This window comes from Salvelinus fontinalis, chromosome 15 (genome assembly GCF_029448725.1).
Source record: "Salvelinus fontinalis isolate EN_2023a chromosome 15, ASM2944872v1, whole genome shotgun sequence".
Classification (NCBI taxonomy): domain Eukaryota; kingdom Metazoa; phylum Chordata; class Actinopteri; order Salmoniformes; family Salmonidae; genus Salvelinus; species Salvelinus fontinalis.
In genome coordinates this window covers 36,715,740-37,004,097 of record NC_074679.1, presented here as the reverse complement: position 1 = coordinate 37,004,097, position 288,358 = coordinate 36,715,740, and the positions used below count along the sequence as shown (strand labels likewise).

General features: G+C 42.4%; 8 protein-coding genes and 1 pseudogene across 11 annotated transcripts; 2 read left to right on the top strand and 7 right to left on the bottom strand.

The window, feature by feature from the left end:
- Window positions 1-73,402: 73,402 nt before the first annotated feature.
- Window positions 73,403-75,773, bottom strand: foxg1a (forkhead box G1a). Its single transcript, XM_055863619.1, has one exon. It carries the CDS (start codon window positions 75,602-75,604, stop codon window positions 74,366-74,368), a length of 1,239 nt encoding a protein of 412 aa, XP_055719594.1. The 5' UTR covers window positions 75,605-75,773; the 3' UTR covers window positions 73,403-74,365.
- Window positions 75,774-83,010: 7,237 nt separating this feature from the next.
- On the bottom strand, window positions 83,011-144,794 carry sptbn5 (spectrin, beta, non-erythrocytic 5). 2 transcript variants are annotated; one of them, XM_055863618.1, is made up of 71 exons: window positions 144,717-144,794; window positions 141,916-142,057; window positions 136,896-137,063; window positions 136,375-136,491; window positions 133,950-134,107; window positions 133,489-133,717; window positions 130,220-130,633; window positions 129,761-129,981; window positions 128,971-129,109; window positions 128,656-128,879; window positions 126,182-126,335; window positions 125,652-125,852; window positions 125,013-125,219; window positions 124,215-124,386; window positions 123,938-124,074; window positions 123,364-123,576; window positions 122,935-123,087; window positions 122,609-122,739; window positions 122,105-122,359; window positions 121,669-121,956; window positions 115,356-115,602; window positions 115,051-115,190; window positions 114,814-114,913; window positions 114,557-114,727; window positions 113,984-114,148; window positions 113,377-113,603; window positions 112,954-113,140; window positions 112,539-112,739; window positions 112,077-112,193; window positions 110,676-110,833; window positions 110,399-110,531; window positions 110,085-110,230; window positions 109,714-109,828; window positions 107,105-107,215; window positions 106,484-106,663; window positions 106,025-106,228; window positions 105,637-105,786; window positions 105,357-105,461; window positions 103,655-103,846; window positions 102,705-102,860; window positions 102,305-102,496; window positions 101,852-101,947; window positions 101,592-101,710; window positions 101,271-101,385; window positions 99,494-99,607; window positions 99,152-99,273; window positions 97,927-98,089; window positions 97,517-97,705; window positions 97,273-97,350; window positions 96,977-97,149; window positions 96,744-96,834; window positions 95,075-95,221; window positions 94,706-94,843; window positions 92,946-93,202; window positions 92,477-92,663; window positions 91,076-91,288; window positions 90,690-90,886; window positions 90,239-90,443; window positions 89,747-89,923; window positions 89,349-89,504; window positions 88,925-89,142; window positions 88,022-88,211; window positions 87,630-87,806; window positions 87,250-87,357; window positions 86,207-87,064; window positions 86,005-86,073; window positions 85,756-85,839; window positions 85,553-85,644; window positions 85,246-85,365; window positions 84,795-85,036; window positions 83,011-84,542 (listed from the first exon to the last, which is right to left on the bottom strand). In XM_055863618.1, the coding sequence occupies exons 2-71, from the start codon at window positions 142,027-142,029 to the stop codon at window positions 84,394-84,396; spliced, it is 12,336 nt and encodes a 4,111-aa protein (XP_055719593.1). In that variant the 5' UTR covers window positions 142,030-142,057; window positions 144,717-144,794; the 3' UTR covers window positions 83,011-84,393. The 2 variants fall into 2 exon arrangements, with proteins under 2 accessions (XP_055719593.1, XP_055719592.1); XM_055863617.1 differs by lacking the exon at window positions 144,717-144,794 and having other exon boundaries at window positions 141,916-142,341.
- A 4,660-nt stretch (window positions 144,795-149,454) lies between these two features.
- ehd4 (EH-domain containing 4) lies at window positions 149,455-179,077 on the bottom strand. Its single transcript, XM_055863616.1, has 6 exons — window positions 178,413-179,077; window positions 174,821-174,997; window positions 162,738-162,835; window positions 153,106-153,518; window positions 151,988-152,152; window positions 149,455-150,918 (listed from the first exon to the last, which is right to left on the bottom strand). The coding sequence occupies exons 1-6, from the start codon at window positions 178,640-178,642 to the stop codon at window positions 150,361-150,363; spliced, it is 1,641 nt and encodes a 546-aa protein (XP_055719591.1). The 5' UTR covers window positions 178,643-179,077; the 3' UTR covers window positions 149,455-150,360.
- A 2,998-nt stretch (window positions 179,078-182,075) lies between these two features.
- Window positions 182,076-199,941, bottom strand: traf3 (TNF receptor-associated factor 3). Its single transcript, XM_055863615.1, has 11 exons — window positions 199,601-199,941; window positions 196,612-196,886; window positions 196,304-196,355; window positions 195,662-195,766; window positions 195,236-195,400; window positions 194,190-194,270; window positions 193,911-193,985; window positions 193,571-193,663; window positions 193,131-193,271; window positions 187,093-187,267; window positions 182,076-186,801 (listed from the first exon to the last, which is right to left on the bottom strand). The coding sequence occupies exons 2-11, from the start codon at window positions 196,881-196,883 to the stop codon at window positions 186,239-186,241; spliced, it is 1,722 nt and encodes a 573-aa protein (XP_055719590.1). The 5' UTR covers window positions 196,884-196,886; window positions 199,601-199,941; the 3' UTR covers window positions 182,076-186,238.
- Window positions 199,942-200,690: 749 nt separating this feature from the next.
- rcor1 (REST corepressor 1) lies at window positions 200,691-211,642 on the bottom strand. The gene is made up of 12 exons (XM_055863613.1): window positions 210,767-211,642; window positions 210,608-210,667; window positions 209,801-209,881; window positions 206,453-206,667; window positions 206,136-206,254; window positions 205,874-205,952; window positions 205,739-205,792; window positions 205,410-205,616; window positions 205,135-205,212; window positions 204,091-204,148; window positions 203,647-203,894; window positions 200,691-202,815 (listed from the first exon to the last, which is right to left on the bottom strand). The coding sequence occupies exons 1-12, from the start codon at window positions 210,912-210,914 to the stop codon at window positions 202,774-202,776; spliced, it is 1,389 nt and encodes a 462-aa protein (XP_055719588.1). The 5' UTR covers window positions 210,915-211,642; the 3' UTR covers window positions 200,691-202,773.
- A 3,545-nt stretch (window positions 211,643-215,187) lies between these two features.
- On the top strand, window positions 215,188-216,966 carry ankrd9 (ankyrin repeat domain 9). The gene has a single exon (XM_055863614.1). It carries the CDS (start codon window positions 215,809-215,811, stop codon window positions 216,679-216,681), a length of 873 nt encoding a protein of 290 aa, XP_055719589.1. The 5' UTR covers window positions 215,188-215,808; the 3' UTR covers window positions 216,682-216,966.
- Window positions 216,967-217,445: 479 nt separating this feature from the next.
- tecpr2 (tectonin beta-propeller repeat containing 2) lies at window positions 217,446-255,751 on the bottom strand. 2 transcript variants are annotated; one of them, XM_055863609.1, is made up of 20 exons: window positions 255,526-255,751; window positions 252,499-252,744; window positions 252,190-252,318; window positions 251,752-251,883; window positions 251,445-251,602; window positions 250,896-251,202; window positions 250,254-250,386; window positions 249,590-250,066; window positions 248,601-249,337; window positions 248,170-248,353; window positions 247,748-247,921; window positions 245,406-245,586; window positions 244,904-245,045; window positions 239,645-239,885; window positions 238,437-238,526; window positions 238,000-238,233; window positions 221,639-221,787; window positions 220,392-220,533; window positions 220,011-220,160; window positions 217,446-219,490 (listed from the first exon to the last, which is right to left on the bottom strand). In XM_055863609.1, exons 2-20 carry the CDS (start codon window positions 252,718-252,720, stop codon window positions 219,339-219,341), a joined length of 4,134 nt encoding a protein of 1,377 aa, XP_055719584.1. In that variant the 5' UTR covers window positions 252,721-252,744; window positions 255,526-255,751; the 3' UTR covers window positions 217,446-219,338. The 2 variants fall into 2 exon arrangements, with proteins under 2 accessions (XP_055719584.1, XP_055719583.1); XM_055863608.1 differs by lacking the exon at window positions 255,526-255,751 and adding an exon at window positions 253,622-253,818.
- A 6,582-nt stretch (window positions 255,752-262,333) lies between these two features.
- LOC129811888 (uncharacterized) lies at window positions 262,334-267,750 on the top strand. 2 transcript variants are annotated; one of them, XM_055863611.1, is made up of 8 exons: window positions 262,334-263,429; window positions 263,611-264,528; window positions 264,808-265,050; window positions 265,252-265,344; window positions 265,533-265,682; window positions 265,923-266,033; window positions 266,194-266,287; window positions 266,415-267,750. In XM_055863611.1, the coding sequence occupies exons 1-8, from the start codon at window positions 262,590-262,592 to the stop codon at window positions 267,296-267,298; spliced, it is 3,333 nt and encodes a 1,110-aa protein (XP_055719586.1). In that variant the 5' UTR covers window positions 262,334-262,589; the 3' UTR covers window positions 267,299-267,750. The 2 variants fall into 2 exon arrangements, with proteins under 2 accessions (XP_055719586.1, XP_055719585.1); XM_055863610.1 differs by having other exon boundaries at window positions 263,608-264,528.
- Window positions 267,751-274,968: 7,218 nt separating this feature from the next.
- On the bottom strand, window positions 274,969-283,809 carry LOC129812117 (ADP-ribosylhydrolase ARH3-like; annotated as a pseudogene).
- Window positions 283,810-288,358: the final 4,549 nt, after the last annotated feature.

Genomic DNA, 288,358 nt, shown 5'->3' with positions numbered 1-288,358 from the left:
TTCATCAGATGACAGTCTTATAACATATCATACAATAAATCTATGTTTTGTTTGAAAAATGTGCATATTTGAGGTATAAATCAGTTTTACATTGCAGCTACCATCACAGCTACCGTCACAAATAGCACCGAAGCAGCCAGAGTAATTACAGACACCAACGTGAAATACCTAAATACTCATCATAAAACATTTCTGAAAAATACATGGTGTACAGCAAATGAAAGAAAAACATCTTGTGAATCCAGCCAATATTTCCGATTTCTTAAGTGTTTTACAGCGAAAACACAATATAGCATTATATTAGCTTACCACAATAGCCAGAAACACAAGCCATTTACCAGCAGCAAAAGTTAGCGATCGTAACAAACCAGCAAAAGATATATAATTTTTGACTAACCTTGATAAGCTTCATCAGATGACAGTCCTATAACATCAGGTTATACATACACTTATGTTTTGTTCGAAAATGTGCATATTTAGAGCTGAAATCAGTGGTTATACATTGTGCTAACGTAGCATCTTTTTCCCAGAATGTCCGGATATTTTTATGACACTCACCTATTCTGACCAAATAACTATTCATAAACGTTACTAAAAAATACATGTTGTATAGGAAATGATAGATACACTAGTTCTTAATGCAATCGCCGTGTTAGAATTCTAAAAATAACTTCATTACGACATCCAGCTTACGTTATAGCGAGAGAGTGCCCAAAATCTGGGCGCAAACTATTACTAAACTTGTTCCGACAGATGTATGAAATAGCATCATAAATGGGTCCTACTTTTGATGATCTTCCATCAGAATGTTGTACAAGGGGTCCTTTGTCGGGAACAATCGTTGTTTGGTTTTAGAATGTCCTCTTCTCCAGTCAATTAGCACGGAAAGCTAGCAAAGTGGCGCGAAGCTCTCCTTCGTGAACAAACGCAGACAACGCAACACGCCTAACGTCCCGAAAAAAATTTCAATTATCTAATAAAACTATATTGAAAAAACATACTTTACGATGATATTGTCACATTTATCAAATAAAATCAAAGCCGGAGATAGTACCCGTCTATAACGACAGCTTTTCAGAAGGCAATCCCCGGGTACTTCTCGCGCCTTCCTGAAAACAAGAAATTGGTGACACGTCATGCCAAGAGCTCTTCTTCGACCTCAGATCAAGTTATAGACTCCATTTCTTCTCTCACTCCCTATTGACATCTAGTGGAAGGCGTATGCAGTGGATGTAGACTAATACATATCGAGCAAATTAATAGGGATGCCCTAGAACAGAGCATCGATTTCAGATTTTCCACTTCCTGTCAGGAAGTTTGCTGCAAAATGAGTTCTGTTTTACTCACAGATATAATTCAAACGGTTTTAGAAACTAGAGAGTGTTTTCTATTCAATAGTAATAATAATATGCATATTGTACGAGCAAGAATTGAGTACGAGGCCGTTTGAAATGGGCACCTTTTATCCAGGCCACTCAATACAATTTACAATTGGCTCATTCATCCCCCTCCTCTCCCCTGTAACTCTTCCCCAGGTCGTTGCTGCAAATGAGAACGTGTTCTCAGTCAACTTACCTGGTAAAATAACGGTAAAATAAAAAATAAACAAATAAAAAATACTGCCCCTGCAGCCCAAAGAAGATGGCCAGGGCGTGACAACGGGTCTGTAGTCATTTAGGCAGGTTGCCTTTCTGTTCTTGGGCACAGGGACTATGGTGGTCTGCTTGAAACATGTTGGTATTACAGACTCAATCAGGGACATGTTGAAAATGTCAGTGAAGACACCTGCCAGTTGGTCAGCACATGCCGGGAGCACACGTCCTGGTAATCCGTCTGGCCCCGCAGCCTTGTGAATGTTGACCTGTTTAAAGGTCTTACTCACGTCGGCTACGGAGAGCGTGATCACACAGTCGTCCAGAACAGCTGATGCTCTTATGCATGCCTCAGTGTTGCTTGCCTCGAAGCGAGCATAGAAGTGATTTAGCTCGTCTGGTAAGCTTGTGTCACTGTGCAGCTTGCGTCTGTGCTTCCCTTTCTAGTCTGTAATGGTTTGCAAGCCCTGCCACATAAGACGAGCGTCGGAGCCGGTGTAGTATGATTCAATCTTAGCCCTGTATTGACGCTTTGCCTGTTTGATGGTTCGTCACAGGGCATAGCAGGATTTCTTATAAGCTTCCGGTTTAGAGTCCCGCACCTTGAAAGTGGCAGCTCTACCCTTTAGCTCAGTGTGAATGGTGCCTGTAATCTATGGCTTCTGGTTGGGGTATGTACGTACAGTCACTGTGGGAACGACGTCCTCGATGCACTTATTGATAAAGCCAGTGACTGATGTGGTGTATTCCTCAATGCCATCGGAAGAACGTTCCAATCTGTGATAGCAAAACAGTCATGTAGTTTAGCATCTGCTTCGTCTGACCACTTTTTTATAGACCAAGTCACTGGTGCTTTCTGCTTAAATCTTTGCTTGTAAGCAGGAATCAGGAGGATAGAGTTGTGGTTGGATTTACCAAGTGGAGGGTGAGGGAGAGCTTTGTACGCGTCTCTGTGTGTGGAGTACAGGTGATCTAGAATTGTTTTCCCTATGGTTGCACATTTGACATGTTGATATAAATGAGGTAGAACTGATTTAAGTTTCCCTGCATTAAAGTCTCCGGCCACTAGGAGCGCCGCCTCTGGGTGAGGGGTTTTCTGTTTGCTTATTTCCTTATACAGCTGACTGAGGGCGGTCTTAGTGCCAGCATCTGTCTGTGGTGGTAAAAACTCTCTAGGCAAGTAGTGTGGCCTGCAATTTATCACATTATACTCTACTTCAGGCGAGCAAAATCTAGAGACTTCCTTAGATTTTGTGCACCAGCTGTTGTTTACAAATATGCACAGACCTCCCCCCCCCGTCTTACCGGAGTGTGCTGTTCTATCTTGCCGGTGCAGCGTATATCCCGCTAGCTGAATATCCATGTCGTCATTCAGCCACGATTCCGTGAAAGATAGGATATTACAGTTTTTGATGTCCCGTTGGTATGATATTCGCGATCGTACCTCATCAAATTTATTGTCCAATTATTGCACTTGGGGAGTAATATTGACGGTATCGGCAGCTTTCCCACTCGCCTTCTGCGGGTCCTCATGAGGGACCCCGCTCTGTGTCCTCTTTACCTGCGTCTCTTCCTCTTGCCAGTAACTGGGATGTTGGCCTTGTCGGGTGTTCAGAGAATGTCCCGTGCGTCCTGCTCGTTGAAGAAAACATCTTTGTCTAATCCGAGGTGAGTGATCGCTGTCCTGATATCCAGAAGCTCTTTTTTTGCCGTAAGATATGGTTTCAGAAACATTATGTACAAAACAAGTTACAAATAACACAAAAAACCCCACATAGTAGCACAATTGGTTGGGCGCCCGTAAAACTGCTGCCATTTCTTCTGGCGCCATTTTCAACCTGAGACATAGTGGACATGGTCTTTAGGGAGGTTTCCTTGCTTCTCTAAGAGGCTTTTATTTACTGTGTGGCCAGTTGCCCTTATACTGCCTGATCTGCTCAATTGTATATGTAAAAATATATTTGGTAATGCTCACCTGGCTTTGTATGGCCACAAATATACTATTATGTCAAATGTCCAGCTTTGTATTTGATAAATGAATATAGTATTTGAATGTGTTATATTTTGTTGTTTTTGTTGTTGTTGTTGTTGCTGTTTAGTAGCAGACGGGTTATTTAGGGATGGAAACAATGGGTGTAATTAGTAGTGCACAGGGCAGGGGAGAGGACCAGGCGGTAAGGTAAAGTGGTCCAGGTAGTGGCGTGTATTCAGGGATGCCAAGGAAAGCAATGCAATTTATCTTTCGTTTCTCTGTGTTTCGTAATTCACCTTCAATTCGCAAGAGGCTGAATGTATCTCGCAGGAGAAAGTATCAGAGCGAGCGAAACAGCGCCCTATCTCTCTATGTGTAGGCCATCTATCTGATGCTGTCTGGTACTATCTCTCTACGTGTAGGCCATCTATCTGATGCTGTCTGGTACTATCTCTCTACGTGTAGGCCATCTATCTGATGCTGTCTGGTACTATCTCTCTACGTGTAGGCCATCTATCTGATGCTGTCTGGTACTATCTCTCTACGTGTAGGCCATCTATCTGATGCTGTCTGGTACTATCTCTCTATGTGTAGGCCATCTATCTGATGCTGTCTGGTACTATCTCTCTATGTGTAGGCCATCTATCTGATGCTGTCTGGTACTATCTCTCTACGTGTAGGCCATCTATCTGATGCTGTCTGGTACTATCTCTCTATGTGTAGGCCATCTATCTGATGCTGTCTGGTACTATCTCTCTATGTGTAGGCCATCTATCTGATGCTGTCTGGTACTATCTCTCTATGTGTAGGCCATCTATCTGATGCTGTCTGGTCCAAACTACTATGACATTGTTGCTGCCCCTAGCATTGAAAGCAAGGCAACCCAGCGAGCATCTGGCCTCCCTTGATAAAAAAGTATAAAAAATGTGCCAATCAGCTTTGAGCTAAACTGAGCGAGCTCAACTGTGAATGGTCCTGGCGCACCAAAAAAAAGTGTCAAGGGAAGCCAGGTGTGGCGTCACTCCTATCAAATCCCAATGAGAGCATACATCATTGACAGAAAAACATGAATTGTTGCTTCTCGTTGTGTTATTGTCTTCCGCTGGCTAGCAACTCAGCTAGCAAAAAATGTCCCTTTCATAAATTAGCCATGGATGGAGAAATGGATTTGGACTTGTGATTTTACTTAATTCTCCATACTGGCCAATGATTATAATGGCGATTCTGATCCAACCAGTAATTCATACATTGTTGTGCCCCTGGCTTAAAAGGATGGAAGTTCAATATGTAGCTAGATGTAGGCCTAGAAGGCTAATGTTAATTAAGTAACTCATCTCTTCATTCAAACTCTCAATCATGGACACTCTTGCTGACAGTTGTGGCTGCTTCGCGTGATGTATTGTTGTCTCTACCTTCTTGCCCTTTGTGCTGTTGTCTGTGCCCAATAATGTTTGTACCATGTTTTGTGCTGCTACCATGTTGTGCTGCTGCCATGTTGTTGTCATGTTGTGTTGCTGCCATGCTGTGTTTTCATGTGTTTCTGCCATGCTATGTTGTCATCTTAGGTCTCTCTGTATGTAGTGTTGTGTTGTATCTCTTGTCATGATGTGTGTTTTGTCTTATATTTTTATTTTATTTTAAATTTTAAATTCCAGACCCCATCCCCACAGGAGAGGCCTTTTGTCTTCTGGTAGGCAGTCATTGTAAATAAGAATTTGTTCTTAACTGAATTGCCTAGTTAAATAAAATAAATAAAAACACTTTGGAATGTAAGCTAGCGAGCAAACATCTTAGCCAGGCGGTACTGTACTGTATGACAGAGCAATAGACCGTTTCGTCAACATGAAAGAGAGGAGGAGGGCAATTGCTGTAGGCTCAACATGTTTTTCTGATTTGCACGAACAGGTACGCACACACACACACACACACACACACACACACACACACACACACACACACACACACACACACACACACACACACACACACACACACACACACACACACACACACACACACACACACACATACACACACATGCACACAGAAATCAGAACCATGGACAGCCACATCATATTTAGCTTACATTGATTGGACCAAATCGTTTTTGGTATCTTTTAGTTGTCACTGCATTAGATGAAGCAGAGGTGATTTGATGATGTTGAAATGTTGAAGTTGAAATGGTGCTGGAATAGTGGAGACAGCTCCTGTTTTCTTTTGAGACTTGCAGTAACTCTCTGTGTTTCTAAATCAATAGTTGTTTAGTGGTCCGAAAATGTCGGAAACATTAACTTGCTTGACCATGCTGTAGGTCATGTAACTGTCTGTTACTGTACATGCAATATGCTTTGTGGACTTCACTGGACAGAGGTTGCTATCCGGTTTGTGATAAAACAAAGGTGTGGTTGAATTTATTCTGTGTCTTCTTATTGGCTCGGCCTTTTGGTCAATATATCACCGTCGCAAGGCATATGAATTAACAAAAAAATGCAATTATCACAACACAAAGGTTGTCATATGGGGGGGGGGGGCTTGGCTTCCCCAGTGATTTACCCACGCACGGCTACTGCGCACAGGGGCAAGGGGGCAGGGGACAGGGCAGGGTCTGGGACACCACAGGACACGCCAGACCTCAACAATAGGTTGACTCTCCAGATAGAAAGCTACTTTAAAGGGTTGATCCCATGAGGTCAGTGGCAGAGGTGAAGAAAGCAGAGGAATCTCCTTTAATGTTGTTAATCAGTCTGGTGTCAGAGAGAGAGAGAGAGGGAGGGTGGGTAGGTAGAGACAGTCCTTTTTGGGCCAATACCATGACAAATATTATATGAAATCATTTTAAACAGGACATGAAAATAACATCAAACCCTATCAAGAATGCTCAAACAAGGAGACTTAAAACCCCTCATTTCAAGACTTTGATGATGAATGTAATTTACCATAGAAATCATGTGTACTGCCAAACTTTGATGAGAGTGCTGGTTTAAGTCAAGTGGTTTTCATCTTTTTTTATGTACAGCATTTGAATGAATGAATTCCCCATTCTGGGATTAAAGTGAGAGATTGCAGCAATCTGACTTCTTTGGCAAGGTCTTTACATTGAGTTGGAAGAAACAGCTCGACTAGAGAGCGAAACAGTGTAGCACTTTTCACCGCAGGTAGCAATGTAATGCAGCTGATGATTAATTTTAATTAAACACATTTTGGAAAATGATATTGAATATTTGAACCCCTGGTGTTTTAATTACTTCATTGCCTCTCAGCTTTAACAGTAAAAAGCTTTGGCTGGGTTCATGTATTGGTATATATCCTAAAAAACACAGCTGGAGAACCGAGGGGCTTCTTCGTTCATTTCTATCATTCATTTACTATTAGAATCACACACACCAAGACAAGAAGAAATATGTCAATTGAAACCACTGTGAATACTAATTTGCCACCAGACAAAAAAGTGTTAAACTCTCAGTTAATTGCCGACAGCCAACAGTGTACTGTGCAACGCAGCTAGTGCCATGACTGAGGAGGAGGAGGATTCACCATTATTGTTGCGTGTTGAAAACAAAACCCTTTGTCTCTGACGGAGCTCCTGCAGAAAATGGGATCATTTCTGTTTGTGATCATGATGAGAGGTTAAGATGGGGTTACCTTGCTTGTTGTAGCTAGCTGGGTTGTACTTAACTATACTGCAGCTCAGGTTACACCTTGATGACAGGAGGCAGGGCCTACTTAGAGAGAACCCCTCCACAACTTAATCATCAGACACTTACTGAAAGTCACATCTCAAGGGCAGGTGACGGGAGGGAAAGAGGCCGGCACTTGAAGCATCTGAATATGGTCATCAAGCACTAATGGCCTGACAAATGGCAGGATTATTGGCTATGTGGAGAGACAAATAGCAGCTACAAGGAGTTTGGGCCTAAACCTCTTGAAGATCTTCCATAAAAACAAGATAATTCCTAACAAGCCATTATCCCGGGCCTTTGTTTAACAGCTGGAAAGTTCAAACAGTCCAATGGGAGGATTACCCCTACTTGAGCTGGGCTGAGAGAGATGAATTGATATGATCCTGTTTGGGTTATAGCAGGTGAGGTCAGCTATGCAGCAGGAGTTTTGGGAAGACCACTGTGACAAGAATCTGAGTGAGTTTGAGTGTTTGGCCTAAAGCTATGGACAAGCAGAGTCACTCAACCATAGAAATGTCTACAGAAGCAATATTAGAATGTCTAATTAATTTATAATTAATAATAAGATAATTTATCGATTTCTGGCATTGAAGTAGTTAGCTTTTCTGCAGTATATTTATGGTTAGTCTTCAAATATATCTATGATATATATTATTGTTTAATGAATCAACAATAGAGCATTGTCAATCTCGTAATAAAATAACTGTCTCTTTCAGAACTGATAGCATGATAAAAATATATTTGAAAAAATATATTTGAACACTAGGCCTTGAGAACAGTCTCTTTCCCTCCCTGCTGCACACTTATACACTGACACATATCAGTAGATATTTCCGGAGAGAGAGCAGGTCTCACTCCTCTTAGGGGGCCCTGGGGCGATGGGACTGAGGCCTGATAAGATCTTCATACCTGGCTGGAGCTGGAGTAGCAGTCAAGAGTCGACAGGTAGAGAGAGCGATCTATCAGCTCCACTCCGAAGGGAGAGAGGGGGAGAGTCAAAATAAAGGCGAAATATTAGGACCAATTAGACCTATTTGTACTTCAATTTGAGCTTCCATTGAGGGTTGCACTGAGGGGAATTCTGGGCTGTATGGGAAACGTTATACTCTCAACCAAACTTAGCAGATAATGGCTAGATACAGAGCGATAACCTCATAAAGGACCATGAGGGCCATAAGGTAGATATAGAAACAGGAATAGGGAAAAACATCCTTATTAAAGACAGCTGTCAGGTACAAACAAAGACGATGGTAATCAAGAAATATGGTTACCTGGATGGCCCACTAAAGAGCATGGATAGCTTCGCCCACTAAGGGGAAATCACAGTACAGATGTAGGATCTTAATTTGACCAGTATTGTCACAGCAAAATAATACTGCAGAAACAGGATATGACGTTTAATCCATAATGTTGCTTGATCGGTGGTTATACTATTAGCTGGCCGAAAGTAGGCTCCCTGAAAAGTGCAATACTGTTAATATAACCGTGTGTTAATGTGGGTTTTCAGTGACTTCATCTCCATTTCCTGGGGTGCAGGAAAATTCTCATTGACAAAATAGTGATCAAATTATTGACATATTTTTTTAATTTGGCCCTTCTTCTAGATTCATATTGAGCCATGTATTAATAATAACATATCAACCGGGAGGCTATTAGTTATTGCTAAAGTATCGAGCTCAAATTACAGTGGATCACTGTGTTAGGCCATAAACACTGATCAAATAGCATGTTAAATAATTCATATTGTGAACATTCTGATAGACTCAACTCCACTGGGCAAAAGACATTTTTGACAGGCTTTTCTTGCAGATGGAGCAATCCGTATTGGCTCAGATACAAACATTAAAACGCCTAGCAAAGGATATTAACCACAAGCCACTATATTATATCTACTGTGTCAGCTATTCTTACCTTCAAAGATCCAGAGACACTGGCAGGCAGTGCAAGCAGAGATTGAACATATTTATCTGTCTGAACAGCCTGTCTTTAATAAATACTACATTATGAATGCAGGGCTCTGTTCTGACTACAGACATGTTACTGTAGCTAGCTGATGAGGGCATGCTACACGCCTATCCTGTATTCCTCTCCAAGTCAGTAATCAGAGCAAGTTCACAGTGAAAGATAATCTTTGGCTCTTTGCATCCTCGCTCTGAGATGGAGATGCAGGCAGCTAGGCCAGGCAATCAGGATCAGGAGAACTACAGTGATTGCTCGGGTTGCACTTGTGAAATCAGGGGCTTGCATGGCCTCATTGGCCTGAGCCTGAAGGAGATGGCAAAGCCAGCTCTCTTTGAGATTTGCTTTTCAAGCAAATACAGTTGGTGATTGGGTTGCCTGTGTGAGCTAGTGGATGTATGGTGTTTTCCATCCAGAGCTGGTCCTCTGGCGCTGACAGACTCTCATTGTATTTCATGAAAACAGTGATTGGAAGGACTGCCGTCTATGTTTTCTCCAGTTGTAAAAAACAAAACAATAAATACAATACATGTATTTATTTATTTCAGAATGTATTTCCCCTGTTGTTCGACTGCTGTATACATTCATTGTGTTGATCTATTTGCTACCGTACATTTGCAAAATAGATGAATATCAAATGATTTAGTGCCCCCTATTATGATGAATTAAAAAGAAAACCTGCAGAAATGTTCTCAAGTGATCAAGAGAAAGAAGCCACTAAGTATATGAAGAAGAAAAGCCATGTAGTGCAACCATGCACTCAGAATGGAGTTATACTTGCTAATTTAGCCCACCAACGACCAAGCAGCCCTTGATGGGCTGAAATCAGATGCTTAACCAAGCCACTTGGGGATGGCACAGACAAATGTAGAGAGACAGAAGAAAGTGCTTTAGAACTGACGTCTTGTTTTCTTCTGACCTCCAGAAAGCCTTTTCCTGTTTTATACTCCTATGATTCAATTCAATAGGATCATGTGTCCTAAAGAAGGGGCAATTAGTGGATGACACTGAAACGGCCAAGAAAACAAGTTTCAAACACGCCAGAGGACAGCTGTCCAGATATTACACATCTCGGCAAGCAAACTACTCGCTATTAAATTTTAATGTAAGGCTTTTAAGGGGACGGATTTTGCTTATCAGTGAGATAGGGTCCAAGGGAAAATATTGATATTGATTCAATCATTTTAGTTGTAACCGATCCGTTAAGTAATTTCTCCAAGTTCCTGTGTGTCAGTTTAAGTGTCTTGCTGTGGCTGCTGTAGGGCCCCGTGTTCATTTAGAATTCTGCATGGGGAATTTGTGCTTAATGCACAAAGTGTTCCCAATATGATACACTCCCCATCTGTCAGAGAGAAAACACACTTATATTGCCATCCAAGCCCCGAGACCAAAACATTGACTTCAGAGCAAGACAAGGGCGGTCAAATTCTGAAAATGAAGTGCTGTTGGGACGCGTCATGATTGATTGTTTGGGGAAAGTTTATTTCTAAATATTGATTGTTAACCAGCCTGCACGACGGTATTGGTGTTCAGTAGTGTGTCACAGATGAAGGATTATTTCACAAGGCAAAGTGTACTGAATCGCAATACAATCTTAATATTATCTAGGCTCAAGTTATTTTATTATAAAAAAGTAATGATAGAAATAAGCACTGCTACTTTATCTGGCATCTTATTTGTTTGTCTTTTGTCAGTGGTATTTTTCTCAGTATTCTGTCAGGGGAAATGATAACCTGTGTTCACTGATGTTGATGTTTCTACTACTTAACAGATCCTTTGTATTTCTGATGACAAAAAATAATAACATTAGCTCTGATTAACACAATAATGAATAATCTGTCATGAATGGTATACAGTACTCCGTGTTCACGTGTTAGTGGTACATGCCTTCACTGTAGATATACAGTCCTATGATTACAGGTTATTCAATACATTTATTCTAATATTTTGTACTAAGAATACTGAGACCCCTCTGCTCACATTTATCGATACTTACCTTACTTAGCTTAGGATACTTCAAATGAACATTTACATGACCTTATATGTTGTCAAAATAAAAATCCTTCTGTGTCATTGTATCCACGTTACCGTCAACTGTTCAGTATCGTAGATGAAACAGGGAAATTGAGTGTGTTAAACTTTGAAGTTTTTGTACAAGTCCATCTAATAGGCCACTGTCTGTGCAGCAATGTTCAGAAACACATCGACGAGAGAGGTGTGCAAGCTAATGTGTCCATCTTGCAAAGTACTGCAACTGTCTACTGCTGTAATAGAAGACAGTATGCCTTCAGTCCACAACTGAATTAGACTGGCCAAAATGAGCAGGATGTTGAAAGAATGGGAAGGTTTTGTTACATTCACTTTTAGATCATACGATTTTGATTTAAAGAACGGTGGTTTTAATGCACATTGGTCGATTCAAATCCAATCAGAACTTTTTAGACATTAACTTACAAACCAACAACAGTAACCCGAGCTTAAGTATTACATCTTTGGCACATTAAGGGTACTTCAAGAAAGGAAACCAAAGACAGAAAATATAGGTTCATGTTTCAGGCATCAGTGAGTGTGAAAATATCCTCAATTTGATAAAAACACATTATAATGCAACTTTCCTGGTCTTAAATTTCGTCCAACTGCACTTGAAATGGGCACTTGTTTTCCCGTTATGGTTTCTTTAATCCATTTATGTCTGAGTTGTCTTGCTTAAAGATCTCTCCTCCATATTGGATCTTCCCCATCTGAGGTATGTGTTCCACTACTGGGCCCGGGCCTGATAAAATAACACAACAGTTTACATATTTCTAAAACCTGATCTGAAAACTGATTTAAAAATCCATATCGACAATCAAATTTCCTCTGAAAATATATACACACAAGTCTGCTTTGAGGTGACTAAAACGAAGCAAATTTGGTTTCAAGGAGACAGGAAGGGAGTGGGGAAATAAGGAGCAGAGATCAGACAGCAAATGGGTACTCATGGTGACCAGCAAGGAAACCCATCCATCCCTGGAGACACTTAGAGGAGGGCAAGAGAGCCAAGCGATGGGGAAGGAAGAGTATGTGTGCCTTTCTCCCCTTCAGCCTGACATTAAATATTCAACAAAGGGGAGGGATCCCATTACATTAGCCCCTCTTGTTTCTTGTGCCTTTAATGACAGTTGTTGTAAACATACATAGACAACACCAGCCTCAAGCCTGCTCCAGCCACAGTCTGTGACAGAAATTTTTCAATTCCTTCAACTGAAAGATTTCTCCTGGCCTCTCAAGGGATGGATGAAGGCCTCTTAGTAAGTGACATCGGTCTCTTGAACCTGTCTTTGCAGGCTTCTCTTTCTCTCTTTCGTTCTCTCTCTCTCTCTCTCTCTCTCTCTCTCTCTCTCTCTCTCTCTCTCTCTCTCTCTCTCTCTCTCTCTCTCTCTCTCTCTCTCTCTCGCTCTCTCTCTTTCTCTCTCTCTTACAGTCTCTCTCTCTCACTCTCTCTCTTTCTCTCTCTCTCTCACCCTCTCTCTTTCTTTCTCTCTTTCGTTCTCTCTCTCACCCTCTCTCTTTCTTTCTCTCTCTCTCTCTCTCTCTCTCTCTCTCTCTCTCTCTCTCTCTCTCTCTCTCTCTCTCTCTCTCTCTCTCTCTCTCTCTCTCTCTCTCTCTCTCTCTCTCTCTCTCTCTCTCTCTCTCTCTCTCCTTTTGTTCTACTAGCCAATGTTTCTTTGGCAGTCTTCGGTAGCTTGAGTTTCTCCAAATTCCTCTGACATTTTTATGTGTTTAAGAAAATACTCGAGAGTGATTCGTCCTTACAGGCGACCGTGTCATCGCTACCATTTCTCACCCTACATTAAATTGTGATGAGCGACACCTCTGTGTTTGTGTGCGGCTGCCTGACTCTCAAGGAGAAACATTTATCCTAGGCCCGAGCAGCACTGAGTACTGTTATTCAAAACACTTGCTTGTTTAAGAGATGTCTTTGTAAATAAATGATGACTGTTTACAATAAGGCCTGAGTGTCTACCTTCACACACCATGGCAGACATTCGGTCTTGGATGAGTTCCTGTTGCCATAGGTGTACTAATCTTGCTTAACCCAGAACTCAAGTCTCGCTAGCTACAGATTGTACACCAGATATGTGATAACTGTGTTTCCATTAGTGGGCATAACAGGTGAACTTATGTAAAACGCCACCGTAGATGTTTCAAATAACCAGCACTTTGCAACACTTTCTCTGATCTCAATTTGGGGGAAAATATTATTTTATAAATGTCTGTGTCCAGTTGCATGTGATTCTACGAAAAACTGAGAAAACTCAAAGATATTAAATCCATGTTTTGTGTTGAGTGAGAAATGCCTCTTGCATGTGTGTAGATCTTTGTTTTGGTTGAACTATGTGACACTCTGTCATCGACTTCTAAATGTGGCCGTGGCCACGTCGTATAGAAAGGACTAGTTCCTGCAAAGATGCTGGGAAATGCTAGATGTGCGGCAGCTAAGATGGCGAGGAACCTTCTCACGCAGTGCAAAACATGGATTTAATATCTCTCTGAGTTTTCTCAGGTTTTCGTAGAGCCACCTATGGCGCCATTATGAATGAGCTAACCTGTAACGCCCACTAATAGAAACATAGTTATCACATATCTGGCGTACACTCTGTAGTTAAAGTCTTGAGTAATTGGTCAGATGCTCGCTTAAGTTCTGGGTCCAAACGTGTTAAGAGAAGAGATAAAACGAGGATCGGAAAACAGAAACGAAGAGCTCCACTCTCTCTCTTTGCATGTTACGGCAAGTCTATGGGCCAGTATGTACCCTTCGCTTACGAAATTCGAAAGATGCTAACACCTGCGAAAACGGGATTTGTCCAAAGCACCGGAAACTAACGCTGCTCTTTGTCTGTCCACAAGAGATTATAGGGGTACACTTGTCTGCTTGCAACTTGGAAACTAAATGAAAAAGTCCTGTGCTAGACTAGCTTCTATTTGCAGCCATTGGAAGTTGCAGTTTAATAATATTTGCGTTCAGCTTAGTCTCATTAGTATTTTTGTTGTTGTTGAGAAAGCTAGAGCCCAACTGTCAATATCCTCTAGTCTAGTATGAAAATTCCCACGTGGTTGACCTAATTCTATTATTGTAGCTACTGTTCTTCTTTATATTGATTTTTCTTCACTATCTTAATAAATGTCATCATGAGTGATGCACATAGTGGAAGTGAATAGATTATTGATTTGCAGTTTATTGTATACTCTACTGACACTATTTAGCCTGAGAGTCCTTTTCCATGATATGACGGTGGAATATGTCTGAAGGTCTTATCATGTAACTAAGGATTAAGTACAACATTAAGTACAGAATGAACAATGTTGTCATTTCTGTCTTACTACACAGGTATACCAGCAACTTGATGTAAAAAACTAACAAGACGTTTTAGCACGCAGCAAACAGAATTCAGTTTTCCCTCTGTAGAAATATAGTACTACAGTGGGTTCAATGTCAAAATATCCACTGTTTTCACACACATAGTGGTTCCCTGTCACTTGAGTTTCTGGGTTCTGACATAGAGGAATGAAGAAAGCCATGCTTGCTTTTAGTCCCTTTGGCACTTGGAGCGGCCTGTCAATCAACAGCTGGGCTTGGTCCGGGCTCCCTGAGACAAGTAGCACTGAACAGGCTTTGTATCAGTCTGCCAGTCCTGGTAAGTGGACTGGTGGAATTTCAGGTCTCCAAGGTGAGATTGTGTGGATAGCTCCAGTCGATTGGTTGGGTGAGGAAGTTGCATGTGTAAAATGTAGTAGAATATAGAGGGTCTTTAGGTCAATAGGCGGCTTTTGTAAACAGGATATTGGTTCAATATACAGTATATTGGAATACTAGTGTAATTACGGAAATAGAATAAAGATATGTATTTACCTTTTAATTATGTGCAGTATATAAACCATGGGTTTGTGTATCTTTCAACTCAGTATCATTTGAATATATATATATATATATATATATATATATATATATATATATATATATATATATATATATATATATATATATACATACTGTGCATGCATGGGCAGTCATGCTAACCCCTGACTTCCATTATGTTTAGTGCAAGAAGGTTTTCTAGCCATTTGCTCATAATAAAAGCATATATGAGACACTATACAATTGTCTCTTATTTTGTTTGTTGTTGTTGAATCGTGTTTAGGTGCTTGATAGCATACCTATCAGGTTTAGAGGAGAGAAATGACATGGTATTATTCAAGTCTACACCAAAGCAGCCCATGCAGCCAGCCACACATTTCCTCTCCCATCATTTCCTTCCTGACCTCAAACAAGAAGCTAAGTGGCGTCCCTCATCTCCATTACCAGCAAGAGGTCCACTTCTCTTACACCCAGAGAGAAGTGAACCGTTGTTTTTATAATTAGACCTCGCTTTTAAATGCCAGATCTTCACACTACTTCAGCTCCCATCCATCCTAGGGCACCCAACAGCATATGCTGCTAACTTCCTCAACACCAGTGATATGGCTAAGTGGCGTCGGGGACGTACGTATTAAGGGCAACAGTTCCACAGGGTTACAGTACGTAATGGAGACATCGCTTCTTCTTCATTAGAGTGAGGCCTCAGCACTGAGCTGAGGATGCACTCTCTCTGGTCCCATGGCTCCTGGAGTTGTACTGCCATTCACACACTGCCCACATAAACACACACGTATATATTTTTGAGCAGCACCAACAACAACATAAGCAGATGTCAGTCAAAGACTCCAGTGTGTGTTGTTGAGGCAGAGGGAAGCAGGGAAGGCGAGGGGAGGCAGGGGAGGCTGAGGAGGTAAGGGGAGGCTGGGGAGGCTGGGGAGGCTGGGGAGTCAGGAGAGGCTGAGGAGGTAGGGAGAGGCTGGGGAGGCAGGAGAGGCTGGGGAGGTAGGGGGAGGCTGGGGAGTCAGGAGAGGCTGAGGAGGCAGAGGAAGTCTGGGGGAGGCAGGCCCAAAGGGCAGTTTCTTTACCAGACATTTATTAGGGGAGGAAGCTTGGAGGGTGTCTTGGGGGAGGTCCCAACATTGTGTTTTGCTGTGCATTATTTTCACCTTGCGTTCACTGATGTGGCTGCTATGATCAAAATGAAGTCTTTCCCAACACATAAGTAGCCTATCGTTATGCACTTCCATTGTCAATATGATGCTTCTTCTTTTTTTATACTTGAACAAATACATTTGTCCACAGTAGATATTCATGTTTGTCAAACATTGTGTTGGACGATTCGGTAGACCGCCTGAGAAAATATACATATTTTTAAAGAAACATAAAATAACATCGCTCTCGCTTCTGTCTCGCTGGCGTATCAGGCAGCTGACGTTTGTTGTGCCGCATTCTCACATTATATTTCCTTTTCATACCTCTGCTTGTAACTGGGAACCGTAGACTCATTGGCAGTGTGCTCCCTTCTGCCGAGCCGAGCATCTTGGTCACACTCTGTGACTGGGTTTGAGTATGGGGTGCTGGGTGAGAAGGGATTGGGGGAAGTGTTAGCTACTTCGCCACCAGGAGAAAGCCTGGAAGATTCTTGGCTGTTGATAGATTTCAGAGGTGTTGATTCAAAGGCTTGAACTCCCCGTACACAAGCTTGACAAAATATTTTGGTGGGAAGAAGTCATTATTAAAGGAAAAGCGATCACTGAACAGTGTTTTTCCTCAGAGCAGCAGGGGAGACACGATCTGCCTGCACTTGCAAGAGAGAGGGACCCGACGTTGCCCATCAGGCCGTGTGGGTAGAAGGGTACCGGTACTAGCCCTGCTCCCTGCCTCCTCTCCTCTCAGCTCCGTCCATCGCTGTGCCAGGATAAGGTCACCTAAAAAGCGAATTTAGAAAAAGCAATACTTCAACCAAACCTCCAACTGGTGGTGGCAACCGCCCCCTACCCCTCATCACCACTCTCCATCACCAGTCCAGAAGAGACGAGCTTCTCAAGCTTTGTGCAATTAGACACTCCATCTGTCTGAGATGAGAGCCCCATCATAGCTACTCCTTTATGCATTCACTCTCAGACTTTTTCTAATTGCAATCTTTCTCATGGAAAAATTAAGCAATGCACCGAGGGCTCAATGCATGGCAATTGCTACACAAGGAAAAAAAGAAATCATCATTTCTCAAGCATGCTAATTTGATGATTACCCCCCAAGTCTCTAATCTGTGTCTGTGTTCCGTCCATCCCTTTGAAAGAGAGAGACAGATCACGCTGTAAAGCAGGCTGCCGTGGTGATCCATCTGTGCGTGTGTGTGTGTGTGTGTGTGTGTGTGTGTGTGTGTGTGTGTGTGTGTGTGTGTGTGTGTGCGCGCGTGCCTGCGTGTGCCCGCCACGTCTATGCAAATTCAGCCCTCCATCAACGTGTTCTCCCTCACATTTGCACGCAGTCACACACACCTACACGTAGGCTATATACATATATCGCATATATGACAAATGTTTCCTTCGTGCACAAAGAAGACTTTGCTCCTGGTGATGTCTATTCTTCAGCTGGGTGTGAATTGAGAAAGGCTGGGCGCCAGATGGGACCGGTGGATCAGGTTACCTGTTATAGCAGCGCATCTGCCAAGCCAGTCAATCACTGTGATGTCTGTGACAGGTCGATGGAGCCTGAGCAGGAAAGGCTAATGCAAAGGGAAGCGCAATTGGGTTGCTGGATCTACCCCTCACCCTCCTTAGCTCGCTCCCCACCTCCTCCTTCTCCCTCCCCTAGCCCCAACACTATCTCTGTTGCCTCCGCCTTACCCACCCAGGACTTGAATCTGCTGCTCAGGCTGGCTACTGAGGGTTCTGTCTGTGGGACACAGGGACAAGGGTGGGGCTCAGTTACAGTCAGACCACTACTGAGGGACCAAGTCAATACAAAATACATTCCAGAAAGTCTCAGAAGTTTTTTGACACCTCAGGTCTCTGTATACACTCCTTTGTCTATGGCCTTATAACCACTTGGCTCAACCACTTGGAGAGTGTATTGTTAATCCATTGTCTTTGCGCATGTATTGAAACAGCCACTTCTTTCACCAGATTCTAAACAATGTGAACCCTACAAGCTACAGTACTGTCCTAAAAAGCATTGTATAATAGACAATAGTCTAACTCTGATCCTCTACTAGATGTGTCTATGAAAAGACCTAACCTGATACCACTAGGCGTCGTACATCGCTTGGCTTCTTTAAATATTCTCTCACTTGTAGGCTAAGTGATTTGAGAGCAGATTGTGCCCAGACAGTCGGAACTTTCCTGTCAGCTACTTCAACAGCAAATAGATAGCTGCTGGATGAATAATTTATAAGAGGCAATTTTCCTCCAGTCACCGAGTCATCAATCACATCACAGAAAGACTATGTCCCAAATGGCACTCCAGTCCCTATATAGTGCACTACTTTTGACCAGAGCCCTGTGTGCACTATATAGGGAATAAGGTGCCATTTGGGATGCAGCCCAGGAGGCTGAAGACCCCTGAATCGGTCAGTGGAGCTGCTCTCCTCTCAAAGCCAGCCAGGTACTATTATTGGGCAAAATGGTTGCCATTTATTGAACCTTTAGTTCAGGTTGCACTGCAGCACTGTGAAACTTCAGCACAGACAGGCTAGAGGGTATCTAGCTCCCTTCTGCTTATTGTCTTACTGGCCAGTGTGTGCTCTTGTTATTTATTTTGTTATTGTTAACACACTACAACTGCAGGTGCGAGTAGATTATTTTTTATCTAACAAAGGTGTATTTTCATAAAGAAATCAATGCAAATATTTTCACTTTTTGTCTTTTTTTTACTGACAGAAATGCTTTGCTTGAAAATACCCTCTTCAGAGGAGCAATTTGATCCATGATTGCATGCATTTACCCATGTAATTGAAATAATGAGAGATGATTGCTTTGAGCTATTAGTCATAAGTTCCTGATCTTTTTGTTTAATCCTGGCATCAGCTGTCACCGTGCTTGTTGGAGTTTAGGGAAGATACACTGAAGATATAATTTGCATCACCTCAGACTGTAATTTTTTTCTCCCTTTCTCCCTGAGCTGATGCACGCTCCTGATTCTATACAAGTCTCCTAGGAACACAGGAGTTGTCGTGTTGTTTTGATAGGAACAAAGAAAGCCGGAGCACAAATATGCAAGCGGCTTGTAGCAAAATTGCTGTCAGCCACAAGCAAAATGAAAAGCCCTCCTCCTCTCTGACAGGTTCCGTGGCATTTGTTAAAGCTGTAATTCTTAATTTTTCAACAGAGATATCATGTCCTGGTGTGGGTGAGGATAGGACGCACCATGCTACGGCTCTTAGCACAAGGCGTTACAACTCACCTCCCGCCCTCCGTCCTCCACCAGACATATACACCTCTGGGTGAAGCCTTTTACAAATGAACTATAAATTCCCCTGATGTCTCCAGGCCAGCTGTCTACGACTATCACAATAACAAGAGAAAACAAAGCAAACACCAAGCACATGAAAGTGTGCCAATTAATTCTGATCCTGATTGTCTGCAGCAAATCAAAAGGTGTCAAAGGGTTTTCTAAATATTTCTGTACTCACTTTATTTTATTGTGATTTGTTTTCTTAGGACAAATCATGATAGTATAGTAAGCGTCGTCTAATTACACAGAGAGAGAAAAATTACAAGTATTTGCATACAGTTTTGTGTAATATAAAAAATAATTAAACAATTATATTTGTTCTCTCGTTCAGTGTAATTAGAAGATTAGAGTACTTTAAAACCTTTTGATTTATATATTAGCTGCTGTTATGCCACTTCTGCCTATAGACCTGAAATGGTCAACAGTAAGATAACTGTCGTTTTGAAGTAGGTGGCGGGTGCTGGAGGTGTCTATGCACAGTATATTAAGCTAATAAAGAATCATCTGTAACAACTGTAATAACCGTTGACAAATCAGGCTGAATCCATTTGTAGTATTTAAATGTAAAGTCATCAAAATGGAGGTTTACATCTCCAGCAGATGATCCGTTAGATGTAAAAATGTAGTGCTCATGTTTCCTTCTCTACTTTTCCTCCAGCCATTCAGGATGACAGACACCAAGCATTCCCCCAGAGCAACACTAACCTATTAGAGAAGCAGACGGACAACTCTGCATTTACCCCCACAGGCTCTCCTTGTAGAATATCTTGTTCAAATATCTTTCACACTAAAGTCTTGTTTCTTTCATCTAATGCAACTACAGTACTGCAGGCTATTGGAGACTGACCAGAACAATGGCCCTTTAGATATACACCATTCAGGAAGTTATATAGAAACGATTTGAAACACATATTAGGCATTGTAGAGGTTGCTGAATCATAGTTGTCATGTCTGAGCTGAAATCAACTCAGGTGGACATTTTCCTAAACCATTTTATCTGAGATTCTTCTCTATTTTGAAACGTGACATTACGGTAGAAGGTTCGAAGAATGGAGTAGTCTGTTTACTGTTGTCTCAATACAATAGCTGACATGCCTTCTCTCTGACAATAGCTAGGTCATTGCAAAACTTGTTTTTTTGGGGGGCTTTATTCTAGTAAATGTGTATTAGTTCGGTTTGGAATGAATACCACTATGTGGAATAAGAACAAGGGTCACCACGCTGAACTTAACTTGTGCATCCAATAGGGAGCTCTGTGGGTGTTTCGATCAGCAATACCAAGGCTTTCTTCCGACATCTACAGTTCTCAGGCACAATTTCACATAATTTCCCTGTTTCTTAGCCATATATAGAGAGAAGCCTGCTGTTATCACAGAACACTCTTCGCTTCCTGATGTAATTAAATACAGAATGCAAGGCACAAAGCAATTTGGGATAGACTGAGCGCTGTGGATTTCTCAAGCAACAGTTACAATTTAATTGGACCATATGAATTTATTTCACATTTTTGAAATGTCATGCCTTTATAAGAACTCACCAAATTTGCATCTACCGCAGAATGTTTTTGCACATTGGGAAAATAAATAAATAAGTCTAAATGCCAGTGTAAATGCCAAGCCTTTTCTAAAGCAGCGAAAGTTGACTTGTAAATGCATGGCGTGGCGCAGACGCCTTCACTATGTCTGCTCTGCATAATGCTTCCAAATGCTTTGAGTTCAGGTTGTCTACTTGGCTTAAAAGGGTAGCAAACTGTGTCATGCCTTTGTTTTCTGTTTCCTCATCTGTTTTCCACTGTAGTGAGATATTCAGCCATCCAGACTCATATTGTATCAACTCCAATATTGACACATACCAGAGGACATTGGTGCCATTCATTTGAGTTTTATAAAACAACAAATGATTAAACTAAAATGAGAGGAATCTTAAGTCAACACCCCATTGTACTGTATGTTACATTTAATTCACAGCTAAATTGAAATACTGTATTGTTACACTATAAGATATCTATTAGAGACAGGATAAAAGTTCTCAATGCTAATGGGGAACTATGGTGGCAGTAAGGGGCAAAGTAGGAAACCCATCCACAGCAGGTGTTCCAGCTCTCCCTTGGGTTGTATTCATTAGGGCACACCGTAGAAAAATGAAACAAGCTGTTCTTATTGAACAAATCCAGGTAGTCCCTCCCTGTTTTAGTCCGCTGTCTTTCATTTGGTGCCTATTGAATAGGATCCTGGTTTCCTGGTTGTTCTCATCTTCTCTCTTGTTGGAGGCTGCCATAGTTCCCCTCTTCCTGAACCTCATGTTGTTTCTACTCTGGGACGCTCTTTAGCCTCTTTGTTATAGTATGATTCATAAAGATAGCATTAGCAGTCTATTGCACATTTTCTACTCTGCTATATCATCCTGGCTCTTGCCGGTGACCACTGAACCTTCCAAATCCATGACCCTGACTTCCCCAAGCCCATTATCGTACGCCAATCTCTGATAATACAGGATGATCCTGTATTATCGCTTACAGTTACCGGGAGGGGGGGGGGGGGGGGGGGGGGTCTTTCTGCGTGTTCTGTAACAAAGTACTGTAATAAAACATTTTTTAAAAGCTTTACAAATGTTATTTGACTTAGTTGGATTTATACTGTCTTTCCTGAGAAAGGTCAAGAGAGAGATGAAATGTATTATTAGTTTGACATAAAATCTACATATTCTGTCAAAGGAATGATATAGTCCCGTTGACGCGTCACGGCAGGTTATGAATACCTACTGTGCAGTCTTTATGAATTATAAAGCTGTAGACTTTGGAATCTTCATTTCATACATCATAACACGGAAATGTCAGTCACGACAGAGGATTTGAAGAAAAAGTGAAAAAGGATAATGGTGCTTGAGTTCACACATACTCACACACGCACCCTGTGGCCCCACTCGTCTGGCTGAAGTCCAACCAGAAACAATATTTTCATGTTTACTCTCCTGTGGTAGTTTGTAGTGGTCTTGACACAGCATTAGTGTGTTATTCATTACACCTTAGCCTCTGGTGCTAGCGGCTCGAGCACTGTTTGTTTTTCATACATGTCATATTTGTTAGGAGTGAGCTTGGATTAAGTCAACTTTAGTCCCTGTTGCTCAACCCAGTCTGTTAAATGGGGCTTAACTTGAGTCCTGCTCGGCTGTCAGACTCCTGAACCTCATATGCCGGCGGCTCCACTCCACCAAAGCAACAGAAACCTGCTTCAAAACACGTCCTGTTCACTGAGGCCTCAAATTCCAAAACAATTTATCAGAAGATTGAATATCCAACAGAAAGAGAGGGACTTGTCCATGGGCTGTAATTCAATGCAGCAGCAACAAAGTCAAGTGGCGAAGTCAGAACTGAGAGAACCATTACTCCTATGTGACAAGCGGAGCCCTCGGGCGACTTCAGACAGCCTCTTGTGTCCTGGAAAAAGTACCCTTGTAGTAAAACTGTTGTCTGCAAGTATTTAAAGTCATTATCACACATTATTTACAAAACATCCCATAAGAAGAGCTTGACATTTGACCAGGTATTTTGCTGATTGTGTACAATGGCGATGTCATGGTTTTTAAAAGCTTCTCTGGAATGTGGCCTCCTTATGAATGGCAAGTTTGGGTTCTCATGTAGCACTCAACAGAACTGAAGAGGAGCTTTACTTACAGGGAAAGGGCAAGAGAGTATTCACTTCCAAATTCCTCACTGACACCTTGGGTAGAAGTACCGCGTTTATTGACAAGATAAATTAGGTACCTCATTAGGAAAAACATGGACTCCTCTCTTGAAAAGAGGAAAGTGGTAGCTAGGCCTATTGAATAATCACCATTGCCATTTGGGGTAGAATAATCATGGTAGGATTGTTTAAGTCAGTAAATATGCAAAACAATGTACAAAGTTACATTCAGTCCTTTTCAGTAGTAAAATAGGAGACAAAAGTCAAGGAAAATATAATTTGACAATGTATTTAATTCATTCACAGAGAATTGTGTTTTGATTTGAAAGGAATCAAAAGTCATGGAAACAGACATTGCAAGAAACAGTTCATGATACATGACCTCTAGTTGTGTGTTATTATTCAGAATGTGTTGTGAATGACAACATCGATTTGGCTCCTTTACCGACAGTGCAACGCGTAAAACCCAAGTTCAACAGCACCGACTTTGAATTGACACTTAGAATACCAGATTCTATTCAATAAACACAAACAAAGTCTTTGTTCGTATCAAAAGAATTGTCTTACAACAGGGATGGGCAACCTTTTCTAGGTCCGTGGATCAATTTCCAAAACATTAAGAACACCTGCTCTTTCCATGACATAGACTGACCAGGTGAATCCAGGTGAAAGCTATGATCCCTTATTGATGTCACTTAAATCCACTTCAATCATTGTAGATGAAGGGGAGGAGACAGGTTAAATAATGATTTTTAAGGCTTGAGACAATTGAGACATGGATTGTGTGTGTGCCATTCAGAGGGTGAATGGGCAAGACAAAAGCTTTAAATGCCTTTGAACGGGGTAAGATAGTAGGTTCCAGGCGCGCCGGTTTGTCAAAAACTGCAACGCTACTGGATTTTTCACGTATACACATATATACACTGGGTGTACAAAACATTAAGAACACCTTCCTCATATTAAGTTGCACCCCCTACTTTTGCCCTCAGAACATCTTAAATTTGTTAGGGCATGGACTCTACAAGGTGTCGAAAGCGTTCTACAGGGATGCTGACCCATGTTGACTTCAATACTTCCCACAGTTGTGTCAAGTTGGCTGGATGTCCTTTGGGTAGTGGACCATTCTTGATACACACGGGATATATTTTTGGGGGAGGGGGGACTCAGTCAGGGTGTCAATTTACTGTTGAGAGTTAGAATAGGTGCAATTTTGGTTGTGCATCAGCATGTGTTCTCTTGTTATGTCACTCACTGACAGTCACTCAATTAAACCAGCAAAATGTTTTAGATTGGTAAGTTAGCATAGCGGCCAGCTGTTAAAACTTGTAGTATTCATGGTCAAATTATTGACTAGGGGACTTTCACTGATTTTGTTAGTCATTCTCACTCAAATATCATATTAAAAAATGCAAACATTTATCTTCACCCTATGGCAAAATGTATAGAATTGCAGGAAGTTAGCTGTAAAACTGCACATTTTTCTCTACGTCCCATGGCAAAATGTGAAGAACTGCAAAAAAATGTAACGCTACATGTTTTGCTCGCAAGGTGGGGGAAACAAAATGTTGCTTAGGGCCCCCAAAAGGCTAAGGCCAGCCCTGACTGCATGTGTGGGTATGGATGTGCGTATGCAGACCCGCGAGCCACTGCTACTCCCCATGACGAGTTCCGATTTTTTGTGGCCCCCACCCCCATCAAAGTTGCCCATCCCTGGTCTACAACGGGAAACTCGAGAAGGTTCCGCAGGTCCAACAACATATTCCCTGTTCTTCTCTCTCTCAGATCTGAACAGCAAATCTCTGCACTGCCGACACATGGACAGTTTTCTTTAGCAAAAGAAAGAGGAAATCATGTCAGTAACATGATGTTTCATTCAGGTCTAGATGTAATCGTCTGCCCAAAAATGTACAGAGTAACACTGCCAGAAAATACCTGTCTACAGATGATGGGACTGCTTCTTCTGCAGGTGAGTGCTGTGGTGTTACTTTAAGGAGGAAGGCCTCCTTATGAATGGAATGCTTTGTTTAGGTCAAAGTTGAATATCTGAATGACCAGGGGAAATGAATGCGGCTCAGAAAGTCCCAAATGTTTAATTCAATTTTTTTAAATACACACATTTTTACATTTGTCACTAATGCATGGTTGACTGTTCTTTGGAGATAAAGATTGATGCATCTATGATTTTTATACCTATTTATTACTATGTATCTATCGCTATATTCTTAATATCGTTAGCTGTAAAACAAGGCTTGTAAAACTTTTAGAAGAAGAATACAGTATGTCTCACAAATCTGTCTTCTGCTTTGATCCTAACCTCTAAGAAAGACACACAAACACAAACTGTTTATGTGATGCCTCTCTCAGTGTACCCTGGGAAAAGCTGTGGTTGTGGCACAACAAACAAACATCTGATCCCCTCACCATGCCCAGGGCCCAGGGACGACAAGGACGGCGGGGCGTGCTCTGTTTTCATCACACTAAAAGGAAGATATGCCTCCTCGCTCTCTAATGAAAACACTTTCTGACTTGGGCCCAACAGTGCAAATTACAGAGGAAAAGCAAATAAATTAAAAAAGAGAGAGCAGCCTTTGTCCTTTTTGGGGGAAAATCCTTGTTTAGGTTTATCCGGGGATGTGGTCACATGCACAGTAAAGCACAGTCGACGCACCTGTTATTCACCAGAATCTTTTGTCAAGTTCAACTGCAGCAACCTGCAGCAACAAAGCTTGCTCAAAGGAAGACAACACCCATTATTTTGTCCCACAATGGTGTTCTTTCTCTAAGACTAGAAAAATGCTATTAGCACCTTGGGTGTAATTATATCCTTTCAGCTGACATATAATACCACAAGTCGACGTGTTTTCAAGTCATGTTTGTATGGACTGAACCTACATCTGAAAAAAAGTTAGACAACAAAGGGGTGAGTCAGTAAACTTGGAGGGAAAAAAGTTGACATGTTTTCTAATGGAGTTGCATTTTGATCTGTCTCTCTGGCTGGCGTGGAGAGCGCACACGGAGGGAGCGAGAAGAGAAACTGATCCCAAATCCTGGTTGTAGTCTTTGTTTCTCCCGCTATGACAAAGAGCTATGTTTCACCTGCATGGAGACAATGTAAACAAGTGACTGATGGCTTCTAATAATAAATGTAAAGAGCCATTGTTCTGCGTGGAGTCATTGCCTCATGTAAAGAGTTAGTGTCAGGCCCCAGGGTAACTACCTAATGCTAGTCTCACCTTTCTTCATAAACATCAAAGAAAACCTGTCCTCAAAAGTCACAATAAAGCACATAGGTAGCCTCAGAGTTTGCACAGTGCTCATTCACCAGACACCCACGCATGAAATATTGCTGGTGGGCAGACATTTCAGACTGCTTGATATAGCCCTGTGAACATGACTTAAGACACCCAGATCCTTAGCTTGTCATGACACCTGAAGCCAATTACATGAGAGGAATGCTAAAGAAGAGAGATTGTTGATTCGTTTGCCTCTACTTTCTTTTTTTCATCAATGGTGAATCATCATTTGGATTGTAATCGAAGCTGCAAGACCTGTGTTATCTCTTGTAAGTCTAATTTGAACACAAAGAACAGAATTCTTAGAATCCTCCTCATTTCTGGGAAGGAGCCAGAGTTGTCAAAAAGGGTCGACAGAGTTCACCTCACACCTGTAGCACAGAGACCGTTGGCAGCATAGGTCCACAAGTAACCTTGGTAACCAATGATAAGGATCATTAGTGGAGGTCACTGCTTATCATGGAGACCTGTGTGCGGTTGTCTGCAAATCAAGGAACGATTGATCAGTCCATACAGTTAGGTAGAGAATATTATTCTGTGAACTAACGGTGCAAAACGTCATATACATAAGCGGGATGTATCTCGTGATTGAGAGGTCAGGAAAAGTGTATCAGGATAGATGTTGCGCCTTAGTCGGCGAGAGAGCAGAAAATTGGAGACTGAGATAGGAAGGCCTCAACAGGAAGAAACACACATAATACAGGCATTTGACGGGTTGGACTAGTCCAGGCATGAAAATGTGTTTCCCAGACTCAGACTGGAGGAAAGGTGGAGGGAAGCTAACTAGAGCACCTCTCGTGGACCAGACACCTCTGACATAGTCTTCTTCCACAGACAGGTTGGGAAAAAATGTCTTATAACCCTTTGAGAACCTCACCACACATTCATTTTTCTGACTGAAGATGTACTATTGGTGCAATTGCTCTTTGAGAGGGTTTTCAAAATACAGCAGCAAACAGGTACTGCACTGTATAAAGCTTGTGATCACAAAAGAACACAGATTCCAATGGAGGTGCTGCTGAGATGATATACTGTACAGTGCCTTCAGAAAGTATTCATACCCCTTTGACTTATTCCACATTTTGTTATGTTACAGACATAATTTAAAATTGATTAAATCATATTTTTCTCTCTCACCCATCTATACACAATACCCCATAATGACAAGGTGAAAACATGTTTTTAGAAATTGTTGCAAATTTTTAATTCAATACAGAAATATCTCATTCACAAGTATTTACACCCCTAAGTGAAAACGTTGTAGAGGCACCTTCGGCAGTGATTATAGCTGTGAGTCTTTCTGTGTAAGTCTCTTTGAGCTTTCCATATCTGAATTTTGCAATATTTGTCAAATTTTATTTGCAAAATTCTTCAAGCTCTGTCAGAGTGGTTGTTGATCAGTGCTAGACAACCATGTTCAGGTCTTGCCATAGATCTTGAAGTATCTTAGGGATAGAGGGGCCGTCAACGGGACAGTTGTAAATCATGCAGCTCCATGTGTCACGATCGCAGATTTTAGACAAACAACAAATGTCGGTACATATAAGTGTCTTATATCGTCTGAAAGATTCAATTCTTGTTAATATGACTGCACTGTCCAATTTACAGTAGCTATTACTGCGGAAACTAGATAGCCAATGAGCTGGGCTTTATGGGAACCCCGTATGTGTTGCAAAATGTTGCTGCTAACCTTGTGCAACAGCTAGCCTTTTCCTTTTGGAAAAAATTACAAGAATATGGAGAGTTATGAAGTTATGAAAACTGGTTGTTTTGCAAATGTTGAACTTATAATATGGCTACTAATACTGGAAAAGATAAATCAAAGTCCAAGTATACAGATTGACGATATTCTTGCGGAAAAATGTAATGTAAATGTAAATGTCTCCTTCACGATTTGCCCAAATGTACCTGGGTGACTTCACACTAAATGCCATGTAGTTCGCTCATACTTCAAGTTATCCGTCTGAAACTTTGCACATACACTGCTGCCATCTTGTGGACACCATCGGAATTACAACAGAGTGATGGCTAGATTTGGGACCTTTCTGTTGCATTTCAAAGACGGTGGTTGGAAATAAAATTGTTGTTTTTTTCTTTGTATTTTCTTCTACCAGAGCTATTGTGTTATATTCTCCTACATTAAATTCACATTTCCACAAACTTCAAAGTGTTTCCTTTCAAACAGTACCAAGAATATGCATATCCTTGCTTCAGTGCCTAAGCTACAGGCAGTTAGATTTGGGTATGTCATTTTAGGCGAAAATTGAAAAAAATGGGGCTATTCCTAATTAAATCAAAACTGTAACTCGGCCACTCATGAACATTAACTGTCTTCTTGGTAAGCAACTCCAGTGTAGATTTGGCCTTGTGTTTTAGGTTATTGTCTTGCTGAAAGGTGAATTAATCTCCCAGTGTCTGGTGGAAAGCAGACTGAACCAGGTTTTCCTCTAGGATTTTGCATGTGCTTAGCTCCATTCCGTAAATGTTTTATCCTGAAAACCCCCATTAGTCCTTAATGATTACAAGCATACCCATAACATGATGCAGCCACCACTACGCTTGAAAATATGGAGAGTGATACTCAGTGGTGTGTTGTATTGGATTTGCCCCAAACATGACACTTTGTATTCAGGAATTAAAGTTAAATGCTTTGCCACATTTTTTGCAGTATTCATTTAGTGCCTTGTTGCAAACAGGATGCCTGTTTTGGAATATTTTTTATTCTGTACAGGCTTCCTTCTTTTCACTCTGTCAATTAGTTTAGTATTGTGTAGTAACTAAAATGTTGTTGATTCATCCTCAGTTTACTCTTATCACAGCCATTAAACTCTGTAACTGTTTTAAAGTTACCATTGGCCTCATGAATAAATCCCTGAGCGGTTTCCTTCTTCTCCGGCTACTGAGTTAGGAAGGACACCTCTATCTTTGTAGTGACTGGGTGTATTAATACACCATAATCTGTGTTTCAAATTCACTGCTCGACTGAAGGACTTTACAGACTATTTGATGAAGTAGTCATTTAACAATCATGTTAAACACTATTATTGCACACAGAGTGAGTCCATGCAACTTATATGTGACTTGTTAAACACATTTTTACTCCTGAACTTATTTAGGCTTGCCATAACAAAGGGGTTGAATAATTATTAACTCAAGACATTTCAGATTTAAATGCTTTATTCATTTGTAAAAATTTCAAAAAACATATTTCCACTTTTACATATTGGGGTACTGTGTGTAAGTTACAAAAACTCTCAATTTATCAATTTTAAATTCAGGCTGTAACACAACAAAATGTGGAAAATGTCAAGGGGTGTGAATACTTTCTGAAGGCGCTGTATGATTTCTAAATCCCTAACAAAAGGATGCAACACAATCCTGATAGTTTTTTAGGCTACATAGCAGACTCTATTTGTCCCTCAAACTCAACTCTGGACCTTGAAGCCAGTTCCACTTCATTTTGTAATTGTTCCCCTCTAATCAGGGATTGATTTAGACCTGGGACACCAGGTGTGTGCTATTAATGATCAGGTAGAACACAAAACTGTGTGCTATTAATGATCAGGTAGAACACAAAACTACAAGGTTCTGGACCTTGTAGGGTACGAGTTGAATACCCCTGCTGTATGTTATAGTCCTAACGACATGCAGTAGACTTCTTTATTCACACTGTACCTTCACCACTGACCTTAGTCACGATTCATATTAATAGTAAGGAAGGAAGAGGGAAAATGGAAATTGAAGAGGACGGCACACAGACAAAAGTTGTATTTGTTTCATTTTATATAAGATGGTAATTGCTCTGTCGTTAATACTTGGATACAATGCACTGCTGGCATGAGATGTGACTTGTTCCATTGTTACCAAGATGGAAAACCTGAACATGCATTAGCTAACTGTACAGACTTTGAGGATTTGCAAAATGTGTGTGTGTACCCATTTTGTGCTGCAGAATCTGTTCAATTGTTGTTGATGACGATCTGTCGCCTATGAACTTGTCGTTGTAAAAAGGGTCACTGTCTAGTTGTGTCCTTTCTCTTGTCTTGTTTTTCATTTATTTTAATGCACTCACTGTCGCATATTGAGATTAAATGTGTCAATGAAAAGCACCTTACAAATTAAATGTATTATTATTCATAAGTATTATTATCTCTTTTACTGGGACCTAGTTAACTTATTTCCTGAAGGACTGACTTTCTGAGTGTAGAAAACCTTGGAGAGGTACCATGATGGAATCTAATATTTAATTAGACTTTACAGTTCTCATACTCATACTCAATATATATGTATATGTTTTGTCTTTCAGTACAACAAAACAAGCTAAATTCCTACAAAGCATGACAATCTGTCTACAGCTACAATGCCTTTGGGGGCAAGGGGAAGAAATGATTCATAAGGACTGCCATCTTGTCTTCTTTATCCCCTTGGACAATGGCTGTTGCACCTTTCTGGGGTGATTCTGGACAGATCTTGTTACACCCAGATCTCTCTCTCTCTCTCCCACCCAGCCATTTGTAATGGCGAAGATCATTAGCTCCTTGGGTTACTTTCCCCTCCGCTACTTTTCCAAGATATCATACTCACTTACTGACTGGCCACTTTGCAGTCTCTAAACAAATTAATAAATGTCCTCAATGTGATGACATTCCACACCATCTGCAGTGTTTATTTTCCTTAAATAGTGGGGTTAGTCAGAGGCCTGGGCCAGACTGGGGCTCAAACACTCACGGGGGGTATTGGATTATCTTAATCGTCTAGCTAGCCTAAGTAATGACCTCTCAAAGTTTCACCTCAATAGGAGAATGAATCATTGAAAGGGTTTTGCAGGAAACTGTTGTTTATATAAAAAGGGTAACGCTTCTCGCGAGAGTGACTGAGTTGAAGATCAATTTATAACTCCCAAAGCGCGTTGCTTCTCTGTAAAACCATTAGGCAACAGCTAACTGGGAACTGATGGCTATTTTAATGTTTCTGATAAATCATATAAACGGGCATACAAATCTCCAAGTAAAATATCTGTTACTTTCCCTCACTGTAGAGCATAAATGAATGCTCTATCTCTATCTGTGCAGACATACTGTCTTCGCTTTAGCTTCTACAAAATAAATATAAACTGTGGATTAACTGTCTCACAACATGTGTCAATAGAAAATAACCATATGCAGGTATTGAAGACCTCCTTTAATAAATCCCTGTATGGTCTGAGGTCAAACGGGTGTTACGGAGACTGCTGCCAACACAGGTGCTGAAGATTAGTGTCGCCAATGTCTCTGTACCTTGAAGAGCACATACTTTAATGGCAAACAGAACAGAATTAAGACTCAGAAAGCACAAACACCTGAAAACAGTCAAATAATCTGATGGCACAAATGCTAAATTTTCTGATACCACTAGTCCGTCACCCACACAGATGGTGATAGGGAGATTTTATGGCCGTAGGAAAACAGTGCTCAATTTGACCTAGAGTCAAGGTGCAGCCGAGATATGTTGTATGGCTTAGGATACGAGATACTGATGTCCTTTAGAGGATAGGAGTCTACTATAGAGTCTATAACTAACAGCCATTGACAGGTATCCTAATTAAGGTTGCAAAGGGAGGGTATATTACTAGAAACGTTCTAAGTTTACCAGTAAACTACCAGAATTCTGGTAACTTTTAAGGAATATATGGAATTTTATCAGATGACATCTAGTGGCCTTTTTGGGTACTTCAGGAAAACCCCAGGTGTCTGTAATTATCTCTGGCCCTCTGTGTGGCCTTATCACATGTAAAATATATATTTTTTAAATCAAATAAGATTATAAAAAATATATATTAGAGTGACAAAGCTGTAAAACATTATCCTAATTATTAACCATCAATTTAGTGAATATCATTGGTGTTTAATATGAGGGTTTCAGCATTAAATATCCTTTATATTTTTTTTTACACACTTTTATTTATTTTACTATGTCAATATGTCTTTGTTGTAAATGTTTTGTGCCCAAACTGGTGGCAGTTGTGAACAAAAGAATGGTTGGAAGAGCTCTCTTGGGGTTCCCGAGTGGCGTAGCGGTCTAAGGCTGTATCACAACCGGCCGTGATTGGGAGTCCCATTTGGCCCAGGTTTGGCCGGTGTAGGCCATCATGTAAGAGAATTTGTTCTTAACTGACTTGCCTAGTTAAATGAATTGTTTTCTTTTATTAAATTATCTTGAACCATATGGTCTATCCACTAGAAACTCATGGACAATATGGACACATATAATATAATATAGATATTTTTTTATTTTTCAATTATAAATTACCTGTAGCTTTGAAACCCCAATCCTAATAGACACCTCTTCAAGCACAGTGATGGGTAATTAATGGCAGTTAGTGGTTGTCAGGAATATGTAGCTAGCTGCCTCCCAGCCACCTCTGTCAAAGATAAAACATGCAACACCCCCACCCACCTAACCCACTACCTGTACCACCTATAGCTCACAACCCCATCTCTATCTCAGTATCTCTTACACCCGCCAGTGTACACAGACGGACAGACAGGCTAGCCATCCCTCTCCATGGCAAAAACCATCAGAAAGCAGCAGGCTACATATCAGTTGACACCCGAGGCTGCATGGTGTGTCCTTGTAGAACCTAAAGGCTGTGATTAGCTGTGATTTAGCCTGATGGAAACCATTTTGTTCCACAGATTGTGATATAGGCTCAGCGTTGTGTTTGATCAAAGTCATGGCTACTAAACCCTCCCATTGGCTAATAAAAGTGTCTTCTAAAACTCTACACTGTACCTGAGGGAGACAGTCTGCTTGACATGAGAAATGTAGTGTCAACTTACAATAAATCCTATGACCGATTCTAGGAAACTGAACTCAATATTTAGACAATACAGGTGGGATGCATAGTAATGTAAATTCTGGTAATGGAATGCTTTAGAGAACAGACTGTTAAGGATTATTTTCTAAGCTAATACACATCCAACAAGAGAATATTGGATTTACTCTAGGCAGTAGGCATTTATCCAAAACCACCAATATAGAACATATAACATGGAAAAGTGTAGGTGTGTTGTGAATAGTAAGTAACACGTTGAGATGTCAAATAAAATTCATTCAATTAGAGAAGATCTAACTGTGCACTACCTACACATGAATGTATTTAACATCACTTTACATGACACATATTATACACACTTTTCAAAGTTGGAAAGACAGACATGTTTTTATGTGAATTGTGGGTTTGGGTTCAGTTAGGGATGGATCGAAATGTACAGAACGGGTACCTGGAGGAAAATGAGGGAGGGTCATGCTGTCACGTTCCTGACCTGTTTTCTGTTATTTTTGTATGTGTTTAGTTGGTCAGGGCGTGAGTTGGGGTGGGCATTCTATGTTTTGTGTTTCTATGCTTAGGTCATTTGTAATTAGCCTTATATGGTTCTCAATCAGAGACAGGTGTTTGACTTTTCCTCTGATTGAGAACCATATAAAGGTAGGCTGTTCACACTGTTTGTTTGTGGGTGGTTGTCTCCTGTGTCCGTATATGTTACCACACGGGACTGTATCGTTTATTTGTAGTCTATACCTGTTTGTGCGTTCTTCGTGTTATATGTAAGTTCTCATTGTTCAGGTCTGTCTACGTTCCTTTGTTATTTTGTAGTTTGTTGAAGTGTTTTCGGTTTTCGTTTTGACTTTAATAAACTTCGTTATGTCAAATCATCACGCTGCGTTTTGGTCCAATCCCCACTCCTCCTCTTCATCCGAAAAGGAGGAGGAGGACCGTTACACATGCTTTTTCAATTTCAGTCAAGGGGAGGGTTTAGTATTTTTGAATTTCGTCTTGGGGATGGTCATGTAATTTCTAGTTGATGAAATGTCAACATTTCTCAATGTTTTATAATTAGTTCCTTATTAGGGTATATATCGATGTGTGCCCAATGCCACCCCTCTGATTCTCTGCTGGGCGAGCAATATCAAGTGCACCTACGGTATAGGCTACTTCGTGTGGTCTCAATCAAATGATCTACGAAGTGCATGCTCAGAGAAGTGCAGAACAGTGCTTTATTTCTAAGATAGCTGCTGGGATGGTGTAAATAAATCTAGGCTGCATTACACACTGCAATGGATATTCCAAACCTGAGCCCTGGCCTGTTCTGATCATGCTGATCAATAACTTTGTCCTGCTTAACCAATGGCTGTGCTGTGGAGACCTACAGTGGCAGTTCAGGAGGAGAGTCAAAGGCTTCTTTCTAAAATTATTTTTGATTAGGGCCTAGTTAAAATATATCCCTATCTTTAAAATAAATCCCTACCTATTAGCCTATAGCCTGTGTTCGGATCAGTTTCAGGAGAGCGTGGAGATGAGTAGGACAGTTCATGGTGCTAAAAGCAGGCAAATTCGAGTAGGCATAATTTATTTTAATTAGACTTTACTAACAACAAGAGGGCTTTGTGTTGCGTCCTAATTCTTCCTATTTAAGAAATAAGAGGTTGGCCTACCTGTTTTATCCATAGAGTTTGTCAGTCAATTCCTCCACCCACCATGCACTATTTAAATAGCCTACCTCCATGTCAGTGAAGGGCTGTTAAGTTAAAACCAAAATTTGAATTGAGGGGAGTATGAGAGGGTATGCAAAAGGCCTAGCTTTTATTAAAGAAAATGGCAAAAAGCACAGGCCTACCCATTGTTAATTTAAGATTTTGGTCCACGATGCTTTACGCTAGAAACAAGCGTTAAAATAGTGACTCCGATGCAAATGGGGATATCATTGTTTTGTTTCTTTGATATTCAGAGGCTGAGCTACAACCTTCTATAGCCGAGGAGACTTTGCTTGGGAAGTAATCTAATTCTGTCACTATCAATTGATTAAGCTATTCACTTTCTGTACAATAGAAGATGTTTAAACCCAGATAGCATTTAAGGAAACACTAGTGAGCCACGGAAGAAGAGTAGCCAGAAGTTAAAGCATACATTTTTCTGCCTCGGTAGTCCTACTCTGTCTGGGGTGGAAAGGTAAGGCCTATGTTTTGAAAGTACCATGTTCAGATTCTTAATGATGTCTCAGATTTAATTATTTGCAAACAGGGAAAGTTTTGTTGCAAACAAGACACACTGATTCGGCATTGGATAAATATGATAAGATGTACACATAGGCCTATCTCTCTGTCCATTCTTAGCCTGTTTTTTTGGTAATTTGTGTGTATTGTCACGTGTGCTCCCTCTCCGGCCTCTAGGTCACCAGGCTGCTCGTTATGGCGCACACCTGTCACCATCGTTACGCGCACCTGCGTGTCATCAGACTCACCTGGACTCCATCACCTCACTGATTACCTTCCCTATATATGTCACTCCCTTTGGTTCCTTCACCAGGCGTTATTGTTTCTGTTCCTTTGTCATATCTGTGCGTTTGTGGGTTCTTGTTTTGTATTATGTTGTGTTTGTTTATTTAAACACTCACTCCCTGAACTTGCTTCCCGACTCTCAGCGCACATCGTTACAGGTATTAAAAAATATTCTGCTAATTTGTAAAATGATGTAGAATTTCATTAAATGTTTATGAAAGGCCTTTTTTTTCTGCTTTTCTGCAAATATGATGATAGATTCATGCAATTATTTAAGTGTAAAGGAGATCTTTCCACCCCTACTCTTGTCCACGGTGGTCTGCGAACCCACAACCTTCTGGCCCGCAGCCCTGTGCGCTATCAAAATCCCTGCATTGCTATGTAATGCTTACAGGACGAAGAACAGTTACAAAAACTGCTTATTTAAGACATGTTCTCTTCTATCCAATTTTTAAAAAATATTATTATTATGGGTATAGGGGAGGGTCATTTGTTTTTTTCAAGCGTTCAGTGAGGATTTAGGTCAAATATATTTTGCTGAAGGGAGGGCCATTCATTTTCATTTCAGAGGTTCCATTTTCTCCATGTAATCCTTATTATAAATAACGTTCGCTCCCTTATGGATATAATTAGCCTTGATAAAAATGTAATTTCACCGGTCCCCCACAACAGTTCTCCATATCAAAACAGCTCCGCATCTACTGACCAACAGATTTAAACATTTCTCGTAAATTGTAAAACAAGGTCTATACCTCTCCCTCTCTGTCTATTTCTCTCTTCTTTCTCACTCACATTTTCCCCCCTCTTTTTAATCCCCTGCTCTTTCTCTCTTTTCCATTGAGACCAGCTCCCTCTCTCTATGTAGGAAGAAAGAGGGAGAAGTGAGTGGGGACTTACATGTTTCTGCTAATGAGCGAGAGCAGGGAGAAATAAAAGAAAGACATCTCAGATAGGGCTATTGCCCTCAGGCCGTTTCACTCAGACCCTGGAGGAAGTGTGCTTTCATTTGAATGCATCCATCCTCAGATCACACTATCCTTTCACCTTCCCGGGTTGAGGAGGGTGGAAAGGCTGAGGCTATGGATGCTCTGTGCCCCAAACGGCTAGAGTCCCCTCTCTCCTCTCCTTCCCCCCCAAACAAAGCAGACAAAGCTCCGGGCTGCACTTCCCACCCCTCTCTGACCCAGACAATGCAGGTAGATGAAACGTCACACATTCACAGTCCCAACCTTTACCACTTGAAGGTCAAGCCCTCCTAAGCCATTCATTCCCTGAAGTTAACAGCAATTACCTAGTAATGAACAGATTTACCAACAAAACCAATTAATCGCATAGGAAATGCCCTAACAGAGCATGAAAGGCCAGCAGTTAGGCTCACACAATCAACAGCCAGTGCTGGCTTTGCACTCCGACAGAGAAAGGAATACTGGAGTCGTGGAAGAGTGTAAATTAGCTCTCTTCTTCTTTCCCCTGCTTTTCTCAAAAAGCCGATGGAACACCTTTCTAGTTTACACTACAGATAATGAGCCAGTCTATACAAGGCTCTCAAACGTAGAATAAATAGGTTTGTTTTTTAATGCCGTATGACTCGTAAAAACAACATAGAACCTTCAAGTGTCAAATATATGGGTGAGTTCCCTCAAACAATAGAAAATATGGAATGCATAAACAATTCCCTTTTACACTGAACAAAAATTTATACGCAACATGTAACGTGTTGGTCCCATGTTTCAAGAGCTGACATAAAAGATCCAAGAAATGTTCCATTCGCACAAAAAGCGTATTATCTCAAATTTTGTGCACAAATTTGTTTACATCCCTGTTAGAGACCATTTCTTCTTTGCCAAGATAATCCACCCACCTGGCAGGTGTAGGCCACTCTAAAATGTGCAGTTTTGTCACATAACACAATGCCACAGATGTCTCATGTTTAGAGTGAGCGTTAAATTGAAATGCTGAATGCAGGAATGTCCACCAGAACTGTTGCCAGAGAATCTAATGTTAATTTCTCTACCATAAGCCGCCTCCAATGTTGTTTTAGAGAATTTGGCAACACGTCCAACCGGCCTCACAACCGCATACCATATATATGGCGTTGTGTGGGTGAGCGGTTTGCTAATGTCAACATTGTGAACAGAGTGCCCTACAGTATGGTGGCGGTGGGGTTATGGTATAGGCAGGCATAAGCTACGGACAACGAGCACAATTCCATTTTATCCATGGCATTTTCAATGCACAGAGGTTCCGTGACGAGATTCTGAGGTCCATTGTCGTGCTATTCATCTGCCGCCATCAACTCATGTTTCAGCATAATAATGCACGGCCCCATGTTGCAAGGATCTGTACACAATTCCTGGAAGCTAAAAATGTCCCAGTTCTTCCATGGCCTTTATACTCACCAGAGATGCCACCACCCATTGAGCATGTTTGGGATGCTCTGGATTGACGTGTACGACGGCGTGTTCCAGTTCCTGCCAATATCCAGCAACTTTGCACTGCCATTGAAGAGTAGTGGGACAACATTCTACAGGCCAAAAGCCTGATGCAAAGGAGATGTGTCGCACTGCGTGAGACAAATGGTGGTCACACTAGATACTGACTGGATTTCTGATCCACGCCCCTACCTATTTTTTAAGCTATCTGTGAATAACAGATGCATATCTGTATTCCCAGCCATGTGAAATCCATAGATTAGGGCCTAATAAATGTATTTAAATTGACTTATTTCCTTATATAAACTGTAACTCAGTAAAAATCGTTGAAATTGTTCAGCGTATGTTTCCGAGACTTAAAAAAGTGAATCATTTCTGGAGAAAAAAAAGTTTACAATGTCTGATCAACAGTTTGATTTGTGTTTTATATTTTTATGATTCACCTTTATTTAGTCAGGGGAGTCCCATTGAGACCAAGGTTTTTTTTTTGAGGGAGTCCTGTATTACAAGACCAAACAATTACACAATCAAGGCAGGAGCCTAGGAAATACACAAAGAAAGATGTGCAAATATATGTATATATATATTCCTCAGTGAAGATGTATCAACATTCTGAATTACCCAAAAGCACCAATGCCTCCAACTGTAGACCATTTTAAAGATTGTTCCACAGGTGAGGGGCAAAGAAAGTAAAAGCTGTTTTACCTTCAACTTTAGTGAATAGAGAAGAAATTAGGACAAGAAGGAAATAGACATAACATATAATCAAAATTATTATAAATATTTTACACAAACCATGCTTTTGAACATCAGCGTAGAAGTGTAGCCTTTCACCTTACAGATATTGATTTTGACGATACTTCTACTAACTGCACTTGTTCTGCTAACATGTTCCTTGTTAACTGATAGGGACAATATGATAACCCGAGACATACTGATAGGTCAAACAAAGGCATATACAGTGGCAAGAAAAAGTATGTGAACCCTTTGGAAATACCTGGATTTCTGCATAAATTGGTCATAAAATTTGATCTGATCTTCACCTAGGTCACAACAGTAGACAAACACAGTCTGCTTAAACTAATAACACACAAACAATTATACGCTTTCATGTCTTTATTGAACACACCGTGGAAACATTCACAGTGCAGGGTGGAAAAAGTATGTGAACCCTTGGATTTAGTAACTGTTTTACCCTCCTTTGGCAGCAATAACCTCAAACAAACGTTTTCTGTAGTTGCGGATCAGACCTGCATAATGGTCAGGAGGAATTTTGTACCATTCCTCTTTACAAAACTGTTTCAGTTCAGCAATATTCTTTGGATGTCTGGTGTGAACTGCTCTCTTGAGGTCCTGCCACAGAATCTCAATCGGGTTGATGTCAGGACTCTAACTGGGCCACTCCAGAAGGTGTATTTTCTTCTGTTGAAGACATTCTGTTGTTGATTTACTTCTGTGTTTTAGGTCATTGTCCTGTTGCATCACCCAACATCTGTTGAGCTTCAATTGGCGGACAGATAGCCTAACATTCTCCTGCAAAATGTCTTGATAAACTTGGGAATTCATTTTTCCGTCGATGATAGCAGGCTGTCCAGGCCCTGAGGCAGCAAAGCAGCCCCAAACCATGATGCTCCCTCCACCATACTTTACAGTAGGGATGAGGTTTTGATGTTGGTGTGCTGTGCATAGTGTTGTGTGTTCCTTCCAAACAACTCGACTGTAGGTTCATCTGTCCACAGAATATTTTGCCAGTAGCGCTGTGGAACATCCAGGTGCACTTTTGCAAACTTCAGACGTGCAGTAATGGTTTTTTTGGGCAGCAGTGGCTTCTTCTGTGGTGTCCTCCCATGAACACCATTCTTGTTTAGCGTTTAACGTATCGTAGACTCGTCAACAGAGATGTTAGCATGTTCCAGAGATTTCTGTAAGTCTTTACCTGACACTTTAAGTTTCTTCTTAACCTCATTGAGCATTCTGCGCTGTGCTCTTGTAGTTATCTTTGCAGAACGGCCACTCCTAGGGAGAGTAGCAACAGTGCTGAACTCTCTGTTTATAGACAATTTCTCTTACCGTGGACTGATGAACATCAAGGCTTTTAGAGATACTTATGTATCCCTTTCGAGCATTAAGCAAGTCAACAATTCTTAATTTTAGGTCTTCTGAGATCTGTTTTGTTCGAGACATGGTTCTTGTGGATAGCAAACACAAATTTTGTGAGTGTTTTTTATAGGGCAAGGCAGCTCTAACCAACATCTCCAATATCGTCTCATTGATTGGACTCTAGGTTAGCTGACTCCTATTAGCTTTTGGAGAAGTCATTAGCCTAGGGGTTCACATACTTTTTCCAACCTACACTGTGAATGTTTAAATTATGTATTCAATATAGACAAGAAAAATACAATAATTTGTGTGTTATTAGTTTAAGCACACTATGTTTGTCTATTTTTGTGACTTAGATGAAGATCAGATCAAATTTGATGCCCAATTTATGCAGAAATCCAGGTAATTCCAAAGGGTTCACATACTTTTTCTTGACACTGTATCTATGGCAGATCTAAGGCAGAATACTATGGTTATCTTCCACCATATGCCCGGTACCTAAAAATATGAACCCCACATTAAAAGGCTGATTCTTCCCCAGCTAAAAAAGGAGGTATGCTCTTACACAGACCCACTCCAGTTTCTGTACAAGTAGCACAGGGGTGTTAATCACTACTGCACTGTGCCTACACCCACATGAAGAAGCCCAGGACATACGTCAAGATGGTATTTGTGGATTTCTCTAGTGCCTTCAATACAGTCCAGCCTCACTTAATGGGTCAAAAGCTCCAGAACATGAATATCAATCGACATCTGATTCTCTGGGTCCTCTCCTTCCTGACAAATAGACACCAGCTGGTCAGATTCAATGGTCACTACAGCTCGTCCAGAACCATCTCAACAGGATCACCACAAGGCTCTATCATCTGGCCTGTGTTATTCACCCTGTACACCAACGACTGTAGGAGCTCAGACCCAGAGCTCGGGCATTTCTAGTATTTAAAAAAAAAAATGGGGTGGCCAAGTGGGGCCAAGAACCAGTCAACAAATTTGATCACAAATTGAAAATTTGCTTAAACTATGACACATTGTATTGAATAACTGTTTCAACTATTAATTTGTATCTGCCTTAATTTATTCAAATAAATCCATTTGAAGTGGTCCATATTGATCCATATTCAAGTTAGATGTTCTGTGGTAACTCCCACTCCAATGTTATTTGCCCCTTCCAAGGATTTAAAACAAAATGTATGCTGATTTACTGCTTTTCTGCACAATTTCTACACAATCTACTAAAATGCTATTAGGAGAACAGCAAAAACAAGCAAAAATAAGGGTGGCCATTGCCACCCCTGCCACCCCTCTGATTACGCCCTTGACTCAGAGATGATGTTCAGAGTAATTATGAACACAGCAGGTAACTGAGAGAGGCGACCGGTTTTCACTCTAGTGTAGCCAGAACTACCTGGACCTCAATGCAACCAAAACCTAAGGTTTTGACTTCAGAAGAAGCCAACCTACCATCCCAGCGCTGCAGATGAAAAGACATCATTGAGCTAGTGGAGGACAACAAATATCTAGGAACCATCATCGACAACAAGCTCTCCTTCAAAAGAAACACTGAACACATTCACTCAAATGTCAACAACGCCTGTTCCTTCCACGGAAATTTCTACGGAAGTTTAATGTACACTAATCAATCCTCTAAGTATTTTATAAATACTTAATAGAATCTATTGTAGCCTTTAATATTGTGGGGTGGTTTGCAGTGGCGTGTCCAGGGGTTGGCCCAGGGTGGCCTCCCTAAAATCTGGCCACCACAGTGGTCCCCCCAAAAATTCAGAGATCTGATAGGTCGTCTCTGAATATCTTGATGATTTTGACCAAGACACGCACTGACAGCAAGACTCATCAATCTCACCGGAGAAAGTATCCAAGCGAGCTAAACGGCACCCTCTGTCTTACCTTGGCATCCATGAATACACGTCACTTCGTAGGCTGAATGTCATTACACGTATGGTGTTTGTAATAGATGTCCCTTTCCATTCAAATGGCAGGTGAACAGTGCACTGTTCGGATGCTGGACTTATGTTGAAGTTGACGAACATGCACAGGTAACCTAACTTTTGATTTGTTTGACAATCAGATGAAAACATTGTGACTGGTTGTGTTAAAGACACATTAATAGCTAAAACATTTTTACAGTTAAATTACATGTATTTACTATAAAGCCCTTAAAAAATAGAGACCCCCGAATGTCAGGGTATAACTCACAATCTGGATGGCACTTTCAAATTAATTTACTGCTGTATGCTAATACCCTTATATAAAATCATGACCTTGAAAGCAAACACTGTAACAAGACTTTTGAAATTGACTCATGATTTATTTGAACATGGAAATGTACCAAACCTAAGCTGAAGCGTTTTAATGCGTTGAACCATCATAATTATATTGAAACAATCCTTGCATCGATTAAGGTTCAAAATGTTATGGAACCCCTAAACTGGGTCTGTGCCCCACCTTGGCCACCCCATTCAAAATGTTCTGGACACACCACTGCTGGTTTGGTGCTCTAGGGAACACAAGTCAGAATCCATTCAACAGGGTAATAAGAACCAGTGAGAACGTTCTCAAAGTAAACCAAGAACCCGTCAGTGACAGGCCTTACACACCTCTCTCATCCAAGATACTACGAGCCCTGCTCCAGGCTTCCTCAGTGGAGTGACCACACCCTCTCTAGTTGGGAGCTGCAGAGGGACTAGGAGGAGCTGCTCTATGAGAGGGAAGAGTTCAGTACGGCGTACTCTAGGCCCTCCCTGCCTAAGTCCCCACCACTGGAGCACCGATACCGACGCTACACTCCTGATCTCCACCACTCTAGCCCCTCCCGGCCAGATTCACTGCCGTGGGAGTACCGATACCTCCACTACTCTCCTTACCATCACAGCTCAAGCCCCCCCCCCCCCCCCCCCCCCCCTGACTAAAGACATCGTCAACGGCACAGGAACGCCACCACAGCCACCACCTCCTGAGTCAGCCCAGCTACTCCACGGGACCGTTGGGACTTCCAGTACATCCCAAGGTGGCCCAGCTACTCAACAGATTGATGTCACTCCAGGCCCTCCCGGCTGGAGCGTGTGTCTTATCTACAAGAGCATTGGGAGCTCCACTTCCCCCTGAGGTGGCCCTGCTGCTCTCCTGACCAACATCCATCTAGGGCCCGTCGGCCTGAGCCACGGGAGCTCCTGGTCTGCTTCTGCTCTCCAGAGCAGCCTAGCTCCCCAGCAGATCGACACAACTCCAGAGTGCATAGTCCAGCATACCAAGGTCTGGACCCCCCTCAGCTCGACTAGGCAGAGTTAACAAGACTCCCACGCCAGTCACGAAGTCAGAGCCAGCTGCTGCCAGGCCCCCTGTTCTGGTTGCCGTTCCGGAGTCATCCTCTCCTCTCTCCTCCCAGAAGAGTTCCCTTCCTTCCCAGTAGGATCAGAGTTCCCTTCCTTCCCGGTAGGGTCAGAGTTCCCTTCCTTCCCGGTAGGGTCAGAGTTCCCTTCCTTCCCGGTAGGATCAGAGTTCCCTTCCTTCCCGATAGGGTCAGAGTTTTCTTCCTTCTTGGAAGGGTCAGAATTCTCTTCCTCCATGGTAGGGTCAGAGTTCCCCACCTCCACAGTAGGGTTAGAGTTAACAGCCTCCACACTAGGGTCAGAGTTCCCTTCCTTCCTGGTAGGGTCAGAGTTCCCTTTCTTCCCAGTAGGGTCAGAGTTCCCTTCCTTCCCAGTAGGGTCAGACTTCCTTCTCTTCCCAGAATGTTCAGAATTCCCTCCTTTCCCAGAAGGGTCAGAGTTCCCTTCCTTCCCAGCTGGGTCAGAGTTCCCTTCCTTCCCAGCTGGGTCAGTTCCCTTCCTTCCCAGCCGGGTCAGAGTTCCCTTACTTCCCGGCAGGGTCAGCATTCCCTTCCTTCCCAGCCGGGTCAGAGTTCCCTCCCTTCTCAGCAGGGTCAGAGTTCCCTTACTTCCCGGCAGGGTCAGCATTCCCTTCCTTCCCAGCAGGGACAGAGCTCCCTTCCTTCCCGGCAGGGTCATAGTACCTATTCTTCCTGGCATAGTCAGGTTTAGAGTTCCCCGCCTACCCCGTAAGGTTTACATTTCCTGCATCTCAAGTAAGTGTAAAGGTCCCTGCCTTCCCTGTAGGTCCAGTCTAGCCTGGCCCCTTGGTGGGCTCTGAGTTTCCTTCCATACCTGACCTTCAGTCTCTGGCCCTAGTTGCAGGTTCACACTGTTCTGACTTAGGTTCATGGACTCCTGCCTTAGTGCTAGGCCCCCAGTCCTCTGCTGTTCTAAGTCCACATCCCCATGCAGTAGTAGTAGCCCCTAAGTTTACTGCCCTAGGTCTAAGCCCATGGTCTCCTGTTCAGCTAGGCTCTGAGGTAGCTGCTCCTCTAGTTCTGCTGTCCCTGCCGCTAGCCAGTTTGCAGCCCCAAGCCGGCGCCCAGTCGCCCCTCCTAGTGCCAGACTCAAAGTCCCCTGCTCAGCCTGGTTATCAGTCTCCTGCCATACTTAGTTCTAAGTCTCCAGCCGTAGTAGTAAATCCCCTGCCCTGTTAGGTCCTGAGTTTCCTCCCCTCTGACCTGGGGGATCCATCATTCCCTGACGAGAATGGCTTGTTGTCTCCAGTTCTGGGGAGCGCCCGCGCCCGCCTCCAGTTCTGAGCAGGGCACTGTAAGACCCTCAGACTCTCACACCTGGAAAACCATCTGACCTCATCTCTGGGTCCCAGCCGGGAACCTGCCTTCAGATCCCTGATGAGCCTCGTCCAGGGGTCCCCACCTGTTCCACCATGGGAGCCATCACCTTCAGCAGTGGTGAGAGAGTCACAAACTTCAGACGCAACCAGTGAGCTGCCAATGACAGTTGTGGCTGGCGTGCCGCATTCCTCTGCCAATAATCGGCAAGCCATCTCCTTCAGCTGTGTCCAGCCTCCGGCATAGTAACTCAGTGCCCACGGATGGGCCCCAGCAGCCCTGCACCAGTTGAGTTAGAGGACCCTCCTCCACCCATGTGGCCCCTCTGCCCTGCCGGATAGGACTAGGCCCTTTCAGGATTAAATCCCCCATTGAGGCATTTCATAAGATATGTGGATTTCCACAAGAAATCCAGAGGCTGTAAAAAAGCCCCTTCCTTTCAGCCAATCAGTGGGCTTGAACGGACTCTGGCTCCACCCACTCTAATGCAGAGTGTTTATTGTCTTCAGTCGATGAGGACGCAAACATTGGCTGGCAACTAAGTTTATCCAGCACCATACCACCCTGCATCCCACTGCTGGCTTGCCTCTGAAGCTAAGAAGGGTTGGTCCCTGGATGGAAGACCATATGCTGCTGGAAGTGGTGTTGGAGGCACTCTTTCCTCTGGTAAAAAAAATCCTAATATCCCACTGCCCCAGGGCAGTGATTGGAGACATTGCCCTGTGTAGGGTGCTGTCTTTCGGATGGGACATTAAACAAGTGTCCTGACTCTCTGGTCAGTGAAGATCCCATGGCACGTATTGTAAGAGTACGTGTGTTAACCCTGGTGTCCTGGCTAAATTCACAATCTGTCCCTCATACCTTCATACCTAGTCATCCCCAGCTTCCAGTTGGCTCATTTATCTCCCCTGTAACTATTCCCCAGGTTGTTGCTGTAAATGAGAATGTGTTCTCAGTCAACTTACCTGGTGAAATAAAACAAATCTGTGTTTTTCTGGAAGTGTTGTGTGTGCATCGGTAATAACCACAAAGATCACCTTTATGATGTGTGTGTGTTCTAATGTGTGGTGGTGACCAAGAGCTAATAAAACTCTGGACATGGACACATCTGCCTGATTCTTGCCGGACCACCAGTAGTGGATCAGACCCAAGTAAAGTCAGCTTAAGTTAGTGGTGGGTTAGGGTATCAACAGCCAACTGCTCAGATGGCTCCAGCTAGCTGTTTTTACAATGAAGGGAGGAACAAATAGCCTTTGACGTAACACACAAACTAAATGACCAGTAGTATAGCTCCCTACCATGCAGGTGCAGATATAGAGCTCTCCCATTCAAATCTACAAGAGCAGCTTCTAGTTTTGTATGGAACACCGTTTGAATCTTTGCTTGTCAAAAAAGATACACGTCAAATAACACTATTTGACGCTATTTGACTCGTCAAATAAGCTTTTTGACCAATCAGGACCTGAATATAACTACACATCACATAATCATTTTACACGTTCAGAACCATTTTAATCAGTAATTACACATTGATTTGTCAAGATCACGATACCAACTTTATAAATAGGAGTGGACGTATTGATGATAGATTGACAGTATGGCTGATGCCCAGTACACATTGTGACGTATTTCATTACAGCGTACGTCATCTTCACGGAGCCTTTCCCGACTACTGAACGAACAAGTGTAGTGGTTGCAAAATTGCAAAACAGGACCTTTTCATTCAAGATATTAAATATATTGTTTCAGGTGATAATAAAACATGTTTTGTTAGGCCTCCCGAGTAGAGCAGTGGTCTAAGGCACTGCATCGCAGTATTGCGGTGTCACTACAGCCTGGGGTTTGATCCCAGGCTGTGTCATTACCGGCCGTGACCGGGAGTCCCATAAGGCGGCGCACAATTGGCCCAGCATCGTCTGGGTTAGGGGAAGGTTTGGCAGGGGGGGCTTTACTTGGCTCATTGCGCTCTAGCGACTCCTTGCGGTGGGCTGGGCACCTGCAGGCTGACTCCAGTCGTCAGTTGAATGGTGTTTCCTCCGACACTTTGGTGCAGCCGGCTTCCGGGTTAAAAGAGTGGGTGTTAAGAAGTATGGTTTGGCGGGTCATGTTTCGGAGGACGCATGACTCGACATTCGCCTCTCCCGAGCTTGTTTGGGAGTTGCAGCGAAGCAACGTTTTGGGCGATCCAACCAATTTCACATAGAAATGTGAGTTATAGAACTGTCATTCTCATTGAACACAAGTCTAAAAAGCGGCAGATCTGTTCTATGTGGGTACATTTTTTAAATTTATTTTTGGATAACCAGAGGCAACAGTCATATAATACAATTTGCTTAAAGGGATACTTCGTGATTTTGGCAATGAGGCCCTTTATTTACTTTCCCAGAATCAGATGAACTCATTGAAATGCCATTTTTATGTCTCTGTGTCCAGTATGAAGGAAGTTAGAGGTGGTTTCATGAGCCAATACTAACTAGCTAACATGCTAGCAGATGCCAATAGACTTCCAGTCAGGAAACCCATAGACTTCCAGTCATTGTGCTAACGTTAGTTAGCAATTGCGCTAGCCCTAGTTAGCAAATTCCTTCAAACTGCATGCAGAGACATGAAAATGGTGTCCACGAGTTCATCTGACCTGAAGTATTCCTTTAACAGCCAATGTGTATTATTTGACAATACTATTAAAATAGTACTCACTTAGAAGATTGGTCATTGTTTTCAAGTTGCAAGCTCTATCCCATAAAACCATCACTGAAAACCAAATATTTTCATCATCTTCTGTGTTTTGGTAACTTTCTTCGACAGAGTCTGGCTGAATGGAAGACGATGCAAAGTTTGGACAATGTCTAAGTATACGGGGGCCATCTCGCGACTCCGCCTTTAACTGCAAGGGGGTATTGCTATTCCACTCCGTTGTGGACGTCCCCATTGAAATGCATGAAATCCGGCGCACCGTAATGGAGTGATTATGGGTAATGTGAACGAGGCTTGAGGCGGCAGAGCCCACAGTGGATCAGCACATACGTTTTTATTGATTGCTACACAAGGGATGGTACATTTCATGCTAACATCATGCTTTCATTTGTATTTGGAGCTCATTCTTCGTTTTTAAGTTAGAATGTTAGCAAGCTAAATGTCCCTTACCTTTTATTTGTACAGTGCATTCGGAAAGTATTCAGACACCTTCGCTTTTTCCAAATCTTGTTATATTACAGCTTTATTCTAAAATGGATTACATTTTTTCCTCTCATCAATCTACACACAAAACCCCATAATGACAAAGCGAGAACAGGTGTTTAGAAATTGTTGCAAAAAATGCTATATATACCTTTTTACATAAGTATTCAGACCCTTTGCTATGATATTCGAAATTGAGCTCAAGTGTATCCTGTTTCCATTGATCATCCTTGAGATGTTTCTACAACTTCGTCCACATGTGCTAAATTCAATTGATTGGATATGATTCGGAAAGGCACACACCTGTCTATATAAGGTCCCACAGTTGGCAGGGCATGTCAGAGCAAAAACCAAGCCATGAGGTTGAAGGAATTGTCGGCAGAGCTCCGAGACAGGATTGTGTCGAGGCACAGATCTGGGGAAAAGAATGACAACCATCTCTGCAGCACTCCACCAATAAGGCCTTTAAGGTAGAGTGGCCAGACAGAAGCCACTCCTCAGGAAAAGGCACATGACAGCCCACTTGGAGTTTGCCAGAAGCACCTAAAGGACTCTCAGAGCATGAGAAACAAGATTCTCTAGTCTGATGAAACTAAGATTGAACTCTTTGGCCTGAATGCCAGCGTCACGTCTGGAGGAACCTGGCACCATCCGTACGGTGAAGCATGGTGGTGGCAGCATCATGCTGTGGGATATTTTTCAGCGGCAGGGACGGGAGACTAGTTAGGATGAATGAAAGATGAACGGAGCAAAGTACAGAGAGATCCTTGATGTAAACCTGCTCCAGAATGCCCAGGACCTCAGACTGAGGTGAAGATTCTCCTTCCATTAGGACAACACCCCTTAGCACACAGCCAAGACAATGCAGGAGTGGCTTTGGGACAAGTCTCTGAATGAGTGGCCCGGACTTGAACCCAATCTAACATTTCTGGAGAGACCTGAAAATAGCTGTGCAGCAACGATCCCCTTCCAACCTGACAGAGCTTGAGGTGTGCCAAGCTTGTAGCGTCATACCTAAGAAGACTTGAGACGTTAATTGCTGCCAAAGGTGCTTAAACAAAGTGCTGAGTAAAGGGTCTGAATACTTATGTGATATTTCAGTTTGACATTTTTTTATAACTTTGCAAGCATTTCTAAAAAACAGTTTTTGCTTTGTCATTATGGGCTATTGTGTGTAGATTGATGAGAAGGAAAAAACAATTTAAGCAATTTTAGAATAAGGCTGCAACATCACAAAATGTGAAAAAAGTTAAGGGGTCTGAATACTTTCCGAATGCACTGTATACCAGAAGATGCTGGTGGTAGGAACTATAGGAGGACAGGCTCATTGTAATAGCTGGAATGGAATAAATGGAACGGTAACAAACACATCAAACATATGGAAACCACATGTTTACTACTTTCCATTTATTCCATTCCAGTCATTGCAATGAGCCCATACTCCTATAGTTCCTCCCACCAGCCTCCTCTGTTGTGTACATATGTGTGTATATTCCCTGTGATTGCATAGAATGCTTCTTTAATCCTTTGTACTGTAACCTACAAGTTTGACAACATGCACCACTGTGTAAAACAAACTGCTAATTTTTCAACTTTCACACACAAGTCAAATTGAGTTTCAAACAGTAGTGTAAAGTACTTAAGTAAAAATACTTTAAAGTACTACTTAAGTAGTTTTTTGGGGTATCTGTACTTTATTATTTATATTTTTGACTACTTTTACTTTACTACATTCTTATTTATTTATTTATTTAATTAATTTTTTATTATCCCATTTTCTCCCCAATTTTCGTGGTATCCAATCGCTAGTAATTACTATCTTGTCTAATTGCTACAACCCCCGTACGGGCTCGGGAGAGAATGAAGGTCGAAGACCATGCGTCCTCCGAAGCACAACCCAACCAAGCCGCACTGCTTATTTAACACAGCGCCTCCAACCCGGAAGCCAGCCGCACCAATGTGTAGGAGGAAACACCGTGTTCCTGGCCCCCTTGGTTAGCGCGCACTGCGCCCGGCCCGCCACAGGAGTCTCTGGAGCGCGATGAGACAAGGATATCCCTACCGGCCAAACCCTCCCTAACCCGGACGACGCTATGCCAATTGTGCGTCGCCCCACGGACCTCCCGGTCGCGGCCGGCTGCGACAGAGCCTGGGCGCGAACCCAGAGACTCTGGTGGCGCAGCTAGCACTGCGATGCAGTGCCCTAGACCACTGCGCCACCCGGGAGGCCCCCTACTTTACTACATTCTAAAGAAAATATTGTACATTTTCCTCCCTACATTTTCCCTGACAACCAAAGTACTCGTTACATTTTGAATGCTTAGCAGGACAGGAAAATGGTAAAATTGACAAAGTTATCAGAGAACACAGGTCATCCCTACTGCCGCTGGCCTGGCGGACTCACTAAACACAAATGCTTTTGTTAATAATGTCGGAGTGTGCCCTGGCTATCCATAAAAAATGTTTTTAAGAAAATGGTCCCGTCTGCTTTACGGAATTTTACGGAATAAGGAATTTTTTATTATTTATATTTTTACTTTTGATATTTAAGTATATTTTAGCAATTCCATTTACTTTTGATACTTAAGTATATTTAAAACTAAATACTTTTAGACTTTTACTCAAGTAGTATTTTTCTAGCTGACTTTCACTTTTACTTGAGTAAGTTTCTATAAGGGTATATATACTTTTACTCAAGTATGACAATTGAGGACTTTTTCCACCACTGGTTTCAAAGCTCCTGCTTGCAATATCTACTAGAGTGGGAGGTTCTTCAGTGATTCATTGTGGTCATATATTTCCCAGGAGGCAGTCTCCACAATACTTTGCTAGCATCACCGATGTTGCCAAAACACCTGTCTACAGTGCAGGTCGAACAAGTGAGACAAGTGACTAATTGATGTTGTGTGGTTAAGTGACCTGAAAGACAACATGTGTTTGAGTCACTGAGAGGTAAGCTCTGTCTGTGGTCTTCAAGGAAATTGAGAATGTGTTGTTACGGTTCAACTCAGTCTCAATAAGCACTCCAGTATGTTTAGTCAGAGCACATACAGTACAGTTTGTCTGCCTATATAGTGTGGCTAATGATAGTATCAACAAAACATCTCCAACAAGAATATTATATACCTTGTTGGTTCCCAGTCATTTTGTAGGAGGATGAGGGGCACAGTGAGGGCATGACATACTGTTAATATGCAACGTGGCTGATCCTCAGTCGTCACACAACAGAGAGAGACTGAAATCAAGTGTGCAACATCACAGCAGCAGATTATTGTTTTACTAGAGAGAGAGAGACAGAGACAGAGACAGAGAGAGAGAGAGAGAGAGAGAGAGAGAGAGAGAGAGAGAGAGAGAGAGAGAGAGAGAGAGAGAGAGAGAGAGAGAGAGAGAGAGAGAGAGAGAGAGAGAGAGAGAGAGAGAGAGAGAGACAGAGAGACAGAGAGACAGAGAGACAGAGAGACAGAGAGAGAGAGAGACAGAGAGAGAGAGAGAAAGTGATTGAGGAAATTAGAGTGAGAGAGGGATAGCGAGAAGAGGGTAAAGCACAGGGGATTGTGTGCAAAGGGAAAAATGTGTGCAAATATCAAAAATGGAAAGTAGCACACACTCATATCCTCAGCTCCCACGGGAGGCTCTGTTCACCAGAGTGTCAATTTATTCAGACGTTGCTTCTGTTGCCTCAATTCATAAAGGAGATTGGTGCTGCGGGAAATATAGTGAGAAAAGAAGAGGAACGCATTGAGAAGACGTATCATCCACTTTAACCCAAACACACAACCAGAAACCAGACAGGCGACAGGAAAGAATCCTTGAATGTCATGAACGCTCCTTTGTTGTAGCTACAATGAAATACCATAGGCATTATCAGATTGTGTTCAAACAGCAAACAGTTGTCCAGTCGAGGGAACTATTTATACGTTTTTATATGTATAATCATGATTTAATCATGATTTGAAGTTCAGTTTACTGGTTGGGGTTCAAATGTGAACTAGCTGTGAAGAGAACAACGAATGGTGATATTGCCAACCACAGAAAGTTCGTGTGGATCACGGCCAAGAGGTAATGATCACACGGTAAGTACATAGGCCACACATTTAAAACTCTCCCACTGACGTTAACCAACCATCTGTTGTGAAATTGGTGTCAGTATGTGGTGCGGTTTGGTTAAATAAAGAGTTTAACCATAGCTCTAATTTCAGCTTGGTTAATGAGATGGATTGAAAACACTCTGATTATGTAGATGGATTCTGGGTTAAATTTGAGGAGAAATATGAAGTGAAATGTGATATGAAATGTGTATAAATGTAAATCGTTCACTGGGGACAGAAAGAAGCCTACGGGAAGATAACACAAAGGTTGATGAGAACAGGTGCTAAATATATACAGTATATTTTATATTGTCATGCGCCAGTCTTATCCTAACTTTTAATGGCAGTGTTACTGTTTAAGCAGGAACGTCATGTCCTGATGAAATCTATTTGATGATCCCAATTTCGCACATTCCAATTAGATGGAATGTTTGGAATCACTTACGTTGTGTTTAGGGAAGATACGTTATGTTCAGCTGCTAATAGTATTTTCATATCAAGTTGATGGCTGGCTGCATACGAATTGTGTTACGAATGACGATATAAAAAGCTGATATAACAACATCAACATTTGTCTCTTCCTGGAGAACAGATCATGAAATTGACTCCTCTCCTGGTACAGTGAACTTTCCTCCTATCATTACCTAATCTCTAACATACAAATGTTTTGTATCACACTTCACCCAGTGCAAGATTCCCTCACCATGTCCCTTACGTATCCTCCTCCTGGGGATCTCTCCCATTCATCTCTTTCTTAACACACATCTCTTACCAACATTCTGTTCCCTTCTATCAACAGCCACTTGTTCAACCAATTAGAAAGCAATATGTCACTGATTGCTCAGTGCACCCTAGCCTCCCACATCTCTTTCAACCACTGCACTGACACACACACACACACACACACACACACACACACACACACACACACACACACACACACACACACACACACACACACACACACACACACACACACACACACACACACACACACACACACACACACACACACACACACACACACACACACACACACACACACACACACACACACACACACACACACACACACACACAAACCATGGCTTGACCCGAGGTGTGCCCTGTTGGCAATATCCAACTGTGTTTACATGGAAAGTTCAAGTTGAGGAGTCTAAATCTGTTGGAGCTGGGGGTTCGGTTGGCGTTTGTTCGCTGGTTTAAACTCTAATGCCCAGCAGTTGTCCTCATTGAAAAGCAATTGGAATTTCAGTTTACTTCCTAAATTGACTGAAATTAAATGGAATTGACGCCAAACCCTGATGCTCACCAGTGTTTGAAGTCAGGAAGACACCATTTTAAGCCCCCTTGAAAGAGATCCTGGCGAGGCGTGTGACTTCTGATCTCTTAGTCAAGACATTAGGCTGACCTCTTCACCTCGACTAAGCTTCAGGATGCACCCTGAGCCAATCCTCTTCAGTGGACCACGGTAGCTCACACAAAGGCCTTTAAATCTACAAGGGAGGGACACCCCTGTGTTATGGTATAGCAGTATTTTTTAGGTGACTTTATCAGAGTCACTCTCTAAGCAAACACTTACAGTATACTTGAGATAAAGTAGAGAGAAATGAATGAGACATGCAGTCTGTAGTGTAGCTAGCTTACGTCAGTCTGAAAGGGGATATGTCTGGCTAATGAAAAGCTATGTAAAGGTGCTGTCTTTATCCACAGCCCAGCTGGGTTTTGTCTCTCCCTCTATTAGCTCCCTTGACTTCCTCCACTCTCTGCACTTCACAATAAAATAATTCCCTAGCTGCGTAATTCTTCGTCGTCTTCCATTCATCATTTAGGTTGCTAACCCTTGAAAATGCTAAAATAGTTGTCCAGTCAACACATGATCAGTTCTGCAGCTAGATAACGTCCAGGAACCTGGTTGTGATCTGAACATGTTTAAATAAGGGAGGGATAGGCCCTATAGCCTTGAAGTCAGAATGAACACCAGCTGCTTAACTGAAATTTCAACACTTCACAGGGAGGTCTACAAGGGGCTTATCATATATTTACAGACTGAAAATCCCCAGTTATCAACCCTAAACTACATATTTACAACAATTAAACCAATTTGATGTCTTTCAGGAAAGACGGTTGATAAAATATTTTGAGATGTTTTGTAATCAGGTTCAAAGCTTCATCATACACTTTCACTGACAGGTACACTATATAAACATAATTATGTGGACACCCCTTTAAATTAGTGGATTCGGCTATTTCAGCCATACCTGTTGCTGACAGGTGTATAAAATCATGAACACAGCCATGCAATCTCCATAGACACACATTAGCAGTAGAGTGGCCTTACTGAGGAGCTCAGTGACTTTCAACGTGGCACTGTCATAGGATGCCACCTTTCCAACAAGAAAGTTCGTCAAATTTCTTCCTGCTGGAGCTGCCCCGCTCAACTGTAAGTGCTGTGATTGTGAAGTGGAAACGTCGAGGAGCAACAACGACTCAGCCGAGAAGTGGTAGGCCACACAAGCTCACAGAACGGGACCACCGAGTTCTGAAGCGTGTAGCGCATAAAAATCATCTGTCCTCAGTTGCAACACTCCCTACCGAGTTCCAAATGGCATCTGGAAGCAATGTCAGCACAAGAACTGCTCATGGGGAGCTTCATGAAATGGGTTTCCATGGCCGAGCAGCCGCACACAAGCCTAAGATCACCATGCGCAATGCCAAGCGTTAGCTGGAGTGGTGTAGAGCTCGCAGCCATTGGACACTGGAGCAGCGTAAATGTGTTCTCTGGAGTGATGAATCACGCTTCACCATCTGGCAGTCCGACGGACAAGTATGGGTTGTTGGGATGCCAGGAGAACGCTACCTGCCCGAATGCATAGTCTCGTTTTTCATGGTTCGGGCTATGCCCCTTAGTTCCAGTGAAGGGAAATCTTAACGTACAATGACATTCTAGATGATTCTGTACTTCCAACTTGGTGGCAACAGCTTGGGGAAGGCCCTTTCCTGTTTCTGCATGACAATGCCCCTGTGCACAAAGTGAGGTCCATACAGTTTGTTGAGATCAGTGTGGAAGAACTGGCCTGCACAGAGCCTGACCTCAACCCCATTGAACACCTATGGGATGAATTGGAATGCTGACTGCAAACCAAACTTTATCGCCCAACATCAGTTCCCAACCTCACTAATGCTCTTCTGGCTGAATGGAAGCAAATCCCCAAAGTAATGTTCCAACATCTAGTGGAAAGCCTTCACAGAGGAAGGCTATTACAGAAGCAAAGGGGAGACCAACTCCATATTAATGCACATGATTTTGGAATGACATCTTCGACAAGCAGGTGTCCACATACTTTTGGTCATGTAGTGTATTTCCATTGTGGTGAGGGCCCTCGTGATTGGTGCCTACTCTGGATGAGAGAGGGATTTGTGAGAGGAGGAGGAGGAGGAGGAGGAGGAGGAGGAGGAGGAGGAGGAGGAGGAGGAGGAGGAGGAGGAGGAGGAGGAGCAGAGTCATAGGTCAATCTCCCAGCCACCAAAGCCTCTTAGTTAAGTAAAGGCTGAGCCGCTGTAGCCGGTACAGTAACCGGATCACTGGGAATGTGGGCAAACGTGTGAATGCAGCACAAAGAAATGAACACACTACAAGATTGAAATTAAGTTCCACTTACAACTAGAATATTGTCTAGTTGCATAAATGAAATTCCACTACCAACCTGCATATTTTCTAGTTCCATAGTTCCTCTATGGGACTATATTTGTATTTTAAACATGTCGACTCCAAAGCATTTCCATGTGCTAAAATACCCTTCAACCGGTTATAAACAATCCTAAAGTACTTCAAAGAATTAGAGGGGGAAAATCTACTCAACATCCCTTGACAAAGTCCCCAGTTGTTCCGGAATTGCTATTGTCCTAATACTTACAAGCCAATTGTAGCACCCAGTTAACAATTTCACAGGATAGATAACTCCTGAAACATGATAAAATTACAGATTCTCAACAATGGCATGTAAGACATTTCTCTGCAGCAATTTCACGACAGCTGAAAGCCTAAAACGATGTTAATGTGTGCTCTACTCTGCCCTCTTCACTCACACAGAGATGTATAAAATGGAGCGTAACAATACAAAATGTCTCTAATGGCGTTCTGAAATAGCACAACATATTTATCTTTAAAAAGATATTTCATGTCAGATATACTGCTCTGTTCAATCTCCATAGATGTCAAAGCCTTCAGAACGACATCAGCATTCTCCATATGGGTTATCTACTACCAGAGTCAAGTGAATTTTCAAGAAATACCTAATACCCCCCAAGTAGATGGAATGTATTATTGTCATAAAATTACATTCTGCACCTGATCAATCATGTAGTTTGTGTAGAAGTATTGCTGTTTGTTACTCTACTAAAGAATAAACCATGAAGACAAGGTTATTTGGCATATTCTTTATTCCTCATCTGTCAAGAACACTACCTGTACAAACGACCTTTTGATAGGGGTCATACAAAGTCTACAATGCACATCATATAATCATGAGGAAGGATAATGAGACTGTGCATGTCCCAGACTGGTACATTGGCTCCTCACTCACTTCTCAACAATAAAACAAAGTCAAACATTGTATTGAAGAAAGGAATTTTACATAAGGTCAAACGAAAGTGAGTATCATTCCTAATCTTGGTTGCTTCAAAAATAGCACCCTATTCCCTATATGGAGCACTATTTCTGACCAGGGCCTTTGGGGAAAAAGGTGCCATTTGGGACACGTCTATCTGTTGAGAACGTGTGTGGTGGTCTTCTCTACACAATGACTTTTCCATGACCTCAAAGGTGGACCCTGTTGAGTTTCCCTTTAAACACAGATTAGTCTGAAAACATACACACGTGGCTGAAGCTGTATATCTAATCACATCTGGTTCAGATAAAGATCCTTCCTGTTCTGTTCCCCGCTCCTCTCCTTTCCTCCTTCTAGCTGTGTGAACCACTGGGAAGCTTTACCCCCAGTCAGAAGTGATAGCTCAATGCAGCCAGGAGGTTGACATATGAGAACATTCCAGGTTGCGCTGCACTGCAAGTGAAAGGAACAGATTAAGATGGTGAGATGACTATGGTGTGACTTGCTGTGCCGCAAGAGCCTCTTGTTTTGAGGGGGGAAATAATTGTACCACGGAGGGGGGGGAAATTATGTATTATAGTAGTACAATACGAAACCTTTTGAGTTTTTATCTTAGATCGTGACAGATAGGGAAAGGATGCATGGTTGTCAAATGAAATCAAGGCCTTGGTGTTGATACAGGAATTAAGTTTTGACAGAGTTGGCCTGTAGCGTAGCTGAAGAGAGACATACTTTTATCACAGTATTGTGTTACTGCACAGCATGAACACACACACACACACACACACACACACACACACACACACACACACACACACACACACACACACACACACACACACACACACACACACACACACACACACACACACACACACACACACACACACACAGGCCTACTGATAGACCAAGGAAATTCATGCTCTCCCTCTCCTCGCTGTATTGGATCTGAAATCAAATCACTATGGTGTTTGTCAGGGCTATTTGTACTCCAGCCAGACCAAGACAAATCATTGGGGTACTGAGTAGCCATGCGTATTGTAGAGACCTGTTTTCCCCTCTCTTTTCCCTCTTTTTTTTACGAGTCGTCAATCACGGAAGCAGCACAACTCTGTAAGTGTGGGGCTGCCAGCTACCACAACGGGCAAGAGCAGGTTGCCATGGCAGCCACAGTTGGAGGAAGGCTGTAGATTGGCAGGAAAAGCGTGTCAACAATTGCCCTGTTGCAGCGCGAGAGAGTGAGAGAGCGAGAGAGAGCGAGAGAGAGAGAGAGAGAGAGAGAGAGAGAGAGAGAGAGAGAGAGAGAGAGAGAGAGAGAGAGAGAGAGAGAGAGAGAGAGAGAGAGAGAGAGAGAGAGAGAGAGAGAGAGAGAGATGAGCCTCTTTCTAACCTAGCGCTCCATGCAGCCCCATGCTGTTTAATAATATCCATTTACTGCTCACAGATTGATCTGGAGATGTGGAGTAGAAGAAAAAAAACATTCTCCTTTCTCTTTCTCCAAGCTTCTCACAACAAACGTAACTGCTGCAATTTATGCACAAAGGCAGTCTCGTCTCAGATATAAAGAAGACTGCGGGCACCGGCATCGACGGCACTCAAAGGGTTGGTGGGAGGCTGGAGAAATGTTGCAGTGTTGAGTTTGAAAACAAATGGAGCAGCATCAAAGTAAACATCTCAACATTATGTTGGAGGCAAGGTAGTGAGAATAAATTAGAAGTATATGAGTACTATACAGTAATACATTGGCTTCCTATTATGGGCACGGTAGAAAATGGGCCTATATCTAAGTCTGACGCTAATAGGCCTTTATTGTCAGCAATAAAACACTAAAACTCATGACCAGAGAGAGTATATTAAATGGAGATTGGTATGCAAGTTTAATGAATGATTGAAAAGGAATTAACATGAATAGTCTAACAACAATACACACTTGGTCACGGCAGATTCAATATCACCGTAATCAATATATAATCAACCCATTGTCTATCCATCACATTATCCCAGCCTTTTACTAAGACAGATGGGAGATCTATAACCATTTGCACTTTCTTTTTTGATGGAAATTTGTTTGTCAGAATATTCAGGTGATAATAATAACAGCGGCATTGTGTGACTCTAGTCCATGGTGTGACTCTAGTCCATGGTGTGACTCTAGTCCATGGTGTGACTCTAGTCCATGGTGTGACTCTAGTCCATGGTGTGACTCTAGTCCATGGTGTGACTCTAGTCCATGGTGTGACTCTAGTCCATGGTGTGACTCTAGTCCATGGTGTGACTCTAGTCCATGGTGTGACTCTAGTCCATGGTGTGACTCTAGTCCATGGTGTGACTCTAGTCCATGGTGCACAATTAAATTCAAATTCCTGTCAAGAAAAGAAAAACAGATCAGTGCTGAAATGTTGGAGCTAAAAAAAACGGAAATGTCCCTATTGGAAAATAACAACTGAAATGTCCCTATTGGAGAATAACAACTGAAATGTCCCTATTCGCAGCAATCATTCCAAATCTTTACACCTGATAAACAAAGTGGGTGGATTTTCTTTGTATGCAGACAAGTAGAGCTTATTTTCTGTACAACTCACCTCTGTCTGGACACTCCCGCCTGAAACTGTGAATTTGCTGTCATCAGTCTAATCAGGATGCCATTGATTTTACTCTGCAGTAGTACTGCTGTGGCTGACTAATAGCTAGCTGTCTGTGCTGCTGCCTGCTGCAATTGACCATTGTCACTGTCACGGTCAGCCTACAACCATGCTTTGCTGACGCACTCAGAGTCTCTATCTATCCAAAACAAACAAAAAAGAAAAGAAAAAATGTTTACTCACAGACTAAACAAAACATGACTTTATTTGAGCATCATTACAAACCCCAGTTTGTGGTAAGTATATAATTAAAAACTGTGATACTGTGAATAAATACATGCATAGATTTCCCAGGTCTTCCTTCCTTCACGATGATGACACAGAGGTGATCAATGAATGAAAAGTGGTTGGTGGTTGGTGTGGAGCCCATGCGACCGGGTGGGTGGATGAGCAGGGAGAATCATGGCTGGCGCTGGCTCTGCTTTGTGATGAGGAATTGATCTGGTGTAAAAGCCCCGTGAGAGGCTCAGAGGTCTCCCACCAGCCAGAGACCTGCCAGCGCTCAGCAGGGCTGCTGTTTGTTTGTTCAACTCCCACCATTCCAAGTAGATAATTGGTCTGTAAAATTGGTGGCAGGGGCATCCTAGGTTCCATGTTCAGCTCAGCTGGTGGGATCTACATCCCTTTTGATTTTCACAAATTTCAGAAACCTTCACAGCGAGACCACCAACCCTAAAAAAAATGTTTCTGTTGTTGCGTTTTCAGGTGGCAGTACCTGGCAGTACCTGGGGAGCGAGGGAGATGGGGGAGATGGAGGGGACTCCAGAAAAGCTCATTATTGACAAGAAAGTTACATTGGGAGCTGTACTGGAGGACTGGCAGACATGACAACAGTGACAAGGTTTAATGTGTTGCACTGGGTATTGGGGAAAACAGCAAATGTCATCCCATGTGAATTTGATCATCCTCTACACAACATGTTCACCAATTTCACAATCAGCTATTAGTTGTTGTGAGCTAGCAGCTGGGGGTCTCACCCTTAGACTATACCACCTGGCCTCATTGTATTCTGCCTGATCTGATGTCGTAGCAATGCACAATTTGCAATACAGTTGAAATAATCCAGAATGGGATAAATACTGAAACAAACATTACAACATAAAAGAAACATAGCACATGTATTTAGGTCAAACACGTTTGGGAATACAAACACATAATTAAATTACCACAAAATTGTGTTGTGATTCACCCACTGTAAAAAAAAAAAAAAAAAAGAGAAGAAGGTGTATTAAATGTTTATTGAATCTGTTATCAACATTCAAAATGAGACAGTCCTGTCAACGTGTCAAAAAGCACAGAACAAGACAGATGCACCAAACAATTTTTTACTTTTAAAATACCAAAAAGTCGAGGGGATTTTTTACCCTAAAAAACACAGAGAGATCCTTCTGGAACAAAGGGCTTGAACCTGAATCCGCACAAACTTCAACTCCACAGACCCACCTTGACCTTAGGAAAAGATTGTATGCAAAATGTTAACTACAATACCAGCAACACCGTGCATAATCAAGTGTTTGTCAATGTTTATTCCCCTTAGTCCTCTGAACATGTTTGGAAAGGTCTCAGACAGTTCAAACCACTGTTTGGGGATCCCAGGGGCTGAGAGCTTTTAAGCACACAGAGGAGTCTGTTTGTAGCCACGGTCTCTTTTCTGTCAGCAAACTTGAGGAAAAGTTGGGGAAACACAGATAGTAACCCGGGAGCTCTATGCAACGTCTCCGAGGGGTTACATCATCATCTAAAAACAATATAGTGACATCACATATGTTTGAAGCTCTGTATGCAACATGGTATCATCAGAAAACGTACACATTCTGATAGCTACTCATTTTATTATTGTCACAAGCTGGCATATTGTTATTGATGTGCAATTATTTATAGAAGCTGACGTATAATGTTAATGAATGTAAAGAATAGATAGCTTCTTGAATCAAAAATGAAACAGAATAGAGAAATTCTCTGTAAGGTTAAAACTATGTCACATTAAACAATCACGCTTTTCATTATGTATCCATAATGTTCCTTTAAATATTAATATAAATGGCACCTATGAAAATACACGCTCACACTCTCACATTTGCTGAATATTAGATCAGCTTGTCTTCGGAAGCAGGAAATTCCTTTATTCTCAAACACGTCTCCACTTTGTAGAACGCTTCTTTTGTTTTCGTTTTTGCAGACAGCAATTTAATCAAACTGTGACTTCATGCCCCACTATTTGCAAATTATATAGCACCTCTAAAACATAAAGGCAAAACATTTCACAAACAAGTTACATGGACCTTGATTACAACAGTAAACATTCTCAGCATGGGTGAGCAACACATCATGGAGCGGATGCAGTCTACTGCTGCTCCCACTGCTAGAGAGGCTGGGAGGAAGACAATAACAAACCTAAGGAGTTGTATTGGCTCTGCACTAGACTACTGTCAAAACCATAAAACACCATTGGATTGTTTTGGAAGGGGAGAGGTAAATAGAATCACAGGATGATGATGTTGAAGTGACTTTGAATTGCAGTGTTTTGTAAAGGGCAGCACAGTAGCATATCCAGCAGCACAATGTTGGTGGACGAATGGTAATTCAAATTGGCAAGACATTATTTGATGAATTAGGTGAACGTTTTTGAAATGTTTCAACAACAAAAAGAGATTGTCATCTTTAGAGATGGATATCTTTATTTTGTGGGAATCATGGCTGGAAGGACCCAGCTGATAACCTAGCTCTGTTGTTATTGTTGTCAAGGTAACATTAGTGTATGTTTTGGATACCCTCAGGAGCCTCATGTGTGTAAAGTTACCAAAACTTACAGACCTGCACATCTGTGGATTTTTTGTCGTTTTCCCAACAGTGCAGATCTAGTTAGCGACGAGCCTGACTGACAGGGGAGAAGGTAACATTAAAACAAAGCTCAGGGGGATGCCATTGTTAGAGCACAGGGCCACTATTCTGTTGAAATAGAAGAAGAAAATACCACCCATATAAGGCATTCTAACAGTATACTGATGGCATACAAACCTACTTGTCATTTGCAGAGAATGTATTAATGTTGTTAACGGACATGCATTATGGCTAGCAGCAGGAAACATTTTTACCACTAATATTGGCAAAACATGTCTCACCAGATTGGACTGTCAGAGAGATGCAGTGGATGCCAAAATATTCTTATGCCCAAGACAACATATAAGGCAGACTACAAACCGGGCATACATACTCTCAATAGGACAGAAGCTGTACATTTGGGGATTCAGTGTGCAGTCACCTTCAAAAATATTGGAACCTTTGATAAAGATGAGCAAAAAAGACTGTATAAAATAAATAATACAAATACCAAGCTATATCTTATGCAACAACAGAACATAACAATTATATCCTTTTACACGAATACAATAGCTCAGAGAAATATATTTTATTTAACAAGTACAACAACAACAAAAAATCGGAATTATTAGGAACTCCAAAGACTAAATAAAATCAAACAAAATTATATTAGCGTTAACATTCTACTTTGTAAAATGAATCTCATCTTAGGGAACTGTCTTGTGGACTTCCATGGCTTCCTGTTTCACTGGGGTATAAAAATGAGGTAACACTCGTGTAAAATCCCTTTGTCATCCATCACCATGGGGAAAGGCAAAGAAGTCACAAATAAAAAAAGAAAAATGGTTGTTGACGTTCATAAATCAGACAATGGGTACAAAAAACCCACTGAAAAAACAAATATACACTTACCACTATTCAGGCAACAATTAAGACGTTTAAAACCACTGGAACAGTGGTATTGGACGCAAGTGTATCTAGTCCCCACGCATAGTGAGGATGGTTGTTTCAGGAGGCAAAGAAAAGTCCAAGGGCCACAGTGGGAGAATTACAGAGCTTGGTCATATCTTGGGGTCATCTTGGTTGCCATAAAAAAGCCTTTATTGAGAGCAACAAACAAATGTAAAAGACAGGAGTTTGCTAAACGGCATTGGCAGGTTGTATTGGAACTGGGTGCTATGGTCAGATGAGACAAAAATAGAGCTATTTGGCCACGCACACCAGCGGTGGGTTTGGCCTCGAAAGAAGGATGAATGTACAGAATAGAACCTCATACCTACTATGCAATATGGCGTTGGATCTTTGATGTTATGGGGCTGATTTGCTTCCACTGGCCCTGCGGCCCTTGTTAAGGTCAACGGCATCATGAACGCAACCAAGTACCAGGACATTTTAGCCAAAACCTGGTTGTCTTTGCCAGGAGGCTGAAACTTGGCTGCAAGTGGATCTTCTTTAGGGGTGCCAACAAGCAACAGAATCCACAAAGAAATAGTTAATTGACCACAAAATCAACATTTTGCAATGGCCATCTCAGTCTCCGGACTTGAACCCCATTAAAACTCGTGATTTGAAATGAAGAGGGCATGAGTGCAGACAAAGGATATTAAGGATCTGGAAAGATTGTGTATGGAGGAATGGTCTAAGATCTCTCCCAATGTGTTCTTAAATCTCATAAAACATTTGGGGAAAAGGTTAAATGCAGTAATCCTAGATAGGGGTGGGTGCTGGAGTATTGAAAACAGGGTGCCAATATTTTTGTTGATGTATTACTTGTTAAAATAAAATACTACAATTTTCAGTAGATGTTTTTATTTCATACAGTGTTTTTTCATCCAATACGAAAGTCCAAATAATGTTAACAATGACATAGACGCTCTATGAAGTGTCTTGTTTTGATTACAGCCTACATCCCAAATGTACAGAACATTATACCATATTCTTTGCATAATTGCTTGTTTATTGTTTGTATAAGTGCATGTATTACTTTAATGCTTTTAATTGAAAATGAAATCCAAAATCTCTCTCTCTCTCTCTCAAGCACGCACTCAGTCAGGCAGGGAGGGATGAGTAGTGAAAACTATTCAGAGAGTCACGGGCTCATGCACAGACTGTTAAAGCGCCAGGGGCTCAGGTCAGGAAGAGGGCACCCCAAACACCCCTGTTTCCACATAACACAACTTATGCCCATGCACAGCATAACAGCCCCTTACACGCACTTACACGTACACACACACTATAACTCTGCCCATAGGGCATACTACTTTATCATGATGTAGCCATCAGTATACTTCATGCTGTGTATTGATGAGAATATTAATTACAGTTCAAAACCACTTACAAAATAATTATTTCGTGTGTTTGGTGGAGAGGGTTTCCCCTCATTCTAACGTTAGACTTATTACCCTCACCATTGGCACTAATAGGCTACATGTGATATCCACTTTACGGATCTATAATGCTGGCTTGTAGATCACCAGAGCACGCAATGACCCAACCTGTTAAAACACAGCAGCTAAATAAGTTAGCCAGCGTATTACTCCGGTGTGGGAGTGCAAAATGTCAGCAGGATATGCCAGGTCTGCATAACACAGGGGTTAATTCAATCTGTCATGCAATTACAACGTGTGTCATAAGAACGCTGAAATTAAAATAGAAATCGAGAGTTCTTGACTCCCCTCGTCATGTTGTTGGAGTGGGTCTTTGAGTCCGAGCGTAATGTTGCGTAAGAGAGTGGATATCCGCATTTCAATTTATAGAGGTGATTTCTGTAATGGCTTCAGGTGGGAATGCGATCTCCCAATATATTTTATGATTTTTTGAAAGTATAGACTCATATTTTAGACTATAGACTCACATGTATAGTCTTGGTAGGCCTATACTACCAAGAGGCATGCAGCCTCCTCATAAAAACGCACTATCAACAGTTTTTGATCATCTTTCAATCTCTAAAGGTTTGGAAACGCAATATCCTTTCTTTATGGAGCATCACTGACTGTTGATTGTTTATTTACAAAGAAAATTCAGAACAAACATGCCACCACAGCACATAACACTGTCATATTGTAATTGTTTTAACGGAGTGGTCAATGGTGAATGGAGGGATCTGCGCGCCACTACTGAGACTGAATAGTCATACAAGCCCCAGAAACTAATCTTGATATGTTTAACAAGCAGCTCAAGGAGAAGGGTGATAAATAATAAACGACCCTTTACTGGATCCAATTTATGAAACATTAACTGGGGGCCATAATGGAGTAATTAGTTGTATCTCACGTTGGATGATATTGGACACTAGTCGGCTGAATGAAAACTTTTAGGCCCGGCCTGATTCGAAATACAACGAAGAGTAATTTTCTGTTCCGGTCTATGAGTGGGTGAGGCTGGCGAGAGAAAAGCCACGAGAGAGAGAAAAGACACGAGAGAGAGGGGGAGAAATAGAAAGAGAGAGAGAGAGAGAGAGAGAGAGAGAGAGAGAGAGAGAGAGAGAGAGAGAGAGAGAGAGAGAGAGAGAGAAAAAGAAAGAGAGAGAGAGGGAGAGAGAGAGAGAGAGAGAGAGAGAGGGGTGGTCTTGACTTTCAACCACCGGAGCTCCACGGGAGATGGGGATGTCCAGGTACAACACGGTGTTTCTGTACTCCCAGAAGTGTATCAAAGCTCAGATCCATGGAAATAAAAGAAAAGTCAAACAAAACAAGCATTAGACTGCATAAAATAAAGTATGAACAAGGCAAACAGGTGAGTCTTTGTTTAGGTGGTTGAGGTAGATCGATATCTCGACTTGCAAGCCCGGAATCTTGCCCGTTTTCCTCCAGCACTCTCCAGATCAGCTTACGGCTTGTAGACAGACTGTCGCCTACACCTCACTGACAGACAACCTACCTCACCCCCAAAAGACGGGATAAAAAAATTCTTCATTCTTTTTCCAGGGGTCAAAAGAAAAGTGGGTGAGAAGCTGAGAACTGAGTCCAATGTGTGAACAATATTTTAGAATTTAATACAGCAGCAATCTAATTATGTTTGTTTGCGGCTTTAATCTCTGCCATTACGCGCAGACTGTTTTGTCATCGGAGAATAATCCATTCCACTATCTCTCTACACGCAACAAGGGAGGAAATTAGGCAGTGCTGAACATGTGGAAGGGATATGAATAATTGTATGCAATCTAATTTCCAACTAATTAGCACAAGCGATCTGAACAAAAAAAGTGCGAACGCTAGGGCCTATATTTGAATTCCTGTAGATTCATACGACATTGTTTAAATGTCCAACAAAATCATGGAAGTGTTTAACAAATTACATCTATTTGAACACACATACAAGAGGTAATTCAACCGAATGTATTGATTTTTCTTAAATATCGATAACGAAGAGCAAAAAATCTTTTCTCACATCCTGTCTTGATATCAATTCGAAATGTATTGTAGCTCATTGAGAATGCATCAAAGCGCCAGTCACTCGAAAATAGGCCATGACGTAGCCTAGTCGTTATAATGGGCCAGTGGCAATAGATATAGTGGATTTAATAGGCATGTTGTATATATATAACGCTGTCCTATATATATATGTCAGATATATCAAATGTTTTTACTTTAAAGAGCAAAGAATTGAGACACTTCAAACTTTAACCGTTTTTAGTTAGCCTGTTCAGCAGTAGAGACCGACGCCCGCTACCCCATTAAAGTTGCAGTCAGTAGGCTTTGATTTTCACACAATACCTATGGATCTAATGGTTCAAAATACCGTCATAAAAAAACGAGAAATATGTTTATAAAACCATTTTACTGTATGAAATAAAATATTTGTTCAAAGTAGGCCTATAAAGCCTGCTGCAGACCTACCCTTCAGAAGCATTTTCACCAATTGGACCTCTTGTTCTCGGAAGCTGAGGAGGTTACAACAGTGGTAGTTGTATTGTGTAAAGGTGTGGTTGTACTGAGCTCATTCAGGCATTTATTACAATGCATATATAGACAGAAATGTCCGTAAGTTGTAGGCATATCAACTGTCCGGTGGTTGGGGTAGCATATGAACTGGTTTAGTTGCTATTCGTTTCCAAATATCATTTTACAGCGCACGAGGAACCGAAACCAGACAAAACGTGCGAGTGCTTCAGTCTCAACTGCTGTCAAGATACTACTACTGTATACTATTACACGTATAGGGCTAGTCTACTACCAGTACCACTAGGAATAGGCATACTATTACACTACTACTAGGCCTACTAAATTGTTAGTAATTTAGCAGACGCTCTTATCCAACTACTAATAATACTACTACTAGCCTACTACTAGGTCTAATAATAATCATCATCATCTTAAACATTTGTGCTATATTATTATATTTTTTTTTTAAATGTTTTTTTAAAAGTCTACAGAGTATAAACATGGCAAGGCAAATCATTCTCTCTCACGGAAGTTGACAAAACGAAAATATAAAATATACATTGAACTAAAGTTAAGATATTGAATTTAAAACTACAAATTGAATTATAAAGTGAATATATTTCCTACTATTGCTATGCCTCTAATAAATCGACGATATCTTTAATGTTTTTCTGTAGCCTACATTCTTGGAAACATCCATGCTAACCACAACGCTTTGTGGCTCTGAGTGTATAGATGTAGTTTGATACATGAAACCATCAGAGGTGTGAATCCAAGCCATCGCTTGAATATGCTACACTTCTGATGGTTAGGCTATATACCCAGGTGTCTTCAAAGGAAATGTATGTGTGAACGCGTAGCCTATTGCACGGGTTAAACCAAAATAATAGTTACATTTAACGAGAAGAGAAATGGTCCACTATCAACATTAGTATTATATTTAGTAGTAAAGTAATAACAATACAATACTGTAAAATAAAATGAAACAATAGCCTAATAATAACAAATATTTGATTATTTAAAAAATATTCTGTCATTATCATTGATCATTCCAAAAGCTATATTACAATTATGATTATTATTATTACACACAATCATCACCTGGTTGCCTTCACCCAGGTGGTGCCCCTTTCTTTGACCACGTTCAACAGACAAATGTTGGTTTTAACCATGCCGTCTGTGTAGAAAGAAAAGTCTCTGAAATAGTCTTTGGGCCTCTATTGAATGAATACCACTCTGCGGGATTATGTCAAAGGACCTGGCCATGTATAGCCTTATACCTCAAGCCTTGCCAAGTTGTAAAAATAATAGCTCTCACGCTTCGTAGGCTTAATTGTTCTTCAAATCTGTCCATAATTGTATTCGCTGTCAGTTTGGGAGTTAGACGAGCACCAAAGTTTCAGACTATGGTTATAATTTGGTCGCACTGCGAAATGTTTTAGGTTTAGTCTATGTATATGCCTGGGTATAGGACAGCGTTATAAACAACAGCAACCACGGACGTTAGTATAGCTTCATATATAAAAGTTGCGATGGTGCACCTCCTACACCAAATTTGAGCTAAACAATAAACATTGAGCACCAGGTCAGCAACATGCGCTTGAGTGTGACAAGTTGCCTCAGGTGAGCGCCCGGCTTGATCACTCAAAGGACATAATAATGTCTCAATATCGAAACTCACTGACAATAAGTACGCTTCCAACAGTCTTCAACCATGAATCAACTTGAAGTAAATTCGTCTAAAGACCTACACATTTGTATTCCTTTCTTATTTATTTTTTCTCATGTTTCCATTTTATTTTTCTGGTTATTTTGATGTTGAATAGGCTACTGCATTGTTGGGAAGGGCTTGCAAATTAAGCATTTCACTGTACTTGTGCATGTGACAAATACAACTTGAAACTTACCATAAAATCATGAATGTTGGTACTTTGTAGTCTTTATGAATCTGTCAAGTAGGCCCTAGTCTAAACGTGAAGCTTGATCGAGGATACATATAGCCTAGCCAAAACATGGACCCTCCCATTGTTCTAATTTCCACAAGGCAGAAGCGAAGCAATCATTCATTGTTTGTGGATGAATATGCTTGTTGACAAATTCCTAAAACTGGGTTGTATGCAACGGCATTATGTTCCCCAACATGTGCATACCAATACAGGCGTGTGCACCAACATATTGGTCACAGGATACTAAGCTACCGGCGGCGATCACACACACGAAGTTTTGCCACTTTCTGTCACTGTCACCTATCAGTATATCCCTAATAATTTTTCGCATGATTGTAGGCATCTGCAATTATATAGGCCTATAGCTAAAACGTTCATATTTGCTCGAGGCAGATAATAAGAACCGGCTATAATAATAGAAATATTAGCAATTGAGATATGCTATGCCAGCATTTCACTGGTCAATTACACAAGCAGATAATTACTTTGCAAAACCACGCACACACACACACACACACGATCCTTTATTTAGTCAACTTAATGGAATAAGTTCCAGCGCAATTTATGTATTTTGATGTAACCTATAACTAACTTGTAGCCTGCGGGAACAAAGGGATATCACAAGTTTTTTCATTAATTACGGCCCATTATTGAGTGAATATGCAAGATGAAGAGTTCATCCCCTTATACAAAAAAGCTATACGAAAATAAGATTTACAACAAGGTTTTTTAATGCAGAGATGCACTCTCAAAGCACACACGAATAATGGTATCCTAATGAAATGCATTATAAAAAATCTAAATCGGGCCAGTAGCCCTTTGACTAGGCCAGCTATTTGTTTCTGTATCGATAGGTTATTGAAAGAAGGTGCTCGAGCATGAATAGGCTACAAATAACAATAAATAGAGATCACATCGGTTTAAGAAATAGTTGTTATTTCATACGATTGGAGCCCCGTGTAGGATCTGTAGTTTTACGGAAAGAATACGTCAATTGAAATGACACAATCGGATTTCGTCGGGGTACGGGGGCTGTTTGTTTAACCCGACACCTCCGTGCACAAAGTCGCACGCTTTACACACTCATTAAAACGATTATTCACGATCTGTCGAATGTTTTCTACTTCGTTCACACGAACCTCTAGCCAAGCAATACAGTCAGAGACTACAACAAATATTTTATTATTGCTTGTGTGGCTAGTTGTTTGATAGAAGCCTGTTGCTTCTCACAAGCTGGGGACAAGTTTGCCAGACTACCGCAAAAGAAGTGCCTTGTTGAACCAGCATCCCGCAACATTTAATCGCACTGGTGTGGTGTGGGCCTTGGTATGACATGCTTGAACAAACTAACCGCGATCTGTACACCTAACCCCCCCCCCCCCCCCCCCCCCACACACACACACAAACAATAATACTATTACAACTAATTACTTCACCAATGTGTTGTAAATATGTTACAGGCCTACATATAATGGACAGATGTTTACTTGATATTGTGACTTTTTACATCAACGCCTCTGACCAGCGCCTTACTACTTTGTTTATTACTGGGAGGGAATCATAAATAACTGAACATATCTTTGCCTGCACTTTGTCCAGCCTTGCTCTTCTCTATCACAACCCTAACGCTTCTCTCCACATCACAGCACGCATTGTTAGCCACGCAGGGATAAGGTGGCTATCAAAAAAGACACCCAGAGCATGACATATCATATCTGCTCTAGCCTTCGAAAAGATTCTAGCGCCCTCAATCTGCGAGTCGTAGACCTACAAGCTATTCTAGACAATGGCCAATGCGAGCTTTCTTCACACACACAGACAATGAATTAATTAAATTAAAGTAAGTATTATTATTATTATTGCTGCTGAAGCAGCAGCACCAATGGCTGTTGTTGCTCTTGTTGTTCATGTTGATGACGTTAATGTTTGTGGTCAGAGAGTTGTCTGTTTAGGCCCGTGCGCGCTGAGCCTCAGGATTGTTCCTCTACGTGTATACTGAAGCCGGTTAGGATAAAGTATGTGAACTACATGTTCCCTGCCATACAGCTGTTAGTTGCATGCAGTAAAGCAGGATTTGGTGCATGCAGCGTCTTATTGGACAACAAATACACATGATATGCCCGCTATACCCATCAGTGCGTAAACGTGCGTAAAAATGCCCTGTCAATTGTCATCCTTACGTGACTGCGTCGACATATATTCGTAAATATGTCTGTTTGTTAAGTACCTTAAGCGGCGGGTTTCTATGTCTTGAGGCCCATGTCATTCCGTGTGATATGGCGTTATTCTAAAATCAGTGGTATCATTCATTTGAAGAAAAACATGTGTATTTTGTCGTAGGCTGTTGAGTTGATTGGGCATAGGCCTATGTGGGTTACTTCAAAATGTTTATTTTGTCTAACACGGCCTAAAGGTCGAGATTTTGGTCTAGATATGTAATCGATTTTGTCACTTCCGGTGGTAATATGCTTTGTAGTAACCCTAGGCCTCTTCAGTAGCCGGTGGCTGGGTTGAACCATAGCCTATATGGGGAGATTACAAGGCAGGAGGATGTTCTCAAATCGCTATGCTATCGCTATGAGGTACAACCACGCCCTTACCCAATTCCTTGAAGTTCTTCACTTTAAAAATAGCTACTATTTTGCTGACAGACAGTAACCTATAGCCTATATTTCCGCCTTGATTAGCTGTTACGTCATCAACACAGTATTGCATAAAGCAACCCAGTCATAAAAGACCAACGCTTGGCACGCAATCCTTCAGTTGATGCTTTGTTCTAAATATAATACATAAATATGAGTCCTCTGTGGTTCAGGTATATTGATTACTAATTGTTATAGCTGAAACTCAGGAGGAAGACTGAAGGCAGGGGCAAGCGAAAAACTCGCACATTGATATATAAACAAATACTGTACTCTACTGACTTGCCGAGTTAAATAAAGGTTCAATAAAAAATAACAATCATAGTGATAATCATTAGCATAATAATCATATTAAATTTAAACATAACAAGTATTATTTGGCCAGTTGCAATTTATTTTATTCTACATATTCCCTGTAGGCGTAGCCTAAATTTGAAAAAAGAATATTAACAGTATTTAAAACGCTGTTTAAAATGTCTTATTAAACTACGAATACATCTAAATACTATTTTAGAAATGGGTGAGGAAACGACCATTTCTGCTTCAAATGCATCAGTATTTCTAGTAGCACGTATATATTTCCGTAGTTTAAGAAGATATATTTCTTCCAGATTTAACCCTACCTCATTCAGTCTTTGTCTTTTGAGTGGTCACCCCATTTAACATCTGAACGATAACATCTAGCGAGGAGATATTGAGTTGCACTAGTCCATTGTGAAAAGCAGTAAGGTTATTGCATTACATTCAGACTCATTTAACACGATGGTCTTTAGGAAATGAACAAATTACTGACCGCACAGTATTGAAAGTTATACGCTTCTGTTGTGTTTCATTTGCATTAGGCCTTACTATCATTTGGAATAAAAAAATAAAATAAAAAAACAGGAAGTGGAAAGTATTCCACAGGTCGTAGTAGGCATGTCATGCATTTCCTTATTATTTATGTAGGCTACATTAAAACACAGTGCCTTTAGGAAAACACGTATGACCTGCTCTGCATTGCAATCAATAACACTTCACTTTTAAACAATTCATGCCCCCGAAGCTAATACATCATTACTCATCAAATAGAAGATATGAGATGGGAGGAGGCCAAATACAAAACCACACAAACAACAGCGGTTAAAGCGTTCAAACCGTATCCAAAACCTTAAGCATCCTGCACGAGACCATGATTAGTCTCGGCATTATATAGGTCTACTACTAGATGTGTCAACTTGTACGCATCACTTTAGAACACTATTTGTAATTTATGGTTGTAGTTTATTTAACATTGGTAGGACTGGTTTGTTTTTAACTAACAAATACTAAGTACCAAGTGGTCAAAATAAGGGAGGCAAAGGAAGCTGAAACATTTCTGTGCCAGTTGGTTCTCAAAGCCAAACGCTGAACCGAGGAGGCCTAGGTCCTATACCCGCACAATGTTTCCTGCGCAGCCATCCAATTAACAACCACATACAACATAACAACCGAAACGTACTACTATTGTAATACGAATGGAAAAAAAGACAAAGTTTTCATCAGATATGGACGTAACCTATTATTTTATTTTGTTCGATAAACAGTTTTAGCGACAAACACGGGAATAAGACCACAATATCACAACCATGAAATTTAAAGACGACATAAACAATCACTCCATATTTTTATGAGGCATTTGCTCAACACGGGTTACACGTTCGCAAAGTTAACCTATAATTACAATAGGTATATTGACATTTGACTAATTACAAAATGGATGTGACCAGGTGGTGACCACATACAGTACAATATGCACAACACAAGTTAAAAGGCATTCGTTCATTTTGTCCCCTTCTGAATCTGTTCTGGTGTTGAATAGTGAAATTCTCGAGTATTTTTTCTAAACCCATTCTTTGGTCTATAAAGTATAACATTGTGAAAATATTAGCCTATATATAAATGAATGTCAGTATAAAGTAGCCTACTACTTTGTTCATTATGGGAGAGGACAAAATAACAAAGAGCCATGGGTTGGTATGGTTATTCTGCATTTTAAAAACACATTTATTTGAAAAGAAACAATTAAAATTAGTGTTGAATTGCTTTGCAACAATCATATTCCACCAGCGCACTCATGATACGTGATAATACTGCAAACATGGAGACTGGTGGTTCATGTGATGGTATTAGATCACAAGATTCTTAATATTAAAATTAGGCAAATCTGCAGACACTATTTAAATACACATTCTAAGGTAATGCCTCTCAGTCCAAAAACTACGTTTTCTCTTCGTTTTTTTTCCGTATCACATTGCACGTTGCTGACAGTGGAATAATAAACAACTCCCCGACACATTACATTATGTACAGAGAAATAAATGCAGAATATTAATAAAAAATACCTGGGCTTCAGTTCGGGCTGCTTTCATTTTGTTTTCTCTTTGTTTAATTTCGCTTTTCTTTATATATTTTACAATGTAAATGGGTGTAAAATGTTCACTTACAGTCTTGCTCCCGTGGGATGTTTTGTTAGTGTATAAGTGGATTTGAAGTTGACCCTTGATTATGATGTGTGAAGTAATCAGAAAGTCCTCCAGAAAGTCCAGAAGAGAAACTTGGTAGAGAAGACCTTAAGGACTCACAGGGAAGAGATGAGGGCGCCTGCGGGGAGGAGGAGGAGGAGGCAGCCCGGGCCGCCATCGAAGCGCTGCTCTGGGAGGTCATTGATGGATGGGGGACATGGGGGAAAAAGTAACTTGTCTGTCCTGCAAGGAGGTTTATGGACGAACATGGGTTTAAAGAGTAAGTCCCGGAGCAGGGCACCGATAGACCACATGGCACAGAGGCCGCCAACGCCGCCGCCGTTAGGTGATGAGTGGCATAGGGAATGTCTCCATTCACAAGTCTGTCAACACTCAGGCCATTGGAAGAAGGGAAAGAATGGTTGTTCCCCAAACTGTTTTGAGTCAACATGGTACTGTAGGACATAGGATGACTAGGGTATGGCGATGATGTCCCATTGTAGCTCAACGCGCTGCTGGCCCTCGGATGGTGAAGCGAAAGAAACGGTGACATTGGCCAATATAGAGAGCCGGCTCTATCCATAAAGGTCAACCCCGTGGAAGTAAGGCGAGCGCCTCGCTTAAAAGCCAACTTTGCCCTGGATGTGGTCGATCTCCTGCGAAGTTTGCCGGTTGTCCCACCGATAAACACATCGTCACTCGAGGGGTCAAGCATCCAGTAGTTCCCCTTACCCGGGTCATCATAGTGCCGCGGGACTTTAACAAAACATTTGTTTAGGCTAAGGTTATGCCTGATGGAATTCTGCCAACCTTGCTTGTTCTCCCGGTAATAGGGGAAATTCTTCATAATGAACTCGTAAATACCGTTCAGAGTTAGTCGTTTCTCCGGACTCTGCCGAATAGCCATCATAATTAAAGCATTATAGCTAAATGGTGGTTTCTCGTACTTGCCGTTTTTCTTTTCACCATCTTTCCCACCGCTCTCCCCCTCTTTGCTATCCTTCTTCTCTTCCTGTTTTTCCTTCTCGTCTGTGCAAGTCGTTTCATTGGACGAATTTTCGATTTTGGTGCAAATGTTCTCCGACTTTGTGTCCTGCACCAGGGTAGGTAAAGGAATCTTCTCCTCTTCCTCGTGGACGGTTCTGTGGTGGTTGTCACTTTGGACGGCTTCGGGCACCAGACTGTTTATACTGAACGATGATTTAGGAATCATTTTCACTTCTTTCCGTTCTCCCATATCCAACATCACACGCCAGGTAAAATGACAACAAGCAGCAGCACAGTTGGGTCTCAATCTCTTACGCCTGCAACTCTGCTAATAAAAAACAACTATTTCATGTTCTTTACAGCACATCGATAGGAGACAGATAGCTACAATTAATTATGGAGCCACAGACACTAAGATGTAAACAAAAAATGGTTGAACCTTTACAGTTGAGAGCCAACCACAGCACCATAAGTATTAACGCGTCCTCCCTCCTTCCAGCCAATCACAGAGCAGTTCTTAGCTGTTGCTGAAGTGCGCAAGGATACACATCCACCAATGCAACGCAGAATGGGCTCATCCCCATCAACAAAGGTTTTCTTTCTCGGACAAAAATCATACCAAGAAAATATACCACATATGGCTAACCTTAATCCATTTCACTGCTCTTGATATTTCCAGATTGCTGATTCAACATATCTCTGCGTCTTCAAAAGTTTGTGTACATTCCATGGAATGTATGGAAACATGGAAATAAACACAAGAGGGACACATAAATGTAGCGACCGAGGAGAGGTACTACTTTATGTCTCAAGCATAAGCAGCCTACTTTTAAAATGTGGATATTAGATTAGAAGTTAAAGAATGGATATTCATTTGGGTTTTTTATATGGAGATCTCCACAGTAGCACGGTGGTCCTTATTAAATGTTCAGGTAGCATTTAAAGATGATACTTCATTCATAATTAATGATGTTTGTTTACGGTCCATCTTTTTAGAGCTCAAGTAAATCCAACCCTCGGCCCACCGCTACTTGGAGCCCAATCTCCATCGTGCGCTCGTGCGTAATGGTTTGGAGTTACAGTTTTAAGAAGTAATCCATATATTTTATCCAATAGGCTATGCGGCGTTGCAAACATCACAAACATATCATTATTAGTAGAATTGTTAGGCTTACTATAACTCGCCTAGCAGTTGTAGTAGGCTTTCCTGCTAATAGTTGTATGCCTAGTATAGTAGCCTATAGGCCTAGTATTCATATTGGTGGTAGGCTACTACATCATACCTAGGCCTATAATAAGAATAATTATCACCATAATAGTAAATCACGATTACGGGTAACACGGTAATAAGGGATATTACAATTTAGAGAGCAAGGGTGAGCCGTTATTTACGGGATTATAAACACAAAAAGTGTTAAAACTTTTTTTTACTAAGGGTTCTCAGTCATAGTGGGAATTTATCGATAGGGGAGAAATGTACTAGTATATTTAGCCTACAAATATGTGGCCCCAGTGGTCATAACGCTGCAAGAAACAAGCTTTGCACCTTCGAGTCAATTGTCATAGTCCATCCTCCATTGACTTCATCTGAAATATTACATTCAAACACAAATGTATTACTTTAGTCCAGGTGCGTAACAGCCTTGCGAGAACGAGTAGCCTAAATGTTGGACATCATAGGTTTTCACATAGCTCAGCTCAGACCAGCTCCAGGTCAGGCCAGTTTATTATAGTATAGCTGTCTATTTGTGTTGTTTAGGTAAACTCATATGGATATTGGTCAGGATGGGCGACACACACACACACACACACACACACACACACACACACACACACACACACACACACACACACACACACACACACACACACACACACACACACACACACACACACACACACACACACACACACACACAAATTCACCAAGCAGAGAGCGCACAAGCGCACAGGAGAGAAATAACTGATGGGAAGGAGAGATACAAACAGAGAGCCTCGTGAATTCCCACAAGGTGACTTTTTTTGGCTCGACCTACTGTTGATGCACACTCATGTAAATATTAGTGGCATTCGTTAAAAATGTCAGGCCAACATCATGTGTTTTAAGAAATGTTAAAATAGTGATTACATATACGCATAGATATCCAAAAATAACACATAGTTGTATAACAGTCATAGTTCGTTTTCCTTAAACAATGAAACAAAAAACAGCATGTTATTTTGTCTATTTTGGTAATTTCATTATGTTGTTATGATATCCAATGTGTCGTCTTGTGGTTAGTCACGGATGATTCAAGACAGGGCTATGACGAATGGCTACCATGGATACTTTTGGCTGCTATTATTACCACAATAATAATAACCACAACAATAGCCTACGTAATAATAAAAATAACAATAGTGATGCTGTTATTGTAACGCACTTCATTTTTATCAAATTTCTGGAGAGACATGTAATAGTTTGTCAATGGAGAAACACTGGCCAAAAACATGGGACAAAGCATGATGAGTTTATTTGAGTAGGCCTGTTTTTCCAAATATGATCGGTAAGTTAAATTTCAACAACACCCTTGGTAAAATATATATAATTGTCAAGTGCAAACTATTTATTTAGTCCTGTAATTTCATTTCCGGTTTGCAAAAGAAAGGTAAACTGTGTAGGCCTGCAAGCACTAGCAACGCTCATATCTCATCTATGCGCAATCTGATGGTTTGTCTTGCATTGTCATGGTGGTCATGAGTCCAACTGTCCCAGAGACTAGCTGTTGTACAAAGAATGTGATACTCCTGAACATCACTTAAAAGGAATGGACTGGTTGTCAACGCTTTCTTTCAGCGAGTTAACAAACAAGGTCATGAGCGCCTGGTATTCTCTCTGTAATTTATATCCTCTATTTTGTTCTTGCAAAATTAGTTCGCACTCCACCAATAAATGATTTAATAAATGTAACGAATAAATGCCCTTTCTATGAGTAGAAAACTACCAGTAGTAGCCTATACTTTAAATATATTTGAAATATAGGATGAAAGACAATTATAGTCATGTGCTGTGCCCATGGTGTGCAAGCATGTGCATTCTGATTTCATCACAAATCAAAATTCTACACTTTACAAATTAGGTGCCGAATCGTTTGTTGAGTGTATGTTTGAAGGCCATTTGTTTTAATAAACACAGTTGGAGATTCAGCTACTGATGATGATGATGACTTTTGGGAGTGCAACTGAAAGTGAATAATAAAAGCCTGAATCATAAGGTGTATAAATATAGTACATTCTAACCTAGCATACTACAATAAACCATGCACAGGCTTGATGCACAGCACATCTCTATTGAGGATTAATAGCCAAGAGTAGGAAAGTAGCATTTCTTGCAACTAATGAATGATAAAATACTTTTATTACGCTAAATCCGGATAAGTTCTGGCTACACAAACATTTTGAGGAAACCGATTACCTAAAACAAATTAAGTTAAGAAACTTAAATAGCTGAAGTGAGCAGTACTAGCTTCATATGAGTAATACAAATGCATTTTATTTGTAAGCGACTCTTACATTTCCCGCCCCCACTAAGCCACGCCTCCAATAATTTCCCGGTGTGCCTTGCCTTTTCGATTGAATTGTAGTTACCACCCATGACTGTATTTGCATGTAACAGAGACATAGTTGAATTCATTTTCATTCCTGTGACCTTCACCAAGTGAGATCCTAGGCAAATATTAGCATTATAGTTGAACCATTACATATATCATGAGGCCTTATACAGTGGCCTGAAAGTCATAGTTTACAAGCCACATCAGGCCTACAAGTAGGGTTGCAAAATTCCACAAACTTTCCTAAAAATATATATATTCATCTTCCAACCAGGATTTCTGGAAAACCTGGGAAATTTACCAGAAACTGTAAATCACATTATGCTGGCTTGCAAAGTGATGTGTAATTCCTATTGGAATCTAGCCAGTGTTAGGTAGTTCAACTGTTGGATTGCCTAAGCCATTTAAACTGGAACACCCATTTCAGTAACAGGCGCAAAAATGAAATGACTGGATTAGTTTAGAAATGTTTTATCTTTGTGTAGTATAACATTTAATCAATCAATCACTAAATGTACATGCAAAAATACAGATATTAAAAACAATTCCAGGAAAATCTACCTGCAGTAGAGCATGCTGTTATATCTTTTTTTTTTTTTTATGTTGGTGTGACTTCTCATTTAGTTTTGAGTTTGTGGTACTAACGTTTTAAGTAATAATTACTTTTCATTGACTTTGAGTACAACTTAATATAAGTATTTGAGTTAAAAAATGCCTTGGGGTTTACAGTAATATAGGCCTATCTTAAACAAAACGTTATTCTTATACCTTAGAAACCGTATTTCCATAAGGGAACCTAAATTAAATAAATGGTAGAATGATAATAGTGGTTTAGAACAGGGATGGGAAACTGGCAGCGAACCTTTTTGTAGGCCAGAGGATCAATTTACAAAAAAGAAAATAAAGAAATATATATATATCACACACATATCATTTCGAAATTGCACCTTATGTATTCTATTATTTCAACTCTCAACAAAAGTTGAGACACCAACAGAGTTCCTAATATATATAATATACAGTATGTTCTGTATTAGGAACTCAGTTGGGGTCTCAACTTACTGTTGAGAGTTAGAATAGTAGAACACACGAGGTACTATTTGGTTGTTCATCAGAAGTTTTTCTCTTGTTATGTCAGTCAGTAGCTAGGTTTCCATCCAATTGGCGGCAGATTTTCATGCAAATATTCAAAAATCTGCATAAATAAAATATTTATACATCAGAGATGTTTCCATCAAATGTACTTGTTGCGGGTCAATGTCTATGCGTGAAGACATAGTGCACATAAAAATAACTTTTACTGTTCAATTCCCATGTAGCAAAAAAAAAATAAATGCCATCGTATTTTCAACTCTACTGATGGTTTTGTCAGTAAAAATGTTGCTTTATATTGCGAGTGTGCCCATTCTGGTATTGGCACATGTTCTCTAGCCACTTATTTAATCTGTAGCCTAATAAACGGTATGCTTTCCCAAATGGTAGTGGGAGGACCACACAACATGTCATCGTGTGACTTCAAGTTTTACTTCAATATGATTGTTATTGTATCAATATTTGCCCATAAAACAGTTGACACCGCCCTTTCTTGCATAATTCCTTTTACACAAAAAGATCCCACCTTGTCTAGTATATTTCGTTTTGTCGATATTTGGAAAGTTTACCAAGAAGGTATAGCCTACATGATGAGATTATTATGGACAAAATAGCGAGATTATTTTTATTTGTCAAAAGGCAGCCAAGCATTTCTCATATAATACATTTTACAGACATAGAGAGATCCTACCTTGTCTAGTGTATTTAGTATCTTTTTTTAAATTTGAAAAGTTTACCGGCACAAATGTTCAATTTCCATCAGGTCTGTCCTGACTTTTTTATCCTAAATGTAGCCTACTTTACAGGCATAAAAAGGTTGCATGTAAACCTGGTTACTGACAGTCACTCAATTAGCCCATGTCCGCTAAGATTTTTTAGATTGGTAAATTAGTCTAGTGGCCAGCTATCTAAACTTGTAATCATCAACAAAATGTGGCTTAGGGCCTCCAAAAGTCTAGGGCCGGCCCTGACTGAGTGTGTGGTTTTCTGTGGCCCCCAATGTTGCCCATCCTTGATTTAGAACACAACTACGGCCATAAAAGTAGAATTCTATCAATAATTCCAATCATGTTATGTTTCACGTATAGAAAAAGATGCAAACCTAAAACAAAACGCTTACAATTTCATCTCAGACTGACAACCATAATTTATTGAAAGTACTAGTTGAATCTTTATAATAAATTGAGTGTAGGCATGGATTTGTTTAAATACAACGACAGGGCTGCTCAACACATAGGCTACTGCAAAATATTTATAAACACGCCGTTGATGGAAACACATTATTATTCACTTTAGGGCACAAATAAATAGTGTTGTGTGGATATAAGACGATAGGCAAGCAGAAATACCGCAAAACTCCGTTATAAAACTGATAGAGACCGGCGCACATCTGTGAGAGCAGAGAGCCCCCTAGCGGTAGAGGAGCGAAGGGCTTTTGGTTTAAAAAGGCGTATCCCGGAGAGGGAATCTTATTGTTTATTGGAGAAAGGAATTTTGATTCAATGAAAATTCAATGTTTGATCATGACTTTAAATAAAATTCACCTCAAACTATTGTCTGCATGTGTTTTAATGGAAAATCAAAACAAGTTCACCCTGCAGTTTACAAGCAACTTAGAACCATTTGCTAATTGAGGTATGAAGATAAAGTATCTGTACAACTGTTGTCACAGCAAACCGTCTATATTTATTTATAAACTTGATAAATAATAATGAATCCTTATTCGTTATTATTTGATCATACATTTGATTATCAAATTGGTCTGGTTGTGGATTCATTTTATGGACATAACCTACCGGCAACCTTTCCAATGCTGTTTGTCGTTTAGAGGTGCTGCTGTGTTACGGTATTGTGAATCTGTATGACTATATAACAGACAAGTCTACAGTATTTTGACTGTTATGTTCTGTAGTAATGTGTGGATATTTGAACCATACTTCAAAAGGTGAATAGAGACTATTTGCCTTTCGTTTTCCATAAATGTACAGTCGGCTATTTTATGAACTTATTGGTTAATCAAGGAGTGGGCGCCTAATTTAACCAGGCTTACATTGGGTATGTGTGTGTGGCATATATTTTTATCCTGCAATACATCTTAAAGAAGAGAAGTAACGGTAAATATAAAGCCAATTTTAATACACATCAGCGGTTTTTAATTTATTATCGTGTATAGGTAGGTCCATTGAATTAATTAGAAACAAAACACAAAATTGAGGATAAGAGATGTGTCCCTTTTACAATCTTGTAATTTTGGGAAATAGCCTATTATTTGGAGTTTTAATATTAGTTTCTCAAGAATAATGTATTTCCGATTTATTTGACTCATTTTACTGGCGGAGAACAACATTGTTAAATCTTTGAGCTGTGTGGTGAGTCATTAAATCAGCTGCAGCGGCTTTGGGAGACGCGTGATCCGAATAACAACTAGGGACTGGCTTCTGATCAAATAACCTAGCGAATGAAAACAATTCTATAGGCCTGGGGTTACCAACATAGTTTACAATGAAATATTTTTGCAAGTAAGCCGAATGATGCGATTTTGTAGAACAGGAAATACAAGCACATATATTCTGTGTTAATATTCAATAGAATTTGTAAGGCTACATCTGGTGCTTTGACAAAAAAAGCAATTTTCCACCCTGTAACCTGGTAGAGCATGACATTTGCTTATGAATGATTTCTAAAGAATCCATGTAAAGGCCTTCTTAAGCCTTAAATTGTTGAAAATGTAAAATGTGTTATTATTACTATACAATTGGGCTGTTTTTTTTAATTTAAATTTTCGTTCAAAACACGATGTCCTTTAATTAGGCCTACTGGAAAACCTCAAACTAATGTAAACGTAATAAATAAACCTGCTATAAATACTAACCACCGCACAGAAATGATCCAGAAATAAATTACCCAAATAAATTATCTTGCCCATAATCTCTATACATTACAATCATTGTGTTTGAGGCAATAAAATAGCCCACATATGAAATCCCTTTATGATTTTTATTCTACCCACACGTCGTCTAGCCTAATGACACCAAATGAGTAATCAAACCCATGACCTGAAATATCATGGCACATTACCCAAATTGTTTAACAAGTTAAATGCAACAATCACAAATAGACAAAGCTCAAGATGTTAAATCAATGGCAACATCTCGAATTAACTTTTGAACTGCAAGGAATAGACTTGAGGAATAGACTGTCTTGTTGCTTTATTGTCTGTGACGCCATCAAGCGGTAGCAAATGTTGCTGATTCAAGAAGGCATATAGTCCGGAAGGCCTAGGATCGAAAATGCTGAAAGATCATTCATTTGTGGCATGTACTTTGCTGACACTTATTGTAGGGTTGTATGTTGTAGTCCAATTCTTTACGCATTTCTCAATCCGTGAAATTGAACATTTCCTTCAAAGACATGTATTTTTTACAGAATCCGCAAAACATACATAACCGTTTATTCAGATGACCAAAAGAGAAAGTATTTTGGCTACTAGCCTACACAAAAAAGCATGATACATGTGGAATATTGGATGACAAAAATTGGCTCCTAATTTTATCTGAATGCAGGCTTTTATTATACTAACACATTCTCAATCTGAAATATGTAATTTTGTTCATTCTTAGTTGCAGTCTAAACCGAAAATAATTAGAATACGAATGACTTTTGCAAAATGTATAACGTAAAAGTGGTAAAAGTACACCCAACCTAATCACAATGTCATTAAATTATGGCATGAAAATGAAATGCAAAAATTATACTAACTTTGAAAAATGTCCTCATTTCGTTTGACAAAAATATTTAAAAGATAAGAATACACTTCATATCATGTATTTCAATGTGCTGATAAAAATATTCTCACATTTGCAAAACAAGATTGGCAGCCTATAATAATTAAATATCGGTGACATATTTACTTAAAATACACATGCATAATTCTAATATCGGCAAATCTGTCATTGACATCATGCATAATTAGCGTGAAACTTCGTTTGAGCATGGTAAGGATGATCTATTTATATGTTCCTACACAAGAGATATTAGTTCAATTACCAAATGTGGTGATTCAAAAATGACTGTGGTTTGAAATGTGTAAAATGAAATAGGCCAACTGAATGTCATTTTTTCTATTGAATAAATAAATTCCCTTTTTATATAGGCACTGGCATTAAATCTCATGAGCATGCAGCCATCTTGAGTACATCAACACAAGGAGAAAGTTAACATATACATTGTTGCAAACATATCATAAACCAATGCTAATGGTTAACAACAGAAAGATTGTGGCATTTGATTTGACCATTGTAAAGGTTATATTAAGATATAAATTGTTAAGATGACTCTATTCTAATAACACAGGAAATATCCCAAATCACTTTCCGAAGAGCTTCTTGAAGACACTCTTGTTCTTGGGTTTGTCTTTGGTCTCAGGGTCATTGAGGCTTTGTGGAGGTAGAGGAGGTTGGGCAGTGGGAGGATGGCTCCTCTGTAAGGAACTCAGTCTCTGAGTTATTACAGTCCCTGGAACAAGACCGCACATTATGTTATGAGGCATCAAAGTAGTTCAGAGTATTTTATAAGGATTTAGTAATAATATTACAATGTTAACATGCCAAAAAATGTAGTGAAGAATTTAATATCTTTCTGTACAAAAATGGTTGTTTGTAACCATTGTTTTGGTTATGCAGTCTCACCTGGAATTTATTTCAGTTTCAAAATGGTTGTTTTTGTAATATTTCAAGTTGTGGGAAACTAATGCATGTGTAGTCTCACCTTCATCTTTGGTCCCCCCTCCTGTAGGGTAGCGGTGCTTGTTGTAATAGGTATGGGGGGGCTTTGGTGGTGGCCCTATATCGCTCTCAAAACTTTCATTGGAAACCACACTTTCTCTGGAGCCAACTCTGGAACCAACACTTTCACTGGAGCCAACTCTGAGAAACCCTTTGTTCTCAGAAGCATCATTGGTGTTGACCTGTTTGGAGTACTGGTGATCTACTGTGTCCTTTGAGGAGTTCCTGAAAGAAATGGGAATTGGCAAATTTTTCAAATATCAAGACACTATATTCACTCAATTTTATAATGAGAACATCACTCAAAAACACCAGGATTCAAATCAATTGTTTATTTGGCAAACTATTCGGTAAAGGCACTGGTAAAATATGTGTTATTCATTTATAATAACAACATTTTAAGAAATGGCCCTTCTGTTTGACAGTTGCCTTACCCAGAATCCTCAGAGTCAGAGGAGCTTCCAGACTTGGTGCAGTTCTGAAGTTCCTCAACCCATTTGAGCTGCTGCTCTCGGCTAAAGGCAGCGAACAGGTACTGACTTCCATCATGCAGACTAACGGACATACACAGAAAGCAGAACATACGGTCACATACATTTACATTTTGTCAGAGGAGCAGTCTTTGTATACTTTATTACAAGTCCTCAAACTTCTAACATGGCATGTTTTATATAGTACTTAGAAATAGCTTGATTTTCCACTTTAAGCATGGATTCTCTTTCAGTAATGTGAAAGGCTCACGTTAGTTTGAAGGTATGGTCTTTTCTCCTATAGTATGGGTTTTCCTTACACACTGCTCCAACCATATTGATGGGGGGCCATAGGGAAGACCTCTGTAAAAAAGCAGTGACATACTGTACGTTCAAAAGTCATTGTTCTCTCTAAAAGCACCTGTGAATTTAACTTTAAAATCTTTTTCTGTAGACTTGATGAATAAGCAGTACCTCTGTAGCTGCGTCTCTGTCTTTGAAAAGATTGAGTGTCTCCCGCTCCAGTAATGCATAGACAGCATCCCAGTTCTCCAAACCCTGCAAACCAATACAGTTTCACAGTTTTACTGCTTTATCTAACTGTAAATTATGAATGATTTGTTCATTAAAAAAAAAAAACACCGGAGATGACCTAGCATCAACAATTGTTTTAGGTCAGAATGTTTCGGTCTCCCAAATTGAGAAAGTGAAACAGGGTCTTACTTTGTTTCCGCTTTGTTTCACCTTGATCTCCAACATCCCATCCATTCTGGCAGGCACTTGACCACTGACCTACACAGATGTAAACAACACAGTTCTCAAGATGGAAAACAGTAGACATAGTGTAAAACGTAAACAAACATGTGCTATCCACTCAGACTCAGAGTGTAGTTTGTTAATTAGTTAGTTAGTGATCTGATCTCACATCAGATGTCGAGTCTGACAGCGTAGCCATCTCCTCTGGTAGGTCCTCTAGTTTCCTGTGGTGTAGCAGTAGAGGGGAAGGGGGCAGGTCTCTGGAGGGGGGGGGGACATCTCCGGAAAGGGGAGGGAGTTTAGGGGGTGTGGTGGGTTCGTTATCTGGCTGCTCAGGATTTTCAGAGAGAACAGGTGCAGATACAGGTGAGGGTAGGGGAGATGCATGTGAGGCTGGCTCAGGTGAGGTTGGGGCCGACACAGGTGTTTCTGGGGCCAGCTTCTCATGCCTGGCTAACGTCTCTTTGAGGGAGAGCCTTGGCTTGGGGGCGATAGATGGTCTATCTGTGGGAGGCTCAGGTGAGGTTGGGGCCGACACCGGTGTTTCTGGGGCCAGCTTCTCATGCCTGGCTAACGTCTCTTTGATGGAGAGCCTTGGCTTGGGGGCGATAGATGGTCTACCTGTGGGAGGCAACTCTTCTTCCTTCACTGACAATCTATGGGGTCTGTAGCAGGAGTGGCTACTGCTCTCTGTAGTGGGAGAGGATGGAGGGGATGGAGGAGGGTTGACTGGAGGGGCGAAGCGTGGGGATCTAGAGGGGGCCACAGAGGCAGGGTTCTGGGTGGTCAGGGCCCTAGGGGCGGGGCTGGGAGGGAGGCTACCGGAGATGGAGGGAGATGAATCTGGATCAGGTGTTTTGCCGGTGCTGGTTCTGCGGACCCGGTCTGTGGGATTTAGGAGTTTAGGGCCAGTGGGTCGGGGGGTCTTCGGGTCAGACGGTTTCCTCTTCAGGGAGGTCACCCTGGAAAGCTTCTTCCTGGAATTTTCTCCATCATCACCATGGAGGCTTTGTAATCTCTGCTCTCTCTAAAAAATATATAATACAACTATGTGTGAGAGTAATCTACTGTATCCATGCCAAAGCCATCTTTTGGGTTGTCATTGTTCAAAACCCAAAGGAGTTGTATGGTTTAATGGAGTTAGCCAAAATTCAACAGCCATAACATCAGTTGTCAGGAAAGGTGAATAGCGTCCTCTCATCTTTCACTCACCTGTGTTTTCTTCTTCTGTAAGGTGCTAAACCTGTCACTCTGGGCTTGAATCATAGCCTCCAAGTCCTCCTGTTTCTTCATCAACTCCAGAACGTCTGACACAGAGTCCTGGGAAAGGAGACGTCACTGAGCATCTTAACCAGGCTTAACCAACTTTCACTTAGTGGGTCGAAAAGGAAAATACATAGCACTAAAACCAAGGACCAGTCAAAAAATCATCAAAAATCTTGAATTCAAGAAAATATTCACTATTTCATGCTATTGTCAGAAAGCATGATGACTTATATAAGTGACAAGGTTCAAACCCTGGTCTCCTGCACCACAATCCTATGTTAACACCTAGGCTTTTAATTGGGCTGTCCACCAGTTAAAAGACTCACCCCGTACTCCTCTACCCTCAGAGTAGCTTCGTAGGTACTGAGCCAGTGCTCTGCCTGCTCCAGCTCCCTCTGTAGATGTAGGATCTCCAGTTCCTCCTGGTACAACACCCTCCTCTCCTCCCAGACCTCCTGCACCCGCATCTCCAGCTCCTGCAGCTCCAGAAGACGATCCTCCAACTGCAATTTGGCAGCAATAGATAGCTTTATTAAATGTTCCTATAACAACATTTAACATTGTGACAAGACATATTAATAGAAACAAGGACAATAATGCTTAAAATAATGCAAATTCAATAGCAAAAGAGAAACGTAACATTTCCGTATCTTGCCATTACATTGATGTTTAGGTTTCTTTGACATTATGTCTAAATTGTTAAGTACTGTGCTATTACCTCTTGGCACATGAAGTTGCCTTCCTCCACGAGGTATCTGCCCTCATCTTTCACAGCCTGTGATTTGTTGAGCTGCTTGTCAATCTGAACATGGTACTCTTCGTGTCTTTTGATTAGCTGCTCCAGGTCAGCACCCTCCCCTCCTGACCCCTCCCCTCTCACCAGGGACAGGGTCTCTTTCAGCCATGCCCTGGGCAACACAGGGAAAAATAAAATAACCTCATAATTGAAAAAATAATAGCACTTCAATTTACTTAAAAATGTTCAAATTAGATCCAGGTCACACCTCAATAATTATACGTTCATAAAGCATACATTACACATCTATAAGCACATCTTAAATGTGATATTATAGAATTGGCTCTCATCTTGGGTCTTATCTTTTTATTTATTTATTTTACCAGGTAAGTTGACTGAGAACACGTTCTCATTTGCAGCAACGACCTGGGGAATAGTTACAGGGGAGAGGAGGGGGATGAATGAGCCAATTGTAAACTGGGGATTATTAGGTGACCATGATGTTTTGAGGGCCAGATTGGGAATTTTAGCCAGGACACCAGGGTTAACACCCCTACTCTTACGATAAGTGCCATGGGATCTTTAATGACCTCAGAGAGTCAGGACACCCGTTTAACGTCCCATCCGAAAGACGGCACCCTACACAGGGCAGTGTCCCCAATCACTGCCCTAGGGCATTGGGATATTTTTTAGACCAGAGGAAAGAGTGCCTCCTACTGGCCCTCCAACACCACTTCCAGCAGCATCTGGTCTCCCATCCAGGGACTGACCAGGACCAACCCTGCTTAGCTTCAGAAGCAAGCCAGTAGTGGTATGCAGGGTGGTATGCTGCTGGCTAATATCTTATCAAACCTAATTACATGAAATCAAAAGAAGTAGACCTACATGAGTTCTGTCCACTCTGTGAGGTATCTCTGCATAGCCTCAGCCTGCCCCAGTCTCTTCCTGCGTTGAATGGCCTTGGCATGCAGACTAGCCCAGCTAGCCTCCACTTCCTGTAGTCTCTCACCCAGACTGGCCTGCACCTGGGGGTACTTCCTGGTTAGGCCCCGCCCCTCCTCTTTAGTCCGAGACACCTCTCCCTCGATGACCGCCAAGTCTCTCTGGAAGCAAACAGTTATTTGATGGGTGAGTTAGTGTAACCGGCTGTTAGCCCACCGAGTTAAAGGCATTCATTTAGGGAGCTAAAGCAAGTCATCAGGTCTTGGAGGGCTAATGAAATGGTGAATCTTTGGAGTCTGCCTCAATGAAACTGCTCTGCTAACATCTCAGTCAAACATGTTAAATAAACTTTGGTTGTGTACTGTACCTCCAGTCCTTCATGTTGTCTGATGAGTGCCTGGATACTGAGTAGATCATGATCGTGGTCGTCGGAGTCCAACACCACCTCCTTCTCACTCATCCAACCCTTCAGCTCGTCCACGTCATGATCAAACTGGTGCACCTCTCGGGCAGACTTCAGGTTCTGTCACACAAAATGGCTGATAAATCACCATGGCTCAGGTCAATTACCCACAGTAATATGTAAATAATACTTAGAAGGAGAGTGTTTAACGCACATCAAACTTGGTACAGGAGCTGGGGGGGAAAAAATAGGGCCACTATAGAATTGTGAGTAGACGTTGCCTTTCTTCCCTACCGTTTAATGTCCCACTTAAGTAGTGACTTAAAATATTATTGATAGAAGAACTGGACTTAGACTTTTACCTCCGCTCTAATCTTCACATTCCGGTTGAGCTCGTCCCATAACTTGTGCAGCGCTGCCTCTCGTCTCGGGCCTTCAGCAGACTTCACCTCCTGTCGTAGTTGTTGAACAGTGCTGAGTTTACTCTGGCCCAGCGTGTTCACCTCAGCCACAAAGTCTTCAAACTTCTTCTGCAACATCTGGAAGAACGTAACTTTATTAAGAAAAGCGTGGCCTCTGCCTCTAAACTAAAATGCATTCGATATCGATCATTACTTGTCTGATTACATTACTTTACCAAGACTGTAATCTCACAACGATTGTTTTTCGCTACAGCAATATATAAACGATACATACACCCAACAGCTGATACAAACTGTCCAGTACTTGGCTTATCCATACTGGCCCTATTCCCATCCTCCAAGACATGGGTCAAAACTTTTAAAAACACTTGAGCTGCACCTAATTTGCTCTGTATAATGGAACCAATGGAATAGTCCACTCTGCATCTATACCTCCACATCCTCCAGGTCTTGTCCAAAGTCTTCTGACTCAGCCAGGGTCTTGCGGGAGCACAGCCAGTTCTGCAGCTCCCGGGCCTCTCTCTCAAACACATAAAGGTTCAGCTGGTCCTCCAGAGCTGCCCGTCGCAAGCCAGATACACGCAGCAGACTCTCATACTCATCCAGCACGTCTGGAAGACTCTTACTCACTAAATGGCTGACGTGAAATGAGAGAAATGGTATCATGTCAATGGGCTTACAACATTTGGAAGGAGAGACAAACATTAAGAAATAAACTAAATGGATTTAGAAATCACTAAATGTACATATTTCAAATATGTGAATGTAGTTAAATATGTGAATATTGAATATGAATATATCTGTGAAACCACATATGTTAATTCCTGACAATGATAACAGATAAAGTGAATAATGTACATACTGTTAGGTTTGTATACTGTACCTGTTGGGGTGGCCACAGTGCTCCAGTTTAGCGCCAGTCTCCTGAAGAGACTCTACTTTCAGCCGCTGGTTCTCCATGTCCAGGTCTACAGAGTCCAGCTTCCTCAGGAGGACCTCGGTGGCCTCCTCACTCTTCCCAAAATCTTTGGACTCTAACATTGGTCTCTGCTCATCCATCCACAGTTGTAGTTCTGAAACCTAAAGAGAAACGTAAGTTTATAAAAGGTTCTTCAGTGGGCATCATATCTGGGTGGCACATAAAAGTCCCTCACTGTAGAAAGTTGGGTAGAATAATGTATTGGGAGAGAGTTTTTGTGGATTGCGGAACCTGTGTTTGTGTCCAAAGAGAATGTATAGAGAGTATGGTCAGTGGTCACAGTTACCTACCTCAGAGAGGAAGGTCTGTATCTTCAGAGCCTCCTGTAGCAGTCGGCCCCTGTTTTCTGACTCTGTCTTCAGGCTCTCAAAAATCTTCTTGAGCTCAGCCAGCTTCTCGCTGATCTCATGCGAGGCAAAGTGTCTGCCCCTCACCAGGTTCTGCCCTGCGGTCTGGACAGCCTGCACCAGAGGGGTACGGCTCGCTATCTCTTGCACCAGAGCCTGTACACACACACACACACACACACACACACACACACACACACACACACACACACACACACACACACACACACACACACACACACACGTTGTTGTTAGTATCTTAAGCTTCTCTAGGATAGGGGGCAGAGTTTTCACTTTGGGAAAAATTGTGTGCCCAATTTCAACTTCGTTCTACTCATCCCCAGAATATAAGATATGCATATTATTAGTATATTTGGATAGAAAACACTCTGAAGTTTCTAAAACTGTTTGAATCATATCTGTAAGTATAACAGAACTTATGTAGCAGGCAAAACCCTGAGGACTAACCATTCTTTTATTTTATTTTTTTAAGTCACTGTCTGTTCAATGAGGTTTCATTGGGAGGCCAGATTTCTAATCACTCTGTTCTCAGTTCCTACTGCTTCCACTGGATGTCACCAGTCTTGGGAAATAGGTTGAGGTTATTCATTTGTGCAATGAAGAAGAAGGCCATCAGGAAGTAGAGTAACGTCTTGTGTACTGTTTGAGAGTTGCGCAAGACAAAAAAATGTAGCGTTTGTTTGTTGATCTCCTGTATTGAAAACCGATAGACCCGTCTTCAATTTGATCGATTATTAACGTTTACAAATACCTTAAGTTGTATTACAAAAGTACTTTGAAATGTTTTGGCAAAGTTTAGAGGTAATTTTTTTGATATTTTGTAGTGACGTTGCGCAAATTGGAAGCTGTTTTTTTCTGGATCAACCGCGCCAAATAAATGGACAATTTGGATATATATGGACGGAATTAATCGAACAAAAGGACCATTTGTGATGTTTATGGGACATATTGGAGTGCCAACAAAAGAATCTCGTCAAAGGTAATGCACGTTTTATATTTTATATATGCGTTTTGAGTAGCGCCGGCATGGTTGAAATATGCTACACTCTCTTTGTTGACATTGTGCTATCATCAGATAATAGCATCTTATGCTTTCGCCGAAAAGCCTTTTTGAAATCTGACATGTTGGCTGGATTCACAACGAGTGTAGCTTTAATTTGGTATCTTATATGTGTGATTTAATGAAAGTTTGATTTTATATAATTTTTTTGAATTTGGCGCTCTACATTTTCCCTGGCTATTGGCCAGGTGGGACGCAAGCGTCCAGCTATCCCAGAGAGGTTTTAACTGCAAACTGGAACATTGACCATCCCTGTCTCTGACCTGATGTTTTTTGACCATAGACTGAGTACTCTGTAGGGAGGTTCCCCAGTCTTTGGCGGAGGCAGAGGGCAGTTTGTCCTGGACCCAGACCAGCTCATCCTCCATGTCACGGTAGAACTGGAACAACAGCTGCCAGGATTCTAAGGTCTCCCGTCGGTTCTGCAATGGCTCAGCCAGACTGTTATATCTGCAATAACGAAGGTTGGTTAAAATCAGTCTCGAAGGACCATGAAAAAAAAAGACCCAAAACTTACTACTGTGTAAAACCCTTACATTTCCTTTCACAAGCGCAGTCTCACAGCCATGCAGTATTGGTGTGTGTGTGTGCTCTGTTACATAGTAATAAATGTGTGTTTTGTTAATCTGTCTCGTACTCTGACTAATATTTAAATGTAGTTGGGGAGAATCAAAGACATTATATGCTTTGCCAGTATTATTTATATATCTTTGACAAAAAACAACAACGTACCTATTGACAGTTTGGCCTACTCGTTGCTGGATCTCCTGGGCCAGGAAGTTGCCCTTGGAGCTGAAGTCCTTGGCTGTATCCACCAGGCCCTGGATCCTCTCCAGATAGCCTTCCACTACCTCCTCCAGGTCCTGTAGAGCCTTCAGCAGCCTGCTGACTGACGGGAGGTCAGTGCCACAGTCCTCGTTGGTTACTTCAACTTCTACGGACCCAAGCCACTCCTCGATGTCGTCCAGAGAACGTTGGAACTGTAAAGCCTGGTGGTAGAAAATAACAAATTCATAGAAGAATTATAGCTTAAAGACCAAGAGCAGTCAAAAAGTGTTTTATATCATATTGTACAACAGCTGATGAAACTAACACTGTAAAAGTATGAAGGCATTTGATCAGTGTTATTTCCTAATAGTTGCTGGTACAATCTACACAAGACCTTCTATTCAGCAGGTTTTGCATGGGTGGAGTTTTGGCTTGCCTCGTGACATCAACAGCCGATATAAGTTAATATAGTCCAATAACAAAAGAGAGTCTAACTCCAACCACTCCCAAACAGTCCTAGCTAAATTCTTGTTTGAGAATTATTTTTGTTAAAAAGCTATTTTTGTTTCTTTTCAACCATTTTAATGGAAAACTATAAAAGTCAGGTATTTAATTGTTGCCCAAAAAATATTTGATATTGAAATAAAAACAGCTGCATTCGGCCTTTGAAGCAGAATGCTTTATTACTTTACCTGGAGGGGATGTTGTCTCTGCAAATACACTACAAGACCAAAAGTATCTGGACACCTGCTCGTCAAACATCTCATTCCAAAATCATGGACATTAAAATGGAGTTGGTCCCCCCCTTTGCTGCTATAACAAACTCCACTTTTCTGGGAAGGCTTTCCACTAGATGTTGGAACATTGCTGCAGGGACTTGCTTCCATTCAGCCACAAGAGCATTAGTGAGGTCGGGCACTGATGTTGGGCGATTAGGCCTGGCTCGCAGTTGGTAGCGTTCTCCTGGCATCAGCCAAACCCAGATTCATTCGTCGGATTGTCAGATGGTGAAGCGTAATTCATCACTCCAGAGAATGTGTGTCCACTGCTCCAGAGTCCAATGGCGGCGAGCTTTACACCACTCCAGCCAACGCTTGGTATTGTGCATGGTGATCTTAGGCTTGTGCGGGGCTGATCGGCCATGGAAACCCATTTCAGGAAGCTCCCGACAAACAGTTATTGTGCTGACAATGCTTGCAGAGGCAGTATTGCAACCCGAGGACAGACTATTTTTACCCGTTTACATGCATTAGCACTCGCCAGTCTCGTTCAGCACTCGCCGGTCCCGTTCTGTGAGCTTGTGTAGCCTACCACAAGCTGAGCCGTTGTTGCTCCTAGACATTTCCACTTCACAATAACAGGACTTACACTTGACATAGGCAGCTCTAACAGCGCAAAACTTTCACGAACGGACTTGTTGGAAAGGTGATATCCTATGACGGGGCCACATTAAAAGTCACTGAGCTCTTCAGTAAGATCATTCTATTACCAATGTTTCCCTAAGGAGATTGCATGGGTGTGTGCTCGATTTTATACACCCGTCAGCAACGGCGGGTGTGGCTGAAATAGCCTAATCAACATACTTTTGTATGTGTAGGCGACCAATAAAATTTGATTTGATTTTTAGTTTATCATCTCATAAAAGTGACATTCTCTTTTTCACAGTATCATCTACTGTATCTATCATCAAAGATGAGTACAATACGTCTATGAGGTGCAAATACCTGGTAGGCCTGCTGCAGACGAGATTTCTTCTCTTTACAGTTGTTGAGGAGCAGGTCCCAGCCATGGTTAAGGTCCTTCAGCCACGGTTTGATCTTCCCAGGAGTGGAGTGACCCGCTGCTATCATTCTCTCACCCTCCTGTGGGTGAACATTGACTCAGTTAGCAGTGACTGGTCTAGGCAAGTGTTATTAACTGTACTATGGATAACATCTGCCGAGACACTGGTCTCAGAACAGAGGACCTTGCAGATTCTATGAAGGACAGGGAGCTATGTTATTCTATCTTAAGGTGTATTGAGCTGTCATAAGGCAAGTACTGAGATACTACTCTGTGATTAATGTGCACCGAAAGCACTTCTTCACACATACCTTAGTAAGAGTGTCAACTCGGTTACGGTTCGCTAAGATCTCAGCCTCAAAGCTCTGGTGTTTCAGTAGTTTGGCCTGGAGGTTGATGGGGTCTCTCCAGCTTTCATCCAGGGCCACTGCATTCCGCTCATTGAGCCACGAGCACACCTGCAGGTTTCAGTTATCACACATTACTTTACAGGTTCAAGGTACTACACATTACTTACAGTGCCTTCAGAAAGTATTCATACCCCTTGACTTATTCCACATTTTGTGTTACAGCCTAAATTCAAAATGTATTACATAGATTAGTTCTCACCCATCTACACACAATACCCCATAATGACAAAGTGAAAATGAAACACAGAAATATCTAATTTACAGAAGTATTCACACACCCGATGCTATGAACCTTCAAATTAAGATCAGAAAGCATCCAAATGTCTTTCATAATCCATGTCCCTACAACTTGATTGAAGTCCACCTGTGACCAATTCAACTGATTGGAAATGATTTAGAAAGACACACACCTATCTATATAAGGTCCCACAGTTGACAGAACATGTCAGAGCTGAAAATATACTATTAAGTCCAAGGACCTGTCCGTAGACCTCAGAGATAGAATTGTGATGAGGCATATATCTGGGAGAGGGTATAAAACAATTTATAGAGTGTTTAAAGTTTCCATGACCACAGTGGTCTCCATCATTGGGAAATGGAAAAAATATTGAACTACCCAGACTCTGCCTAGAGCTGGCCGTCCAACCAAACTGAGCAAACGGGCAAGAAAAACCTTGGTCAAGGAGATTATCAAGAACCTAATGAACACTCTGACAGAACTACAGAGTTCCTTGGCTGAGATGGGAGAACCTGCCAGGACAACAGTCTCTACAGCACTTCACCAATCTGGACTTAGTGGGAGTGGCCAGACAGAAGCCACTCCTGAGAAAAAGGCACGACAGCACGCCTGGAGTTTGGAAAAAGACGTGAAAGACTGAAATCATAAGGCAAAAGGTTTTGTGGTCTGATGAGACAAAACGTTTTGGCATGAATGCAAAGCGCTATGTCTGGAGAACCAGGCACAGCTCATCACCCATTTAACACCATCCCTACCGTAAAGCATGGTGGTGGGAACATCATGCTATGGGGATGCTTTTCAGCGGCAGGGACTGAGAGACTGGAAAGAATAGAGGGAATAATGAAAGGAGGCAAATACAGGCAAATCCTTGATGAGAACCTACTTCATAGTCCAAACAACCTTAGACTGGGACGAAGATTTACATTCCAACAGGACAATGACCCCAAGCTTACAGCCAAAGCAACACCGGGATAGCTTCAGAACAAGAATGTGAAAATCCTTGAGTGGCCCAGCCAAAGCCCAGACTTGAATCCCACTGAAAATCCGTGGAAAGACTTGAAGATTGCTGTTCACTGCAGCTACCCATCTAATTTAACAGAACTTGAGAAAATCTGCAGGGAAGAATGCGAGAAAATCCCCAAATCAAGAAGTGCAAAGCTGATAGAGAAATACCCAAGATGACTCAAAGCTGTAATCGCCACCAAAGGTGCTTCTACAAAGTATTGACTCAGGGGTATACTTATGTTTTAGTCTTGCATATCAACCTCATCGACCCACACTAACATTGAGTTGGTTAAAGCGGACTCATCAAGCAAACCCAACTTCTCATACCTCATAGCTGCTACCCAGGAACTTCTGGAGTTGTAGAGATTCTTCAAGAGCCTTCCGGCGAACCTTACTCATTTCCAACAGTTTTCCTTTTCTGGAGAGAGGCATGGTTTTTGAGTCAGGTATAGCAAACAAAGGCAGAATAAATCATTTCATACACCAAACAATATCTTTGTATATGGGCAGTCTTTGAAAACAGGGAAATATTTGGCTCATAGTTCATTGTTGGCTTATACCTGAGCAGCACAGACTTGCTCTTGCACTTGATATTGTCCAAGTCAAAGTGTTTCTGCTGGATCAGCTGTTGGGCGAACCGCTCCACTCCTTCCACCTGCTCCATCTGAGCATCCAGAGTGTTCTCAAACAGGGCTTGCTTTCTCTGGAGTGTCTCCACATCAGAGAGAGAACTCTGCAAGAATCAATCAATGTCACAATATAAACAACACATCTGATGCAGCCTTCATAAGTCCTTTAAAAAGGCCTACATAAATTGTTCACACGTAATTTACGAGCAAAGACATTGAGTTCATACCCCAAGGTCTTCATTGGCCAGAAAGGCCTCCTTGTTGCTCAACCAGCTCTCACTCTGCTCCATGTAGCCAAGGAATATCTGAAATGAAAACAAGATTTATGTAACTTTTTAAAATGTATTTTACCCTTATTTTATTAGGTGCGTTGACTGCCAATAAGCAAGAAATAAGCAGGAAAACATGCCTAATGTTCGATGAGCTACATTCACAACATAAATTGTACAAATGTCTCTAAGTTAGGGTTACCTGTAGGCCTAGAGCCTGATCCAGAGTCTTCTTCCTGTTCTGCCAGGTCTGGCTCAGACCCATCTTGGCCTCTTCCAGCTTGGTCAGAGACTTATTGATCTCTGATGATGAGCTGTGTCCAGACTTTACCAGATTCAGGCCAAAGTCTCTGACAGAGTCGATACGCTCCCCCCGTGCATCAATCTCAGTCTAGAACAAATTAACACATTTCATCTCTTCCGGAAACATACATTTGCAATTTAAATGGGTCTTATGTTAGTTTAAAATATTTGGGGGATTTTTAAAAACTTTTATCTAACATCACTAGGAAAGGTTGAAAACCTCCTTTCCTAGTGAGACCTAGAAAGATAAACAGCAAGGAGACCTAGAAAGATAGCCAAGATAACTTGAATATCATAATCAGTCATCACCTTCCAGTCTTGATGTTCTACTATGAATCGCTCTGCTTCGTTCTTGCTCTTGGGCAGGCCTTTCTCTCCCATCTCAGAGCTCTGCTTCAGGGTCCAGTCCAGTAGGAGGCGCTGGTTAGCCTTGAACAGCTGCAGCTGGTGAGCCTCCTGCAGCCTCTCCTTCCTGTAACATCACTTCCTATTAGTCTCTCTGCCGCTTCCCCATACCCCATAATAAAACAAGAGGAAGTAGATGGTGTCCTAACTGAGCACACACATCTATACTGTCATAATGACTTGAATAATGATTCCATTGTGTCATTTTTGCAAGATCAAAGTACACTATATATACACAAAAGTATGTAAACACCCCTTCAAATTAGAGGATTTGGCTATTTCAGCCACACACGTTGCTGACAGGTATATAAAATAAGGCACACAGCTATGCAATGGCCTTATAGAAGAGCTCATTGACTTTCAACATGGTACCGTCATAGGATGCCACCTTTCCAACAAGTCAGTTCGTGAAATTTCTGCCCTGCTAGAGCTGCCCCGGTCAACTGTAAGTTGATGCCAAGCGTCGGCTGGAGTGGTGTAAAGCTCGCCTCCATTGGACTCTGGAGCAGTGGAATCGTGTTCTCTGGAGTGATGAATCACGCTTCACCATCTGACAGTCCCACGGACGAATCTGGGGTTGGCAGATGCCAGGAGAACGCTACCTGCCCCAATGCAGAGTGCCAAATGTAAAGTTTGGTGGAGGAGGAATAATTGTCTGGGGCTGTTTTTCATGGTTCGGGCTAGGTTCCAGTGAAGGAAAATCTTAACGCTACAGCATACAATGACATTCTAGACGATTCTGAGCTTACAACTTTGTGAGATCATTGTGGAAGAACTTGATTGACCTGCACAGAGCCTTGACCTCAACCCCATTGAAGACCTTTGGGATGAACTGGAACGCCAACTGCGAGCCAGGCCTAATCTCCCATGTCAGTGCCCGACCTCAGTAATGCTCGTGGCTGAATGGAAGCAAGTCCTCACAGCAATGTTCCAACATCTAGTGGAAAGCCTTCCCAGAAGAGTGGAAGCTGTTATAGCAGCAAAAGGGGAACCAACTCCATATTAATGCCCATGATTTTGGAATGAGATGTTCGACGAACAGGTGTCCACATACTTTTGGCCGTGTAGTGTATCACGTTGGGAAAGAGTACATATTTTCAGGATATTTCAGTTACTATTTGCAACACACCTGAGTTTAATGTCCTTCTCCAGCTTCACAAGGCCGGTTTTGACCTCTTTCTGCTTTTTGCTCAGTTTGTCGGCCATCACAGACTGAGCTTTCAGGCGGTCAGCGGTGTCCTTTTCCAGTGCCTGGCAAATCAACACAAGACCAGGATGCAATTAGTTGGTCTTTCAAATATTCGATTCTATTCACCTATTACATTTACATTTAAGTCATTTAGCAGACGCTCTTATCCAGAGCGACTTACAAATTGGTGCATTCACCTTATGACATCCATCCATCCATATTTTTCTGTTTCACTGTAAAACGCATGACAGTATATGAGGCCATGTTGTGGCTTCTTCTCACCTTGCCTCTTTCCTGTATGACTCCAGCCTCACGTTCAGTCTCCTCGTGGCGTCGTATCAGATTCTCCACACTCTCCACATCCCAGCCACAGTCCTGGCCTTGCAGTAGATGCATCTACAATAGGAATCCCAGCAGATAGGAATTAAATACAATATGATGTGGACACTCTTTCAAGACAACAAGGGTGTGTCATGGCGTTGCCTTGTTGGTGAGGTTTATGACCCCCATAAATACCTTTCCCCCTTTCCTCTCTCTACTCTACAGATTTGACTCTTGGAAAAGCCCTTTGTTAACATTGAGAGAGTCTGGTAACATCAAAAGGGGAACGGAAACATGTTTCTCTAATCCAACCAGTTGAAAATATCTGTTGGTACTTAAAGAATATGATATCAGATCCGTCGTCGTCTGAGACATTATTACTGATGATAGGATGACATAAACTGTATATTGGAAAGTCTACACATTATAGTTATCAGATTCACATGGAATTGTTGTGCAATTTAAATGTTTAAATATGAAACGATTAAATGTACTTTTAGCTTCTAAATGAGAGAATTGTTTTCATAAGTGAACTATGCTCAACTCAGTGGCCCTGCCCATGTGAACAGACATTGGTTGTAAACTATGAAATACGCCCTTCTCTCCACCACTACAAAAGCCCGTTGACGAAAAGTCAACCTTGTGTTCCCGATGACGTGAGGACTGCTGTCCATACGTTTAAAAGGGCTAATATCAACTACAGAACTAAGCCAACCTCAGCGTGAGCTCTGGTTGTGAATGGTTGAACGACTACAACCTAACGAAATTAACATTGTGTTCCTGGTGACGTGAGGACTGATGTCAATGTATGATCCATCCTGTGTATATGCAATTCTGTGTGATTATTTAGGTATTTAGTAAATAAATAATTAAACCACATTTGTATTGCTGATTCAACTTGTTATCCAGGGTTCGTGAAGATAACCTAGAATTTTACGACGTTCAGATGAGACTGAATAAGGTGACGATTAATAATTGACTGCTAGGGCCTCCCGAGTGGCGCAGTGGTCTAAGGCACATCGCAGTGCTAGCTGTGCCACCAGAGATTCTGGGTTTGAGCCCAGGCTCTGTTGCAGCCGGCCGCGACTGGGAGGCCCATGGGGCGGCGCACAATTGGCCCAGCGTCGCCCGGGTTAGGGAGGGTTTGGCCGGCAGGGATATCCTTGTCTCATCGTGCACTAGCAACTCCTGTGGTGGGCTGTGCGCAGTGCACACTGACACGGTCGCCAGGTGCTTCCGCCGACACATTGGTGCGGCTGGCTTCCGGGTTGGATGGGCATTGTGTCAAGAAGCAGTGCGGCTTGGTTGGGTTGTGTTTCGGAGGACGCATGGCTCTCGACCTTCGCCTCTCTCGAGTTCGTACGGGAGTTGCAGCGATGAGACAAGACTACTATCAATTGGGGAGAAAAAAGGGGTGAAAAATACAAAAAGATATATAAAGAAATAATAATAATAATAATAATAATTGACTGCTATTGATATAAAAGATTACCAGGTCTTTAAACATGGTGCCCCGACTCTCTAGCTAATTACATTTACATGATTAGTTTAATCAGGTAATATTAATTACAGAGAAATTACTTTATAAAATAGCTTGACAGGTGTATACTCAAATACTGTACTCTGAAACTGAGATCTGTGATATCTTCTTATGACATCTGTTACAGTAAGTCATACATAAGATACTTAATATTAAGTAGGTTTTTATAGAGAAGGCCTAAGATGAAGCCATTCCAACCTTCTCATTGGCTCTCTCTCGGACTTCATCCAGTTCTCTGATGAGAGAGTGGATCACCAGCGCTGCCTCCAGCTTCTTCTTATAGCTGCTCAGGTTGCCATGGAACTTACTCCATCTGATGGAAGGTGTGGTGAAAAGAAAAGGTGTTAGAGCAGGTCCAAAGAATATATAATTTTACTACAGTATGTGTACAGTACATTACAACTTTTCTGGTTGAAAAAAGGCATCGGAACCTGTGAGCTGTAGAAATAGTTTTCCTCTTGAAGGACAAACATCACCACAGTCATCATCAACTAATTTTCTCAGTAGGCTGGGTGTCACCTGTCATTAAGCTGCTGTCTGCGCTGTTTCACTGTGGCCAGTTCGTCACTGTTCTGCCTCTCCAGCCGAGCAGCCAGGTTGTTGATGGCCTTTATGTGAGCATCGTCCACTGTGACTTCCTGAAAAAAACCGCACTCAATTCAATTTTCCAATTCTCCTTCTTGATAAGGGTCACTAAACTCACCCAAAGTTCCAACACCAGCAGCGATGGCAAACACTAGTACTGTAAATGCCGTATGTTCGTTCAGAAACAAACTCACCCCAGAGCCTGATCCTCTAAACTCATTCAGTTTCTTCAGCAGTTGGAGCCCATGCTCATAGTCTGTGCCAACATCCCCTATGTTTATCATGACCTCCTGAAAAAGAACAGAACACATACAACAAAGCTATGTGAAAATTAATTATTTCCATGTTTGTGTTTTATATTATCAATATGCGAGACATGCTGACAACTACTGGTATCGTGGTAGCTCCTGCATTCTTCTTGCAATCCAACGTTTTGTGGTTGCATTCTCATCTAAAGTCTCACGTTGCCATGCTGCCTACTCTTGAAAGTTCCTTCATACATTGCTCTTCTAGGTGGTGTGCTCTGACAAAAGGTTGTTGATGACGGAAGTTTAACACATTTAACACTGAAACTTGCATCTGATTCAAGTGTGCAGGGACTTCTTTTCATAGCTCTTCTAGGACTCCTTGTTCTAGTCCATGCTTACCTTCTGTCTGATCCAGACCTCCACCTGGTCCACCTTCTGCAGGAACTCCAGGAAGTCTCTGTTGTCTTCTAGAACCTTCCCCCTGGCGGCCACCGCCAGCTTCAGCTCCTCCCAGTGTTTCTCAAGAGCTGCAACACTCCGACGAACCTCCTGGGACTTAGGGTGATGCAGAGACACCAGCTCCTCACCAGCCTAGGCCAGCACAGGGGTCAGTTTTAGTCAGCTCAAACATTGATACATGAATCTCTATTACATATTATGACTTATGAGACATTATAAAGGCTCATACATGCTTATAAGAAGTTGTAAAGGATTATAAGGATAAAGTGTTACTGAACTATGTACTGTAGTTATCGCTGACAAGAAACCCTCCCCAGTGTAGTTTAATAACAGCTCATACCAGCTGCACTGAGTCAATGATTCTGCTGTGGGCGAGAATCTCTGCCTCAAAGACTTGATGTTTTTGGAGCAGTTTCATCTTGGTCTGCAGGTTGCTCAGGTCCACCTTGGAGTCCTCCTGCATCTTCTGCATACGCTCCGACACCCACTCCTCAGCCTGGGCCAAAGACAGACATCATCACAACGTCGCTTCATCTACCACAGGCAGACCTTGGTTGAAATTGTAATTATTTTCTATAATTATTTCTCTCTAAATACTCCATCCACACTTGATTGAGCTTTTCTGGTGCAAGGGGACTAATGGACTAGTCTCGAAGTGCAGCCCATCTGGCACTCCAGGTCAGCCAGGCTCAACGGGTGAAAGTAGTTGAAAGAAAACAAACAGTATTTGAATCATTGATGAATAAAAGAACTAGACTGCTTCCAAGATGGCCGACCGTAGTTTTCAACGTAATCTACTCTCATTTCGCATACACCGTTTCGTGGTTGTTAACATCTTTCTTACTGCGTCTGCGCACTAGCACTCAGTGCACACTGGACCGACAGCAGTATTGCGCGAACATGCTCTGGGAACTCTGTCAGAGCGTGCTAAGCTAAACAAGCCAACCGACACTTCCCCTGGCTAGCTGGGCTCATGATGTCAGAGCATGAATATAAAATGTTAATATCTTTAGCTGTAAGTGATGGAAAAAGAATTGGCCTCAGCTACAATTATTTAAATAATTCAATGGATAGTTTGTACTCAAAGGTGATGACTAAAGTGTCTTCTTAGGAATTTTCAAATTGAACTTTTCTATGGGCCGTCTACGGGAATTGTCTTTCTGGGCCAGACATCAGTTAAACTGCAGTACCGAAGCAAAACTGTAAGTGTCAAAAGTGTGCTCCTGGCCCGGAACCCTGGCCCCTGGATTGGAACCCATGTCTGACCACAGGTGATGTGTGGTACTGTACCTCGGCAGCATTGCGGTTGAAGATGCAGAGCAGCCTGGAGACGGCCAACTCCTCTCTGCGTTTGATTGACAGTCCCTTAATCCTGCTTCGCCTCTCCAGGAGGGCCTTCAGCTTGCTGTGGATGTGGCCGGCTTTCTCACGACTGAAGTCTTCCTTCTTCAGTCTCTCAGCAAGGTCCTTCAGCAATGATATCTAAAGAGCAATGACAGTGCTGTGGTTGAACAGGCTGAGACACATACACAGAACACTTGACAGTGTATGTTATATCATAGATGATTAAATTCACATGTTTTTTAATTAAAATAAAAGTTTTATCCTGCTGAAATTTTGGGAATTTGTCAAGCAACTAGTTAGTGATTTTTTTTTTTTTACCATGATTTCTGTGTTAATATGGAGGAATGAAAAATACTCTTCTCTTTGTATGCTAGTGTTGTGTGGCAAACCTGAAAATGTTGACTCAATAGTAAACTTTGTAAACCATATTTGGCACAGAGGCAGATGCATGTACCCTGAAAATATATATATAATATAAACGTAACATGAAAAGTGTTGGTCCCATGTTTCATGAGCTGAAAGATCCCAGAAATATACACAAAAAGCTTATTTCTCTCAAATTTTGTGCACAAATTTGTTTACATCCCTGTTACTTAACATTTCTCCTTTGTCAAGATCATCCATCCACCTGACAGGTGTGGTATATCAAGAAGCTGATTAAACAGCATGATCATTACACAGGTGCACCTTGTGCTGGGGACAATAAAAGGTCACTCTAAAATGTACAGTTTTGTCACATTACACAATGCCACTGAGGAGTATTTCTGTCTGTAATAAAGCCCTGTTGTGCGGAAAAACTCATTCTGATTGGCTGGCTTCCCAGTCGGTGGGCCTATGCCCTCCCAGGCCCACCCATGGCTGTGCCCCTGCCCAGTCAGATGAAATCCATAGATTTAGGCCTAATTCATTTATTTCAATTGACTGATTTCCTTATATGAACTATAACTCAGTAAAATTGTTGAAATTGTTGCATGCTGCGTTTATTGATATGGAGCAACCCCAGATTTGGCCCCTCGGGGGCGTAGCAGCCACTATAACACAATCTACATAACCAAGTTGTGATCATCATCTTTCAGATGCAATTGGAACAGAGTTGATAGCCCATAATGTTCCAAAGTTAGAGTTAAAAGTGTGATGGCACCAGCGCCCATATTGCCAATATCAGTAGGCATTTTACGTCGTACAGGTATATCAGATTAGCTCAATCGCCAACTTTTTCAGCCTCTAAGTACCACAGAAACAACCCTTTGAATGAATAACAGACAAATGTTCATAACAAGAGGCCATGGATGAAATTAATCAAAATATCTGTTCAAATCATGAAAAACATACAAACATGTCTATTTTGATACATCACATTTTGACCATAAATGTGTAATAAAAAAATCAAATGCTTATTTGGGGGAATTTTAACTATTTACTTAAAAAAAAGTGTTACTGCTTGACGGACAGTATCTATTTGAAATTATTACCACAGTCTCTCTCTGAAATGATTACCAATTGTATCTCTTTGAAATCATGACTAATTATCAAAAATTATCCCAGTTGGCGTTTTTAAGCAAAAATTATGTTAGCGCTTTCAGAGTTAAGGACAATGGGATAGTGTACTTCATAAAGATGGACAGCAGAGGATTGAAGGAATTCAGACCTTGTCCTCCTGAGTGCTGAGGAGTTTCTCAAAGGCTTCATGGCGTTTTATGAGTCCCTCTGTCTCATCAACTGACATCCCCAGATCACTGTTCTTCAGAAGGATCTGGAAGGAAAAACAAGAAGTTGGGGGCATTTAAAATATGAACATGTACCGCAGCATAGGAGAACATGTGTTTTGCTTCAAAATGGATGTAATTGCACCGTCAGGGGCTTGCACTGACAATGTGAGTCTTGAAACAGAGCATATATTCTTTGATTGACCAGCTTTGACCTCTGACCTCTTGGGAGTTGGTGATCTTCTCCATGCTCTCTGTGTCCCTGTAGAAGACCTGTTCCAGGTGGGTCCCCTCCAGGCCTCTCTGTTTCCTCTCCCAGTGGCCATGAAGTGAGTCCCTCTCCTCCTGTAGACCACTCAGCTTATCCTGGACCTGGTAGGAGGAAGACACCACACATTGCCAGCTTATTTAGGTACCATTTATGTAAAACCAACTCTCTCCTCTTGTATGTATTCAAGCCTCAGAATGCTGGGACAGTAGAAAATATTTGCACAGAAAACATTGAGACATTTATAGGAATACAGAGTGTGTATATGCTCATACAATGTGGGTAATTCTGCTGCAACTGAATTGTGTTTCTGTGACAATAAAGAACTACTAAATTGAATACCTCTCTTGCGTTGTGTCTGTCCTGCACCTGCAGCTCCTGCCCCATAGCCACTGCCTGGTCGTAGGTCTCCTCCCGGGCCACGATCTCAGCCCACAGCTGCTGGTGCTGGGCCAGGTGCAGGTCACAGGTGGCCACGTCTCTAATAGACTCCTCCGCTGTCATCCCACTCAGCACCTGTGCACACCACAGAGCATAGTCCTGGACCTAGAACACCAAAATAGATTGACGTTAAAACCAACATGCAATGCATACATCATGTAATATCCAAATCAATCAGTGTAACAAGAACTAGGCAAATCTTAATGCTGATTTCCTAGACTCAAATTACATCTACCCCTGGACTAAAAAGCACGTTCAATGTAGAATCACCATTGACAATGCTTATTAGTCCTGGTAAAGGCTCAGAGAGAGTTTGACCGCGGAAATGGTGTCTCTAATGGTTAATATGGAGTCAGTTACCGTGTTGAGGAAGAGGTAGCGTTGGCGTGCCCGTTTGAGGTCTCCCTCCCTCTGGTCCATGTGGAGGCGCAGCTTCTCCCAGTGCTCCACCACCTCCTGTTGTTGATCCTGCAGGAGAACCCTCATCTCTGGGGAGCACAGGTCCAGGGTGGAGTCTGCCATATCCAGCAGCTCCTGGAGCTAACAACAACCCATATGATAGGAAGATTCATAGATGGACAATGAAGACATGCAGGCAACCCCCACAACTGGCCTGGATGGTAATTTGAGCGACCTGTGCACTACGAGATTGTGTTAGCCCGCTGGGCTAAAACCTAGACCAGTCTAAGGCAAGGTTACTTATCACACAAGCGTGGCTCACAAAACCACCTCCATTACAGTAACCACTGAGTGAAATATCCTCAAAGAACAGCTTAGAAAGCCCTAGCTCAATCGTTAGCTCAAGAAAATGGAAGAGTAAGTGACAGTTTTATACAATCTACAGTATAATACAGGGCAAAAAAAAAAAACGGAATTCTGGGTGAACGGATTATCATTGATTGTATTGTTGTTAAAGTGAGTCAATAAGAACATTTGTTCACAAAAGTTGTGGGTAAACTATTGATGTGTTGTGTTCAGTACCTGCTGCTCGTTCCCTGCTAGCACGTGGACTAGAGCCTCGTGTTTACGAAGCTGCAAAAGCACCCCTCGCAGGTCCCTGGCGATGTCATCAGGAATGCTCTTGTACCTCTCCTGTGGTGGTTGGAGAGAGAGCGAGAGAGAGGGGGGGGGGGGGGGTGGATGAGAGAGAGAGAACACAGACAGAGGATGAATCACACAAACTCAATAATAATTTATCAGCATGCATTTGCTAAGCAGTAGTAACTTTTATTTGCATTACACAATTCGATTTTACCCTCACACTTAATTTACATGGTGTACTTTCAGTGAGCATTACACAGCTGATTGTTTGTCTGAGTCAGATCAGTGCCTTGAATTAAGTTGATGCCCTGACACCACACGGATAAGGAGCACAGTAAGCATTGTAGGTCAAGACTGATAATTTTACACAGAGATTAACTCTATATGAACTCTGAGCAACACTGAGCCTCTCAGCAAGTCACTGAGCTATTATACACTACCGTTCAAAAGTTTGGGGTCACTTAGAAATGTCCTTGTTTTTGAAAGAAAAGCAAATTTTTTGTCCATTAAATTGATCAGAAATACAGTGTAGACATTGTTAATGGTGTACATGACTATTGTAGCTGGAATTGGAATATCTACAAAGGCATAGAGGCCCATTATCAGCAACCATCACTCCTGTGTTCCAATGGCACGTTGTGTTAGCTAATCCAAGTTTATCATTTTAAAAGGCTAAGTGATCATTAGAAAGCCCTTTTGCTATTATGTTAGCACAGCTGAAAACTGTTCTGATTAAAGAAGCAATAAAAATGGCTTTCTTTAGACTAGTTGAGTATCTGGAGCATCAGCATTTGCGGGTTCGATTACAGGCTCAAAATAGTCAGAAACAAAGAACAAAGGCATAGAGGCCCATTATCAGCAACCATCACTCCTGTGTTCCAATGGCACGTTGTGTTAGCTAATCCAAGTTTATCATTTTAAAAGGCTAAGTGATCATTAGAAAGCCCTTTTGCTATTATGTTAGCACAGCTGAAAACTGTTCTGATTAAAGAAGCAATAAAAATGGCTTTCTTTAGACTAGTTGAGTATCTGGAGCATCAGCATTTGCGGGTTCGATTACAGGCTCAAAATAGCCAGAAACAAAGAACTTTCTCCTGAAACTCGTCAGTCTATTCTTGTTCTGAGAAACGAAGGCTATTCCATGCGAGAAATTGACAAGAAACTGAAGATCTTGTACAACGCTGTGTACTACTCCCTTCACAGAACAGCGCAAATTGGCTCTAACCAGAATAGAAAGAGGAGTGAGAGGTCCCGGTGCATAACTGAGCAAGAGCACAAGTACATTAGTGTGTCTAGTTTGAGAAACAGACGCCTCACAAGTCCTCAACTGGCAGCTTCATTTAATAATACCCGCAAAACACCAGTCTCAACGTCAACAGTGAAGAGGCAACTCCAGGATACTGGCCTTCTAGCCAGAGTTGCAAAGAAAAAGCCATATCTCAGACTTGCCAATAAAAAGAAAAGATTAAGATGGGCAAAAGAACACAGACACAGGAAGATTGGAAAAAAGTGCTATGGACTTTTTGAGGTGAGTTTGAGGTGTTCAGATCACAAAGAAGAACATTTGTGAGATGCAGAAATAAATGAAAAGATGCTGGAGGAGTGTTTGACGCCATCTGTCAAGCATGGTGGAGGCAATGTGATGGTCTGTGGGTGCTTTGGTGGTGGTAAAGTGGGAGATTTGTACAGGGTAAAAGGGATCTTGAAGAAGGAAGGCTATCACTCCATTTTGCAACGCCATGCCATACATACCCTGTGGACGGCGCTCAGTTGGAGCCAATTTCCTCCTACAACAGGACAATGACCCAAAGCACAGCTCCAAACTATGCAATAACTATTTAGGGAAGAAGCAGTCAGATGGTATTCTGTCTATAATGGAGTGCCCAGCACAGTCACCGGATCTCAACCCTATTGAGCTGTTGTGGGAGCAGCTTGACCGTACGGTACGTAAGAAGTGCCCATCAAGCAAATCCAACTTGTGGGAGGTGCTTCAGGAAGCATGGGGTGAAATCTCTTCAGATTACCTCAACAAATTGACAACTAGAATGCCAAAAGGTCTGCAAGGATGTAATTGCTGCAAGTGGAGGATCATTTGACGAAAGCAAAGTTTGAAGGACACAATTATTATTTCAATTAAAAATCATTATTTATGACCTTGTCAATGTCTTGACTATGTTTCCTATTCATTTTGAAACTCATGTTTTCATGGAAAACAATGACATTTCTAAGTGACCCTACATTTTTGAACGGTAGAGTATTTATTTGATTTAACCTTTATTTAACTAGACAAGTCAGTTAAGAACAAATTCTTATTTACAATAACGGCCTACACCGGCCAAACCCGGACGACGCTGGGCTATTTGTGCACCACCCTATGGGACTACCAATCACGGCCAGTTGTGATACAGCCTGGATTCGAACCAGGGTGTCTGTAATGACGCCTCTAGCTCTGAGATGCAGTGCCTTAGACCACTGCGCCGCTCACAAGCCCTACTTTCAAGGCACTTTCTAATTAATCCAAAATATACTTATTTATGCTTAAACTGTACCTCAATATGTCCTAAGGCATCGGTGAGATCTCTGTAAAACTTGTGACACTCCTCGGCTTTGAGTAAACGGTCTTTGCGGTCTTTGGCCAAGTCCTGCAGTTCCTCCCATGACGATCTATCAAACAGGAGGGAAACAAGACAAAAACAACCGACTCAGGTCATCAGGTAAGATCTCTAACATGACTTTCATCCCAATAGACATAGCTGCTTGAAATGACATCATCATTGCAACAAGTTAACAAGCATGTAATGATGTCATTTCAACCAGATTTGAGTTGTATTTCGTCATTTGAATGTGGATACATGCATTGTTAATTTGTACAGTGGACTGGTAGTGTGAGCAATAAAGAATATCGATTAGGTGCCCATACCTGAGCTGATGTTGTGTGTCCCTGATGTTGGAAGCTTGAGGGTGCTTATGTTGAATGAGACTATCAGCAAGCTCTTTGCAGCTCCGCATCCTATCAAAACCCACGTCCAAACGCTTCAGGAAGGCCTCAAATTTACCATTCAGTAGCTATCATCGGAAACCAAGAACATTTGTTAAAATTTTCAATGACAAATGCCACATTTTGGAAGAAACAGGCATTACTCACGCTCACAATCTGGATAATATTTTCCAACTGAACATTTTGGAGATCTGTGCAAATATATATAGACAGTAGTGGTAGATGGTATTTCTCACCACTACATGTTCATAGTCATTTCCGTAGTCCTCAGAGGAGGCTATCTGTCTCTGCTGTGTGATCCAGTCGTCTAGCTCTGAAGACTCCCGTCTGAACTCATGGAGGTGGAGAGCCTCCCTCAGCTTTTGGCCCCTAAGAGAAGGTAGACAACTCCTCTGTTACACTCACCCATAACATATGTCTCCTCGAGGTGCCTGTTGTTTGGGGGGGGGCATCAAACCATGATCTCATGGCATCTTTGTATCAAATGTCATGTGTTTGATTGCTTGAGCTCACCTGACTTGGGCTTGGTGTTGCAGCTGGCTCATCTGACTGCTGATGCGGCTGTATGGTCTATTGACCTCGTCCAGGTTCCACTCATGGACGGCTGACTCCACACTATCCCCCAGCTCCTCCACCTGGGCCTCCAGCACCTCCATCTGCCCCTCCACCGCCTGCAGGACACACAACAGAGACAGCAGCATTACACAATCCATGCTCCTCACAGTGCAGCTGCATTAGACACCATGCACCTCACAGTGCAGCTGCATTAGACACCATGCTCCTCACAGTGCAGCTGCATTAGACACCATGCTCCTCACAGTGCAGCTGCATTAGACACCATGCTCCTCACAGTGCAGCTGCATTAGACACCATGCTCCTCACAGTGCAGCTGCATTAGACACCATGCTCCTCACAGTGCAGCTGCATTAGACACCATGCTCCTCACAGTGCAGCTGCATTAGACACCATGCTCCTCACAGTGCAGCTGCATTAGACACCATGCTCCTCACAGTGCAGCTGCATTAGACACCATGCTCCACACAGTGCAGCTGCATTAGACACCATGCTCCTCACAGTGCAGCTGCATTAGACACCATGCTCCTCACAGTGCAGCTGCATTAGACACCATGCTCCTCACAGTGCAGCTGCATTAGACACCATGCTCCTCACAGTGCAGCTGCATTAGACACCATGCTCCTCACAGTGCAGCTGCATTAGACACCATGCTCCTCACAGTGCAGCTGCATTAGACACCATGCTCCTCACAGTGCAGCTGCATTAGACACCATGCTCCTCACAGTGCAGCTGCATTAGACACCATGCTCCTCACAGTGCAGCTGCATTAGACACCATGCTCCTCACAGTGCAGCTGCATTAGACACCATGCTCCTCACAGTGCAGCTGCATTAGACACCATGCTCCTCACAGTGCAGCTGCATTAGACACCATGCTCCTCACAGTGCAGCTGCATTAGACACCATGCTCCTCACAGTGCAGCTGCATTAGACACCATGCTCCTCACAGTGCAGCTGCATTAGACACCATGCTCCTCACAGTGCAGCTGCATTAGACACCATGCTCCTCACAGTGCAGCTGCATTAGACACCATGCTCCACACAGTGCAGCTGCATTAGACACCATGCCCCTCACAGTGCAGCTGCATTAGACACCATGCCCCTCAAGGTGCAGCTGCATTAGACACCATGCTCCTCAAGGTGCAGATGCATTAGACAGTGGTCCCTAGATCTGTAGATGCTTTAACCAACTCCTCTGACTATCACAGAATACTATGGCCATTCAGCAGATGGCTTTATCCAAAACAGCTATATCCAAACAACAGAACTGTTGACAGCGACGTATAGTTTGAATACAGCCAGGCAAACACAAGAGAACAGGAGAATGGGGTTACAGTACCTGATGTTGCTTGATAAGGCTCTGGGTGGCTAGATCGTTCTTGCCATACTCATCAGTGCTGACCAAAGCTAGAGTCTCAGAGAGACGGGTTTCCAGCTCCGCACAGTCAAGCAAGATCTAGGAGCAAAAGAGTACAGTGATGAGGTATAATGATTATTGACCTTCAGAGGTACAGTCTAAAAGAAATGTGAGATAATCTCTAGATGCTTTTTATAGTGGAGATCGTGATTATAAATTGCCTGGCTGGACTGATGAGACAGTGGATTGCACAGTCAGATGGAACAGAGTAAATAGGTATTTTAACGTCACAGATTTAGCCGGTGGTAACTTGTGAAATAGACACCGGCTGGAATCCGGTTTTAACCAATCAGCATTCAGGATTAGAATCACCTGTTGTATAATCATGAATAAAACCTCTTTGGATCCATCACAATCAGGATTCTGCTTTCCTGTTGGCCCTACCTGTTCTCTAGTGATGGCCCTGTTCAGGTGGATGGCCCTCTTGTCACAGGCTGCCTCTAGCCCCTCCCACTCTGTGGCCAGGTGTGTATTCCTCTGCTGGACTTCCTCTCCATCATATTGGCTGGACTTCTCCAAGCTCTGCCCCTTCTCCAGGATCCGGTTCAAGTGTTTACGGTGAGCGTTCACTTCAGCCTGCAGCTCCTGATCACAGAACACACATTTGATTTTTGTCAGGGACGATGCACAACACATATATTGCACTAGCTTTAACTCATTTACATCTGTCCACCCTGGGCAGGAAACAAACTAACCAAAAAGACTGGATGAGAGTCACTCTGGATAAGAAGCAACAAAATGACTAGATATAAAATGTAAATCAAACTTTGTCATTATTTTCTTGTTACCAGACTGATACCTTATGTTTCTGCATGAGGTTGATAGCCCCTGCCAGGGACTTGTCATAGTTGGTGGAGCCAGTGGATGGGTAGTGTTCGGTTATCCAGGAGAGTTCTATGTCTACATCATGATAGAAGCCAAACAGAGCCACGGACGCCTCCAGCTGGGCCCTGCGACGATCCAGAGGCTTCTGCAGCGACTTGAACCTGCATACAGAGATGGTGTCTCAAAAATATCCACACTGATTATGAACAGGGGACAGATGTTTTTTCAGACCATGTTAACCTGAACAGGAAAAACTCTGGGCCCTAGAAAGAGAACTAGGTTAGCTAATTCAATGCATTATTGAATCAATCAGTAAATGGATCAATCAATGGATCGATCAGTGGACTGCTTTACTGCTACTACTTACAGATCATATTAATCAGTCCTTACTACTTACAGCTTCATGTACGTATCTGTCTCCTGAAGGATCCTCTGGGAGTCAAAGTGGTTAGTGGCCAGGTGCTTGGCCCGGGTCACGATGGTGTTGATCTTGTCAGCCAGTTCCTGGGCCTCGGCCTCTAGCTGCTGGTGCTCCTTCAACAGCTGGCGGCTGGAGCGAAGGTCGTGACCTTTGGCTGCGTTCTGCAACATCCTCTGGATGGCGTCAATCTTCAGCTTGGCATCCTGGGAACAATGTGATTACAATTTACCTTGTTCTCAGGTTCAATTGCTACCTCATATAGATAGAGAGAGAGAGAGCTGGCTGGTGGACGAGACCAAATTAGGATAGGCAACATAAGCATCATCAACACATTTCAATTTATGGTAAAGAATTAACTAGGTATATACTGAAAAATAAAATGAAGTGTGCTACCCACATTTATCTACAGCATTCTTTCACACAAATCGATAGGAAAACTAGATCCAGGTAGGTAGTGTAGAGGTTGTTAGTGTAGACTGAGGTTGTTAGTGTGTTACCTGTAGTTCCAGGTAGTGTAGACTGAGGTTGTTAGTGTGTTACCTGTAGTTCCAGGTAGTGTAGACTGAGGTTGTTAGTGTGTTACCTGCAGTAGCTCCATGAGCTGCTCCTGCTGTCCGGCCTGTCTCAGCTTGTCTCCTCTCTCAGTCATCTTCCCCTGGAGCCTGACCCAGCGACTGTTAACCTGGGTAGACTTCCTCCTGATGTTCTGGCTCTCGTAGTGCTCCTCCGAAAGCATCTCCTCTCCCAACTGATGGAACCAGACAACCGGTTAACTTACAGTACAATATAGCAGTACAGTAACAGTAGCATTTGCTCCCCAAACGAATGGAAAGCGATTAGGCTACAGTAGGAGGCCTTCATCCTAAAGCTTTGGCTCTGGTAGTGCTCATCCACAAGCATGTCCTCCCCCAACTGGTTAAGTGGTCTAGTTTTACTGAATGTTTGTCAAGTTTACTATCACGTTGGTTGAAACTTTCCATCTGTATCACCATTAGCATTATTAAGAAGTGGGAGCAACAAACAGTGAACAGACTTTTTCTTCTTCTTTATAGTGCTTTTTTTGTTGTAGTTTCGCCACGATTCGAACAGATGAGAGAAGGTGTTATTATGAGCCATTAGGTATCGAAAGGATAGAATGGGGAAAGCCCTGTGATACCTGTGTGAGTCTGTCTAGCCACACTTGGTTAGCTTGCATCTCTTTCTCAGCTGCTTCATGTCTCTTCAGCTTGCGGAGGATATTGGTAGGGTCCCGGTACGACTCGTCTTCAGCTATCTTGAACTTCTCCTCCATCCACAACAGCATTTCTTCAGCATCTCTCTGGAACTCCTGATGACAAACACATAAGAAATGTTCAAGCGCATAACTGACACTGTAAAAGGAACACAAAATGTGGGTTTCTATATCAAGTGTACCTGATACTTATGTGAATCAAGCAGGAGGGTCCGTCTTCGTTTGCAGCTCTCTCCAAGCTTCTTATTGCGCTCTTGAATATTCTGTGACCTCTCCTGTATTCTAAAAAGTAAAAAAACATTTTTTTTTAATTATTTCAATGTTTTTTGAATAATTTGAACAATACATTGTTCACTGCTACACATTTCCTATACATTTGGGGTAAATGTCTCCAAACTGGTCATCAACATAAGTCTTACTGTTTGGCAGCAAAGTGTCGTTTGTTGACGAGTTCCTTGCTCTTGTCTTGGAAGAGGCTGATCTGTTGGTCCAGAGAATTCAGTAGGCCCTCCAGTTCCTCCTGTCTGCCCAACAGACTGTGGACATTGTCTACAGAGTCCTGAGCACAGAGAGGGAGAGACAAACACACTGCATGAGAACAGAAGTGGTCTTACCTGAACAAACACACATACATACACAAAGACACATCCATCGCCACATACCATAAGGCTAATTATTATATTTCCATTAATTGTATAACAGTGTACAGTATATTTTATCTTACCCCCAGGTCTTTGACCTTCAGCCTGGCCTCATGCCCAGACAGGGCTGCCTCGATACGGTCAGCCTCCTGATTCAGCTTCTGTAGCTCCACCCCCTGTTCCAGCCTCCTGTTCCTACTGCCCCACAGTTTGTCCAGCTTGGTCCACTCCTGGCTCAGCTTTCCCAGCGTCTGCTGGATGTCCTTCACACCTCGGTTTCCCCTTGATTGTTCCTCAAGAGACTTTCCAAGTTTCTCTATGTCTTTCACCCTTTTAGTTAGACGAATACAAGTACGTTACAGTGACATTTACAAAAAATGTGTCACACATAGTGCCTTAAAAAAAAGTATTCACCCCCCAACACTTTTACCATATTTTGTTGTCTCAGATTGTTTTACAACTGATCCACAAAGCCTAGAGCACCATGTCAAATAAAAATATAAATTCCAAAAGCTTTCAACAATGTCCTAAAAATGAAAAACAGAAATGATCAGATTAAAAAAGGTATTCATACCCTTTGTAATTGCAAGTCTAAATTTGCTCAGGTGTAATATATTACCACAACAAGTCACACAATTTGTTGATGGACTCCACTTGTGTAAGAAATTAGTGGATCACCTGCTTTAAATGAATCTGTGAGGATAGATACTGCTCTCTCTGTATGGTCCCAAAGTATGGTGGAGACTTTCAAAAGAAAGAGACTAAAGTGGACTTTTTTGGCCTGAACGCTAAGCGGTATGTGTGGCACAAGTCAAACACTGCACACCAGCCAGGTAACACCATCCCCACCGTAAAGTATGGTGGTGGAAGCATCATGTTATTGGGATGCTTTTCAGCAGCAGGGACTGGCAATATTGTCAGGAGTGATGAGAGGATAAATGGCGCACAATACAGAGACATACTAGATAAAAATCTGCGCCCCTCTACCACAACAATCAAACTGCAGAAGAAGTTGGTCTTTCAACATGACAATGATCCAAAACACAGTGCTCCATCACTGTGTGCAAAGTTAAGAGACTTGTGTGTGTCTCAGAGGTTATAAGAGAGAGCTTTCAATTGTGTGCAGATATGGGTTATACATTTTAAAATAAATGTTAAATATAGTTGATTTCTTTATTGTCCTATCATGATGGAACGGTCTCCAACCCTATACACCGATCTGAACGACCCATACACTAAGCAGAAGTCCTAATCTGTTTTATGGGCCAACTCTAAGTAGCCGATAGGCAGCCAAAACAGAAAGATAAATGCGATCAGAGACCTACTAAAGCAGCACCACCCCTTCAAGATTCTGAGCCTGCCTGGCAAAGCCCCCTGATGGGTGAGCATAATATACAAGAAATTTCTCAAAGCTGCTAATGAGAACCTTGATGACCTAGTACCTAGCCGGGGCGGATTTCAGTGGGGTGCCCCCACCCAGGTAGTGGCACTGCTGGCAACACTACCTGCAGTAACCCATAGGGAGGGGGTCACACTCAGATAATTAGAGAGTGGGAAACGTATTGTGGCCCTGGTGGCATGGAATGATCAAAGGTCTGACTGCTCAGAGATACTTGGGAAAATGGTCACAAAGGGAGAACATCATGTGTGTGTTTCAGGGGAAGTGGGTGTACCTGAGCTCCATCAGCTAGGACTTGACATTGGAAACAAAGAACTTTCTTCTGAAACTTGTCAGACTGTTCTTGTTCTGAGAAATGAAGGCTATTCCATGCGAGAAATTGCCAAGAAACTGAAGATCTCGTACAGAGCTGTGTACTACTCCCTTCACAGAAGAGCACAAACTGGCTCATTGAAGAATACGTATTCTTCGGATGGGAAGGATTTACTTCAGACGCCCGACAAGGCCCTCATCCCCGTCATTTGCAGGAGAAAGAAATGGAGATATCGGGGACAAAGCTCTGGGTACCTTGTAAGGATCCTACACAGAGCGGGTAATCTCCCTTTACCATCAGTCTTATTAGCCAACATACAATCAATGGAAAATAAAATAGACGAACTACGATCGCGTATATCCTACCAACGGGACATTAAAACTGTAATATCTTATGTTTCTCCGAGTCATGGCTGAACGACAACATGAATAACATACAGCTGGCAGGTTTTAAGCTTTTTCAGCAGGATAGAACAGCGGCCTCTGGTAAGACAAGGGGTGGTGGTCTATGTATATTTGTAAACAGCCGGTACACAAAATCTCATGAAGTTTCAAGGTTTTGCTCGCCTGAGGTAGAGTATCTCATGATACGTTGTAGACCACACTATTTACCAAGAGAGTTATCTATATTCTTCGTAGCTGTCTATTTACCACCACAAACCAATGCTGGTACTAAGACTGCACTTAATGAGCTGTATACGGCCATAAGCAAACAGGAAAACGCTCATCCAGAGGCGGCACTCCTCATTTCTACCAGCGTGTTAAATGTGCAACCAGAAGGAAAAAAAACTCTGGACCACCTTTACTCCACACACAGAGACGTGTATAAAGCTCTCCCTCACCCTCCATTTGGCAAATCTGACCATAATTCTATCCTCCTGATTCCTGCTTACAAGCAAAAACTAAAGCAGAAAGCACCAGTGACTCGGTCAATAAGAAAGTGGTCAGATGAATCAGATGCTAAGCTACAGAACTATTTTTCTAGACTGGAATATGTTTAGGGATTCCTCCGATGCCATTGAGGAGTACATCACATCAGTCACTGGCTTTATCAATAAATGCATCGATAACGTTGTCCCCACAGTGACCGTACGTACATACCCTAACCAGAAGCCATGGATTACAGGCAAAATCCGCACTGAGCTAAAGGGCAGAGCTGCCACTATCAAGGAGCAGTACTCTAACCCGGTAGCTTATAAGAAATCCCACTATGCCCTCCGACGAATCATCAAGCAGGCAAAGCTTCAAAACAGGACTAAGATTGACTACACCGGCTCCGATGCTCGTCGGATGTGGCAGGGCTTGCAAACTATTACAGACTACAAAGGGAAGCACAGCCGCGAGCTGCCCAGTGACACAAGCCTACCAGACGAACTAAATTATTTCTATGCTCACATCGAGGCAAGTAACACTGAAACATGCATGAGAGCATCAGCTGTTCTGGACGACTGTGTGATCAAACTCTCCGTAGCCGATGTTACTAAGACCTTTAAACAGGTCAACATCCACAAGGCCGCAGGGCCAGACGGATTACCAGGACGTGTACTCGAGCATACGCTGACCAACTGCCAAGTGTCTCCACTGACATTTTCAACCTGTCCCTAACTAAATATGTAATATTCAAGGAGACCACCATAGTCCCTGTGCCAAAAAACACTAAGGTAACCTGCTTAAATGACTACCGACCCGTAGCACTCACGTCTGTAGCCATGAAGTGCTTTGAAAGGCTGGTCATGGCTCACAACACCATTTTCCGATAAACCCTAGACCCACTTCAATTTGCATACCGCCCTAACCGATCCACAGATGATGCAATCTCTATTGCACTTAACACTGCCCTTTCCCACCTGGACAAAAAGAAAACCTGTGAGAATGCTATTCATTTACTACAGCTCAGCGTTGAACACCATAGTGCCCTCAAAGCTCATCACTAAGCTAAGGACCCTGGGACTAAACACCTCCCTCTGCAACTGGATCCTGAACTTCCTGATGAGTCACCCCCAGGAGGTAAAGGGTAGGTAACAACACATCCGACACGCTGATCCTCAACACGGGGGCCCCTCAGGGGTGCGTGCTCAGTTCCCTCCTGTACTCCCTGATCACTCATGACTGCATGGCCAGGCACGACTCCAACACCATCATCAAGTTTGCCGATGACACAACAGTGGTAGGCCTGATCACAGACAACGATGAGACAGCCTATAGGGAGGTGGTCAGAGACCTGGCCGTGTAGTGCAAGGACAACAACCTCGCCCTCAACGTGATCAAGAAAAAGGAGATGATTGTGGACTACAGGAAAAGGAGGACCGAGCACACCCCCATTCTCATTGACTAGGCTGTAGTGGAGCAGGTTGAGAGCCTCAAGTTCCTTGGTGTCCACATCACCAACAAACTATCATGGTCCAAACACACTAAGACAGTCGTGAAGAGGGCACGACAAAACTTATTCCCCCAGGAGACTGAAAAGATTTGGCATGGGTCCTCAGATTCTCAAAAGGTTTTACAGCTGCACCATCAAGAGCATCCTGACTGGTTGCATCACTGCCTGGTATGGCAACTGCTCGGGCTCCGAGCACAAGGCACTACAGAGGGTAGTGCTACGGCCAAACTTCATGCCATGCAGGACCTCAGTACCAGGCGATGTCAGAGGAAGGCCCTAAAAATTGTCACCCTAGTCATAGACTGTTCTCTCTGTTAATGCACGGCAAGCGGTACCGTAGTGCCAAGTCTAGGTTCAATTGGCTTAACAGCTTCTACCCCCAAGTCATGACTCCTGAACAGCTAATCAAAGGAATAACCAGACCCCTATTTTATGCTGATGCTACTCTCTAGTTATTATCTATGCATAGTCACTTTAACTCCACCTACATGTACATTATTACCTCATTTACTTCGAATAACCGGTGCCCCCGCACATTGACTCTGTACCGGTATCCCCTGTATATAGCCTCACTATTTTACTGTGTCTGTTTAATTATTTGTTACTCTGATTTTTTTTTCTTCAATTTTTTACTTCTTAATTAAAGCATTGTTGTTTAAGGGCTTGTAAGTAAGCATTTCACTGTAAGGTCTACACCTGTGGTATTCGGTGCATGTGACAAATACAATTTGATTTGAAAACCCATGGAGCGCTTTATTTGAAACTGGCTCTCATGCGGATCACTACAGGAAAGGAAGACCGAGAGTTACCTCTGCTGCAGAAGATAAGTTCATTAGAGTTAACTGCACCTCAAATGGACACCAATAATAAGAAGAGACTTGCTTGGGCCAAGTAACACGAGCAATGGACATTAGACCAGTGGAAATCTGTCCTTTGGTCTGATGAGTCCAAATTTGAGATTTTGGGTTCCAACCGGTGTGTCTTTGTAAGACGCAGAGTATGTAGGTGAACGGATGATCTCTGAATGTGTGGTTCCCACCATGAAGCATGGAGGAGGAGGTGTGATGGTGTGGGGGTGCTTTGCTGGTGACACTGTCAGTGATTTATTTAGAATTCAAGGCACACTTAACCAGCATGGCTACCACAGCATTCTGCAGCGATATACGCCATCCGATCTTGTTTGCACTTAGTGGGACTATCATTTATTTTTCAACAGGACAATGATCCAACACACCTCCAGGCTGTGTAAGGGCTATTTGACCAAGAAGGAGAGTGATGGAGTGCTGCATCAGATGACCTGGCCTCCACAATCACCCAACCTCAACCCAATTGCGATGGTTTGGGATGAGTTGGACCACAGAGTGAAGGAAAAGCAGCCAACAAATACTCAGCATATGTGCGAAGCTGGTTGAGAGAATGCCAAGAGTATGCAAAGCTGTCATCAAGGCAAAGGGTGGCTACTTTGAAGAATAAAATATATTTTGATTTGTTTAACAGTTTTTTGGTTACTACAAGATTCCATATGTGTTATTTCATAGTTTTGATGTATTCCCTATTATTCTACAATGTAGAAAAGAATTACATTTTTTTATAAATTTTTTTGTTTAAAAAACTTGAATGAGTAGGTGTCCAAACTTTTGACTGGTTCTGTGTGTTTTGATAACTATATATAATACAGATCGAGGTGAGGGTGTTGGAAATGCTTTTGGCGGTTGATCTGCTTCTGTTCTGTGGGCTCTTTTCGAAAGATGGGTCTCTCGGGGGCCCTGGAATCCGGGGGGGCAGGGGTGGTCTGCTGGTCAATGGGATGACAACCCAACTTCAGATTGGGGGAGGGAAACTCAAAGAGATTTAAAAACTGCCAGAGGTGGTTCAACCAAGTACTGAGCCAGAGGGATGAATACTTATAAAATGATGACATTTCAGTTTTTTATTTGTATTATTTTATTGTTTAGTATTTTCTTTATGGGGTTTTGGGGCTGGGGGACTACTTGAAGAAGAGCTTGTGGCGGGCTGAATACTTTTTCAGGACACTGTATGTTTTCCCAGCATTATGAGTCATGAATATGTCTGTAAGAAACTAAATAAAGGACAGTACAAAAAAACCACTGTGTATGCTTTCCTATTGTCTCATTACAAACTATCCTTCTCCTACTAAATTACCTTAGAAACACTGCTTACATGAGAAATAGTTGCACTGAATACATCATCAGATACCTCCATGTCCCAGCATGCAGCACATAACATATTATTATAAACATAAGTAAACTTTCCAGAAAGGAAAGAAACCACAATTCTGTTTCACCTCTCCCTTTGCGCGTCGATCTCTATCCTCAGATCCTGGTTGTCATTCAGGAGGTTCTGGGCGGAGGTCACGTCCGAGGCTGTGTCGTCCTCCAGTAGGCGGTCCTGGGCGGCCCCGGCCCACAGCAGCAGGTCCCTGGTCTCCTGTTGAAACAGCTGCAGCCGCTTGGCCTCCTCCAGAAGCCTCTGTCTCTCTGATGCCTGGCCCTTCACCTGCTCCAGCAGAGCCTCCAGGCCCCGCACCTCCTCCATGATGGCTGCGGCCTCTGCTGGGCTGCAGTCCTGCTTCCTGGTTCACACACATACATAGAACGTGGATGAATGGATGGATGAATAACTAACTGGCATTACATTCAAAACCATCAACAGTAACAGTATAAAGTCTTGGACAAGTGGTGGTTGTCTGACACATATAGAGGTTTACAATTGTGCCTTACATTTTAGCCACACTCTTGAGGTATGATATCTTCCTCTCCAGGGCCTGTATGTCTCTTTGTGCCTGAGCCTGGGCTCTCTCTTCAGTGTCCAGGGCTGTGGAGGTAGTACCCACACCGTCCACAGTGTCCAGCTGGGTGAACTGCTCCATGAGCTGGGCCCGGGCCTCCTCACAGCTCTGGAGGAAGGATTGCACATCCGCCGTGCTCAGCAGCTCATGGCCCTTCTCATCCTTCAGCTTCTGCATGCGCTCCCACCTAGCAAGAACAACAAAATCATCAACAACATCAGTAACAACAACAATAACAACATGGACAGCTCTCTTCAATGATTAAACATTGTGTGTGCATCTCAGTAAAACGCAGTGCATTTTCTATACGTAAAACACATTTCTGTGAACAACAGACAATAAAGAACTATCTAATCTGAAAAACTGTGTTGATCATGTTATTCTTAGTAGATGTCAGCAGTACTATTACAAAATCGTTTTCTGCTAGTCCACCTACCTGCGTGTGACTTGTCCTTGCTTGGCCTGTATCTCTCTGTGTTTACTGTGTCTGCTCTTCACTAGCTCCTCCCCCAGTCTGGTGATGTCATCGAGCTGGCCCTTCCCACTTGCCAGCTCGGTCAGAAAGTTCTGAAACATGGGAAGTTCATGAGAAGGGGAGTTCCAACTCTTATATCAAGTAAATAATAGCACTAGAGACAAACGCTCATGTACTGCTAATTATTTTGTTATGTGTGTGTTATGAATGTGTTATGAAGTCCTTATGTAGGTGGCCTTCAAATAAATTGCTACGGAATAATCTCAGTGATGAGGCTGGTTTGTTACCTCATATTTGGCCTGCACCACACCCACGTTGTCGGAGTTAGGACTGAAGGTGTTAAGGATGTTCTCCTTGTCCTCCATCCAGGACTCAAACTCCTCACAGGTGTTGTAGAAGCGGTGCAACCGAACCGTCTCCTCCAGAGTTTTCCTCCTGGACTGTATGGTGGAGAAATCAGACACAAATACACAATTTGGGTGCCAGTATGTGACAACTTACACGTGTGCTACAGGATGATCACTCTGGGTCCTATTCTCTGTACTGGCCGCTGCCACTACATCATCAAAGATGTCAAAGCATAAAACAAAATGTAGTGTTATAACTTAGATAACTTAGATGTAGTGTAATGATTTGTATTGCTGTACTGCTTATGTGATGCAATGGGAAACCATTTTTCACCCACAAAATCTGAATCCCCAGGTCTTATTTCTCACATTAGCCAGGTTGTGCAGGCTGTTGAAGTCCCGGTCTAGACTGCTCTGGGTGCTCTCTATGGTTTCTCTCTGGTAATGTGGATCAGGAATCGAAGAGGACTGGATCTCAGCGGTCCCCCGGCGCATGGAACGTCTGCGACGCGCCCGGTTCACCCTCTTAGTGGGGCTTTCAGTAACCCCATTGGTGGATGGAGGTGGTGTAGAGGGAGTGTTCTATTTCAAATGGAAAATTATGAAGTTTAAATTGTGTAGACCAGGGGGTATTCAAATCTTACCTTACAAGGTCCGGAGTTCTGCTGGTGTTATGTTCTAACTGATAATTAATTTCACACACCAGGTGTCCCAGGTCTAAATCAGTCCCCGACTAGAGGGGAATAATACAGGGGGGAAAAAACAGTGGAACTGGTTTTGAGGTCCAGATTTGAATTTGAGGGGTTGTTGATCTCCACCTGAGATTATGCGGTTCGGTTAATGAGTTAATGTAGGCACACAATTATACTTGCGATGAATCAAATGGGTAAAGTGCCATAAAGCGCTTTACTAGGCCATAAAGACAGCTAATAGTGAGCATTACTGTAGATGATGGGAGCTCTGTGAGGTACGTCTTTGGCACCAGCTGTTCGTTGCCTTTGCTGTCCCTCACTAGAAACGTATCCTCATTGTCTCTGTTGAGGATAGTCACAATTTCCCCACGGTCCCACACCGTCACACCTGGAAAATAGAGACTATTTACCTTAGAAACTTGACTAAGCCTATTGGTGGAAAAGTAACATGAAAAACATTTCACAATATATTTTCTACAATTTGTTTCTATAAATAATCCATATTCTATTGAAGTTGAGAATCTGTACCTCTTGTGTATTTAAACCTGATCTTGGCATTAGCCTCCTGTGTATGGGTCTGGGTAGATGTCTGAGTGATCTTTGCTCCTCTGAGGGAGGTCACTCCCCCAGGTGTGGTCAATCGCTCCTCGTCACCAGAGGAATCACTGTACTGGGGCATCTTGTTCTGCTGGGCCTCAGCCTGCGGAAAAATATGAAAGTCCTCAGCAACTCTTGGAAGTCAATGGGGGTGGATTTTAATAATAAGCTACTTCTTTATTATTAAAAACAATGTGTTTGAGGATGTATTCATGACACAATGACATTTAAAGACTGTGGTGTAGTTACAGTGTCTTCAGAAAGTATTCACACCCCTTTACTTTTTCCACATTTTGTTGTTACAAGGCGGGATTAAAATGGATTTAATTGTCATTTTAGAAAAATTCTAAAATTAGTAAAACATTTTTATTTTTATTTATTTTTAATAAAAGGGACCTTACAAATACAGTATTGTATGTGTGGGGTACAGAGACTATGCAACTTATTATGTGACTTGTTAAGCACATTTTAAGTCCTGAATTAATTAGTCTTGCCATATCAAAGGGGTTGAATATTTATTGACTCACATTTCAGCTTTTAATTTTTAATTAATTTGTAAAAATGTCAAAACATAATTCCACTTTGACATTATGGGGTATTGTGTGTATGCCAGTGAAAGAAAATATATATTTAATCAATTTTAAGTTCAGGCTGTAACACAACACAATTAGGAAAAAGTCAAGGTGTGTGAATACTTTCTGAAGCCACAGTGATTGATGGGGAACTTACTGTGAGCGGGGTCAGCTGGGAGGCTCCCTTGGCCTGTTCTCCCAAGCGTTTCACCTCCACAACGTACGCTCCCATCTCCTTTTCCAGCCGTAGGTGGCGCTGCAGCAGGGCGCTGGTGGAGGACTCGTCCTTCCCATAATCCTCGCTGATCAGGAGGGGCTTCCTGTCGCTCAGCCACGAGTTGGCCTCGGTCACATCAGCAAAGTACTGAAGAGCAAAATAACAGATAATAAATAATATAATACAATTTAAACAAAACTTTCCCTGACCAAGATGGCTGTCCTGTAGTTATGTTGCCAGGATGCTAATGTTCAATCTAGTGTTCTATCTAATTCTGTGGAAAGGAGAATATCACATGCCAGAGTCTGGCATAGTGGTTAGCCCCCCAGACTCCGAAACACATACACCCCTAGTGACGTGGGTACAAATCCCGTCTCAGTCCTTCCTCACTGTCTCCCTCTGTATCTGCCTCCCCACTACATTCCAACTATCACGGTCTATAAAATAAATAGAGAATGTCAATGAACTAGCTATGGTAGCTTACTCCAGCCTATTACGTACATACTCCTAAATGTAATTCCTCTGTCAAACCATCTATTTCTCTGACTTTTATTTCTGCATTGTTTTAAAGGTTGTAACCTGTTTGATAACGATGGCTGCATGCAGTCTGTTTTTGCGATTGACCACATCCTCCTTCAGGTGCTCCCACTGTTTCTTCAGCGTCCGGACCGACTTCTGGATGTCCTCCTCACTGGGGTGTTTCCCTCTGCACATCTCCTGACCTCTACTCACGACCCCTGAGCACAGAGACTCATGAGACTGCACCTCGGCTTCAAGAACCTGCCAAAACAGCGATGGGTCAACAAACACATTAAAGTGAGGGTTTGGTTCACATTATGACATTACGTGTTTTAATTTGTTTAAATGCCAGTGTATTTAGATAGACTTATGCCAAAGTATGTATCATGCCATGGGTTTAAGTTTATAATGACTGCTATGTAAGCTTAATTAATCTTGAAGTTGAATAATCACTGTTTGTGTGACTGAAGAACGCTTGACCCAAATAGCACCCTGTTCCCTATATAGTGCACTACTTGGACGAGGGTCCTGGTCAAAAGTAGTGCACTATAGGGAATAGGGTGTCATTTGTGATGCAACCAAGGTCTGACCTTGTGTTTCTGAATTGCCAGCTGGATCTGGCTGAGATCTCTGCCCAGACTGGCAGACTGAAGGGGAAGCCACCTCTCATAGATCCACGCCTCCACCTCCTCACAGTCGTGGAAAAACTCAAACAGCTTCAACTGGCCATCCAGCATTTTTCTCCTGTTGATTCATTAAGACAATAACCAACACAATAAACTGGGTGGTTTGAGCCTTAAATGCTGCTGATTGGCTGACAGCCGTGGTATATCAGACCGTATACCACAGGTAAGACCAAACATTTATTTGTAATGCTCTAATTACGTTGGTAACCAGTTTATAATACCAATAAGGCACCTTGGGGGTTTGTGGTGTATGGCCAATATACGGCTAACAGGTTGACTACACCGCTCGTGTCGTGTGCGGGAGCGTTGCAAAATAAATGTAGAAGTCTATATTATTCAATTATTGCACCCACACTGCTCGCGCGGCCAACAAGCGTCTGCTTTGCCAAGGGCTATAATAGAAGTTAGTTCTATTTCTGACGCAGATCACGCTGCAAGTCCTGCCTCTCCCATCTCCTCATTGGTTTATAGAAGCAGGTACCCACGTGCCATCTCCTCATTGGTTACACCCACGTGGGTGACTGAAAGACGAACGAGGCCAGTGGCAGTAATGCACCTAATTTATGAATGTTGCCAATCGCAATATAGTCAAGAGAAGAAAAAGCCCGGAAGGAGGAGAGATAACTAGAAACGATTCGGTTGACCGTTTTATTTGTGGATTCATTGGTGCAGTAGAGGACCTTGTGCATTTCAGATAAAATAACAACTCAATGTTTATATCCCAGGACAAATTAGCAAGCAACAACAAGTAAGCTAAATAGGACAAATTAGCTAGCAAGTGCAAACTAGCTAGCTAAATTGCCAAAAATGTTTAATGCTTTTCGACCTGTCCCCAAATTAATATAATTGGTTCAGAGTTTGTTTTGAAATTTTAACCTGCGTGTTGAGATCGTGTTTGGTGTGCGGGGACAACATACATTTATGCACGATAGAGCGGCGCTTAAGCCGTTGTATATATGCCATATACCACACCCCCTCAGGCCTTATTACTTAATTATACAACGGGTGGGTCTAATCCTGAATGCTGATTGGTTAGAAGCGCATTCCAGCCTATTCCACAAGTAAACCACTGGCTAAATCTATGAAGTTAAAATACTTATTTACTCTGTTCCACCTGACTGCGCAATCCACTGTCTCATCAGCACAGGCTGAAATTTATTTAAGTTATAAATTTGATCTCCACTATAAAATGGATCTAGACATTATCTCACATTTATTTTAGACTAACATTTAGTTTTCAACAGTGGATAATTTGTATAAATCTTGCTGTCTGTCTCCCTGACATTTGCAACATTGTTTCAATATTCATTTGCAACGTTGTTTCAATATTCAAATTCGATCTCCAACTGTCCCATGGTAATTAACCTGTATGGGTAGGGGTCAGGACGAGAGATAAGCGTTTCTCAGCCAGTCGAAATCATGAATCATTTTTATGGATAAATACAAAGAAATGTCAATTGAAAAGAGGTAACAAAACAAAGTTTAGCTAGTTTGCAGTCTTTCCAGCTTCAGTTTGGAGTTATTGTGTTAGCTGTGTTGTTGGCTAGCTCCTCTGAACAATAGTGTCCTGACAAGAGTGCCTCTTTAGCTCATTGTTATGCATAAATGTCACTAGAAAACAGCTTAAACAAATGCAGCTACTGTTGTTATTCTGTCTGCACTGTATGATGCGAATGTAAGTTAGCCGTGGTTGGCTAGCTAGCAAGCAAGGGATAAGAACGTTGCAAGCCATTTTATCAATGGAACATTTAGATCAAACGACTAGGTCGCGTCCATAGATACAGAATAAAAAGACCGAGTCGCGTCTCTGGCAACCGAACCAATAGAACGAACGAATAGCCGGCTTGGGTAGCAACCCTAGATTTGTTTAGGGACTATCTTGTGGAAGGATTAAATCATATCTCAAATTAATCAAAATTACGTTTTTAATGAAAATACGGCAATCATTATTTGAATATGTTGGTAACCAGTTGTATAAAAATGATAATGCGCTTGAAACCAATGTTTGGCGGATCTCCCCCGTTAGAATCCCCCCTTCTAATTTCCTTAATTTTGTGCCAAGAGTCAAATGCTTTCTGTGACACACATCAGAGTCAAATACTTTATATAGAACAAACTTCACATCAGGATAGGCAACCGAAATTAATAATTAATGTATGTGTGTTATATTAAACATAGAGGGAGAAAAATCAGAGTGTAAACCACTCTGTAACAAACACACCATGAAAGCCGTTTCTCACACAAATATTGTCATTGCTAAGGTACAACCATTGTCATTGCTAAGGTATACTTAAAATAGTTGTATAAATAAACCTGGGGTTTGCCGTTATCTACAATGTATTAAATGTGGGCCTAAGTTGTTGTGTGTGTGTGCTCACCTGTTCTTACTAAGCCCCACCAGAGAGTTGTACTGAGCATTGAGTGATTTGACCCTGGTCTGGATCTGCTGTGCAACTCGGTGTGTCCCCTTTAAGGCACTGTTACTGATGGCACTCAGAGTCTCTCCATGAGCAGAGATCTGGGTTTCCAGCAGGTCCTGTTTCTGAAGCAAGGCCTCCACCTCCGGGAGCTGCTTCCCAATGTCAGAGGACCCTGCTAAAACCTACATTAAGTATGAAAATTGAAGGATGAAGCATTAAGCGTAATACTGTTATACATTATACTGTGTTGTTTGCTGTACATTAGTTGTGTACCTGTAGATCTCTGAGCTCCTGGGCAACCAGTTCGATGTCCCTGAGGACACTCAGTGTGTTCACAATGTCCCCCAGCTGCTCTCTCTTCTGCTGCAACTGAACCAGGATGTCTTTCCAGCGCTTTGTGATGCTCACCTCTCTGAAACGACGGACGGAAAACACCAGTGCAGATATGCTTCCTACATGCTCTCTGTTTCTATTCAATCATGTAGGCTTTATTTCATTTTTGATTCATTATTTGGACCAATGGGAAACAAACATACTGATTGTTGGGCTATTTACTAAGTATTTACATTCACTGTCTTACAGCACTGAATCTTACTGTACCTCCGGATGACTTGGAACTTGCTGTGGTAGTTTAGTTATAAGCCTTGCCTCCAGATTACTTAGGCCAGCGTTTCCCAAACTCGGTCCTGGGGACCCCAAGGGGTGCATGTTTTGGTTTTTGCCCTAGCACTACACAGCTGATTCAAATAATCAAAGCTTGATGAAATAACTGTGTAGTGCGAGGGCAAAAACCTAAACATGCACCCCTGAGGGTCCCCAGGACCGAGTTTGGGAAACGCTGACAGGCCTTGCCGTGATAGTCATACCTCTGGATGACTTGGAACTTGCTGTGGTAATTGACCCTTACCTCTGGATGACTTGAGTCTTGCTGTGGTCATTTAGTTCTAATCCTTACCTCCAGGTGACTTTGATTTATTAGGATCCCCATTAGCCAACACCAATGGCAACTACTAATCTCCAGGTGACTTGGTCCTTACCGTGGTAATTTAGTTATAAGCCTTACCTCCGGATGACTTGGGCCTTGCTGTGGTAGTTCCCCTTCTCGATGACAGCTGCCATGTCGCTGATGGCTCTGAAGCGAGGCTCCCTAGCCAGGGTGTCTGTCCCCAGGGCCTCCAGTCTCCGGGCTGCAGCCTGGGCCTCCTCCAGGCTGTTTAACCCCCTCAGGTCCTGTCTGCTGATCAGCTGGGCTGTGTCCTCCAGATAGCCCTCCCTCAGCCCTGCCTGAATGGATGGAATTGAATTTTAGTCAGTGTCATAACCCATTATAAGTGTACTATAAGGCATTATAAAGGATGTTATAGAGCATTATATGCATGTGCTTCATAGAAAGTGTAACCAAAGACCAAGACATGCAAGCATTATTATTAAATAAAACACTTATTTCCAAAGTGGTCCTCAATGATAAATCAAATAACACCTAATAATAAAAAACATAAGTTACAAAACAAAAAAACATTACCTTCCTGCCAAACTTCTGGGCCAGCTGCTCCAGTTGCTCCAGCCTTAGCAGCGCCCTCTGGAGGGCGTCCTCTCTCTCATGCTCCGCCCGCTCCAGTAAGGCCCAGTTCTTCTCGATGTCCCCCAGGGTCTTTCCTTCTGGGGGAACATAGGCCCACTGGTTGTTGGCTATGAGCTTGGTGCGCAGGCTGAATAAGTTTTCCTCAATGGCCCCTCGCTCCTGGTACTTGGGGGGTTTCTCCACGGTGCGGTAGGTCTTGAAGGAGGCCACCAGCTGCTGCATGTCCCTCAGGGAGTTGGGAAAGGAGCGATCGTTGAGCTCCACCACTTTGGTCTTGATCCACCGCAGGAGGTCAGACACCATTCTCTCATACAGGATCTTCTGATCATCTAGCTCCTTCAGGAGACCCACGATCTGGAAGAAGAAGAGAGGGAGTTATTGAACAAACGAATCAGAAAGATACACATGAAACATACAGTAGAACCTCCTATAGATAATGAAAACATATTGAAATAAAGTTCATATCATTTCATTTAATCTGAAGGCTAGAGGGCACTTTGCATAATTTAGAGTTTGTGGCTGCTTGGGAGCAATCAGTCATTCTTTATTCTCTATTCAATGATGTCAAACAATGTTTACTACATACACTGCAGTTGCAAAGAGTTTTAAAAAGGGTTAAGGTTGATTTAATTTATTTGACAACAAAAAATAAAAAAAATCATACATAAGGGCGCTCGCCTGTGACGCCACCACATACAATTTAAGAAAAATCCTCAAGGATAACACAATAAAGCTTAAAATCTTATTTCCATTGTGGTCCTTTTGAAGGGGGAAGGTGGAAGGGGAAATGCAACTAAGTTAAGTGGCAATAGTAGTGGCAACAGACAATGACGGACCAAATTGTTTTTTGATTCATAACATCAGATAATTTGTACAATTCCCTTTCCTAATAAACAACTACGGACAGGTACATCTCCCTTGTCTCACACACCATTAATATATAAAACAATCAATCCCTAATATATTCAAGACCATCACAATATGATAAACAACAGGCACCAAAAGGCAGACCGTATGCTATCCCGGGCATTTTCCTTCTCAGCCACATACTATAATCTTACGACACACTTTTGAGACATGCTACTATTTGATCATTTTTTTCCAGTGAGAACTTGAAACTACCTATGGAGGTAATACATTTCACATTTTTCAGAAGATTATTCCAAAGAAAGGCAGTTGAATATAAAAAAAGTTTCTTTCCCCATACCACTTTCAAAGTGGGAATGGTCAAGATGGTTAACTGATGGAAGTTTAAGAATAATCTTAATTTGTTCTGAGATGTCTGTAATTTATTTAGCATTATCTTGGGGGCACTATTGTACCAGGAAGAGCACGCATAGTCAAAGTGGCATTGAACAAGAGCCCCTGCCAATGTCCCCAATGCATTCTTATCCAGATATTTGGAGGTTCTAGCCAGGAACCTAATTTTATGGTTCACTTTGGCAATAACATTTTGTGCCATGCTCTCCCTGTCAGAAGGCTATCTAGCACACATCCAAGGTACTTAACAGAGTATTTTGACTACTATGTCACCTACTACCACCTTAAAATCAGGGGATTTCCTCAGTTTCACTTTGGACCCGAACAAGATGGACTCTGTTTTTCCAAGGTGAAGTGACAGTTTGTCGTCATATAGCCATTTACTGACATTCAGAAGTTCAGCACTGAGGGATTTCTCATCCACATGTTTCTCTTTGTGGGAAACCAGTAGTGCAGAAGGCTAGATCTCTAAGCCAAACTAAGTCCAGGCACACCTTGCTCACTACACCAGTACATACACACTACACCGGTGGGCTACATACACACGCACTACACCTGTACACACCTCACCCACTATACCGGTACATACACACTAGGCCTACATATACACTACACCAGTACACACCTTGCTCAGTTTTCCCATTTGGAGTCCAATGGTGGACTCCCTCCTGTGTTGCCATCTAAACCATTGGTTACTCAAACTGCCACCGAAGGACATGTTATGCCTGTCAGCTCCACTGCTCTTTGTAAATTCTCATAGTGTCTAGTTCCCACTGCCGCCTTATCCCCCACGCAACCTGCCAGTCATCATTTACTGTACTGTAATACACCTTTATGATCACACCACAGAGGCTCTCGCTCTCCCCTCAGCACTGCAGAAACACGTTGCTGTGTCTGTTTCCACGTGTTAGCATGGTGGTGATGATGAGAGGATGATGATGTGTCACTCAGCTTGGCTCAGTCCTCAGGCTCAGTACATTCAAAACAAACAGCCCTCCACTCAGTCCTGGTGCAGCTCTCCATGTGGCTCAGGTCACTCTGGCCACTGTGCTAACATAACTGACGCTAGCGTACTGTCCTTCGATAGAGCTCCCTGTCTCTCTCTCTACCTCAGATCCACCACAGAGTAACTAACTGCACAGTCTCTCTCACTGACTGGGCCAGATTAAGCCCTTCCTTCGAAGTTGTCAGTCCTGCTGGCTGGGCCCAATCTTGCAGGAGTTGTCAGTCAGTGAGTAGTAGGTTAAACTCAGGTTATGCCCCTAGCTTCCGGCTACAGTGCGTCTCAGTGTCTGTTTCTCCCCACAACGGACAGTCGTTGGTCTGCATTACAGGATCGGTGTTTGTACTGATCTGATTAGCTCTAGCAGTAGCACCACCCGTCCTCCCATTGCTCCACAGTGAAATCCCCGGCCTAATCCACAGGTCAGTCAGAGGAGGCGTTGCCTTTATTTAGAAATTACAGTACATTCAAGATTAGGAGAGGTGCAGTTCAACTAATGGCCTACAGAGGGCACCTGAATCCTTGGTCTGGATATTAACATGTTAATGTGGTGTGTGTGTGTGTGTGTGTGTGTGTGTGTGTGTGTGTGTGTGTGTGTGTGTGTGTGTGTGTGTGTGTGTGTGTGTGTGTGTGTGTGTGTGTGTGTGTGTGTGTGTGTGTGTGAGTGTGAGTGTGTGAGTGTTGTGTACACTGCACAGTGGCCTCGCCTATTGTTTTGTCAACATTGAAGAGAGAGTAGATGTTATCATCATCCCAACTGAGCCACCAGGCCAGGCGGGCCCATCCCTGACTAGATCTGATGTGGATATGACACAAGGATATGCTTTCCTCACACATCTTACTATAGATAACCATAGACAGGAAGGATTAGGACTATGGATGCTTGTATGTACATCACCAAGAGAAATTCCTAGTAACAAAGTTTTTGGATTCTGATTCTACTGACCTTGGCCAGTCTCTTCTGGATGGTCTGTCCCTGCTTCATCTTAGAGAAGTAGTGGTAGTAGAGAGAGACGTAGGTCATGACGGACTTCTCATCTGGGTGTTTAACATCGATGTCCTCCACATCCAGCAGCTGGAGGATGCCAAACTCATTCTCGGCCAGAGAGAAGGCATGGCCCAGGTTCCTCTTAGGGTCCTCCTCATGCAGACGATTATAATCAAACAGGTCAGGTCTGCGACAAAATGTTTTTCCATTTAAATATGATGGGTACAGTAAATTCATTAACAAAAACTATATATCTGTAAACTCCTAGGGGGGGTTCTCAGACCCAGATTAAGCAAATGTACTTCTGGATGATTAAAAATCACTTTTAAATGGGGATTCTCCATTAAAATAGGCTTAATCTGAATCTAAGAAACTGCCCCTCGGAACTATCCTGCCATTTTCCCCTTGCTGCTCTTTACCGGTGGGCATGAATGAGGGCGTTGAATGCCAGCCCATTCCTCCAGCTTCCTGAGAAGTCCTGCACATTGACGTTGGAGTATCCTGCTGTCTTACGCTGGCACCAGATCAGAAGAGCTTCCCTGGCAGAACGACGGGCGTTGCTGGCACCACCACTTGCCTGAAACCGGTAGACCAGACTTAGTATGCAGTCTGCACTTCTGGCACTTACTTTAAAGAAACCTATCTGTATTAATTCTTGTTTTTTAATCCAAGAGGTTATGCTTGACCTTTGGCACTTACTTGATGAGAATATACACACTGTATCACATCTTGTAATTTTAATTAACATTTTCACATTTCTTCGAGCCACATGAAATTCAGATTTCAAATATAGTATGACATATAATACAATATACATTGAGCGTACAAAACATTTAGGACACCTTCCTAATATTGAGTTGCACACACCCCCTTTTGCCCTCTGAATAGCCTGAATTCATTGGGGCAAGGTGTCGAAAGCGTTCCACGGGGATGCTGGCCCATGTTGACTACAATGCTTCCCACAGTTGAGTCAAGTTGGCTAGATGTCCTTTGGGTGGTGGACCATTCTTGATACACACGGGAAACTGTTGAGCGTGAAAAACCAAGAAGCGTTGAAGTTCTTGAAACAAACTACTGCAACTGGCACCTACTACCATACCCCGTTGAAAAAGGCACTTAAATCTTTCGTCTTGTTCATTCACCCTCTGAATGGCACATATACAACCCATGTCTCAATTGTCTCAAGGCTTAAAAATAATTGTTTAACTTGCCCCCTCCCCTTCATCTACACGGATTGAAGTGGATTTAACAAGTGACATTAATAAGGGATCATAGCTTTCACCTGGATTTGCCTAAATTCATCTGGTCAGTCTTTGTCATGGAAAGAACAAGTGTCCTTAATGTTCTGTACACTCAGTGTATAATCTCTATTCATTCAGTGAGGTGTATTCCAGGTCACGCCCAGGACAGAGGAAATACACCATATATACAAAAGTATGTGGACACCCATTCAAATAGTGGATTTGGCTATTTCAACCACACCCGTTGCTGAGGTGTATAAAATTTAGCACAGCCATGCAATCTCCATAGACAAACATTGGCAGTAGAATGACCTTACTGAAGAGTTCAGTGACTTTCAATGTGGCACCGTGATAGGATGCCACCTTTCCAACAAGTCAGTTCGTGAAATGTCTGCCCTGCTAAAGCTGCCTCAGTCAACCGTAAGTGCTGTTATTGTGAAGTGGTAGGCCAAACAGGGTCACAAAATGAGACTGCCAAGTGCTGAAGCACATAGCGCGTAAAAATTGTCTGTCCTCGGTTGCAACACTCACTACCGAGTTCCAAACTGCCTCTGGAAGCAACGTCAGCATAACAACTGTTCACCGAGAGCTTCATGAAATGGGTTTCCATGGCCTAGCAGCCCCACACAAGCCTTAGATCACCATGTGCAATGTCATGCATCAGCTGGAGTGGTGTTAAGCTCGCCTCCATTGGACTCTGGAGCAGTGGAAACACGTTCTCTGGAGTGATGAATCACGCTTCATTTTAAATTTTTACATTTTACGTCATTTAGCAGACGCTCTTGTCCAGAGCGACTTACAGTAGTAGTGAGTGCATACATTTTTTTTTTATACTCGTCCCCCGTGGGAATCGAACCCACAACCGTGGCGCTGCAAGTGCCATGCTCTACCAACTGAGCTACACGGGACTACGGATCTGGTAGTCCGATGGATGAATCTGGGTTTGGCAGATGCCAGGAGACCGCTACCTGCCCCAATGCATAGTGCCAGCTGTAAAGTTTGGTGGAGGAATAATGGTCTGGGGCTGTTTTTCATGGTTTGGGCTAGGCCCCTTAGTTCCAGTGAAGGGAAATCTAAACGCTACATCATACAATTACATTCTAGAAAATTCTGTGCTTCCAACTTTGCAGCAACAGTTTGGGGAAGGCCCTTTACTGTTTCAGCATGACAATGCCCCCGTGCACAAAGCGAGGTTGAAACATAAATGGTTTGTCGAGATCAGTGTGGAAGAACTTGACTGGCCTGCACAGAGCCCTGACCTCAACTCCATGGAACACCTTTGGGATGAATTGGAAAGCCGACTTCGAGCCAGGCCTAATCACCAAACATCAGTGCCCGACCTCACTAATGCTCTTGTGGCTGAATGGAAGCAGGTCCCCGCAGCAATGGTTCCAACATCTAGTGGGAAGCCTTCCCAGAAGAGTAGAGTCTGTTATATTAGCAAAGGGGGGACCAACTCCATATTAATTCCCAGGACTTGGAATGAGATGTTCGACGAGCAGGTGTCCACATACTTTTGGTCATGTAGTGTATTATAGAAATGTAATTATTCTGGCCAGAGACTCCAAGTCTGTTCTACTCTTTAAAATTATATGGGAAATACCTCATCGAGATTGATGGCTCCGATCTGGAAGCGTAGGATGATGATCCACAGCAGGCCCAAGATCAGGGTCCGATCTCCATCCACAACGTTCTCAGGGCCAATCAGATCCACACGAATCTGAAAGGTCAGCAGGTACTGGTTGATAACTACTCAGGAGAAATCCAAATGTACAGTCGTAAAAGGCGTACAAGAGTACATCAAACAAATATGGCTATCGACTAGTCTAGATGGAATGATCCAATTTTTGTTTGATACTGCAAAATAAAAGTATGTATACTTGTTCATGTGAACCACTGTCAGAGGCAAAACAATACCCCAAACAACTCAGAAACAACCACAGAACTGTAAAACCAAAAAAATGTCTTACCCCATAACACTTCACATGAAACGTAGGCCTGTTTCCCTAAAAATGAACCTCAAGATCCTTGCAGAATTAGTTATCATGCGAAGTGTCCTGGGGTAAGATATTTTGGGGGATTTCTAAATCCTTCAGTTCACTAAACTCTGTATTGTGAATGTACCTTAGTCTTGAGGAAGTTTATACCGATGCTGTTGTTCTCCAGGCAGTGGACCCGTAGGGTGCGTCGGCTGGGGGTGGGCAGCTTCTCCCTGGAGATTAACTCTAACAGACGGACAAGGGGGACCCCTGTCTTCAGCTCTGTGTACACATCACTAAGGGACAGCTTCTCCTGGAGAGGGACAGACAACATGTGTGTAAATGGGGGGGTTGTCAAACTCTGATGAACGTCTATTAAAAAAAAACATTGGTGTGAGGTCCATTAAATTGTTGTATTCTGTATGTACAGTACCAGTCAAAAGTTTGGACACAAATCAAATCTTATTTGTCACATGCGCTGAATACAACAGGTGTAGGTAGACCTTACAGGGAAATGCTTACTTACAAGCCCTTAACCAACAATGCAGTTTTAAGAAAAATACGTAAGAAAATAAATAACTAAAGAGCAGCAGTAAAATAATAATAGCGAGGCTACTGTATATACAGGGTGTACCGGTACAGAGTCAACGTGCAGGGGCACCGGTTAGTCGAGGTAATTGAGGTAATATGTACATGTAGGTAGAGTTATTAGAGTGACTATGCATAGATAATAACAGAGAGTAGCAGCAGTGTAAAGTGGGGGGGGGGGGGGGGTATGACAATTTTTACGGCCTTCCTCCGACACCTACTCATTCAAGGGTTTTTCTATTTTAACTTTTATTTTTACTATTTTCCACTTTTATACTATTTTCTACATTGTAGAATAACAGTGAAGACATCAACACTATGAAATAACACATATGGAATAATTTAGCAACCAATAAAGTGTTATACAAAATATATTTTAGATTCTTCAAAGTAGCCACCCTTTGCCTTGATGACAGCTTTGCACACTCTTGGCATTCCCTCAACCAGCTTCACCTGGAATGCTTTTCCAACAGCCTTGAAGGAATTCCCACATATGCTGAGTATTTGTTGGCTGCTTTTCCACTCTGCGTTCCAACTCATCCCAAACCATATTAATTGGGTTGAGGTCCAGTGATTGTGGAAGCCAGGTCATCTGATGCAGAACTCCATTACTCTCCTTCTTGGTCAAATAGCCCTTACACAGCCTGGAGGTGTGTTGGGCCATTGTCCTGTTGAAAAACAAATGATAGTGGGAAGCCCAAACCAGATGGGATGGCGTATTGCTGCAGAATGCTGTGGTAGCCATGCTGGTTAAGTGTGCCTTGCATTCTAAAAAAAACACTGACAGTGTCACCAGCAGAGCACCCCCACACCATCACACCTCCTCCTCCATGCTTCACGTTGGGAACCACACATGCAGAGATCAGTCATTCACCTATTCTGCAACTCACAAAGACACGGCGGTTGGTACCAAAAATCTCAAATTTGGACTCATCAGACCAAAAGACAGATCTTCACTGGTCTAATTTCCATTGCTTGTGTTTCTTGGCCCAAGAAAGTCTCTTCTTATTATTGGTGTCCTTTAGTAGTGGTTTCTTTGCAGCAATTCGACCATGAAGGCCTGATTCACTCAGTCTCCTCTGAACAGTTGATGTTGAGATGTGTCTGTTACTTGAACTCCATGAAGTATTTATTTTATGCTGCAATTTCTGAGGCTGGTAACTCTAATGAAGTTATCCTCTGCAGCAGAGGTAACTCTGGGTCTTTCCTGTGGCGGTCCTCATGAGAGCCAGTTTCATCTTAGCGCTTTATGGTTTTTATAACTGCACTTTTCCAGATTGACTGACCTTCATTTCTTAAAAGTAATGATGGACTGTCGTTTCCCTTTGCTTATTTGAGCTGCTCTTGCCATAATATGGACTTGGTCTTTTACCAAATAATACAACATTTCCTGCTATTGTAGTAGTAGTTTCAGTTGGAAGCATAGCATGATAGAAGATTTGTAACATGATTTGTAACATGATAGAAGATGTACTGACATAGGTGATGAACAAACACTTCCTGTTTAACAGAACACCCTTATGACCCGTGTTACGAAACTTGTCATGAGACTGCACCTCTGTGACATCACCTGATCACCCAGCTAACACGGCTAGTTAGAGTAGAGGAAAGCGCTAAACCTGCTCATCTCTTTCTTGGATATATGATTAGTGGATGTGATGAAACATTTTATTCACAGATTGTGCAAGTCAGGAAGGAAACTATGATCAACTCGTCATCACCTTCACTTCTGCAAAAATCCAATTCACTTTCTCATACATACTGGGGTGTCTATTTTCAGTGACCTGTGTAAATTTGAGACATTGGGTTAGGAGGTGCAGGAAACGTTAGCTTGGCTCCAGCCCAGTCAGCCAGCTGCAGCCAGGGCTATGAGGCTTTGCTCTGACATTGGGGCCTGTTAGTTAGGCCTGCTGCCACTGTGCGCCATTAAAGTGTAACTCAGACAAGCACCCTTCCCTTCCCTCCCTCCCCCCAACCTCCTCTTCTCTCCTTCCCACCCTTTCCTGCACCTATCCTCTTCGACCAGTGTGACAGCCACTCCCTAATCCAGACGCCAGGGAAATCATGTCTCAGAACAGATTGCTTTACCTCCTGACAGCCACACCTGGGTTCAAATACTATTCTAATTCATTTCAAATACATTCTGTGCTTGGTTGAGCTTGCCTGGCTTAATGGACCAATACATTAGTCCTAAAACGGCAAAACCCAGGCAGGCAAGAACAATTGCTCAAAGTATTTGAAAGATTTCAAATAGTATTTGAACTCCGGTCTGCTGACTGCCTCTCGTCTCTCCTAGAGGTGTAATTATGGGAGCGCCTAAGTATGCCTGGTCTGCCCTGGTCTTTCTGGATCCACGGTGGTGGAAGGCTGGGAGGGGTACCAGGCCAGGGCTCATCCATTACATCATTACACTGGTTATTATGCATCACTGTTACAGTATGCACGCCTGCTGGCTCAGGTCTTCATGGATTTTTACAGTACAGCATAGAGCACTTTAGCCTGATCCCAGATCTGTTTGTGCTTTATAGCCAACTCCTCTTTTTGTTATATAAGAAACAATGTGTTGAAAATCCCAAATGGTTTGCATCGTTAACTTACAACCAGCAAACCTGGTTTCAAAAAACAGATAAACACCTCATGGCACAATGCCTCTCCCCTATTTGACCCATTAGATTGTTTGTATGCATTGATATGTAGGCCACGTGTGCCTTTTTAAAAATGTATGATGTTCTGTCCTTGAGCTGTTCTTGTCTAATGATGTTCTGTATTATGTTTCATGTTTCATTTGGACCCCAGGAGGAGTAGCTGCTGCTTTTGCAATAGCTAATGGAGATCCTAATAAAATACCAAAAATACCTATGGCCATGTCATGTACTGTAAATACAGATTCCGGTTGACTTGGTGTGTTTGTGATCCGGTTTTCTTTGTAGTCACAAGCTCTGAATAGAACAGGTGTAGACCTTACAGTGAAATGCTTACGTATGGGTAATTCCAGAAAAGTGGTGTCCAGTCAAAGGCTTATATATAGGCCTCTGCCTGCCATGCAACATTTCCACTACCGTGATATGCAACGCAAATGTTACTTATGGGCTGATTTTGACAGAACACTCAGTGGGAGAGAGACAGAGAGAGGAGGAGGAAAGGGAAGGGGAAGCATTTCAAATACATGTGGTGAACGATGCATCTGACTCACATGGTGTGGGTGTGAACAACCGTAATATGCCCATGCAGGAAAAAGAGGGACACAAAAGAAATTACAGTGCCCATAGTCTGACCAATTATGTTACCTTCAGTTCCTCGAAGAGATCTGACGTGATTTTATCTGAATAACAATGTTGTTTTACCCTAGAAATGGAACATTAAACAAAGCTAATGCTATAAAAATAGTTTATTTCCTTCCTGTGTGTCTGGCTGGTGCAATATTTATACCAGATCTTGGATTCTCTCTGTCTCTCCCCATCCCTCCCTCCCTGCCATAGATGATAAAGTGAGGTTACATATTAACCAAGCATCAGCACTGTTACCTGTCTAGAGTCCATAAAGCATGATGGTCCCCTCAGCTAGTTCAATCCTCAGTTTTGGCCCTACATTTCCTCTAACTGATCTGAGATAAGAAGCCATAGCCCTACCCATCTAAATTGCCCGTGAGGGGATGAATAAAGGTGTATTGAATTGAATAACTTGAGTTCTTGCCAATTACATTCAATTTTGCACCATCAGGCTCACATTGAGTACATCTCAGAGGAATGGATAGAATGTAGTGTAGCAAAATGGAACAAATTTCACAGTTTAATCTTAATCTAATTTTGGATTCATCAAATATTGCTGGCACTGATCTACCACAGATCTATTTCCTTATTACATTGCTATTAGCCAATATTACCTCAGAGCCAACAGCTGATTAGTGTCTGTGAAATAATTATGATTTTTTTCAAGCTTCAACATGTTGTTCTAGCTTTCACAGATAGTGGCTAATCAGACACTGAGGTCTCCTTTATGATAAAAGACTGCAGAGAGAGTGCAGAATACCTGCAGTATGCCGCAAATACTGCATCGAAAATTCCACATCTTTTCCTACAGTAATTTTGCAGTTTAACTGCAGTACACTGAGGTTATTCTGCAATTACAGCCTTTAAAATACCAGAGTCGACTGCAGTTAGTGCACTTTTACTGCAGTTTAAAAACGAATATTTCTTTGTAAGGGCTAACTCGGAGGTCAGCCAGCTGCTAAGGATAGGTTATCAGGGACACTTGTAAAGTGTGGTCTTTGGTCTTTTTCAAGTTGAACCTTTTGACCAGCACCAAGAGTATGTGATTAGTGGATGACATTACTTTTAGACACCTGATAAGCATGGTACTTAAAAGGCATGACAGTTAAAAAGCTGATATGCATGAAGAACAATGACTGAGCAAAACATTTACCCCAAAACAATTACAAAAGGTGTTTTCCACAAAAGCGGCAGGACTTGGCACTGAGTCAGGCCGTTGTTTAAACCCTAAACAGTGAGGGAGAAGCAGTGCGTGTTGACACCCACTATAGCCTCAGAGGGCCATTTGCTTTCATCCATTCCTCTTACCCCGTTCTTGGTGAAGACACTGTTCATCCATTTGGTGTAGGTCTTCTTCTGGACAGCCATACGCTGCTCCTGAAGCACCTGGATACGGCCTGTCTCGAACTCCTCCCCGTCCATCCTGATGGTTATATGTATATATATTCACCTGTAGGGAGAGAGCAATATCAACCTCACTACCATTACTTGTCAAATCAGCCTACAGTACACTGCTCAATGCAAAGTTTTGAGTATTTGTTCTAATCTCCATATTTTGTGTCACTTCAAAACAAACTATTTGTTGGTTGGAACACTAAACACTACTCGCAATTGCTGTAAGGTAGTCTGTTTGCAATCAGCCTAAATAGCAACGTCTATGTCCGGTGGCTGAACAAGATTTTCCCGATTCCCATGAAATAGTTTTCTGTCTTTGGACTGTATCAATACGGTGAATCTGAAGAAATTATCACAGTTAGTCCAACCTAACCCTGCTGATCATATAGTTTTATACCTCCTCATTTCTTTTACTGGCCCATTCAACAGGACTGTAAAAATTCTTGGCTTTATAGATAATATCATCCAGATCATGCCATGCTCTTTGTATCCACAGGGCAATGCCAGCTCATCCTGGACTGGGAACTGTGTTTGAAGTCTGCTATTTCCAACATATCTACAGTTGAAGTCGTAAAATTACATACACTTTAGGTTGGAGTCATTAAAACTTGTTTTTCAACCACTCCACAAAATTCTTGTTAACAAAGTATAGTTTTGGCAAGTCGGTTAGGACATCTACTTTGTGCATGACAAGTAATTTTCCCAACAATTATTTACAGATTATTTCACTTGGAGGTGTACGAGTGGATGTATTTCAAGGCCTACCTTCAAACTCAGTGCCTCTTTGCTTGACATCATGGGAAAATCAAAAGAAATCAGCCAAGACCTCGGAAAAAAATTGTGGACCTCCACAAGTCTGGTTCATCATTGGGAGCAATTTCCAAATGACTGAAGGTACCACGTTCATCTGTACGAACAATAGTACGCAAGTATAAACACCATGGGACCACGCAGCCGTCATACCACTCAGGAAGGAGATGCGTTCTGTCTCCTAGAGATGAATGTACTTTGTTGCGAAAAGTGCAAATTAATCCCAGAACAACAGCAAAGGACCTTGTGAAGATGCTGGAGGAAACAGGTACAAAAATATCTATATCCACAGTAAAACAAGTCCTATATCGACATAACCTGAAAGGCCGCTCAGCAAGGAAGAAGCCACTGCTCCAAAACCGTCATAAAAAAGCCAGACTACGGTTTGCAACTGCACATGGGGACAAACATCGTACTTTTTGGAGAAATGTCCTCTGGTCTGATGAAACAAAAATGGACCTGTTTGGGCATAATGACCATCTTTATGTTTGGAGGATAAAGGGGAATGCTCGCAAGCTGAAGAACACCATCCCAACCGTGAAGCACGGGGGTGGCAGCATCATGTTGTGGGGGTGCTTTGCTGCAGGAGGGACTGGTGCACTTCACAAAATAGTGAATCCATGAGCATGGAAAATTATGTGGATATATTGAAGCAACATCTCAAGACATCAGTCAGGAAGTTAAAGCTTGGTCGCAAATGGGTCTTCCAAATGGACAATGACCCCAAGCATACTTCCAAAGTTGTGGCAAAATGGCTTAAGGACAACAAAGTCAAGGTATTGGAGTGGCCATCACAAAGGCCTGACCTCAATCCTATAGAAAATCTGTGAGCAGAACTGAAAAAGTGTGTGCGAGCAAGGAGGCCTACAAACCTGACTCAGTTACACCATCTCTGTCAGGAGGAATGTGCCAAAATTCACCTAACTTATTGTGGGAAGGTTGTGGAAGGCTACCCAAATTGTTTGACCCAAGTTAAACAATTTAAAGGCAATGCTACCAAATACTAATTGAGTGTATGTAAACTTCTGACCTACTGGGAATGTGATGAAAGAAATAAAAGCTGAAATAAATCTCTACTATTATTCTGACATTTCACATTCTTAAAATAAAGTGGTGATCCTAACTGATCTAAGACAGAGACAGACACAATTTTTACTAGGATTAAATGTCAGGAATGGTGAAAAATGGAGTTTAAATGTATTTGCCTAAGGTGTATGTAAACTTCCGACTTCAACTGTACTTTTTGGACTAAGATAAACTAAATCCATAATTTTATGTAGTAGGTTTTAGCTGGTGCTTACTTATACTTTACAGTAACAATACAGGCTATTATTCCCACATACATTCAAACTGGACACTATACCGGAGAAACCTTTCCTTCTCTCCGTCCTCTGAGATAAAAACATTTCAGTGTTTAAACTGTCTCAACTCAACATTGGAATCCTTCATCTGAGCCAAGTCATGTGTCAGGCGTTTTAATTTTAAAAAAAAGAAACCTTACTCAGTAACTAGCTAAGACACTGGTGTCTGGTCATACTAAACTACTGTAGCTACAACAACGAGCAGTATCTCATAAAAGATATGTTGAACATGCAAGGTTAAAAACAACATACATACTGTGAAGTACACAGGACGTACTAAATATTGGCATGATAAGACGTTATGTATCACACAGTATCAATACTGTAGCAGTATTATGCGGCCTTGTTTTGGAAAAGAAAGCTTTTGTAAGGTAAACTACCGTGTTTATCATGAACCTGTTGTCAACACATACAGTACATACAGTATAACAAGCATTATCTCTTGAATAATGTAAATAAATCACGGAAGACAAATCTGGAGATACACAGTAAACATAGGAGATACACAGCCCATAGGAGGAAAGATATGGCTTCTTCGCTTACCTTCCTTCTAAAGTATCCTTATCAATTGAGATTGTGATGCACAATGTGAATAAATCTCAGAGACTCTCATGTACCTATCTCGCAGATTTTAGGGTGGGGGGGGGGGGTCCTTCTCCTGTCCAGTAATGCAGAAGTGGACTTTGAAACCATTGGAGTAAGGGATTGACAGCATGAACACATGACTCACCTGACTGCATGGGAGGCAAAGGGCTAGCCTTATAGGGCAATTTGGCAGACAGAGTAATATGCTGAATAGCCAACTTACATTGCAGAAAGGGGCGTGAGAAGGAAGTAGATGTGGATTCTGATTTGATCTAAAGCATAGTCGGGGCAGGATTACCGACAGCGCTTTTGGGGGATTTTACTCATGGCCCCCCAGGTAGCATAAAAACATGTAATAATCCATGGCATTGTAGAATTGCAGGAAATTAGCTTTAAAACTGCAACATTTTGTCTCAAGCTCCTGGCAAAATGTGTAGAATAACAGGAAGTTTAGCAGGTTTCCCAAAAATAATAATTCTGGATGGGGGGCCCCTGGTAGTTGGGACAACATGTCCCTGATTGTGCGGGACAATCCTGCATTTTGACCCTTGTCCTGAAATCCAACAACCAGGTCCCGCATTGTAACAACAAATTCAAACACCACTAATTTAGAAAAAAAGTTGATTTGTCCCGTATTTCAGTCAAACATTTGAACCAGTCTCTCCAATCGTTGTTGAGATCTTATATTCTGCACAGTGGAAGACGAGACGTAGGCCAATGTCATAGGCCTATCGGTCAAACAATCATATTTCTCAAATCCTTTCGGGCTAAGTTCCAGCTAAACTTGGAGAGGACAGTTAGGCCAAACAACTTACAAAAATGGTGCTTCTGATGAAGAGCTTCAAAAATAAATAGCCGTATTAGACTGAAAGATAAGGTCATTTAAACTAATTTGTGAGGCTCTCCATCCATGCTCATTCCACATATTTGCTCCAACTTCACTCAACCCGTTTTAGAAGTTTCCTTTCCTAATGGTTTCACATTCCCTGAGACCAACCAGAAATGTTTCCTTGGCCAAATATTCACAGATTTCCATAAAAACAACCACACATGGGCTCTCTCGTTTCTGGATTATCAAATTTTGCATGAGGCAAAATAGTAGCCTAGGCTGGGTGTCCTTCAATTTCTGGTTAAAGTTAGATCAAATCTGAATCAATGTCTTGGAAGATCAAATAATGATTCATTAGTATTCAACATAATCAAATATAATAGCATAGTATAACATTACTGCTACACCAAATACACCACCTCATTCCTTGAGATTTTTGGATTGGTTTGCTGAATATTCCCACAAAATATTAATGCAGCCAAAACTCAACACGTACCACTAGGCAGAACGTGCTTTGATTTTAACAAAACACAGGAAGGCTATATATACACACTGTCGTGGCAAAAAGTTGAGAATGACACAAATATTAATTTTCACAAAGTCTGCTGCCTCAGTTTGTATGATGGCAACTTGCATATACTTCAGAATGTTATGAAGAGGGATCTCTTTGCCATGCAAATGAACTGAATCCCCCAAAAACATTTCCACTGCATTTCAGCCCTGCCACAAAAGGACCTGGTGACATCATGTCAGTGATTCTCTCGTTAACACAGGTGTGAGTGTTGACGAGGACAAGGCTGGAGATCCCTCTGTCATGCTGATTGAGTTCGAATAACAGACTGGAGGCTTCAAAAGGAGGGTGGTGCTTGGAATCATTGTTCTTCCTCTGTCAGCCATGGTTACCTGCAAGGAAATATATGCCGTCATCATTGCTTTGCACAAAAAGGGCTTCACAGACAAGGATATTGCTGCCAGTAAGATTGCACCTAAATCAACCATTTATTGGATCATCAAGAACTTCAAGGAGAGTGGTTCAATTGTTGTGAAGAAGGCTTCAGGGGGCCCAAGAAAGTCCAGCAAGCGCCAGGACCGTCTCCTAAAGTTGATTCAGCTGCGGGATCGGGGCACCACCAGTACAGAGTTTGCTCAGGAATGGCAGCAGGCAGGTGTGAGTGCATCTGCACGCACAGTGAGGCAAAGACTTTTGGAGGATGGCCTGGTGTCAAGAAGGGCATCAAAGAAGCCACTTCTCTCAAGGAAAAACATCAGGGACAGACTGATATTCTGCAAAAGGTACAGGGATTGGACTGCTGAGGACTGGGGCAAAGTAATTTTCTCTGATGAATTCCCTTTCCGATTGTTTGGGGCATCCGCAAAAAAGCTTGTCCGGAGAAGACAAGGTGAGCGCTACCATCAGTCCTGTGTCATGCCAACAGTAAAGCATCCTGAGACCATTCATGTGTGGGGTTGTTTCTCAGCTAAGGGAGTGGGCTCACTCACAATTTTGTCTAAGAACACAGCCATGAATAAATAATGGTACCAACACATCCTCCGAGTGCAGCTTCTCCCAACCATCCAGGAACAGTTTGGTGACAAACAATGCCTTTTCCAGCATGATGGAGCACCTTGCCATTAAGCAGAAGTGATAACTAAGCGGCTCGGGGAACAAAACATAGACATTTTGGGTCCATGGCCAGGAAACTCCCCAGACCTTAATCCCATTGAGAACTTGTGGTCAATCCTCAAGAGGCGGGTGGACAAACAAAAACCCACAAATCCTGACAAACTCCAAGCATTGATTATGCAAGAATGGGCTGACATCAGTCAGGATATGGCCCAGAAGTTAATTGATAGCATGCCAGGGCGGATTGCAGAGGTCTTGAAAAAGAAGGGCCAACACTGCAAATATTGACTTTTTGCATCAACTTCGTGTAATTGTCAATAAAAGCCTTTGACACTTATGAAATGCTTGTAATTATACTTCAGTATTCCATAGTAACATCTGACAAAAAAATCTAAAGACACTGAAGCAGCAAACTTTGTGGAAATTAATATTTGTGTCATTCTCAAAACTTTTGGCCACGACTGTACACTGAGCAAAAATATAAATGTAACATGCAAAACATTGAATGATTTTACTGAGTTACAGTTCCTATAGGGAAATCAGTCAATTGAAATAAATTCATTAGGCCTTAATCTATGGATTTCACATGACTGGGATTACCTTAAAAAAAGTAAGGGGTGTGGATCAGAAAACCAGTCAGAATATTGTATGGCCACCATTTGCCTCATGCAGCGCGATATCTCCTTTGCAAAGAGTTTCAGGCTGATGATTGTGGCCTGTGGAATGTGGTCCCACTCCTTTTCAAATGGTTGTGCGAAGTTGCTGTGTATTGGCGGAAACTGGAACACTGCAGTCGTACACGTTGATCCGGAGCATCCCTAACATGCTCAACGGGTGAAATGTCTTGTGAGAATGCAGGCCAGGGAAGAACTGGGACACTCAGCTTCCAGGAATTGTGTACAGATCCTTGCGACAAGGGGCCGTGCATTATCATGCTGAAACATGAGGTGATGGAGGCAGATAAATGGCACGACAATGGGCCTCAAGATCTCATCACGGTATCGCTGTGCATTAAAATTTCCATCGATAAAAAATTAAATGTGTTAGTTGTCCATAGCTTATGCCTGCCCATACCATAACCCCACTTTGTTCACAACGTTGACATCAGCAACCCGCTCGCCAACACGACACCATACACGTGGTCTGTCGTTGTGAGGTCGGTTGGACGTACTGCCAAATTCCCAACATTGGAGGCGGCTTTTGGTAAAGAAATTAACTTTCAATTCTCTGGTAACAGTTCTGGTGGACATTCCTGCAGTCAGCATGCCAATTGCGTGCTCTCTCAAAACTTGGGACATCTGTGGCATAGTGTTGAGTGACAAGTCTCCACATTTTAGAGTGGCCTTTTATTGTCCCCAGTGTTATGATCATGCTGTTTAATCAGCTTCTTAATATGCCACACCTGTTAGGTGGATGGTTTATCTTGACAAAGGCGAAATCAAAATGTTTCAGATGGGTTTCAGTGCATCACGTGTGGTTTGACAGAAACCCATATGATATAGTTTCCTGTATATTCATAACTCACCTCCCTTTCCAGCTAATTTGGACATTTTTAGTGAGCCAAAAATAAATCATTAGAATGAGTAAATCACTAGAATGCGCAACACATTTTTACAACACAAGCAAAAAGAGCCTCCACCTCCCAAGAGAGGAAATGATACAATATTAATTGTTAGGTTTTTTTCACTGTAGACTCAATATTGACAGGCAGGAATTTACACTCAAGCACATCTCCCAAGAGCGACAGACAGTGTTGTATGCATGAGAGCTTAGGTTTACTATTTGGCCCCGCCCTGCAAACTATGTTCTGAAAACATTAATCCTGCCTCAGGACAGGTCTGTTTTGGGTGGTGTACAATGAACACATAGGTTAGTAGCTGAATAATACAGACATTTCTCCGATCATAAATACCTGGATAAAGTGAAATAAAACAGGATTTGCATAGAAGTTTTAAAGGGACAGCGCAACATTTTTTCTACTTCCAGAGAGAAGGAAGTTGAAGGTAGCAGGCAAGCTGTTTCTGTAGACTTCCAGTCATAGCACTAATCACTAGTTAACAAGGGCTCCAGAAACTACCTTCAAACTGCACACAGAGACATTCAAATTGTATCCATAAGTTCATCTGACTCTGGGTAAGTAGAAAAAAAGGGCTTAAATTGCCTAAATGTCAGACTATCGCTTTAAGGCTGAAGAGATGAACATGCATATCACTTAAACTATTTAAATAACAATGTTACAAAAACACATTTTAACTTTTTATTACATTTAAAATGTTTGAGTTTCTCTATATGCAGTCTACAAGCTGGCCAAGTAAGAAGACAGTGCACCATTTTTAACTTAACTATACAGACAAGAACTTATACAAAAGGCACAATCATAAGCTTGTTATGAGTATCAATGATGTGTCCTCAAGGAATCCACTCCTGTCATAAGCACACAAACATGGGACAAAATGTATTTTGTTACCCAAACTGTTTCTTTTGTTGCAAAAATACCGCCATTGCCTCAATGCTTGATTTTTCAAAATCAGACTGTGCTCTCTGAAAATAGATATCTCTTTCCGGTAGGTAAAATGGCCAAGCCACTTAAAAGAAGAGGAGATGCACTCTAACCCTTGTCAAGTCTATCACACCAACCTCTCCATGTGAAAACTTCCTCTGTATCTCACCCAAACAGCTTCCCAGGATGTATTTGTTCAATAATTAAATTCCGCATATTTTCTTCCTCTATATTTTGACTACAGACTAAACATATTTAAGACAATGGTGAAATTGTGTGGCAGAATGGTACTGTAGGCACTGTATGGTAAGCACCGTTCCTGGATACTTATATAACTAACCTTCACTAATGTTAACTAAAGTGCAGTGTCAATCTTTTAAATAAATCCTTCATTGATGAAAATAAAAGCTTTGGGTCAAAAAATAAGTTATTAATTCTAACTTTAGTAAGGTCACTGCTTGTTTTTGAGTCATATTTTTCCCCGCTTTATTTCCTGTTAAGACTGGATCACTGCCTATTTCCCAATATTCACACTACTTAGTATGCGTGGCCAAAACATCACATCATCCTACATACATAATGCATGAGTTTGGGCATTGGGACACAACAGAGTTGGAGTGTCCTCCGCTGGTGTTTCTTTGGCTCGTCCTTAGTCCGCGTCGTGGTTGTAGAGGTTGTCAGCGACCTCGTTCTTCCTGTGAGCGGGAGGCACCAGGTGCTGAGGTAGTTCGGTGGGCAGCTCGTACCCCTCCAGCTTCACCTTGATCAGATGCTGTGCCAGGGCAAACTCCTCGTCATCCAGCATGCCGTCTTTATCACAGTCCGCCAGCTTCCAGATCTTCCCCAGGACTGTGTTGGGCAGACGGGAGCTCATCATCTCCTTCTTGGCGTTGACTCCACTAATTTTCCCGTTGATGGGATTCAAGGAGTAGAAGATCTCGTCGTACTTGTGCTTGTCATGGCTCACGATCCAGTCGTCACAGTCAGACCCGGCGCTGATGCCCTCTCCGTAGCCCTGGCCAAAGGGCCCATCCTGGGAGCCCTCAAAGGCCCCGCCGCTCACCATGGCTGGTGGCGCCTTGCTCTCCTCGTCGCGGATCATGGTCATCAGGCCGGAGATCTTGTTGGCCAGCATCTTGTCCACAGACTCGACCAGCTTCATCTTCAGGGAGGGGAACTTGCTGAAGTCATAGTGCTGGAGCTGCTCCTGTATAAACAAAAGACACAAAGAACGTTCAAAGATCAATGTCATTTGTTGCGGCACAAAATCACACATTACAGGCTTCCTACATACAACCAATAAGTAGGGTGCAGGTAGGATCTTAAACCATACAAAGACTCTTGGCAATAGATATATTGACCCAGAGAGACTTGGGCAAAAGATCTGATCGGGCAAAAGACCAATTAGTGAGAAATGATGGGGAATTTGGCTGCCTGTGTCTAATGGACCCCAAAATAACAGGGTTAAGATTACGGTGGGATGACCAAAGGGTATGTTACGGTTACATTTCATTGTTTGACTGTTTCTGATTGACAGGTCTCTGAGGTGCTGTGTAGAACATTTTGTTAAGTAAAACTCCCATGACTAAAATGCAGAGGAATTTGAGACTATGGCGGGTGGTCCCTCTCCTCAACACACAATAACAGGACCGGGCATAACACTGCTCCTCGGGGATCCATACATACTAGAACATGCTCAATGTGGAGCATTCTCTGTAGACAATGTCTCATAACCAGCTGCAATGCTCTCACGTCCAAGTGTTGTGATGATTCTCTAGGTTCAACGAGTTGAGCTACTCCCTTCCAAATCCAAAGCCAGGCTCAGTCTACCTCCAAGGCCTAGCTCTCGCTCTTCTGTGTAGCTGACAGAAAACAGCTGCGTTCAGAGCTGGGGAGGTGCCAGGGGTGTGGCCGTCTCTCGCTTTCAACTGGATGGAAATGTCCGGCAATGATGACGTTCTGATTCATTGTTGATGATCTGCCCTTTTACTTGAATCTACACATACTGTCTCACACCTCCCTTGAGGTGTTCAAGATAACTAAACAGATTAAGGTGAAATATTTGACAAAACTCTGCATTTTCAGATGAGCCATTGAATTGCACCTAGATGATAACCTATAATACGTCCCAAATGGCACGCTATTCCCTTTATAGTGCACTACTTTTGACTAGGGCACAGATAGCGCTGGTCAAAAGTAGTGCACTATAAAGGAAATAAAGTGCCATTTGGGATACAACCACGTTCATTCTCTGGAGTCATGGTAACCCAGCTGACCTGCATCTTGACGACGTTGGGGAAGTCTCCAGCGGATATGTGGTGCTCTCTCTGCAGTATGGTGTAGATCTCAGGAAGTCTCATGATCAGTTCCTCTTTCTTCTTCTCCTTCCCAAACAACGACGGCATCTCTTTCTTCAGGTAGCTGATGATGTAAGCATGCACCTATGAGAGCGAGAGAGAGGTAACTTAATAGTATGTTTTAGCATGAACCACTTGTCTTTTGAATTCATTTGCAGATTTCAGCTTTCCACATATTCAAATAAGGTCCTATTACACTGTAGGTATGGGGCCATGCTGCTGTGGAGTAAACTTGGTCTACATCTGTGTGGTTCCCTTCCTTCTCCATGCTTGATATTTTCATCTGATTTCATAACGAGACTTGCCATAACGAGACTTGTGTGAACTGAAATTGTATGAGGGGAAATGATAAGGTGGGTTAAAAATAGAACACATCGGAAAGAAGCTGATTGCATTCATTCAGCAGGGTCCTTCAACCTCTCCAAGCATTGTTGGACCAGCAGGGTTATCAATGTGTTCCTTGTGTTCGCAAGTGCGACTCCACCTTTTAAGATATCCTTGCCAGGGGAACATTCACACCAGTGTTTACACTAACATGTCCTCAATAAAGGGAAGGAAGTTCGCTCCAGGGGACAAGGTAAGGTTATGCCTTTAGTTTCCATATGATGTTTATTCCTCTTGGAAGCAGGCAGGCATTGTGGGATGGACAAACAGACAGACAAACACAGACAAGGTTGGCGTAAACATGGCAGACAGACTGGCAGGGACAGGGTGGGAGAGTTTGAGAGGGTGGGTAAGCAGGGTCTTAGTTTTTGGTTAGGACGTCATACATTCCCCACTGACCAGGGAAAGGGGCAAACGAAACCGGCAGGGCCAACCTGGGGGTACAGAGTGCTTTACTACATCACATGGTCTCACACTCACACACTCTCAGCATAGAAGGAAGAAATACAGAGAGCTGCAGGATTCCTGTTTGTTTATTTAGATCCCCGTTAGCTTTTGCAGAAGCAGCTGATTGGGCAGGGCAGAAAGCACAGGATTTGGCAGGGCAGAGTGGGGAGAACAGTAACGGTAGAGTTACCGTAGCAGCTTATTACCTTAGCAAGTCGAGCCCGTTTGATGAGGTCATTGAGTTTGCGTAAGGCAGCATTCCGAGGCAGGCCCTGAATGTCCTTGAAGAGGTCTTGCGTCTCTGCCTCAAAGAGCCTACGGTTTTCCGTGTTCCGCAGGGGTTTGGCCCAGAACGAGCCCAGGTAGACCCTCACCACCTCGGGTGTGTTGATCACCTTCCCCAAGGACCACATCAGAGCTCCGTAGACCCTCATCAGCTGCTGGCTGTCCACCTGGTCAGCCTTGTTCAACACCACGCGGATCTTGTCGTCCTGGCCACGGAAGGCCTTGATGGCCTCAGAGAACTCGTCTGATATGTCTAGTTTGTGGGCGTCAAAGAGGAGGATGATGCGGTCCACCCGCTCCCCGAACCATCGCAGCACCTCTGAGAAATCATAGCCTGTTGAGTGAAAAAAAATAAAAAAAATACAACCATGAGGCTCAGCCAACATTGAAGCGGTATCACTCTTCGATAAACATCAATTATAACTGATATAGCTGTACTGCTATTGTTTAGTCTTTTGTCTGCAGAACACCTGATTTACAATCTATTGCAATCTGACGATTTCCTGCACTTCAAAAGATAGATGGAACACAAACAAATAATCAGACACAAATCCAACAAAAAGTCAGATTTTTATACATCCTCTAACTAAGATCTCTACAGTGGCCCAAGGGTGAAAGCACCATCTTAAAAGGGATAGTGCGAGATTTTGGCAATTAAGCTATTTTTCTACTTCTATGAGTCAGATGAACTCATAATTACCATTTGTATGTCTCTGCAGCTATGCTAGCTGTTCCGGTAGACTTCCAGTCATTGGGCTAAATGCTAGTTAGCATTTGCTCGTGAAACTACCTTCAAACTGGACACTGAGCCATACAAATAGTATCCACGAGCTAACCTGACTGGGTAAGTAGAAAGAGCGCACCATCTCTTTAAAGTCACCACTAATATTTATACAACAGCCAACCAGTGACTACACTCTGGGCCTCCTGAAATAGAATGAGGGTTGACATATGAATGACAGATATATCCTTTGTTTCTGTAGACAAAATAAACACTATTGGAGGTTCACACACTAGCCTACAGGTACAGGTAATACAAAATGTGCATGTGGCAGCTGTGGCACTCCTTTTCTAAATAAACCATGTCAGGATGTAATGAAAACGGGTCCACGAACACAGACACCTAGATCGTCTGACAGATTTCAGGAAGCGTATCATGTGCTGGCCCATTGACAAATATTGTAGACGGTCGCCAGTAAAAGTGTGCATACATGCATGTGCAAAGGACATTACAATCAAATGATTGCCTGGAAGACGAGGCATATTGTGATTTTCTTGAATGAGCAATAATCCTCTGAAATAATTGTGCTTCAATTTCAAAAGGAAAATGTAAAGTTGCCTTCGAGCAGCAATCGATTTCCCTTTAATGTTGCTAACACAAACACATGGCAGGGATTACAAGGCTATAAAAAATGAGAGCAGCCTAAAAAGGGCCAAGCCATTTAGGAGGAGTTCTGAGAGAGGATAGTGTGGGAACTGTCAACGCTGTAATGACGTGAGAGAGTACTCAGAGGACATCGGTATAGACAGACACTCATGAAACAAACTTAATCTGTATGACTAATTTCAATCAATTGGAACGTGGAAATATATCAATACCACTTCTTATTCTGATAACTACTCCGAGTTCAGCAAGTCCAGTAATCATGAATGACTTAATTTGGCCATGATGTTTTTGTCATATTCAAAAACGCCCACTCTGTGATTTTGAGGGATGGGCCTTTAAAAAATGTACAATATAATTCAACATGAAAACTACCGATGTCGTGATGCTATGATGAGTCATTGAAAGAATGTTTAAATGGCTAGAGCTTGAGGAATGCAACCTCAGCTGTACACAGAGAGCAACCAACAACAGATGTAGAAGAACGCCCATATCTCCATGGTATGTGTCCCAAATGGCACCCTATTCGCTACATAGTGCACTACTTTTGACCAGAGTTCTATGGGCCCTGGTCAAAAGTAGTGCACTACGTACAGTTGAAGTCAGAAGATAACATACATCTTAGCCAAATACATTTAAACTCAGTTTTTCACAATTCCAGACATTTAATCCTAGTAGAAATTCCCTGTCTTAGGTAAGTTATGATCCCCACTTTATTTTAAGAATGTGAAATGTCAGAATAATAGAGAGAATCATTTATTTCAGCTTTTATTTCTTTCATCACATTCCCAGAAGTTTACATACACTCAATTAGTATTTGGTAGCATTGCCTTTAAATTGTTTAACTTGGGTCAAACGTTTTGGGTAGCCTTCCACAAGCTTCCCACAATAAATTAGGTGAATTTTGACCCATTCCTCCTGACAGAGCTGGTGTAACTGAGGCAGGTTTGTAGGCATCCTTGCTCACACACGCATTTCAGTTCTGCCCACACATTTTCTATAGGATTGAGGTCAGGGCTTTGTGATGGCCACTCCAATACCTTGACTTTGTTGTCCTTAAGCCATTTTGCCACAATTTTGGAAGTATGCTTGGGGTTATTGTCCATTTGGAAGACCCATTTGCGACCAAGCTTTAACTTCCTGACTGATGTCTTGAGATGTTGCTTCAATATATCCACATAATTTCCATCCTCATGATGCCATCTATTTTGTGAAGTGCACCAGTCCCTCCTGCAGCAAAGCACCCCACAACATGATGCTGCCACCCCCGTGCTTCACGGTTGGGATGGTGTTCTTCGGCTTGTAAGCATCCCCCTTTTTCCTCCAAACATAACGATGGTCATTATGGCCAAACTGTTCTATTTTTGTTTCATCAGACCAGAGGACATTCCTCCAAAAAGTACGATGTTTGTCCCCATGTGCAGTTGCAAACCGTAGTCTGGCTTTTTTAATGGTGGTTTTGGAGCAGTGGCTTCTTCCTTGCTGAGCGGCCTTTCAGGTTATGTCGATATAGGACTTGTTTTACTGTGGATATAGATACTTTTGTACCTATTTCCTCCAGCATCTTCACAAGGTCTTTTGCTGTTGTTCTGGGATTAATTTGCACTTTTCGCACCAAAGTACATTCATCTCTAGGAGACAGAACATGTCTCCTTCCTGCGCGGTATGACGGCTGCGTGGTCCCATGGTGTTTATACTTGCGTACTATTGTTTGTACAGATGAACGTGGTACCTTCAGGCGTTTTGAAATTGCTACCAAGGATGAACCAGACTTGTGGAGGTCTACAATTGTTTTTCCTGAGGTCTTGGCTGATTTCTTTTCATTTTCCCATGATGTCAAGCAAAGAGGCACTGAGTTTGAAGGTAGGCCTTGAAATACATCCACAGGTACACCTCCAATTGACTCAAATGATGTCAATTAGCCTATCAGAAGCTTCTAAAGCCATGCCATCCTTTTCTGGAACTTTCCAAGCTGGTTAAAGGCACAGTCAACTTAGTGTATGTAAACTTCTGACCCACTGGAATTGTGATACAGTGAATTATAAGTGAAATAATCTGTCTGTAAACAATTGTTGGAAAAATGACTTGTGTCATGCACAAAGTAGATGTCCTAACCGACTTGCCAAAACTATAGTTTGTTAACAAAAAATGTGGGGAGTGGTTGAAAAACAAGTTTTAATGACTCCAACCTAAGTGTACGTAAACTTCTGACTTCAACTGTAGGTCTTTAAATCAATAGCCTAACTGTTAAATGTGCCTGGCTTTGTAAATCATCCATATACAATCCATTCGGAAAGTATTCAGACTCCTTCCCCTTTTCAACATTTTGTTGCATTATAGCCTTATTCTAAAATGGACAAAAAAAATGTTTTCCTTATCAATCTACACACAATACCAAAGTGAAAATCAATTTAATCAATTTTAGATAAGGCTGTAACTTAACAAAATGTGGAAAAAGTCAAGGGTTCTGTATTCCTTCCGAATGCACTGTATATCTTGTTATGACGTGGCCCTTTCTGGGTGTAGATCGTGGCTACCCCCCCACCCCCCACCCCCTTTCTCCTACACCCAGGTTCGGTTATCTCAGGTTATAAATTCCTGGCAGAGACTCTTTCCCCCTGGTCATGCAGAAAGAGAGAGCACAGAGAGAGAACAATGGACTTCACTTGAAGACACCTAAATCCCCAAAATGGGAGAATTAAACAATGTTTCTGCTTTTGAGAATGATCCGTGGACACTTAAGGGACAGTCATGTTGAGTGTGTTTCATTTGGTGATCTCATGAGGTACAGGAAACACACATATTGGTATCTCTTAAAGTGTACATTTCCCAGCTGTCAAGTTTACATCTAAATATTGTGAAAAGTATGTGACTAAACATTAAACTATTTGTGAAAAGATGTAATGTGATATTAACCTTCTAAATAAGAGTATGGATTTTCATAAAGATTAACTAGTCAGTGGCCACACCCCCGTGAGCCCAGACCCAGATTAGGCGTCGTGGACCGCCCTTTTCTACTGTTACATATAAAACCCAGTCGTGACCCAACTCAGTGTGAGCTGTGGTCATGAATAGTTAGGACTAAGCAAACCACAGCGTGAGCTGTGGTTGCAAATGGTTGAATTTCTGAGACCAAAACATGCCGGGTGACGCTGGTGTGTGAAGTGGTTTAAACTACAACAAGAGCAAACCATAGACATTAATTACTAGTCTGCAGCTAGAAATGACGTAAAGCGAGGACAAGACATATATTCTAGAGGCTGGCCGATTAATTAGGGCTGACTTCAAGTTTTCATAACAATCGGCAATTGCCATTTTTGGACGCCGATTATGGCCGATTACATTGCACTCCACGAGGAGACTGCGTGACAGGCTGACCACCTGTTACGCGAGTGCAGCAAGGAGCCAAGGTAAGCTGCTAGCTAGCATTAAACGTATCTAATAAAAAACAATCAATCAGTCTTAACATAATCACTAGTTAACTACACATGGTTGATGATATTACTAGTTTAACTACCTTGTCCTGCATTGCGAAGAAAATTAACAGGCACCGCATTGATTATCATCGAATCACAGCCTACTTCGCCAAACGGGTGATGATTTAACAAGCGCATTTGCGAAAAAAGCACTGTCGTTGCACCAATATACCTAACCATAAACATCAATGCCTTTCTTAAAATCAATACACAAGTATATTATTTCAAACCTGCATATTTAGTTCAAATAAATTCTTGTTAGCAGCCAATATTACCTAGGGAAATTGTGTCACTTCTCTTGCGTTCTGTGGAAGCAGAGTCAGGGTATATGCAGCAGTTTGGGCCGCCTGGCTCGTTGCGAACTGTGTGAAGCCCATTTCTTCCTAACAAAGACCATAATTAATTTGCCAGAATATTACATAATTATGACATAACATTGAAGGTTGTGCAATGTAACTGCAATATTTAGACTTATGGATGGCACCTGTTCGATAAAATACAGAACGGTTCCGTATCGCATTGAAAGTTTCCGGATTTGACCATATTAATGACCTAAGGCTCGTATTTCTGTGTGCTTATTATATTATAATTAAGTCTATGATTTGATATTTGAGCAGTCTGAGCAGTCTGACTGAGCGGTGATAGGCAGCAGCAGGCTCATAAGCATTCATTCCAACAGAACTTTCTTGCGTTTGCCAGCAGCTCTACGCAATGCTTGAAGCACAGCGCTGTTTATAACATCAAGCCTATCAACTCCCGAGATTAGGCTGGCAATACTATAGTGCCTATAAGAACATCCAAGACAAAGGTATATGAAATACAAATAGTATAGAGAGAAATAGTCCTATAATTCCTATAATAACCTCAACCTAAAACTTATTACCTGGGAATATTGAAGACTCATGTTAAAAGGAACCACAAGCTTTCATATGTTCTCATGTTCTGAGCAAGGAACTGAAACATTAGCTTTTTTACATGGGACATATCACTTTTACTTCCTTCTCCAACACTGTTTTTGCATTATTTAAACCAAATTTTACATGTTTCATTATTTATTTGACACTAAACTGGTTTTTATTTATGTATTATATTAATTTAAAATAAGTGTTCATTCAGTATTGTTGGAATTGTCTTTATTACACACACACAAAAATCGGCCAATTAAATCGGTATCGGCTTTTCTTGGTCTTCTAATAAATCGGTATTGAAAAATCATAAATCGGTCGACCTCTAATCTTTTCTATGAGAACATTTCTGAATGGTACTCTGAAGTATCCATTCTAACCACGAAATACTTTGATCTTCGGGGAAACGCAACCAGAGAGACTCTGATGAACGTTCCAGCAGATGGACCGGATTCCAACAGAGAAGACAACAATGATATTCGGCCGTAAATATATACATATAATAATATATGCAATTATTCTCGAATGAGCGGCCATTCATGTGCGAAGGATTAACATTTCAATGTATATAATTTTCGACTGTGTATTGAATCCATTTGCCTTTCCTCGCTCTCTCTCAGTCCCACTCCTTTCCCCACCAAGCCGTCATATCCGCATAGCCCACTCGGGACTCTTTCCTATCATTGTTAGTAACCAATATCTACGGTTTGTTTATGCATTTCTGTGATTGTTTAGTTAGTTAGTAAATAAATTGAGCTAATTGGTGTATGGATGATTCATAGTAGAGGCTGGGTTTGTACAGATAACCAACAATTTACGACATTCAGATGAGACTGATGAAGGTAAGAATAGTAATTCATTAATAGAAGACTAATTGATCAGATATTAAAATATCTGAAGAGTAGGGCCTCCCGGGTGGCGCAGTGGTCTAGGGCACTGCATCGCAGTGCTAACTGCGCCACCAGAGTCTCTGGGTTCGCCCCCAGGCTCTGTCGCAGCCGGCCGCGACCGGGAGGTCCGTGGGGCGCCGCACAATTGGGCTAGCGTCATCCGGGTTAGGGAGGGTTTGGCCGGTAGGGATTTCCTTGTCTCATTGCGCTCCAGCGACTCCTGTGGCGGGCTGGGCGCAGTGCGCGCTAGCCAAGGGGGCCAGGTGCACGGTGTTTCCTCCGACACATTGGTGCGGCTGGCTTCCGGGTTGGAGGCGCACTGTGTTAAAGAAGCAGTGCGGCTTGGTTGGGTTGTGCCTCGGAGGACGCATGGCTTTCGACCTTCGTCTCTCCCGAGCCCGTACGGGAGTTGTAGCGATGAGACAAGATAGTAATTACTAGCGATTGGATACCACGAAAATTGGGGAGAAAAGGGGATAAAATTAAAAAAAAATATATATATATATATCTGAAGAGTTATATTGTGCACCGGGGCCTCCCACTCCTCTTTCTATTCTGGTTAGAGCCAGTTTGCACTGTTCTATGAAGGGAGTAGTACACAGCGTTGTACGAGATCTTCAGTTTCTTGGCAATTTCTCGCATGGAATAGCCGTCATTTGTCAGAACAAGAATAGACTGACAAGTTTAAGAAGAAAGTTCTTTGTTTCTGGACATTTTGAGCCTGTAATCGAACCCACAAATGCTGATGCTCCAGATAGTCAACTAGTCTAAAGAAGGCCAGTTTTCTTTAAAACTTCTTTAAAATCAGAACAACAGTTTCTTCTTTAAAATCAGAACAAAAGTTTCTTCTTTAAAATCAGAACAACAGTTTTCAGCTGTGCTAACATAATAGCAAAAGAGATTTTCTAATGATCACTTAGCCTTTTAAAAATGATAAGCTTGGATTAGCTAACACAACGTGCCATTGGAACACAGGAGTGATGGTTGCTGATAATGGGCCTCTGTACGCCTATGTAGATATTCCTTTTTTTTTATCAGCTGTTTCCAGCTACAATAGTCATTTACAACATTAACATCGTCTACACAGTATTTATGATCAATTTGATGATATTTTTTTTTTTAAATACAAAAAAAAAGTGCTTTTCTTTCAAAAACAAGGACATTTCTAAGTGACCTCAAACTTTTGAACTGTAGTGTATATATAAATAATTGTTAGAACATTTTCCAAATGTTCAGAAAAAAATATAACATTGTAATCTAACAGCAACGGTTTGGCACACACAATACTCACGCAACGGTTGCTCCTATACCCTCCAGTAGTTTCCACAACTAAGTCAAATGTCTCCCACAGATCTGACTTCCCTTTTCCCTCCTGAGCAACCAGTAAACACTTGCTCGTTTAGAGTTTATTTCACACGTCCTCCACATCCATTTTGTTTTAACCAATTAATTGATGTGATTATTATAGGCTATAGGGCAGGACCTATTGGTCACATGCATGCGATGCTTACATGTTTCACGTAAAGAGAGCAAGGGTTGAGGGAATAGGGAATGTCTTTCTTAAACAAAGTGATTTCAGTAACAGAACTTTTCAGTTACAAACAAGAAAGAAACTAAAATGGCTGTAATTGTGTTACAGCTTCAGCACGGACAGTGTGATAAAAACTTGCTGTGGTGCCTCTTCACCGCAGCAGGGAGGAGAGCAACAACTTGCGCCAGTCACACAGGCACGCTGTAATTTCTTTTAACACAGTGTGACCATCGGGCTCTTTTTTGAGTAATTTACGTGTCTTAATTATTTAAAACAGTGTGCTTAAAGCATCAGACAAGCTCAGTGGATATGTAGTTGATTTTATTTTGTCTATATATGGAAAAATAAGTAAAAACATTTCCACCAATCAATTGGTTGAAACAGGACAGATCTAAGTCGACCAAGATTTATTTTAGTCGGGGACAGCCCTAAAAGCAACACCTCACAGCACAACAGCTCTCCCCTACCTGACCTAGATATTTTGTGTGTCTGTAATAATATGTAGGCTGTGTGTCATTTTTACATTTATAGTATGTACTTCTGTCCTTGACCTGTTCTTGTCTATTAATATTCTGTATTGTCATGTTTCCTGTTTTGTGTGAACCCCAGGAAGAGTAGCTGCTGCTTTCGCAACAGCTAATGGATATCCAAATGATTTTGGCTGCTTATTTTAAGTTTTCACAATTTTAATTCACAAGATAGAATGAATGCAGGAATTAAGAATTGAACCTCTGTGATTCTTGAGCTTGGATGCTGTCATTGGACGCGACACAACATGAGCGCAACATGGGCAGTAGAGCAGCTTTCATTGATTTTTAAAGGAAGCATTCCCTTAACGGCTGATGTCTGACTGCAACACCAGTTGCCCAATGGTTGCAGTGTAGCAGGGTCGTAAGACCTACTTCAGTATGACTTCATATCTCAGGGTCTCCAGTGGAGGCTTGGAAAGCCAATGTTGCATTCTAACTATGGAGAAAACATAACTACAGCACTGGAGGCATTGCATCATGTTGTGATATTATCAGATGTAATATTGGTACAATTAGGACAAACGGCTGGCATAGTGACCTATCCGTTGACAAGAACTACACAACACACTTAACACAGCTCTACAACCCATGCTTTGACACTTTAAAATCACACTCTATAGCTACCCATTTACCATTAGTTTTATCAAATTATTGCACTTCAGAATAAAAAGCCAGTATGTGAAATATCTGCACCTGTGAAATGTATACAAATAAGCATAGACTTGTTAAATTGATTCATCATAAACAAAATAACTGTTATTTCTTAAAGCAATGTACTACCATAGCTCTACAGGCCTTCCTCCTGTATCAATCTCAGCTCAATAGCTAGCTACTGACCTCGGCTAATGCGTTGCTTCTCTCCAGACAGGATTCCTGGTGTGTCAATTATACTAATACCCCGGAGGACCTGGTTAGGGATCTGGGAACAGATTAACCTACAGGAGAAGAGAAAACACAATACATGTTACAGACATGAGTTGAAGAGCAGCTCCACAAAAACACCCTGCTAAACTCATGTTGTCAAAACACATTCAGGACGTTTTCTTCCTCTTTCTTTAACCCCATCCTTTCCCATTTCTAAGCTGGTATGTTTTTGCTTTGGAAGGGCAGGGATTCAGCCATTCAGATCAGATCACGTGTGATGGTAACAGAGATAGCATTAGTGATAGCCGTAAATGTGGCTTGTTGGCAGATTCAGGCCAACACCGGTGATGTCTATTATTTTTGTCTGGGCACTTGGGCAGGAAGGATTCAACTGCAAAAACAAAAACATGATGTAGGCCTAGTATGCAACCATTGTGCCTTCTTAAGCGCTATAAATTCCGCTAAGTAAAATAACTGAGTTTGGGGGGGGGGGGCATACTCCAAGTGACATCTTGTGTGACGCACATTAGCGTCCACTGGAAACAATGTGCATTGTCAAAGGTTCCTCTGGAAAGGAGGAGATGTCCTCTGCCCTGTCAGGAATGTCTTCGACCTTAACTTGGCCAACTGTCATATAAGTACTTAACCATTTCCCATGGATTACAAATATCTGGCAATAGGAAACATGCTTCAGACAAGTGTTGTTTGGCTAAAATTAAAGCGAAGAGAACCTCTTGACTGAGCCAACAACAGACATCCAAGATATTGTAGTTGTAGCACACACTAAATGAAAAGTGACAGTCACTTCCCTCTCCTAACTGTTTTCGTAAAAAAATGACAGCTATGTCAAAAGGGCTGGGCTGACAGGAAGAAATGGGACGACAATACCAAAATAAAATCGCCAACTTCTGCTTTTTTAGAACATGATCACGTAAATAATATGGATCCTACCAAACCTTCTAACCACAGGGAGAGAAAAGCCAAATCTTTTTTTGTTTGTTTGCACTGCAGGAATGCAGGATTGGACAAATGTACTCAACAAAACATGTTAAAAAATAACATTTCAAATATGTTTTCTTGTTGCACAAGAATGAATTATACAGGATGTTATAATGAACAGGGGACCCCCATGTCACTAATGTCTGATTTATTAGGACAAAGTGAGAGAGGGAGGTAAACATAGAGAAGATAATAGATCATGGGGCAGTGGGAGGTGGTGTCTGGTTGTAATCAATCCTCATATCAAAGAAAATGTCTTCACCTTGAGTTATCAGCTAGGGGGGGGGCTGATAGCAATTCCACATATCTCTGCTCAAAGCCTCTACCAAGGCTCAGCTGCCTATTTATGTAATGGAAAGTTCCACATGCCACAGCATTTCAGTAATAATTGTCACTATGTGGGTAACCCCTGACATCGAGTTGCTCTTATACGCACAGATCCTTCAAATTAAAGTAATGTAATTCTATACATATACCTGTGTGTAAAACTAATTACTTGTTACAATATTGTTGTTACATAATGTGAAAGCAGCTTTGTGAAAGCAACGTAAAAAACAGCTGCACCTAAAAACTAACTAATCCAAGGGGGGGGGGGGCAAAGCATGTCCCACCGGGCACTTCAATCTAGCCCGTGAGACATTTAAAATAAATATTTAAAAGACATTTTTATTTTACAATTTTTTTTCTCCCCAATTAGTAGTTATAGTCTTGTCCCATCGCTGCAACTCCCGTACAGACTGTACGGGAGAGGCGAAGGTCGAGAGCTGTGCATCCTCCGAAACACGACCCAGCCAAGCCGCACTACTTCTTGACACAATGTCTGCTTAACCCGGAAGCCAGACGCAAACAATGTGTCGGAGGAAACACCGTACACCTGGTGACCGTGTCAGCGTGCATGCGCCAGGCCCGCCACAGGAGTCGCTAGAGCACGATGGAACAAGGAAATCTCGGCCAGCCAAACCCCCTACTAACCCGGACGACACTGGGCCAAATTGTGCGCCGCGCCATGGGTCTCCCAATCACGGCCAGCTGTGACAGACTGGGATCGAACCCAGGTCTGTAGTGAAGCCTCAAGCACTGCGATGCAGTGCCTTAGACCACTGCACCACTCGGGAGGCCCCCACATATTGATTTTAACAAACAATTGGTCCCCGAAAAAATACGTCCCTCCGTTGAATTTCAAAATCCCAATGTGGCCATTGAGCCAAAAAGTTTGCCCACCCCTGATCTAATCTCTTTGAAAAAGGCCTGTCGCATCAATATGATTCAGCAACATATATTCTAGTGTCAAAATTGACTACAAAGTGTAAATAGGAATTTGTCGTCATAAATTCAGCCTCGTCTAAAACTGAGTTTTAAACCTGAATGCGTCACAACAAGTAAATGAAGGTTGGGTTTAGATTACAATGTCAATAATTCATGCCCCCTTTTGATAAGCTACACGTGCAAATCGCCCCTTCGCCCACCTTCATTAAAATGGGGCTCCGTTGATTCGTCTCCCCCAACGGGTTCAAAGGATCATGGCCATTGAGACTGAAAACCCCTATATGGAATGACCATGCCTCCGGCTCAGCAATGCATGCTTCCAGCAGGATGCAACTATGGTTTGCATGCCCTGCTGAAGGACCCTACCGTACGGAATACGTGGTTGGAGTTTGTTAGTCCCCAATGGTCACTAGCACAGCTACCCAGCTAGGCGGCTAATGTTAGCCTACCTCAATACAACTCGGATTTGGCTTGAAAACACGATAACCTTTCAGAAGTAGGCAAATAATTAGTAGGAGAATCTTTTGTCATGATTGTGATGTTGCCAGATTGACTTAAGATGCAGTAGCTATAACTTTAGCCAGCTAACTAAGAATGAGGGGGCCAGCATATTTTAGCTAGCTAACAGTAATGGCAACAGATATTAGCCTACTTGAGCAATGTCATTCCATAAGTTACTTTTACAGTCAAATTAGCCTACAATGTGCAACCCATGTCTATGGCACAAATAAATATTGGATGCAGCTAGGGTGGTACTAGCTAACTTGTGTGTTTATTTAATTTAACTAAGCAAGTCAGGTAAGAACAAATTCTTATTTACAATGACAGCCTACCGGGGAGTAGTGGGTTACTTCCGGCGCCGACAGAGATGGCCGCCTCGCTTCGCGTTCCTAGGAAACTATGCAGTATTTAGTTTTTTTATGTGTTATTTCTTACATTGGTACCCCAGGTAATCTTAGGTTTCATTACATACAGTCGGGAGTAACTGAATATAAGAGCAACGTCAACTCACCATCATTACAGCCAGGAATATGACTCTCCCGAAGAGGATCCTGTGTTTTGCCTTCCACCCAGTACAATGGATCTGATCCCAGCCGGCGACCCTAAACAACGACGCCGTAAAAGGGGCAAACGAAGCGGTCTTCTGGTCAGGCTTCGGAGACGGGCACATCGCGCTCCACTCCCTAGCATACTACTCGCCAATGTCCAGTCTCTTGACAACAAGGTTGATGAAATCCGAGCAAGGGTAGCATTCCAGAGAGACATCAGAGACCGTAACGTTCTTTGCTTAACGGAAACATGGCTCACTCGAGAGACGCTAACGGAGTCAGTGCAGCCAGCTGGTTTCTTCACGCATCGCACCTACAGAAACAAACATCTTTCTGGTAAGAAGAGGGGCGGGGGTGTATGCCTTATGATTAACGAGACGTGGTGTGATCATAACAACATACAGGAACTCAAGTCATTCTGTTCACCGGATTTAGAATTCCTCACAATCAAATGTCGACCGCATTATCTACCAAGGGAATTCTCTTCGATTATAATCACAGCCGTATATATTCCCCCCCAAGCAGACACATCGATGGCCCTGATGGAACTTTATCTGACTCTTTGTAAACTGGAAACCACACACCCTGAGGCTGCATTCGTCGTAGCTGGGGATTTTAACAAGGCTAATCTGAAAATAAAACTCCCTAAATTCTATCAGCATATCGATTGTGCTACCAGGGCTGGTAAAACCTTGGATCATTGTTATACTAACTTCCGCGACGCATATAAGGCCCTCCCCCGCCATCCTTTCGGAAAAGCTGACCACGACTCTATTTTGTTGCTTCCAGCCTACAAACAGAAACTAAAACAGCAAGCTCCCGCGCTCAGGTCTGTTCAACGCTGGTCCGACCAATCTTACTCCACGCTTCAAGACTGCTTCGATCACGTGCGTCCAACAACAACATTGACGAATACGCTGATTCGGTGAGCGAGTTCATTAGAAAGTGCATCGACGATGTCGTACCCACAGCAACGTTTAAAACATTCCCAAACCAGAAACCGTGGATTGATGGCAGCATTCGCGTGGAACTGAAAGCGCGAACCACTGTTTTTAACTAGGGCAAGGTGACCGGAAACATGACCGAATACAAACAGTGTAGCCATTCCCTCCGCAAGGCAATCAAACAAGCTAAGTGCCAGTATAGAGACAACGTAGAGTCGCAATTCAACAGTTCAGACACAAGAGGTATGTGGCAGGGTCTACACTCAATCACGGATTACAAAAAGAAAACCAGCCCCATCGCGGACCAGGATGTCTTGCTCCCAGACAGACTAAATAACTGTTTTGCTCGCTTTGAGGACAATACAGTGCCACTGACACGGCCCGCTACCAAAACCTGCGGGCTCTCCTTCACTGCAGCCGAGGTGAGTAAAACATTTAAACGTGTTAACCCTCGCAAGGATGCAGGCCCAGACGACATTCCTAGCCGCATCCTCAGAGCATGCGCAGACCAGCTGGCTGGTGTGTTTACGGACATATTCAATCAATCCTTATCCCAGTCTGCTGTTCCCACATGCTTCAAGAGGGCCACCATTGTTCCTGTTCCCAAGAAAGCTAAGGTAACTGAGCTAAACGACTACCGCCCCGTAGCACTCACTTCCGTCATCATGAAGTGCTTTGAGAGACTAGTCAAGGACCATATCACCTCCACCCTACCTGACACCCTAGACCCACTCCAATTTGCTTACCGACCCAATAGGTCCACAGACGACGCAATCACAACCACACTGCACTGCCCTAACCCATCTGGACAAGAGGAATACCTATGTGAGAATGTCGTTCATCGACTACAGCTCAGCATTTAACACCATAGTACCCTCCAAACTCGTCATCAAGCTCGAGACCCTGGGTCTCGACCCCGCCCTGTGCAACTGGGTCCTGGACTTCCTGACGGGCTGCCCCCAGGTGGTGAGGGTAGGTAACAACATCTCCACCCCGCTGATCCACAACACTGGGGCCCCACAAGGGTGCGTCCTGAGACCTCTCCAGTACTCCCTGTTCACCCACGACTGCATGGCCATGCACGCCTCCAACTCAATCAAGTTTGCGGACGACACTACAATGGTAGACTTGATTACCAACAACGACGAGACGGCCTACAGGGAGGAAGTGAGGGCCCTCGGAGTGTGGTGTCAGGAAAATAACCTCACACGTCAACAAAACAAAGGAGATGATTGTGGTCTTCAGGAAACAGCAGAGGGAGCACCCCCCTATCCACATCGACGGGACAGTAGTGGAGAAGGTGGAAGGTTTTAAGTTCCTCGGTGTACACATCACGGACAAACTGAATTGGTCCACCCACACAGACAGCGTTGTGAAGAAGGCGCAGGAGCGCCTCTTCAACCTCAGGAGGCTGAAGAAATTCGGCTTGTCACCAAAAGCACTCAAACTTCTACAGATGCACAATCGAGAGCATCCTGTCGGGCTGTATCACCGCCTGGTACGGCAACTGCTCCGCCCACAACCGTAAGGCTCTCCAGAGGGTAGTGAGGTCTGCACAACGCATCACCGGGGGCAAACTACCTGCCCTCCAGGACACCTACACCACCCGATGTCACAGGAAGGCCATAAAGATCATCAAGGACAACAACCACCCGAGCCACTGCCTGTTCACCCCGCTATCATCCAGAAGGCGAGGTCAGTACAGGTGCATCAAAGCAGGGACCGAGAGACAAAAAAACAGCTTCTATCTCAAGGCCATCAGACTGTTAAACAGCCACCACTAACATTTAGTGGCCGCTGCCAACATACTGACTCAACTCCAGCCACTTTAATAATGGGAATTGATGGAAATTATGTAAAAATGTATCACTAGCCACTTTAAACAATGCCACTTAAATATAATGTTTACATACCCTACATTACTCATCTCATATGTATATGTATATACTGTACTCTATATCATCTACTGCATCTTGCCATCTTTATGTAATACATGTATCACTAGCCACTTTAAAACTATGCCACTTTATGTTTATATACCCTACATTACTCATCTCATATGTATATACTGTACTCTATACCATCTACTGCATCTTGCCTATGCTGTTCTGTACCATCACTCATTCATATATCTTTATGTACATCAGGGGTGTCAAACTCATTCCACGGAGGGCCTAGTGTCTGCAGGTTTTTGGTTTTTCCGTTCAATAAAGCCCTAGATAACCAGGTGTGGGGAGTTCCTAACTAATTAGTGATGTTAATTCATCAATCAAGTACAAGGGAGGAGCGAAAACCCGCAGACACTCGGCCCCCCGTGGAATGAGTTTGACACCTGTGATGTACATATTCTTTATCCCTTTACACTTGTGTGTATAAGGTAGTAGTTGTGGAATTGTTAGGTTAGATTACTTGTTGGTTATTACTGCATTGTCAGAACTAGAAGCACAAGCATTTCGCTACACTCGCATTAACATCTGCTAACCATGTGTATGTGACAAATAAAATGTGATTTGATTTGATTTAACTGCCTTGTTCAGGGTCAAAACTACAGATTTTGACCATGTTAGCTCAGGGATTCGATCCAGCAACCTTTCGGTTACTGGCCCAATGCTCTAACCACTAGGTTGGTTAGAGCATTGTGACTACAACAGTGTTCGAACTAGCAGCAACAAACTCAAACCAACCCAGGGCCATAACAAAACATGTCACAGTTGGTTGCATAGTGTAACGGCGTCACCGGCCTGAATCTAATTTGGAGCCAGTCAGTCTACATTGGTAAAGCATAGAATTAGCTTCCAAACGAGATCACCTTATTTCTCTAACTATATGCATAAGTGAGGGGTGATCACAATCGTTGACCCTGTTTTTCTGTTAGACAAAGTGCAGTTGGGTGCCAGACTGCTCCCCTGGTTATGAACGGATGCCAGGACCTAACAGACGGAGCAAATGTCCAGAAATATGATTGCAATTGTTTAGCGACATCCAAAAATAATTTAATTCACTGTTCACTTGCTATTTTCACAGCTTGTCAGGGAAGACCTCAGAATAAATGTGCGTCATGAGACAATGACCCTTGTGACACCTCCTCCATGGTTGCCAAAATCTCCCTCGACTCTTATGAAAAGGACACGCCATCATGAGGCCTCTGATAGTGACCCGAGTTACTTCCCTGATGACAAAGATGGCTCCATCAACAATGACAGGTAAGGTGTGTTGTGAATTGTAGTATAAAAAAAATGCCTGGCTTAATAAACTAGTAGGCTTATTCCCCAGCCAAGCAGTTATAACTAGTCGTCATTTTGGTCATGAAGTGCACTAGCAAAAAGCTTTGTCCTTTCTTTAGAAAAAAATGCAATTTACCACTCGGCAGTCAATTATATCACCCTTTCACAGGCCCTCCCAGTCAACACCACCTCATAAGATTGCATGCTGCAGTTGCTTGAGAGATGTCCAGCTTGCAGCCAAACATGCAGCCTAGAGAAGACCAGCAAAGAGGCCCTCATCAGCATCATGCAGACATGCTCTCGCATTGAGCATTCCTATGAATGGAACACTCAGACACATTTTTGTAAGTATCCGGCCATCAACCTTCACCTGTCAGCGGCAACAGCTTCCACAGGCTCATCATTTGTACAAATACAGAAGGTAACCCACTTTATTATTTTGATACATTTGATAACCCAATTGTGAAACATAATTTATTTAAACGGATATTATTTGTTGCTTATTTTCTACTTCCTAGATCCATATAATGTTTAGGGCATAACCTAAACTGATCGCTGTGTTCACTATTCCATTTCACATCGTATGATATCTGAAGTGAAATAGAAAGGTGAACACAGCGATCAGGTTGGTTGCACCAGGCTAATCAAAACAACCATTGATAACGTAAGTGTGTGTGTGTGTGTGCGTGTAACCAGTATATTTGATGAGGGGCCAGGAGCTGATCTACGCTGCCATGCCAATCAATGTGGAGCTGGCAAAGTCCTTACCTCCAGCCACCTCGTCTGCTCACAAACGGTTGTTGATGGGTATACCAGAATTATGTAGGTTTAGTCTGACCTGTTCAAACTTCAACATAGTATGTTTGTTTGTCAGATATCACATCCTAACTGCCATTGGTTTTAGAACAGTGACTATGTGTGCATGTGTTCACAGATGGACATATTGAGCCAGCACTTGGAGACTTGCAAGATGATGTGATGGAGTCCTGATCAACGGACAGGCTTGGTACAGACTAGAGGTCGACCGATTATGATTTTTCAACGCCGATACCGATTATTGTAGGACCCCAAAAAAAGCCGATACCGATTAATCTCTATACGATTTGTATTTCATATACCTTTGACTATTTGATGTTCTTATAGGCACTTTAGACTTTAGTATTGCCAGTGTAACAGTATAGCTTCCATCCCTCTCCTCGCCGCTACCTGGGCTCGAACCAGGCACACATCGACAACAGCCACCCTCGAAGCAGCGTTACCCATGCAGAGCACGGGGAACAACTACTCTAAGTCTCAGAGCGAGTGAAGTTTGAAACGCTATTAGCGCGCACCCCGCAAACTAGCTAGCCATTTCACATCGGTTACACCAGCCTAATCTCGGGAGTTGATAGGCTTGAATTCATAAACAGCAGAGCTGCTGGCAAAACGCACGAAAGTGCTGTTTGAATGAATGCTTACGAGCCTGCTGTTGCCCACCATCGCTCAGTCAGACTGCTCTATCAAATCAGACTTAATTGTAACATAATAACGCACAGAAATACGAGCCCTAGGTCATTAATATGGTCGAATCCGGAAACTATCATCTCGCAAAAACAAAACATTTATTCTTTCAGTGAAATACGGAACCGTTCCGTATTTTATCTAACGGGTGGCATCCATCAGTCTAAATATTCCTGTTACATTGCACAACCTTCAATGTTATGACATAATTACGTAAAATTCTGGCAAATTAGATCGCAATGAGCCAGGCGGCCCAAACTGTTGCATATACCCTGACTCTGCGTGCAATGAACGCAAGAGAAGTGACACAATTTCACCTGGTTAATATTGCCTGCTAACCTGGATTTCTTTTAGCTAAATATGCAGGTTTAAAAATATGTACTTCTGTGTATTGATTTTAAGAAAGGCATTGATGTTTATGGTTAGGTACACGTTGGAGCAACAAGTACTTTTTCGCGAATTCGCACTGCATTGATTATATGCAACGCAGGACATGCTAGATAAACTAGTAATATCATCAACCATGTGTAGTTATAACTACTGATTATGATTGATTGATTGTTTTTTATAAGATAAGTTTAATGCCAGCTAGCAACTTACCTTGGCTTCTTACTGCATTCGCGTAACAGGCGGGCTCCTCGTGAGGCAGGTGGTTAGAGCATTGGACTAGTTAACCGTAAGGTTGCAAGATTGAATCCCTGAGCTGACAAGGTAAAAATCTGTCGTTCTGCCCCTGAACAAGGCAGTTAATAGTTCCTAGTTACGTTCCTAGGCCGTCATTGAAAATAAGAATGTGTTCTTTTATTTTATTTATTTATTTAACCTTTATTTAACCAGGTAGGCAAATTGAGAACACGTTCTCATTTACAATTGCGACCTGGCCAAGATAAAGCAAAGCAGTTCGACACATACAACAACACATAGTTACACATGGAGTAAAAACAAACATATAGTCAATAATACAGTGAAAAAGATAAAAAAAAATAAGTCTATATACAATGTGAGCAAGTGAGGTGAGATAAGGGAGGTGAAGGCAAACAGATATATGTATAAATAAATAAAAATATAAAAAGGCCATGGAGGCGAAGTGAGTACAACACAGCAAGTAAAATAAAAACTAAAAAAAACACTGGAATGGTTGGTTTGCATTGGAAGAAAGTGCAAAGTAGAGACAGAAATAATGGGGTGCAAAGGAGCAAAATAAATTAATAAATAAATACAGTAGGTAAAGAGGTAGTTGTTTGGGCTAAATTGTAGATGGGTTATGTACAGGTGCAGTAATCTATGAGCTGCTCTGACAGCTGGTGCTTAAAGCTAGTGAGGGAGATAGGTGTTTCCAGTTTCAGAGATTTTTGTAGTTCGTTCCAGTCATTGGCAGCAGAGAACTGGAAGGAGAGGCGTCCAAAGGAAGAATTGGTTTTGGGGGTGACTCGAGAGATATACCTGCTGGAGCGCGTGCTACGGGTAGGTGCTGCTATGGTGACCAGCGAGCTGAGATAAGGGGGGACTTTACCTAGCAGGGTCTTGTAGATGACCTGGAACCAATGGGTTTGGCGACGAGTATGAAGCGAGGGCCAGCCAACGAGAGTGTACAGGTCGCAGTGGTGGGTAGTATATGGGGCTTTGGTGACAAAACGGATGGCACTGTGATAGACTGCATCCAATTTATTGAGTAGGGTTTTGGAGGCTATTTTGTAAATGACATCACCGAAGTCGAGGATTGGTAGGATGGTCAGTTCTTAACTGACTTGCCTAGTTAAATAAAGGTGTAAAAAAAAAAAAAAAAAAAAAAAATCGTCGTCCAAAATTACCAATTTCCGATTGTTATGAAAACTTGAAATCGGCCCTAATTAAATCGGCCATTCCGATTAATCGGTCGACCTCTAGTACAGACGTCTCTGAATGGAGAGAGACCTGGCACTCAACACATCCACAATGTGGGACTGAAGGTGATTACTAATAATACAGTACAGCATAAATGTCCAGTATTTGCAACACCCTTTTCATTCCATGTCACAAATGAACTCTGCATCAACTCTGCCTATTTCTACAGATGGAGAGTACTGTAGATGCTATTGCCAGAAGCCAGCCTCAGTCGTTTGATGGCGAGACCAGAATTAGGTAGGTTTAGTCTGACCTGTTCAAACTTCAACATAGTATGTTTGTTTGTCAGATATCACCTATCCTAACTGCCATTGGTAATAGAACAGTGACTATGTGTGTATGTGTTCAAAAAAACATGTATGGAGCCAGAACATGGAGACTTGCAAGATGATGTGATGAAGTCCAGACTGACAGACGGGCTTGATACTGATGTCTCTGAATGAAGAGACCTGGAACTCGGCATTAAAAGTTTACTCAACAAATTTTACTTGTATTGTCTTTTTTTATTATTTAATTGAATGGCTTCAGTCAATATGGGGAGGGAGAAACCCTGTGTATTCTGCACCAGGATCAGGGAACTCCTGTTGTATATGGGACACCGCACAGGAAGGTATGACCAATAAATTGTTTGCCAAGTTTACCATTACCACCAGACAAAATGCAGATGGGCACAGTATCTGTATCAGCTGGGAATGACAATGAAAGGTACACATTGTTAGTTATATTAACAGAACACTGCTTCTATGGTATTATGTAAAGTTTTGTTTATTCTACATGGACCTGTTACTACATTTAAAATGTAACAAAAAAGGTTTAGAATATCTGCATAAAATCAGCAAATGCATTCTCATATTAATCTGTAGGCTACTGACCTATTCCAAGATTATTCTGGCATCTCACCATACACTTGCCTGTAGTTATTGAACTCAACCTGCAGGAGGTTTGTTTGTTGTGATTGAATGGTGGGAAACAGCTGCGAGCAAGGTTCTGATGATGGGTGTGTCTTGGTGGTGGCAAGGACACACCCAAAAAACACCCACATCAAGCCACACCCCCAAGCCAACTCACATTTAACTTCGGGCATGGTCGCAAAGCATTTCTTGAGCAAGCCAAAAAAGAGGGTGCAGTTCCCCTTTAATGTAAAGTGTTAGCGGTAATAAACAAACAAACAAAACAACTGTCCACTTTACCTATTGAGGAAGGAGTTACCAAAGGCGTTGAGTTTACGGAAGGGTTTCTTGGGGTCGACCACCAGAGCGTTACCAGGGACAACCCCCTCATTCTCCCCATACATGACAGCGATGAAGCCATCCGTTGTGGGCTCTGGGCCAATCCGCATGCCTGGGAAGTCCTGCTCCAGCAGGTACCTGAAACAGAACAGAGTAAATCACTACTGTGGACACTTATATTTTGAGATCTGCAAAACATTACATCAATACAACACAGGACTTGGCATGATGGTTGATGAAGATGAGGTAATTTAACAACAGCAGTAATGATCGTCTGACTCCAACATGATTACAAAGCTCTCTGACTGTTGACTGAAACATCTGCACAAACACCAGGCCAACGCCTACTATTACTAGGCCTTTCTGTTTCGACAGAACGACGAAAGAATAATTGCATATGCACATTTATGTGAATGCCACATGAGCAAATACCACATACTATACTACTATGGGAGTGCTAGGCCATCTGCCAAAAGTCGAAATCACACAGAGAGACGCCGTCAACGGCATCAAAATTTGCGTGCGAGAAGAGACTGTCAATTCACATACACAGCATATGCCAACTTAATTGCCATGAGAATCCATAATAAAACAGCTGTATTTGTTATGTTCACTATGTACCCCTTGTGAATTTAACTCACCTTACAGGTACTTATTTTTTGTACCCCTTTTTTCTCCCCAATTTTGTGGTATCTTCTTGACACAATGCCCGCTTAACCCGGAAGCCAGCCGCACCAATGCGTTGGATTGAACCCAGGTCTGTAGTGACGCCTCAAGCACTGCGATGCAGTGCCTTAGACCACTGCACCACTTGGGAAGCACCCGCAAATTAATCTTAACAAACAATTGGTCCCCCAAAAAATGCGTCCCTCCATTGAATTTCAAAATCCTGAGGTGGCCCTTAAGCCCAAAAATAGTTTGCCCACCCCTGCTCTAAGGCCAAGGGAGACGGGTGTTGACCAGGTAGGGAGAGTAGGTGTGGAGGCCTGGAGGTCTATAGTTCCAGGGAGTAAGCTATACACTCTCAGGCCCAGGGAGAGGGCAGGCAGGCGGGCAGGGAGTGTACGGCTAGAGGCCTGGAGCCAGAGGTCACCAGGTTTATTGGGGGCTTCCCAATAAATAAATGTAAAATAATGTGAGATGTAAACCAACAAAAAAAATGTGCGCAATGTGCGTCTATGGCATTGGGTTAGCTAGAACCAGTTTTGAAAGTTTTAGGAGTAATGATTAAATAGCTATTGAAATGTGAAAAATTTGATTTGTCACTATGTTGACGGTCCCTAGCTGCTGTTGGCGGACATAAGGAAAACTACAGGTGAGTATCCAACCTGAATCTGTCTTTACCTCGGTGAACGTAAGGAGAGTTGTAGCTAGTGAACCCGAGCAGTTTAGAAAGATTCTAGCTATTCTCATTCATCTACACAACAATTCTCTCTTGAAATCGGGGTTCCTCGTGTTTCCCAGCCGTAGCCTGCCTAGGCTATATGCCTATGATCGAAATCAATACAGGTAACCTGCAATTATTTTCAAATATGTAACCTATTTAACTGATTTTATTTTACCTTTATTTAACTAGGCAAGTCAGTTAAGAACAAATTCTTATTTTTCAATGACGGCCTAGGAACAGTGGGTTAACTGCCTTGTTCAGGGGCAGAACGACTGATTTTTACCTTATCAGCTCGGGATTTGATCTTGCAACCTTTCGGTTACAAGTCCAACGCTCTAACCACTAGGCTGATAAACCTTACAGCCCAATACATTTTAAACTACATCTTTAGTCTAGCATAGGGAAGATCATAATTCCTCGAATTCCTTTTCTACAAAACGACCCACGCAATTTATCTGCTTATTTTACCAGCTTTGCTCTGCATAGACACCAGAAAAATAGACTTGCTTTCGAATTTGACGCGCTATGATGCCGTAGATGCTCGCGTCCCATCTGTTCTCTCATTCGCTCCTGTGCATTCCAAATTCAGCGTGTACAAGCGTGTTAAAAAAAAACTTTTCGTTTGATATGGGCTTAACTGGATGGCACATTTTCAACCGCCAAGGCAAGACACTTCAAAGTCTGGCGGAGTGCTTGATATATGCCCCCAAGACAAAAAAAAAAAACAGTAACATTGTTTTTCCTGCAAAGTTCTGGCCATGCTATAGGTACTCAGCCCTTCCTGTGAGAGGATGACATTGTGTCAAAGGTCTTCAAACAGAGGAACGCCAGCTTGCCTTGGCCACATCCACTCAAAGGAGAAGACATGTCTTTAGGAGGACTGTTAATGGCTTTCGACCCTAGTCTCGTCCCATGTCGTTGTGCGCAGTCTTGCCAACTCCTGTGGTCATTGTTCTGCCAAACACATCACGTTTAGCTTGAAATTGACCATAGGAGTTGACAAGAGAGCACAAACAGATCTGGGATCAGGCAATGATCAACTCCCCTGATTCATCATTACATTCCTTAGAATTGGGTGTGATTCTGTCTGATGTAACTGAGCGCTGCAAGAATGAAATCAGCTATTGTGTAGGAGAAGTACAAACACCAAGTAATTGTGTAGTCTGCTTAGGATAAGAAACTGTTTTCACTAAAGTAGATTTTTTTTTAATGTTTTTTTTTCTTTTTCTTGAAGGTCAAGTAATAAGAGATTTGAATAAATTGAAACCATTTTTCTTCTTGTGTGCACATAATCTGCAATGTGAGATGTTACCCCTGCGACAAAAAGGGGTGTGTTGACCTAATTCTCAGTATTGTGCATCAACTTTCAGCAGGCTGGCAGACTGGCAGCCTACCAGAGGCTCCTTTCCTAAAGATAGTGAAGCTGCATGTCCCATCTTGATGCAGAACCTGCCGCTCACCAAGTTACTAAACTGACAGTGTTTGCTCTAGGCCTGATGAGTCAAAAATTGTGTTCAAAATTGCCATTGAAACTGAGAAGTTAGACTTTTATAATGGTTCTATTATTTCTCACCTATTGCGGTTGGTTGTTCAGAGACCTGGAGTGCACAAAATACTTAAGTTTCAATGTCATTGATATTAATGGTGGAAATTCAAAAGCAACCAATCAAGAACAGGCTGGTGGATTAACTTGTTCTCTCTAAGCAATGTTTCACAACTCCAGTCCTTGAGTACACCCAACAGCATACATTTAATGTCACTACCTCGTGACATTAAAAAAAACATATTTAAGAAGCAGTTAGTGTGGCACCTCCCTCCCCTGATCTAAGGACAATGGGAAGTCTAATTCATGTTGTATTGAATGTGAACATGGAATATTGGTAAAAAGAAAAATTAAGAAACAAACCATCTACAACCTCACCATAATGTTAGATCATTTTCTAACACTACATATTAGGTTGCAGCGGGCAACAACCTTCATCACGGGTTGTTTCCTCATTTACATTTTGACATAAATTCCCCCCCATTTTGACAACTCAATTTGTCAAAGTACTTGCCTAGGGATTATTTAACAACTCAATAATTTGACATGCAGGCCCTGTAGGTAAAATACAGTTGTCACAAAAATGAGTCTGCATAACTGTTGCAGATGTCTGGATGGACTACCTTATGAACGTCGTCTTCCCCGTAGAATACTGTCCAACCAGTAGAACCATTGGCTTGCTCTGAAAATCTGCTGCCTCCAACGCCGGTGAATGGAAATCATGAAAAAGGTACGTTTCTTCCAATGGTAATATTTTTTTTGTGTAAAGTTGTTGAAGACCCTCCGTCACAGTTTGGTACATTTCGCCGTCCTTGTTTCTGCCTCCTTGTTCATTATTCACCCAACTAAACATGATGCTGCTGCTCTTCTATGTTCCCAAATCAAGAACTAACGTCTGACTTGCTTATTTTCCACTGCTTTCAAGATTTGCGCAACGATCTACTTTGCATCCGAATATCTTACTTGTTACTTTCAATAAAATATGTTCTTCTTTGGCCCCTGTATTCCACGGTTGTTTTCCAACTGATTACTGGTCGCTCACAGTAGCTCCTCTACGTGGCGCAGTGGTTCAGTGTTGAATCTGCCTTACCTGAACGGCACCGCCCTTCTTGTAAATGACATAGGGGGCATGACTGAGAATTCAAGAGCGAAAAATACTCTAGCATAGGTTTTCCCAATCCTGGTCTTGGAGGGAAAAATACTTCTGGTTTTTGTTTCTACCTGGTAGTTAATTTTACTCACCTGGTGTCCCAGAACTGAATAAATCCCTGATTTAGAAGGAGATGATGAACACCAGAAATGTTTCAGCCCTCCGGGAGATGGGAACGCCCTAAAAAAAATCCCACTTCTATACAGCATCGACCGGCAGTGACTTTTTGTATTAGGTTAGGAGAGCATTTTCGCTAAACCCTAACCTTATCTAATTACCCTTTCTCATAACCTGTTACGAAAAAAAGTGACGTGTTTTTACGGAATGTCATGACCAGGATTTGGCAGCCTTGCTCTACCCCAAGCAGGGCAATATCGTTTTCCAAGTCTTCACTGCAAACTTGTATGGACAATACAGGAGTTTTATATTGTCTAATTATTACACACACAATTGAATCGATATTCAGTGACAATCAGACCTGGGTTAAACAAATACATTATTTGTTATTTAAATACTTATTATCTGTTTGAGTATTTTCAAATGATTTGGCCTGAATCAACTACTTCCTTTGGATGTATTTTAAAGTATTTTCATTATTTCAAGTACCAAATAGACCCTTGTATCGACAAAGCATCTCAGAGTAGGAGTACTGATCGATAAGTTGATAGATGAGATGCTTTGTGGATACGGGCCCTGGGTTCACATGCATGGGAGTAGTTCAATATTTGTATTTGAAAATACACTTGTCTGTGTATTTTAAAATACTTGCCTATACTTTCCAAGTGTATTTCCAAATACATTCCAATAGTTAACTACTTGTATTTTAAAATACTTGCCTATACTTTCCAAGTGTATTTCCAAATACATTCCAATAGTTAACTACTTGTATTTTCAAATACAAAATATCCAATTTCCAAATGTCTTCGAAAGTAAAATACTAAATAGTATTTGAACCCAGGTCTGATGAGAATACATGTACTACATACAGTATGTAGGCATCTACATTTATGTTGCTTAGATGCAATCATCAGAAAGAAGTGTGGTATCATACAATATCTTCACATACTAACATGATTTATACAGTGAGCTCCAAAAGTATTGGGACAGTGACAGCGCTTTGGATTTGAAATGATACAATGACTAAGATTAAAGTGCAGACTGTCAGCTTTAATTTGAGGGTATTTTCATCCATATCGGGTGAACCGTTTAGAAATTACACCACTTTCCATAGTCCCCCCATTTTAGGGGACCAAAAGTATTGGGACAAACTCACTTATGTGTATCAAAGTTGTCAAAAGTTTAGTATTTGGTCACCTTCCTAGGACGCAATGATTACATCTAACTTGTGTCACTACAAACTTATTGGATGCTTGCGCTGTTTGTTTCAGATTATTTTGTGCCCAATAGAAATGAATGCTAAATAATGTATTGTGTCATTTTGGAGTCGCTTATTGTGAATAAGAATCTGTTTCTAAACACCTCTACATTAATGTGGATGCTACCATGATTACAGATAATCCTGAATGAATTGTGAATGAGTGAGAAAGTTAGGGGCATAAATATCATACCCCCCCCCCCCCCCCCCCCAAAATGCTAACCTCCGGTTATTGTAATGGTGAGAGGTTAGCATGTCTTGGGGGTATGATATGTGTCTGATTTTCTCACTCATTATTCATGATTCATTCAGGACTAGCCGTAATCATGGTAGCATAGCACAGTCTGCACTTTAAACTCAGTCATTGGATCATTTCAAATTCAAAGTGCTGGAGTACAGAGCCAAAACAACAAAAATTGTGTCACTGTCCCAATACTTTCAGAGCTCATTATATGTATACACTGAATAACATTACCATATAGCGGCTAAATATCCAGATGGTTGCAACTTAACAGAAATGGCTCCCGAGTGGCACAGTGGTCTAAGACACTGCAACTCAGCGCTTGAGGCGTCACTACAGACACCCTGGTTTGAATCATGGGTGTATCACAACCGGCCGTGATTGCGTCGTCCGGGTTCGGCCGGTGTAGGCCATCATTGTGAATAAAAATGTGTTCTTAACTGACTTGCCTAGTTAAATTAAGGTTACATAATACATGACCTGAATGTACTCTATCAGACCGGTCATACAGAATGTGGAATTGTGTCTCCAAGACACATTTCTACCTGCAACTATCTAAACACTACAGTTCACTGAGGGTGTCTGGTCTTGTAACTGCGTTGTCAGGTTTTCTTGAAAAGTCACGTGGTGGTTGTCGCCCTTGGTGGAAAATATACAGTAGTAGACCTATGCTTCTGTACTATCCTGACATCTAGTGGAAGGAGAATATAGACTTTTTCCTATGAAGCAGTGGTCACCATATCCTGGAGAGCTAGCTACAGTCTGCGCAGACTTTTTCCCCGCCCATCACTAAACATATCAAGACATCAATTAACCAACTTCACTGTAGTTTTCTTGATTCAAAAGAGGCAAGTGTGGCAGACCAGTGTCAGTCATATAATAAAATGAGACAAAGTAGGTATTACGCAGTGGTCTAAGGCACTGTACCACAGTGCTAGAGGTGTCAATACAGACCTTGGTTCAATCCCGGGCTGTATCACAACCGGCCGTGATTGGGAGTCTCATAGGGCGGCGCACAATTGGCCCAGGGTCGTCCTGGTTAGCGTTTGGCCAGTGTAGACAGTCATTGTAAATAAGAATTTGTTATTAACTGACTTGCCCAGTTAAATAAAGGTTACATTAAAAAATATTAGATATATATATTTTGATGACAACTTTAAGCAGCCATTCCATCTACCCCACCACATTTTAGCTCCCATTGCCTATGCCTTTACAACTCACTCAGGATCATCTCCCACCCCAACTCTTTAAGCCATTGACGACACCTCTCCAATGCACTTTGTCCTGGGCTGTCTTGTCAATCTTGTTCCATCCCGTGCCTGATCTTTTGGGGTCTGCTTCAAGCTCCCACCACAAGGTGTTTCTCTGGTGCCCACTTTTCAGTTTCCATTGTGGGTTCCAGGATAGTGCTTGCCTGGTGATGTTGGAGGAGGCTTTCAGAGTGTTTGGCCAATCCATCTCCATCTTCTCCTTTGGATCTCCTCCTCCACAGGAACCAAACATCATAGGCAAGAGACAAATTCAAGTTCTTTTAAACAATTTTAATATTACACATTCAAAACATAACTTGTGCAAATAACATTCTCCACCAACCATCACGAAAACAAGTCCACTTTGTCACTTTATGTCTCAGCTCAATCAACATGGTTGGAGTTTGAGGCATTTTGCTTTCCCAACTGTTAAAAAATAATAATTAGCATGATGCACAGCATCCGTTTTGAACATTACAAAAACAATGTGTAAGGTATTGGTACAAAAAGCGGTATAGAAGTAATTTACAGATCTATATAGATCTTCAGAAATGAAAGGCTATTCCTGTTAACTCCACAAAGCAGTGGCATTCCTATACCAGTGTGTATCCATTCCTTTGTGCGATATGTGTCTGAAATAGCACCTGAATCCCTATGAAGTGCACTACTTTTGTCCAGCTCTGGCCAAAAGTAGTGCACTATATTGGGAATAGGGTGCCGTTTCAGATGCAGACTTTGCACACTGCCTAAGTACCAGGTCCACTAAAACCAAATCTGAAATAAGAGCCTGCATACAAAACACTACTACTCACACAACGCCTGTTAATAAAAGCTTGTCGATCAACAACGTTCTCCAACACCATCACAACACTGGAAACATCCATACTATACGTTACATTCTGTACTTTAACAATGCAATAATACAACCAAACTTCACCATCAATGCAAACACAACAAGGTAAAGTATTGTATCTCCTTATCCAACATGTCATGTGGGATTGTCTCTTCCGGCTTTCATTTAGAAATGTTTCATCAAACCAAGTCGGAGTTCTCCTTAGTGATATTTGATGTCTCCTGTAATATTTGTCTGTACCTCGACTTGTTTTGGATGATGCGCTGTCCCACTCATGTTCTTCAAGGCAGAAATGATTAATGTCGAAGTAAATGTATTCACTATCTCCATTCTATATGATCTTTAGTTTTGGTAGATTGCCATACATACATAATGGGTCCACGTAGTTTGATGATGGTTGCATCCTGATAACTTGGCTTAGAATGATCCACTCTCCATGCCATTTATACCTATCCCTGCTCTTAGTAACATAGACATTCTTTAGACTTATACAACGGGTGGGTCTAATCCTGGACACTGATTGGTTAAAACCACATTCAAGCCGGTGTCTATCCCACAAGTTACCACCGGCTAAAACTACGACGTTAAAATTACTGTTTTACTCTGTTCCATCTCACTGCGCAATCCACTGTCTCATCAGCCCAGCCAGGCAATTTATTAACTTGTTCTCCACTGTAAAAAGCATCTAGACATTCTCCCATTTCTTTTAGACTAGCAATTGGTTTTCAATAGCAGAGATTTGTATAAATCTTGCTGTCTGTCTCTCTGACATTTGCAACATTGTTTCAATATTGAAATTTGATCTCCAGCTGTCCCATAGCAATGAACATGTAGGGTCGGGAGTCGGGATGAGACAGACAGGCAGACAGATTTTATCAGCCAGTCGAAATCATGAACCACCATATTTGTTATGGATATATACAAAGAAATGTCAACAGAAAACAGGTCAAACAAAATCCTGCTAGTTCAATCTTTCCAGTTTCAGTTTGAAGTGACTGGGTTAGTTGTGTTGTTGGCTAGCTCCTCTGAACAAGTGCCCTGACGAGAGAGCACATTTTCTATGCCAGTTGAAATTGAACATCTTTAGCTCATTGTTATGGATGCATCCAAATAACGTCACTAGAAAACAGCTTAAACAAATGCAAATGCAGCTACGTTGATCTTATTCTAGCTGCACTGTTTGGCATGTCTGTGTTAGCTAAAGTTGGAAAGCTAGCAAGGGATAAGAAAGTTGCCAGCCATCAACGAAATCCATAGATTTAGAACAAAAAGACTTAACTGGGTCGTGCCTCTGGCAACTGAACCAATAGAACAAAGGACCAGCTGGCTTGGGTAGCAACCCTAGATTTCTGTCGGGACTATATCTCGTGGAAGGATGAAACAATATAAATTAATCAAAATAATGTTTTTATGGAAATATGTCAATCATTATTTGAATACGTTGGTAACCCGTTGTATAAAAGTGATAAGGCCCTCGAAGACGGTGTTTGGAGGACATATTGGCACGGTTTGCCTAACACCCGCGCAAATATATCCTCCAAACACCGGCTTCGAGGGCATTATCACTTAATTAAACCACCATGCTCACTGCTCTATTTAACATTCAGCCTGGTTGCCACTGGTGACCAGGGTTGTGGAGTAATGGATTACAAAAAAACGTTAACTGTAATCCATTACCAGCAGAAATATTGTAATCAGATTACAGATACTTTTGAAAAACGCTATGATTATTTCGAGGATTACATATAAATTCAGAAAGGAGGTTTGCGAAAAGAAATCTTTGACACTTGTTTTTTCAATGATGATTTGAATGTCATTGAGTAAACAGGTGCAAGTTTAAGTTTGTTCCACCTGAGCGAGTCTGACCACAAGTCAGAGACCACTATGATGACACACCAAATGTGTTTGATGGATCGCAGGAAAAGAGCAGGAATAGGCTTTTGTAGGCTACAGTCCAAGCTATGTCTGCCAATGGTGCGACTGCTGTCGGCATCCAAAGATTATACAACTTGAATAAAAGCTTGGAAGTAAGGATGACAGCAGTGGTTTAGTCAATAGCAATATGGATATCACTTGTAATTGATATCTACATAGCTCATTGATGTAAATCACACTGCTGCTCTCTCATTTCGCTATTTGCGACTTACGGATTGTGAATGGCTGTTCACAAATATAAATGGGTAATTAAACCCAATGGTTGAATTCAAAAAGTTTAAGCGGCATATCAATCATTGCTTTTGAAACCAGTGGACCCTCAGTGAAAATATGCTCTTGCAACAACTGCTTAGTGCGGATCCCAGCCTATGGAATAAAAGTGGGGCTTTTATTGCTCAATCTAATTCATGCCGATAAAAAAATTAAAAATCCATTGATTTTTGAGGAATATAACTTATAAATGCCTCAAATGTAAACAAACACGGTATAGCCTCATAACATGGTTAAAACAATGTTGATATCATGGATGGTCAGTCCTTGCATCCATAGCTGTGTCTTAATCTGAGAGTGATTACATTTCACCAGTCCCATCCCTCAGCTTTTTACCAAAACAGAGGCGGGGTGGCCATTTTGTTATTGTTTCATCTGTGGATTTGCCCTTTAAACAGCTGCATATTATCAAGATATTAAAGTGTCACCAACAAAAAGGTAAACAATTGGCCTACAGCAAATGGCATTCATTTTTAACATGTAAATAGCACTTTTCAGTAGTGCTCAAAGCATGCCATTCCATGAGTGCAGCATTTATTTTTGAACTCGAATCAATGAGCCCAATAACAAAATCAAACAACAGAATAGGGCTGGCTAATAAATCCTTAGTTTTGGGGTTATGCTCAGGTAAATATTTGGCTAATCTATACTTCCACATTTCCAAGTCCTATTCTTGAAGATCAAGGGGTATAACATTTATTGGAATGACTGGAAATCTGACAGAGTTATGTTTTTAATGTAAAGATATAATTTAAATCGTATTATTGTATGTAGTAGAAAGCGATGGGTTAGAAGAAGCCTACATAACCAACCCATAAAGTAAAATGTAACATCCATATAAGGCCAGCTATGTAAACTTTAACATTGATTTATCCTGCAATAGATGTTGTTCAATTGGTAACATACATTTGTCTTCTTCTAATGTGCCTCTTAAGGGGAAAATAATCTAAAAGTAACTGAATGTAATCAGATTACGTTACGGAGTTTGGGGTAATCCAAAAATTACGTTACTGATTACAATTTTGGACAGGCAACTATTAACTGTAACGGATGATATTTAGAAAGTAACCTACCCAACCCTGCTTGTGACATATCTCCCTTGTTGAAAAATAATCCTCTCACCTCTCTGGTGAGCAACACAGGGACCAAAGGCTACTGCTCTGAGGCCCACTCAGCTCTTTCTGCAGGCTTAGGCTACACACTGAGATCTGCAAAGAAACCTTATTCTGCTAACTTTTTTGTTCTGTTCTTTTCTCATTCTGCTTCCTTCTTTTTTACTCCATTTCATCTTGCAATCTCTCTCACATAAGGGCACCTCTCCCTCTGATAGATAAAACTGATCTGGATACATCTGCTGTTCTCTACAGACCATAGGTCAGGGGTCAGGGAGGTCAGACGTATCTACTGTGACCTTAATGAAGATGGTATCGTCCTTGATGTAAGTACCGTTCTCCAGCACAGTCTGAGCCACAAACAGCGGGCAGCCCGAGGCTATGTTCATCTCTGCCGTGGGCCGTCTGAAGCTGCTGCTATTGGGGTCTGGTTTAAAGGCATCCCCTAAGTGCTTTCTGGCTGGGCCCTGATCCATCAGCATCAAGGTCACCTTCTGCTTAAAGGGCCAGGGCAGCAGGGCGTCGTACTCGCCACGCATTACCACGAAGAACAGAGACAGGTGGGTTCCTTTCCCCATGCCGTCACCGTTCAGGTAGACCCGGGCACACATCTTGTAGCCAAAGTAGCCAGTGTAGAAAGGCTGGCTGTAGAGAGACAGGGTCTTTGACGCCACGGCCTCTTGTTTCCGCCGCTTGTAGTCACGGATCTTCCAGATGAGCATCCCATTGAAGGAGGCCGTCTCTAGGACCTGGAAGCGCAGGTCCATGTCTGCTAGGCGGATCTCATGGACGCTCAGCATGTCGTCGTGACGGGAGAGCTGTGTCTCTAAAGAACACGCAGAGAAACAAAAGCAAGCCAATGGAATAAGAGCCCTGTATTGTCTGCGCCACTCTTGACCAAAAAGCTATTTCAGTGGAGATCAAGTTTTTTCAATCATTACTTTGCTCATAATGTCGTTTCACACTTTGAGCATATCAGATTGGTCCAATGTCACATTACACTTTGAGAAACTCCTAAAAGAGTTATACAGGATTACAGGTTTTAGTGGCAGTGAAGTGGTAATGAAAAGCATTCACAAGACAAGTGTTGAGAACGAGAGAATTCAAGGTAACTCACCTAGTGTGTGTGTGGCTGGGTTGGCCCCGCCCCGTCCTCCTTCTAGAGTGGCGACTCTGGAGCGGATGCTCTCCACGGTTCCTCGGAGGGTCTCTACCTCCTCTCGGACAGACCTCAGAGACCTCAGCTCCAGCTCCATCTCCAGAAGCTTCTCAGAGTGGGAACTCATCAACTCCTACATGGAGGAACAATCACACACACACATGCAGTTACACACACTTCCATATAGGGCTGCTCGATCAATCGAATTTTAATCAAAATTGCGATGTTTACATGTGCAATATCCATATCGCATGAGGCTTCGATATTTAGAAAGTGCCACATAGCCGTCCGTAAAGACAATTTTTTAAACAGATTTCTCTTGCAGTCTCTCCTCTTTTATCCGCTTCCCAATCCCACACACACGCTAAACCCCACCCCCTGTCACTCAAGCAGGCAGAGTTCCTCACGCTCACGCTCTCTGATTGGTTATTACAGGGTCATAATTGCCCAATTAGATCAACTTAAGGATATATTTAAACCTAGGTCCACAACGTCTTGACCCCCCAACAATATACAAAAAATGTATACAGCAATACAATATTTCAGAGAATAAAGGAGCTTGAACTCTTGCTAGAACAAGAGAGGGAAGAGGCAAATTAAGTTTCTAATGAGGAAGAGGATAAACACGATGGAAGACAAATATGTTGCATAATATACACTGTGTACAAAACATTAGGAACACCTTCCTAATATTAAGTTGCGCCCTCTAAACAGCATGGACTCTACAAGGAGTCAAAAGCGTTCTACAGGGATGCTGGCCCATGTTGACTACAATGCTTCCCACAGTTGTGTCAAGTTGGCTGGATGTCCTTTGGGTGGTGGACCATTCTTGATACACATGGGAAACTGTTGAGCGTGAAAAGAACTGCAACACTGCTGGGTTTGACACAAACCGTTACGCCTGGCACTTACTACCATACTCTGTTCAAAACACACTTAAAATATTTTGTCTTGCCCATTCACCCTCTGAATGGCACACATACACAACCCATGTGTCAATTGTCTCAAGGCTTTCAAAATCCCCTTCCCTTCATATACACTGACTGAAGTGGATTTAACAAGTGACATCAATAAGGGGATCATAGCTTTCACCTGGTCAGTCGGTCATGGAAAGAGCAGGTGTCCTTACTGTTTTGTCCACTCAGTACCGCTAGGCATAACCTATAGACCTACTTTCAGAAACTGAACTGAGTGATATACTATTTGATATATTACTTCTTTCAAGGATGCAGAAGTTGAAGGAGTCTATTAAAGAGGCAGGAATGCAGGACTCCTTCGAACAGCTGAGCCCTGAGGAAAAGGCGTTCTGCAGGGCTCAAGTGAAACATGCATTGCTTCAAAAACAAGAGGGAGAAGATTCACAAAAGAGATTAAAGGAGTTTTCCCTACAATTACTACACCACAGCCCAAAGTGCTACAAAGAGCTGAGGAAGACATTCTCCCTAGCAACACAAAAGACTAAACAAATACCTGGAGAAGTTATTTTGAAGTGTGTCAAGTGGCAAATGTTTCAGACAGACTTTTCAGTGCTTATATGCATAGTCTAGGCCGGCTATTAGGAATTGTATTATTATTTTGTGTTTGTGTCCTCAGCCCAATGAAGAGGAGCACCGCGCATGACCACTGAAGAAAGAATGAGCATACTTGTCTTTGATGAGATAACAGTTAAAGATCATCTTGATTACATCAAGAGTTGATGGTGTCTGTTAAGACAAAAAGCCTGCCAGACAGGCTAGTGTTCATAGATCAGAAGCCTAACAGAAACATGGAAAGTGGTCGGCCTATATCATGTCTTCTTTACTTATCTATCATCAAGACAAAAAAGGACAACCACCTAAACTAACCAAAGGGACAACCACTTATACTAATGAACTCCTACTTTTACAGCCAATAGATTATTTAGTTTCCAAATCTACCATGCCCAGTGACCGTAGTCTCCCTTCAGGAGGATGCAGTTCATCTCCTTGATGATGTTGGACTGACTGGAAGGAACACTCTCTCTACAGCCTAGAGCTCTTGTTTGATCCTCTGTTTTTGACACCTGTTAAATCACACCTTAATGAATATTCAGGAATCATTTCAGTGAAAGCAGTAACTTGTGATCAGGGGTCCAACAATGTGAAGGCCATGACGGATCTTGGTGCGTCCCTAGAACACAAGGACAGCTGTCACACAGCCCACTGCATAAACATTGGTCGACTCATCCCCATCATCTTTGATGTACCTCATCTCTTTAAATACGCCAGAAAAACTTTAAAAAGCATGGACTAGAAGTAAATACAGCTTAGTTCATATAATAGATGATTACAAATGACTATATACTAATTATACTATCGCTTATTGAGATTCAATTGTTCAATAGGCTAATTACTATGCTTCTGTCTCTATATTTCTGTCTCTATAGGAGTCTGGTCATCAGATTTTGTGGCGGCACATCAAAATGTTTTACAACATTGATAAGACAAACAGCTTGAAGCTTGCTCCTAAGCTAACAGACCGACACATCCACCTGCCAACATGAGGGTTCGGGCTGGCAACTCAAATCTTCAGCCATTCTGTTACTGCAGGTAGGCCTTCACATACCTCATTTATCAATCAATGCCACTGCACACTGTCAATGTAATGCATAATGTTGCTGACTGGATCATCTGCATTACCTACCAATCTACACTGAACTAAAATAGAAATACAACAATTTCAAACATTTTACTGAGTTTCAGTCACATATATCATTAGGCCCTAATCTATGGATTTCACATGACTGGGAATACGGATATGGATCTGTTGGTCTCATAACTTTAAAAAAAGGGGGTGTGGATCACACAACCAGTCAGTATCTGGTGTGACCACCATTTGCTTCATGCAGCGCGACACATCTCCTTCGCATAGAGTTGATCAGGATGTTGATTGTGACCTGTGGAATGTTGTCCCACTCCTCTTCAATGGCTGTGTGAAGTTGCTGGATATTGGGGGGGGGACTGGAACACGCTGTTGTACACGTCGACCCAGAGCATCCCAAATGTGCTCAATGGGTGACATGTCTGGTAAGTATGCAGGCCATGGAAGAACTGGGACATTTTCAGCTTCCATGAATTATGTACAGACCCTTGTGACATGGGGCTGTGCATTATCATGCTGAAACATGAGGTGATGACGGCGAATGAATGACATGACAACGGGCATCAGGATCACGTCATCTCTGTGCATTCAAATGGCCTTCGATAAAATGCAATTGTGTTTGTTCTCTATAGCTTATGCTTGCCCATATCATAACCCCACCGCGACCATGGGGCACTCCGTTCACAACGTTGACATCAGCAAAACACTCTCCCACACGATGACATACACATTGTCTGCCATCTGCCCGGATCAGTTGAAACCGGGATTAATCCGTGAAGAGCACACTTCTCCAGCGTGCTAGTTGCCATTGAAGGTGAGCATTTGCCCAATGAAATTGATTACAATGCCGATCTGCAGTCAGGTCAAGACCCTGGTGAGGACAACGAGTATGCAGATGAGCGTCACAGACAGTTTGTGCAGAAATTCTTCGGTTGTGCAAATCCATAGTTTCATCAGCTGTCCGGGTCGCTGGTCTCAGATAATCCCGCAAGTGAAGAAGCCGGATATGGAGGTCCTGGGCTGGCGTGGTTACACGTGGTCTGCGGTTGTGAGGCCGGTTGGACGTACGGCCAAATTCTCTAAAACAACATTGGAAAGGGGGATACCTACTCACTTGTACAACTGAATGTATTCAACTGAAATGTGTCTTCCGCATTTAACCCAACCCCTCTGAACCAGAGATGTGCGGGGGGCTGCCTTAAATCGACAGGAGGCAGCTTATGGTAGTGAAATTATAAGGATATTCTCTGGCAACAGCTCCGGTGGACATTCTTGCAGTCAGCCAATTCCACTCTCCCTCAAAACATCTGATCTACAACTCATACTGTCTCCCATCGACCCCACCACTTGAACAGGTGTGTAAGAGTAGTTTATATTGCAGGAGATACACAATTCATTTTTTCACTCTGTTAAACAAAGTACCATACTCTTAAAACATCTAATTTTAGTGACATAGTTGATAACGAGAAACACAATGATTGACCACATTTTGTTGTGTAGTGTTGTACTCATATGACTATAAATAATTCTATATGAATAACTACATAAATCTAAGTCAAATTTAAAAAAGTGATTAATTTAGAGAATATGATCCTTTATCCCAACAATATACCAAAGCAATTGAGAAAAATGAATGTTACTAATATGGTTGACGTCACTCTTCTAAAAGGAAGAGATCAGTGACAGCGTCGAGGCAGAGGTGCAAGCGTATGTGGCTGGTGGCCATGTGTCAAATCAGTGCAGAGCTGCGCAGACAACCCAAAACAAGGGGCAGCCAAGAAAAAGTAAAACTGAAATGTTTAACAGTGTAGCTTAAAAACATTGATGAACTTTCAACCTTGCTGCCTAGTACGGATCTGTATTTAGACAGGGACATTGTACCATATCACCTGCATCACTCATACTGTATTATATTTATATTGTATGTTTACTTGATAAGAATTGTTATTACATAGACTATTCTTTATATTTTGGTGTTGTTGTATTTGTCATGCTCCTGCCTTGTTTGTTGTAGCTAGAATCACTGGTTCCTTATCATGCACGGTACTTTGTATCTGCAGCAGCAGCACTATTGCTGATGTCATTGGTCTCAAAGAGACTTTGGTCTCAACATATTACATATTATAAGAACAACGTAATGTCTCCTCGCCCACTCCAACCTATCACCCGGTCTCCTATCATAGTATCAGAGTTCTGCACTTTTCTTTGAATGTAGTACCACATTGGTACTTACTATGTTTAGATAGTTGTGTCCACTGAGAAAGTATGTGATGATTTGCTGGTGATTTAGCTACTGCTAAGCAGGTGCGGTTCCTTAATCCTTCCACTACCTCATCCTTCTAATATTACCCAACCATGATGGCTTTGCCAGACCAAGAACAATGACACCTGAAAAACTAAAACATTATGTTACATGATCTTCCTCACGTCTGTTTTATTTACATTTCCAGCTAGCTAACTCATTTCGATACGAACACACAACTAACACAATTGACTGCTTTTGCAAAATAGCAGATGACAAACTTCAACAACTCTCCTTTTTTAATCAAATTAAATTACGACTCAGAAACTCATCATTGTTCAAATTAACAACATATTTCTACAATTTGATTGCTATGTTTCTGTTGATCAGACGGTCTCTATATCGGTCACCACTCTACCGAAAAACAAATCTTTGCGATTGTGCGAATATAGCGCTGACGATTGGTCGTGAGCCTGCTGGGCGGAGCGTTATATGTTTCTCCATTAATTTTCCGCTGGGATTCTTATCTCCTCCTGTCTCTAAAATCTCTGGCTAAATCCACTGATAGGGCAAATATTGCTAGCAAACTTTTGCTAATATACAGGCCGGTACCAGTGGTGGAGTATATCAGCATTGTTTGTGCAACAGCTTGTTCTTAAAATCAGAGAAGAAAATGTTTGTCTGAATGTACCCATCTATTTAAATCGAATTAGGGTCCCCTGGGAAACACTGACCAACACTTTGGTTCCTACTCTGTCACAACTATCTCCTCCCTTACTTCCGTTGTCATGCCAAACAAAACTGCATTCCATGTGCCCACTGTATTCCAACCATAGCAATAGAATGATCATTCTAATTTTACGATTCTAACAGTTCACCCAAGTGTTTTGATCTATAATCGCAAGTAAAATCGCAATTACAATAATTGGTACAAAAATCTCAATTAATGTTTTGCATATATCGTGCAACCCTACATGACCGGACTTGACCTCCAACTGAGAAATCAGTAAATGGGACTGAAGGACAGTGCATTATGTCATGATGCATGTCAAAGACAAGTATTATTATGTATGCCAAAGGCGAGTATTACATCTTTATGATAAGGTTAGATAATGACACAGAATTGGACCTTTACCTGCATGGTATTGAGCTTCTGGTCCAGCTGTCTATTCTTCTCCCTCATCTCCTCGTAGTGAGACAATGTTTCAGAAAGACGGCTGCTCAGGCCTGGCAGAACCTTGTACCGCTCCAGAAGCTCTCCTTTAACATCCTCCACCTAGACAAGCGATAAACAATATCTGTTGTTATTACTGCTTCGTTACCCTGAACTACAGTAACCATTCAGCCCTAGAGTTCGTTGTTGTTATGAAGTTAGCTGTGTGGTTCATTTAGTTTCAATTCTCCCAATTGATTTATTTCGGGTACTTCCCAAAATTTATTTGGTTGTTAGTGTTACATATAAATGCACATACAAAAATGTGTGAATCAACATTTTCATTATGCCGATTCCATAAAATGTTTCCTCTAATTGTACACAGGGCAAATGGTTATAAAAATTAAAGTTAATTGCAGTACCTTGGCCTCCAGTGTAGTGTTCCTGGTTGCCATCAACCGCAGGTGTTCAGAGGCAAAGCTAGATTCATGGTCCCTCATGTCTTGGTTGAGGCCCTACAGAGGAGTAACAGGGAATATCATATCAGTAACATACCAGCTTAAAACTACTGTATGCTCTCCGAAATGTGGCTGAGTTGGTGTTCAGTGGGACAGTAGCACCACTTTCTTATGATCACAATAGCAAGACACCGGAGTAGGAGAGCCATCACAAGGAGTTCATAGTGGCCATGTTATTAGAACGTATATTAAACATAGTATTATTAAGAACATTTTTAACAGTCATAGTATCATGAAGACTGACCTTGAAATTACATCCAAAGCGGATAAAGGAGCAGGTGACATGAGCCTTTGGACACTCATGTTGATGACTTGTCAGCTGAGAGTAGAAACTCACATTTAGGTCCAATCATTTCCTTCTATATCAAGCATTTGCAGTACAACGTGGTCTCAATTAAATGAGCAACCATTGTATCACAACATCTAAAACTATGTTCATCCATCTGATGTTAAGTGGAAAGATGACCATTCTTGTTTTGCATGAATACAATTTATATTACGAACATTAAAATAAACTCCTTACTTTGCTCCGTAAGATGGAGGGGAAAGTACAGTGATTGGGGCAGGCCACCGGAAATGAAGGACAAACGGTGTCTTTGTGTTTCTGAAAAAGTTAGCAAGTAAAGAGAAATTGGCACTATGGAAAGAAAATAGACCTAGTAAATATTCACACAAAAAACATTGAACACAAATACTGAACTGGCTCTACAACATCAACCAATGATATTGTTTAGGGAAGTAACAGTGTTGTTATAGTCAGTGAATAAGGTGGACTTAAATACATGGGAGTACCAGAACGACAGCGAGAAGGTCAATTCTGGTGACTTTTTAAAAACACATTCTACTACAAAATTCATGAAAATGTAATGATGTTAACATCTGAAATATAGCTGATGTGCGCCACTACACTGTAGGGGGATGATGAGGAGCAAGTAGTGGCTGTGCGCTAATGGCTCTCATTCACGCCACTGTTTCCTTTAAATATACCTTGTAACGTGTCACTGATCTTAAAGGGATAGTGCAAGATTTGGCAATTAAGCCCCTTTTCTACTTACCCAGAGTCAGATGAACTCATGGATACCATGTGTATGTCTCTGTGTGAGTTTGAATGGAGGTAGTTTCACTAGTATGCTAGCTGTTCCCATAGACTTCCAGTCATTGCGCTAATGCTAGTCAGCAACTTCTTTCAAACTACAGTCATATTTTTGGGCTGCCTCTGCTAAATGAATATAGGGGAAACGCTGCAGTACTCATTTTGGGTGCCGGTCCTCTTTATATCCTTTTATACAGTATGTTGTTGTCTTAGGTCTCTCTTTAGGTAGTGTTGTCTCTCTTGGCGTGATGTGTGTTTTGTTCTATATTCATATGTTATTTCTTTTTTAATCCCAGCCCCCGTCCCCGCAGGAGGTCTTTTGCCTTTTGGTAGGCCGTCATTGTAAATAAGAATTTGTTCTTAACTGATATGCCTAGTTAAATAAAAATACAATTAGGTGCCAGTACTCATAATATTTCAAGAGTGAAAGAAAAATATTGATTTATGCAGTACTGCCAAGTAGTGGTTCCAGTTACCTGTAACTCAGTCATGGCCATCTTCTGCATGCAGAATTCACAGGTGGTCTCTCTGTGTTTACATTTCCAACTCAAATGTTCAGGAATGTCTTTGCGCATCATCTTCTCTTTGCACTTTCCCAACGGGCATGGCACCTCAAAATACGGACACACATTTAAATGATCCTGGGGGGGAAAAAAATTACATTTAAGGAAAAGGAATCATGAGTGTAAAGAAAATGTTACGTATTATTATAGTAATTCATAACAGTTGATGGGAAATGTTCAACCACTGTGACTAACATCAAGGAGAATTGTAGATAAAAAAAAAAAAAAATCTAAACGGTCATTCAAAATGGGTGGATCTTTTGCAGTTCAGAGTTTGAATACCGACGGTGTGCACTGTGCAACAATGGGACTTTTTATTTTCCCCAGTCAGACACTTACCATGACCTGCTGTAAACTTATCTGCTCCTTACAGCCGTTCTTTTCACTCCTGCAGTACACTCTCAGAGCCATAATCTCTCTACGGCAGCATACGTCACGGAAGACCTGACAAAACACACACAACACTATTGTCACTGATTATGTTCAAGGCCATTTAGAATGGGTATATAGCAGGGATGGGCAACTTTGATGGGGATGGGGACCACCAAAAATCTGAACACATCATGAGGGGCCTCAGTGGCTCGCGGGTCTGCGTACCCACATCCATACCCACACGCAGTCAGATGACGTTTTAAATGTTATTTAGTGCAATTCTACACATTCTGCCATAGGGTGGAGAGAAATGTTTGCAGATTTGAATTGATATGTGAATGAGTAACTAATAAACTAAATGGGTTGAGATCGCTCGCTAAACTAACTTATCAATCTAAAAAAAACGGTAGCTGATATTGGCTAATTGAGTGCACAACCAAATTTCGAAATGTACCTTGTGTATTCTACTATTTTAACTCTCAACAGTTAGTTGAGACCCTGACTGAGTTAAAAATTAAAAATAAAATAAAAAAAACGTTCATTTTTCTCCCCCTTGGGGCTGGTATATAGGGATGATGATAGTGATGCAAATCATTTTCATAGTCTTACCTTGTCTTTGAACAGAGACAAATTATCTTCTGGACATACTGGATTCGGTTTGCTGTAAAGTAGATTTAACTAATCATTTATGTCCAATCAAGCATCCTATTAACAACTAGTGGCCAATGACTTCATTATTCCTCAATCATCATCACATGATCATTGAATGACAAACCAATCTTACCAGAAAGACAGCTGACATATCACACACACTGACAAGAAGACAATTCAGTAATTTCTCAACTGTAACTTCCTAAAAAATAAACATACCCATTCATTCTCACACTCAGCATGAATATAAAATCTCTTCTCCTCACCTTAGCTGCTCAGAGATGCAGGTTTCACAGAACCTGTGTCCGCATTCTGTCTGCCTGGGGTTGCAGAGCACCAGCTTGCAGGACTCACAGCAGTACTTGGGTTCCGGGGTGGCTACGAAGTGGTCCCTAAAGCCCCCGTGCTGGGGTAGGAAGCCTGCCACGTGGTCGCTGGGCCAGGGGCGCTGGGCCAGGGAGAGAGCGGCCAGGGAGAGAGCGCATTGCTGGAGGGGGATCTGCAGCTCCCGCCCGTCCGCATTCCGCCCTGCTGACATGACCTGGGGAGGGCACACACACACACACGAGGTGAGAAATGTTTAATAAAATGTACAGTTGCAACATACAGGACAAACATAACATGGTGTTTCAGCTGTGTGTGTGTGTGTGTTAATGCTGAGCATTCATTGCCACATCAACAGCTCACGACTGTCAGGCCAAGCCTTGGGAAACCCCTTTATAACAGGCATAGCTAACTGGGGCTAATTTTATCTCCGCTCTGACTCGGAGCAGAGTGGAGTGCACAAGCAGGAAGGCCTGGGACTGGAATAAAACATATCCAAAATTAGATAGAGAGGACAGAACTTAAACTAGACTGACCCAAGCCTTTATTATTGACTTGCCAAAACGTTATTCACTTTAGGAGTGCAAGCCATAGGAGGGCAAGCAATCTAGGCTAGAACATCCTTCAATTGACTTAAATCCCATGTAAATATAGCATACACCATTCCAAAAAAACATGAACTTCTACTAGTAGGTTCTAGTTAAAATGGAGAACTGAGAAAGGTTCCCAAGAAGCTATAGATCAACTCTGACCTAATGACTGAACCATCAGCTCTACATCCTGTTACACATGGTTCAACTGGCTCATTCATATAGTACAACTGAACCCATTCAGACTGACACTGGTTAGGATATCAAGACTGGCCACTTCCACAACTCTGCCCTCAACGTTGAAAGTCCATCCAACCATCATCACTGGATGAGCAAATGGACTAGGCCTAGGCTATTCGCTGACCAGTTCATGTGGTTCGCAAGGGACTTCCTGGGATATTCAAGGGGCTTTTCCACAGGCATGTCCCTGTCTATCACCACTGACTGACTACACACACAACTTAGTACTCACACACACACAACTTAGTACTCACACACACACAACTTAGTACTCACACACACACACACACACACACACACACACACACACACACACACACACACACACACACACACACCAGACCCAGCTGGATAGAAGCTGTCAGCAAAAGTTAGAAATTTAGATTGGTTAGGCTAGATAGATATCTTCGTTATCTCCTACCTACAGTAACGCATATAGTCAATTTGAGATTGTTTCGAGTACATTTGGGCCAGGGACGAGATTAGTCAGGTCTATCTTCCTTGACAGGAAATCTGTTTCTGATGAAACGCTGAGCATTATGTTCAATTGGGTATTTCCCCTGTTAACACTCACTGAACACTCAGGTTTACATGGAGAATGTCCAACATCTTTTTAGAAACAGGCTCATTATTCTACAGTATTTCAACCTGGTCATAATGCTTTGATGCTGAAAGGACACATTGTGTCTAACAGTCAGCGGACGAAGAAAAGACGAGGGAAATCAGTTACATGTCATAGTTTCTCAGGCGAGATCCTCTCATATGGCCATGAAATGCATCAGCTATCTATTCTACTCAAACAATATCGGTACAGAGGGCAGTCTCTCCACTCCCATTATACATATGTAGCCAAGTCTTGTTATGCTGGTTGAGTAACATGACATCACAAAACAAAAACGAAACAAGTAGGGGAATTCTCTGAGTGACCTTTCATTGCACTTACAATTACCATAACCATGTAACTACTGGTATGGATAAAGACCATCATGAAAATAAAATAACAGCCATCATGACCATATGTATATATATTTTTTAATTGTGTGGAATGAACAGCTGACTGAAGACGGGATGGCCGGGCAGTTGAGTCTGTTTCTGCTGTAACATGGACTACGCAACATGATTAAACATTGTTGCTCTTTGCTGAAACAAGCAAGGTGTTGTAGCAAATGAGTCTTCAGTTGTCTAAGCAATGCCCCCCTCCCAGCAGCAACACATGCAGTCAGGAACGGAGGATGAGAGAAAATGTGCGTCTAACTGTTATAACAGTAACCGCAACCGCGATTACTTGGCTGACCAATTACCGTCATCCAAAATTCCATGACCGTCACAGCCCTAATTGCTCTAAATCAGATCAAAGTGTATTGGTCACATACACCGATTTGCAGATGTTATCGCAGGTGCAGAGAAATGCTCGTGTTTCTAGCGACATGGAACACTATAACCTGAAAGCAAGAGAACTTGGAAACAGGTGAATCTTCCCAGAACAGATTCATGTTTTTCTGATCAGTGATCTTGTGATTCTATTAAAGAATGTTTTCAATGTTTCATATGCATACATGCATACCGTTTGACATGTCTCAAAGGCATTATTGACATATGATAAGCATATATTTCAATACAAATATATTTCTGCACCCAATATTTACTATTACAAGACTGTTCACCGTGTCCGATAATAGAAACCACCCTCCAAAATAGAAAATCACGCAAATGACTTGAGGTACATTTTTGGACAACCAATTTGTCATAACTGCAATTCATGTATTGCACATGCATTGGTGTAAAACTGAAGATCTTATAATATGTCATGTCAACGTAAAATGACATGACAAGGTGATCATGTGGAATAATACATTTTTAGAATATGGCATTATTAGTACATTTTTACCATGGTTTAGATGGCTGAGTGAAGGCAATTCAGTGCACCACAATGGATGTTTTAAATTACATCATACCCCAATTTGAAGCCTCCCTCGTTCCACACACGTTTTGGCTCACAACTGCATGGCTACTCAACATGTTGCAATCTACAGACAGACATAGTTACACAGTCAAATTCACTATATTATAATTAGCTATCCCGTCTAGCAACAATACTTACATGAATCAGATATAACGTTGGCCAACGCAACGCCGTTTTCCAGGAGCTACAATGTTACAAATGGAGCTTCGATGAATGGCACGTTCATGAACACCACAATGTAACCGCTTACAATGAAAACGACCAAACACTGCCGGTTTTAAAACAGGCAGCTAGAGGCTTTTGATCGGTAGCTGACATTTTAAAAACAGAATGTTAAAAGAAAATGTACTAAATTCCATACGGGAATATACCAGAAAAAGCAGCCGCTGCTGACTTGCTCGTCTTGATGTCTAGTGGTTGGAAAGCCCCCTTTGCTTTGGCCTTACTTCCTCAGGAAATCCCCGTCAAGAAAAAAATTGTAGTCAGCCAGTGGTAGGCCATGATGTGTTGTATGGCATTTCCGCTAGATGGCAGTGTCGTCATCACCATCAAGTGTACTACGGGAATTGCTGTCATATACAAACGTGGGACATTTTACTGTTTGTAATGGTCTGTACCCATCACTTACAGCACGAGTCATTTCCTCCTATTCAGTAAAACATTTATTTTCTCCTCCTGTCCTCAAACAATACTTGATCCTTCTTCAGCAAAGGCATTTATTCAAAAATAACGTTTTTAACCAAGTCAGTTAAGCACAAATTCTTATTTACGATGACGGCCTACCCCGGCCAAACCCTAACGATGATGGGCCAATTGTGTGCCGCCCTATGGGACTCCCAATCACAGCCTGTTGTGATACAGCCTGGAATAGAACCAGGGTCTGTAGTTACACCTCTAACACTGAGATGCAGTGCCTTACACCGCTGCACCACTGGGGAGCCCCATTCCTTGAACTGTTCATCACAAAATCAACAATGTTTTCACTGTTGGTCTTTTATAGTATGGTAACCCCACATCAGGCACAATATTGAAACAGCTTAAACCACACAATTGAAATATTTATGACAAAATGTGTGCTGAAAGACAGAACAAGAGTGCCTGTCTGTTTGTGCTATTATGCCAAACTGAATGTTGGACTTGACAATGAGCGATAGAGTTGGCAAAAGCACAAAACAGTTATGAGAACAGGCTAAATACAAATAGCAGGAAAAGACAAATGAGCATTCAGTAAATGTCCCTATAAATCCTTCAAATTTATTGTCTAGTTAATTGATGGGCAAATTGAATACACAATGGTAAATGACAGCAATACACACAACCTCATTAAAACCCCACCTCAGGCATTCACAATGTCTTCATAAATATATAAAAAGATTTCAAAACAGTATGCTAAATCATGGTACCAGTACAGTAAAAACGGTAGAATAGCATAGGCCAGTTGTTGTGAAAGGGACAGGGTTTGAAATGACAAATAAAAACACTTCAGAACTCAAAATGGTTTAAATTAAAATGTAAAAATTGTTCCCCAAGCTGAAAATCGGAGGGGACTGTGGATCTCTGTCTGTCCGTTAGTCACACGCAATATCTCGGACAGCACTGGTCCGATTCTGACGAAACTTGGGCGAATGATGAGTCTTGCCATAGATACCCGGCATTTTCAAAATTACACTGATCGGCCCAAGGTGGGAGCTATAGTAATTAACTGAAATTTGTTAGTCACAGCAATCTCATTTGGCCCAGGGGGAGACATGCTTACTGTAGCCTTGTTCCCTATTCATCAACTTAAGGAACTTCTCACTCAACTCTCCTTCCAACTGAAAAGCATTCTTTAACATGATTGTGTTGACCCTATTGTGTGTCCTGAGGTTACTAGTAAACTGAAAATGGATATCCCTCAATGATGAACAGCTCCTATTTAAAGTTTTACATTATTTGTACGTCTCTTTAACCTGTCATCCGAACAATTAATGCATTATTTATAAATATGCACCAGAACATGTTAACTTTAGTTTAAATTGAGTAATATTGAACACCGAACACCAAAAGTGCACTACCGTTTAAAATTCAACACCTAGTTTATTTCTTCAATGGAAGCGCCTGTTGGGATTCTAAGTTCTACACTTACTATATGTAATGTCAGTTTTTAATAAGTCTGTACAGTCTTTTCAGTACGGTTGGGGGGACAACATTCATCATGCCATGAATATGGCAATTTCAAGATCCCAGAATCCTACTTGCATTATGCTGGAGGCACATCCATTCCGTAAGAGCAACCTTTTATGACAAACATTGCATGTATATCAGTAGGGGAGGGCTGAGGTTCAACCGTAAGTAACGCATAGAAGCAGAGGGAAGGGAGATTGTAGTGTTTACTTTGTACCCAATGGTGATTGGAGTTTGTAGAATACTGCAAGGCAATTTCTGCATTCCGACTTCCTATTTCACTCCCACACTGTGCACCCGTCTCGCTAACTCCCTCTCCTGGATTTAAAGCCTTCATACACCAGTCTGTTCCTTGTAAATCCATGGGGGGACAAGTACCCGTTAGGGGGTAAAGTTAGTTAGGGGGTAAAGGAAACAGCTGCAGACAAGAGTTTTGGAAGGAATAATATAAATAGTTTGTTGTGTAGTATTAACTTGCATTAAGGCCCTGTGGAAATGCCATCATCTTGTTCTGCACTGTGTGTATCAGGGGGGGAAAAAAATCACCTGACTCACCTTTTCTCCATCTCCAACACTACAATGGTATTTCCTTGGGTTGTTTTTCTTTATGGCTGTCTGGTGTACAAAGACAGCTTCGTCACATTCGTTCCAGCGCGTGCTGGGCACAATACAAAATAATTGTAGTCCACAGGGTCAGTTCATACCGAGACCTACTGCGGTTAAATACTACACAACAAAAAACAGTCTTTACAAAGTAAAGAGGGTTGCAGAAGGATAAAATGACAAAGGGATATTGTGGCCTGAATAACAGGGATCATCTGTAATGTTGAGTGACCGAGGCAGGGTAAAAGGCGCCAGATGCATAAACAAGTTACATTTGAAGATTTTTCTGGGATGGGATAAAGTGCAGTCAGATAATTCTGGTTACTTTGACTGTCAGTCCGGCTGAAGACTGGTGCTGTAAGTTAATTGGTGGACAGCTGCAAAACATCCTTGAATCGGGGATGAGGTAACAGGAATGACCTTCTTGAACAGGCCCGCAAAGACAGGGAGTAACCTGTGCAGATTCATCATCGCCTCTTCAGAACAGACGTAAAATCTCAGAGGGAGGAGTTCTGCCAACAGAATTATCCAAAATGGCTGGCCACTCAGGATGCTAGAGGTTGTTGTGCTTCCACTAGTGAGGATTCCTGTAAAGAAACAACATTGGGGAGTATTTGCAAAACTCAAATTAAAGACTGGAATCCTTAATTGCTTATAGACTTAATGATATAGAACCATTGATTCATAAAGATTATAAATTGGTGGTTTGAGCCCTAAAAGCTGATTGGCTGACAGCCATGGCATATCAGGCCGTATACCACAGGTATGACAAAACCTAAAACATTTTTACTGTTCTAATTACATTGGTAACCAGTTTATAATAGCAATAAGGCACCTTGGGGGTTTGTTGTATATGGCCAATATACTGTACCACAGCTAAGGGCTGTACCAGGCACTCCGCGTTGTGTTGCTAAGAACAGCCCTTAGCCGTGGTATATTGGCAATATACCACACACCCTCAGGCCTTACTGCTTAAATATAACTTCTAAATGCCTCATGAGCTAAGTTCAACTGTCATACCCCATCAGGACCCACAATAGAAGCTTGTTTTACTCCAACGTTTGTAAACAACGTACATGTAAACAAACATTGTATAGCCTCAAAACAGTTAAAACGATCATTTTTATATCATGGATGGTCAGTCCTTGCATCCATAGCTTGGTCTATGATTTTGAGAGTGGTTACATTTGTCAAGAGCCATCCCTCAGCTTTTTACCAAAACAAAGGCAGGGTGACCGCCTTGCTATTGTTTCAATTAAGGATCTTTAAAGCAGGGTTTCTTAAAAACTATGGGTCCGAACCTGGGCATGTGAGGTGGGTCGCGAGTTATTACAATACATCTGTAATTACACACTCTTTCTTCTTAATATGGGTCGTTGGAGGACGATTTGCAATACAAAGAGTGGACAATCACATACCTCTTTTTGGTCCTCTGGCGGCACAGGGTTGGTGGCTCCATCCTCAGTGGGAGATGGTGATGTGTCCATTTTCTCCTCTCCTCCCTTGGCTGCTCCCTCCATCCCGTGCTCGGCCTCCCATTCCTGCAGCACCTCATCCAAGTTGAAACGTCGGCGGTAGTTTACAAAGAAGTTCTTCACCTGCACCACAGACTTGTTGCCAATCACATCCGAGATAGCCTGGAAGTCCCGCCCATATTTTCTGATGGCTGGAAGAGGTTACAATGGAATTAAAATACATTTTGAACAAATTGAGATTGTTATGTGCCGGGCCCCCCCCAGTGAAACAGAACTCAATATATATTTTTTTATCATCTGACTTTTCACATGGGCCCCACTGCAGTTGGTTCCATTTTCTACCCTTTCTCAAATCCAAACCCATCTGTTGCACTTGCAATCTATTACCTTGTACAGCAAGCAGTTGCTCCTCTGTTGTCCAGCGAGTGTTAAACTTCTGGTTCACCTGAGACATAAAATGGTCAAACATACAAGCAACATGACAGGTCAAAGTGTATTACAAGACTAGTGATGCTACGTTTGATACCGGAGCATGCATTGAAACCGCAAAGCAGTTTACTTCAAAGCAGTGTGCCGATACCCATATCACTTTATCTGAAGCATGTCATCAACGACATCCGAAACATTGTTTTGTCGCAAACCACCTGATTGGTTTGGCATTGGTTGAAGACAAAAGGAAGCGAAACCCCTTTCATTTCGAGGGTTGGCTGCCGAAAGTTGTGTGTAGGTGGATTTTGAGAGCCGCTAGCGTCTATTGAGCTGGGAAATGGGACCCAATTTCAAACATAATGAATAATGTAGATTTAAAATACATAGTACTTGAAAACATTACAACTGCTAGACATCTCAGCGCTGTCTCTGCACTACGGCATGCGTGACGTAAACTATAATCATTTGGCAGCTCTAAATTCTTTTGACCAGCAGATGCCACTAGGGTGATCAACGCTTTGCGCAATAAACCTATTTTTCGGCAATTGGCTGGAAAGCGTCCATGCTTCAGAAAGCTTTGTTTTCCCATCACTATGCAAAACAATAGTAACATTTAAGCTGCAACATGTCCCTTTTTGGGCGATCTGACCAAATGTACGTTATAGATCTGTCACTTATTGAAAGCAAGTCTAAGAATTAGTAGATATGTTCTATGCACATGCACTATTCCTATGCTTCCCGTTCTTATGTTTCGTTATTGTGTCTTTTACTTCCGGTTTTGCACACCAGCTTCAAACAGCTACAAATACAATATTTTTGGTTCTGAAAAATATATTTCACAGCAGTTTAGATGGTAAAATGGTTCTCCACACTATACTTGCTTGTTTTGTCACAGACTGAAATTATGGCTCGTAGAGGTTAGCCTTTCTGCATAATGCACCTTTAATTCTATGGAGAAGGTAAAATGAGATGGTCAGAACTTTAGGTCAGCAATAGCATTACCTCAGGTACTCTGAAGTTGTCTACTCCCACATCAAGCTTCTCTTTCAGGGCACTGTTATTCTGTTTGATGCTCTGGATCTAGAAGGGGATAAAACTCATTCAGGAAAAATGTCCAGGTTAACTCGTCACCCTAAAGACACTCTAGGTACACAGGCTTCGTTCTTAATTTCCACACAAATCTCCCATTGACATCAATACATGATTGACACAAAATTGACTCATCAATGGATAGGAAACGCTGTCACAGAAGATGAATGTTAAGACCGTGCACTAACCTGCCGTTTGATGCCAACCAGCTCCATGTCCATTTGCCGCAGCACACCGACTGCAGCGGGGGTGCTGGTGGACATTGCAGCTACGTCTCCCTGGCTCAGATGCATTCCTTTAGGAGGCTTCTTCTTAGCACGGTGCAGGTTCTTCCCTGGAGGACCCTGGGGTTCTTTTTTGACGTGGGTCAATTTCTCTGCCACGCCAGTAGTCGGCTAGACGTGAAGGAATAGATTTAGGTTAAAAAGTCGAACCATCAAAAGTAGTGTCAATTTAATATGAATGTTGTAGGTTTCTATTGAAATGGTAATGAAAATATTTGGAATTCGAAAGCTACCTTCTGTACCACTGCCAGTGGTTTTGGCTCCTGTTTCTCAGGCGCTGCGCCCAGCTAAAAAACAAAATTACCATGTTAGTTGGCTTCAATAAACAATATTTATTAAAACTGATAAGAGCCTCTGAACAGACCCACCTCTTTCTTCTCCTCCTTATTTGGGTCGTACTCTACATCGCTTGGAGCATTTCCATTGGTCTCCTCAGCCTCATCCTCACTGAAACATAAAGCAAAAACTTAATGCATAGAAATAAAAATATTGCATTCTTGGCCTAACTTTCCAATACATTTCTTTTGTCTAATTTGGAATGGTTGAAACCACCGACTAGTTTTTCCAAAAGGGAGTGTTAGTTGAGAGAATGCGGTTCATGCATTTTAAACAAAAGAACACACTTCATACCTCTGCTCTCGTTCCCTCTTCTGCTTGCGTGCGTGGCGATCCATGACACTGGTTTTGCTCCGTGTCTTCTTCCATGAATAGTAGAATCTAACCAAGCTAGCAATTGACTTGTCTGGTAGCTAGCACATGAACAAGAAGAACTTGTAAATAACAAACGAAATCACAGTTTTGTGCATTTTTGTGGTTTAGAGACATCACACAATGAACACCCCAAATTAGAATTCAGTGTCTCATGTCATCGTGTGTTCCATGTTCGCCAATGGAGTAGTCTGCTGTTAACTGACAAAAATGATACAATTCGGAGGCGTTAGTCTCACCATCTGCTGTATACGGTGGAACGTTTTTCCGTGGAAGCTGAAGCCCTGTTCAAACAGGACCTTGTCCTCCACTGTCCACTCATCTGGGAAAGGTGTGAAGTTCGGCAAATCTGCCAGGGACTTCTCAATGTTGTGCTTGTGCCAGAAGAGCATCCCCAGTGCCTGTTCCATGTTGTACCCATGCTTCTCTTTGGCAATTGCAATGTATTCATCCACTGTACAAAAAAATATTTACACACACACACAGTGCATTCGAAAAGTATTCAGACCCGTTGACCTTTTCCACATTTTGTTACAGCCTTATTCTAAAATTGATTAAATCAAATGTTTTTTATCAATCTACACACAATACCCCATAATGACAACAGACAAATTCGGTGAAGAAATTTGGCAAATATATTAAAAATAAAAACATAAATACCTTATTTACATACAGTACCAGTCAAATGTTTGGACACACCTACTCATTCAAGGGTTTTTCTTTATTTCTACATTGTAGAATAATAGGGAAGACATCAACACTATGAAATAACACATATGGAATCATGTAGTAACAAAAATGCATTTCAATGAACAGGTGTGCCTTGTTAAAAAGTTAATTTGTGGAATTTCTTTCCTTCTTAACGAGTTTGAGCCAATCAGTTGTGTTGTGACAAGGTGGAGGGGGGATAGCCCTATCTGGTAAAAGACCAACAAGAGAAACAACAGTAAATCATTACTTTAAGACATGAAGGTGAGTCAATCCCGAAAATTTCATGAGGACCGCCACAGGAAAGGAAGACCCAGATATACCTCTGCAGAGGGTAAGTTCATTAAAGTTACCAGCCTCAGATATTGCAGCCCAAATAAATGCTTCAGTTCAAGTAACAGACACATCTCAACATCAACTGTTCAGAGGAGACTGCAGCAATTTGATCATGAATTCAACCTGATTCACGCAAAGAAACCCCTACTAAAAGGACACAATAAGAAGAGACTTGCTTGGGCCAAGAAACATGAGCAATGGCATTAGACTGGTGGAAATCTGTCCTTTGGTTGGATGAGTCCAAATTTGAGATTTTTGGTTCCAACCGCAGTGTCTTTGTGAGACGCAGAGAAGGTGAACGGATGATCTCTGCATGTGTGGGTCCCACCGTGAAGTGTGGAGGAGGCGTGGTGGTGCTTTGCTGGTGACACTGTCAGTGATTTATTTAGAATTCAAGGCACACTTAACCAGCATGGCTACCACAGCATTCTGCAGCAATATGCAATCCGATCTGGTTTGCGCTTAGTGGGACTATTATTTGTTTTTCAACAGGACAATGACCCAACACACCTCCAGGCTGTGTAAGGGTTATTTGACCAAGGAGGAGAGTGATGGAGTGCTGCATCAGATGACCTGTCCTCCACAATCACCCCACCTCAACCCAATTGAGATGGTTTGGGATGAGTTGGACCGCAGAGTGACGGAAAAGCAGCCAACAAGTGTGCAGCATATGTGAGAACTCCTTAAAGACTGTTGGAAAAGCATTCCAGGTGAAGCTGGTTGAGAGAATGCCTAGACAGCTTTGCACACGCTTGGCAAAGGGTGGCTATTTTGAAAAATCTCAAATCTCAAATATATTTTGATTTTAACATTTTTGGCTACTACTTGATTTCATATGTGTTTCATATTTGAGGTCTTAACTATTATTCTACAATATAAAAATAAATAAACCCTTGTCCAAACTTGAGACTGGTACTCTATATTTAGATACAATGCATTCGGAAAGTATTCAGACCCCTTGACTTTTTCCACATTCTTACGTTAAAGCATTATTCTAAAATAGATTGACAGCTTTGCACACTCATGGCATTCTCTCGACCAGCTTCATGAGGAATGCTTTTCCAACCGTCTTGAAGGAGTTCCCACATATGTTGAGCTGTTCGCTACTTTTCCTTCACTCTGCGGTCCATCTCATCCCAAACCATGTCAATTGAGTTGAGATTGGGTGATTGTCGAGGCCAGGTCATCTGATGCAGCACTCCATCACTCTCCTTCTTGGTTAAATAGCCCTTACACAGCCTGGAAGTGTCTGTTGTCTTGTTGAAAAACATATAATAGTCCCACTAAGCGCAAACCAGATAGGATGGCGTATTGCTGCAGAAGGCTGTGGTAGCCATGCTGGTTAAGTGTACCTTGAATTCTAAATAAATCAGATGGTGTCACCAGCAAAGCACCATTACACCACCACCTCCATGCTTCACCGTGGGAACCACACATGCAGAGATCATCCGTTCACATACTCTGCGTCTCACAAAGACACGGCAGTTGGAACCAAAAATTTCAAATTTGGACTCATCCGACCAAAGGACAGATTTCCACCAGTCTAATGTCCATTGCTCGCGTTTCTTCTTAGTGGTGTCCTTTGGTGGTGGTTTCTTTGTAGCAATTCGACCATGAAGGCCTGATTCACGCAGTCTCCTCTGAACAGTTGATGTGTCTGTTACTTGAATTCTGTGAAGCATTTATTTGGGCTGCAATATCTGAGGCAGGTAACTCTAATGAACTTATCCTCTGCAGCAGAGGTAACTCTGGGTCTTTCCTGTGGCGGTCCTCATGAGAGCCAGTTTCATCTTAGCGCTTTATGGTTTTTGCGATTGCACTTGGAAGAAACTTTCAAAGTTCTTAATGTTCCGTATTGACTGACCTTCATGTCTTAAAGTAATGATGGACTGTTGTTTCTCTTTGCTTATTTGAGCTGTTCTTGCCATAATATGGACTTGTTCTTTTCTGTATACCACCCCTACCTTGTCACAACACAACTGATTGGTTCAAATGCTTTAGGAAGGAAAGAAATTCCACAAACGTACTTTTAACAAGGCACACCTGTTAATTGAAATGCATTCCAGGTGACTACCTCATGAAGATGGTTGCGATAATGCCCAGAGTGTGCCAATTTGTCATCAAAGCAAAGGGTGGCTACTTTGAAGAATCTCAAATGTTAAATATATTTGGATTTGTTTAACACTTTTTGGTTATTACATGATTCCATATGAGCTATTTCATAGTTTTGATGTCTTCACTATTATTTTACAATGTAGAAAATAGTAAAAATAAAGAAAAACCCTTGAATGAGTAGGTGTCCAAACTTTTGACTGGTTCTCCGTCTGTGTGTGTGTGTGTGTGTGTAAATATATAGAAAGTCTGAAAGACTGTGGCATTACACTCACTTGCACAACACTCAGCTACCCATTTCTGTTATTATTGCATAGTTATTACATTAACTAGATATTTTGCTTCAGATAAACGTAAGATTTGTAAAAGTAAACTGGGCAAGTAGTTTACATTTGGTACATAATGAGGAAAATGGCTTGAATGGCTCTCACATTTAGCTTCAGCCAGGTTCGGGCTGGGGAGCCACACCAGCATGCCCAGGTTGTCCCTCTCCTCGGCCGCCTTGGCAATCTCTGTCACAGGGGGATAAAGGATCGAATGAGGACCAGTGACTTAATTACTCAAACTACTCATTGCCTTTATCCTAAATGCTTTTATGTTGAAAGTGAAACTCTGGTGAAAGTGAAACCAATTTCCAACAATACAAGTTTAGCGAGAATGAAATTTCATGTTCCATTGGAAAATACAACATGTATTATTAGCAGCACAAGCCTATCAATTCTCGCATGGAAACCAAATTGAAAAGAAAAATAATATGGACCATTAGAAGTCAGGACTTAAATCATATAGGCTAGTGAAAGCAGCTACAATTAATGCAGTTCATGTTACAAATAATACATTTCATAATGATTCATTACTTAAAGGGAAGCAATCAACACCATTCTCACTCCAGATAGTTAAATTAAACGTTTATAACCATGGTCGTTCGACCAACAATTAGGGCCTAGCTATAACAGATGTAAATTACAAACTTTTTAATTAGCTCATCTCAGATTTGTTATATGCTAAATATGCTGAAATATATTGGATACATTGACAATAGTTCTGCAGTTAAATCGGTTCAAACATGAAACAATGTAGCCGTGGACAGGAGTCGGAATGTCAAAATAATACATATGTAGTTAGCAGTAGCCCGCTTAGTCAAGGCTCGTGGAATAGACGACCAGGAATTGTTCGAGGCTATCATGTCTGGTAACCTGTTCCATCTTCTTGACTGCCTGAACAGTAAAATTACTCACCTGGATCATAGTCTGGCACGAGGGCTTGATACTGAGTCCCAACTCTCATACCACCACTACCTGAACATATAACAAACACAGGATTAACATTTTTACATCACTGTACAAGTGTATGAACTAGTTAGAGTGACCGAGGCTACCACCGTCGTGTTGACCTACCATGCTCATCATCACTGGAGGAGCCCGAACTTCCTTCCTCCCATGAATTGTTGCTATTTCCATTCGTAGCTAGACTTTTGTTAGGATTATTAACTGTATTCCTACCCCTTCTTTTCCCTGACATTTCCGAACCACTCTTTTCCATCATTGCGGGGTTTTTTTAACGGAGAAAGAGCAACAAAACTACTCGGATTTTGGCTAGCTAGCTACTGTAACGTTACTGGCTGTCTGTAGTCAGCAGCACCTTGCTAGATGCCTGGCGCTAGTTTGCTAGCTAGCGAACAAAGTAACGTTAGCAGATTGGCTAGCAAAGCTACTGTGGCTAGCTAAACGAAGCGATGACCAACTGATTAAACTGTTCAACTAGCCAGCAATCTCAATTAAGACGGCTATGTTATAAAAGTTGTTAAGATAGCTGTCTCCAAAAATATAACGGGTGGCCAAATAACTGTGTTGTATGGGTCTTTCAATATTAACCAGCCACCCCAGTTAGCTAGAAAAAATACCCCAAGTTCGCGAGGATGCTTGACTGCTAGCTCGCTGCTACTTGGATAAAAGTTGCGGTAGCAACTAGCTAGCTAGCTTGATTTATGAAATCAATTAGCATAGCTAGAGCTACGTGGCTTTAACACACGCATTTGTCGACGATATTCTACAGATTTTGACTAGTTAGCTGGCTACTTTTGTCCATTACAATCGTTACTAGCTAGGTGTCTTGCCAGGTGGGTCGGTTGCTAGTTGACACTCCACGGGGTCTTGATAAAGTGCCTGGCTGCATCAGATGGAACTGAATTTTTCGAGGCTTGCCCTGAAGAGGCCTCCCTCAAGCTAATAATGATGAGTGGACCAACTCTCTTCTTGCCTGGAAACTAGAGGCTACAATGAATTAATTCATTAGGTAGATGGGAACTTATGCAATTAAACAAAATAAGTTTTTCTACGTTCTACAGCCAATTAATGGAATTAATTTACATTCAAAAAGGCGAATTAAAATAATCTAATTCAACAATGGACACATTCCTCAAATCATATGGACTGCATTTAATTTCTTTTTTCTTTATATGTCAGGGACCATGTACAAATTATACATAGGCCTATCAGAGTATCCCAAATTATGTGCCTCCATGGCCTAACCTCAGGGCCGTGTTCCCACCACCTTAGAAGCCCCCAACCTTAGAAGCCGTATAAGGGAGCAGTGTCTTGCATTCGCACTGTCACAATCAAGCTACTTCTGGGCTCCTTGAAAATGAGTAGGCTACAGTATATAAACTCCTCCCTGTATTTATTTGGAGTGACGCTAAAACATTTGAATTTGTCTCTATACTGCAGCAGTTTGGATTTTGAAATGTTTCATATGAGACGACAGTACAGAATGTCACCTTTTATTTGAATGTATTTTCATACCTATCTGTTTTAGAACTAAAGGCACTTTATGTATCTAGTCCCCAGTGGTGTAAAGTACTTAAGTAAAACTACTTTAAAGTTCTACTTAAGTAGTTTTTGGGGGTATCTGTACTTCACTTTACTATATATATTTTTGGTAACTTTTACTTTACAAGATTTCTGAATAAAATAATGTACTATTTACTCCATACATTTTCCCTGCCACCCAAAAGTACTCATTACATGTTGACAGGAAAATGGTTCAATTCACACACTTATCAAGAGAACATCCCTCATCAAGAGAACATCTGACGGACTCACTAAACACAAATGCTTTGTTTATAAATTATGTCTGAGTGTTGGAGTGTGCCTGCCCCTGGTTATCCGTCAATAAAAAAAACAAGAAAATTGTGCCATCTGTTTTGCTTAATATAAGGAACTTGAAATGATTTATACTTTTACTTTTTAATACTTAAGTACATTTTAGCAATTCCATTTACTTTTGATACTTGTGTATATTTAAAACCAAATACTTTTACTCAAGTAGTATTTTACTGGGTGACTTTTACTTAAGTCATTTTCTATTAAGGTATCTTTACTTTTACTCAAGTATGACGATTGAATACTTTTTCCACCACTGCTAGTCCCCCCTATTTGGGCAAATCCACTTATCAATCAAAACTCATTTTATTGGTCACACATGGTTAGCAGATGTTATTGCAAGTGTAGCGAAATGCTTGTGCTACTAGTTCTGACAGTGCAACAATATCAACAAGTAATCTAACAATTCCACAACAACTACCTAATACACACAAATCTAAGTAAAGGGATGGAATAAGTACGTATGTACATATAAATATATGGAAGAGCAATGACTGAGCGGCATAGGCAAGATGCAACAGATGGTATAAAAGCAGTATTTACATATGGGATGAGTAATGCAAGATATGTAAACATCATAATTAAAGTGGCATTAATAAAGTGACTAGTGATCCATTTGTTAGAGTGGCCAATGATTTCAGGTCTGTATGTATGCAGCAGCCTCTCTGTGTTAGTGATGGCAAACAGTCTGATGGCCTTGAAATAGGAGCTGTTTTTCAGTCTCTCGGTCCCAGCTTCGATCCACCTGTACTGACCTCGCCTTCTGGATTGCAGCGGGGTGAACAGGCAGCAGCTCCTGGCTGTTGTCCTTGATGATCTTTTTGGCCTTCTGTGACATCTGGTTCTGTAGGTGTCCTGGAGGGCAGGTAGTTTGCCACCGGTAGACTACCCTGCAGTTGTGGGCGGTGCAGTTGCCATACCAGGTGGTGATACAGCCTGACAAGATTCTCTCAATTGTGCATCTGTAAAAGTTTGTGATGGTTTTAGGTGACACGCCACATTTATTCAGCCTCCTGAGGTTGTATTAAAGTAGTCAAAAGTGTATTATTTGGTTCCATATGCCTAGCACACAATGATTAAATCAAGCTTGTGACTCTACAAACTTTCTGGATGCATTTGCAGTTTGTTTTGGTTGTGTTTCGGTTTGTTTTGACCAATTGGAACTGAATGGTGAATAATGTATTGTGTCATTTGAGTTACTTTTATTGGAAATAGGAATAGAATATGTTTCTGAACACCTCTACATTAAATGTGGATGCTACCATGATTAGGGATAATCATGAATGAATTGTGAATAATGATGAGGGAGAAGCTTACAGAGGCGCAAAGATCATACCCCCAAAAAACTGCACTTGAGCTAGACTCATTTCTTGCTAAATGGGGGTCCTCCCATAGGCATTGGGAATACTTTCTATAGGCTACTATTGCCTGGTGTTAATGTATCTGGTCTTTTTACTACACTGGCAAAATAAATCTGGAAGGCACTCTATCTGTGCAGATACATGAATAAGATAGAAAATTATTATTCCTTTTTCCATTGTTGTTCCCACAGAGATGTGGTTGTTACAGATTGTGTTGGATTTCATTCTCCACTTAACATTCATTTAATCAAAAAGACTCATCCATCGTGCTTCTTTTGAACTGTAAAGTGGCCTATTTTATACAGTATAGTCCCACCCTACCTATCTAGCTGCAGCAGGCATGCTCACGTCATGTTGATATACACTAAATCTAAATATTATCTTTTGTAATCATCAATTTCTCATGACATAGGCTACACAGATTACCCAGGCCATAATGCAGGGTTAGGGTTGGGGTTTAAGACTGTGAAACATCACTGTGTCTGTTTGCATCATAGTCACTGGGACATGAGAGTGCCACCTGCAGCTGGATCATGCTTCTCTCAATTGCTATTACTCTTAACCATGCTCAATGAGGATATGTATAAAACCATGCAACTCCATACCAGGATGTCACTTTCCCCAAAATGTTTTATTGATACCAGTCTGTCTTTCCTAACTAGACATTTTTAATTAGCAGATTCCTAACCATTTTACATTTTATTCACACTTCTATATCCATTTCACACTGCATTTCCACTTCTTCATGGCTCATAAGAAATAATTTCAATACATCAGATTAGATCATAATGTGGGGACATACTGTTTGCTGTAAATTTGAAAATGAGTGGTGAAGATGAAGATAGGCTACTTCGTCAATTCAAGGTTATGCATGACATGTAATGACACGTATTCACCAAACAGATGGCGTGGTCGAGTATCTAAAAGCCGCCTATGGTCTGCCCTATGCTGAAGCTACTAAAACCAATAGCTTACATTTGACTTTCCATGAACTCACAAGCTGTTTCATAATTTGAGGTTAATTTTAATGTTAAAGTTAGTGTTTTTGCAATGCATATGTCACAGCCATTCAAATGCCTATAGTTGCCTGACCATTGTAATGTGGTGTAAATATACGTTTTTATTCTATCCTTAAAATAGATTTTACACTTGATAGACTTAGCCTAATCCTGATGAGACATCACGACCCAAACGAGAAACAGTTATAATGCGTAAAACAGATATGTCTGTCAGAATTTAGCAGTGGGTAGCAGCACGTTGCACCAGACGCGCAATTATATAACATGCACTGGCGACCCACAACCCAACATACATCCTCTACACCGGACTGTTCTGAATGTACTGTATGCAGTGGGGACACTCGATAGGGGGGCGATAGCGCGGCTCCCAAACAAATCGCTCACATGGCACACAACAAATATGGAAAAGTTAGAGCACTTGTACTGACGTCACATTTAATCTCACCTTGAAGCCGTCATCAGCCAATGGGGATATTTGTTGACGCAGTCAGCGACCAACGAGGGCAGTCGTGAAGGGAGTTCCACTACCGTTCGCCATCAGCAAGGATATATAAACTGCCGATGGAGTTCGAAAAGGGGTTTGAAGCAAGTCAAGAATAGCGGTACTGAACAGACTCAGGCAGGGTCCGTGCTACTGAACACAGACTCAGAGAGCAGCGAGACCGAAGAGCTCTAAACGTTTTCGATTGCTATCGGCTTTTATTTCTTATTTTGAAACACATTTTCCAGTGTGTCATGCAACTTTTCTAAATTCAGCTATTGATTATTTTTGTCTTCTAAAAAAATCACTTCTGTTGACATCCAGGCTTGATGTAAACAGACCTGGCACAGAGGTGCTTATACCTAGCAAAAAAAAGGTATATTCCGAAATTAAACGTATCTGCAGAACAAAGTGACCATGCCTTACGATCTAGCGGGTGTGTTTGACAACCGGGCGGATTATAAATCCGAGAAACAGTGCCAAAGAACCTCCTTTGCCTTCTACCAAGCAGTGCGGGACCTGCTACCAGTATGGGTACTCGAGGACATGCGGACAATGGAGGTGTTTCACTGGGAAGATGACGGGCGGGCGTGCGCTTTTACTCCATCCGAGGCTTTTCTGTATGCACTTGTGCACGATCATCAACAATACGCCAGATACCTGCTCAACAGATACTCTGTCGGCGCACTGGAGATGCCCAGTCGAAGCTTCTGCTGCTGCCAAGCATCTGCAACACCGCATCTCACAGTAGCTGTCCGCTATAACCGTATTACTATCCTGAAAATGATTCTGGACTCTCTGAAAGACTTCTCCGATAGCGAGCGCGTGAGCTACTTTAACAGTCGTGGATGTTTTCACATGGAGGAAGGCAAAGGCGCATTGCATCTGGCGTGCGAACTGGTTCGCCCTGAGTGTTTGATTCTGTTACTAGGACACGGTGCATGTCCTTATGTCACAGATCGAGATGGGAACACCCCCTTGGACTGCCTCTTAAATCAGATACGCCGGGGTGAGCCTGACATGCGCCGGAAGCACGTCTGCCTTGGTTATCTCATTCTCTTCATGCCAAAATTCAATTTTCAAATGAAGGGAAAGTTGGAGAAGAATCCAGGGCTGTGGCATGGTCTTATTGGAGAGCAGGCGTTCCAGTGGCTATCAGGACTATCTCCCCCCTCTCTCTTTGTTCAGGCTATGCAGAAGATGACCCAGTCCATACCTGTTGAACAGCTGGACCCTCTGCCAGACTTTCTGAAACCACTGGACTTCAGGCTACACCAGTATGCCAGTTAAACATTCTCCCAGACCTCTCAGATAAAACTACTGTACTGACTTCTGGAATCAAATATTTATTTTTGGCTATGGTGTGAACACTTTGACAACAGTGTCAATAAAAGTGAATTGAATGCAGCATGTGGCTTTGTAAATAGCAACTCATAATGTTCTTTACATTTTGATGTTTAAAAACAATGCACTTTAGAATAAATGTTGACTTGTCATATTTGACACGAAGAGTGAATTTAATAGTGTTAATGTTGCAATGTGTAAATAAAATACAATTATTGTCTATAAAATATATTAACCTGTTGTTTTCTTTTATCTATAATGTGCTTCACCTATAGGGCCATTATCTGGAGGTTGTGGGCAGAAGGGGTGCAGAGAACATGTTAATACAATGTTACTACTACAGTAATTACACAGTTACTACACAGGCAATGGAACAACAATGCAGTTACAGAACTACAGAATAAACTATAGAATAGGTCCAAAACTATATGTCAGCATGAACATATGTTTTACATCATGGTATCCCCCACCCATAAAATGGCACAATGGTTTGAATGAGCTCTTTACACACATTCATGGTTTTGTTTTCTCTGACAAATGCTTGGCTCGTGGTCAGAAGGAGAACATTCTCAACTCCAGTCCCGGGCTCCCACATTTTTGTTCCAGCTCAGCACTGTGTTAGTGCTGGGCTAGAGCAAAAAATGTGCAGTCCTATAGAGTTGAGAAACGCTGCTTTATGGTGGTCATACAGTATCATCACGTAGAGTCAATAACTGTAAACATCTTTATTAAGGAAGTCATACTGAGGAGAGGCATGGATTCATACAGTCGACTTACAGTACTGTGCATCCCAGGAAAGACGCACAGAGGGGCTACAGTACTTCAACTTGTTCAGTATATTCCAAAACATTGGTCATTTGACGACCCATCTGATTTTCTTTACATCTCAAATGGCACCCTATTCCCCTACAAAGTGCACTACTTCTGACCAGGGTGCGGGCTCTGGTCAAAGGTATTTACTACTTTTTATTAAGGATCCCCCACTGTTGAAACAATAAAGTAGTGCACTACATAGGGAATAATAGGTTGCCATTTGGGATGCACTCTTTGTCAAAGTGAATTGAACTGGCAAGCCCCTAATGACTAAGTAGCACTGATGTAGAGTACAGTATTCAGAAGCAGCATTATGATACCATGTAGTATGCCTAATGTCAATGTGTAACCCTTGTTTCATTATGTTAATATTATAGCTAGATAATTCAGCATTGTACTACAGTACTAGTTAAGCCACACTAATAGCTTTTCACAAACACAACCAACTTATTCACAAAGCTATGAGATGTACTAGTCAGTGATTGAGTTATATTTCCAAAGCTGTTTAGCTGTTGTTAATACGTTTGATTAAAGTATCTGTCAACCATTAAATGCATGATTACCATATTTATACAGTAGCTGTACTAAGACTGGATAAATTAATTGGTTAGTTTCCCTTTCTGGTAGTTATACAAAATACACGTTAGAAATCTCCCAGCTCAAAATCCTGCAAAGTAATATCCCTTCCTTAGTGAGCACACAGCATTCCACAGTAAAAAAGGAAGCATCAATCAATCTGTGCAGAGTAAGCACCTACAGAGATGAACTTAAGGTACCCTTGCAAGGTGACTAACGTAATCAATTTCTCCATTCAAGTACTTACATTCACATGTTACACCTGTGTTATTATATACAGTAAAAATAAATAATGGATCTCCTTCCTACTACTGTCGTGGTTCCCTTTAAAACAATATACAAATATAATTTCACAGACCATGGCCCTATCTACCTCCTGTGGCATTGAGTTGGGTGACAATGGATAAACTGGACTAAAGGTCTAACAGTTTGAAGTCTTTAATCGAAGGTACCCTATTGGAAGGCTCTTGAGTGTGCTGTGGTAAATACAGTATTCAACGGAATTGATCAATGTGTAAAAAACAACACCAGAGCTACAGTAAGTTCCTTTGGGTGAGGGTGTTTCCTAAGAAAACAAAAATAAACTGTCTCAGGGCAGCAAGTCTAGACTAGTGCTGTGTACTTGAGTGGGGTTACCTTCTCACTTACAACTAAAGTGCAGACTAACTAAAATGAATAAATATAACAAAATCGCCTTCCTACAATGTCATCAGATAAAGATAAATAATAAAATAACTAATATTTCAATAAATTACTTCATTCAAATTCAATAGATATTGGTTGGGTTAGGTTAAACGTAAACACTGGTCGGACACTTAATAATGCTTGAAAACAGCATAAGGAGGGCTGGGCTACACACCCCATTCCCTTGGTAACACAAAATCATCCCGTCCTGTCTGTCTACAGAGCCATTGTGCACTCAGTTCTGATTCATAACCATATAGCAGTTGCCATAAAATCTTAGATATTATGTACATAGGAGGTTAACATAAAAAATACACAGTAAGTAAAGTACAGGCTAATAAATGAAATGCAGCCCATTTCAGTAGTGAAAGAGAATAATAATAGTGGTTGTTTCGGTTGGGAAGAGACATGGCAAATGGCACCCTATTCCCTACATTGTGCACTTCTTTTGACTAGAGCCCTATGCGCCCTGTGGTTCCTAGTCAAAAGTAGTACACTATATAGGGAATACAATGCAAATTCTGTCTTCTTTAGATGACCTCCCACTCCTCCTCCAGGTCCTCTCCGCTCAGGGAGCCTGTGTTGACGTGGCACTTGACAACGGTGTGCACCATGGTCTTGGTGAGCCGGTGACTCAGACCTCCAGACAAACTCACAGCCCACAGTTCATCCATGGGTGTCACTGTGGGACAATCAGCGGGTTGGAGGGGTCAGATTGAGCAAAGCAAGGCGCAGAATCGCTAATCTTGATCACTTAATGAGGACTTATTTGGGACGCAAGGTGATTTGTAGATCAGTGATTCTGGCTGTGGAGTCGATCTCAAAAATGCACAAAGGAACAGCAAGCCAAACATTAACAATGCCTGAGAGTGTATTAACTCTAAGCTACAGTAAGCCCCTGACCTGTGTACAAAACATGCTTGAATTGTGGGCCAAGATATGTGGGAATGAGCGTAAGCCATCACTTTGTTGTTGCTACTGTACTAGAACACAGTTGTGTTCTTACTGTATCATGTTCTTCTTATTTTTTATTTGTATATCTTGTTCTACCTTGTTATTGATTATTGTATTGTTGGGGTTAGAGCTAGCAAGAAAGGCATTTCACTGTACTTGTGCATTTGACATTAAAACTTGAAATGTGTTGTTCCACAACTGGGACACTCTCTCTCTCTCTCTCTCTTAGTCTCCATCTCATCACTCACCTGTTAGCCAGTTGAGCAGGCCTGGTATCTTCTTCCAGTAGTCCCCTGCTGGGTTCTTGTCAGTGATACCGTAGCGCCTCGCCACCTCCCCGTTGGGGCAACGCACCCAAACTGTCTTCACACTCAGCACCAGCTGACTGGCCTGAAGGCCTGGGAACACATTGGATATAGAACACTGAAGTTGATTGTCTCGTCTTTGGACGAAGGTTTTATGAATGGGTGTCTGATCTTCCGCTTATGGAAACGTGGTTGTCTAACTTAAACAAAGACACAATGACACACTGGGTAAAAATCGAAAATGGATGACAGGTGTAGGGATAGGGAACAAAAGGTGTTATATCATTGGGTGTCTGACTGACGGTCAATTGTCAGGTCATTTACCTGGAATGTGTTCCCAGTCTGTGCCGACAGGCATCTCGTCTGTGATTCCTGTGCGGACATGTACGTTCCCTCTGTTGTCCATGGCCCACAGCATGCGGTCGTTGGGACTGGTGTGGATCCTTATCAAGTGCACTCCTACTGGCTGATGGAGCAGGAAACCATGAATATAATGGGCTGAACAAGGGCCCCAAGACCAGCGGAGGCAAAATAGCCCCATAACTGAGATCCACCACCATATTTTACAGTAGGTATGGGTTTTTTCCCCTCATACATTCTCATTTTGACTCCAAATGCACCACTGGTGTGCGTGGCCAAAGAGCTTTATTTTATGTCATCCAACAAATGTGAACGTCTGGAGTTTGCTAAATGGCTTTGGCACTTGGATTCGAACCAGTGCTATGGTCAGATGACATGTTAATAGAGCTGTTTGGTCACACACACCAGTGGTGTGTTTGGCGTCGAAATGAGAATACATAAGCAGAAAAGAGACCCATGCCTACTGTAAAATATGGGGGTGGATCTTTGATGTTATGGGGCTATTTTGCTTCCACTGGTCCTGGGGCCCTTGTTATGGTCAACGGCATCATGAACTTTACCCAGTACCAGGACATTTTAGCCAAAAACTTGGTTGCCTCTGCCAAGAGGCTAAAACTTGGCTGCAAGTGGATCTTCCAGCAAGACAATAACCCAAGCACACATCAAAATCCACAATGAAATGGTTAAATGGCCACAAAACCAACATTTTGCAATGTCCATCTCAGTCTCCAGAAATGAAACCCATTGAAGACCTGTGGTTTGAATTGAAGAGGGTAGTCCATAAGTGCAGACGAAGGACATCAAGGATCTGGAAAGATTCTGTATGGAGGAATGGTCTAAGATCCCTCCCAAAGTGTTCTCCAACTCATAAAACCTTTTAGAAAAGGCTCAGTGCCGTTATCCTCGCAAGGTGAGGTATTGAAAACAGGGGTGTCCAATAATTATAACCCCTACCGTTGAGAAAAAAAAGTATTACTTGTCAAAAATATATATATCTTTCTCTTAGCAATTGTATTAGTATGAAATAATATAATTTCCCAATTTTTGGAGCATACAATATAGCTCAGTATTTTAATTCCTTATTTTACACAGTCATTTTGCTCATCTTTATCAAGGGTGTCAATAATTTTGGACTCTCAACATATAAGCAACTATCACTGTATCAATCAAATGGTATTCATAATCTAAGCAGATGCACTGTGTGGATTTACCTGCTCTGGTGGTTCAATGCAGATCCAGGCAGGAAGCATCATGCTGGGGTTGAGGGGTTGCGTGCCCACGCGGAAATAGACCATCCCATAGCCATCACACGCCCACACATTCTGACTGCCACATGATATGCTGATCAGCCTTACCTGACCTGCAAGACAAAGCAAACCAAACCAATGTCAGTTTTTCAGCTTCTGTGAAGTCTTTCTTCATGACACTGAAGAAACGATTGTGCAGGAACATTGGTTCAGACATATAGTCCTAATAATAGCAGAGATCTTTTACATAATATTGTAACAGACTTTGATAATAGGCTAATTTTAACTGGGAGTATATGTATGTACGACTTTCTCTTACTATTGTTTAGTAAGAAAAACAAAAACCACAGCCATGGATATTGCTTTGTGCGGCACAACAGCACACTAGAGGCCCATGTGACAAAACACTATTATGTCACAGTAATCTCACATGTTATATAATCTGACTATTGGGCTGGCTGACCTCTAAACAAACAATGACCTCCAAATAAAGTAATCACATTCGCCTGCAATATTCTTGACTTTATGTTAATGACTTTGTATTATTTGTATATCTGTCATCTGTCATCTGTTTCTTGTGCTGTTGTGTTTATTATCTAATCCAAATGACACAATGGCAAGTTCGCTCAGGGAAAAACTAAGTCAATCTATTCTATTCTAATAAAGACTGCATACATATACGTCCACTTCAAATGTTCAGTGAGTGACGTAGGCTTGGTTTCGTGCGTGCGTAAAAAACTGACACTGTAGAAGCTTGGTGTGTTATACCTTTCCCAAACTAAACCACAGGGCATGTGATATCAGGACAGAGAATACGGATGGACAACGACCACCGGGAGAGGATAAATTTAAATGCCTGGATGTCCTCACAGACACATCAGGGCAAGGTGTTGATAAAGTGAACTGGTTTGTCCTGCTAACCTTGACGCTCCTCTATCCCATGATTGCATTTACGTGATGACAGTCCCTTTAATCTAAGCCAGATAAGGAAAAGCACATCGCCCAGAACAGGAGATGGCATGTTTAAATAAAAGGTTAAATGAAAATAAAATAAAAATGTTGATGATGCAAAGAGTTCTCTGAGCTTCTGTTTAACAAATGAATGAAGGCCAAGGGGTTGTAAGCCAATAAGGCAAAAAAGACAAGTTATTATTTCATGTGAAACATTACAACACTTACTGTGTTTTCAAAGGCTTCATCACTTAAAAACAAATACGTATTTCAGTCTTTAGAAGAGGTTTCCTGTCACGCCCTGGCCTTAGTATTCTTTGTTTTCTTTATTATTTTAGTTAGGTCAGGGTGTGACATGGGTATTTATGTGGGTTTTGTAGTGTCCAGGGTGATTGTAAGGTTTAGGGGGTTTATTTAGAGTAGTTGGGTTTATGTTTAGTATAGTTGTCTAGCTGTGTCTATGTTGTGTGTAGTTGTCTAGGAAAGTCTATGGTTGCCTGAATGGGTTCCCAATTAGAGACAGCTGGTTTCTGTTGTCTCTGATTGGGAGCCATATTTAAGGTAGCCATAGGCTTTAGTTTGTTGTGGGGAATTGTCTATGGTGAACGTTTGTAGCCTGTGTATGTGCACTACGTTGATAGCTTCACGGTCGTTTGTTGTTTTGTTAGTTTGAAAGTGTTTTGTTTCGTTTTGCCTTCTTCATTAATAAAAGAAGATGGCTTATTTTCCACATGCTGCGTTTTGGTCCGTCTCTCCTCCACACGATCGTGACAGAATTCCCCACAACAAACTAAAGCCTATGGCTACCTTAAATATGGCTCCCAATCAGAGACAACAGAAACCAGCTGTCTCTAATTGGGAACCCATTCAGGCAACCATAGACTTTCCTAGACAACTACACACAACATAGACACAGCTAGACAACTATACTAAACATAAACCCAACTACTCTAAATAAACCCCCTAAACCTTACAATCACCCTGGACACTACAAAACCCACATAAATACCCATGTCACACCCTGACCTAACTAAAATAATAAAGAAAACAAAGAATACTAAGGCCAGGGCGTGACATTTCCGACTGAATGACGTGAATACTTTTATGAAATATGAGGACCGACACACTAAAACATAGCTTATTACTTAGTATTTTCTTGTCAAACGGTTAAAGATGCAGTCTGGGATCTTAAGTACTTACAATTTCGTAACAGATTGTACAAATTGGATGTTTTTTTGTTGCAGGGTTTAACATATTATACGAAATGGATGGCGTAGTACACAATTGTGCAACATTTTCCAGGAACTGTTTTTTTGCTCGTGAGGACTACTTTTAAAACTACTGGCTGAAATTATACAAAAGCTTGGGAGCGTCCCTTTAATGGTCAACCCTTCCAAAATCATTGCGCTCTGCATTCATCACATTATCACTATTAGATTAAGCTATTGACATTCTGTAACAAACTTTGTGTGGGGAAAGACAGGGTCAGGGACAGTGAAACCTCCCTACTGTTGATAAGGTGGCTGTCATTGTAGCCTGGCGGGTAGGAGCACTGGGCCAGTCACCGAAAGGTTGCTGGATCGAATTCCCAAGCTGACAAGGTAAAAATCTGGAACATATCGACTTGATGAATTCCACCTGTCCCTAGAAAATGAAAACCCGGACCACTATATAAATAACCTATAATCTATAGGGATCGCTAAAGGGATCGGTTGCAATTCAAGATTATTCCTGGAGTTTCTGGTCAAGATACATTCTAAGAAAAGATTAGCCTAGTCCTAAATGTTGTCTGAGACTTGGGTGTGGAGCCCATAGACGCCATAGGGGTCTACAGCCATGTCTAGCCTAAACAAGTATTTGTATTTCTTTTTCTGAATAGTGTATATGGTACTACAGCCAACATGCCTTGGTGTTCAGAGACATTGGATATACTGTTTTAACCCTTTGACATCACCCTTTCACCTCTGACCTCACTGGGGAATCCTCTGGTGGTAAAAGTAGCCACCCTTTCCCTTGATGACAGCTTTCCACACGCTTGGCATTCGCTCAACCAGCTTTATAAGGAATGCTTTCCCAACAGTCTTGAAGGACTTCCCACATATGCTGAGCTCTTGTTGTCTGCTTTTCCTTCACTCTGCGGTCCAACTCATCCCAAACCATCTCAATTGGGTTGAGGTCGGGTGATTGTCGAGGCCAGGTCATCTGATGCAGTACTCCATCACTCTCCTTCTTGGTCAAAAAGCCCTTACACAGCCTGGAGGTGTGTTGGATCATTGTCCTGTTGAAAAACAAATAATAGTCCCACTAAGCGCAAACAGAATGCTGTGGTAGCCATGCTGGTTAATTGTGCCTTGAATTCTAAATAAATCACAGTGTCACTAGCAAAGCACCCCCCACACCATCACACCTCCTCCTTCATGGTGGTAATCACACATGCAGAGATCATCCGTTCGCCTACTCTGCATCTCACAAAGACACGGCGGTTGGAACAAAAAAAATCTAATTTGGACTCATCAGACCAAAGGACAGATTTCCACCGGTCTAATGTCCATTGCTCGTGTTTCAAGCAAGTCACTTCTTCTTATTGGTGTCCTTTAGTAGTGGTTTCTTTTCAGCAATTTGACCATGAAGGCCTGATTCATGCAGTCTCCTCTGAACAGTTGATGTTGATATTTGTCTGCATTTATTTGAGCTGCAATTTCTGAGGCTGGTAACTCTAATGAACTTATCCTCTGCAGCAGAGGTAACTCTGGGTCTTCCTTTCTTGTGGTGGTCCTCATGAGAGCCAGTTTCAACATAACGCTTGATGGTTTTTGTGACTGCACTTGAAGAAATGTTCAAAGTTTTTGAAATTTTCTGAACTTCATGTTTTAAAGTACTGATGGACTGTCGTTTCTCTTTGCTTATTTGAGCTGTTCTTGCTATAATATAGACTTGGTCTTTTACCAAATAGGGCTATCTTCTGTATACCACCCCTACCTTGTCACAACACAACTGATTGGCTCAAACGCATTAAGAACGAAAGAAATTCCACAACTTTCAACAAGGCACACCTGTTAATTGAAATGCATTCCAGGTAATTAGCTCATGAATATGGCTGAGAGAATGCCAAGAGTGTGCAAAGCTGTCATCAAGGCAAAGGGTGGCTACTTTGAAGAATCTCAAATCTAAAATATATTTTGATTTATTTAACACTTTTTTGGTTACTACATGATTCCATATGTGTTATTTTATAGTTTTGATGTCTTCACTATTATTTTACGATGTAGAAAATAGTAAAAATAAAGAAAAACCCTTGAATGAGTAGGTGTGTCCAAACTTTTGACTGGTACTCTATATCAGGTGATCTATGAGCCAAACGATTTTCCTGGCAAGGTCACCAGGTCAGGACGAATACACTAAAAGCCCTATTTAGGCCTACTCTAGGACCAAATATGGTCACAGGGCAAGCAGTAAGACACGAGCACACATTACTAGTGTACTATGCCTTCAAGCAGCAACTGATGCTCACATGAAAGTGGAGAAGATACGTGTTCATACAGACAATTGACATTGGCTTACATAATCACATCAAATACTTATCATCAAAACAGAAGGCCTACCTTACTTTTAAAACTCACCTCCCTGTGATGATCAATTTGAAGAAAGAACTTCAACAGCAGGTTGAAACAGTGTAGTTAGTCTTTGTTTAAAAGACTAACACAACGAAATGGACGTGGTTTCTAAGGTGATGATTCATTCAAAACTCCCATAAGCATATTAAAGCTTATGCATATGCATAAGCTTATGAGCCCAGACCCGAATTTTTTTATTTTTTATTCATTCAATACATAGCCTATGGCATATTACGCATGGTAGAAAAACATAAAATAAAACGGATATGTCTTTGGTACATAATTGGTCTAGCCTATACTCCAAAAGTAAACAAATGTGAGTAATGGCCTTTGAGTGTGGACAGTATTATAATGCATACAGAATGTACTGGTTACCTTAAGCTACGCTCCAAAATGTCTATCCATGAGTCTGGGAGAGAACGTATAGCCCTAGCTGATGCTGTTGGTTCATTGATTGTGCAGGGTGGCTTACAGTTAGCTTACAATCAGTGCATTTGTATTTGAATAGCCTAGTAATAGTGATTGTTTTATATTTTCACAATTAATTGGGTTACACATTACATTTAGCTATACAGAATATCTCACCACTATGCGTTTCCATCTCCTCTCTCTCCTTTATTCATTTTTCGAGCGCGCAGACGGGCTGTCAACAGTTTAGTGAAATATGATTTGTTTTGCGAAAACATGTCACTATCGATGTTCCGGAACAGATTTCACTTGGTTTCCCAAATTAAACAATGGGTAGCTGGGCCAGCCCATGGCATACAGAGTTTGGGCGGAATATCACCTGTTGGGTCAACGAGAGTATGCTCATCAAGCAGTGGTTGATGCTTGGAGTGAAATAAGTGTTGTTATATTTATTTCTCAGCTGCTCATATTAAGCGCATGCTCCGATATAAACCCGAAGTAGCCTACACAACGGACACGTGGAAAAGCGCGAGGCCTCCATTCGCTATTTGAGTGCATACAGATGACATGTCTTTTTCTCCCCTCATCCTGCCGATTTTCATATTAGTTAAGACAATATTAAATTGAATATAGTGTGATGGGTGAAAATATTATCACTTGATGAGAGAACAGCTGTGCAGCCTGAGGCAAGGAACAGAGCGCAAGCTTTTTTTGCTACTTTCTCAAATCATCAATAGATAGCCTATAGTCGCACCATGCAGCCCATATACTGTATGTTTTGATTTCTAAGACATTCTAAGGTTTGTATCATTCACAACTAAAGTTCCCAAATAACTCAAAATCTAGTGTATAGGACCTGTTTCAAAATGTTCACTTTTACACTCAACATAGCTGAGTAAAATAGAAAGGATATGCAGTGGCTAAGTCCAATTATATTATTTTTACTATAAGATCATATAAAATAATACCACAGGGCTATATGGTATTATTTTGTCAGCTAAATAAACACGTCTAGAGCCTATGGCACGGCGCATAGCCAGATAACATTGGCCCACAGTAAGCCAATTCATATTCTGTTCTTCTGAAATACATTTTCTTCATATAATAATGTTTCTTTAGACCTGACTAAAAATAAATAATGGGTTTATTGTGATGGTGTACATTAAATTGATTTATTATACTTTTTTTTTTAAATGTCGATGTTCCAAAGTGGCACATCAGCGACTTGTATGTGTGGAGGCCTGGAGATGCTGACAACATTTCAGGCTGACAACATTTCATGACCGCCACAGCCCTAAGTTTACTAGTAGTTTTATCAGGGACAAGATGCCAATTGAGAAACAAATGATAAAACATTGTTAAATGTTTCTTTATGTCAAACATGGAGAACCCACACAAGACAGACCAATGCTTTGTGATTTATTTCCCCAGTCTTGATTATTTCCCTTCCAAAAATATAATTTTATTATATAGTAAATCAATCTTTTATAACAAATAATCTAAATGTTCGACACCCAATGAACGTCTTACATGAAATAAGTTTCACTTACAAATGTCTTTTCATTATGCGATAACTTTTAAAACTTCCTTCATGAACTATAATGAACTGTGAAAGGTGTCAAACACTCTTGTCCCTGTCCTGATTCCTGTGCAGTGTTCTAGCACTTAGTGTCAATGACCACATGATCTAACAGAACATGGCTAAAAATGTGTGTACTCCCAGCTCCCTCCCCTCTCATGTTACATTGTGATGCACACATAGCCCAATATGGCCTGGCTACAGCTGTCTGCTGTCGTCACATGGCTGTCTATTTGTATCCAGCCACTTTCCAGCAGCAGAACATATACAACCTGAACCTCTTCAATAAACAAACACTAAAGCTTCTACCAAGACCCTGGTGCATCTATTGAAGGGTTGAAATCTATCTGCTGTTAGATAACTTACTTTCCATGAATTTTAAATGGCACTAACCTCTTGGAATGGAGGGTAGGGACTCATTGCCAAATGACGGTAATACATAGGCCTAATATCTCTTTAGAATCCTGTGTTTTCTGCAGACATGTCAGCTTACTGCTTGAGACGTGGTACATCCCAAAAAAGTCTAAAAGGCAATGTAAACATTTCACCCCAAAAAATACAAGGATTTCTTTGGAGAACTTATCAGACACTCCTTCAGCATGGAGTATTGAAAGGTCTTGACTTGTAGTAGGAGGAACTGCTCTTATAATTTCCCTGCCTGGCATGAACTTTGACACCTTGCTCAAGGAGGACCTTATTACAAAAAAGTCTTATGTAAGTACCACCTGCCTATTCATAAGTAAAAAAAACTCCCTAGTAAAACTGGGGAAGCGAGTGACGTCTGAGACTCCCAGCAGCCCCTACCTGCTGAATCTGTGTCAGCAGCCAACTCAAGACAATGCCTCTAGATCCAGATCCTCTGTTTCAGGAGTGCTAGTTTATTGCTCTCTGTGTATTCCTGAGGGGCGTAACTAGGACTAGAAAGACAACCCCATATAGAGACATGAACTAGGTCAAAGTCAGACTGCAGTATGGAGGTGCGAGTACCATTGCCGACCACTGGGACACGAAACGTAAGCTGGTGGGGACACTACGATGGGCGTGTGAAAGTATGCAGCTATATGGTTCTGACACCAAAAGACAGGCTGACATTTGACAGACTAGACATACAGCATGTGCTAGATATGTATGTCACACTGGGAATAAATGTTCAGCTCTGATCAGTTATGAAATGGCCATATCATTTTTAAGAATGCTTATATATATAAAATGTTTCTTTAACATCTGCAAACAAAATGGCTTAGTTACTACAGTATAATGAAATGTGGAAAACATTTACACTGAACAAAAATATATATGCATAATGCAACAATTTCATACAGTTACAGTTCATATAAGGAAATCAGTCAAATTAAATAACTTAATTAGGCCCTAATCTATGGGTTTCACATGAATGGAATACAGATTTGCATCTGTTGGTCACAGAAACCTTTTTTTTTTTTTTTACTGTCGGAAAAACAATTCAGTATCTGGTGTGACCACCATTTGCATCATGCAGCGTGACACATCTCCTTTGCATAGAGTTGATCAGGCTGTTGATTGTGGCCTCTGGAATGTTGTCCCACTCCTCTTCAATGGCTGTGTGAAGTTGATGGATATTGGTGGGAAGTGAAAAACGCTGTCATAAACGTTGATCCAGAGCATCCCAAACATGCTCAATGGGTGTGTCTGGTGTGTATACAGACCATGCAAGAGCTGGGACATTTTTTGGCTTCCAGGAATTGTGTACAGATCCTTTGCATTATCATGCTGAAACATGAGGTGATGGTGGCGGATGAATGGCATGACAATAGCCTCTTGATCTCTGTGCATTAACATTGCCATCGATAAAATGCAATTGTGTTTGTCGTCTGTAGCTTATGTCTGCCCATACCATAACCCCACCATGGGGCACTCTGTTCACAACGCTGACATCAGCAAACCGCTAGCCCACAAGACACCATACACGGTCTGCCATCTGCCCAGTACAGTTGAAACAGGGATTCATCTGTGAATACCAAACTTTTCCAGCATGCTAGTGGCCATTGAAGGTGAACATTAACCCACTGATGTTGGTTACAATAACGAACTGCAATCAGGTCAAGAACCTAGTGAGGACGACGAGCATGCAGATGAGCTTCTCTGCGACGGTTTCTGACAGTTTGTACAGAAATTCTTTGTTTGTGCAAACCCACAGTTTCATCATCTGTACGGGTGGCTGGTCTCAGATGATCTCGCAGGTGAAGAAGCCGGATGTGGAGGTCCCGGCTGGCGTGGTTACACGTGATCTGCGGTTGTGAGGCCGGTTGGACGTACTGCCAAATTCTCTAAAACGACGTTTGAGGTGGCTTATAATAGACGAATTAAATCAAATCAAATTGTATTCGTCACATGCGCAGAATACAACATGTGTAAACCTTACAGTGAAATGCTTACTTACAAGCCCTTAACTTCTTATGGCTGGGGGCAGTATTGAGTATCTTGATGAATAAGGTGCCCAGAGTAAACTGCCTGCTACTCAGTCCCAGAAGCTAAGATATGCATATAATTAGATTTGGATAGAAAACACTCTGAAGTTTCTAAAAGTGTTTGAATGATGTATGTGAGTATAACAGAACTCATATGGCAGGCAAAAACCTGAGGAAAAATCCAACCAGGAAGTTGGAAATCTGAGGTTTGTAGTTTTTCAACTCATTGCCTATCAAATATACAGTGGGATATTGGTCATATTGCACTCCCTAAGGCTTCCACTAGATGTCAACAGTTTTTAGAACCTTGTTTGATGCTTCTACTGTGAAGGAGGGGTGAATGAGGGCTCTTTGAGTCAGGGGTCTGGCAGAGTGCCATGAGCTGACCACGCGCGTTCACGTGAGAGTTAGCTTGCGTTAAATTGCATTTCTGGAGACAAAGGAATTCTCCGGTTGAAACATTATTGAAGATTTATGATAAAAACATCCTAAAGATTGATTCTACACATCGTTTGACATGTTTCTACGGACTGTAACGGAACTTTAGGACTTTTAGTCTGCTCGCGCCTCATGAATTTGGATTACTGGGCTAAACGCGCAAACAAAAAGGAGGTATTTGGACATAAATTATGTACTTCATCAAACAAATCAAACATGTATTGTGGAACTGGGATTCCTGGGAGTGCATTCTCGTTCAAATATTTTTTATTGAACACACACAGGAATGGTGTATAGGTATGAAAGGCAGGTATACAATTTTAAACTAAACATAAAAGAGCAGACAGAAATAAAAAGATCCAGAGTTCTGGGTACAAAACAATTATTACAAAACAAGACATACAAAACAAGGACAGGTAGAAAGAAAGAGGGTGGGTGTCACCCCCCCTTATTCCCCCCCTTTATCCCTCCCCCCCTTTATCCCTTCCCCTTACACCCCTCCCCGCTGCTCGGGTGGCGGTGCCAGCACATGCTGCCCAGAGGTGGATTAAAATATTACAATGGAGAGTGCGTTAAAAAGTACAAATTCACAGCGCCGAATGGTCCAAGTAAGAGAGGAAAGGCTGCCAGATCTGATCAAATGTTAATAATTTATTGTTCAGAATATATCTAATCCTTTCTAAGTGTACAGTGTTTGCCAATTCGCTGAGCCATAATTTGGTAGTGGGAGCTTCCCACTTTTTCCAGAACAAGATTAGTTTTTTTGCCGAAATGAGACTGTAAGAGATGAGTTGTTTTTGGGGGTTGGTTAGTCCGATTAGGGAATCAGACACTCCCAGGATTATCAGAAGCGGGTCTGGGTCAATTGAAGTCTCCAGAACTTCAGAGAGGATCCTAAAAATTCCACACCAGTAACCATGCAAGCTAGAGCATAGGGCAAAGCAGTGGAGAAGTGTACCCTGTTCAGCCTGACATTTATCACACAAAGGGGATGTATCAGGAAATATCCTATGCAGTTTGGTTTTGGAATAGTGTAATCTGTGTAATACCTTGAATTGTATGAGCCGATGTCTGGAGTTAATGGAGCAGGTGTGGATATACTCCAAGCTATCTTCCCAGTCTGCCATCGAAATGTCAGTCCCTAGTTCTTCCTCCCATTTTGCCTTAATGGCCTCTGTAGAGGGTGTGCTAACCGATTGAAAAGAGTCATATAAACGAGATATCAGTTTGTCTGAGGTGGGGGATGTTTTTATGCATCCGTCAAACATGGAAGGCTTAGCGTTCCCAAATGTTGGGAGGTGTTTCCTAACATAGTCTCTGATTTGTAGGTATCTGAAAAAGTTATTTCTGGGAAGATTATAAGTTTCCCTCAGCAACTCAAAGGAAGCAAAAGTCCCTTCTATATATAAATCCCCTATGGTACTTATCCCCAACTCTCCCCATTGCTCAAAGGTGTTATCAAGGTTGGAGGGGGCAAAGGAGGGGTTCCTGGCAACAGGGAGCATGAATGACATTGGTCTAAGCTCAAAGTGGGTTTTAATTTGCTTCCAGATTCGGACTGTGCAATGTATAATAGGATTGTTACGATAGAGTGACCTCTCCAGATTGACAGGCGACAAAATCACAGCACCAATAGAGAAGGGGTGACACTCCTCACGCTCCATACTAAGCCAGGTGGGTGACGGACGTGCGTCATCCAGCAAAAACGTAACCGCACGGAGGTTAGCGGCCCAATAATAAAATATAAAATTTGGGAGAGACAATCCTCCTTCCATCTTGGATTTGCAGAGGTGTTTTTTACCTATCCTGTGTGTTTTATAATCCCAGATGAAAGGATTGATAATTGAGTCCAGTTGTTTATGAAAGGATTTAGGTATGAATACTGGGATGTTCTGGTATAGGTAGAGCAGTTGTGGGAGGAAGACCATTTTAATGGCATTAATTCTTCCGAGCAGAGAAATTGGGAGAGTTCTCCAAAATTGTATGTTTGTTTTTAGTTTTTGCATCAGCGAGGGGAAATTCTCTTTAAATAGTAAGGAATATTGTTTGGTAACTACAATTCCTAGATAGGTAAATTTTTCTGAAGATAACTTAAGTGGAAGATGTTCTAGCCAGGAGGTGTTTTGTAACCGTATGGGCATTAATTCACTCTTGTTCCAATTTATTCTGTATCCCGAGAAGGTACCAAACAAATTAATCACATCAAGAATAGCTGGAATACTAGCTTGGGGTTCTGTTACATAGAGGAGAATGTCATCTGCGTATAGGGAAATCTTATTTAGAGTATCTTTAGTATAATAGCCGTGTATTGCTGCATCAGATCTAATCGTCTGAGCGAGAGGTTCAATGATTAGGGCGAAGAGCATAGGCGACAGCGCACAACCCTGCCTTGTCCCTCTGTAGAGGTTAAATCGGGGCGACAATGATTGGTTAGTGAGTATTCTCGCACAGGGGTTCCTATATAAAAGCTGGATCCAATTTATGAACCCATCTCCAATATTAAATTTCTGTAGGACTTTGAATAGATAGGACCACTCAACTTGGTCAAAAGCCTTCTCGGCGTCAAGAGATATAACGGCAAGGTCCATGTTTGGTAACCTCTGAGAATACATAATGTTGAAGAGGCGCCTGAGATTGAAGAATGAGTTTCTGTTCGGGATAAAGCCGGTCTGGTCCGAATGGACCAGTTTGCCAATTAAAGTGCTAAGCCTGTTAGCCAGGGTTTTTGCTAAAATCTTTTGGTCTGTATTGAGGAGGGATATTGGTCTGTACGACCCTACCTCTTCCGGATCTTTACCCTTCTTATGTATAACTGTAATGAATGCTTCATCCAAAGTAGATGGGAGAGCTCCATCCTCTCTGGACTGAACCAACATTTTGTGCAGGTAGGGAGAGAGCATGTTGCTGAATGTTTTATAGAATTCACCCGGGTATCCATCTGGGCCCGGGGTCTTGCCACTCTTTAGAGTTTTGATTGTTTCTCGAATTTCTTCAAGAGATATTTCCTTATTCAGGAAGTTAGAATCTTCCTGGTTCAGGGCAGGAAGATTACAGTCATCCAAAAAGTTTTGCATAATTAAGGGGTTAGAATCGGCTTTAGATGTATATAGAGTCTCATAAAACTGACGGAATCTGTCATTGATGTCTTTGGGGGAAGAGAGTAATTCCCCAGATGCAGACTTAACTTTGTGAATCATTCGGTCACTCACAATTTTTCGAAGTTGTCTGGCGAGTAATTTGTGTGGTTTGTCACCAAACTCAAAATATTTTTGCTTGCTGGGAGTGCATTCTGATGAAGATCATCAAAGGTAAGTGAATATTTATAACGCTACTTCTGACTTCTGTTGACTCCAACATGGTTTTGTTGTCTGAACGCTGTACTCAGATTATTACATGGTTTGCTTTTTCCGTAAAGTTTTTTTGAAATCTGACACAGCGGTTGCATTAAGGAGAAGTATATTTCTAATTCGTTGCATAACACTTGTATCTTATATTAAAGTTAATGATGACTATTTCTGTAAATTGATGTGGCTCTCTGCAAAATCACCGGATGTTTTGGAAGCAAAACATTACTGAACGTAACGCGCCAATGTAAACTGAGATTTTTGGATATAAATATGCACTTTATCGAACAAAACATACATGTATTGTGTAACATGAAGTCCTATGAGTGTCATCTGATGAAGATCATCAAAGGTTAGTGATGAATTTTAGCTCTATTTCTGCTTTTTGTGACTCTTCTCTTTGGCTGGAAAAATGGCTGTGTTTTTCTGTGACTAGGTACTGACCTAACATAATCGTTTGGTGTGCTTTTGTCGTAAAGCCTTTTTGAAATCGGACACTGTGGTGTGATTAACAACAAGTTTATCTTTAAAATGGTGTGAAATACTTGTATGTTTGAGGAATTTTTATTATGAGATTTCTGTTGTTTGAATTTGACGCCCTGCACTTTCACTGGCTGTTGTCAAATCGATCCCGTTAACGGGATCTTAGTCGATCTCAGCCATAAGAGGGTTTAACAAACAATGCAGTTAAGAAAATACCCCCCAAAAAAGTAAGAGATAAGAATAACAAATGATTAAAGAGCAGCAGTGAATAACAATAGTGGGGCTATATACAGGGGGTACCGGTACAGAGTCAATGTGCAGGGGGAACAATGCAAATAGTCTGGGTAGCCATTTGATTAGCAGTTCAGGAGTCTTATGGTTTGGGGGTAGAAGCTATTTAGGAGCCTCTTGGACATAGACTTAGCGCTCCGGTATCGCTTGCCATGCAGTAGCAGAGAGAACAGTCTATGACGAGGGTGGCTGGAGTCTTTGACAATTTTTAGGGCCTTCCTCTAACACTGCCTGGTATAGAGGTCCTGGATGGTAGGAAGCTTGGCTCCGGAGATGTACTGGCCGTACACACTACCCTCTGTAGTGCCTTGCGGTCGGAGGCCAAGCAGTTGCCATACCAGGCAGTGATGCAACCCGTCAGGACACTCTCGAAGGTGCAGCTGTAAAACCTTTTGAGGATCTGCCATGCCAAATCTTTTCAATCTCCTGAGGGGGAATAGGTTTTGTCGTGCCCTCTTCACGACTGTCTTGGTGTGCTTGGACCATGTTAGTTTGTTGGTGATGTGGACGCCAAGGAACTTGAAGCTCTCAAACTGCTCCACTATAGTCCCATCAATGAGAATGGGGGCGTGTCCGGTCCTCCTTTTCCTGTAGTCCACAATCATCTCCTTAGTCTTGATCACATTGAGGGAGAGGTTGTTGTCCTCGCACCACACGGTCAGGTCTCTGACCTCCTCCCTATAGGCTGTCTCATCGTTGTCAGTGTCGTGCCTGGCCGTGCAGTCATAAGTGAACAGGGAGTACAGGAGGGAACTGAGCACGCACGCCTGAGGGGCCCCCGTGTTGAAAATTGGCGTGGCGGATGTTTTGTTACCTACCTTACTACCTGGGGGCGGCCCTTCATGAAGTCCAGGATCCAGTTGCAGAGGGAGGTGTTTAGTCCCAGGGTCCTTAGCTTAGTGATGAGCTTTGAGAGCACTATGGTGCTGAACGCTGAGCTGTAGTCAATGAATAGCATTCTCACATAGGTGTACCTTTTGTCCAGGTGTGAAAGGGCAATGTGGAGTGCAATAGAGATTGCATCATCTGTGGATCTGTTGGTGTGGTATGCAAATTGGAGTGGGTTTAGAGTTTCTGGGATAATGGTGTTGATGTGAGCCATGACCAGCCTTTCAAAGCATTTCATGGCTACAGACGTGAGTGCTACGAGTCGGTAGTCATTTAGGTAAGTTACCTTAGTGTTCTTGGGCACAGGGATTATGGTGGTCTGCTTGAAACATGTTGGTATTACAGACTCAGACAGGGAGAGGTTGAAAATGTCAGTGAAGATACTTGCCAGTTGGTCAGCCCATGCTCGGAGTACACGTCCTGGTAATCCATCTGGCCCTGCGGCCTTGTGAATATTGACCTGTTTAAAGGTTAAAGGTCTTACTCACATCGGCTGCGGAGAGTGTGATCACACAGTCGTCCGGAACAGCTGATGCTCTCATGCATTTTTCAGTGTTACTTGCCTCGAAGCGAGCATAGAAGTTATTTAGCACATCTGGTAGGCTTGTGTCACTGGGCAGCTCTCGGCTGTGCTTCCCTTTGTAGTCTGTAATAGTTTGCAGGACATGCCACATCCGACGAGCGTCGGAGCCGGTGTAGTACGATTCGATCTTAGTCCTGTATTGAAGCTTTGCCTGTTTGATGGTTTGTCGGAGGGCATAGTGGGATTTATTATAAGCTTCTGGGTTAGAGTCCCGCTCCTTGAAAGTGGCAGCTCTAGCCTATAGCTCAGTGCAAATATTGCCTGTAATCCATGGCTTCTGGTTAGGTTATGTATGTACAGTCACTGTGGGGACGACGTCCTCGATGCACTTATTGATAGTGACTGATGTGGTGTACTCCTCAATGCCGTCGGAAGAATCCCTGAACATAGTCCAGTCTGTGCTAGCAAAACAGTCCTGTAGTTTAGCATCTGCTTCATCTGACCACTTTTTTTATAGACCCGAGTCACTGGTGCTTCCTGCTTAAATGTTTGCTTGTAATCAGGAATCAGGAGGATAGAATTATGGTCAGATTTGCCAAATGGAGGGCGAGGGAGAGCTTTGTACGCGACTCGGTGTGTGGAGTAAAGGTGGTCTATAATTTTTTCCCCTCTGGTTGCACATTTAACATGCTGATAGAAATGAGTTAAAACTGATTTAAGTTTCCCTGCATTAAAGTCCCCGGTCACTAAGAGCGCCGCCTCTGTATGAACATTCAAATCTCTAGCAAGAGCTCTGGTGGCCAGTCCTGCAGTCAGCATGCCAATTGCATGCTCCCTCAAAACTTGAGACATCTGTGGCATTGTGTTGTGTGACAAAATTGCACATTTTAGAGTGGCCTTTTATTGTCCACAGCACAAGGTGCACCTGTGTAATGATCATGCCGTTTAATCAGCTTCTTGATATGCCACACCTGTCAGGTGGATGGATTATCTTGGCAAAGGAGAAATGCTCACGGACAGGGATGTAAACAAATTTGTGCACAACATTTGAGAGAAATAAGCTTTTTGTGCATATGGAAAATTTCAGGGATCTATTAGTCCAGCTCATGAAACATGGGACCAACACTATACATGTTGCGTTCATATTTTGTTCAGTATAGTTTTCATACAAAACAGAGAGGAAATACCACAAAACTACTGCAATCAATCTCCCCGTGAGGCCACTAAATCACCAATTTAGCAAACAAAATGAAAGTTATTTTTGCATTTAGCATCTAGCCTAAACTTAGCTACCCTAGCTTGTGATCTGCCTGATGAGGCAACCAATGTTATTTCTATGTGTGAACAGTATGGTCTTACCGAGCTGGCTGAGGTCAAGCAGATTCCAGTGCATGCCAGTGGGGCAGCTGGTGGAGAGGGTGCGGATGTGGACACGGCCGTGGTGGTCCAGTCCCCACAGGGCATCGCGGCAGGCAGTGAGCTGCACCATCTCTATGTCCTGGGGCAGCTGGACCGTGGTGGGGTGCATCTGACCATCCTGGTCCCAAACACAGAACAGGTCTTTCCTGCTCTGGCCCAGCCACAGGAAGCTCCCTGCAGAGACAGATAGATACAAACACAGTCACATGTTGGTGATGTAATACACAGAGAGACACAGATAACATGTAATGTAAATGTAATGTCAAAGGAGTAGTCTTCTCTATTTCTGTACATTTATTTGAGATGGGTTGTTGCCATAAGGTGGAGGGGTGGTAGTAATAATGTTATGTGTTCACAAAGAGTGGTCACCAATCTACCTTCTTTACTGAGTAAAGCCGAGGAGTAGACGAAGGCCCACTTCGTGGCAGAGACGGTTCCTCTGGGTACAACACCCTGCCAGAACGTGCCTGTGGGGTCACAAAACATCACTGTCACACTAAACACCCTGCAGTATTATCACAAAAGTCACTGTCCATCACACTGCCTTAACACACTTTGACCTTTGAGAAGGTGTCAGTAAAGAAATGCAAATAGTTTTTGCCTTAAAGCCCGTTCAGATAGAACAGCCGACATAAGGAGAGAAAAAAACGACATTTGTGTTGTATAACAGCTGACCAAAGACGGGGAATTCAGATCAAAAATATAGGACGCACGGTTGAGACCGTTTCCACGGTAAAGGTGCCTCTTTACAAGGATGTGATGAAACTGAGAAAAAGTTGCCGCTTGTTGTAGCAAATTAATTTGTTCTTAATTAACTGACTTGCCTAGTTAAATAAAGGTTAAAAAGAAAATGTATTTAAAAAACAGTGTTGAAGAAAATGTTGCTGTAGAAATGGTGCTGTAGGAACGGTGCTGTAGAAAACGAGTATTATGAAATATATGCACCAGAAACCAGGCACACTTTGCAACTTTAGCTTAGCTAAACACAGAACATCAGCTCACTGTACATATATTTATGTTCATATTCTTATTCATTCCTTTACACTTGTGTGTGTAAGGTAGTTGTTGTGAAATTGTTAGATTACTTGTTAGATATTACTGCATGGTCAGAACTAGAAGCACAAGCATTTCGCTACATTCGCATTAACATCTGCTAACCATGTGTATGTGACCAATAACATTTTAATTGATTTCTCATTTAAACGGACCCGTCTCGTTTCAAGTATTTTGCTAAGATTTGACATGTCGAAAATTGAACATGAGACATTCTAAAATGAGAGACATTCTAAAACTACACCACTCAGATTTTATTATTATTCTTATTTTTTAAACGTTGTTCTAAAACTGTTTAAAAGTATCTAGTCTCGTTTTGACTGGCTGTTGTATCTGAACTGGGCTGAAGGCATAGCTGATGAAGTTCTGTGTTTCTATGGAATGTGGTTATGTCACTCCATAAATGGCATTCCAATGCAGAAAACAACAATTAAAATGGCTCCCGACTGAACATCTGTGTTAACCCACCAAGCTTAAGCCTAGGCATTAGCTTGGTGAGCTAACAAAAAAGTATTGAGGTCTAATAACATACCGCTGAGGCTGCCCTTGGCGACATGGAAGTCGTTCCTGCCAGATGCAATCCAGACGCCAGTGGTGTTGGAAGAGACCAGGCTGGGCTGGCACTGGGACTGCTGGGAGAGGAAGGCCACGCGGAGGCACTCTGCCACCCGCTCCACCGGGGCCTTGGTGGCCGTGGCCACGTTTTGAGTGGCCTGGATCAGAGTCTGGAACAGACTGCCCTGGTCAAACACCACATAGTCTGTGATGCTCACCTGAGGGAGAGAGCAAAAGGCCAGAAATATATAAGCATTAGAAGGTGTGCCAGTCATCTCAGGGTGAAGTCTGTAATGCAACCCCTTTGACTTAAAAATATACATTCTTAAAAAACGATCGAAGTGCAAAATAGAGGACTGATGGAAATTATGGGTGTGAGTAGGGCTGTTGCGGTGACTGTATTACCGCCACACCGGCGGTCACGAGTCATGAAGGCAGTCAAATTCCACATGACCATTTAGTCGCGGTAATTAGGCTTCTCCAAGCTCTGATGCTGCTGCTGGTCATTAGTAGCCTACCAAACTTGCTAACTGCCTGGTACTCAGCACTTTATTGTCCCTCTAATCACTCTGACATCAATGCAAATGCATTTGATAATCTAACCAAACACACTTCATGAGAGCCCATGAGCTCATTTCAATAGGTTATGCAACTGTGCAAGAAAACAGGGTGATGGCCTCTACTAAAAATAGCAGGATCAGCTTTCTATAGGCTAGGCCTCCTATATTTATTTCTCAACTCTCCTAATATAAAGCACATTGCTTATATTTACAACAGGTGTGAAAATAAACCATGGGGAAAAGCATCCTCCATTCGCTATTTAAGAACATACATTTTTTACCGCTGCCCCTGTTTTGAGACAGGTACATGATGATGGTCCATTCTAAATCAAAATGTCAAACATACAGTTAAAGTCGGATGTTTATATACACCTTAGCCAAATACATTTAAACTCAGTTTTTCACAATTCCTGACATTTAATCCTAGTAAACATTCCCTGTCTTAGGTCAGAATAATAGTAGAGAGAATGATTTATTTCAGCTTTTATTTCTTTCATCACATTCCCAGTGGGTCAGAAGTTTACATACACTCAATTCGTATTCGGTAGCATTGCCTTTAAATTGTTTAACTTGGGTCAAACGTTTTGGGTAGCCTTCCACAAGCTTCCCACAATAAGTTGGGTGAATTTTGACCCATTCCTCCTGACAGAGCTGGTGTAACTGAGTCAGGTTTCTAGGCCTCCTTGCTCGCACACGCTTTTTCAGTTCTGCCCACAAATTTTCTATAGGATTGAGGTCAGGGCTTTGTGATGGCCACTCCAATACCTTGACTTCGTTGTCCTTAAGCCATTTGCCACAACTTTGATATTAAGCTTGGGGTCATTGTCCATTTGGAAGACCCATTTGCAACCAAGCTTTAACTTCCTGACTGATATCTTGAGATGTTGCTTCAATATATCCACATAATTTTCTTTCCTCATGATGCCATCTATTTTGTGAAGTGCACCAGTCCCTCCGGCAGCAAAGCAACCCCACAACATGATGCTGCCACCTCCGTGCTACACGGTTGGAATGGTGTTCATCTGCTTGGAAGCCTCCCCCTTTATCCTCCTGTCTGGCGGACGGCTCTAGCGGCTCCTGTCTGGCGGACGGCTCTGAAGGCTCAGGACAGACGGGCGGCTTTGAAGGCTCAGGACAGACGGGTGGCTTTGAAGGCTCAGGATAGACGGGCAGTTCAGGCGGCGCTTGGCAGACGGACAGCTCAGACGGCGTTGGGCAGACGGGCAGTTCAGGCGCCGCTGGGCAAACGGCAGACTCTGGCCGGCTGAGGCGCACTGTAGGCCTGGTGCGTGGTGCCGGAACTGGTGGTACCGGGCTGGGGACACGCACCTGAAGGCTAGTGCAGGGAGAAGGAACAGGGCATACTGGACCCTGGAGACGCACATTAGGCCTAGTGCGTGGTGCCGGAACTGGTGGTACCGGGCTGGGGACACGCACCTGAAGGCTAGTGCGGGGAGAAGGAACAGGGCATACTGAACCCTGGAGACGCACATTAGGCCTAGTGCGTGGTGCCGGCACTGGTGGTACTGGGCTGGGGACACGCATCTCAGGGCTAGTGCGGGGAGCAGCAACAGGACGCACAGGACTCTGGAGACGCACAGGAGGCTTGGTGCGTGGTGCCGGAACTGGTGGTACCGGGCTGGAGACACGCACCATAGGGCGAGTGCGTGGAGGAGGAACAGGGCTCTGGAGACACACTGGAAGCCTGGTGCGTGGTGTAGGCACTGGTGGTACTGGGCTGGGGCGGGGAGGTGGCGCCAGAAATACCGGACCGTGCAGGCGTACTGGCTCCCTTGAGCACTGAGCCTGCCCAACCTTACCTGGTTGTATGCTCCCCGTAGCCCGACCAGTGCGGGGAGGTGGAATAACCCGCACTGGGCTGTGTAGGCGAACCGGGGACACCATGAGTAAGGCTGTTGCCATGTATGCCGGCCCGAGGAGGCATACAAGCGTTGGGCCGGCTTCATGACATCCGGCTCAATTCTCAATCTAGCCCTGCCAGTGCGGGGAGGTGGAATAACCCGCACCGGGCTATGCACACGTACAGGAGACACCGTGCGCTCTACCGCATAACACGGTGTCTGCCCGTACTTTCGCGCTCCACGGTAAGCTCGGGGAGTTGGGCACAGGTCTCCTACCTGACTTCGCCACACTCCCTTGTAAAAAGGCACAGTCCCTGTTTAAAGGCACAGTCAACTTAGTGTATGTAATTTTCTGACCCACTGGAATTGTGAGCCAGTGAATTATAAGTGAAATAATCTGTCTGTAAACAATTGTTGGAAAAATTACTTGTGTCATGCACAAAGTAGATGTCCTAACCGACTTGCCAAAACTATAGTTTGTTAATAAGAAATTTGTGGAGTGGTTGAACAACGAGTTTTAATGACTCCAAGCTAAGTGTATGTAAACGTCCGACTTCAACTGTATATTATTTAGTATATGTAAAGACAAGATTAAATCAATAATAGTCTGATGGGTGACAAAATTAGCCTACCACTTACCAATTATATATTATCACTTGTGAATGATGCCCAGCATATAAACAATGCTTTTTTTGGCGACTTGTTTGAATCATAGTAGCACACCTCATGTAGCCTAGCCCATAGGATTATATGTTTTAAAAGGTTTGTATCACAACTAAAGTGGCCAATTAAGCACATTCATCCGCTTTACAAGGGGTGTAGACCCTAACTGGCATATATAAGCAGCACGTGAGTTTCAAGATTGGGGAAGATCATTTTCACCATAAAAATGCAGCTTTATAATAAAATAATTATAGCCTACTACCATGTGCGCATTGCTGCGCTTATAATGTGAAGAAATAGCCTAACGTGTTGCAAAATAAATGTACAAATACATGTTATTCAATTATTGCGCACACACACTGCTCGTGAGTTTCTACGTAGCCAGGCGCTAAAATAGAACTTGATTCTATTTGTGACGCTTAACGTGCTGCAAGTCCCACCTCTCCCATCTCCTCATTGGTTTTTAGGAGCATATACCCACATGTGTGATTGAAAGATGAACTGAGGTCCACACTCCCGGCCAGTCGGTAGTGGTAATGCACCTTAAAGTTGGTTGCCAACCGCCATATAGAGTCCAAAGAAGAAGAAGAAGCTTGAAGGAGAGATTACTAGAAAACAAACTTTTACCCTTGTATCCGTGGATTAATTGTCAGAGTAGAGGACCTTGTGCATTTCAGGTAAAATAACAACCCAATGTTTGTATCCCTGGACAAATTAGCTAGCAACAGAAAGCTAGCTAGCTAAATTGCCATAAATATGTAATGCTTTTCGACCTGTAACCAAATTAATATAGTTGATTCAGAGTTTGTTTTGATATTTCAACCTGCGTGTCCTGACCGTGTCTGGTGTGGAGGGGACAAAATCAACATGCGCGCGGTGGCGCAGCATGTAATAGTTTGTCAACATATTAGGCTAAACGTTCTGATCTTTTGTGTCAGCCACATTGCATTAAAAAAATATTTTTATGCTAGTGGCTGTATTCATTTGGGATCTATCGCATCCCACAACTGTCCCAGACTATGTTTGGAATATTTATTTCTCGCACAGAATAGGTTGACTTTTGTACTATGGGGGACAGTAGATTGACATAGGCTAGTGCTTTTGCTGTTCGTTAGGCCTACTCATCTTGTTGGCTGATGAAAAGTAAAGGTGGACAGTTCTTCCATTATCTTCAATATGCACCTCGGAATTGGATAAGGACGCGAGGAGTTGCATCCCGATGTGTGTCTTCACTTGTAGCCTGTGAGAAAGACCCGATCACGCGACGGCGAGCCATGTGAGTGAGAGGCGCTTCTGATTGCGCAGCACACTCAGGGAGAACGGCACAACACAGCACTCCTGGCCGCAAAAGGCATGGATTTTTTTAGGGTGCATTACGGTCACAGGGGATGCCGCTGTGAAATTCGAGGCATTATCGAGTGCTTGTCAAATGGTGAATGAGAGACTTTTGGAGTGTGTACAGCCTGTGCAAAAAACAAAGCAGAGCTCATGCCTTTCAAGCAACTCAAATCATCCTTAGAGTCTCGTCACGCAGCCATACAATGTATTAAACATCAAAACATATAGCCCAACATTTGTACATCAACTAAAGTTACATTAATAACTCTAAAGTAAGAATATTTCTTTGTTAACCGCTCAACACAGAATATCCGCATGTGAGAGTACTCCCTCAAATCGTTTGGGGAAAATATTTATATTTTATTCAGCTTTGTTCAATTGGATTCTTCATACTATAAAATAATGCCACGGAACGATAAGCAAATCTTGTCTGCTAAATAAACTAGTGAAGTCCACAGCCCTTTGGAATAGCCACATCATAAGGACAACTCAGAGTATGCTATTATTTTATTCTGAAATAGACTACATGTTCTTCATATCATGCTTTTTTAGACCTGTCTACAATAAATCATGGATCTATTGTGAAGGTGTAGGCTATTTTACATGGATTTATTAGACTCTTTTTTTTTTAAATGCCTTGTAGGCTATGTGTGGAAGCCAGGAGATGCTAAATGTGTTTATGTTAATTAACGGTCAATTACCGTGAGACCGACAGTTATTTGCTTGACAATCACCGGCTGACAAAATTTTGTGACCGCCATAGCCCTAGCACCGTGTGAGTAACATTGAACACAATTCCAATAGCATACCAACCTGCCACCAGTGGTCATCGTCCCCCTGGGGCTTTTTGGCAGTGACTCCAGTCCTGAACCACAGACTTCCACCGGTGTCCAGAGCCCAGGCCGTGTTGTTCTCTCCCAGGGCTATACAGATGGGCTCCAGACCTTGACTCTCACTTTGGAAGGAGGAAAAACACACACACAAATACGTGATGATTAGCAAAGAAAGCATAGCCAACATTGCCTGAGTGAGTCCTGAAGACATGCATTAGCTCCCTTTAGCTAACACAGTCTTCTGGTGTGCAGGAGAGGTGGATTTTAACCCAGGTTGGTCATACTAACTCAACTTTCACTGTTACTAGACCTGTATGATACACATCTTCCTTCCTCTTTTCAAAAGAGGTGAAAGAGTCATTGTTGGATTACAATTCAATAGAACAAACATATGACAACCCGTATGAGTTTCACAAGAAGCAAGCATAGCTAACTCAACTATCACTGTTACTGGGGTCGATGACACACAGAAAAGGTTCTACCTGATTTTGTCATACTTCCACATTTCCCCCTCAGAGCAGTAGCTGCTGAGGCCTTCTCTGTAGAAGACGGCCCTGTGTTCACTGAGGGCCCACACCACCCCGCCCCGTGCTGCGATCTGGGTCATTGGGCACGGGCAGTCCACCTTCACAGCCCGCGCACATGGACGGTCCACACTCAACCCTGCAGGATGGGACCGCGACCACAGTCAGGGATTAGTCTGTGAGTTAGTGCATTTGTTGTGTTTTTGTGAGTGAGTGAGTGAGTGAGTGAGTGCATGTCTGTACGTAAACAGAATGGTAATCATGCCATGTCTAGACTATTATTTTTATTTTTTATTTTATTTAACCTATATTTAACTAGGCAAGTCAGTTAAGAACAAATTGTTATTTACAATGACAGCCTACCAAAAGGCAAAAGGCCTCATGCGGGGACGGGTGCTGGGATTAAAAATAAATATATATAAATATAGGACAAAACACACATAACAACAAGACAACACAACACTACATAAAGAGAGACCTAAGACAACAACATAGCAAGGCAGCAACACATGACAACACAGGATGGTAGCAACACAAAATGGTAGCAGCACAAAACATGGTACAAACAATATTTGGCACAGACAACAGCACAAAGGGCAAGAAGGTAGAGACAACAATACATCACGCATACATCACGCAAAGCAGCCACAACTGTCAGTAAGAGTGTCCATGATTGAGTCTTTGAATGAAGAGATTGAGATAAAACTGTCCAGTTTGAGTGTTTGTTGCAGCTCATTCCAGTCGCTAGCTGCAGCGAACTGAAAAGATGTGGGGGATGTGGATTCTCGGGGATGTGTGTTCTTGGGGGACCTTTAACAGAATGTGACTGGCAAAACGGGTGTTGTATGTAGAGGATGAGGTCTGCAGTAGATCTCAGATAGGGGGGGAGTGAGGCCTAAGAGGGTTTTATAAATAAGCATCAACCAGTTGGTTTTGCTACAGGTATACAGAGATGACCAGTTTACAAAGAGTATAGAGTGCAGTGATGTGTCCTATAGGGAGCATTGGTGGCAAATCTGATGGCCGAATAGTAAAGAACATCTAGCCATATTATCAGTATAGCAGTCTCCCATTAGTTTCTTAGTTTATCATATCTAATTGAAATTAAATGTGCCACTAGAAATTACAAGCCTGCAGCTACATAATACCCACCAATCCCTAATCTTACATTTTTTTGATGTCGGTCACCAAAGTGTATATTTATCTCATTGCCACCACCCAATTTCTGTGACAAATCCTGCCCATTTCAGAGGGTTTCTCTGAGGCTAGACAGAGGCAGACATAGACAGCATGTAATTTCATGAACAGGCCTCTGTGTCTGTTGGCTCTGGATGTGTCAGAACAGCTGCTAGAGTCATGCTTCATGTACAACTGACATCCTTACACAACCAGGGATTTTATATTACTTGTCTTGACCAGCAGGGTTAGCGGTGTTGTTCACAAGCCATCATAATACAAGGGACAGATATTATTTTGTAATGTTTGGGATTTATTCGTCTTCATTATTCTCATCTCAAACATGGCATCTATAGAGCACTATGATTACTTCTAAACTAATTTAGCCAGTGACTGATGATACTATTTATTATGGAGCCTAAACAGCTCCATCTAATGGCCGATTGGTTAATTTCAGGAATTTATTTGCCGGCTTGAGACTGCCAATAAACAGGGTCATGATGTAATATTCTTAATGCCCTGAGGCCACCTGCTGCTGAAACCCTGAAGTCTTGTTTCAAATGGAGGAGTGAACTGAATAGTCCAAATAGCTTACATGAACAAATCTTACATTTAAAATAAAGTAAAATGGTTTGTCACAAAAAAACATATTATAGAAACTTCCTGTAAGCACCTTTTCTATGCAGCAATGAACTTGCTAAATGTAGTGGCAGATCTCTTCATCTCTACTCCATAGCGGAATGAGCAAGGGGGTGTCAGGTAGCACAGCGGTTAGAGAGGCAAGACAGCAAGCGGAGGGTTGCAAGTTCGAATCCCGGTTTCGATTGAAAAAGTCTGTTGGGAGTTGAGCTGGCAACTGAAGGGTTTCTGGTATCAAACCCTAGATGTCATTGCCTGCCGTTGTAACCCTCTGGGCGCCCAGCGTGGTAGCTCCCCGCACCTCTCCAAAAACATGTATGTGTGTCTTTCGAAAGGCTTGGGTTAAAAGAGGAAGTCAAATTTCAGATGAACCCTGTAATGTGGTTTTTACCAATAAAGGGATCTTATTCTTAAAGCAGATAGTAAAGAAGAACAAGACTCATGAGTATAGTCACAAACTCCTTCCCTGTGGTTAACTATCTCACCTGTCTGCAGGTAGAGGTCCCCGCTGGTATGGATGATCCAGGCTGTGTCTTCACTAAGCGCCACAAAGGCAGAATCCTCCAGGGCTTTGTACCAGTGCCTCTTGCCTTTGATGGTGACTTTACCACATGCATACGCTGTCATGGTCTTCTGTTCCACCTTCCATAGCAGGGACCCTGGAATGAAATCAGACTCCAATGTAACAGCCATGACAAACCACTAGTATTTACATCCAAAGGAGAAATCTTGGGTAATGAACTTACCAACTCCCAAAAGTACCAACACATTGAATGCTCATCTCAAATAGAGGCAACAACGATGTAGACCAGGTACCACAGTACCTTCTATCTATAACGCATAATAGACAGAGTTACTGTGAATAAAAGCGTCTGGTGCTAAATTATCATATTTTAGACATCCTCACCTGAAGGTGACAGTGCCACCTGCTGCACGTTCTCCTCAAACTTCTGCCAGCTCAGCCCCCCATCTGGGAGAGCACTGCAGTACAGGCCTCCTTTAAAGTCCAGGCACCAAATGTATCGGTCAGTCACCACCAAGTTCAGGATGCCACAGCCTGGCCCTGTGTAGCCCATCCAGCTCTCTGCTAACTACAGAGGAGACGAGAGGAAAGAGGGTTCAACCAGGGACAGAACTGTTGGTATTGGTGATGAATAACATTCTATGGTGAAAACTATCCAACCGTGTAATAACAATCAAATGAGTCAATGCTTCTATTTTGATGTGACACTACTAGTCATATAGTGTCAGAATGAAACTGCATGCAATGTACTGTAGCAGCACACACACTGAGGAAGGAAGCCGAAACATCACACAACATGTTGTGTGTTCTATTACTGTCTTGTCTTGGTCCTGCTGGCCGATGTTGGAGCCCTGGAGGTTGAGAGCGTTGAGGCCGTCTCCAAGGCTGACACTGGAGGCTGAGTACGGGACTCCCTGGGCAGCATAGATGTCCTCCTCGTCACTGGAGGGGCACTGCTCAGGCTCCCGGGAATAACACATCTGATCAGCACAGCTAGGAGGCTCCAGATGCTGCGGGTCGTCCTTGTCCTCAGAGTCATCCGGTCCAATGAGGGGGCTCAGGAAGTCATCCTCCTGCTCCTCAATGAGGCCCTGGTCCTCTGAGGTCTGCATGTAGGCAAAGGTGCACTCCAGTAGAAGGTCTACATCTGGGGTAGGGGCCTCTCCCTGTTTGTTCGTGACCGAGGGGCCGTTGCCGTTCTCTGGGTAGGACTGACACTTCATGTCCTGGAAAGGCAGGGACGCGGGGCAGGAAGGAGGCTGAGTCCCAGGGGGTTGAGTCTGAGGGTCCTGTCCCTGGACACCACCCTGGCTCTGAGCTCCAGAGGTATTTAGTTCTGGGGAACCTCCACTGATGGATCCCTCCTGGTCTGGGGATCCACTGCTCCTGCTCTGTAGGTCCAGACTGCTGCACATGAGACTGGTGTGGTCGGAGGCGGATGGGGGCTCACTCATAGGAGTGCTGGCCCCCCCGTCGCTGCCCCCTCCTCCATCCTGACTGCAAATGCTCTCGGACCAGCTGTTGTGCTGCTCACAGATGCGGTTTCCACTTTCTGTAGAGAGAAAAAGAGAGAGAGAACATAGCAGAAATTAAGTTTCAACATTAATGTATTGAATCTAGACTCATATGGAAAAGGTAAATTATAAGACAAGCAATGAACTTTTTAAAAGATATTAAAACGCTACTTGGAGCCATTTTGGAACATTTTGTGATCAACCAGAGCAAAGAACACTAGACCTCAAAGTTTTCTTGGCCCTTTGTTGAAAATCAGAGCATTACCAAATTGGTCACTACTGCCACTCACCTTGTCTCCTCCTCTTTGCCTTCTTCTTGACTTTGATGGCCTTGACCACCAGCTCCTGCTGGAAGTCCTCCTGGTTGATGGCACTGTAGCGGCTGGAGGAGAGGTCCGACTGCTCCGTGGTGGTGGGGGTGGAGAGCATCGTGCCCAGAATGCTATCCCAGGACGTGATGGAGCTGCTGCGGCTACGAGACTCACTGGTGCCCCCTACACTGGCCCCTCTCTGGTGGCTCAGTCGCTCCCCCACCTCAGGCCTCTCCACCAGGGCTACGGCCTCCCCCGCCTCGGGGTTGTCACTCAGCTGGTCCTGCTCTAGCACTTCCTCTACCTCTTCCACCTCCTCATCCACCAGCCTCTCCCCGTGCTCTGTGATGATGGCCATGGTCCTGATAGGCTGGGCTGTCTCCACGGAGCCGGTGGGCGGGAGCAGGATGGTGGGAGTGGTCAGGGGAGAGGTCAGACGGAGGGACAACTCAGAAACTGGACGGGAAGAAGGTTAAGAGAAGACTTTTCAGGGAATGACTATAGAGATAAAAGAAATTAAAGGACTAAAGAAAGTTATCTGTAGATCGTGATTGTCTCTCTTTCCACCATCTGGTTGGTTTAAACTGTAGTCCAAAGTGGTTTCAATGTATTCAAGCAAACAAAATACAATATGACATCTTACTGTTGGAAGCCAGGCCCTCGGGAGTATTGGAGATGCGAACGATGTCTCGATCTCCTTTCAAGATGAAGATCTCATTTTCAGTGCATGATACAGAGACAATGTCCCCGCAGCTTTCCAGTGCACCGATGATCACCTTGAAAGTCAAAGACAAAATAACATTGACAGATCGACTTCCCGCAAGGGCTCGAACACACCGATAGCGTTTGCCTGCCGAGAGTACTTGCGAACCGAGTGAAAAACGATTTTAAATGTAGAATCGCACGAAAATGTCAGCAGTCAGACGTCAACGGGAGATCCACATTCGATGTGTGCGACCTTTAGAAAGAAGAAACACTCTGACAAGACACAAAGATGGCTTCAATTACCGGAACCTGTATTCTCTAAGCTGATTCACTTACCTGACTATCTTTCATTATTCTCCATCAATATATAATTTGTAACACATGCAATTCACACTTGATTACCTTGTGGTTGAGGCAATCCAATTTAAGATGGCTTAAATTACTACATTCTTTGCAGTCTCAACTGATCCACTTCTAACCACCTCTCGCTATTACTCTCTCACAAAACATTGTAACAAGCGCTAAATAAAATACATGTATTATTAGTTTAGTATCCATTCCTGCCTGAGGACATCTTTACCTGGTTGAGGCAGTCCAACACGTAGACACTGTATTCGTTCCAGCTGAGGACCCAGCCCTCTCTGAGGAAGCAGCTCACCAGGCCCAGCTGCCTCTCCTGGGGCCGATAACCCCCTGTGGGGGCTGGCCTGGGGAACAGCTCAAACTGGGGCACCTGCTGGTTGAACAGAGGCTTCAGGACCCGCGTGTCCTCCACCAGTCCTCGCACGTCCGTCCGCCACAACCTAAGGCCAGGCCTCGCTGCATAGACCAGCAGGCCACTCTGCTTACACAGGCCTGGCTGGAAGCACGCACCAAACTTCCCATTGCTTCGAGGAAAAGAATAATGCAAGAGACATATATAAGATATACACATAGCTTCATAGCTTAGATTGTTGCACCGTCTATTCCTCTCTGGTTTAATATATCAGAAAAATATGAAGATGCTCAGCTGAGAAAATGTAAATGTCTCAATAAATTGTCTGAAGGGGACATACTTGATTTGTTGCTGACAAGTCACTGATGTAGAAGTTGTGGTACTTTTAATGAATAAGTACAACATGTAGGTTACCTCTTCCTAGGCTTGGTGCCCAGCTGCTGCAGGGCCTGCTCCTGGGTGTAGAAGAGCAAGGATCTCTGATGAGAGGAGATGAGCAGGACTTTCTGACTGTACTCCAGCTGGACTATGGCTGAGGGCTCCTCAAACAGCAGCACTGGGTTACACACACCCTAAGGATATGACCATACAACACAGGTCAAAGCTCCAACCACAATACTGGGTTACATACACCCTGAGTGTATAAGGGTACAACAAATATGTGAGAGAAGATGGTTAGAAAACAAACAGCACATAACTGAAATAATTAAAGTTGCTATACCTGATCCAGGTCAACAGCAGAGTACACAACCTTTCCTTTGTCATCACCAGAGAAAAGCTTCATTCCATTGGCACTCCAGGCCAAAGCAGTGACTGTGCTTTTATGCAAACCGACCACATCGAATCGCCTTAGCTACAGAAAAGAGAGAGACCTCAGTGTTTCGCTACACAAAGGGATACATTTACTAAGCACATAATATGATAAGATATACTTTAATCCATATGAGATGGAAATTTGTCTTGTGCTTTTTTCCCTCTCGAACCCCTCCGATATACACACAGACACACACACACACACTAAAGGCTGGAGCAGTGCATGTGCTAAGCTTGCACCTTTCCATTTTAAAAGGGAATAAAATACAACAACAACAAAAAAGCTCAAAACATGACACTATTTTTACTCGTATCAACAGATCAGTTGATTGGTTGGTTGGCATACCTGTTTATTCCTGCCTGGAAGTTGAGACACCAGTTGAAAGAGTGCAACCCGACCAGACGCTGTGCCCACTGCCACCAAGTCATCAAAACAACTGAGCAGCTTCACTGTTGTGATAGCTTCGGATTTCCCCTGGGAAGATACAGTAACATGTTAACAGTTAAACATAATGACAAACTTACTTATTGGGGAGAAAAAAATGTGGTTCATAGGATCAATAATAAATGGATGTTTGTTATCAAATTTGGTTTTGGGTAAAAGTGCAAAATAATTTAATAAAATAAGCAATGCATGAAACAGTGGCATACTCACTTCTATGTTATACTTGTTCATCTGGCAGACCCGCCTGCAGTACAGGTAGAGCATCCCAATACTGCTCCCCACAGCAATGTAATCGCTGTTGGTGTCCAGGGCAGTCAGGTAGACCACTACAGAGCGGAAGCCTTTCTGAACCTTGGCAGGTATTGCATTGAGCAGGTAGTACAGGGGACAGAACTCCCTTAAGGCGCTCTGTGGAGGGGTTTGGGCTGCCATGGTGGACAGGCAATGTTCTGCTCTCTGTGGAATAGGAAAAGAAGGCATGGCAATCATAAACATGGGAACACATGAATGATAGACATTACTTTTTTTCACCTTTATTTAACTAAGCAAGTCAGTTAAGAACAAATTCTTATTTTCAATGATGGCCTAGGAACAGTGGGTTAACTGCCTTGTTCAGGGGCAGAACGACAGATTTTGACCTTGTCAGCTCAGGTATTCGATCTTGCAACCTTTCGGTTACTAGCCCAACGCTCTAACCACTAGCTATCTGAGCATCTTACCAATCGCTGCAGCTGTACATAGCCCATCTGTAAATAGCCTATCCAACTACCTACCTCATCCACATATTGTTTTGATATACTTTTTTGCACACCTGTATTTCTACTTGCACATCATCATCTGCACATCTATCACTTCAGTGTTAATTTGCTAAATTATAATTACTTCGCTACTATGGCCTATTTATTGCCTTACCTCCTTACTCCATTTGCACACACTGTACCAGGCAAGGTAGGTACCTAGCTAGTTGCTACTGTGAGGTTATCCTCCAATTTTCACACCTTGCTTCTACTTCTAACTAGCACATACACAGTTAGCGCTAACTCCACATTAACTGAAACTAACCTTACCAAATATCTCTCCAAAGTGGCCCTAACTAACTAGCTAACTATAGTAACTAGATACAGTGACATTACTTGGAGGTCCAAGATGAAATCGTATGAAACCGAACATATTGGGTAGCTAACGATCTTGGACTAAGGCACAACCAGGCCAACAGCAGTTTCAGTAATGTTGACGTTTCAGACATGACAAGCTAGCTAGCTAACGTTAGCTAGCCTAGCTAACGTTAGCTAGCTACAAAAACAAAATACAAGACTTGTTTACACAGACTTACATTCGATTATGTCCCTATATCCTATTATCATATAGATGACAAATACGTTACGCTAAAATCATGTATAAAAGAGAGAGCTGACGACATTGCTGTCGCACAGTTCTATTAATTATTATTCGAGAACATCTCTTATCATGCAGATGTTTCCGTCTCGAGCTATGGAGTACGAACGTCAACAAACCCCACCACACCACTTCCTTGTCTCGCGGGAAAACACAATTATGCATGACTGCTGCCTGGTGTGCCAGATGAGAAGTTTATTGACAGGTTTATCAATATTGTTTATTTTCTCTGTTGTTGTGTCAACGGCACCTTTATTATTACCAATATTTGTGTATTCATGGCCACAGTCTGTGAACAGCATCCATATGTGTATGTGCAAAGGGAAATTGTTGAATTTCAATAGAATACGTGAAGCAAAGATGTGTTGGATCCATAGACTTAACGTTAGATACACATCGCCTTGTACGTTTACATGCACGCTAATAATTCGATATTAAACTGATTATGGCAGTAGTCATGGAAACACCTTACTCCACTTATGTTAATCGGTGTAAGGTAAAAATCGAAGTAAGCATATGCATGCTTTCGAATTTTTCGAATTATTAGGATTTGTACAGTTATAGCGGTGTATCTTCGCATGTTCTAGCACAAGCAGCGCGAGCTTCTTTCTTTTGCGCGAGTGAAGTGAGTTCGGAAAAACTGAACGTATGCGTTTGAAGTAAAAAAAAAAAAAAAAAATCACATACAAGCGTTATATGTCCGAACTCAGAATGTTGGACATTTTATTTTGATTTACGATTTTCAGCATTTATCAAAGTCCCATCAGGTAGCCTGATTTCAGATGTGTCCATGTAAACAGGGTTATTAGGGAAATAATTTTTCTTGCAAAGCATGTAAACGTTTAAATCTAACTATTATATTAATCTGACTATTCACAATTATATTATTTGTAGCTGTCCCATTATGGCGTCCGTGAGAGCATTGGCAGCGCCATTGTCGCCCATATCCATTTTTACGTGAGATTCCATAAAAACACACCACTTCTGTACAGTTATGACTTTTTCGTAACAGGTTATGCGAATTCGGTTACGGTTAGTGGAAATTGTCTTCTATCATGCAGCGAAAAGGCACTTGTATTGAAGTGACGTGTTTTTAGGGATTCCCATTTTGAAGTAGTAAATGTTCTTATTCTACTACATCTATGAGTTGGCAAAATAACTGTAAGGGTGCACACTGCCTGTTTGTACAGGTATAAAGCCCGTGTTTGCGATTTACTGCCACTTGCAGTTGTGGAATGTATCCTCACGAAGAAATTTAAAAAAAAATCCTCATGAGTATAATTAATTTGGTGATCCGTCCTTGTGACCTGGATGAAATTACGTGACGCTTCCTTAAACCATGTCCCACCCAGTTGACTACTTCAAAATGGTGAAAGTCCTCAATGACGCTGCCCATGCTAAAACTGGCTTTTGAGCACAAGCCTTCTATCTAGCTCTAAGGTTGGTGTCAATTCCTCTGGTTGCCCAGGTTTTTAGCTGTCAACTCATAATAAGTTGAAATCTATGCCTACAGTACACCACCTCTAGCATTGCTGAGCATATTTCAATGCATGAAATGCACTTATGAGTAGATTTTTGCAAACAAATACACAGAAATATCGAACGCCGTTTGGGTCTTTTCGTATCAAAAAGATACACATCAAATAACACTATTTGACGCGTCAAATAAGCTTGTTGACCAATCGGGACCTGATTATGACTGCACGTCACATAATAATTTAACATGTTCATACATTTTTACGTAGTTATTACAGATTGATTACACTGTCACTCGTATTTCACATGTCACCACGATTCACCGATACTTATGCTATGATGCTGGTCAAGTTTTGTTTCCCGCACCTGCCGCTGCCAGACGACCGCAGGAACACTTTCCGAGCTCTGGACAGCTGGTCATGAACAAGCTAGCTAGCTGATGGATGCAAACAATGTTCTTCCCCAAAAGCACAGCAAAACGATATAATCAGTTTCAGTAGCTATAGTTAGCTAGCTAACTATCTAGCTGGGTGTCATCATCTAAAATACCCCTAATTTATAAAACAGTTCTTATTTGATAAATGGTGGTCGGACCCACCTATGCGAAGCTAGCCACAATAAGGATTAGCCATATTAGTGGAATTTGCGGTTCGCCTTTAAAATAAAAGTCTAAAAGAAAGTGATGCAAATTAATACAAAAAGTTGAAAAATACCATAATGGAATAGATCATGCTAAACGAGGTTGGAATTTTCTTATATAAATCCAACAAAAGACAATAATTTGTTAAATCTGTTGAAATCCCACTGGAACTATTCGACTTTAAAATTGCATTGGGGGCATACTTATTTCACTGTACAGCCTTACCTATGGATTGTGGATCAATGACATGAGGTATCAGTCTACTTAGTGACACCCACAGAAGATTAGCATCGTAGCTCTTATTGCAGGACTCTGAAACCATTGTGAATTGAGACACATTTATTGTACCTGTCAACCTACTATGTATATGGAACACTATTCCAGAGGAAAAACAATACAATGTGGATGTTTTGGAGCCTGATAACTCTTGAGGAGGACTTTGGGGGGAAAAGCACGTGGGTACTGAGTAGGCTGATACCCCATTGCATTGATACCCAATCCTTAGGTCAGGCTGTACAGTGCAATATGAATGTCAATACGCTCAATATGCTGACAGGGGAGGTGATTTCCCACAGTCAAAGTCCAGCAATAAGAGCTATGACGCTAATATTTGCGTAAACTCTTCACAATTGTGTTCTGTGGGTGTCACAGAGTAGACTGATACCCCAGTTCATAACTCCACATTCCAAAACTCCAACCTTGTTTAACATTATTTAGTCTAAATATGTCATGATTCCACAAATTAACCATCTGCATCACTTTCAAAGATGGACTTTTCTTTTGAAAGTGAAACGCTATTGTGGCCAATCCTTATTGTGGTTAGCTTCACAACACATAACGGTCCGGTGAAGCCATACTAGCCAGATGACACTAGCTGGCTGCTTATAACGGTAGTTTTGGGCAACACGGTGAAGTGGTTGGCTAGATAGTTATTTCAATAGGAGAACAACAAGTGGCTACCTTAGCTAATACTTACATGGATTCCTAAATCATTGTTAAGAATATTGAAAATGACTGCAGTATCTACTGGTCATTGTTTTCAGACTGGTTGCATTGGTGCTAGCTAGGTAACGTTACCAAGCAAGAGAGTTAACTAGCTACCCCAGAAGTTGCTAATTACATCTGTATCAAAGATATTTGCAAAGAAAATTGATCCTGATCTAATTTCAAATGCTCACACAGACATTTTACTATTTGGTCGAACAAATAATGCCTTATTACCAACTGTTATTAATGTTACAGCTATGACAATGATCGTAATGGCTTGCACGTGCAAATTCAGCACACACAACATTCTATATATATATATATTTTTTTTTTAACCTTTATTTAACTAGGCAAGTCAGTTAAGAACAAATTATTACTTACAATGATGGCCTACCAAAAGGCAAAAGGAATCTTGCGAGGTTGGGGGTTGGGATTAAAAATGAAATATAATATATGACAAAACACACATGACGAGACAACACAACATTACATAAATAGAGACCTAAGACAACATAGCAAGGCAGCAACACATGACAACACAGCATGGTAGCAACACAACATGACAACATGGTAGCAACACAAAACATGGTACAAACTTTATTGGGCACAGACAACAGCACAAAGGGCAAGAAGGTAGAGACAACAATGCATCACGCAAAGCAGCCACAACTATCAGTAAGAGTGTCCATGATTAAGTCTTTGAATGAAGAGAATGAGATGAAACTGTCCAGTTTGAGTGTTTGTTGCAGCTCGTTCCAGTCGTTAGCTGCAGTGAACTGAAAAGACGAGCAACCCAGGGATGTGTGTTCTTTCAGGACATTTAACATAATGTGACTGGCAGAACAGGTGTTGTATGTTGAGGATGAGTGCTGCAGTAGATATATTTCAGATAGGGGGGAGTGAGGCGTAAGAGGGTTTTATAAAAAAGCATCAACCAGTGGGTCTTGCGACAGGTATACAGAGATGACCAGTTTACAGAGGAGTATAGAGTGCAATGATGTGTCCTATAAGGAGCATTGGTGGCAAATATGATTGCCGAATGGTAAAGAACATCTAGCCGCTTGAGAGCACCCTTATCTGACGCTCTATAAATGATGTCTCCGTAATCTTGCATGGGTAGGGTGGTAATCTGAATCAGGGTTAGTTTGGCAGCTCAGGTGAAAGAGGAGTTATTACGATAAGAGGAAACCAAGTCTAGATTTAACTTTGGCCTGCAGCTTTGATATGTGCTGAGAGAAGGACAGTGTTCCATTTAGCCATACTCACAAGTACTTGTATGAGGTAACTACTCCTACCTGTGGGGAGAGGGGCATTCTTCTTACCAAACCACATGACCTTTGTTTTGGAGGTGTTCAGAACAAGGTTAAGGGTAGAGAAAGCTAGTTGGACACTAAGAAAGCTTTATTGTAGAGCATGTAACACAATCCGGGGAGGGGCCAGCTGAGTATAAGACTGTATCATCTGCATATAAATGGATGAGAGAGCTTCTTACTGCCTGAGCTATGTTGTTGATGTAAATTGAGAAGAGCGTGGGGTCTAGGATTGACCCTTGGGGTACTCTCTTGGTGACAGGCAGTGGCTGAGACAGCAGATTTTCTGACTTTATACACTGCACTCTTTGAGAAAGGTAGTTAGCAAACCAGGCCAAAGACCCCTCAGAGACACCAATACTCCTTAGCCGGCCCACAAGAATGGAATTGTCTACCGTATCAAAAGCTTTGGCCAAGTCAATAAAAATAGCAGCACAACATTTCCTATAATCAAGGGCAATGGTGACGTCATTGAGGACCTTTAAGGTTGCAGTGACACATCCATAACCAGATCGGAAACCAGATTGCATACCAGAGAGAATACTACAGACATCAAGAAAGCCAGTCAGTTGATTATTGATACGTTTTTCCAACACGTTTGATAAACAGGCCAAATAGTACGAGGCCTATAACAATTAGGATCAGCTTGATCTCCCCCTTTTAATAAAGGACTAACCGTGGATGCCTTCCAAGCAATGGGAACCTCCCCAAAAAGGAGAGACAGGTTAAAAAGGTCGGAGATAGGCTTGGCGATGTAACGCTCGTCTGATGAAGAAGGAGTGGACCAAGGTGCAGCGTGGTAGGTGTTCATGATAATTTATTAAACCTGAACACTGAAACAAAATAACAAAATAGAACAAAACAGTTCTGTCTGGTGCAAACACAAAACAGAAAACAACTACCCCAAAAACCATGTGGGAAAAAGCTACCTAAGTATGGTTCTCAATCAGAGACAATGATAGACAGCTGCCTCTGATTGAGAACCACACCCGGCCAAACACAAAGGAATACAAAACATAGAAAATGAACATAGAATGCCCACCCAAATCACACCCTGACCAAACCAAAATAGAGACATAAAAAGCTCAGGCGATGATAGGGGCAGCAACCTTAAAGAAGAAAGGGTCTAAATTATCTGACCCAGATGGTTTTTTGCGGTCTAGTTTCAGGAGCTCCTTTAGCACATCGGACTTAGTGACTGCCTGCAGGAATCAACTTTGTTTCGGGCAGGGGAAAAAGAGGGAGAAGCATCGGGGATAGTTGCATTAGAAGGAGAGGGAAATGAGGAAATGTTGGACAGGCAAGAAGGCATGGCTGAGTCAAATAGGAATCCTGACTTAATGAAGTGGTGATTAAAGAGGTCAGCCATGTGCTTCTTGTCAGTAACAACCACATCATCAACTTTAAGGGACATGGGCAGCTGTGAGGAGGAGGGTTTATTCTCCAGGTCTTTAACCGTTTTCCAGAACTTATTGGGGCTAGACCCACAGAGAGAGAACTGCTCCTTAAAGTAACCAACTTTGGCCTTCCGGATAGCCTGAGTGCACTTATTTCTAATTTGCCTGAATGAGAGCCAGTCAACCTGAGTATGCATGTGCCGAGCCTTTCACCAAATGCAATTCTTGAGATGGAGTAACTCTGAAAGATAACGGTCGAACCAGGGGCTGAACCTGTTTTTAATTCAAATTGTATTTTCTATAATAGAATTATCTTATATAACGTATCTTTTTTGACACGCAAAGACCCAAACAGCGTTCCATACACAAAGACCCAAACGGCGCTCCATACAGAAAAACCAAAGACAGTACAGTATGAAGATGGGCAAAAACTGCTTCTCCAGATAACGCTTGTAGACAATGTCATGGCGACGTTGGCTAGCTAAGTGTATGCGCAGAATCACTCAATCTTGTCTCACGCACTCATTCGATAAAAAGTTGTTCTTGACAAAAATTCCAACGTGTCCGTTTATCACTTTTATGAGGTTAGAGTAATAACATTGCCTCGATTCTAGTTTGTGCTTTTAGATTTAGATAAAATAAATTCAGGAAGAATTTTCCACTTCTCTCATTGACTTTTCAAAACCCAAACCCCAGCCTGATCTGCTTGGTCTGTTTCGCATGCGTTCCCAGAAAATCTCGCGATGTTAAGCCTCTGAGTTTATAAACTTTGTGGAATGACCATAGATGGTCTCCTAAAGTGACCGGATGTAGTTATTTGCTCCGACTCATGTGCAGTGTTGATGAGTCTGCTGTCCTTTAGCTCACGTAGCAGACAAGACCTGCTGTATGATGTACTACAAACCCATGGCAGAGTTAGACAGATGGGTATTCAGACAAGATTTACTTGGGTCCCAGCCCATGTGGGGGTGGAGGAGTACTAGGCAGCTGATGTACTGGCTAAACAAGCACTTAGTAGTGGGGATGTGGATGTTGTAGTTTCAATGAGCAAGGCAAATGCAAAAAGCCTGATATGGACAGTGATGGTGCAGTCCACCCAATTTGCATATCGCCCAACAGATCTACAGATGATGCAATCTCTATTGCACTCCACACTGCCCTTTCCCACCTGGACAAAAGGAACACCTATGTGAGAATGCTATTCATTGACTACAGCTCAGCGTTCAACACCATAGTGCCCTCAAAGCTCACCACTAAGCTAAGGACCCTGGGACTAAACACCTCGCTCTGCAACTGGATCCTGGACTTCCTGATAGGCCGCCCCCAGGTGGTAAGGGTAGGTAACAACACATCCGCCACGGGGGCCCCTCAGGGGTGTGTGCTCAGTCCCCTCCCTGTACTCCCTGTTCACTTATAACTGCACGGCCAGGCACGACTCCAACACCATCATTAATAAAGATAAAAAAATAAAAAAAGTTTGCTGATGACACAACAGTGGTAGGCCTGATCACCGACAACGATGAGACAGCTTATAGGGAGGAGGTCAGAGACCTGACCGTGTGGTGCAAGGACAACAACCACTCCCTCAACACGATCAAGACACAGGAGATGATTGTGAACTATAGGAAAAGGAGGACCGAGCATGCCCCCATTCTCATTGACGGGGCTGTAGTGGAGCAGGTTGAGAGCTTCAAGTTCCTTGGTGTCTACATCACCAACAAACTAATATGGTCCAAGCACACCAAGACAGTCGTGAAGAGGGCACAACAAAAACTATTCCCCCTCAGGAGACTGAAAAGATTTGGCATGGGACCTCAGATCCTCAAAAGGTTTTACAGCTGCACCATCGAGAGTATCTTAACGGGTTGCATCACTGCTTGGAATGGCAGCTGCTCGGCTTCCGACCGCAAGGCACTACAGAGGGTAGTGCGTACGGCCCAGTACATCACCGGGGCCAAGCTTCCTGCCATCCAGGACCTCTATACCAGGCGGTGTCAGAGGAAGACCCGAAAATTTGTCAAAGACTCCAGCCACCCTAGTCATAGACTGTTCTCTCTGCTACCGCACTGCAAGCGGTACCGGAGCGCCAAGTCTAGGTCCAAGAGGCTTCTAAACAGCTTTTATCCCCAAGCCATAAGACTCCTGAACATCTAATCAAATGGCTACCCAGACTATTTGCATTGCCCCCCTCTTCTATGCTGCTGCTACTCTCTGTTATTATCTATGCATAGTCACTTGAATAACTCTAACATGTACATATTACCTCAATTACCTCGACACCGGTGCCCCCGCACATTGACTCTGTACCGGTACCCCCTGTATATAGCCCGCTATTGTTATTTACTGCTGCTCTTTAATTATTTATTTTTTATTATTAATTATCTTACTTTTTTAGTGTATTTTTCTTTAAACTGGCATTTTTGGTTAAGGGCTTGTAAATAAGCATTTCATGTGATAGGAAATCATCAGACAGGAAAGTGTGATTATTGCCAGGAAACAGAAACAGTGGAGCATGTACTGATACTGTGTGGGCAGTATGAGAGGGAAAGAGAGAGGCTGAGTTCCAGTATGAGGGAGAAAGGGATACAGGAAATGAATTTCAAAGCATACTGAGTTGAACGTCATTAGATACAGCCTCAAATATGTTGTTATCTTTTTTTAAGAGAAACGGGGTTGGCGGGTAATATTTAGTTTGTCAGTCTCTGGCCCACACTCAACTACAGTAGGTGGCGGTAATGCACCACAACGTTGGATGCCAACTGCCGATAAACCCCACCGAAGAAGAAAATTACCGGCTACGGAAATGACACACGCTGGAGAGAAAAAATTCTAGCCAGCAGCCACTCTGCTCACGTCTGTCTTTGCCGTTAGCTACCTTCTGTAGCGTTTAATGATTGCATCGTTTCACAGTATCTTGAACATATATATATATATTTTTTTTTTACAATTGCTGTAACCTTTGTGTCGTTTTTATTACAAACTCATTGGGTTATAAAAAAAAATATCGAAATTCAAGTTACCTAATCTATCGATTGTTTCGGGGATTGCACATGAATATCTAGCTAGCTAGCTAGCCTGCTAGCTACAACAGTCAAAATGGCGGACAACGAGGATGAGAGCGATGTGTCAAGTACAACAACAGGGGCAGATCATGGTACAATATATCAAGTTCAATGTGTTTCTGGGTTGCCAGAAAATGAAACCTCAACAGAATTGGAAAATCAGAACCAAGTCGGCGAGAACTGTATTGAAGCGCAGGGCTTGACAGATTTTCTGCAAAGCTGCACAAAAGAGGAGACATTCGTTGCAAAGGACTCCCAAGTGGTTGTCAGCCAAACTGATGGAAATGAACAACAACCTGAACAAAACATAACGTCTATTGTTGAGACGTCAGGTATTGCAAATGGTGCAGAGTATTCTACAGTCAGTGCTGACTTTGTAAACGCTCTCGCACCTGGAACCACCATTATTTATGTGCAACCAGACGGTAGTTTTGTTGAGGGATCAGGTCTGACTGCAGAGGAGCAGCAACAGCTAGTGGAGCAGTTGGCCAAACAGCAGCTTGTCACAGTGACAGAGAGTGAGGCTGTTCGCCTGTTTGAACAAAATCAAGTAATCAAAACACTCCCTACTACTTCATCACAGACACAGTATACTATTCCAAGTACAGCACTGGCTCCCAATGAGCTGCAACAAGTGCTAGAGCAAGTGATCAAATCTCAGCAATCCATGGCCCAGACACCCAAGGAATCGGAGCAGGTTGTGACCACTCTGGACCCCACAACTGGCTTGTTCACGACTGTTGCAGCTTCAGAGATTACAGTAGGAAGCCCACATCCACTGGTCACTATGCAGAATGCATCACAGCAGCTGAAGAAGGTCGCAAAACAAGTGGCACTTCAGTCCCACAATGGTACGCGCCTGGTCCCGAAAAAGGTAACAACTTTTTGGATTAGTTTCTTCTATTAAATTATTGCACATGCAAATTTCACTGATATTTAATATGCTCAATTGTCTAATTCTGTGTTTGAAAAGCTAACATTTGATCATAGCACTTTAATCCAATGCTATGAAATCTACTATCCAGATGTTATTATTGTTTATATTTTACCAGCAGGAAACCATCAGAATCCAAGTCCAGATGCCCTCTGGAAAGCAGGAGGTGAAAGGACCTACGCAGGCTACCATTTCAATCCCCCAACAGAAGAATTTGGCTTTGATGAGTCAAGGCCAGCAGGTCAAAGTGTCTACAAATGGCAGTGTGAGCAGCAGCCCCCAGATCATCCACATCACACCCATGGTTGGACAGCAACAGTACTTCCTACAGCAGAACCCTGGAGACCCTCCCATTCAGCTGCTTCTGCAGAGCTCAACCCCCGTGGTTGGCAGCCTGGTTCCCATTGTGCACAAACTGCCCATACCTGTTCAGACCCCAGTCCAGCAGCCTTCTAGTAAGGCCCCGGTCAACGGCACAGCAGTTAAACCTGCCACCACGTCTGTCTCTGTCCCAGCCTCCACAGTGGAAAAAGTTAAAAGGGTCAAAGCCAGAGTGAAGAAGGCACCGAATATCAAAACCCGTTCCGGGAGGGTGTCCAGACCGCCCAAGTACAAGGTGAAGGACTATAAGTTCATCAAGACAGAGGATTTGGCCGAGGGCCATCAGTCAGATTCTGATGATTACTCTGAGATCAGTGTGGAGGAAGATGAGGATGGCGAGGATAGTAAAAAGGGAGCAGCATCTATGAGTTACAGTCACAAGCGGAAGGCCTTTCAATGTGAAACGTGCGATAAAGCTTACATAGGCCAAGGAGGTCTGTCCAGACACTACAGGCTGAATCCCTCTCACGGTGAACTGAAGTCCCCTCCTGAAGGGACCCCTAAAACGGACAGCCCTGGTAAGAGAGCAGGCGCTGGGGCCGAACATAAGAAGCCGACTGAAGAGAGTAATGCCTACAGTGTTAAAAATACATCAGGTCCTGAGAAAAGTGATGCCACAGAGAAAACAGCTGCTGCAACGTCAACCACTCAACAAAAAGTAAGTCGCTAGAAAGTTACCTTGTGTATAATCAAATGTTGACAAACGAATACCATTGGAATGTTGACAACCTGCAGCTAATTTAGCCGAAAGCTAATATTATGGTGATGTCTGTCTGTTATAGTGCTGGTTTTCCAGACACAGATTAAACCTTGTCCAGGACAAAAAAATCAACCACAATGGAGAATCTCTGTTGAACTAGCTTTTTAGCCCAAGACTAGGCTTAATCTGTGTCTGGGAAACCAGTCCATAATGTTTTTACGGATTGTACCTTCACAGGTGGATACCACGGCAGCCCAAGCAGTAGCAGCTTCTACCAGACAGGCAGTGGGCCAGGTAGTGGTCCAGGCTCGGGGACCAGGGAGGCCCAGAGGACGGGGCAGACCACCTACCAAAGGCCTGCCGACGGTGGCAGCACACCCAGCAGTGAGACGGGGGCGACGGGGCCGACCCCCAAAGCTAGGAGGGGGAGTAGCCAGTGTGGAGCAGCAGGCCCAGAGAAGGAAAGCACGACTGAAAGAGGTACATCAAATTAGGAGTCAGAACACTTTCAACAAACGGTTGCTGCTAGAAATGTTTCTACATGAAGTTAAAAACAAATACAAACAAAATGTAGTTGTTATAATGCAAAACACACGAGTATTTAGCAATGCCGTGAGTATAACATGAATCTCTGAACACCATAAGTTGTTTGACTGTTTATGTCACTTGTTCCCTTGCTAGGTGACACACGAGTGTGATAATGAAGAACTGATGGAGACTGTGCTCCCTCGTCTGGCTAAGGTCATGACTGTCTGGGAGTTCCTCTTGATGAAGGTAAGGTCACCACGCTAACCACCTGAGCAAACGGTTGCACGCCAATAAAACAATTTACACAATACAATGTTTTTGCTACACAATGTTTGAATGCACTTTATCATATATTCTTAGCAACAGGCACATATAGAATAAGACACAGTTGTAGTTTGTTGTTTACTGAATAATTGTATTCCATTAACCCTCAGGTGGAGAAAGGGCGGCAACCCAAAGCCCAGTTTTCGGATGTCTACCGGGAGTTTGAGCAGCTCCACAGCCAGGTGAAGAAGATGGCCCAGGACTATATCAGTAACCCTCAGCAGGGTGTCCACACGGCTTTGGAGGTCCACAATGTAGATGTAAGAAGTACAGCTATATTATTCAATTCAATAAAACGATACATTTGGGGGGAATTAATAACGTCATAGCCAGATTACAAATAAAGAACCTCCATGCATAAAATACTATTCAGACATCTCATTATTAGTATCACTACACTGGGAGTTGAAACGTATTCAAATGCATTGAACACATTTATTCTGTCTCAGAAACAAAATGTACAGAGTAAAATTTTTCATAATGTACATCTTGTTGCTTAGGTTGCCAAATCTCTTGGCATCGTCGATGAGGTGAACAGGTTGAAAGTCCTCAACCCTCCAACGCAGCAGAATGTCACCAACATGGCAACCAAGAATGTCCGCTACATGGAGGTAAGCACCATTTTAATTTAGACTGCACACTTCAACTCTACTCTTGCTGTTATGGAATTATATATATTTTTCATAGTAATGAATTGTTATGAGATGGAAAAATGTAAAGGTAATTCTTAGGTTGATGAAAGTCTCTTTTTTTCCCATTTTTTTTCTTCAGAATTCTAAAATGTTACCTCCAACGAAGAGATTTAAAATGGAAAACCGGGTTGGTGTTCAAATCCATCAGAACGGCATTGAGACTTCCAAAATAGGTATGTTGTATATTTTACCTACTAACAACCTGTGGATAGATATTTGCTATATGTCCTAACCAAAACATAGAAAAATCAGGAAGATCACACATTTTTTTTCTGCTTTCATTTCCCTGTATACTCTCAGAATCCAGTGAGGCCAAAGTAGAGAACACTGCATCAACAAGCATGAAGAACAATTCACCACAAACTCAGGCGCCCACCAAGAGCCCCGCGGGCCCTCAAGCCACTCAGACTGCTATTGTCAAACCACAGGTTGTCTCATCTAACCCAGAGACGAATGTAACACCCATGGAACTGATCCAGGATCACTTATCCAACAGCATGACAGAGACGGTTGACTCAGCAGGAGGAGAGGAGACCATGGAGACAGGTCAGGGTGCGTCTGGTACGGAACCAACCGAGGTCCTGAGCACCTGTGACATGGGCCCTCAAGCCACTCAGACTGCTATTGTCAAACCACAGGTTGTCTCATCTAACCCAGAGACGAACGTAACACCCATGGAACTGATCCAGGATCACTTATCCAACAGCATGACAGAGACGGTTGACTCAGCGGGAGGAGAGGCCATGGAGACTTGTCAGGGTGTGTCTGGTACAGAACCAACTGAGGTCCTGAGCACCACTGACATAGCAGATCAGATGAAAGAGTTAGAGAAGGCCTTGGCCACAGACCCAGTCCCAGTAGATCAGCAGCCCAGGAGTAGTAGCACTCAGCCGCATCAGCCCAACCGTACCCTGGACCAGGAGAGTGGCCCGACCCAGCCTGTCTCCAGCAGAGGCCAGGTAGTGGTTCAGGAGACCCAGGAAGGCCAAGAGATCTACATCCAGACCGAGGGGCTCACCATGCACCTAGCAGAGGGCCAGGAGGGCGACATGGCCTCTGAGCGCATCGTCATCGTCAATGGACCTGACGGCACCACCATGCACATCCGCGCCCCTGAAGGAGTCCCTCTGGAAGCAGTCCATGCCCTGCTTGGTATTGAGGCTGAGGGGAAAACACAGCAGTGATTTGTTGTTTCTCCATATTCGACCCCCTCAACTTCACCCATATTGATTTCTTACTTCTGGTGGATTTTATTGTATTCCAAGTGTTCTTTATGAATTTGTAAACATTATTTTCGATGTGGTGTTTTCATATTTAGACAAATTAATAGCCCTTCCTTAAAAGTGTTTAGTTGTTTGTGATATGTTTATATGTAGATAAATATCAAAAGCAGTTTAAAAAAAGTTGCACTATTTTATTACTTTTTATATATTTGGGTGTAACATTTTCCAAACATAAAATAGGTTTGTAATACCATGGGACATTTATTCAATGGAGGGGAAACTTTAAAAGAAATTGTGAAAGTTGTGGTTTTATTCATTTCCATGTTTCATTTGTGATTCATTGTTGCAGTACAACCATTTCATATACTGTACAGTTTAGCTCATTTTCCTCTTAATAAAGGATGTGAGAACAAGTCATTATTTTATTTAACGGAGAGTTGAAACCAGCAGCATTGCTGTGCTTCATTCAGTGCATATGAGTTCCTTTGTAACATTCATACAGTATGGCTACTGTACTTACAAGTCCATACACAGAATATAATCCCATTCAAATATGATTTTTATTTTTCAATTTATGTTTTTTAGATTGGTCAATGCCCTGTCTCTAAAAGAAGACCCTCTAACAGTAGCTTTGCACTGTTGTCTATGTACGGCTGATACAGCCTGCAGGAGAGGTGCACCATTGAGGGGTCTGTATTTGTTGTGTGAGCTAGTTCCTGAAGAATGGCCCGCTTCAGAGTCCGGTCACGCTTGTAGGCTTCGTAGAGCATGGAGGAGACCTCAGCTGAAATTAAAATGGTGACATTTCACAAAACCTACTTGTTATGGAACATACCGTGCCTTCAGAAAGTATTCATACCCCTTGACTTATTCCACATTTTGTTGTGTTACAGCCTGAATTCAAAATAGATTAAAGTCAAGGGGTATGAATACTTTCTGAAGGCACTAGATGATTCATAATAAAAACACCTCAGGGATCGGTTTCCCGGAAAAAACGTAAGCCTACACCTGAACTAAAAAGCAATTGATAATGTTTTTTACTCCAGAATTATGTGTATTCTGGGTCCTACATGTATTTTCGAAGCACAAGCCATCTTAAACTGATGAAAAGTCTCACCGAACTGTGATGTAGGCCAGGTCTGAAACAAAGGAGTTTTGTCTTCTTCCTGTTCCATATTGGAATTTCTCCAGGTCGATGATCACCTTCTCAGATTAAACTAACTTCTCCATTTTTTTATACAATACGTGTCTAATGGAAAGAGAAAATGGTCAGTAATGACACTGACAGCACAATTGTATACTGGTCTCAGATCCGTTTTTGTTGTGACAATTAACATTAAGTTGGCAAGACAGTACAAACAGATCTGGAATCAGGCTACAATTGTTAGTGTTGCCAGAGAGAAAGGTGGAACAATCCTTAATCAAGATTTGGCTGATTGTTCCACAGTCTGATACTGTTCAATCATGGCACAAATGATGGATTCACCATTTTGTCCATTACACTTAGCAACTCCTCTTGTAGTTCACTACTGTTTCCAAATGCCTTCTCTGAATTAGAGGTGTCCTGATCCTCCATCATGACTTCCATCTCTTTATGTAAACAGATTTTTTTTTTAAGTGGTGAGGAAGATTGCCGTTTAACATTAGCATGACTTTCCTCCCAATTCCATTTATTGTCAAGCAAGACATGGGTTTTTACTCTTTATTCAACCCTAGATTGACCATTTTATTTGCAATGGTGGATCCTTCATCATTCAGTCGGTCCCATTTCAGAATCAGATTGTGCCAGTCAGCTACATTGTCTTAAACTTTTCTTGCACTTCCAGTCACTGTAGACTTGAGACTTTCTACCAGGAGTGGTCATCTCAGATCCTTGTACTGGGGAAAATACATGTTTATGTTTGGCCAAAGAGCGTGCCTGCCTACTAGTATGCGTCTAGTGTGGCCAAATATATGGGAAGTGGTAGTTTATTAACAACCAGGTAATGGATAGTAGATTAGTATTTTATATTAAGATATATAAAAGATGCAATTAAACATAGCAAATTATTCACCAGCTGACATCATTTTGGTTCTATTGATATATAGCCAAAGCCATATATTTAGAAATATATGGCTCTGGATGTAGCTAGCTACCTCTAGTCAATGATGTAATTTGAAGCTGGACCTGAGCTAGTAGCTAGTTTGCTAGCTCATCAGTAGCCTCATTGAGAACCAGGCATTCCTAAACGGGAAGTCCATGGCACAAAATCTGCTAAAAAGGGGTAGGAACCCGGTGTAAATCAGTAACAACTCGCAGCACGTCAAACCAATCAAATGCCTTGCTTGGGGGGGACTCACTAGATTAGTGTTGTAGGTGCAACAGAGCGTGAGGATGGCCAAGAAACCACTGATTTAAACCCCATCAAATTATGTTGATGTATGCCGTGTTTGTGGTGAACCATACGACTAACAGGGACAAACATAACCTTCTACAAGGTAAATTGCCTTCATTGCGACTGGACTACACACAGGCTTTAGAAGAAATAACGGAACCTGTCACGCTGAATGATGGGTTTTCAAATATAAAAGTGCCAATGACCTGGAAAGAATTGTCTGTTTTGTGAGGGAAAGAGCAAATTCTAGAGTTAGAACGGAAAGATGTGCCAAAAGAGTGTCTGTTCAGGAAAGCACTGAGAGTCTGGCGAGACGAGGCCAATTCAGGGAGCCAGTCCCAGCAACAGATGACCAGCCGCCAGGTATAGGAATTCAACTGCTACAAGCACCGGTTTATGGTGCATTTCTGGTGCTCACTATCGTGTGGCGATGCTGCTGGAGTCGGCATTGGCTGCCTGAGCCGGGGAGAGGGTTTCCCCAGCATCGCCACACGGTAGTGAGCCTATGTTGCTGATCAGACCCTATTCCTCACCGCCACCAGATCAACACCAGCTAGAGCTACTTGGCGAGCTGTCGCCAGCTACCCTGCCTGCCTCTGACTCCCTGCCTGTCCCTGCACTAGGGGACCCTCCAGCAACACCGGACCTGTCTGCTGCTACCTCCGATGACCGGTCCAGCCCTGACATGGGCCCATGAATCCCTGGAAACTTCAAACTGTCTCACTCGTACAGGACATTTCTGATCCCCAGCTATATGGCCACCCCCACAATTGAAACACTTATTCCACTGAACCTACACACTCCTTTGTCCCATGCCCTCTTCTCACATGTTGGAATCTCCCTCCTACATACTGGTGCAAAATGACCATAAACTTGCCACCTGAAACTTGTCCAACAACTGCGTGGTCACTCATGACTCCAACACTCTCATTAGGTTTGCTGACGACACGATGTGGGACGCCGGATCACCGACAACGATGAGACAGCCTATAGGTATGAGGTCAGTGACCTGGCAGTGTGGTGCCATGACAACAACCTTTCCCTCAATGTCAGCAATACAAAGGAGCTGATCCTGGACTACAGGAAACGAAGGGCCGAGCACGCCCCCATCCACATCAACGTGGATGTAGCGGAGTGGGTCGAGAGCTTCAAGTTCCTCGGTGTCCACATCACTAAGGAATTAACATGGTCCACACACATCAGCACAGTCGTAAAGAAGGCACGACAAAGCCTCTTCCACCTCAAGAGGTTGAAAATATTTGCATTAGCCCTCAGATCCTCAAAAGGTTCTACAGCTGTACCATTGAGAGCATCTTGTTTGGCTGCATCACCGCTTGATATGGCAACTGCTTGGCATCCGACTGCAAGGCACTAAAGAGTAAGGCACTTAACCCTAATTTTCTCCAGGGGCGCCATACTACTATGGCTAACCCTGTCATTCATAGCTTAGCTAAGTGGTATAGTTGTTCGGGTTCGTTTGTAAATTCGCTCTGGCTATCTACTACGATTTCAGAGCACACTTGTCTGACTGCCAGAGGCAGAGCGCAGAATAAGGGATTAATTTACGAACGCTCAACACCCGTTGAATGTGGCCAGTGTCAGTATACGTTAGCAGAAAAGCGTAATTAAATTGTTGACAGCAGCACAGTTACAGTCACCAACACTCTGGATAACATGAAAACTGCCTAACTAGCTCTGCTAGGGTGAGTAAAATGGTCAGAGTGAGGTGTTCTCTGATTTGTGACTGGAAGTAGCTAGCAAGTTAGCTTAGGTGCTTGACTGCAGTTGTGAGGTCAGAACGTTCAGGCAAACCTATTCCTCAGCCATAGCATCCAGTGTGCACTCTGAACGCTCCGAGAGCGAAACGCACTCTGGCACTCCAGATTGAATTTAGTAACACACCCAAAGTCTAGCTAGTAATTTGTCATGCTAACAAGCTAGCAAGAGGTTGCATTGCAACAGCATCAACTTCTGTTTTTTTTACCATCAACTTCCGGTAGACAGGTGAAGCGCTAGTACGCTCAACTGAAAGGATACCATTCGTTTACTAAAAGGAACTAACAGTATATAGTCTGGGTATTCGAACACAGCTCAGGTCAAAATAAATTTAGAAATCTATGTTATTCAATTATTGCACCCACACTGCTCACGCGTGTAAAATAGAAATCAGTTCTATTTCTGTCGCAGATCAAGTTGCAAGTCCTGCCTCTCCTATCTCCTTATTGGTTTATAGAAGCAGGTACCCACGTGCCATCTCCTCATTGGTTATACCCACGTGGATGGCTGAAAGACGAACGAGGTCAGTGGCGGTAATGCACCTAATTTATGAAAGTTGCCAATCGCAATAGAAAGTCGAGAAGAAAAAGCCTGGAAGTAAGAGAGATGACTAGAAACAATTCAGTTGACCGTTTTATGTGTGGATTAATTGACCGAGTAGAGGACCTTGTGCATTTCAGGTAAAATAACAACTCAATGTTTATATCCCAGGACAAATTAGCTAGCAACAGCAAGCTAGCTAAATAGGACAAATTAGCTAGCAAGTGCAAGCTAACTAGCTAAATTGCCATAAATGTTTAATGCTTTTAGACCTGTCCCCAAATTAATAGAATTGGTTCAAAATTGGTTTAATATTTTAACGTGTGTGCCGTGATCGCGTTTGGTGTGGGGGGACAAAATAGATTTATGCACGACGGCGCACGCACGCAGCCGGTTTGTGTTCCGTGTTACACGATTTCTCAATGTATTTTGCAACGCTCGCGCACGCAACACAAGCGGTGTGGTCAGCCTGTAAGAGTTAAATTCTGATTTACGGGCCCTTCCCAACAATGCAGAGAGAGAGAAAATGTTGAGGTGATACTCGGAAGCCTTCACTTCACCTGTCGGCCCAGGTTCATCCTGTTCTGTTACGTTCAATTTCTGAAAGTTCACTATCCGTCGACTGCTGAGGATTGTCAGAAGAGGAACATCTAATTATCTCTCCTATACTTTAACTCAATGTAAGTACTCGGCTTGTATTTCGTAGATGTCGGTTTACATTGTCAGTAACAAATACACCATACAATTTTTTACTTTACTTAAAAAAAAAATATATATGTATTTTCTCTATCAAAAAGAAGACATAGTAACTCATGTTAAATTCAGAAATTAAGTTTTTCGTGACAGGCTAACGTACGCCAACCCCATTCCGTACAAATGTGTGCAACCGCGACATTCAAACGAGGCTGCAAAGAAAACAAATGGGACTGTTGACATCAAAATCTGGGGTGTGAACTACGTTTCTATTCAGGCGTTGATTGACATAGTAATACGTTACATTGTGATGTGTCATGGCGTAACGTACAGCACGCATAAAGCAACTAATTCTGTTTTACAGCCTCTCTCCACCTGTTGTAGCACTTCGCTCGCCGTTTTAAAAACAAGAAAGGGACAGGGTAAGGGGGATACCTAGTCATTTTTTGCGCCATCACTGCAAGCTATCATGACTCTCAAAAGCTGCTGTTTACTTCTGAAGATCACTTTAGCACTGCCCTAAAAACCCGATTCAAATTCGATACAAACTTTCAAATATAACCCTAATGACATATTATATAAACTCTTTAGTTTTTTATTTACATTTTAGAGGCGATAAGCTGATAAATTGGACAGATCGAGTGAAAAAAGCAGCTTCCCCACCCGCCATTTTAAAAAAGACCCGACGGAGCTCATTGCCTTCTCGAATCATGCAGAGATGGGCATCATGAAGGGCTCGTCATTGATTTTTTTTGGAAAGGGGAGAAATTGTGCTTCACATTGGTATTGATATTACAGTTGATCTGGAAGTATTACGTTTTTTTGGGTGCTAAAATAAGGTCAATTGTACAGACCAGCGCGATGTACAAAAGTGAGTGCGTCTACGTTAATTGTTCAACAGATGGCAAAAGGAGGACCACGGAATAATAGAATGTATTAAATAGCTATCTGTAACGTAGACATGGGAGTCGAGAAACAGGTGGTAAATTTAATATAACAAATAACGATACAACATAGGAGTAGTGTCTAGACATGAACAACAGAAACTGCTGCCTGGGGAAGGAACCTAAGGGAATGCCAGATAAGGGGAGGTAATGAGTGAGGTAATGGAGGCCACGTGTGCTTAATGATGAAGCGCAGGTGCGTGTAATGATGAAAGCCAGGTGCCGTAATGATGGTTCCCTGGACAGGTGATTAGTAAACCGGCGACGTCGAACGCGGAGTGAGGAGCGGAAGTAGACGTGACACTATCAATGTACCCTTGATAAAGATGAGCAAAAAAGACTGTATAAAATAAACCTGAAATGAATAATGAGCAATATTGCATGCAAAAAAATGAAATGATATGTCTTCATACTAATACAATTACTCAGAGAAAGATTTTGTTTAACAAGTTTTTTTTTAATCCCTCAAAAAGATAGGGCTCGAAATTATTAGCACCCCTGTTTTCCCCTTCTGAGGACAACGACACAGCCCTTCTAGATGTTTTATGAGATTGGAGAACATATTGGGAGGGATTGTAGACCATTCCTCCATATAGAATCTTTCCAGATCCTTGATATCCTAGGTATGTTTCTTTTCTGCATATGCATCCTTCCTTCGATTATAAACCCACCACTGGTCCGAGGCCAAAGAGCTCTATTTTCATGTCACTGGTTTCAATTCAAGTGACATTGCCATTTAAAAAACTCCAAGCATTTACATTTGGTAGATGACATGAAAATAAAGCTCTTTGGCCAAGCACACCAGTGGTAGGTTTGGTGTGGAATGAAGGATCCTTATACAGAAAAGAACCTCCATACCTACTGTAAAATATGGTGGTGGATCTTATGGGGATATTTAGCTTCCACTGGTCCTTGGCCCCTTGTTAAGGTCAACCCGGTACCAGGAAATCTTAGCCAAAAGCCTGGTTGCCTCTGCAAGGAGGCTGAAACTTGGCCACTAGTGGATCTTCCAGCAATACAATAACCCCAAGTACACATCAAAATCCACAAAGAAATGGTTAATTGACCATTTTGCAATGGCCATCTCAGTCTCCAGACTTGAACCACGTTAAAAACCTGTGGTTTGAATTGAAGAGGGCTTTTTTGCTAATAATTTATCTAGGGTGCTAATATTTTCAGTTATGACTGTATGTTTATCTCGGTCAAAGTCCCTTTGTGTAAGTAGGGGGCTGTGTGAGTTTGGCTGACTGTCGGTCCCAGAGTCTCCTTCAGTCGGTGCCTAGTCGTACAGAGTTTGTAGGCACTAAGTATTCATATCAGCATCCTCTGCCCCTTCACAGCAACTCTGCTAGATTTGGGGATAGTATAAATTCCATAATGTGCCCCTGCAATGGCCCCTGGCATGCAGGCGATGGTGTCTGTGCCTCCCCCCCAAGGCCAGATTGTCCTCTCCAGGCCACCGTAGCGATTGGGCAGACCATCCCGGGGCTCCAGGCAGTGCAGCACACAGAACATGGCAGTGGGGACAGAGTGTAGGGCTGCAATGCTATTCCCTGAGTACAAACACAGTAAGAAGCCAATCTTTAGAGTTAACAAAAATTGGTAGTCTATCATACAAGTGATGAACTAGTAAATTATAGTAAATCATATTCCAAGACTAGAGAAGAGAAGTAAAACATCTTAGAGGGATAATGGCACCACTGAATATTGTCACGCCCTGATCTGTTTCACCTGTCCTTGTGCTTGTCTCCATCCCCCTCCAGGTGTCGTTCATCTTCCCCATTACACTTATACCTGTGTTCTCTGTTTGTCTGTTGCCAGTTCGTCTTGTTTGTTAAATCAACCAGTGGTTTGTATCAGCTCCTGCTTTTCCGTAATCTCTCTTTCCCACCCTCCTGGTCTTGACCTTTGCATGTCCTGACTCTGAGCCCGCCTGCCCGACCACTCTGCCTGACGTCCTGTACCTTTGCCCCTACTCTTCCTGATCTAACCCTGAGCCTGCCTGCCGTTTTGTACCTTTGCCCCACTACTCTGGATTATCGACCCCTGCCGGCCTTGACCTGTCGTTTGCCTGCCCCTGTTGCTGTAATAAACATTGTTACTTCAACACAGTCTGCATTTGGGTCTTACCTGAAACGTGATAAATATAGTATGTATTTATGCCATTGTAACAGTATAACTTTTAAACCGTCCCGACACGGGCGCGAACCAGGAACCTTCTGCACTCATCAACAATGGTCGCCCACGAAGCATCGTTACCCATCGCGCCACAAAGGCCGCGGCCCTTGCAGAGCAAGTGGCAACACTACTTCTAGGTTTCAGAGCAAGTGACGTAACTGAAACACTAGTAGCGCGTACCCGCTAACTAGCTAGCCATTTCACATCCGTTACACTCACCCCCCTTTCAACCTCCTCCTTTTCCGCAGCAACCAGTGATCCGGGTCAACAGCATCAATGTAACAGTATAACTTTTAAACCGTCCCCTCGCCCCGACACGGGCGCGAACCAGGGACCTTCTGCACACATCAACAACGGTCGCCCACGAAGCATCGTTACCCATCGCGCCACAAAGGCCACGGCCCTTGCAGAGCAAGGGGCAACACTACTTATAGGTTTCAGAGCAAGTGACGTAACTGATTGAAACGCTAGTAGCGCGTACCCGCTAACTAGCTAGCCATTCCACATCCGTTACACCATGAGTCAATACTGACCTAGTTCAGATATGACCTCAATACTGACGCTATTCCTTTCCATCACGTCCTTGACTCTGTGCAGACGATAACAGAATGGGAACTCTGGCTCGTTGAGGCTGGATGCAAAACAGAAAAGAAAGATGTTTGTTAAAACAAGAGGAAAGAAAAGTTGAGAACCAAAAACTCTCCTCCATGCATCAGTTATTTCTTCAAGCACCCTCAAAAAGGCACCCCCTTATGTTTGAATTTCTCATTCTCCAATTGCACATTAGTATTACATGTCAAATTCTCAGTCTCTAAACTAAAATTGTATGCTGAAGCCAAATCCCAATGATGTACTATCTGTGTAAGTATCATTGACGGCCAACCGTCGTACACGGTGAGGAGCCTCCTAAAGGTTCGACCGCGGGGCAGGGGATTCCAGTACCTGGTTGACTGGTAGGGTTATGGCCCGAAGGAGAGGTGCTGGGTCCCCGCTAGGGACATCCTGGACCCAGGCCTCATCGCTGAGTTCCAATGCCGGCACCCCAGTCAACCAGGTACTGGAATCCCCTGCCCCGCGGTCGAAACTTCAGGAGGCTCTTCACTGTGTACATCGGTTGGCCGTCAATGAGACGGGAGAGGGGTGGGCCTGGAAACAGGAGACAAAAGGGCTGTAAAGACATAGGTTTAATCCTAGACACATGAAAGGTGGGATGTATACAGAGGGTACGGTGCAACAGAAGACGAACAGCAGAGTGGCTAATGATCATCAGATGTCCAGGACCATGGTAGGCCACCAAAAGCGTTGCCGCACAGGTCAGGGTCCGATGGGAGCCCGGGTGGCAGGCAAGCCTGGAGGAGTGGGCCCACTACAGGACCGAGGAGCAGACAGCATCAGGCACAAACATACGGTTATCTGGCCCCCCCGGGGTTCGGTTGGGGACACTGCGCCTCACGGACCTGCTTCCCTATTCCCCAGCTGAGTGCCTTCGCCAGACACAAGGTGGAAAGGATGGTCTCGGGGTCCGAGGGTGCAGCCACGTGGCTATAGCGGCGTGACAGCGCATCTGGTTTGATATTATTGGATCCTGGTTGGTAGGAGAGGGAGAAGTTAAACCAGATGAAAAGCAGGTCCCACCTAGCTTGCCTGGAATTGAGACGCTTGGCGGTGCGGAGATACTCCAGGTTTTTGTGGTCTGTCCACACAATAAACGGATGTTCTGCCCCCTCCAACAGTGTCTCCACTCCTCCAACGCCATCTTCACCGCGATAAGCTCACGATTCCCCACATCGTAGTTCCTCTCCGTGGCATTGAGGTGATGGGAGACGAAGGCACAGGGATGTAACTTGAGGTCCAGGGCAGAACGCTGGGACAGGACATCCCCCACTCCGACATTCCGAAGCATCAGCCTCCACTACGAACTGACTGAACGGGTCAGGATGAACCAATATGGGAGCAGTGGTGAAACAGTGCTTGAGGTCCCGGAACGCCCGATCAGCAGCTGGGGACCATGTGAACGGAATCTTTGGAGAAATTAGTGCAGACAGGGGGGAAGCCAGGGTGCTATAACCCCGGATAAAGCGGCAATAGAAGTTGGAAAATCCCAGGAAACATTGCAGCTGCACTCTGGATGTAGGCTGGGGCCAATCCACCACCGCTCTCACCTTCCTGGGATCCATCTGTATATTCCTGCAGCGATGATGTAACCAAGGAAGGGGATGGTGGAGCGATGGAATTAGCATTTCTCCCCGCTTTCACAAAAAGCTGGTTCTCCAGGAGGCGATCGAGGACCTGTTGGATGTGGAGCATGTGTTCTTGGGCTGAGTGGGAGAAAATGAGGATGTCATCGAGGTAGATGAAAACGAACCAGTTCAACATGTCGCGAAGAATGTCATTAACCAGGGCCTGGAACACAGCAGGGGCATTGGTGAATCCAAATGGCATGACCAGGTATTCGTAATGGCCGCATTGAAGGCAGTCTTCCACCCGTGCCCTTCCCTTACAGAGGTAGCAAAACTGTACTTCAAATCTATGATACTCCCCCACTTAACATACTGCTTGACTAGTTGGGCCCAAGCTTGCTGTACAACATTAAAACCTATTCAGTCTGTCTACAAACAGGCTCTCAAAGTGCTTGATAGGAAGCCCAATAGCCATCATTACTGTTACATCCTCAGAAAGCATGAGCTCCTGTCACGGCATTCATCCGAAGAAGAATAACAAAAAGAATAGCCGAAACAGTTCTGCAAGGTGCAACCAACACTAAACAGAAAATAACTACCCACAAAACACAGGTGGGATGAGGCTACCTAAGTATGGTTCTCAATCAGAGACAACGATAGACAGCTGCCTCTGAGAACCACACTCGGCCAAACACATAGAAATATAGAACAAAAACATAGAATGCCCACCCCAACTCACGCCCTGACCAAACCAAAATAGAGACATAACAAAGGAACTAAGGTCAGGGCGTGACAGCTCCTGAGTTGGGAAAATCTTGTGCAATACACCGATGCATGTCTTGTATTCAAGATCCTAAATGGCCTGGCTCTCCCTCCACTCAGTATTTTTGTTAAACAGAAAACCCAAACATATGGCAGCAGATCCACAAGGTCTGCCATGAGAGGTGACTGTATAGTTCCCTTAAGGAAAAGCACCTTTAGTAAAGCCGCTTTCTCTGTTAGAGCTTCCCTTGTCTGGAATACACTGCCATCAGACACACATAACTGCACCACATATCATACTTTCACAAAATGCATGAAGACAACAGGCTCCGTCACAGCCGGCCGCGACCGGGAGGTCCGTGTGGCGACGCACAATTGGCCTAGCGTCGTCCGGGTTAGGGAGGGTTTGGCCGGTAGGGATATCCTTGTCTCATCGCGCACCAGCGACTTCTGTGGCGGGCCGGGCGCAGTGCATGCTAACAAAGGTCGCCAGGTGCACAGTGTTTCCTCCGACACATTGGTGCGGCTGGCTTCCGGGTTGGATGCGCACTGTGTTAAGAAGCAGTGCGGCTTGGTTGGGTTGTGTTTCTGAGGACGCATGGCTTTCGACCTTTGTCTCTCCCGAGCCCGTATGGGAGTTGTAGCAATGAGACAAGATAGTAACTACTAACAATTGGATACCACGAAAAAGGGGGTAAAATTCAACACCAAAAAAAATGCATGAAGACATGGCTAAAGGTCAATCAGATTTGTGAACATAATCCCTAGCTCTGTATTGCTGCTTTCCATGTTGTCTGTTGTCTGTAGCTTGTGAGGTGTGGAAACACTTTGTTGCTTTTATGAATTTTGTCTATGTTGCTGTCTGTGTGCTACTTCTTGCTTGTCCTATGTTGCTCTGCGTGTGCTCACTGCTCAATGATTGTCTATATTGTAATTGTTTTTAATAACCTGCCCAGGGACTGCGGTTGAAAATTAGCCGGCTGGCTAAAACCGGAACTTTTACTGAAACGTTGATTAATGTGCACTGTCCCTGTAAAAATAAAATAAACTCAAACTCAAACTTGGAAAAAACAGTGGCCCCCTGGAGCAGCTCGAAGGCCGAGGCAATGAGTGGTAGTGGATAGCGGTTCTTCACCGTGAAGTCATTGAGGTCTCGGTAGTCAATGCATGAGCGTAGGGTTTTGTCCTTCTCCACAAAGAAGAACACTGCCCTGGTGGGGGAGGCAGAAGGACGGATACACCCGGCAGCTATGGAGTCCTCAATGTAGGTCTCCATGGCCTTGGTCTCCGGACCCAACAGAGAGTACAGTCGTCCCCGGGGTGGTGTGGTTCCTGGGAGAAGGTCGATCACGCAGTCATAGGGTCAGTGCGGAGGAAGTGAAGTGACCTGGGCCTTACTGAAAACCTCCCGGAGGTCCTGGTACTCCGCGGGAATGGCAGAGAGGTCCAGGGCAACTTCCGAGCCCACAGGAAGACGTCCCGGGGCAGGCTGCACTGACTTCAGACAATGGGCGGGGCTCCAACCCATAATGGCACCAGCAGTCCAGTCTATGAGGGGATTGTGTCGCCGGAGCCAAGAGAATCCCAGTAACCATGGCAACCTGAGGAGACTTAATCAGCATAAATTGGATTGCCTCGCTGTGGTTCCCTGACACTCGTAGGTTGATGGGGGTGGTATTGTAAGTGACCCGGCCTATAGAGCGGGGGCGAGGTGGGAATCGAGGGTGAACGAGGGCGACAGGGCACAGATTCCCTCTCCCTCCTACGTTCTCGAAGACGCCAATAGATCCGGATGGTCAAGTCTATGAGGGAGTCAAGGTCCATGGGCAGCTCCCGGGCTGCGAGCTCAATAATCCATGAAGGAACATATCGAACAATGCGTCCGGGTTCCAGGCACTCTCAGCCGCCAACATGCGAAAAGCCACTGTGTGTCTACCACACTACGGGATTCTTGAGTTAGCTGGAGCAGTTTACGAGCAGCCTCTCTCCCGGACAACGGAGAATCAAACAGCATTGTGGAGCTGGTCTGAGTCTGCTGGGTCAGTCATGGCCAGTTCGTACCATCAGAACTCAGGATAAGACCCAGATGCAGACAGCTAGAGTCACAGATGTTTATTGACCCAAACAGGGGGCAGGTAAAAGATAGGTCAACGGCAGGCAGATGTCCGTAATCCAGGGCAGAGTCAATAAGGTACAGAACATTAGGCAGGCTCAGTTCAGGACAGGCAGAGGTTTGTAAACGGCTCAGAGTCAAGCAGGTACAGAACGGCATGCAGGCTCGGGGTCAGGGCAGGCAGAATGGTCAGAACCGGGGTAACTAGGAAACATAACTTGAGAAAGCAGTGAGATGTGAAAACACGCTGGTAAGACCTGACAAGACGAACTGGCAACAGACAAACAGAGAACACAGGTATAAATACACTGGGGATAATGAGCAAGATGGCTGACACCTGGAGGAGGGTGGAGACAAGCACAAAGACAGGTGATACAGATCAGGGTGTGACAGTAAGTACTTACACTCTGGCGTCACTGTGAGCAGCATCTTCTCCTTCCACCTTCTCCATCTATAAATTGAGTTTGTTAACAAACTTATGTGGCAGTTCCAAAGCCCCTGTAAGCACAGGTGGACCGTGAGGGCCTGGAGTACTGCTCCATTGTAACACAGAGAACAAGAGTGGGTCAGCGTTGCACCAAGCCTGGAGTACTGGGAGCAGAAAGAGAGGGAGAGAAAGAGAGAGAGGATATACAGAAGTACAGCTGTACTTATTGAGCCGCTAACCTCATTGCACCACCATTCCCAAATGAGCCACGACCGCTGAACTGAGCCAGCCCTGGCTGGAAGATCATTCAAGTATGGAGATGCAAGCTTCCTCAACACCTGGATTACACATGCCTCGTACCCCTGCCCTGCAGAATGGCTGTATTACTTTGCAAACCTGCAGAGAAAAGCAATATTGTTTTTAAATATAATTTATAGATGCTTAATAGGTGCGTATGAACAGTACTGAAACTGTAATGCAGACAGACCCCTGTCTACTTTACCTGCTTGCCATGTCTTGCTCATCGAACCCTGCCCCGGTCAACAGAGACTGGACCAAACAGCGTCATGGAAGTGTCATCACGTACTGTAAAATACCTGAGGGGAAACCACAACGACGACATGAGAACATGTGGTGATGGGTGTAATATTGGGTTTAGGGGCACATTCACAGAAGACAGCTATAAATGTGTAGCCTTTTTCTATTCAATAAATTGCTTAATTTTGCTCTGAGCAATGCACATATTTGATAGGGCTTAGGGGGAGGTAGATGCATGGTGATAAATGTGAGTATTTGTACTGTAGACCTACACATTAGGGGGCTTTCACACCGAATTGGTTTGGAGCGTTTTTTCCAAACTCTGGTGCGTTTTCCCCCTTAGTTCGATTAGTTTGTACTGGTGTGAACACTGTCCGCACTGCTAAGTGCACTAAACGCACAGTGGTTCGCTCAAAAAGGGTGGTCTCGGTCAGATTTAATTTGTACCATGGTGTGGTTCCCTGCAGGTGAGAATGCAGTCCGGACCAAACACAGGACAATAACCCGCTGGGCCAATAACCGAAAGGCTGCTGGTTCAAAAACCCTACCTGACAATGTGAAAAATCTGTCGATAGGCCCTTAGCAAGGCACTTAACTCTAATTTGCTCCAGGGGCACTGTACTACTATGCCTGACAATGTAAAACAACACATTTTACCGCACCTATCCGGTATGTAACAATAAAACATAATATAGGCTACTGAATATAGCCTATTCACGTCGCAGGAAGACAGGTTATTGCGCTGTTTCCACGTGCATGTTGTTGGAAGAACAACAAGAAAGTAATATGAAGATTGGGACACAGTGATACTTTGTGAAATCATAGATTTAACGTGAGCATTTTTTTTTCAATAAACAAATGACTTGCATGGACACATGGCACATTGAAATTATATGCCAACGCTGTCTTCCAGCACAGCAGCAACCAGTGCACCACTGAACCAGGACAAAGAGGCTGGTCCTCCAGCTCCCACTGACCGCACTGCCATCACGGCCATGTTGTGCAGCGCTTTTCAGACAACCAGCGGAGCATAATATCGCCAAGTAGCATTCCACACCAAGTACACAACGCCCCTCTAGTCAAAGCGGCTAGTGCCTCAACATTCTAAAGATCTAATTTAACAGCACAATATTAATATGTATACACTACCAGTCAAAGGTTTTAGAACACCTACTCATTCAAGGGTTTTTATTTATTTTTACTATTATCTACATTGTAGAATAATAGTGAAGGCATCAAAACTATGAAATGACACATATGGAATCATGTAGTAACCAAAAAAAGTGTTAAACAAATCAAAATATATTTTATATTTGAGATTCTTCCAATAGCCGCTCCTTGCCTTCATGAAAGCTTTACACACTCTTGGCATTCTCTCAACCAGCTCCATAACGTAGTCACCTGGAATGTATTTAAATTAACAGGTGTGTAACGACCGACGTTGGAGATGAGAAGCAGGTAACAGGACAAGAACAGCATCAGAACACGGGTAAACAAAGACAAACAACAATTAATGCAGCAAATATAGGGAGGCAATAAACAGGTGATTGAGTTCAGGTGAGTCGAATAATAAGCTGATGTGCCAGACTAGGAAAGGCAGGTGTGCGTACTTATGGTGGCAGGAGTGTGTAATGCTAGGGAGCCTGGTGCTATCGAGCGCCAGGGAAGGGAGCGGGAGCAGGCGTGACAGTACCCCCGGTAGGGGCGCCACCCGGGCGAGCCTGACGAGGCACGGGCGCTGGACAAACCAGCTGGGTGCAAAATCCCGACAAACCGGCAGGGGTGTGGGACCCTGGCGAACCGGCTGAGGCGTGGGAGCCTGACGACCCGGTTGACGCGTGACAGCCTGTCGATCCCACTGAGGTGTGGGAGCCCGATGATCCGGCAGAGGCATAGCAGCCTGGTGAGCCGACTGGGCGTAAAACCCTGACAATCCGGCAGAGGCATAGTAGCCTGGTGAGCCGACTGGGCGTAAAACCCTGACGATCCGGCTGAGGCCTGGGCACCTTCTGAACCATCCGGGACAGAAACCTCTCGAGCCAGCTAGGGCGTGACAGCCCGACAAGCTGGCTTAGGCATCCCGGTTCCATGGTGTCGGCCCCGAGTCACCAGAACGTCATTACTCCCCGATGCTTTGTACGATGGCTGCTGCATTCTGTAATGACCGACACTGATGAGAAGCAGGTACGGGGAGTTGAACATTTAACGCGGAACAGACCAGTAACAAGACAGGAACAGCGTCAGCACACGGGTAAACAAAGACAAATTACAATTAATGCAGCAGCGGGGAACAGAGATGGGGAACTGACAAATATAAGGGAGGTGATAAACAGGTGATTGAGTCCAGGTGAGTCCAATAATACGCTGATGAGCTTGAAGGGGAAAGGCAGGTGTGCATACTGATGGTGGCAGGAGTGCGTAATGCTGGGGAGCCTGGCATTCGAGGGGAGCAGGAGCAGGTGTGACAAGGTGTGCCTTCTTAATTTGTGGAATTTCTTGTCTTAATGCATTTGAGCCAGTCAGTTGTGTTGTGACAAGGTACAAGGTATACAGAAGATAGCCCTATTTGGTAAAATACCAAGTCCATATTATGGCAAGAACAGCTCAAATAAGCAAAGAAAAACAACAGTCCATCATTACCCTAAGACATGAAGGTCAGTCAATATGGAAAATGTCAAGAACTTTAAAAGTTTCTTCAAGTGCAGTCGCAAAACCCATCAAGCGCTACGATGAAACTGGCTCTCATGAGGACCGCCACTGTAACTTCTGCTTCCAATTTACACTCTCAAACATGTAGATCCCCTGAACGCATCTCACTTTCCAGCTCACACTCTCAAACACATAGATCCCCTGAATGCAACTCGCTCTCCAGATTCCAATCACCTGAATTCTGATCACCTGTTCACACACCTGTATGTCATTATTACATCCTATTTAGTTCAGTTCTTTGCACCCCATCATTGTGAGGTATTGTTTGTTTTGTGACACACTTCTATTCGGAGTGCTGGGTTTCCTGTAATTTAATCCACCTGTGTTTGATAGTTTTTGCCTGCCTCACTAACGACGCATTTAGCCTATTCCCTGCCTATACTTTAGCCTATCGGATTTCCTGTTATCTACATATTGCCTGATCTCCCGGATGACGTTACTAGCTTTTTCCCTGCCTGTACTGTTTCCTTTTTGGACCCCCTGTGTATGACCTTGTGCCTGCCCCTGGACCCAGCTACCTGCCTCCTCCTGGGGTACTTTACAATTAAACACCTGTTGTGCCCTGCTCTTGAAACCAGCTCTCTGTCTCCTGTCGTGTTCATTACAGCCACAGGAATGGAAGATGCAGAGTTATCTCTGCTGCAGAGGATAAATTCATTAGAGTTACCAGCCTCAGAGATTGCAGGCCCAAAAAAAGATTCACAGAGTTCAAGTAACTACTACTGTGACATTAAAATGTTTAATGGTATTTTATCAGTTTTATATGAAATGTAATTTCCACCACACTCTGTCATTACCACAATGGAAAGTTATTACCATCATGGTACATATTTCTGAGGCAGAGGTGTATTAAATTACAATTGATATTGATGATTTTTCCCAAATCTGAACCTTATATACTGGTTAAGATAATTTCTAAAGTAATGTAAAACATTAAGATTTGATGTGGTAAATACATGTTTCTGAGTATCATCAAGGCATATATGGACATTTAAACATGACAATGATGAATAGAGGCCTCCCGGGTGGTGGAGTGGTCTAGGGCACTGCAACGCAGTGCTAGCTGCGCCACCAGAGTCTCTGGGTTCGCGCCTGGGGTCTGTCGCAGCCGGCCGCAACTGGGAGGTCCGTGGGGCGACACACAATTGGCATAGCGTCGTCCGGGTTAGGGAGGGTTTGGCCGGTAGGGATATCCTTGTCTCAGTATGTAAACAATGTAATAAAAATGTATGCACTCTACTGTAAGTCGCTCTGGATAAGAATGTCTGCTAAATGACTAAAAATGTAATGAATACATATTAAAACTTCCAAATAGTAAAATAAAAACATGGAAAAAATACAATTAATGTGAAATGTTATATAAAATACCATAGGCACAATCTGTAATTTCCTTTTCAACTAAAATAGCACATTTTGTGGTAATGACATTTCTCGTATTTGGGGAAACTGATAAAAATCTTTATATTCTTAAGTAGTAAGGTCTCAGCCACTATTAGATCTTGTTTCCAGACTGAGTGAAGAAAATGTTCAGATAGATAAAAAGCAGTTTCAGGAGGTTTCATTTTTCAAAACATTTAACAACCATGCCCATATTTGCAAAATCAACCATGAAGTGTGTAAATAGTATTTGTTGTCTTTCCTATATATATATATATATATATATATATATATATATATAAAAAACTCTTAATTTTTTTATTCTACCATTCTGTACTTTGTCATGTATACTGAACAAAAATATAAATGCAACATTTTTAGTGTTGGTCCCATGTTTCATGAGCTTAAATTAAACATCCCATAAATTTTCCATACGCACAGAAAGCTTATTTATCTCAAATGTTGTGCACAAATTTGTTTACATCCCTATTAGTGATTATTTCTACTTTGCCAAGATAATCCATCCACCTGGCAGGTGTGGCATATCAAGAAGCTGATTAAACAGCACGATCATTACAAGGACATTCATGTAAATCCACACACAATCAAATGGATTGTGAACTACCTGACCAATAGACCACAGTTCGTAAGACTGAACCAGATAGTATCAGATATATAAAAACAGTTGCACCGCAGAGGACGGTCCTGTCACCTTTTCTGTTTACACAAATTACTTCACACACAAGAATGAACTGAGCCACTTACAGAAATTCTGATGACTGCTATAGTAAGCTGTGTCATGAGAGGAGACAATGCTCACCACAGGGATATGACAGAGTCCTTTGTTTTTCCAAACACTAGCTCCTTGATCTTCAGTACATTCAGGTCCAAGTAATTGGCCTCACACCATTTCACAAAGATGTTTTTAATCCTATTTCTATTAATTGTGAAGAGATTGGCCCTGTTGACTCTTATAAGTACTTGTGTTTCGCAGCGCGAACACAAGGGAACCCAAGAGCGGACTCAGATGCGGAAGCAGGGATGAATGAACCAAAATGTTTATTGTACACAGAGAGATGTGGAGTGCAAAACCGGAGTAGCTCAGATAAGTTGCAGAAAACCCAGAAGTGTAGAGTGAGGTTGGAGTTGACTGAGTTGAACAGGTCCGGAGAGGAATCCAAGGCAGTGGTGGTGAGTGAAGTCCAGAACAAGGTGTTGAGATGTGGTACAGGAGCCAGCGACAGAGCTGTAATGAGCAGAGATTACAATCTGGCAGAGTGGAAGTGGCAGGAATGAGTATTTGTAGAGGTCTGCTCTGACTCCAGCCACACAGTATAAATATATATAAGAGTGAGAGAGACAGAGATCACAGCCAAATTATGTTGTTCCTCAAAAGAACAGACATGGAAACAACCACACATTCACAGCCCAGTAAGCTGTATCTGTATGCATATGTATATGCATATTCAGGCAAAACGGCAAAAGAAGCACAATTGAAATTGATAAAAAAACAAAACAGATGACAACTGGTTTGATGCAGATTGTAAAATTAAGGAAAAAAACTTAACACTATCCAACCAAAAGCACAATAATGGTGAACTACGCCGTCATTACTGTGAGACTTTAAAACTCTATAAATGTACACTCAGAACCAAAAAAAGCACAGAACAGCCGACACTAATTGAGGAGTTCATAAACACAAACAACTTCTGGCAAAATTGGAAAATAATAAAAAAATCTAAACAAGAGGAATTAGCGATACAAAATGGTGACATATGGACAACCCATTTTAAAACACTCTACAACACCGTTCAAATTGACACAAATGCAGAACGCCAAATTCATGAGAAGTTGAATGGATTATAAAAAGCTATAAAGGACAATCAAAATCCACTGGACTCCCCAATTACTGACCAGGAGCTCTATAAGAAACTTCAGGCTCTCAAATTTAAAAAGGCATGCGGACCTGATGGCATCCTAAATGAGATGCTCAAACTCACTAGTGCAAAATTTCAATTGGCTATATTAAAACTGTTTAATTTGATCCTGAGTGTAGGTTATTTCCCTGACATCTGGAATCAAGGACTCATAATCCCAATCTTTAAGAACGGAGACAAATTTGACCCTAACAATTACAGAGGCATGTGTGAACAGTAACCTGGGAAAGGTTTCTGTAGTATTGTCAATGTGAGAGTTCTAAACTTCCTTAATAAGCACAATGTCTTGAGTGAAAGCCAAATTGGATTTATACCAAAACATCGCACAACTGATCATATTTACACCCTACACACCCTGCTAGGTAAACATGTCCACCAAAATATACGCTTGCTTTATCAACTTCCAAAAAGCATGATTCTATTTGGCATACAGGACTGTTCTACAAAGTTATTGAAAGTGGTGTAGGGGGTAA

Excerpts from the sequence above, each read along its gene's own strand:
- foxg1a (XM_055863619.1), bottom strand. The coding sequence starts at position 75,604 with ATGTTGGATATGGGAGAACGGAAAGAAGTGAAAATGATTCCTAAATCA.
- sptbn5 (XM_055863618.1), bottom strand. The coding sequence starts at position 142,029 with ATGGACGGGGAGGAGTTCGAGACAGGCCGTATCCAGGTGCTTCAGGAG. Across the intron at positions 114,728-114,813 it reads TTGATTCACATAAGTATCAG|GAGTTCCAGAGAGATGCTGA; the intron begins GTACACTTGATA and ends GTTTGTCATCAG. Across the intron at positions 86,074-86,206 it reads TGTCAGACTCGACATCTGAT|GTCAGTGGTCAAGTGCCTGC; the intron begins GTGAGATCAGAT and ends ACATCTGTGTAG.
- ehd4 (XM_055863616.1), bottom strand. The coding sequence starts at position 178,642 with ATGTTTAGTTGGGTGAATAATGAACAAGGAGGCAGAAACAAGGACGGC. Across the intron at positions 153,519-162,737 it reads GAAGCAACGCATTAGCCGAG|GCTATGATTTCTCAGAGGTG; the intron begins GTCAGTAGCTAG and ends TTCACTCAACAG. Across the intron at positions 150,919-151,987 it reads CCAACGTCGTCAAGATGCAG|GAGCAGCTCCAGCACTATGA; the intron begins GTCAGCTGGGTT and ends TTGTTTATACAG.
- traf3 (XM_055863615.1), bottom strand. The coding sequence starts at position 196,883 with ATGTCAGCAGGGCGGAATGCGGACGGGCGGGAGCTGCAGATCCCCCTC. Across the intron at positions 195,767-196,303 it reads TGTCTCTGTTCAAAGACAAG|GTCTTCCGTGACGTATGCTG; the intron begins GTAAGACTATGA and ends GTGTTTTGTCAG. Across the intron at positions 193,986-194,189 it reads CCTCCATCTTACGGAGCAAA|CTGACAAGTCATCAACATGA; the intron begins GTAAGGAGTTTA and ends TTCTACTCTCAG.
- rcor1 (XM_055863613.1), bottom strand. The coding sequence starts at position 210,914 with ATGATGGAAAAGAGTGGTTCGGAAATGTCAGGGAAAAGAAGGGGTAGG. Across the intron at positions 205,617-205,738 it reads CACTGGCAGTGGTACAGAAG|CCGACTACTGGCGTGGCAGA; the intron begins GTAGCTTTCGAA and ends CTTCACGTCTAG. Across the intron at positions 203,895-204,090 it reads GCAACTGCTTGCTGTACAAG|CCATCAGAAAATATGGGCGG; the intron begins GTAATAGATTGC and ends AACCTCTTCCAG.
- ankrd9 (XM_055863614.1), top strand. The coding sequence starts at position 215,809 with ATGCCTTACGATCTAGCGGGTGTGTTTGACAACCGGGCGGATTATAAA.
- tecpr2 (XM_055863609.1), bottom strand. The coding sequence starts at position 252,720 with ATGGCAGCCCAAACCCCTCCACAGAGCGCCTTAAGGGAGTTCTGTCCC. Across the intron at positions 250,387-250,895 it reads TGTTGGACTGCCTCAACCAG|GTGATCATCGGTGCACTGGA; the intron begins GTAAAGATGTCC and ends TTGACTTTCAAG. Across the intron at positions 220,161-220,391 it reads AGACTGGGAACACATTCCAG|GCCTTCAGGCCAGTCAGCTG; the intron begins GTAAATGACCTG and ends ATGTGTTCCCAG.
- LOC129811888 (XM_055863610.1), top strand. The coding sequence starts at position 262,590 with ATGGCGGACAACGAGGATGAGAGCGATGTGTCAAGTACAACAACAGGG. Across the intron at positions 264,529-264,807 it reads CGTCAACCACTCAACAAAAA|GTGGATACCACGGCAGCCCA; the intron begins GTAAGTCGCTAG and ends GTACCTTCACAG. Across the intron at positions 266,288-266,414 it reads CATTGAGACTTCCAAAATAG|AATCCAGTGAGGCCAAAGTA; the intron begins GTATGTTGTATA and ends GTATACTCTCAG.